Source organism: Mauremys reevesii, linkage group 4 (assembly GCF_016161935.1).
Source record: "Mauremys reevesii isolate NIE-2019 linkage group 4, ASM1616193v1, whole genome shotgun sequence".
Classification (NCBI taxonomy): Eukaryota; Metazoa; Chordata; order Testudines; family Geoemydidae; genus Mauremys; species Mauremys reevesii.
This window is the reverse complement of record NC_052626.1, coordinates 45365356-45585203: the sequence shown is the minus strand read 5'-3', so window position 1 is coordinate 45585203 and position 219848 is coordinate 45365356. Positions and strand designations below refer to the sequence as shown.

The 219848-nt window shown below is 42.8% G+C and overlaps 3 long non-coding RNA genes across 5 annotated transcripts; 1 reads left to right on the top strand and 2 right to left on the bottom strand.

Annotated features, from left to right (window-relative positions):
* Positions 1 to 44342: 44342 nt before the first annotated feature.
* LOC120402980 lies at positions 44343 to 56442 on the bottom strand. Its single transcript, XR_005597399.1, has 3 exons — positions 56410 to 56442; positions 45512 to 45550; positions 44343 to 44654 (listed from the first exon to the last, which is right to left on the bottom strand). It is a non-coding gene; the product is annotated as an uncharacterized LOC120402980 (long non-coding RNA).
* A 10536-nt stretch (positions 56443 to 66978) lies between these two features.
* LOC120402981 lies at positions 66979 to 111237 on the top strand. The gene is made up of 3 exons (XR_005597400.1): positions 66979 to 67021; positions 69581 to 69679; positions 111182 to 111237. It is a non-coding gene; the product is annotated as an uncharacterized LOC120402981 (long non-coding RNA).
* Positions 107562 to 217045, bottom strand: LOC120402978. Of its 3 annotated transcripts, none has more exons than XR_005597396.1 (5): positions 216812 to 217045; positions 211276 to 211316; positions 209026 to 209057; positions 207582 to 207744; positions 197579 to 197910 (listed from the first exon to the last, which is right to left on the bottom strand). It is a non-coding gene; the product is annotated as an uncharacterized LOC120402978 (long non-coding RNA). The 3 variants fall into 3 exon arrangements; XR_005597397.1 differs by lacking the exon at positions 197579 to 197910 and adding an exon at positions 202951 to 203075; XR_005597395.1 differs by lacking the exons at positions 197579 to 197910; positions 207582 to 207744; positions 209026 to 209057 and adding an exon at positions 107562 to 107969.
* Between the last annotated feature and the right edge of the window lie 2803 nt (positions 217046 to 219848).

Sequence of the window (219848 nt, the reverse complement as noted above, 5' to 3'; positions counted from 1 at the left end):
TGGAATGTTGCATGCAGAGAAGACAAAGAGAAACACCGACAGCAAGCAGTAACAGATAATGTTTTAGTTAGTATCTAATTATGAATTCTAGACCCTTAATCTTAGTTTTCTATTATGCAGACCAGAAGAAAGGTGCTTAGAATCTAACGGGTATGGTTACACTGCAGTGGAGAGTGCACCTCCCGGATGGGGCAAACACCCTCATGCTAGCATGCTAAAATAGCTGTGTGGATATTGCGGCACAGGTGGCAGCTTGGGCTAGACACCCCAGGGGGTGGGCAGGCTTGGATTCAGGTGACTAGCATAAGCCACTGCCCCTGTTGCAAAGTTCACACGTTTATTTTTAGCATGCTAGCTTGAGCAGAGCTAGGGCAAGTTTGCATACCAAGGCTGGGAGCCTTGCTCCTAGCTGCAGCACAGACATATCCAAAGTAAACATGAATTATCTAAAAAGCACCATATTTAACAGTGAAATGTAGATTATAAATGAAAAGGGGCAGCGGAGATTGAGCGAGAGAGAACGCCATAGTGTGCATATGGAATATGTGTAATGTCTAAGCAAGTATATCTGCACAGCATAATTTTAAAGGGTTATTGGCTATCTAAATTGGCAAATACGATCTTTGACAAATAGTGAATTAAGTGCAAAGAAAATAAAAATATGAAGGCTAATAATAAGCTAAAAAAGTTAAATGTAAAAACAACATTGCAACGTCTATAAGGCTTAGAAGTAGGGTGACCAGATGTCCCAATTTTATAGGGACAGTCCCAATTTTGGGGTCTTTTTCTTATATAGGCTCCTATTACCCCCCACCCCCTGTCCCGATTTTTCGCACTTGCTGTCTGGTCACCCTACTTAGGAGACGCAGGAGGATTGAACCAAACTGCACGTTGACCTCAAGAAATTTGCTCAGTGGGTCCTATGCATTGAAATAATATTCAGTTCCAATAAATATAAAATCATACATGTATCTGTGGAAAGTGAATAAACAGAACAATTGCAGGACAGCTCCCTAGAAGTCAGCATCAATCTCATGTGAAGTGGAGTCACTTATTTTTAGCAGTGTGTGGGGACTCCCACAAAATTAAGGAGGTAATATAACCACATTGATGCATCTGTGCCTGGAGTATCAACCTCACACAGATGAGGAAGGTGCCAGATAGGCCCTGGGGGCATGGCTAACTCTACCCCTCTAGCCCTGTCAGTCATGTATGATAGGGAAGGTGCCTTTCAAAGGGAGGACACTGTGCTCAGCTGGGATGGAGGGGATCAAGGAATAGGAGAACTTTAAACAGCAGACTGCAGTAGTGACCCCTGAACCATGGAGGAGACATTCACCCAGATCCTACGGAGAGTGCAGTGAAATCTCAGAGTAAGCCGGACAGAGTAAGCCTGACTCAGAAGCCCAATGAGATAGATTTTTCAAAACCCACTGTGTGGGCGCTGTATCATGGGCAGCACTGTGGACTCTTCCCGCCACCCCCCGCCCCGTCTTTGAGGGCCCCCAGGAAGAGATTTGGGATTTGTGACTTTCCTTTTGATCCCCCATCTGGAGAGACTTAAGGAGGCCCACTATGGACAGGGCTCCCTTTCAAGTAGTAAGGAAGTGTGGGGCCTGTGCTGGAGCCACCCAGTGTAAATAACTGGGCATGGTTGGGAACTCTCACCATGTGGGGGAAGAATTGAATGAGACTCTGTTAAACCCCCACTTTAGAAAAGATGTAGAAATGCTAGAGAAGATATGAAGAAGAACAATGAAAATGACACATGAGGAGTGACTAAGAGATCTACATATATGTTCTTTAGAAAAGAAAGAACTTGGGGACATGGATATAATATATAAATAATATATACCAAAGAAAAGAATTATTCACAGTATCTAAGATACTAGGGACCTGCTACAGGCCAAGAGAGGATGGATCACAAAATGTACCTATCCTCGGTAATTAGGAAATGATAGGGGGCCTTGATTCTCCTTTTACTTGCATTGGAGTAAATCAGAAATTACTCAAAGCAACTAGAGTTATGCTGGTGTAAAACTGATGTGAGAAGAGAAATCAGCCCCAGAATCCTTTGATATCCTAGATATTTTGAGGTAAATTTCCTTTATATGGTAAAATAGAATGAAGTCAAAGAAATACATAATTCCATTAACATTTTAAGTTCCTTCATCCATAATTTGCTTGGTAGCTATAAAATTTGCAAGCCCTTAAACAGTGAACAGAAGGCCTACTGTGTTCTTCTATGAGAATGTCTTTAATGGAGTCTCTATTTTCTCAGTTTCACATATGTTTGGTATTTTTGCTTTGTCTTCCCTAGGTGAAAAAAAGGTTTTTATTCATTGATTTTAAAAATTGTGTGGTGCAATACAGCACCTGTACACTTATGCACAACACTGGATATGTGCAACTGTCTTGGATTTCTTCTTTACTGCTCTATCCCATCCAGCAACTCCACTATCCCACTAGGGTGTTTTTTAGTTTTGCATTTTACTGTTCTGAGGATTTTGAAATACTTTACAATCATTAATTAATTTTGCCTACAAGAATCCTGTGACTGACAGCCCCAAAGACTGAAGTAAGCTACAGAACAGGGTACAGCACACACAAATTTCTGTGCACTGCTCCTATAATATGCTTTGAACCTTAACTGGAAGGACCTCCTCTAGGGCTGAGAGGCTAGTTCAGACTCGAGGCTCATTCAGCCCCTGGCCTCCCTGCTCTCTCCAGTATTTTTCCCATTCTTTTGTTCTTTATTAGACATCTTTATTATAGAATGGATTATTGTCTTCCTCTGGTCTACACTTGAGATATCAACATTGCTATTACACTGTGTTTGTGTGTGTAGGGACTACTGTGTTTACTGTATGGAAAGAAACAAAATGGTCTCAGATGATGCTTTTTCTTCAGGAAAGTCCTTTCTAATTAACTGGATGAATGCACAAGCCTATTGATTTACAAAGCAAAGCTAGGATATTCAGATATTTTCCCATCTTCAGGAAAGTACTTGGTGTTTTTATGAGTTGGAATTGTTGCATTTAAAACTGTAGATATATCAAATGAAGAACAATTCATTTACTTACTAAATGGAAGTATAGTATGTTCCTAAGATGAGTGCTTTGATGTAGCTAACACTATGAAAGCAAACTTTAGTGATACTAAATAAATAAATACCTTCTTATGGCTACTTCTGAAGATTAGGATGATGAACTCTTAGTGTAGGACACAGAGAAATAAAGAATCATGAACCACTTTACTGGAGAAAGTAAATTGAAATTAACTCTGTCATAAGGAATCAAGCATTTGTAAGTGCTTTGAATAAAATTGCAGTTATCTTTTTATGTGCTGTATGTATATTTAGTTTGCACCACTTTGAAGCTATGTTGAGAAACCGAGGAAAAACATGCATAACTCAGTGATTAAATGTATAGAGATTGTGACAAGATGGCCGATGTAGTATGGTGGGTCCTGCACTTTTCTTGGTGTGGGGCTAAGATTCCACCCCTTGCCCCTGCTCTTGGGGCACCGAGGGCCCCACTAGTGGCCCGGAAAGGTGGTAAAGGAGGGAAGTGGGGGAGGGGTCTGGGTTTGCTCCTTACTCTGAGCCCCAGCCCCTCTCAACCCCTACAGGTTCTTACCCTCTTGGGTGGGATACCTTTGGTCCTTAAGCGCTGGGGGAGGGAGTCTCCCTCCCCTGCTGGAGCAGGGTCTCCCTTACTCCAGTTTTCTGATCTTCCAAGTCTCACAGCACACCTCCAAGTTCCAGTCCTCTCTCCATCCCCCTTCTTCCCTGCCTGCCTGAAGCAGGGGGTTTTATTAGGTTGCTAACAGGGCCTTAATTGACTATAGGTGCTCCAATTAACCTGTAGCAATCCTCCCTAGTCTACAGGGAACCATGCCTTAATTAGCCTAGGGCTTATATCAGGGGTCGGCAACCTCTGGCACGCAGTTCGTCAGGGTAAACACCCTGGTGGTCTGGGCCAGTTTGTTTACCTGCTGCGTTGGCAGGTTTGGTGGACCGCGGCTCCCACTGGCCACGGTTTGCCGTCCCAGGCCAATGGGGGCGGCAGGAAGTGGCGCAGGTGAGGGATGTGCTGACCGTGGCTTCCCGCCACCCCATTGGCCTGGGATGGCAAACCGCGGCCCGTGGGAGCCGCGATCAGCCAAACCTGCTGACGTGGCAGGTAAACAAACTGGCCTGGCCTGCCAGGGTGCTGACCCTGGTGAGTCACGTGCCAGAGGTTGCTGACCCCTGGCTTATATACTTCTCCTCTCCCACTGCTCCCTGGCCCTCCTGTATCACAAGATGTATAGTGAGTGGGGCAGTGAGTGATTTTTTGTGGGTATTGTGTGTTTTTTCTGTATGATGTGTTCCTCCTCCCACCCCATAGGTTTGTAGAAGTTTGTAGGGGGCAGTGCGTTGAGAGAGAAGCAGAGCCCTGATTAGAGGGAGGGGCTTCCCTCATTAGGGAGCCTATAAAGGCAGCCAGTCAGCCAGCAGCACAGGAGCAGCAAACAGAGCTGTAAACAGGAAAGTTTGAGTGGGAGTTTGTAAGGGGAGTTTGGGTGTGTGGTGTTCTGGTTTTGTTTTGGTGCTTGTTCAGGTCTTTGGATTTTTTTTCCCCCTTGACAGGAATTTAGGTGGGAAGGCTATGATAGGTATAGAGGCAGCAGTAGTAGTGACCCAAGCCATGGAAGAGACATGAAGATGACCAAATGTAGAATCTGTGGGATGTACATAATCCCAGAAGTGGGACCATTAAGCACTGAAGATGGGGTGCAGATTGAAGTTTATCTAGGCATGGCCCAACACCTAAACAAATACTTTGCCTCAGTTTTTAATGAGGCTAATGAAGAGTTTAGGGGTAGTGGCAAGGTGGCTAATGGCAACAAGGATAAGGAGGTAGAAACTATCACATCCAAGGTGGAAGTCAAACTCAAAGATTTTAATGGGACTAAATGGGGGGGGCCCAGTTAATCTCCATCCAAGAATATTAAAGGAACTGACACATGAAATTGCAAACACAAAAGCAAGGATTTTAAATGAATCTGTAAACTTGGGGGTTGTACCTTATGGCTGATGAATTGTTAATATTTTTCCTATTTTTTAAAAAAGGGGAAAAAAGTTATCCAGGAAACTACAGGCCTGTTAGTTTGATTTCAATTGTATGCAAGGTCTTGGAACAAATTTTGAAAGAGAAAGTAGTTAAGGACATAGAGGTGAACGGTAATCGCAAAAAAATACAATGTGGTTTTACAAAAGGTAGATTGTTCCAGACCAACCTTATCTTCTTTGAGAAGATAACCAATTTTTTACTCAAAGGAAATGCAGTAGATCTAATCTATCTGGATTTCAATAAGGCATTTGATACAATTCCACATGGGAAATTATTAGTTGAATTGGAGAAGATGTACTGAAAGGTGGATAAGGAACTGCTCAATGGGTTGACTACAACAGGTCATACTGAAAGGTGAATTGTCAGGCTGAAGGAGGTTACTAGTGGAGTTCCTCAGGGATTGGTCTTGGGACCAATCTTATTTAACATTTTTATTACTGAACTTGGCACAAAAACTGAGTGTGTGCTAATAAAATTTGTGGATAACATAAAGTTGGGAGATACAGCCAATACGAAGAAGGACTGGAATATCACACAAGATCTGGATGACCTTGTAAACTGAAGTAATAGAAACAGAATAAAATGTAATAGTTCAAAGTATAAGGTCATGCATTTAGGGACTAAGAACAAGAATTTTGGCTATAAGGTGGGGACTTATCAGTTGGAATTGACAGAGGAGGAGAAAGACCTGGGTGTATTGGTTGATCACAGGATGACTGAGCCATCAATGCAATGTGATCATGAAAAAGGCTAATGCCATCCTACGATGCATCAGGCAAGGTATTTCCATCAGAGACAGGGAAGTGTTAGTACCATTATACAGGCACTGGTGAGACCTTATCTAGAATACTGAGTGCAATTCTGGTCTCCCACGTTTAAAAAAGATGAATTCATACTGGAACAGATGCAGAGAAGGGCTACGAGGATGATCTGATGTCTTATGAGAGGATACTCAAATTGCTTGGCTTGTTTAGCCGAACAAAAAGAAGGCTAAGGAGAGGTATGATTTCTCTCTATAAATACACCATAGGGATAAATACCAGGGAGGGAGAGGAGTTATTTAAGTTAAGTGCCAATGTGGACACAAGAACAAATGGATATAAACTGGCCATCAACAAATTTAGGCTTGAAATTAGGTGAAGGTTTCTAACCATCAGAGGAGCGAAGTTCTAGAACAGCCTTCTGTGACACTTTGTACCTCAAAGCAGCACCCTGGAACCACTATATTCACCACTGTCATATAATTATTATATGCTTTGTACAAAGTATGCCTTGTGATGTATCATTTTGAATGTCTTGATCTGTTGAACATTAATAGCCTGTTGGATTGTATGTGCTATCATTGTATGTGAAGTTATGAAATTTTGCTATGTGTGTGTTACTGAAATATGTTGTGAAGTTGGGAACACATACAATGGGTACAACAATGGAGTAGCCAGACATGCTGATGGCCCATTAATGGGAATCCACTTTCCCAACAGCCTCCCAGAAGACTTCTCAGCGAGAGCTTGACCAATGCTTGACCAATGGGGGCGGACCTCCATATCACAAACATAGATCTTTCCAGCAAGCTGGAAGAAACTATAAAATAAGGGGAAATGATAACATGACTTGGCCTCACTACCCCCACAACTCAACATCCGAAAGCATGTCTGGAGGACAAAGACTTTGAATTGCGGGAGGGTGGTCCTGGGCTGGAGGGCAGTTCCAGCCTGTGTACTGAGGAACTATACCATCTGCCCAGGTGAGACACTGATTGATTCAAATCCTGTTTAGTTCATAGATAGTTCAGATTGTGAATTTACTTTTATTTCTTAGGTAAATAACTTTGATCACTACACTTACTACTTATAATCAGTTAAAATCTATCTTATATTTTACCTAAAACAGTGTGTTTTGGTTGAAGTGTTTGGGAAATTTCAGCTCAGTTTACAAAGGCTAGTGTGTCCTCTTCACATTGAGGGAGGGGTGGACTGGGTAATGAACTTAACTGGTCAGGCTTCTGACCAGGGCAGAACAGTACAGTCTGGGGTGCAAGGCTGAGGAGCTGGGGGGAATTGGCTAAAGCCTCTCTATTGTTGGTTCATAAATGGGAGAAACATTCATGTAACTCATCTGGGTGTGTCCTTGCCTGTGGATGTCTGTGTAAGTGCACTACCTGCCAGAAGTTTGTAACTTGCTAACAGCATTACAGTGTGAGAGGGAGCCCAGGTTGCTGGGACAGAGAGGGCTCAGTGGTCCCACATTCCATGTGGCACCCCGGGAGCCCCGTCTCACCTTCCATAGGGAGTAGTGGAGGCAAAAAAACCTAACTGGCTTCAAGACTGAGCTTGATAAGTTTATGGAGGGGATGGTACGATGGGACTGCCTACGATGGCATGTGATCCGTTGGTGATTGCCAGTAGCAAAAATCCCCAATGGCTGGAGACAGGACAATAGATGGGGAAAGGCTCTGAGTTACTTCAGATACTTCTTTCCCAGGTATCTGCCTGGTCAGTCTTGCCCACTGTGACAGACCCAGGCCAGTGGGGTACAGGAGTCTGGTCCTATTAGTATCCAGGAAGTGGGCGGGCGAAGCCCGCCCACTGCTAAAGGACCTCCCCCCAGCCTAAGGAGAGGATCCACAGGTCCGGGACACTAACTAAGTACGTGGGACAACTAATGAAAAAAACAGGAGTGGGAGTGAGGTCACAGGGCTAAACGAAGGGAACCAGATGGGGACACCGAGCAGAGAACCCCGGACAACGCCCACTGCTCCTCGAAGGCGTCAAGGGAGCCAGTGGACGCCGCCCAGAGGAACTCCGCCCGGATGCGTGAACGGACGGAGGAGCGGAAATAGGCCCCACAGTCGCAGGAAATCCCATCGGCCAACCTCCTCTCCCTGGTTTTATAGATGGCCAGTTTGGCCAGGACTAAGAGGAGGTTGACAAGGAGATCCCGCGACTTCGTGGGGCCACAGATAGGGAGTGCATAGACAAACAGGTGAGGGGAAAAGTGCAACCAAAAACGTAATAGGAGATCCAAGAGGAGCCGGAACAGGGGCCGCAACCTGGCACACTCCAAATAAACATGTGCCAGGGTCTCCTTCATGCCGCAAAAGGGGCAGGTGTTGGGGACAGGGGTAAACCGCGCCAAGTACACGCCCGTGCTCACGGCCCCGTGAAGGAGCCGCCAACTGACATCCCCGGCGGGCCTCGGGACTAGGGCAGAATACAGGCTGGCCCACCGGGGCTCCTCACCCTCGAGAGGTGGCAGGAGGTCCCGCCATTTCGTATCGGGGCGGGACGCGAGGGTGAGGTAGTGAAGCGTGTGGAGCACGAGCGTGTACAGATGTTTCTTTGGTGCGGTCTGGAACAAAACCGGCTGCAGATCGGGCAGCCGGCTTGCAGTGAAAGGGCGAGGGGGGTGAGTGGGGCCACGGGGCAGGGGCCCGATAAAAAGATCCACAGGGCCCGGGGTGGAAGGTGGGCGGGGCGTGCCCTCTCGCAGGACCCGGTCGAGGTAAACCCGAGCAGCGGGCAGTAAAGCGGCCTTCACCTCCTGAAGTACGCGCCGGGGTGTACGAAGGCTGGAGAGCCCCATGCGCTGAGCGAGCGTCAGGGGATCCAGCCAGTCTCCCCGGTCGTAGTCCAGGAGGTCTCCGACCCTGGTGACTCCTGCCAAGACCAGCCTCTGGCGCACCGCGGGGGACTCCGCCACCTGCACATGGAGCTGGGGGTTGTGCAGCAGGGGCTCCGCGAGGAGATCGACCCCCACGGTGGCCACCACGGACCTGGTCGTTGAAAAGAGCTTCCAGGTCCGGAGGAGGTCTTGGTAGAAGACCGGCAGCCCAGAGAGGTCTCGCGGAAGACCTCTCGGATGGAGAGAAAAGAGCTGCCGGTCGTATCGGAGCCCTCGGAAGCGGCGGAGGAAGGTGTGTGCCAATACGCTCCACGCCGGACTACCCACACTGTATAGGAGCCTCTGCAGGGCCTGGAGGCGGAAGACGTGGACCTGAGTGCGCAGGCACTTCAGGCCCTGCCCCCCCTCCTCCAGGGGCAGGTGGAGGACCCCTGCAGAGACCCAGTGCGTTCCTGGCCAGAAGAACTCCAGAACCGCCTTCCGGAGGTTGGCCAGGAAATCCGGGGCCGGGACCAGGGTGTTGAGCCGGTACCAGAGCATGGACAGGACTAATTGATTCAGCACCAGCGCCCTCCCCCGAAGAGAGAGGCACCGGAGTAGTCCTGTCCATTTCCGGAGCCGCGCCCTCACCCCACCCTCTAAACCATGCCAGTTCTCCGGCGGAGACGGATGCGTGGCAGAAAGGTAAACGCCGAGATAGAGCAGCGGACCCGCGCTCCACCGGATGGCCTGAAGCGCGGGTGGGAGGGAGCTCACCTGCCACCCGTCCCCTACCACCAGGCCAGAGCTCTTGACCCAGTTGACCCGGGCGGAGGAGGCCGCCGAATAAATGGCCTGGCAAGCCTCCACCCGCGCCAAGTCGCCCGGGTCCTGGACCACGAGGAGCACATCGTCGGCGTACGCCGACAGGACCAGCCGCAGCTCCAGCTCCCGGAGCACCAACCCCGTCAACCTCCGACGGAGGAGACAGAGGAAGGGCTCGATCGCCAGAGCGTACAGCTGACCCGAGAGGGGACACCCCTGCCATACTCCTCGCCCGAAGCTGACCGGCTCGGTCAGGGTCCAGTTGAGCCTGACCAGACACTCCGCGGAAGCGTACAGCACCTGGAGAAAACCCACAAACTGGGGTCCGAAGCCTAACGCTTGCAGAGTGCCCAGGAGATACCCGTGATCCACCCTGTCGAACGCCTTCTCCTGATCCAGGGACAGGAGGGCGAACGACAGACCATCCCTACACCCTAATTCCAGAAGGTCCCGGACCAGATACAAGTTATCAAAGATTGTGCGGCCCGGGACGGTGTAGGTTTGGTCCGGGTGGACCACGTCCGCCAGCACGGACCCTAGCCGAATCGAAATGGCCTTCGCAACGATTTTATAGTCCGTGCTGAGGAGCGAGATGGGACGCCAATTCCGTAAATCGCGGAGGTCCCCCCTCTTCGGCAATAAGGCGAGCACGGCTCGCCTGCACGAAAGAGGGAGGACCCCGCTCCGCAAAGACTCGGCCCAGACGGTGACTAGGTCTGGGCCGAGGACGTCCCAGAACACGCGGTAGAACTCCACGGTCAGCCCGTCCATGCCCGGAGATTTATTGGTGGGCATGCGACGGAGGGCTTCCGAGAACTTGGCCAGAGTGAGAGGCAGCTCTAGCCGGTCCCGGTCGCCCGCGCTGACCGTCGGGAGTCCGTCCCAGAGCACTTTGCAAGCGGTAGGATCGGTCGGATCCGGGGAGAAAAGCGCCGCGAAGCAGGCCCTGGCCCTCCCGCAGAGCTCCGCCGGATCCGTGTGGGGGGTGCCGTCCTCCGCCAGGAGGCAGGGGACGTGCGTGTGGGCCCCCCTCCGTTTCTCCAGGGCGTAGAAGAAGCGGGAGCCGTGATCCATCTCCCGAAGGAGGCGGATGCGGATCGAACAAAGGCACCCGGCTCGATGATCCTCGAGGGCCCGGAGCTCCTCCCGCTTCTCCCGGCACGCTCCGCAGAGGGATGGATCCTCGGGGCTGGCGGCCAGACGCCTCTCCAGCTTCAAAACCTCCCGTTCCAACTGCTCTATCGCCGCATCCCTCCGTCGGCTGGCGCCCCGGGTGTAGTCGCGGCAGAAGAGCCGGGCGCGCACCTTCCCCAGGTCCCACCATCGCCGCGCCGAGGGAAAGGCGCGTCTCTGCCCTCGCCAGGCCAGCCAGAACTCCCGGAAGGACGCCACGAAGCCCACGTCCTCCAGCAAACTATTATTAAAATGCCAGTAGGCCGGCCCCGGCCTCTCCGCGCAGAGAGAGGCTGTCACGGTGGCAAGGTGGTGATCAGAAAAGGGGGCCGGCCGAATGCTGGAGGAGTGGGCTCGTGAAAGGTGGAAACGTGACAGATAAATGCGGTCCAGCCGGGAGTGGCGCGACCGATGGGCCTCCACCCGGACGAAGGTGAAAGTCGAGACGTCGTCCGGGTGGTGGTCGCGCCAGACGTCCACCAGGGAGTGGCGTTCGACGATCTCCCGGAGGACGTCCGCTGCGGCCGGGCACTGCTCGGTCCCCGAGCGGTCCCGTTCCTCGAGGGTGGTGTTAAAGTCCCCGCCCAGGACCAGGCACTCACGAGGATCCAGGGAGCCGAGGAAGGCGGACGCCTGCCGATAAAAACGCAACCTCTCCGGGCCCGATGTCGGGGCATAGACGTTGACGAGATTAACCACAAGCCCCTCCATGCGGACCCGGAGGTGCAGCAGGCGGCCCGGCACAGCCTCGGCGACCCCCAGCACCTCGGGCCGTAGGTCGGGGGAGAACAGGGTCGCCACTCCCGCCGAGCGAACCGAGAGGTGGCTAAAGTAGACCCTGTCCCCCCACTCCAGCCGCCAGCTAGCTTCAGCGGCCGGATCCGTATGGGTCTCCTGCAGGAAAACCACAGAGTACCCCCCGACCCGAAGGAAGGAGAGCACCTGGCTCCTGCGGAGACCCATCCTACAGCCCCGGGCGTTCAAAGTGGCAAAGATGATCGTCGCCATGAGGAGTGCTGGGGGGGATCCTCGCTGGCAGACACGCCCACGGCCTCCGTCGGGCCGCGCAGCAATCCGTGACCAAACCCGTGGGTGAGGAGAGAGTCACGGAAGAGGCAGACCCGCCGGTAGGTCGCGGCGGCCTGCTTCCCGGTCCCCTTACCCTCCCCTATGAGGGCCTTTGCGGCCCGGAGGATTAGATGGAAATCCCCCCACCGCTGGAGCGCGAGTTGGACTTTGTTACGGGAGCCACGGACGTCCTCAAGGAACGCCCGCAGCTCCTCCCTCAGCGCATGGGGGGGCGGGGTAACGGACCGATGACCGTCCCCCAGCGGGGCCCCCGTCACAGCCCCGTGGCCCACCAAGGCGGGCAGGCAGGGGGCAGACCCTCGACGTGGCGTCCGATGGGCCGACGCCACGCGGCCCGCCCCGCTCCCCAGTTCAACAGGGGGCGGCGGAAGGAGAGCAGCAGCCCCTGATGGGTCAGAGCAGGGAAAAACAACTAAGGCCGCACCCTGGGGAGTATCCCGAGGGGCGGCAATGGCATCACGGGAGGTGGAGGGGACAAGAGTAGGGCAAGGGGTCGGTTGGCCCACACCCAAGAGGGACACCCCCTGGGAATCGGGTCCGGGCAGCGGGGCATCGGCCGTCGCCTCGATGGGCTCGGCGGCCGTCAGCGGGGTGCCACCCGCAGCCGGGATGATGGAGGATCCCAGGGGACCCTCAGAGGCAGGAGCAGAAGCGGCAGTCAGGGGAGGGGAAACCGGGGACAGGGGGACCGAGGTGAGGTCACTCAGATCGAGGCCCGCTAGTAAAGGGTCATCCTCCCCCTGCGTAACCGGGGTCAGACCCAGGGCCTCGATCTCCTCGTAGATGGAGGGGAGATTGCCGTCCGCCACCCCGGGGCCCTCCCCGCCAACACCCGAAGCGACGCCCACCTCAGTCCTCACGGAGGCTGCGGATAGCAAGCGAGCAAGGGGGGCTCCCTCGAGGGCTTCCTCAGGAAGGGACCCTGGAGGAGGGGCAGCATCACCGTCCGGTGCTGCCACGTCGCGCCCAGCCGGCACCACAAAACGGGCGTCGTCGGGGGGCAAGGCGGAAGGCTCGTCATCAGAGACCCCCTTCCTGCTCTTCCGGGGGGCCTCTGAATCTGAAAGATGTAATGGGACCGGAGCCTTCCGCTTGCCCCGCTTCCCCTGCACTAAAGACCAGCCCTCCATGGCATCATCCAGGGGCTGGCTAACAGGGGTCAGGTCTGGGGGCAAGGGCAGCGGCTTAGGGACTCGGGGAGGCAACGGAGGGGCAACAGGAACGAGGGAGGAGTCTCCCTGGGGCGGGCCCTCTCCCACGCTCGGCGTTATCTCCGCCGCACCCTCCTCCACAGCGGTGGACTGAGAAGGAGGAGGGGCAGCTTCAGGCGCTGGGCAGCTAGGGGCACTGGCGGTGATGGGGCCGGCGCCATACCGCTCGGGGTCCCGGACGCTCCTCGTGCGCCGGGCCAAGGGCAGTCCTCCGACGTGCCCCATCGCCCGGCAGAGGTAGCACCGGGCCTCCCCGTTGAATAATGCACCCGGTAGCGGGCTCCTGGTAGGGGACCACAAGCGACCCCTCGAGCGCCTCTCCGTCACGTGCCGCCGGGCGGCAGTTGAAGCTGCACTTGCCGGCGGAACGAGAGGACGTGACGGAGGGCGGGGTCCTTGCAGCCCAACGGGAGAGGGCTGATGACAGAAATAGGGTGCCCCAGGGCAGAAAGGGCGGGCAGCAGGGCGGCATTGGGCAGGAAGGGAGGGACGGAGGTCAGGACCAAGCGGACCCCCAGGTCTTCCAAGGGCTCCAGGGGCACAAACACGCCCCCCACTGCCAGACCCGTCTCTACCGCTTCCTGGGCGGCGGCCTCCGACGCCAGGAAGAAGACCACCTTCCCGTACATTTTGGAGGCCGCCACAATGGCCGTGGGCCCCACTACCCTCGCCAACGCCCTCACATAGGTTTCGACGTGGCAGGCGGGCACCAGGAGGCAACGGACGCCGTGCTTCCTAGTCAAGGTGGGAAAGGGGCCCCGGCCGCTAGAGATGGTAGTGGAAGCGGCAGGCGGAGGAGTAGCGGCAGGCGGGGGGGCCGCCGCCACCTGGGCATATGCCCTGGGGGCCGGGGGAGGGACACCTGCGGAGCTGGTAGAGGGAACAGCAGGGAGGGATGCCGTGGCCGGTACCGGGACCACGGCAGCGGGGGGAGTCCCCGCCATGGAGGGCCTGGTCTTTATAGCTGGGCCCTTACCCTTCTTCCCACCCCGACCTTTCCGACCGGCTGGGGGGGCTCCCTCCGAATCGGAAGGGGCGAAGGACGTGGCAGCAGCGGACGTCTCCCCGATACTCGCCGTTGCCGGTGCCCCAGCGGGGGCAGTGGCAGGTAAACCGGCAGCGGCGGTCGAGGTAGAGGCTTGGGGATTGGACACGGGGGTTTCGGGAGGAGGGGCGGTGGGAGCATCGCGAGGTCTCCCCGCCGCGCCCCCGCCATAACGAGCGGGAAGGGGACAAACTGCGAGGGGAGGGGAGGGAAAGGAGGCGACCACCCCTCCCCGCTAGGCTGCAGGCAGGGGAGGAGGGTGCCAAAAAGGGAAGGCTAAAGGGACGTGGGGAGCAAGCAAGGACCCAGGGGCGGGAGGGTGGCAGGCCACCGATCCAGAGGGGAATTCCGGCTCCTCTAGGTGCACTAGGGGACCAGGGGGGCTAACAACATCGGGGGGGGTGCAGTGAACAAGGGCAAACTCAAATGGGGGAAGGGCACAAGCGCATGGGAGGGGGCATGGGCGCACGAGGGGAGGGGCCAATCAGGGCTGGGGGATCACAGGGCCGGGGGGAAAATCAAACTAGGAACAGGGCAGTGGGACCACGGGGCTAGCTGCAGGGCTGGGGCAGGACAGTCAGGGCCACAGAGGGAAATGGGTGGGGCAGACAAATGTGGCAAAGGAGAGGGGGCCAGGCCAAGGGGGTGGGGGTGGGGGGTGCGCCCACGGGCACTTGTGCAAAAAGTCAATGCAGCTGGCTGCTGCTGCAGGCCCAAATGGTGGAGGTGGGTGTGGCAAGCCAGGTGAGCAGCTCAGTCCCAGAGGCAGGAGAATGAGGCAGATGGAAAAACGCCAGCGGGGGTGGTGGAGGGGGCAACGACGGTGGTGGGGGCGAAGGGGGACACAGATGGACCGGGGGCAGGCTCCACGCCACACCCCCAGTGTCCCAACAGACACAGTCCAAGCCCCCACCACAAGAGCACAGTCCGAAAAATACTCAGTCCTTAGGTGCCCCCTCCACGGTGGCCTTCAGAGTCTCTACGAGGTCCTCCAGCAGCAGCAGGCAGCACTCTCCTTCTCCTCGGGGCTCCAGCAGCTCCCCAGCAGCTAACACAGCAGCTCCAGGTGGTGGTCTGGTGGCTAGGCAGGAGGGACCCCGCCCAGAAGATGGTGGTGGTGGCTTCCTCAGCAACAAGGCCTGGAGCTGGGGTCCCTCACTCCCCTCCTCTGGGGAGCAGGCCAGCAGCCCCCCCCCCCCAAGGGGCTGTGGGTGGAGCAACAGCAGCAACTGGGTGGTCCTATTAGTATCCAGGAAGTGGGCGGGCGAAGCCCGCCCACTACTAAAGGACCTCCCCCCAGCCTAAGGAGAGGATCCACAGGTCCGGGACACTAACTAAGTACGTGGGACAACTAATGAAAAAAAACAGGAGCGGGAGTGAGGTCACAGGGCTAAACGAAGGGAACCAGATGGGGACACCGAGCAGAGAACCCCGGACAACGCCCACTGCTCCTCGAAGGCGTCAATGGAGCCAGTGGACGCCGCCCAGAGGAACTCCGCCCGGATGCGTGAACGGACGGAGGAGCGGAAATAGGCCCCACAGTCGCAGGAAATCCCATCGGCCAACCTCCTCTCCCTGGTTTTATAGATGGCCAGTTTGGCCAGGACTAAGAGGAGGTTGACAAGGAGATCCCGCGACTTCGTGGGGCCACGGATAGGGAGTGCATAGACAAACAGGTGAGGGGAAAAGTGCAACCAAAAACGCAATAGGAGATCCAAGAGGAGCCGGAACAGGGGCTGCAACCTGGCGCACTCTAAATAAACATGCGCCAGGGTCTCCTTCATGCCGCAAAAGGGGCAGGTGTTGGGGACAGGGGTAAACCGCGCCAAGTACACGCCTGTGCTCACGGCCCCGTGAAGGAGCCGCCAACTGACATCCCCGGCGGGCCTCGGGACTAGGGCAGAATACAGGCTGGCCCACCGGGGCTCCTCACCCTCGAGAGGTGGCAGGAGGTCCCGCCATTTCGTATCGGGGCGGGACGCGAGGGTGAGGTAGTGAAGCGTGTGGAGCACGAGTGTACAGATGTTTCCTTGGCGGTCTGGAACAAAACCGGCTGCAGATCGGGCAGCCGGCTTGCAGTGAAAGGGCGAGGGGTGAGTGGGGCCACGGGCAGGGGCCCGATAAAAGATCCACAGGGCCCGGGTGGAAGGTGGGCGGGCGTGCCTCGCAGGACCCGGTCGAGGTAAACCCGAGCAGCGGGCAGTAAAGCGGCCTTCACCTCCTGAAGTACGCGCCGGGGGTACGAAGGCTGGAGAGCCCCATGCGCTGAGCGAAGGCCAGGGGATCCAGCCAGTCTCCCGGTCGTAGTCCAGGAGGTCTCCGACCCTGGTGACTCCTGCCAAGACCAGCCTCTGGCGCACGCGGGGACTCCGCCACCTGCACACGGAGCTGGGGGTTGTGTAGCAGGGGCTCCGCGAGGAGATCGACCCCCACGGTGGCCGCCACGGACCTGGTCGTTGAAAAGAGCTTCCAGGTCCGGAGGAGGTCTTGGTAGAAGACCGGCAGCCCAGAGAGGTCTCGCGGAAGACCTCTCGGATGGAGAGAAAAGAGCTGCCGGTCGTATCGGAGCCCTCGGAAGCGGCGGAGGAAGGTGTGTGCCAATACGCTCCACGCCGGACTACCCACACCGTACAGGAGCCTCTGCAGGGCCTGGAGGCGGAAGACGTGGACCTGAGTGTGCAGGCACTTCAGGCCCTGCCCTCCGTCCTCCAGGGGCAGGTGGAGGACCCCTGCAGAGACCCAGTGCGTTCCTGGCCAGAAGAACTCCAGAACCGCCGTCCGGAGGTTGGCCAGGAAATCCGGGGCCGGGACCAGGGTGTTGAGCCGGTACCAGAGCATGGACAGGACTAATTGATTCAGCACCAGCGCCCTCCCCCGAAGAGAGGCACCAGAGTAGTCCTGTCCATTTCCGGAGCCGCGCCCTCACCCCGCCCTCTAAACCATGCCAGTTCTCCGGCGGAGACGGATGCGTGGCAGAAAGGTAAACGCCGAGATAGAGCAGCGGACCCGCGCTCCACCGGATGGCCTGAAGCGCGGGTGGGAGGGAGCTCGCCTGCCACCCGTCCCCTACCACCAGGCCAGAGCTCTTGACCCAGTTGACCCGGGCGGAGGAGGCCGCCGAATAAATGGCCTGGCAAGCCTCCACCCGCGCCAAGTCGCCCGGGTCCTGGACCACGAGGAGCACATCGTCGGCGTACGCCGACAGGACCAGCCGCAGCTCCGGCTCCCGGAGCACCAACCCCGTCAACCTCCGACGGAGGAGACAGAGGAAGGGCTCGATCGCCAGAGCGTATAGCTGACCCGAGAGGGGACACCCCTGCCGTACTCCTCGCCCAAAGCTGACCGGCTCGGTCAGGGTCCAGTTGAGCCTGACCAGACACTCCGCGGAAGCGTACAGCACCTGGAGAAAACCCACAAACTGGGGTCCGAAGCCTAACGCTTGCAGAGTGCCCAGGAGATACCCGTGATCCACCCTGTCGAACGCCTTCTCCTGATCCAGGGACAGGAGGGCGAACGACAGACCATCCCTACACCCTAATTCCAGAAGGTCCCGGACCAGATACAAGTTATCAAAGATCGTATGCGGCCGGACGGTGTAGGTCTGGTCCGGTGGACCACGTCCGCCAGCACGGACCTAGCCGAATCGAAATGGCCTTAACGCGATTTTATAGTCCGTGCTGAGGAGCGAGATGGGACGCCAATTCCGTAAATCGCGGAGGTCCCCCCTCTTCGGCAATAAGGCGAGCACGGCTCGCCTGCACGAAAGAGGGAGGACCCCGCTCCGCAAAGACTCGGCCCAGACGGTGACTAGGTCTGGGCCGAGGACGTCCCAGAACACGCGGTAGAACTCCACGGTCAGCCCGTCCATGCCCGGAGATTTATTGGTGGGCATGCGACGGAGGGCTTCCGAGAACTCGGCCAGAGTGAGAGGCAGCTCTAGCCGGTCCCGGTCGCCCGCGCTGACCGTCGGGAGTCTGTCCCAGAGCACTTTGCAAGCGTTAGGATCGGTCGGATCCGGGGAGAAAAGAGCCGCGTAGAAGGTCCTGGCCCTCCCGCAGATCTCCGCCGGATCCGTGAGGGGGGTGCCGTCCTCCGCCATGAGGCAGGTGACGTGCTTTTTGGCCCCCCTCCTTTTCTCCAGGGCGTAGAAGAAGCGGGAGCCGCGATCCATCTCCCGAAGGAGGCGGATGCGGGATCGAACAAAGGCACCCCGGGCTCGATGATCCTCGAGGGCCCGGAGCTCCTCCCGCTTCTCCCGGCACGCTCCGCAGAGGGATGGATCCTCGGGGCTGGTGGCCAAACGCCTCTCCAGCTTCAAAACCTCCCGTTCCAACTGCTCTATCGCCGCATCCCTCCGTCGGCTGGCGCCCCGGGTGTAGTCGCGGCAGAAGAGCCGGGCGCGCACCTTCCCCAGGTCCCACCATCGCCGCGCCGAGGGAAAGGCGCGTCTCTGCCCTCGCCAGGCCAGCCAGAACTCCCGGAAGGACGCCACGAAGCCCACGTCCTCCAGCAAACTATTATTAAAATGCCAGTAGGCCGGCCCCGGCCTCTCCGCGCGGAGAGAGGCTGTCACGGTGGCAAGGTGGTGATCAGAAAAGGGGGCCGGCCGAATGCTGGAGGAGTGGGCTCGTGAAAGGTGGAAACGTGACAGATAAATGCGGTCCAGCCGGGAGTGGCGCGACCGATTGGCCTCCACACCGACGAAGGTGAAAGTCGAGACGTCGTCCGGGTGGTGGTCGCGCCAGACGTCCACCAGGGAGTGGCGTTCGACGATCTCCCGGAGGACGTCCGCTGCGGCCGGGCACTGCTCGGTCCCCGAGCGGTCCCGTTCCTCGAGGGTGGTGTTAAAGTCCCCGCCCAGGACCAGGCACTCACGAGGATCCAGGGAGCCGAGGAAGGCGGACGCCTGCCGATAAAAACGCAACCTCTCCGGGCCCGATGTCGGGGCATAGACGTTGACGAGATTAACCACAAGCCCCTCCATGCGGACCCGGAGGTGCAGCAGGCGGCCCGGCACAGCCTCGGCGACCCCCAGCACCTCGGGCCGTAGGTCGGGGGAGAACAGGGTCGCCACTCCCGCCGAGCGAACCGAGAGGTGGCTAAAGTAGACCCTGTCCCCCCACTCCAGCCGCCAGCTAGCTTCAGCGGCCGGATCCGTATGGGTCTCCTGCAGGAAAACCACAGAGTACCCCCCGACCCGAAGGAAGGAGAGCACCTGGCTCCTGCGGAGACCCATCCTACAGCCCCGGGCGTTCAAAGTGGCAAAGATGATCGTCGCCATGAGGAGTGCTGGGGGGGATCCTCGCTGGCAGACACGCCCACGGCCTCCGTTGGGCCGCGCAGCAATCCGTGACCAAACCCGTGGGTGAGGAGAGAGTCACGGAAGAGGCAGACCCGCCGGTAGGTCGCGGCGGCCTGCTTCCCGGTCCCCTTACCCTCCCCTATGAGGGCCTTTGCGGCCCGGAGGATTAGATGGAAATCCCCCCACCGCTGGAGCGCGAGTTGGACTTTGTTACGGGAGCCACGGACGTCCTCAAGGAACGCCCGCAGCTCCTCCCGCAGCGCATGGGGGGGCGGGGTAACGGACCGATGACCGTCCCCCAGCGGAGTCTCCCTGGGGCGGGCCCTCTCCCACGCTCGGCGTTATCTCCGCCGCACCCTCCTCCACAGCGGTGGACTGAGAAGGAGGAGGGGCAGCTTCAGGCGCTGGGCAGCTAGGGGCACTGGCGGTGATGGGGCCGGCGCCATACCGGGGCTCGGGGGTCCCGGACGCTCCTCCGTGCCGGGCCAAGGGGCAGTCCCTCCGGACGTGCCCCATCGCCCGGCAGAGGTAGCACCGGGCCTCCCCCGTTGAATAATGCACCCGGTAGCGGGCTCCCTGGTAGGGGACCACAAAGGACCCCTCGAGCGCCTCTCCGTCACGTGCCGCCGGCGGCAGTTGAAGCTGCACTTGCCGGCGGAACGAGAGGACGTGACGGAGGGCGGGGTCCTTGCAGCCCAACGGGAGAGGGCTGATGACAGAAATAGGGTGCCCCAGGGCAGAAAGGGCGGGCAGCAGGGCGGCATTGGGCAGGAAGGGAGGGACGGAGGTCAGGACCAAGCGGACCCCCAGGTCTTCCAAGGGCTCCAGGGGCACAAACACGCCCCCCACTGCCAGACCCGTCTACCGCTTCCTGGGCGGCGGCCTCCGACGCCAGGAAGAAGACCACCTTCCCGTACATTTTGGAGGCCGCCACAATGGCCATGGGCCCCACTACCCTCGCCAACGCCCTCACATAGGTTTCGACGTGGGGCGAGGCGGGCACCAGGAGGCAACGGACGCCGTGCTTCCTAGTCAAGGTGGGAAAGGGGCCCCGGCCACTAGAGATGGTAGTGGAAGCGGCAGGCGGAGGAGTAGCGGCAGGCGGGGGGGCCGCCGCCACCTGGGCATATGCCCTGGGGGCCGGGGGAGGGACACCTGCGGAGCTGGTAGAGGGAACAGCAGGGAGGGATGCCGTGGCCGGTACCGGGACCACGGCAGCGGGGGGAGTCCCCGCCATGGAGGGCCTGGTCTTTATAGCTGGGCCCTTACCCTTCTTCCCACCCCGACCTTTCCGACCGGCTGGGGGGGCTCCCTCCGAATCGGAAGGGGCGAAGGACGTGGCAGCAGCGGACGTCTCCCCGATACTCGCCGCTGCGGTGCCCAGCGGGGCAGTGGCAGGTAAACCGGCAGCGGCGGTCGAGGTAGAGGCTTGGGGATTGGACACGGGGGTTTCGGGAGGAGGGGCGGTGGGAGCATCGCGAGGGGTCTCCCCCGCCGCGTCCCCCGCCATAACGAGAGCGGGAAGGGGGACAAACAGCGAGGGGAGGGGAGGGAAAGGAGGCGACCACCCCTCCCGCTAGGCTGCAGGCAGGGAGGAGGGTGCCAAAGGGAAGGCTAAAGGGACGTGGGAGCAAGCAAGGACCCAGGGGCGGGAGGGTGGCAGGCCACCGATCCAGAGAATTCCGGCTCCTCTAGGTGCACTAGGGGACCAGGGGCTAACAACATCGGGGGTGCAGTGAACAAGGGCAAACTCAAATGGGGAAGGGCACAAGCGCATGGGAGGGGCATGGGCGCACGAGGAGGGGCCAATCAGGGCTGGGGATCACAGGGCCGGGGAAAATCAAACTAGGACCAGGGCAGTGGGACCACGGGGCGAGCTGCTGGGCTGGGACAGGACAGTCAGGGCCCCAGCGGGCACTGGGTGGGGCAGACAAATGTGGCAAAGGAGAGGGCCAGGCCAAGGGGTGGGGTGGGGAGTGCGCCCACGGGCACTTGTGCAAAAGTCAATGCAGCTGGCTGCTGCTGCAGGCCCAAATGGTGGAGGTGGGTGTGCAAGCCAGGTGAGCAGCTCAGTCCCAGAGGCAGGAGAATGAGGCAGATGGAAAACGCCAGCGGGGTGGTGGAGGGGGCAACGACGGTGGTGGGGGCAAAGGGGACACAGATGGACCGGGGGCAGGCTCCACGCCACACCCCCAGTGTCCCAACAGACACAGTCCAAGCCCCCACCACAAGAGCACAGTCCGAAAAATACTCAGTCCTTAGGTGCCCCCTCCACGGTGGCCTTCAGAGTCTCTACGAGGTCCTCTAGCAGCAGCAGGCAGCACTCTCCTTCTCCTCGGGGCTCCAGCAGCTCCCCAGCAGCTAACACAGCAGCTCCAGCAGCTCCAGGTGGTGGTCTGGTGGCTAGGCAGGAGGGACCCCGCTCAGAAGATGGTGGTGGTGGCTTCCTCAGCAACAAGGCCTGGAGCTGGGGTCCCTCACTGCCCTCCTCTGGGGAGCAGGCCAGCAGCCCCCCCCCCAAGGGGCTGTGGGTGGAGCAACAGCAGCAACTGGGTGGTGGGGGGGAAATCTACTAGCCAGCCAGCAAGCAGACAGCAGAGAAAGGGGGTGGGTGGTGGTGTCTAGCCCAGCCAGGGGAGCAGCCGGAGCAGCAGCAGCAGCGAGGGCCCAGCAGGAACAGCAGCAGCCCTCTTCCTCCTACCCTCTACAGCAGAGGAGTAGACGGGGGATCTTCTGGCCACTGGAGAAAGAGTTTTCTGTTCCCTGAGTGACCAGAGCAGGGGCTGCACTAGAGTAATCAGGAACCTGCTAGAATCAATTAAGGCAGACAGGCTGATTAGATCACCTGCAGCCAATCAAGGCAGGCTAATTAGGGCACCTGGGTTTAAAAAAGAGCTCACTCCAGTCAGGGAGTGGGGGAGCCAGAGGAGAGGAAGTGTATATGAGGAGTTGGGAGCAAGAGGCGCAAGGAGCTGAGAGTGAGAGGGTGTGCTGCTGGAGGACTAAGGAGTACAAGCATTATCAGACACCAGGAGGAAGGTCCTGTGGTGAGGATAAAGAAGGTGTTTGGAGGAGGCCATAGAGAAGTAGCCCAGGGAGTTGTAGCTGTCATGCAGCTGTTACAGGAGGCACTATAGACAGCTGCAATCCACAGGGCCCTGGGCTCGAACCCAGAGTAAAGGGTGGGCCTGGGTTCCCCCCAAACCTCCCAACTCCTGATCAGACACAGGAGAAGTTGACCCAGACTGTGGGGAAGATCACTGAGGTGAGCAAATCTGCTAAATAAGTGCAGGACCCACCAAGGTAGAGGAGGAACTTTGTCACACCACATACTCAGCATCTAACTGATCACTATATTTGGGATTGGGAAGGAATTTCCCCCTGTGTCAGATTAGCAGAGACCCTGGTGATTTTTTGCCTTCCTCTGCAGCGTGGGGCATGGGTCACTTGCAGGTTTAAACTAGTGTAAATGGTGAATTCTCTGTAACTTGAAGTCTTTAATCCATGATTTGAGGATTTCAGTAACTCAGCCAGAGGTTAGGGGTCTATTTCAGGAGTTGGTGGGTGAGGTTCTGTGGCCTGAAATGTGCAGGAGGTCAGACTAGATTGTCAAGATGGTCCCTTCTGACCTTAAAGTCTGTGAGTCTACTGCTCTTGCATGTGTAACAGATATATATTTGTGACTCAAAAGTTGGGAAGTTTCATTTTATTACTTTACCCACAGGAATCTAAGTAGAGGGTTTAAGAAGTGCAAACCAAACCAAAGACAGTAACAATCTACAGTAATTAATTAAGGGCATTCAACTGTTTTTTCTGTCCCTCTCAATTTTTATTTGTGTTTTTCTGAAGATGAATGGGGTGGAAAATCCTCCAGGGAGCTGGAGATAACGGAATTCTTTTCATATAGTCCCAGGCAGAAATCAGATCCAAGATCCAAAGGCAAAAGGTGAGCTCACTAACTAGTATACCAGCCTATTCCTGCTAATAATCAGCATCTCAGTTTTACTCAGAGTATCTCATCTCTTGAAGGGATTCAGCTCTGCTGATTTGACTTTTTTTTGGTGGAACAAGCTTGTTGGATAACATTTTTCACATAAAAGGGTAAAATACTTTTCAAAAAAATAATAATCTATATGTTTTGTCTTTAATGATACTTGTGTGCTGCTGGATTTTGATTGCTTAGTGTAACACTGCTTGGCACAATGATGTATCTTTTCAATGGTTTTAAATAACATTAAATAAAACAGCAAACCAAAATCTACTCTTCTCTCTTGAAATCTTGCACTTAACTGCGACCTAGAAGGTTAATATTTCATCATTTGATCTAAAAAAGGTAAATTTCACAAAAATATCCATGTCAATAGTATCTAACTTAATTTCCTAAGAGTAAATAATGCCTCCTAAGATTGACTAGACTAAATCTGAAATCCAATATTTTTGTGGTGGTGACTTGTTTGTATACTTTATGCAACTGTGTTTGAATATTCAATCACAGTAAATTGGAGTCCATCAGTTTAATTTGTGCCTTTATTAACCTTATGTAAATGTCTAGTGTTTCTAAATCTTGGTAGAACTCTAGTCACTCAGTGGGTCTTGTTAGGATAAATAGCTTCCCAACGAGGAGTGCTATAGTATGATTGTCTTGCTAGTCAGAGAATGTTACTTTCAGGAAGTGAACATAAAAACATAAGAATGGCCCTACTGGGTCAGACCAAAGGTCCATCAAGCCCAGTATCCTCTCTTCCGCCAATGCCAGGTGCCCCAGAGGGAATGAACAGAACAGGTAATCATCAAGTGATCCATTCCCTGTTGCTCATTCCCAGCTTCTAGAAAACAGAGGCTAGGGACACCATCCCTGCCCATCCTCGCTAATTACCATTGATGGACCTATCCTCCATGAATGTTATGGTCTTGGCCTTCACAACATCCTCTGGCAAGGAGTTCCACAGGTTGACTGTGCGTTGTGTGAAGAAACACTTCCTTTTATTTGTTTTAAACCTGCTGCCTATTGATTTCATTTGGTGACTCCTAGTTCTTGTGTTATGAGAAGTAGTAAACAACACTTCCTTATCTACTTTCTCTACACCAGTCATGATTTTATAGACTGCAATCATATCTCCCGTTAGCTGTCTCTTTTCCAAGCTGAAAAGTCCCAGTCTTATTAATCTCTCCTTATACAGAAGCTGTTCCATACCCCTAATCATTTTTGTTGCCCTTTTCTGAACCTTTTCCAATTCCAATATATATTTTTTGAGATGGGGCGACCACATCTGCACAATATTCAAGATGTGGGCATACCATGGATTTATATAGAGGCAACATGATATTTTCTGACCTATCTGTCTCTTTCTTAATTATTCCGAGCATTCTGTTCGCTTTTTTTGATTGCCACTGCACATTGAGTGGATGTTTTCAGAGAACTATCCACAATGACTCCAAGATCTCTTTCTTGAGTGGTAACAGCTAATTTAGACCCCATCATTTTATATGTATAGTTGGGATTATGCTTTCCAATGTGCATTACTTTGCATTTATCAGCATTAAATTTCATCTGCCATTTTGTTGCCCAGTCACCCAGTTTTGAGAGATCCTTTTCTAGCTCTTCGCAGTCTGCCTGGGTCTTAACTATCTTTAGTAATTTTGTATCATCTGAAAATTTTGCCACCTCACTGTTTACCCCTTTTTCCAGACCATTTATGAATATGTTGAATAGGACTGGTCCCAGAACAGACCCCTGGGGACACCATTATTTACCTCTCTCCATTCTGAAAACTGACCATTTATACCTACCCCTTGTTTCCTATCTTTTAACCAGTTACCAATCCACAAGAGCACCTTCCTTCTTATCCCGTGGCAGCTTACTCTGCATAAAAGCCTTTGGTGAGGGACCTTGTCAAAGGCTTTCTGAAAATCTAAGTACACTATATCCACTGGATCCCTTTGGTCCACATGCTTGTTGACCCCCTCAAAGAATTCTAGTAGATTGGTGAGGTATGATTTCCCTTTACTAAAACCATGTTGATGCTTCCTCAACAAATTATGTTCATCTATATGTCTGACAATATTGTTCTTTATGATAGTTTCAACCAGTTTGCCTGGAACTGAAGTCAGGTTTACAGGCCTACAATTGCCGGGATCACCTCTGGAGCCCTTTTTAAAAATTGCCGTCACATTAGCTACCCTCCAGTCATCTGGTACAGAAGCTGATTTAAATGATAGGTTACAGACTACAGTTAGTAGTTCTGCAATTTCACAGTTGAGTTTCTTCAGAACTCTTGGGTGAATATCATCTGGTCCTGATGACTTGTTGCTGTTTAATTTATCAGTTTGTTCCACAACCTCCTCTAATGATACATCAATCTGGAACAGTTCCTTAAATCTGTCACCTAAAAAGAATGGTTCAGGTTTGGGAATCTCCCTCACATCCTCAGCTGTGAAGACCGATGCAAAGAATTCATTTAGTTTTTCTGCAATGTCCTTATTGTCCTTGAGTGCTCCTTTAGCACCTCAATCGTCCAGTGGCCCCACTGGTTGTTTAGCAGGCTTCCTGCTTCTGATGTACTTAAAAAAAATTGCTATTACTTTTAGAGTCTTTGGCTAACTGTTCCTCAAATTCTTTTTTTGGCCTCCTAATTGTATTTTTATACTTCATTTGCCAGTGTTTATGTTCCTTTCTATTTTCCTCACTAGGATTTAACTTCCACTTTTTAAAGGATGCCTGTTTGCCTCTCACCACTTCTTTTACTTTGTTGTTTAGCCACGGTGGCTCTTTCTTGGTTGTCTTACTATGTTTTTAATTTGGGGTATACTTTTAAGTTGAGCCTCTATTATGGCGTCTTTAAAAAGTTTCCACGTAGCTAGCAGAGATTTCACTTTTGGCACTGTACCCTTTAATTTCTGTTTAACTAACCTCCTCATTTTTGTATAGTTCCCCTTTCTGAAATTAAATGCTGTAGTGTTGGGCCGCTGTGGTGCTTTTCCTGCCACAGGGATATTCAATTTAATTACATTATGGTCACTATTACCGAGTGGTCCAGCTATATTCACCTCTTGATGAGAGAGAACAGCACATGTGAATGAAGGGAATAAAGCTTGAATGTTTCACTGTCTTGGTGCTCTCACTTTTTATGCTTCAACTTTGGACATGTTGTCAGGAGTAAATTCGTTCCTGCAGGTACCTGAATTCAGAAACTAAGAGTATTGAGGTGGGGAGAGAAAAAATAAAGTCATGAATTGTGGCAGCATACCCGATTCCTTTTCCCAAGCAGGTGGACATGAAAGTGGATGTGTTTAGCAAATGGACATTTTGTAGATCACAGTGGGAAAACTATGAATTTGCAACTGGGCTGAAAAAAAGGAAGACAAAATAAGAGCAGCCACACTATTATGTGTAATGGGTAAAGGCTGCCATATGCTCCATCAGCATCTGAATATACAAGTAGTAGATGGGAGGACCCATGTACAATTCTAGAAACCCTCCAAAATCATTTTCAACCCACGAAGATGTCATATACAAAAGACATCTTTTCAAAAAGTGTGATCAAGAATCTGGAGAAACAATAGCTCAATGTATTACCAAACTGTGCAAAATGGCTGACTTGTGCAATTATCAAATCTTATAAGAGGAGGTATTTTGGGATGAAAGATGCAGGAGCTCCAGTGAAAATGCTCAAAGAGCCCACACTAACTCCATCAAGAGCTATGTATAGTGTAAAACTAGTGATTTTCTGTAAGTCTTGGAACACTGGGGAAGTTCCAGAGAATTCGAAGAAATCTAACGTGCCAATATTTGAAAAGGATAAATGGGACAACCCAAGTAATTACAGGTCTGAGAGTCTGACATCAATCCCAACCAAAATAGTGGAATGACTGACACAAGACTCGATTAATAAAGAATTAAATGAAGGTAACAGAATTTACGCCAGTCAACATTTGTGGAAAACAGATGTTGTCAAACTAACTAGATATCATTTTTCTGAAGAGATTACAGGTTTGGTTGATAACATACTTAAACTTAAATGTATTTGACTTGGTACTGCATCACATTTTGATTATGAAACTAGAGTGATGCAACATCAATATGGCACAAACTAAATGGAATTAAAACTGGCTAACTGATAGGTCTCAAAATGTAATTGTAAATTGGGAATCACAGAGTGGGTGTGTTACTAGTGGTTATTGCAGGGATTGGTTCTTGACCCTATGCTATTTAACATTTTTATTAATGACCTGGAAGAAAACATTAAATTATTAGAGATAAAGTTTGCAGATGATACAAGGATCAGGAGAGTGATAAATAATAAAGTGGACAGGTCACTGGATTGCATGGTAAACTGTATGGAGTCAAACAGTATGTGTTTCAGTTCAACCAAATGTAAAATCATACATCTAGGAACAAAGAATGTAGCCCAGACTACAGGATGGGAGACTCTCACCTGGAAAGCAGTGACTTTGAAAAAGACTTGCGAGTCATGTGGATAAGCAACTGAACATGAGCTCTCAGTGCAGTGCTGTTTCCAAAAGGGCTAATGCAATCCTTGGATGTATAAACAGGGGAATATTGAGTAGGAAGGTTCTAGTACACCTTTGTATTTGGCACTGGTCTGATGTGGTGCCCACAATTCAAGAAAGATGTTGATAAATTGGAAATAGTTCAGAGAAAAGTCATCAGAATGATTAAAGGATTGGAAAATCTGCCTCACAGTGAAAGATTCAAGGAGCGTGATCTATTTAACTTATCAAAGAGAAAGTTAAATGATGACTTGATCATGGTCTATAAGTACCTACATGGGGAACAGAAATTTGATAATAGAGGGTTCTTCAGTGTAGCAGACAAAGGTATAACAAGATCTAGTGTATAGAAGTTGAAGCTAGACTAATTCAGACTACAGATAAGGTGTGCATGTTTAACATTGTGGGTAATTACCACTGAAACAACTTACCAAGGTTTGTGATGGATTCTCCATCACTAGCAATTTTTAGAAAAACATCCAATCTTGATTTAAAAGATATGCTTTAGTTCAGACAAGAATTAATTCAGGGAAGACCTATGACTTGTGTCATGCAGGAGGTGAGACCATTAGATGATCACAGTGGTCCCTTCTGGCCTTTTAATCTATGAACATATTATTATCAGATATAATCTATTATCTGACATGGCAAAGAAAAAATATTTTCAGTAGTTGATGCCAAAGATGGATATTGGCTAGTGCTACTGGATAAGGAAAGCAGCTACCTCACCACATCCTAGATACCAGTAGGTAGATGCATAAGGTTGAGAATGCCATTTAGGATCAAACCTGCAGCAGACAACTATCAATGCCATCAGCAAGACATACTAAAAGGAGTCACTGGAGACAATGTCAAAGCTGATGACTTTCTGGTGTATGGACATAGAGACAACATGCTGGAAACTGTGGCAGATCATGACCATAGCCTCATCTCTGTGCTAGAAAGAGCTAGGGAGATAAATCTAAAACTGAACAAAACAGTAACATAGATGGGCTATGGGCTATGACCTGAACCTATATTAAAAGCCATATAGCAGATGTCCAAACTTAAAGATATTAAATCCGTTCAGAGACTATTAGGATTTGTAAACTAATTGACAAAATGTCTTCCAACCTTCTCAGATGTGTGCAAACCCCTGAGGCAACTAGTGGACAAAGATGCAATATAGACATGGTTACCTCAACATGATGCAGCCATCAAACATGTCAAGATGCTGGAGACCACCTACCCTATCCTGAAATACTACGATGCAAATAAAGAGGCAACCATACAATGTGATGCCAGTGAGACAGTCACTGACACATTACTTCTACAAAAGGAACATCTGTTAGCTTTTGGATCAAGGTCATGGCTGCCAATGGAACAAACATACACCCAAATTGAAAAGGAATGTGTGACGGGGTGTATAGGCTACATGGAAGAGGAAGGTACGAGAGAGGCCCTAACAGTAGGGCTAGCCCCACCCTTGTGGCCCTGTCAATCATGTATGATAGTGAGGAGGCCTTTAAAAGCAAGGAAACTGCAGTCAGTAGGGTGGGAAGGCACAGGATTACCCTAAGGAGCAGACTGCAGGAGTCACTCCTGGAGGAAACTCCCAGCCAGGAGACCTTCACCCCAACCCTGAGGAGAGTAGAGTGGACTCCCAGGGTAAGACAGACAGAAGGTGTCTGACTCAATGGCCCAGCCAGAGTGATTTACCAAACCCCACTACGATGGCACTGGATCGTTGGCAGCAGCATAGACTTGCCTTCCACCCTCTGAGGGGGAACTACAGTGGTCTCTGCGTTACAAGTGGTGGAGAATGCAGGCAGTTGGTGAGCTTTGCTGAGAAGGGAGGGAAAAAAACACAAGAGGTTGTCCGGGGTTGTAAAATCCATCATGAGCTCTAGAGTGGCAGCTAAAATGGGTCACTGAAAATTATCATCAGCATATCCCATGCCCTGGGTGGATGAGCTACTGGAATGGCTTGGGGCAGACAGGTACCTGTCCACAGTTGATCTTACAAAAAATTACTGGCAGATTCTGTTGACTCCAGAATCCAGGGAAAACACAGCATTCAACATGCCCTTTGGACTGTTCTACTTTCTGACAATGCTGTTTGGGCTGCATGGAGTGGTGGCAACCTTTCGGCGGTTAATTGATCATGTGCGCCTTCCGCATGACACTATGCTACAGCTTATCTAGAGGAGACATAGGACGTGGGGTGATGCTCTCTCAGACCTTCAAGGGAGAGGAACACCCCATATTGTATTTAAGCCAAAATCTCTTCCCGTGTGAAATAACCTACTCTGTAATAGAAAAGGGAGATCTGGCCATGAAGTGGGCCATTGACATCTTGCTCTGCTACCTGCTGGACAACCCCTTTTTGCTCAATATGGACCACACACCCCACTAATGGCTACACACAATGAAGGACACAAACACAGGGATCTTGCATTGGTACCTGGTCCTCCAGCCATATTGATTCCCGGTGCTGATTTCTTTTAATAGAATATGAATACTACTTGTGGATTCATACCCACCACAAGGAATGACACCCCAGAGTAGTTTTTGAGGGGAAGAGTACGTGATGGCTGTATAGACCACACATGACGAGGCCTGACTATAGGGCTAGCCCCACTCCCGTGGCCCTGTCAATCATGTATGATAGGGAGGAGGCCTCTAAAAGCAAGGAAACTGCGGTCAGCTGAGGGGGAAAACACAGGATTACCATAAGTAGCAGATTGTAGGAGTCACTCATGGAGCTATGGAGTGAACTCCCAGCCAGGAGACCTTCACCCCAACACTGAGGAGAGTGGAGTGGACTCAGAGGGTAAGACAGATGGAATTAACCTGACTCAGAGGCCCAGCCAGAGTAATTTCCCAAAACCTACTATGATGGTGCTGGGTTGTTGGCAGCAGCGTTGACTCGCCTCTCTCCCCCTTTGCTGGGGCCACAGGTTGAGAGTGGCCCCTTAAAAATAGTAAGGAAGTGGGGCCTGTTCTGGAACCACCCAGTGTAGATAACTGTACGTGGTCAGGTTCTCCCATTCTCTGAGGGAGGAACCACAGAGGACTTGTTACAGAATGTCTTGAAATAATGTTTGCATATGAAAAGTTTGACCGGTATGTTCAAGGATGAGACTCTTTTTGGGTAGAAAGTGACCATAAACCAAGAGAGAATATTTCTGAAAAGCTACTGCTGTGGCCCCAAAATGGCTTCTTGCATGCTGCTTGAGATTGCAATGCTACAATCTATAGATGTACATTTACAAGAAAATGACTGAGATGTGCATAGCTGACTTCTTATCCAGAGCCTTGCAGCATGAAAGTACAGCAATGCAGGACGAGTAGCCATTATTCAGTTTTGATCTGGGAATAGATGGGATGGGTTTGAGTAAGAGTGAGCTGATATTTAAGGACATCAGTTAGAAGTGTCATGAGATTTCTTGGAAAATAACCTTTACACTTACTGCAATCATACTACATCTTCTCATTCTCCATGGAAGCCTAACTGGCTTGTGGGCACTCTGAAGACCACAACTGGAGCTGGGATATCTTGGGACAATCCCTCTGATTAGTAGCTCATTTTAAGTCTTTTGTGTTCCCCTTTTCTTTTCCGAGACTCTTAAATGTCTTTTTTAATAAAGACCACTTAAGCTTAATTTGGGAGCTCATCAAATTCTCCTCATTGCCTCTTTTTCATGTTTTTAAAAAAACAGCTTAAGTTTCCTCAACTTTCTTCTTTTTCTGACAGATACAAATATGGGACTATTATCTAATATCCATATTGTAGTAGTACCGAGTGCTCCCAATCAGTATTGGAATCCTATTGGTTGATCAGTTGTTTCTGGTGTATGGTTTGTTACTTTAGACCACTTTTACTGTATATTAAAAAAAGCAATGCAGATTATTTTGTAACATGCACAGTAACATTTAATAATGTCTATATGATACATAGTAAATTACTTACATTATACTGATAAGAAGCTGAAGTGTATACTGTATATGTATTTTTACCTACTGTACATGGTATACATTTTACATTTACTATACAATATATAGTTGGCAAACAGATACAGCAGTGCCTATGTCTACAGTTGGTTTGACTATATGTACACATGCAATATGGATTGTGTTTGACAGCTCATAGGCAGTTATGTATCTTTTAGTTCTATCCCTCTATTTGATTGTGAAGCAGTGGTACATTATTGACTGACTGCGGGAACTGTACCTGGAGGGATAAAGGGATGAAAATAGCATCCCAGAATGAATGGAGTGGCATACAGATATTCTCAGTTGGTTTCTGCTATTCTGATTGCCATTTAATAGAAGGTGTATTTATAGGATTAGTTGTTAATCACAAACCATGAAAAGAATTACTTAACTTGACATATAATTATTATATTGGATGAGCACATACAAATAACTTTAATATACAAACAATATTAATCCTGCTATGATTTTTTTAAAAAATTCATCCACTTTTACTACACAAATAGGTATTTAAATGACATGGACTATACAACCAGCAACAACCAGCCTTGCAGAGTGTGTGTGTGTATATAGAAGCTCACTAATATAAATTAATACCTTTAAAAATCACTGTAAACTCTGTTTTCTGTAATTATAACAAACCCTAGAGTTTTAACCACCTAATAGTAATTTTTTACTGTCTTTGCCATTATTTTCCTTTTGATTTCTTTAACTACATGTAACTTGAGCAAACAATGTTAAGTGGGAAAACAGATGTGATTAAATAGCCTGTAATTATGTCTTTAGTCATCTGTTACCATCCACCAGGCTCCTCCTGCTACTATAACCAGAAAAAGTGACCTATCTGATTTCACCAACAGCCTTGCCAGTGCCTGATGCAGAATAGATGGCTTTATTAAGCAATCAAAAAAATCAACCATTACAGTGGAATAGTTATCAACAGTATTTATACTTTTCACACACTAGCCCCACAATACACAATCAGGACCATGAATTCTGCTAATTGGGTACCTTCTGCATCCAGAGGTGCCTGCAATAGGAAACAAAAGGGACTTGAAAATTAGTGTTTGTAGCAATTAGTTTCTATCTAAAGGCTTAGCCCAGTTCAGGGAAGCCATGATTCAAACAGGGATTATTATAGTAACTATGGTATTTAAATGTCCTCTGTCATTATTCAGTGTAGAAGATCGCATAGCAAAACTAATTTGGATGAGCTCTTTAGAAAATGATTATTCTGAATTTTTAAAATTGTGAACTGTTTGTTTTTATTCTTCTTTACATTCCAACATTAAACACTTCTCTTTTAAAGATTATGATCTTGCTTGAGACTAGCTGTACAGGTTGTTAAATATGTTTATTATTGAAGAGCTGAACACTAAAGAATAGTACAGAACTAGTCTATTTTTCTCAAAATGATCTGTATTTTAGTAGAGTATTGATGGGTTTAGTACTTCATGAAAAATGCAGGGACTCAAAGTATATTGTTTACAAAACATACCTACAAATTCACATCTGTAATATAAAAATAGGAAAAAATGTAGGCATGTATATTTGCATTTTATCTGAATCAGCTAGAGCATTTACAAATGGGCCCCAATGAAAGCTCAGTGGATTATATTAAATTGGTTACAAAAAGCCTTTTTCCCCTTTCTTTCCTTTTGAATCTTTAGTATTTCTGACGTAATAAACTGATAGACAAATCTGTGCTTTGGTTCTTGCCATTATAGACTCCCTGCTGTAGATGCTTAAAGGGCAAATTAACAGTAGCACAATTCGAGTAACCTCTTCACCTCCCCTACAAAGCATCAGCTGCAAGTTCTTGCTTTGCTAAGGCTTTCCATATGGTTACAGCAGGACCTTAACAATAGAATACAAAAAAGCTTAGAATTCAGGAAGAAAACTGAGGAAATAGGGAAAGGGAAGCAAAAAGTCTTTAAGTCAAACCTCAGTCTCATTTCTATTTGAAGGTCATGCTGGATAACAGAAATGTATCATCTGCAATTTATTAATAAATGGCAATTCTCATTAGTTAAATGCTGTTTAATCCATATGTGATTAAGTATGTGACCTTACAAAGATTGTTATTAATACAAAATATTAGATTATGAAACCATTAAATTATGGGAAAATATTGGTACTTTGAAGACAATCAGAAAGATGTGTGATAGTTTTTAGAGATACAGTACTGTACCAACATTTTCCTCTGACTGATTGCATTACATATTGATATTAGCAAGTATCAGTATGTAGTGCAATCAGTCAGTAGAAAATGAGTGAAATGTGAACTAATGAGAGCTAATTGTCTCATATAATAGCAAGGACACAGAATTCTATCAATTAAATTAGTCTGAGTTGAAACAACTATCAGTGTAATAATGTTGATAATATCAACCAAATTAGGTGTAATGAAATAAATGGTATGCTAAAGACCAGAGCTACCCACATCCTTCAGCCCCCATTCTGTTCTAACAAGTGAGGAGAACCTTCTGCCTTTGAGCTCAGCTTACTCCCAGGTATATAAAATGTATCACTTTAAAAACATGTTCCTGTATTCAAGGGGATGGCGGGAGGGCAGAAGTAAAGCAGAATCTTTGAGAGCTCAGCAGTCAGAGGAGTCAGGAAGCAACTAATGGCATAGTGACGCTGCTGGTTGGCTACCAAGAACTGGGGAGAAGATGTAGCCACCATCTATGGTGTCCCCCTTCAGCCTCTCAGGATGAGTGTGAGGGGTAGTAGATGAGAATCTTGTGACTCAGACTTGAACAGCATGCATGAACCACAGTGTTGGCTGTTCAGTGGAGGGCTATAGTTTTTGGGGGAGGAGTGAATTTTGCTGAGTCCCCACTCAGCAGAGTCTTTATCCAGCTTGACTATATGGTAAATGAGGTGATGTACATCAAGGCAGAGATGCACAGCAATGCAGCTCCTCCATTCTGAGAGCAGAAGGGAATTCTTCACATCTGTCTCAGTCTTTTTGAAAATGGACTACAAACCATCACTTTAATATGGGACAAAATCATTTTTGAAATATTCCTTTCTATGTCAATTTTAGTTTCTCCCATGAAAATGTATTTGAAAGATTGCTGCTCATATTTTCCCCTGGTGGGCATTTGTACTGAGAACAACTTGTGTTCTCTCCATTGTATGTTTTATGATGTGTAAGGTTCATGCATTTTATCATCCTAAAATTTTAAATGAAAACATAAAGTGGAATAGTTAATAGAATTTCGGAAAGTTCACATTTGTATATCTTTGCCTGTTAAAAGACATATCAATGTTCCCAGCTTTGTAGCATCACAAATAGTAGTAAATGGGGGTCTGTGTTGGAATCCAGACATAAAAGCCTATAATTACAGAAGTTAGAGTCAGAAAAGACCTGATAGATTATCTAAATAATTTCTGTGTCATTGCAGAATTGTTCCTTTAGTACATTTTCTAGTGTTTTGTCAAGTCTAGTTTCAAATTCCCCAAGTGTCAGGGCTTGGACAATTTCCCTTGGGAAGCTGTCCTACAACTGACTACCTCTCACTATCAGTTGTTTTTCCGAGACATTCAGCCTAAACTTTTCCTTTCTATTGAGGTCGAGAGGAGCATCTGGATGCTCAGCCCTTTGAAGATCAGACCAACTAGTTATGTGTCTAAGTATAGATTTATGAGCCTAACTTTAAGTTTCTATCTTTGCAAATTGTGACTATGCTGCATACATTTTTGCATCATCTTGAATTATTCCTCTTTACATCCTTTGACTTGGTCTACACTTGAAAGGTATTTTGGCATATGTTTGTCAGTCAGGGATGTGAAAAAAACCCACACCTCTGAGGTAAGTTCATGGAGGATAGGTCCATCAATGACTATTAGCCAGGATGGGCAGGGATGGTGTCCCTAGCCTCTGTTTGCCAGAAACTGGGAATGGGCGACGGGATGAATCACTTGATGATTACCTGTTGTGTTCATTCTCTTTGGGACACCTGGCACTGGCCTCTGTCGGAAGACAGGATACTGGGCTAGATAGACCTTGGGTCTGACCCAGTATGGACGCTCTTATGTTCTACCCGGTACCTGACCACCTGAATAAGGGGAGATGGTGCCAGAGATACATAGCATCTCTTCCTGCACACAGGCAGAAGCAGGCTCTACAGAGCCTCTATATCTCCTCTGCTCCCTTGTGCTGGTGTGCAGGATGGGCCACAATCTGGCCCATCATGGTCTTTTTCTAGAGATGGAATTTAGATTTCAGAGCAGGCTATTGCTAGTGCCGGGATCATTTTTAGAAAATCAGTATTTCTTTTGCTTTTCTTCAGTTATCTTGTACCTTCCCCATTTATGATTTTTCAATTATAATTGTCAGTGATAGAGTAAATTAATTATAATTGTCTGGTGATTTAGTTGCGGATTGGTCCTACTTTTATCAAGGGTTGGACTAGATGACCTCCTGAGGTCCCTTCCAACCCTGATAGTCTATGATAAGGGAATTAGGTAACACGTTTACTCTAACACTCTACAGTGCATACCATGTAGATCAGCTAATATATATGTTGAAATATTTAATGTATTCTTTTACCTGTTCCTATCAGTAGCTACTTTTACTACTCTTTACTACTGTTCCAACTACTCTTCTAGTAAGACAGATTTTTTTTTTAAATAAAAATCTATTATCTCACTCATTTTGAGTCATCATTAATTTCATCCTCCTCATTTGTTAATGGACTTCCTTTCTCTTTAGTACTTATTTTCTTCCTGCTTTATTCATAAGAGCCCTTTTTATTCCCCTTAGTCTTTTTGACTCATTCTGGGCTTGATTGTGAGATTACAATTTATTATCTGCCCAGAGAAAGTAGCTGCATCACCCAGGAACAGACCAGAGAATGAATTGCAGGTCCGTCACAATTCCTCCCCTGCTCTCCTTTACTCTGAGAGAGGAGTATTTTTGTTGCATAATTTACAACCTCTTGTGCAACAACCTGGCTAATTTGACCAACAATTGGGATATGATGATGTAGGGTAGAGCTAGGGCTGCTCCTCTCCCTGCTGACTTGGTGGTAGTGAGGAGTATCAGGTGAGTAGATCCTGTTCTCCACACCATAGCTGGTCACAATCTGAGCAGGGGAGTAATGAAGGCTTTACTCCCTCTCGCTCCCCTGTGCAGCCAAGTAAGGGCTGTGACAATGTAGCCCACTGTGTAATAGACTCTGAGTATTTTTGTTTGGTTGCTTTCCTCTTTTCCATTTCCTTTATAGGTTCCTTTTTAATATCAGATCTTTGATCAGCAACTCACAAGGCCACATAGGTTCCTGCTTGTTCTTTGCATTTTCTTTTTTAAGAATAAATGTCTGTTGAACCTTAATTGTAATGTCTGTATTATAATGATAATGTTCCTTAGCCATCTTCCACACTTACAAATTCTAATAATTCATCCCATTGTTCTTAGTCACTAGATTTCTTAATTTCCCAAAATTTGCTTTCCTGAAATCTAATTCACTTGTATTTCTATCTTCCTTACTATGCCTGATTCAAATAGCTTGTGGTTACTGGCCTAAAGTTCCCTATTATTTTAACATTCTGAGTCATTTGCTCCTTAACAAGTAGATCCAGAGTGGTTTGTCCTCTGGTGGGAGGTTTTTTGCACTGGGTAATTAAACTGTCCTTTGTAACTTGAGAACCGTCTTAATACATATGTACCTGTATTTGTTACCCAACTGTGATACAGGAGGTAAATAAATCTCCTTATAATGTTTCATCCAGCTTCGAGAAATAATTATCCATCTTTGTCTAAGTTTGCCCTGTACTGTATGCTGTTCATCCTGCTAGATTTGCATAAAGTAAGTCAGTATTAACAGTGGGGAAGGAGGTGCTGCAATATGCAGTCTATAGTCTGGTGTAAAATCTAGATTATTATACAGTATTTCTGTGCAAAACAAAACTATTTCCCATTTATTAGAGTGAAGCTTTAAGAAAAAAGTGTGGTTAATTTACAGAAGAAAAGAGAAAAAACTCACCAAGTATTTTCACTATATATATGTGTGTATATACATAATTAATCAAATATGGATACATTGTACAGAAATATTGGAGTGACATATGGAAGTCTGATATGGGAAATTCTGAAGCAGATATGATAGCTTTTCTCTGATGTTTTATGTTTTTTGTCAATAATAATCAATTGCTATCTGTACTGAAGATAGTCTTGTGCAGTGGGTAGCAGTTATGATATCTTAATATGATTAATTCAATTACTGAAATATCCTGTTTTCTACAAATGTATCGTCTTTCAAATATCCTTCACATTTGGCTGCTGTGTTTTATCATGTATATTGTGGCTCCCCCACCCTCTTTTGTATTGCTTTAAAAAGACAACAGAACATGCTGTGAGTTAATGTTTCGCTTGTAAAAGGTTATGGATTAAGCTCAGCTGGTTTCTCAGGCTGACACAGGGTTCATGATTAGAAGAATGAAAACAAACATGAATTGAAAATGTCACTAACCTTTATTGGGCCCTGAGAATCCCTGAGCCTGCATGACAGGAGGCTTTCCTGTTTTCAACAGGATAAAGAAGATTGAAACAAAACAGCATGGATCTTGGCTATTTACATCTTTTAATGAATGCTCTTCACGTTTGGGGCCTTTTGTCAATCTCCCAGTTTTCAAGGGGTTAGTTGTGAAAAGTGCGGATGGTATCACATACCCTTATAAACCATGGAGTAGACATCTGTCTAGGATGCTTTTTCCTCCAAATTATGCTCAGTGTAAAGGACCATGTTTTAAGCTTCATTTACGACTGTGCATGTATAAGGTAGCCAATTATCCAGTCTGAGTGTTCTTTAGCAGAGGAGCTGAATAAAACCATCTGTAAATAATGCAATCAATTTTATTTTACTTGCATTAAGCTAGAGGGTTAAAATTACTTAAATCCTGTATGATAATGTGGTTTGAACTTAAAAACTGTTTAATGAAAAATCTCTTTTATGGTAGGAAAGAAATTAACTCTTGCTCTGTAAGAACTCTGGTAATCTTCGCAAAGGCAGGGGTCGGGGGGACAGGCTCAAAATAGATTGAAATAGAGTTCTTTTGCAAGCAAAACTTCAATTGATTTTAGGATTTCTGCTTGTAGAAAGATCAGGACCAGTGTCCTAATTTTGTGGTGTATCCTAGGAAGGTAGAGTGTTGTGCAGTATAACTGAAGTTAGAGAAGAAATTCTATTTTGTATTTGGCTTTACAAACTTAAATATCTCCATGCTTTTCATTACTATACCTTGCTCAGCTGATATTTCTTAAATTACTGAAATAGCAAAAGACGTGTCAAATATTTCCAACTTTCTCATAAAGAAACACAGGGTATATTTTTCTTATCCTTTATTTATTTTTAGCTGTAGGTTTTATTAACCGCTGTGCCTTCGCTTCACTGATTTCATAGGCAGTCTGAGAAAATATTTTATGTAGAAAGAACACAAGGGAGATCCTGAAACCAAATATATTTCCTTCATCTGATCTATAAATATCTAGTGGATATGGAATTTTAGGCTCACAAAAATCACTTTTACTTTTTTTCAGGAAGTGAAGCGAGGCTATATAGATGAATGCTTAGTACATAATTATTTAGAATACCCCACTATTTCATGGTGCAACTCTGGCATGTACCTGTGATTTAATGAAGTGCTTTGGCAGAGTATTAGTGTTTGGGGGAGCATAAACCTGCACTTTTTTATTGTCACTTCATCCAATTATAGTTTGTTCTTACACTACATAATCTATTTTACAGGTTTCAGTAAGATCAGTTATATTATTACGGTGTGTTAAAAAGAATTCATTATTGATTTATAGCAATTTTCTACTTTTTTAAAAAAAATAGCCAATTGGAATTAGAGATTAGATAAAATTTTAGGCCCATGGGAGTTAGGGGCCTAAATACCTTTTGAGGATCTGGGACTTAAGGTCATATTTTTAAAGGTCTATAGGTGCCTAAAGATGCAGATAGACGCCTAGTGGGTGCCTAAAGACCATTAAAGATCTGGCTCATAGGGGTTTACGCCCTGGTCTACACTAGGAACTTACATCCACTCCCTCTCTCCACCTGAAACATAGCTATACTGACCTAGTCTCTGGTGTAGACAGCACTAGGTCAATGCAAGAATTCTTCAGTCAACGTGGCTGCCACCTCTTGGGAGGTGGATTACCTATGCCATAGGTAGTGTCTACACTGAAGTGCTACAGTGGCACAGCTTCAGCTCTGCAGCTGTGCTGCTGTAGTGTTCCAAGTGTAGATATACCTAAGGGCCATAAACCAATAGGAGTTAGGCATCTAACCTGCTTAGGTTCTTTTGTAAATCTCATTAGGCACCTATCTGCATCTGTAGGTGCCTAAATACCTTTGGCCTTGCCTTAAGGGCCTAAGTCAATTCTGAGATTTAGGCTTCTAAGTCACTAAAGCACTTTTGGAAATCTTAGCTTATGAAAATGCTCTGCTACTTTCCACGTTCTTGGATATAGCAATAAAAAATGAAGACTTATTTGAGGGTGTCTTTACTTATGTGGGTTTCAGGGTTTGGTTTTTTAATTAAAGTTAAGAGAGAGACTTGCAAATCATCTGTCAGGAGAGAGATCACTTATGTTCTTATGTTATCTGTCCTTTATCTTTCTTCTAGGCAGTATTCTTCACCCCAGCCAAGCAATATGATATTCCTTTCTTATATTCCAGTGATGTAGCACCACATATAAATGTTATGCAGTAGTCTTTTTTGCCTCATACTTGTGTCTTACAAGGACAGATCAAGTACTATTCTGACATGTATTCTCTCAAGCAGCATCTGCTAAAATCCAGTGTTATTTTTCTGAAGAAATAAACATATATGAATATTCAGGAGCAAAGTAACAACTTATGATTCACCAATGCTGTGCCCTGGAGAATATTGGTATTTACTGTATCTTTCTATGTACAATGTTGCCTTGGTTTCTGATAGAATAGGAAAGAACAAACTTAGGCATTATTTAGTGACCTTTTTAAAGTCTGAGTGGGTGCAAATGAATCATCATGGAAGTTGGGAACTGAAGGCACTTGCCAGACACATGCAAACTGCTGGAAAGTTCAGTGCCAGCTTAACGTAAGCTTGTCATATATACTTTTGTCCTGACCTGAACACTCTTGACTGTCTCAGCACAGAGGTTCTTTTCATTGCAGAACTGAGCTAACTGTTTAAAATGTGTTTTAAATAAAACTTTAAACAAATTGTGTCAATTTAGGGTTTCGTAAAAGGTGTTTCAGTGACAGCCCTGGAAACTGAAGTCCTCTGTTTATCTAGGGAAACGCACAGCAGAACCAGTATAAATACTAGTCCCCAATGCTGCCCCATCAGTATGCTTCAGTCTTCACATGAAAACAACCACCATGATTGGTCAGAGATTAGTTCACTCTCCATTGCCATTCAGTCATTGGCTTCTCAACTAAGAACTGACACAAGTGTGCAACTTAATTTCAATGATGGTAGATTTTTGTGATATGGTTATTTGTACATTAGAAGCTGGACCCATCAACTTTCATTATGCAGGCCACATAACAGCCTTCAGATAGCAATGATTTTTTTTATCAGTACTGAAATGATCTGGATTTGAACCAGTGATCTAAAATGGAATGAATCTTATTACCATTTAATGAACCAGATTCTCAGCTGGTGTCAGTGTTGCTACACTGATTACACCAGCTGAGAATATGGGGCTTTATTATTTAATTAAAACAGAAATATTTACGCAGGCGGCACAAACACTGATTATTACACAAATGTGTCAGGGAACATGTGTATGCTCCATTAAATTGATATACATGTCTGAAGAGCAAACATACCACACTTTAAGGTTATGGCCTCAATCCAGTAAAGCACTTAAACATGTGTTTAGTCCTACTAGATCCAATGAGATTACTCATGTGTGTAGGGTTATGCATGTGCTTTAGGTACTTTTGCTGGATTAGGGCCTAGCAGGTTTGCACAAATGTCCAAATGGTGATCTGTCAAACAATTCACATCACTGGAGAAACTGGTGCAAATTCATGATTTCACCAGACTTAAAAAATGTAGAGAGAAACAAATGTTTAGGTGTGGGAGAAAAACTCCTTTCTGCCTGACAGAGACATCTGCAAAGAGCCAGAACTTGTAGGACTTATTTGCCTAAGAAAAGATTATACAAAAACAAATCCCACACCTTGGGTCTTGTGCCTCCTGGATTTGTGTCTTGCAATACCCAAGCGTTCAGCTTGTCCTTTTGGAGGCATGTATCACCTTGATGAATGAAGGACAAGTCCCACGTTTTCATCCATCTGGAGATCTATCTACGGTGGAATTGTAGCTTCACCGTTAACTTTATTTAAACAGCGACAAAGAGTCCTGTGGCACCTTATAGACTAACAGACGTATTGGAGCATAAGCTTTCGTGGGTGAATACCCACTTTGTCAGACACATGCATCTGGCATGCGTCTGACGAAGTGGGTATTTACCCACGAAAGCTTATGCTCCAAAACATCTGTTAGTCTATAAGGTGCCACAGGACTCTTTGTTCCTTTTTACAGATCCAGACTAACACGGCTACCCCTCTAATACTTTATTTAAACAAACATTTTTAAAAAATGTAGTAAAGTTAATTTGAGGCTGAATGCAGCTTCATTTAGGGATAAGTGCAATAATTTCAGGAAAATAAGGACCCATCCTACCATATTATTATTATTTATTTGCATTATGGTATCGCCTAGGAATCCCACACATGGACCAAAACCCCATTGTTCTAGGCAACATACAAACACGGAACAAAGGCCAGTTTCCCAAACTGCTTACAGTCTAAGTGAGGTAACCATAGCGAGTTGGATAATACCTTGAACTTACAGATGGGGAAAGTGATGCCTGGGGCATTGTGACTTGTCAAAGGTTGCATGGGATGACTGAGTAGAATCAGGACTAGGACCTATAGATTAATGTTTAATAGAACAGATTAATCATATTTGTGAAGTGCTCAAATAACAGTGGTGAGTGCCATTGAAATGGCAATAAATAAATGATCCCAAGTCAATGAACTTCCAGCTATTTGCATTAAATACAAGACCATCCTTCCGTCTTCAAAAGTAAATAAACAGCTTAAATGACAAAATGTAAATTAGAGTTCTAAACCTTGTTCACCTTCAGTAATTGTAGGTGTTAGTAACACAGGCAACATATTTTCTAGACACAAGACTTTTACCTTGATAGTATCCCTTTTAATCCAAGTGAATATATTATCATAAATACTGCTGAGTTAATCTATGTGTTGCCTTAAATTTTAAATATTATGTTATATAATCCTTGTTTTCTTAAAGAACTGGTGGCAGCTTTTTAAATTCTGATTAATAATTTTTTATAGCATGAAAAGTGGAATGCAGGGGAAGTAGAAGAGTTTAACTGTCCACCATAGATCCCATCCACAAAGCATTCTTATTAGCTGGTATTAAAAAATCTATATATTTCCAAGCTGCAATCTGTCCCAAATAAGCTTATTTCATTGCATTTCATTTCATGGTTCTCTCTGAATACCTTATACACAACATTCTTGGGAGTCTTCTCATTTCAGAGACCTGCTGGAGAAGTTAAGATATTTCAAGTAATTCTGTTCGTGATCTGCAGCAAGATTATTATAGATTGATGCGTGACGGTATCCTGGATTCCTGATGGAACAACATACTTAGGATATGCACCTGCATATGCACGCAACACAGGGAGGCTAATTGTCTTTGGTTTAACAACACTAATTTAATGAAATAGGCTTATTACTTAGCTCCTGATTTGCAACCGCAGTTTAATGAGACCTATATTCTGTTTTGTTTAGCTTTCTTTTTAAACAAGATTTTCTGTAGGTCAACACCATGGCAATGGAGCAGCGTGTGGCTGTTTTGGAAACTCTGCTTTGTGGAGCTGCAGGTCCAAATAGGGACTGGGAGTACTGAGGTGGTAGTTAGAGCTATTCAAATAACAGATTTTCAGTTCTCTGGCAAGTGCGGAAAAAAGAAAATCATTTTGGGTCAAACTGAAAACAATTTTTTTTTAAATTTTTTGGTAAATCGAAAAGAAAAAAAATCATTTCAGGTTGAACAAAAAATTTTGTTCTATCCAAAATGAAATGTTTCGGTTTGATTTGGAGCATTTTTTAAACATTTTGTATTGTTTTTAAACAACATTAAATTAAATTTTGATAAGCAAAGCCAATGTGAACCAAAAAAATCAAAACACGTCTTTTTAAAAATTTCAAAACAAAGTGTTTTGATTTTTTCAGTAGTTTGAGGGTTTTTTTTGTTTTGTTTTACTTGGTTGGTTTGGGGGATTTTTGGACAAACGATCTGGTGAAACAAAAATGAATTTGTGAAACATTTTAATATCTCTGAACCTGCATTTTTCACCCCAAAAATGTTTTGTATGAAAACCTTCACCCAGCTGAAGCAATGATGTCTTAAAGAGGGTGCAAAATGCGTATATGTTCTCCCTACTGGCTATGCATATTAGCCTTTGTGTCTAGTAGTGGCTTTTTGAGGCGTATGGAAGAAAGGCAGAGATGTTTGAAATGTGGAGAATGATGAGTCATTAGGGCCCTGATTCAGCAGGTCATCCCTTTTCAACAAAACCCTTTCGGATATGCTCAAATGCGTTGCTGAATTGGGGCCTAGAAAAGGATGGTTTAAGGTTCCTTGACTCTTGTTCAAACAGAGTGAATATTGTGAATTGCAGGTTTAATAGGGTTTAACAGTATGTCTGGGCTGTGGTCACTGAGGTGATGGGAGCCCACTCTCACATGTGTGGGAATCTGAAAAGAAATAGAAAAAAGTATCCAATGATTATTTTGTAAAAACCCATTGTATTTTATTCACTATGGGTATAGCTCACTCCTATGTGAAAGACCAGCACAAGTCCTATGAACCACTTAAGTCCCATTTAGCCCTCAAAATGGGGTTTATGTAGAATTCAAGTGGTTCCTAAAACTTGTGCTGGTCTTCTATACTAGAGTGAGTTTCCTGCAGAGTGTGTACTGACTATCTCCTAAGGCAGAGTAGTGCCATCTGATATAAAATGACATGGAAGCAAACCTTGTCACACAGGAAGTCCTTTGCTTGCTCCTTTTGTTAATTGATACAGTATATCAATGACATCGTCCTAGTGACCAGTTCAGGTTTCTTCAGCTGTGAAGGTTTTTATTTTATATCTGCACAGCTGGCAGAGCAAGGTAAAAATAAGTGCTAATTCAGCAAAGGAAGGAGAAAAATGTACAAAATAGTTTAAAAGTAATATATTCCAAGCATGTTCTGGAGAGACAACTACATTTGTGTGGGGAAGGGTTGAGTACCTGCTTGTGACTGCAAGGAAGGGGGAAATGGTTTTTAATGTGAATTCTAGTGCTTATGAAAGGTGTCAGACACTGAAGTTTTCTGTAGATCCACAGAAAATGTCCATCACAGGCACCATTAATGCAAGTTTCTCTATACTGTCCTATGAATAGGCTTAAACTCTTACCTGGAGGGACCATCTCCAGGGATGAGAGGGCAGTTCAGTGACTATCACCTTTTAGTCCTTGTCTCTCTGCTGACTGCTACCAAAATGGACTAACTACTGCTTGGTATAATGGTTTTTGTGATGTGGACAACTAGCAAGATTGAGACCACCAACCTCATTTCCTGTAGGATATCAAACACTTCTCAGTGATGCCTATGGATGAAAAAAAACAAGTGCATTTTTTTTCATTCCTGCCTCATAATGTTGAGTTTCCAGATATGGAGATATCCTTGACCTAAAGCTGCTTTGCAAAATTGTCATGAAAATGTATAAACCCAGGCACAAAATATTTTCATCCATAGTTTACTGTGATAATGGCAAACTAATACGATTTTTACTTGCCTATCAAAAGAATTACTCACCCTGGGTGAATAGAACTTTTCAAGGCTGTTTACTATGTATGCTTTTGGCAGACTACTCAATATTACTGCAGTAGGGTCATGTGAATACATTTATGGACAGGTTATCCCATATTGCAATAGTGCCTCTCCTGCTTTAGTTTTTATTCACATCCTATTGTTCCATAGGCTTTTGTACTCCATTATTAAATCAGTAGGCGTTCGCTACAAAGATGTGAACAATGTATGCCAGATGTGTGTGCTAATGCATTCAATCTGCAATCGATGCCATGAACATCCCATACCTTTGCTTTAGTTAGTTTAAGAGCGGGATTTGAAGCAATGAAAGCCCTGTGCCCTTGAGAAAGTACTTTTTCTCTTCACTGCTTTCTTCCCCAACTTTGTTTCCATGTTTCTGAGTTTGCTCTTCTTCTTTTAGCTCAAAGTTTGGGATACAAAACTTGGCGGAATCACAGCCAGGCAAATTATGAGATAAATTCTGCTTGGAAATAACGTCTCTTCCTCACAGAGTGGATAAAAAGTGATAAAGAAATAAATTAAATAAAGGATTTTTTATTTAAAATAAATTAAATTTGAAATTATGCCACCTGTGGTAAGGCCTCAATGTACTATAATTTATTCAAATCATTTAAGTTAAATAAAAAAATGTGCTCCCAAGGTTTAAAGAAAGTCAAGCCTTTGAACTGATGCAAGTCACTGGCTAAGCACCTAGAACCACAGTCAGCTGAAGTGCAAAGCCAGCTTTTAATTGTTGTAGTCTCTCCTGCAGGTGCAGAGACAATATTTTCTTTATTTTAGTTTATTCAACAATTTCAGTTCAGTGACTAGTTCATCCAAAGCTAACAAACCAGTGGGAATTCAAAAAGCAGAAAAACGTGTTTCCTCTTCTAATCCATGAATAAAAATTAGCTTTGAGAGAAGGAGATCTAATAGTTCTAAAATCCTGAAGGACAAGTTTTAACAAAATTTCTTCATACATAGCCAGCAGAATTAAGATGTTTTTATTAGATAAATAAAACTATTTTAAAATGCTGGTTTTGTACATTTTTAATTGAATTTGAATTTCCATCCAAATAAAGCTTGACACAAATCACCCACAAAAAACTGATTGTTACCTAGAAATGCACCGTTCACCATTTTCTAACATAATAAAAATGTAGAAATAAAAAATCTGAATAAATGTAAGTTAAACTATATAAATGCCCCAATAAATGTGTCTAGATATGAGGTATCTTCCCAGTTAGCAAAAAGAAACACGAGATTTAGTATAAATGTAGTTATTTTTTCTAAAGAAGGTTGATTCTCATTGGTTGGTAACCATTAAAGCAAGATTAAAATCTGTTGTTTAAATCAAGCTTTCCTGTTTGCCAATTTAAATTATGATTAAATCAGTTGATTAAATAACTTTGATTTAAATTAATCCCCCTGCCTGCTCAAATCAAATATTTATAAATCTCTTCTTGCCAGAGATTAGGCAGTCACCAGTCAGTCACATTAGCCGAAATTCAAAAATATGCCTCTTATAACTGCTCAAAATGAACATTTCGTGCACATAGCTGGAATAAATAAACCCCAGATACTTTTATTAAATGAATTTTAGCTCAGCCATTCCACTTGGCATATCATTAAGCATTTACTTAAGACAATCTACTATACACTGTTTTGTAAAGATAAATTATTCTTAGAAACAATATTTTTCCTAATGGAGATAAAACAAATGCATGATATAACATCTAGTTAGTCTCCGGTAATAAATTAGCCTCCACTGTGTTCTTCTTCCAGGAAATCCAGTTCTTAAAGTAAACCCTAGAGCCGTATCATCAGCTTGTGTAAATCAGTGTAGCTCCATATCCATGGAACTATGCCTCTGCACAATGGCTGAGGATTTAGTCCATCTTCAGTTCATCAAAGTGGCCATTAATTCTAAGATAAATAGAGTATCTGACAAATATTTATTGAATAATAGGTGATTTTAATAAAGATTATAACAGTGATAATGTTGAAAAGATATAGATCTTTGAAATGACTAGATGCGAGGGAAACTTGGTAGGTTTTACTCAAAGCAAAGCTTCAGTTTTCTAGCTGAGAAATTACTCAGTTGCAGGCATGAAAAATAAAAGATTATTAGAAGTTGTGTATTCTCCCTTCTTCAGGAGTATAGCATTTTGAGTGTTACAGTGTTGTAGCAAAAGAAACCATAATAAAGGTCAGTCTAAATGGGAGTTAAGTCACATTGAGAAGAGTTTTATAAAAGAGGATCTTATAATGTGAGTGTTATATTATGTGAGAGTGTATGTAATGGTTCAAGTTTTGGAAGATGAGTAACTAAATTCCTTGTACTGCTTTTGAAATCTCAACCAACATTGAAACTATCATTTTTTAAAAAATATTTTAAAAAAAATTTAACCAGTGAAATTTCTTACCTGTTAATTGATTTTATTGGAATATTTATATGTTTGCTCAGACAAAGGGTGAAATCCTGGATCCACTTAAATCAAAATAAGTTTTGCCATTGACTTCAATGGGGCCAAGACTTCACCCAGTAAATTACACCTCACTTCCAACAAGTGGAGACTGGATTAAAAGTCAGAGCTCAGGTTAGGATACAGCTCATGTTTATGTGGCTTGTTGGTTGCCAAGCTGTGAGTGAATAGTCCAGGGGTCCCCAACGCGGTGCCCGCAGGTGCCATGGCGCCCACGGGAGCATCAAAATGCGCCTGCGTCCTGGCCAGTGGTGGAGCATCCACTGAAATGCCGCTGAATTTCTGCGGCATTTCGGCGGTGACGTCTCTCGATGACATCACTTGCCGCTGACAAGCGGCGTCATCAAGAGGCGTCGCCCCCGAATTTCTGCAGCATTTCGGCGGCGACGCCTCTCGATGACGCTGCTTGCCGCTGACAAGCGACGTCATTGAGAGGCGTTGCTGACGAAATGCCGCAGAAATTCGGTGGCATTTCGGCGGATGCTCCACCGCTGCTACGGTCCTTCGTCTGGCGCCCGCCAGATGAAAAGGTTGGGAACCACGGGAATAGTCTATCAGAAACTATAATCAGCACTATAAAAAACGAACATTAAAGCAAAACAATCAATCAAATAAACAAAAAACTCTGCATTATCTAACCCCTCAACATTTTTTGGACTTTTAGGATCAGTGAATTGGGTCCTGTGGAGATTCCTCTGGAAGGGCTTTGGAATTGAGGGATATACTTTCGGAGGAGTGATCAGTGATATTAACATTGAGGAGGTCAAAGATGGATCAATTATTCGACAGGAGCATGGCAAGACCAAGATCTGCCCTGTGGAGACTGAGGGAATATATGGCAATAGGGCCTGGAAGGGATGGGACCCTCTTGATTCACAGTGACGGGAGTCCCCTCACAATATACCAGTTTGTTACAGTTTTATGATAGGGACTGACGAGGTTGGGACTTCCAGCTCTTGAATTTGGTTCCCACTCATTCAGGATCAGGGAGGCAACAGCAGTGAGACCTGAGGTGAGGAATCAGTGTTAATTTTTGTGTGTGTTTGCATTCCATATGCTGGCACACGGTGGTGTGGATCTGCAGGCACAGTACAGTTTATTGGGTGCATAGGCAGCCTTCCAAGTTGTCTGGAGGTTCGCAGCTGGGCCTCAGTGATGAAGCAGTCCTGGGCTGGCATGGGAGGAGAGGCATGTTATGGGACCAGCTGTTGTTCCTTCTGTACACTGTGGTGGCCTGTGAGCAGGCACCAGATATGGGTTTTGTCACCTCAAGGGAAATGATTTGGGAACATGTAAAGGGATGGACTTCACACTCAGAGCTAAGAGGGACTTGGGGCAGATCCTGGAACTTTTCCCTGGAGTAAAAATTATTTGGTTGGACATGTTGCAATGTAGGGTATGGCATGGAGCTGTGCAGCCCCGTCGGATTGACTACGCTAGGAGGTATGTGATGGGGAGGTGGCCAAATTCATAGATGGCATGTGGGGGGGTCAATAATTTCTCATCCGGACCTAGCACATGTGGCACCAGAATTATTCAGGGAGGATCGGGTCCACCTGTCAGACTTGGGAGCCGATAGGTTTTTGGCTGATACGACGGCATTAGTAGCTGTCTGGGAACCCAGCCGGGTATGGACAGAGGGGTGTGTGTGTGTGTGTGTGTGGTGGTGGTGGTAGCCAAGCTAATTGTTGGCATCTTCTTGTGGCAGATGTCCAGCGCAGGTCCTCCATAGGGAAGGGATACAGCGATCAGATAAAATGGGCTGGTAAAGGATTTAAAGGAGATATTCTTTAAAGGAGCAGAACAGGGGGCAGGGGTTGGGGCTTGTATGACTAGCACAGCAGTGAGTCAATCTCCCACTCCTTTATAGTTCCCCTTAACCCTCATTCAGGGGGTGAGGAAGGCAGGGTCTGAGCAGCAGTTTGGCTGGGGACCAGGATGGGTAAAGAGGGAGGGCTGACAGCAGTCCACCCCCAGGTATATGTAAATGATTATGGAATTACCTGCACTGTACACTTTTATCTGTGAGGTACTCCCAGACATTTAGGAATAAAGCTGCAGTCTAATTAAACCACATCCAGTGTCTCCTGTCATTTTGCCGGCATAGCCAGACATACCTAGCTCCTATATAGCACTTTTCATCAGTAGATCTCAAATTGCTTTACGAAGGACATAAATATCATTAGCCCTGTATTTTATATCCACAGTTTGACCTAGAGTACCTTAAAGCTGTTAGCTGATGGAAAAAGTCTTCTGGATTCCATAAAATCTGTTCTCCATTTCCATCTCTGATCATCACAATGAATATTTTAAGAAATCTACTCATTTTTAACTTCTAGATCTGCAAGTAAAGTTTGTAATTAACGAATAAATACTATTCTTAGTATTATACTGACAGCAGTTGATGAAGCTGGTGCACGCGCGCACGTGTATGTACGTACACACACACACACACACACACACGGTGTGGCAATCTAATCTACATGACAGACCTATATCAGTACAACTGTGTGGCTCAGGGATGTAAAAAATCCACACTTCTGACCAACATAGTTACACCAACCTAATCCTGGTGTAGATAGCACTGTGTCTATGGGGGATCTTCTCCCATCACCATAGCTACTGCCTCTCGGGGAGGTGCATTAACTACAGTGACAGGAGACGCTCCCCCATCAGTGTAGAAGTGTCTCCACTTAAGCACTAGAGCAGTGCAGCTGTACTGATGCAGCTGCACCAATGCAGCATTTTAAGTGTAGACCTGCCCCAAGTGCTCCATAAATTGATGACAATTAACAAAACAGCAACATTAACTTCAGTTTTTTTCCTGAAGGCTCACATTTTGTCCTCCAGTATGTGTTGAGGCTCCAGTTTGCTGTGGTAAAAGCTGTGCCCTGACATCCAGGATTGGAATTTCACCCTGGGACAAAAGATCAGTGTTTGCAAATTGATACAGGGTAGTATTGGACCCTGATTCTGCAAGAAGATTAGTACATGTGGATTCTTGCCCGTGTGTTGGAAGTCAGTGGGGCTCTGCACAGGTGCCAGGATCCAATTGCATGAGTGGGCATTGGTGAGGAAAAAATAATTATTTTTAAAGTTCCAAAAAGGAGTTAAACAATGGAGAGTAAAGCCACAAAAATAATAAGTATATAAAATATTTGACAACTGAAATCAGTGGGATTAATTCAAAATTATTTGAAAAAGTTTGAATAATCCTCAGCTAGTTTAGTTTTGAAGTACTGCCATATAAAAATAATGTTTGAAGGTGTTGGTTTTTTATAAATGTATCAGCTTTCACACTGACACTGACAATAACTGTTTAATAAGATCTTTCATATATAAGCCTGTCTCACTTCCACATACAAAAGGAAGGGGTTTGGAATGTAAAGCAAGTACTTTCAGAATAAAAGAAAAATGTGGTTAATGGAATAATAACACATTGCTAGTGGATTATATTTATCACCATGCAAAAGGGTGCAACCTCTTTGTTTTAGGAATGAAAATATATTTTAATCTGCTAGAAAGCTATCATGCATTCTCTGTTTAGGTAAAAATAACATTAATGCCAGACACTTGGCCTGAAGTGCCATCTGCTCATTTTATTTAGAGTTTCTTTTTTCATTTGATCTTCTTTTTTGTTTGCTGTAATGATAAGGAATAAATAAGATTGATCACTTGGATCTCTATTCTTTAGACATTTTAGCTCCATGGTTGCCAGTGGCAGAATTTAAAGACTCCGCACCAGTAGACCTTACATGTTATTCATGAACCTAAAATTTCCTGGTACTCTGGACTTCTGTTCTAATTGCTGGTCCAGTCTAACATGGTTTATCCGTTAGAAGACCAAGGCAGCACCAGGCACATCGATGGTATTATACAGATAAGAACTGGGCAAGGAATTCAGAAAAATATCATTTATTTCACAATTTTTTCTTCTATTCCTGTTCACAAATTGTCTGCCAACAAATTGTGAGTCTTTCAGATCTATTTATGTTTTAAATTATTTGCAGAATGTCTGCCAATAATTTTTGTTCTGGAGCTTGTCCAGCACCATCTTTTTGGTGTGATTTTTGGTATTCGAAGTTTGAACTGGATTGATGGGACTCCACAGGTCACATGTGCTCAATGATGCTCAGATGTTCACTGATGGATAAATGCAACATTTATAATCAAGTTTCCAGAGAATAGTCTCCTTAAATGTTTCTTTCTGTGAATATTTTTACAGTGAATTCATTTGCTAGAATATTTGCAGAAAGCCAATGCTAACAGTATGAGACCAAAGTGAATTTGTTTAAAGTATTCAGCAAATATTTGTGGATTTTTTTTTCCAGTATTTGCCCACATCTAGAATATTTGTAAACAGTAGGAGAAGTGCCCATCCTGAATAATTTCACTGGTAGAAATGATTATCAGAGCAAAGCTCCCTCAGGTTTGATTTAAATTCCAGAAGAAATCTAGATACAGAATTTGTGATAAGGAAGACACTGGGCAAAAAGGACTGGAGTGGCTTTATTTTGCAAAGTGTTGTCAATTCCCACTGGAGTTAAAGTAGTTAAGGATGTTTAGCACTCCCCTAGATCGGGTGCCAAATGAATTTAATTTATTTGATTATATTTATTTCCCCCCATTGCCTCTCAAATGTTGTTTTGCCCCACAAAAAATGAATTAAAACCATGGTCCAACCTTTAGCTGGCAATATTGGAAGCCGGAGTAAATGGAGCTTTGAGAGCCATATTGGTATGTGTTGTGTCAAGGGAAAAAATTCTAATGCAGTGCAAATAGCCTGTCCAGGTCGAATCTTAGAGTATTGAATCTTGCTTAGGGACCTCAGCTTATTGTGTAGTGCATGGAGGCTACTGCATGACCTGTTTCTATTAACAGAAACCTATCTCTCAGAGAGGGGATTACAATAGTGAAGGAATTATACAATATAAAACTGAAAAGGAAGATGACAGAAGACACGAATGGGATAAAAAAAGAGTGAGATAAGTAAAAGAAATTAAAAGAAAATAAACAAGGTTAAAAAAAAGTTGCTTTTTTAAAAGAAAAAAAGGGAAGAGATCTCATCACTGAAGGTCAATCAATCTGTTCATCTTAAAATTTCTTACTACTAGGGCTGGTCGAAGATAGTCTGCTATGGTAAGGGCTGTACTTAGATTTCCAGAAAGCCTTTGACAAGGTCCCTCACCAAAGGCTCTTACATAAATTAAGCTGTCATGGGATAAAAGGAAAGGTCCTTTCATGGATTGAGAACTGGTTAAAGGACCGGGAACAAAGGGTAGGAATTAATGGTAAATTCTCAGAATGGAGAGGGGTAACTAGTGGTGTACCCCAAGGGTCAGTCCTAGGACCAATCCTATTCAATTTATTCATAAATGATCTGGAGAAAGGGGTAAACAGTGAGGTGGCAAAGTTTGCAGATGATACTAAACTACTCAAGATAGTTAAGACCAAAGCAGATTGTGAAGAACTTCAAAAAGATCTCACAAAACTAAGTGATTGGGCAACAAAATGGCAAATGAAATTTAATGTGGATAAATGTAAAGTAATGCACATTGGAAAAAATAACCCCAACTATACATACAACATGATGGGGGCTAATTTAGCTACAACGAGTCAGGAAAAAGATCTTGGAGTTATCGTGGATAGTTCTCTGAAGATGTCCACGCAGTGTGCAGAGGCGGTCAAAAAGCAAACAGGATGTTAGGAATCATTAAAAGGGGATAGAGAATAAGACTGAGAATATATTATTGCCCTTATATAAATCCATGGTACGCCCACATCTCGAATACTGTGTACAGATGTGGTCTCCTCACCTCAAAAAAGATATTCTAGCACTAGAAAAGGTTCAGAAAAGAGCAACTAAAATGATTAGGGGTTTAGAGAGGGTCCCATATGAGGAAAGATTAAAAAGGCTAGGACTCTTCAGTTTGGAAAAGAGAAGACTAAGGGGGGACATGATAGAGGTATATAAAATCATGAGTGATGTTGAGAAAGTGGATAAGGAAAAGTTATTTACTTATTCCCATAATACAAGAACTAGGGGTCACCAAATGAAATTAATAGGCAGCAGGTTTAAAACAAATAAAAGGAAGTTCTTCTTCACGCAGCGCACAGTCAACTTGTGGAACTCCTTACCTGAGGAGGTTGTGAAGGCTAGGACTATAACAATGTTTAAAAGGGGACTGGATAAATTCATAAATGGCTATTAGCCAGGATGGGTAAGAATGGTGTCCCTAGCCTCTGTTCGTCAGAGGATGGAGATGGATGGCAGGAGAGAGATCACTTGATCATTGCCTGTTAGGTTCACTCCCTCAGGGGCACCTGGCATTGGCCACTGTCGGCAGACAGATACTGGGCTAGATGGACCTTTGGTCTGACCTGGTACGGCCTTTCTTATGTTCTTATGTTCTTATAAAGAGGATAGTGATCAACTGTTCTCCAGGCTGTCTGAAGGTAGGACAAGAAACAGTTGGCTTAATCTGCAGCAAGGGAAATTTAGGTTAGATATTACAAAAGACTATTAAACTATAAGGATAGGTAAAGGAAGGTGTGGAATCCCCATTACTGGACATTTTTAAGAACAGGTTGGACAAACACATTTCAGGGATGGTTTAGCACAGGGATGGGCAAACTACAGGCCCACCAGGCATTTTAATCTGGCCCTTGAGCTCCTGGGGAGCAGGGTCTATGGCTTGCTCCTGTCCAGTGCTCCAACTGGGGAGCAGGGTCGGGAGCCTCTCCACGCGGCTCCCGGAAGCAGCGGCATGGCCCCCCTCCAGCTCCTATGCATTGAGGCAGCCAGGGGGCTCCGCTCTGCATGCTGCCCGCACCCCAAGGGCTACCCCCGCAACTCCTATTGGCCGGGAACTGAAGCCAATAGGAGCTGCAGGGGCGGTGCCTGCAGATGGGGCAGCATGCAGAGCCGCCTGGCTGCACCTCCATATAGGAGCCAGAGAAGGGACATGCTGCTGCTTCCAGGAGCCACTTGAGGTAAGCACTGCCCTGAGCCTGCACCTCTGAGCCTCTCCTCGTGCCCCAACCCCCTGCCACCGCCCTGATTCCCCTCCAGCCCTCTGAACCCCTCGATCCCAGCCCGGAGCACCCTCCTGCACCCCAAACTCCTCATCTGCAGCCCCATCCCAGAGCCCGCAATCCCAGCTGGATCCTGCACTCCTTCCTGCATCCCAATCCTGTGCCCCAGCCCTGATCCCCCTCCTGCCCTCCAAACCCCTCGGTCTCAGCCTGCAGCACCCTCCTATACCCCAAACTCCTCAGCCCCACCCGAGAGCCCGCACCCCCCAGCTGGAGCCTTCACCCCCCACCCCCACCCCATTCCCCAGCCCGGAGCCCCCTCCCGCACCCGGAATGCCTCATTTCTGGTCCCATCTCGGAGCCCGCACCCCCAATCAGAGTCCTCACTCCCTTCCATACCCCAACCCCAATTTTGTGAACATTCATGGCCCACCATACAATTTCTATTCCCAGATGTGGCCCTCGGACCCCTGGTCTAGAAGGTATACTTGGTCTTGCTTCAGAGTGGGGATATGGACTAGATGACCTCTCTAGGTCCCTTCCAGTCCTACATTTTTATGATTCTACAAAAAATGTAACATATTCAGTAGAAAATTGGGTTTTTGACTAAATGTGAGGGGTTTTTTTGTTAAAATTATCAGCTTTTTGTGGAAAAACTTTGTCATTTTGTTGAAAAAAATGAATACTCAAAGACTGAAAAGTTTGTTTTTTGTCAGGAAAACTGATTTTTTTCCAATTTGAAAATGACACAGTTTGTCATGGGAGTTACAGTTCAGGGGCTTCTGTCCTGATTTTTATTTCTGGTCTATGTTCCCCAGCCAGACTGCATATCCCATGAGGCACTACAGTGACTCAACAAGGGGTGGATGTTGTAGTGCATCATGGATAGGATTAATGAATAATGGCATTAGGCTACTTCTGTACTGGTTTATCACCATGATGCTAGAACCCAGAACTAGTATGATGATACTATTGTACATTCACATCAGCTGCCCATTACAGCAGTGCTGAGCTCAGATAACACAACGGACAGGAACTGTATGCTCTTCACGTGTATGCACTTTCCTACTGTGATACTAGTGCAAGAACTTGCCTTTCTCTGAGCCCATTCCCACCCTCCCGTCCCCTCCATTACCTCTGCTCTTAAAGCATGGACACACACTGAAAATCCTGATTCATCACTCCTCTGAGAGCAAAGATCATCTCAAGCAGCCCCCTCCATCTCAAGCAGCACCCTGCTCTTGGGAACACAATCCCTGTAGGATCGGACAGGCATATAAAGGGTTAGGTTAGCTTAGTTTAATGAAAGAAAAAATGTTTTGTAGTTTAAGTAAAATAAAGAGGTTTTAGCAGCCATGGGAAGGCCTTGAGGAAAAAATCTAACTGGCAAAATAAGTAGCAAAAATGCCAAGCTCAAAAAGTGGCTAATAAGAGAAGAAGGGACGCTAATTATCAAAAACTGGTTCTAACAGACAAAGTAAAGTTGTTTTGTGATATGATAAACTTATAGTGATGCTTAACATACCAATATTATCTTGAAGGGGCTTACTCATAAAATCTTGTCTACCCCAGCCCTAAGAAAAGAGTCAATCCCAAGCCAGGTAAAAACTGGTTTTTAGCTGAGATAACTGTCAATATGACATTACTTGTTTGTTGCATTGTATAAAAGAACCAGGCTCACTAGCGATATTTACCAGATCCCACCTGATCATGCTGGAACAAGTTGGGATGAGAGGGTTTTCCCTGGGACTGATCCTTTTGTGAGTATTCTAATCAAATGCTTGTGAATGTTTGTTACTGTATGGATGTAGTCATTGCTTATTATGTAGGCTTTTAAGACATGTTTAAAGCAATTGTACAAATACCATATGGCCTTTAGATTTAATAAAATAATTTTATGGTTGAATTGGTGTCATATAATAATTAATTAATAATTGCAACAATCCTCTTCTTTGGTGGGGAGGGACAACCTCCGCTGTTCTCACTTTCAGGGTGCAGATACATTCCCCTGCCTTGATGTGGGTATTATGCTCCCTTAGGTCTCCAAGCTGAGATCTGTTTCTTTAAAATAAATGAATAAAATAAACTAGTCTTCTGTAAGTGAGGATTGGTCTGACCTCCTCTGAGTAGCAAATACTTACTAATTCCTGGCACCACAATAAATGAAGAGCAGTTGGAGCCCCTCCTTCTTTGTACCCTTTGGGGTAGCTGTGATGGGTACTGCTCTATGGACCACTCCAAAGGCTCATGGGGCAAGTGACTTGATTCCATAAGTGTGAATATTACAGTTGTAGTGGTAAGTAACTTCCCTACCCTTTCTCCTTCTTGTCTATTTAAAGAGTAAACTTTAGCAGTAGGCATCCCAATTTCAGTAGGTGCTATTATTTACAATAGCCACAGGATTTCTTATTCTGTGGTGATTCTAGCACAAGTTCTATTAGCTTGGTAGAATTGCCAACTTTCTAATCGCACAAAACCAAACACCCTTGCCCTGCCCCACTCTTTCTCCGCGGCCACCTCCCTACCCCACACCTTTTCTGAGACTCCACTCCTGCACTCTCCACCCCCCCTTGCTCGCTCTTCCCCACCCTCACTCACTAATTTTTACTGGGCTGGGACAGGAGGTTGGGGTGCAGGAGTGAGTGAGGGCTCCAGCTGGCTCTAGGGTGCAGGCTCTAGGGTGGGGCCATAAATGAGGGGTTAAGGGGGGAGGAGGGGGTTCTGGGCTGGGGCAGGGATGTGTGGGGGGGGTACAGGGTGAAGGCTCTGGGAGGGGGTTTGGGTGTGGGAGGTGGCTCCAGGCTGGGGCAGGGGGTTGAGGCACCGGATGGGGTGCGGGCTCTGGGCAGTGCTTACCTTGGGAGGATCCCCAGAAGCGGCTACATGTCCCTCAGCTCCTAGGCTTAGGGGTAGCCAGGAGGTTCTGCACGCAGGCACCACCCCTGCAGCTCCCACTGGCTGTGGTTTCCAGCCAATGAGAGCTGCGGAGCTGGTGCATGGGACGGAGACCTCCCCTGTGCCTAGGAGCCACAGGGACATGTTGCCGCATCCGTGAGTCACGCGCAGCCAGGAAGGACATTGGGTTGAAATGCTTTTGGTTCCCAGCTAATTTAATATTTCAGTATTTTTGTTCTCTGATCTGAATAGCAATTAGGAGAGAAGGCATTCAATTTGGCACCATCCCACAATAATAACTCATGTTCTCATTTCCTGCCAGATTGTTCCTCTTTTGGGAATGGATGGTACCGACAAAATGCTAGTTAAATTTTAAAAAAAAGTGCATAAAAGCAGGCTCAGTCCTAAGGGAATCCCCTTTTCTGACTGAGCTTTGGGCAAAACATTTTGAAATAACTGACTTTCACCTCAGGTTCTGCTGTACATAAAATGATGGAACATTCAAAACCTCACAAGCTTCAAAAGAAAAAAGTACAGCTAGTTTTGCATGAGTGATGCAGACTGAAATAGCACAAGTGTTTAATGTGCCAGTTCCCAAGGTCGGTGAAGGCAACACAGCCCCATGACTTTTATTTTATATATTTAAGCTACTTAATTACATGTATTAAGTGAAACAAATTGGCTATTAATATGCAATATGCCACTTGGCTATTTTGTTAGAGTCGAGACAGAAATGTATGATCCGTAAATGGGTTATTAGGATATTTCCCCTTGTGCCTGTACCTCTCTTTGCATCTCTGGCTCTTTTTCAAGGACCGGTTTAAACACATTGGAAGCCCTCTGTGGACCCAGTCAGTCTGGGCACCCCCATGTAATGATTAGTTCATGCTGCTCTGCTTACTATTAAACTGTTGTGACAAGTAGGCATTGACAGTAGCAGCTCTGGAAAGCGAAAAAGAGGAAGCCCTTGGGGAGAAGCAGCAAGAGCTCTAGAAAGCTGCCAATGGGAGTAGTGTCAGTAGATCAAGAATTAGAGGATGCAGGTCTCTCTCTTCCCCCCTACAAGAGCACTCTGACCCATATTGGAGAGGGCATAGAGGAAGCACCTGATATAAAGCATCATCGCCTATGAAGGACTCCTGCTGGGAGTATCATCTCTTGTGGAAGGTGAGGAAATCCACTCAAGGGCAGAGGGCTCTGTGGAAGTCTCTAATCATAGTTAGAAGGCGTTGATGTGGCTGGAGGCAGGCAGGTATGTGATGTTGCACTCCATATGTTTTATGGAAATATGCTTATAAGTGTGAATATGATGTAACTGGAATACACTTTATGCAAAAGGTCTCTTGTAAGGTATCATTACACATCTTATAATCTACTGAATATATTCCTCCTATTTGTATACATGTATCATTCTTGTATCTGAAGCTAGAAATATGAAGTATAACTCTGAGGTCCTATTGTAATTATGCAAAGTGTGGTGGTTTAGAATCTTGATGGCTCCCATTGACTAGGACATTTGGTTGTAAATGGCTCTGTTTACTTACAAGCCTTCCTGTGGACATGTGGGCCAGCCCAGGGGTAATGAAGGATGGAGTCTTACAGTGACATGTGACCATATCACATGATACTGGAATCCATCTTAAATCTGGTACTTTTCCATTTAGGAGGAGGGGTGAGGACCCAGAGAGACAAAACACTCCTGCATTGTACCACAGCTATAAAAGTGGGTTGAATAGAACAAAGGGGGCTGCCAGTCATGAGAACACCCCTGCTTTCCACCTAAGATGTCTGCTGGAACTAACAAGGACTGTACCAGGGGAAAGGATTGGGCCTAGACTAGGAAGGAGTCTAGTCTGTGAAAGAAGCTTATTGGAACATCTCTGAGGGTGAGATTTTTACCTGTAATCAGTTTCTTAATGTATTAGGCTTAGACTTGCATGTTTTTGCTTTATTTTGCTTGGTGACTTACTTTGTTCTGTCTGTTATTACTTGAAACCACTTAAATCCTACTTTTTATACTTAATAAAATCACTTTTGTTTATTTATTAATCCAGAGTAAGTGATTAATACCTGGGGGAGCAAACAGCTGTGCATAGCTCTCTAATAGTGTTATAGAAGGCTGACAATTTATGAGCTGCTACTTCCACCACAGGCAGAAAAAAAGACCTGCTAGATGCTTTTACCAGCTCCCTGGCAGTAGTAAGAGCTTCCTACAGAGAAGGCAGAGATTTAGAAGCTTTCCCAGTCCCCAGCTGTTCATCTACCTTTCTAGGTATGAAGTGGAATGTACATGGTGTAAAGAAAGGCCTTGTGCTGGTCCTTTGTATAAGTATGATTTTTACTCCTGATTTACACTTCCATGTATTATTCCTTACCACTTTATTTATTTTTAGTCTATTTCAAATAATACAGCCTATATGATGCTACTTTGCTGTCTCCTAGGATTATCTGTTGCAGACCTGTATTTGGAGACTTCATACACTTTCTCCTGAGATATATGACAAGGCCCTTATTGAAACCATTGGCAGCAGTTCATGAGCATCTAAGGGCAGAATTTGGCTCAAAAGCATTATAAGAGGAGAGATTTGTCAAAGCCACAATTGCCATTGAAAATCAGTGGCAGTTGGGACTCTAACTCATTTGGGCCTTAGGAAGAAAATTTTACCATATTGTCACATCATCATGCCCTGTGTACCTCGTGTTGGCAAGGCACAGTGCTGCAGCTACTGTGCCTCAATTTCCCCATCAGGGTTTCCAACTTGCTCTGGTGGCTTATGGGTTAGCCATCTGGCCAGATCACTACAAAAGTTCAAAATCACCAACACCTCTTCCAGAGGAGCAGAGTCCAAAGTAACTTTCCCCAGACAAACACAAAATAAAGGAGCTTTTATCCTCACTGGGCTTAGTTCTTAGCTCCTCTGAGGTTATTCATCCACCCATCCTCGTGGCTCAGCTCTCAGACCCCGCTTCCCTTAAAGTGAGGCACCCCCTGCCACAACCTGGCTTAAAAGCTATCAGCAGGTACCTGATCAACCCAAATAGTTCAGCATCAGGCCTACCTTATGTAACTGTGCCTTAGGGTATGTCTACACTATGGGATTATTCCGATTTTACAGAAAACGGTTTTTTAAAACAGATTGTATAAAGTCGAGTGCACGCGGCCACACTAAGCACATTAATTCAGCAGTGTGCGTCCATGTACTGAGGCTAGCGTCGATTTCCTGAGCTTTTCATTGTGGGTAGCTATCCCATAGCCATCCCATAGTTCCCGCAGTCTCCCCCGCCCATTGGAATGCTGGGTTGAGATCCCAGTGCCTGATGGGGCAAAAAACATTGCCGCTGGTGCTTCTGGGTAGCCTCCCTCCCTCCTCCCTCGCAGCAGCAGCACCGCAGCAGCAGCTTTTTTTTTTTTGAACTGTGCAGAATTCCACGGACGCCATGGCGCATGCTGCCTGCTGAGCTCAAGAGCAATCATGGAGATTTTTTAAGCACCTTCTCGTTCCTCCTCTCAATGCTGCGGACTGCTGACCTGAAAGCCAGGCGAGGCAGGCGGGCGGGCAGTGCAGTGACAGTGTGTGAGTGATGAGGACATGGACACATGTATGTGACGGCCCCTGCGCCTTGCACTTTCCTGCATCCTGCTGGGCATGGGGCAGCCATTAGATTGCGATTTTTTTTTGGGAAAACAAACACAGCACAGACTGGTGGGAGTAGGTGTGTTAGGTGTGGGGCGATTCCCAGTGGCTGCGAAACTTCGCATGCGTAAGGGCACTTTCATGGAACTTTGTGACTTGCTTTCCCCTGCCCTGAAGCGCCAGAATACAAAGATGAGCAGCCCTCACAGTTGAGAAGCGAGTGGCGATAGCCCTGTGGAAGCTTGCAACGCCAGACAGCTACTGGTCAGTCGGAAATCAATTTGGAGTGGGCAAATCTACTGTGGGGGCTGCTGTGATGCAAGTAGCCAAAGCAATCACTAAGCTGCTGCTACGAAAGGTTGTGACTCTGGGAAATGTGCAGGTCATAGTGGATGGCTTTGCTGCAATGGGATTCCCTAACTGTGGTGGGGCGATAGATGGAACCCATATCCCTATCTTGGCACCGGAGCACCAGGGCACCCAGTACATAAACCGCAAGGGGTACTTTTCCATGGTGCTGCAAGCACTGGTGGATCACAAGGGATGTTTCACCAACATCCACGTGGGATGGAAGGGTTCATGACGCTCGCGTCTTCAGGAACACTACTCTGTTTAAACAGCTGCAGCAAGGGAATTACTTCCCAGACCAGAAAATAACAGTTGGGGATGTTGAAATGCCTGTAGTTATCCTGGGGGACCCAGCCTACCCCTTGATGCCATGGCTCATGAAGCCATACACAGGCAGCCTGGACAGAAGTCAGGAGCTGTTCAACTACAGGCTGAGCAAGTGCAGAATGGTGGTAGAATGTGCATTTGGCCATTTAAAGGCACGCTGGCTCACAGTACTGACTCGCTCAGACCACAGCCAAACCAATGTCCCCATTGTTATTGCTGCTTGCTGTGTGCTCCACAATCTCTGTGAGAGTAAGGGGGAGACCTTTATGGTGGGGTGGGAGGCTGAGGCAAATCACCTGGCCGCTGATTACGCGCAGCCAGACACCAGGGCGATTAGAAGAGCAAACCCGGAAGTGGTGCGCATCAGAGAAGCTTTGAAAACCAGTTTCATCACTGGCCAGGGTACAGTGTGACTGTTGTGTTTGTTTCTCCTTGATGAATGCCCCCCCCCCGCCTTGATTGACTCATTCCCTGTAAGCCACCCTCCCCCTTCGATCACAGCTTGCTTTCTAAGGAAATAAAGTCACTCTAGTTTAAAAATCATGTATTCTTTATTACTTAATTATAAAAAGAGGAAGAGAACTGACAAGGTAGCCTGGGTGGGGTTTGGGAGGAGAATAGTAGGGAAGGAAAAGGCCACTAAAAAAATTTCATAATAATGAGAGCCTTTTGGTTGGGCTGTCTACTGGGGTGGAGTGGGCGGGTGCACGGAGCCTACCCCCATGAGTTCTTACTCATCTGGCGGGTAAGGAGGCTAAGGAACATGGTGAGGGGGGAGGGTGGTTGTACAGGGGCTGCAGTGGCACTCTGTGATCCTTCTGCCGTTCCTGAAGCTCCACCATACGCCGGAGCATGTCAGTTTGATCACGCAGCAGCCCCAGAGTTGCATCCCGCCACTGCTGATCTTCCTGCCGCCACCTCTCATCTCGAACATCTCTCCTCTCATCTCAAGCGTCCCTCCTGTCCTCACGTTTGTCCCTCCCGTCCTCACAGTCACTGGCATCTTTCCTGTACTTTGATACCACATCCTTCCACTCATTCAGATGAGCTCTTTCATTGCGGGTCACTTCCATGATTTCCGAAAACATTTCTTCTCGCGTCTTTTTTTTCCGCCGCTTTATCTGAGCTAGCCTTCGGGACGGAGTAGGGAGGCTTGAAAAATTTGCAGCTGCATGAGGGAGGGAAAAAAGGGAGAGAATTATTTAAAAAGATACATTTCAGAGAACAATGGTCATACTCTTTCATGGTGAACAACACTATTCACCTTACATAGCACATGTGTCTTCACTACAAGGTCGCATTTTGTATCTTTATATTGAGTGCCTCTGGCTTTGGTGTTACTGTTGAGTGCTGCTTCTTTCCTGTTAACGTGCAGCAGCAGAAATCACCCTGTGGCTGGCATCATGGAAGATCACTGATAAACACCCCCCTTTCCCTCCCCCCAACCGCGTGGCTGGTAGCAGGAAAGATCCCTGCTAGCCAAACGCGGAAAATCTCAGCGCCAATCGCACCCCCCCTTCCCCCCGCTTGGCTACCTTCAGGGAAGGATTTCTTTTAAGCCACAGGCAAACAGCCCAGTAGGAATGGCCATCTCTGTCCCCTTACTTAAATTCCTGAATTTCAGCCAGGTTACCATGAACAATATCACTCTCCTGAGGATAACACAGCGAGATAAAGAACGGATGTTGCTTGAATGCCAGCAATCACCGGGACCATATGCAGCTAGGCTTTGTCATGCAATGATACCAGATTACTTGCTACATGCATGGCGTGGTCAAGTGTCCTACCATGGAGGACGGAATAAAGCAGCGCTGCCCAGAAATCTTCTGCAAAGGCTTTTGGAGTACCTCCAGGAGAGCTTCATGGAGATGTCCCTGGAGGATTTCCGCTCCATCCCCAGACATGTTAACAGACTTTTCCAGTAACTGTACTGGCCGCGAATGCATCCCAAGTCCTCAGGGCAAATTAATCATTAAAAAATGCTTGCTTTTAAACCATGTCTTATTTACAAGGTACACTCACCAGAGGTCCCTTCCATGGCTTCATTGTCTGGGATAGTTGCTTGGGAGGGCTGGGAGGGTAATTCCGTCAGGGTGAGAAAAAGCTCCTGGCTGTTGAGGAGAACGGAGTGCTGTGTGCTCTCTACAAGCTCGTCCTCCTCATCTTCCCCGTCCGCAGAATCCTCAGCCGTGGCTGCGATTACCCACCCCCACCTCGGAATCTACGGACAGGGGTGGGGTAGTGGTGGCGGACTCCCCTAGAATTGCATGTGGCTCAGCATAGAAGCGGCGTGTTTTTGGCCCTGCCCCGGACTTTCCGTTTGCTTCTTTGGTTTTCTGGTAGGCTTGTCTGAGCTCCTTAACTTTCACACGGCACTGTACTTAGTCCCTGCTGTGGCCTCTTTGCATCATGGCCTTGGAAATTTTTTCAAATGTTTTTTCATTTAGTCTTTTGGAATGGAGTTCTGTTATCACAGAATCCTCTCCCCATACAGCGATCAGATCCAGTACCTCCCATGCAGTCCATGCTGGAGCTCTTTTTTGATTCTCAGGAGACTGCATTGTTACCTGTGCTGATGAGCTCTGCGTGGTCACCTGTGCTGGTGAGCTCTCCATGCTGGCCAAACAGGAAATAAAATTCAAAAGTTCGTGGGGCTTTTCCTGTCTACCTGGCCAGTGCATCCGAGTTCAGATGGCTTTCCAGAGTGGTCACAATGGTGCACTGTGGGATAGCTCCCGGAGGCCAATACCGTCGAATTGCGGCCACACTGACCCTAATCCGCCATGGCAACACCGATTTGAGCGCTACTCCCCTCGTCGGGGAGGAGTACAGATATCAGTTTTAAGCACCCTTTATATCGATATAAAGGACTTCGTTGTGTGGACGGGTGCAGTGCTAAATTCGGTATAAACGCGTAGTGTAGACCAGGCCTTAGTGGGTCACAACTGAGGATGCCAAATTCAGGATGAACTGCTGACAAACAGAGCAAACACAGCCCAAAGCATTCCCTCCAAGATGTGCTGGCTAACTAACTTGTGGGCATTACCCCAGGAGCAAACATTTGAAATCCAAGTATAGAGCCAATACTTATACCTTCAAATACATAAATGATACATGCATACAGATAGCATAATCATAACCAGCAAATTGTAACCTCTTCATAAACACCTCACTCGACAACCTTTGTACAATATTTGCAGCAAATATATAACAGTGGTTGCAACAATGATCTATATGGTCATATTTTAATCAGATAACGTCACACTTTCCCTTTAGGGAGGCTCTGACCCACAACAGTCCTATTCATTTCCTGTGTCTAGTCAGGCTTCTCTCCTTCCCAGAAAGCTCTTTCCTTTCCAGTCCTTTCCTGCAAGCCCAACACCCAGTACAGCTGTAGCGGACAGGGCTGACTGTGCTTAGAGCAGTTAGTTAACCCTTGCAAGCCCATGTGGAGTTTGTATACCCAATTATACACCTCCTTCAGACAACACTTGGTTATGAGAACATGGGAAGAAATCATTCTTATTACTGGAGTGAGTGTTATAACAGAGAATCTTCTATAGAGGTTGGAGCTGATTGAGTTTATGTTTAAAGCAAGACTAATGTGTAGCTGAGAATCTGGTTATAAAAAGAATTTTCAAGAAGCTCAGGCCTTGTCTACACAGGGACACTCAGTTAGCTAATCCTAATCAAGGCTGCCCAGGGGGGGCAAGAGGGGCAATTAGCCCCAGGCCCCGCAGAGGCCCCCACGAGAGTTTTTCAGGGCCCGTGGAGCAGGGTCCTTCTTCCGCTCCGGGTCTTCGGCGGCAATTTCACGGTAGGGGGTCCTTCTGCCCCAGGACCCGCTGCCGAAGTGCCGGGTGTTCGGCAGCAATTTGGCGGCAGGGGCCCCCCCACCACCAAAGACCCCAGGCCCCCTGAATCCTCTGGGCGGCCCTGATCCTAATTAACTAAAGGTGTGAATTAAAAGTGACTTAGTTAAACTGCATTAAGCCTGGATGGACAGTCTCAGAATTAAAATGTCCTAAACTCAGTTAAAGTGAAATAAACTAAACTGAATTAAGGCCACTTTAATTCTGAAAAAGGTCTGGTCTACACTACAGACCTGTACCAATATAACTACTTTGCTCATTGGTGTGAAAAATCCACACACCCCGAGCAATGTAGTTATGCTGACTTGACACCCCATGCAGACAGTGCTACATTGGTGGGAGAGCTTCGTTTGTCAACATGGTTACCACTTCTTGAGGAGGTGGATTAACTATGCTGAGAAGAGAGTTCTCTCCTGTTAGCATAGAGCATCTTTATTAAACTGCTACAGCAGCACAGCTTGCATCAGTGCAGCTGTGCCGATGCAGCATTTTAAGTGTAGACATGCCCTAAGACTGTCCACACTGTGATGTGTTACCTCTGAGCCTGGGCCTGCTTAAGCCTGATGAGTCATCCCTGAGCCAGAGAGTGTGATGAGTCATCAGAGACAGTTACCTGCAGGTCTTGTGATAGGCCCCCACAACATTCAACCAAGGTTCAGCCAATCCACAGGTGAGGACCCAACCAAGTGAGCCCAAGGCAGGTATATAGGCTCTGTAGACGGGTCGGACTCACCCCCGCGGCGCCTCCTGCTGGTGACTCCGGGAATTAGCTCTGTTCTCCAGTTCGGAGCGCCCTCTGCAGGCCGGTGATCCGCGTGTCCTCAGGCCCCCGTGTCCCTCCCTGGACCCGGTGCCCTTTCACAGGGGGTGCTGCCCCTGGCAGTAACCCCTTTCTCTCTGGGTCTCCCCTCCTTGGGGAACCCTCACCCTCTATCCCCACCTTGCCTCAGTATTGGCTACTGCCAGTCATTGTCTAGCCCCACATTCTGGGGCAGACTGCAGTATCAGCCTACTCATCACAGGCAAGGAGGGTTTGGACCTGCTGCTTTGGCCTACCCCTGGGATGCCCTCTGCAACCCCCAGTACCTGTTAGCCCAATGCTAGGCCGCAGCCTGGGGCTTTCCAGGCTGGAGCTCCCCAGCTCCTCAGCCTGTCCCCAGCCCTGCTCCCCTCAGGTACTTTGTCTGTAGCTCCCTGCAGCCAGGCCCTTCTCCCTCTGAAGGCAGAGAGAGACTGTGTGGGCTTCTGGCTTCCCCGGCCTTCTTATAAGGCCCTGTTCAGTTTGGGGTGTGGCCCCAGCTGCAGCCACTTCCCCCAATCAGCCCAGCCTAAAGGCTGTTTTCTCCTGCCACAGCCCCGTTCCAGGGCTGTTTTTAACCCCTTCAGGGAAGGAGCAGGGGTTCACCCTGCTACAGGCTCCTAAGAGTCTAGTCTGCTCAACATCACTACCTGGCTGGGAATGTCCCCATTGCCAGTAGTTTCAATAGATTCCTGCTCCTGTACCTGTTTCCACACTAGCCATCCCTTGTTCCAGCCTGTATCTGCTCCTGCCTCAACTGGCTACCTGGCAATTCTGACATATGCAGTGTTTTAATGCAGTTTAACCAACTCACTTTAAAATCATACCTTTAATTAATTTGGATTAGTTTTCCTGAGTGTCCCTGTGTAGACAAGCCCTTAATCTGAGATATGGATGGCGATCAGAATGATTGTTATGCTTATTTTCCATTTTCTTTGACACGTAAGGTCTGAATCATGGCTGTGTTTTCTTCCAACAGCATTTAGTGAGTGACCACTGTTCTCAATTATGATTCCATTAAAAAAATACACCGTTTTCATTAGGAAAGTCCAATTTTTTAGACAAAACTTCAGAGAAATAAGTATATTTTACAGTAATATACTGATGTACATTGAAGATGATTCTGATTCTTTCCCACACTTCAGTGCTTTCCACCTGCTCCCCGTCTCTTTGGCTGGCAATAGACAGCTAAAACATCTGATTGCTTTGCTGCTTTTTGGAAAATCAGGTAGATTGCTTTTCCTTGTGCTGAGAAAACGGAACGCAAGTTTTCACACCACTACAAAACATTCTATGAGTTATTTCATTTCTTGAGAGCATGCCAAAGCACCCCAGTTAATTCACTACAATTGCTACTGCTAGCATTTTGCCTCTGCATGCTTTCTCCCCAATTGTAATCAGCAGCACTGTAATCACTTGTTTCAAAGTGAAAGGGATTTTACATTATTTATTTATTTATTTATTTTTTTGCTACCATTTTGTCTTAATATTGACATTCCAAACCCTGCCAAAATGCTTGTAGGTACCATGAAGACATTTTGCTTGTTCCATAGGGTGGGGAAAGCGAATGCTAAAATTTAAAAAATATGGCACTTTTGAAAAATCATGCATATATATTTAGATGCAATCTTGCAAAAAATAACCAAAAATCACTTTACTGCACAATTGGCCATATATACATACAATAATAAATTAAGCTTATTACAAAAGGTAAGAAGAAATGAAATTCAGTGGAGGAGGTAATCAAACAAAAACGCTGAAGGAACAAACAGTTTTATATATTCTGAGCATACAAAAAAGCATCTTGGTTTAAAGGAAGAAGGACATCCAATGGAGGAAATGCTACCTACATCATATTTTATCATATAACATAGAAATATTACATTAACATTCTTTGAGAAAATAAACAAAACACTGTAACAAAAGTCAGTGCTGCCCATTATTTTTCAGTTTCATGAAATGTGTGAGTTGGACACAAAATAAAAAGGGACCAGATATGTGCCAGAAGAATCCACCAATCTGTCTCTGCAGTTTCCTGCAATTAAAAACCACCACATATGTTATACTCCATTTTCTGATAGTGCAAGAGACTTTCTTTATATAGCACGAGGGAGCTGATCAATGAAGACTTTCCTAGAGCTGTTGAAAGTTTCTTGAACATTTGATATTTTTGTGCAATATTTTAATTTAAAATTTTCACCAATTTTTGACCAGCTCTAATCATTACTATAGCTCATTGTGATTGTTAGCATTGCCATAATAGGAATATACTTGAATCAAGGATGTGTCTTTTAAATGGGCAGTGAACATTTTTAAAGGGCCTGGAGGCCTAATATTAAAATTATCTTCAAAACACAGACTAAACTTAATTAACTTAGACTATGCTGATCTGAGCCATTCTAGTAATTATTATATATTACATTTATTTAGACCCTTTCACGCCAAAGTGCTATGCCAGCTGGAAGCGTCCAGTTATATCACTGAAATGAAGCCATTGACTGGAGGGCAGCAGCTAGTTGGACAAGTGAGGTACAGCAAGCTGTATGATGGTGGGAGGGGTGGAAATGTTGGCAAATAAAATGGAAGGAAATCTCCCTCCACTTATAAAAAGTTCAACATTTTAGTTATGGGCAAAATTTCAGATATGAAGACCTGAGATCTGCGCACCAAAATGCACCTGCAACTGGGAGAACAAATCAAGTAAATGCATCATGTTTAAGCACCTGTGGAATAAGTGCTATATAACAGCCTGAAAGGTTAGATTTGGTTATGGTTAGGTTCCTTGCTGGCTTGTTGTATATGCAGGTTTGATTTGCACATACAGTTATGAAAATTATGTTTGCAGTTAGTGGCACAGTTCTGCAAAGGTATTTTTTATGTGTGGATGTGGACATGCATAATTATTAATTATTTTTATGCTAGCACCTAGAGACACCAACCAAGAATAGGGCCCCATTGTGCTTAGTAAGAAAAGGTCCCAGTCCTGCAGAGTTTACAATCTAAATAGAAAAGACAAGCAAATTGGGGCAGGATAACAGAGGTACAGAATGGTGAAATGACTTGACCAAGGTCACACAACAGGTCAGCAGCAGAACTGGGGCTTGGACTCAGGTCTCCAGTCTCTCATGGCCAATGATACGTTCATTAGACCTCAGTGCCTCTCATGTGACACATGCATGCACCTATTTTTCTTGCTGAATATTTTGGATTAGTGCACATCATTCTCATCAGGTTAAGGTTAAGTAGATTGGCATAGTGAGGTCCCTTATGTACTTCATGGAATCTTCAGATATTCTCCCTTCTTTGGTAATAGGAATCTCTGGGGGAGGGTGTTTTAATTGGGGGATGGGAGGTTTGTTTGAGGTTTGTAATTCAATTATGATGGAAAAGCTTTAGCAAAGCTATTACCTATTGAAAATTTGGGCCTTAATGCCCACATAGAGTAGAAATGAGCAAAGATTGCAACTGTTTGGTGTTTTGTTATCTACCTTGGAATGATGAAGGACTAAGTAGCTTCCATTGACAGAATGGAAAGAAGGGAAAAATCCTATAGTGCTTCTAGTGCCAGGAGTTCCTGGTTAAGAGAAGGGAGATTTTTAAATCCATGCACTTAATACTTCAGCTCTTATTAAAACTGATGAGGTTTTTTTAATGTTAGGCTTCAAAACTCCACACCTGAGTTGTTACTGATCTGTCCAGGTGCCACTTGTTTAGGAACTGGTTCTGAGCAGGGCCGGATTAAGGTTATGAGGGGCCTAAGGCTAATGGGAGGGAAGAGCCTAAATATGAATTACATATTGCAAAAATAATTATGAAGTCATCAAACATTTATCTACATACATATTTATGTATTATTTATTTATGTAAATTTAACAAATTTATTCTACTCTCACAACACTCAATTCTTCAAACAGCTACTTCTGAGTAAGAGGTAGCACAAGGGATGCTATGCTCTCCTTCTCTTAGGCCTCCTTCCTCCAAGGTAGTGGAGTGCTCATCTGTATGAGGATGAACACTGCAACATTCCCCATCCTGCTCACCTCTTTCAAACTTCAGCTTCTACCCTCAGTTATCCACATGGTACAGTGCTGAGCCGAGCCCTGCAGGTATTTCCCCAAGCTATGGATTCTACATCACATACCCCGTCTCACTCTGACTGCAGTCTGGGAGGCAGCCAGCTTTTATTATTTAAAAGAAAACCACTCAGGTGTAAAATCCACTGAAGTAGAGGAAGTAGTAGTGGGAAAATTACATTGGGTGGCATTGTATTTTAGGCTGTTTTGCTCTGAAAGCTGCCTCCCAGTGTTGCACTGGCTGAGGACAATGAATTACTGTTTTCACGTTGAACCCAAATATTATTTGTGGGATGATACCCAGTTTGTGTAGGTAATCTCAAGTGATTCACCACATCAGGCCATTCTGTTACCAAGCTCTTCCAAAATTAGAAGCATAGAATAGAATCATAGGACTGGAAGGGACCTCGAGAGGTCATCTAGTCTGGTACCCTGAACTCATGGCAGGATTAAGTATTATATATTCTAGAACATGTGATCAGCAACTCTGACATGAGATTTTTTTAAGCATGAGTTCTGTGTGCACCAGACCCCTACAGTTTGCATTTGTTTGTTTTAAGCTTCCTGTAAGAAAAAGATAACAGCTAGAAGTGACACAGATCTTTTGATGGTTGCCCAGTCATAATATTTAGACCTATTCACGTCTGTACTATGTTAGCTCTTCAAAATCACTGTACAAACATTAAACAAACGTAATCTAAAGCCTTTCAGCTTTTGAGTGACTAGGAGTTGACAAAACAGAACTATTCCCTGTTGTGTTCTCTGCCCCCCTGAACAAAAAGACTTCATTGAAAAATCAGCATATTAAAAGCACTATTAAGGATCTTTCTAAAGAACAGTCCAACCAAGGCTGCTGTAGTGACACCCTTGTTACACCAGGTCTGATGTTTGTTTAAGGTGGGTGTAGAATGAAGGGAAAGCTTCCTGTTTCATTTGCATGTGTAAATCAAGCAGACCTTGCTTATTTTTCCCCCTTAAGTGCTCAGAGTTTAGGGGAGGAAAGTGAATGAGATTCTGTTTATACCAGGTGTGAAAAAGCAGAAGGGACCAAAATCTATTCTTGTGCAAAAAATCTGTTCTCCCTGAAGTCAATAAGGCTACACAGGTGTAACTGTCAGCAGGAATTTCATAGAATCATAGAATCTCAGGGTTGGAAGGGACCTCAGGAGGTCATCTAGTCCAACCCCCTGCTCAAAGCAGGACCAAACCCAACTAAATCATCCCAGCCAGGGCTTTGCCTGTGTTCTCATTCCCTTCTTGAATCACACACATTCCAGGCTTACCCAACATTTTCCACTTGGGAAAGAAGTTAGTTTGAGTTGGGGCAGAAGAACGAGGACTAACTTCAGGTTTATTTAACTTTTAAGTTTTTGGACTGAAACTCAAAAGAAATCAAATGTGAGGTACTTTTATGATGGATTGAATTGCTAGAGAACCAGCAAATGTACAGGACCTGACTTTAGCCTATTCAGACAGTCTTTCTATCACAGCCTGCTAAGAAGTGGATTAAAATCCTTGAGGGAGCGGGGAGGGAGAAATCTACAACATTGTGTGTTGAGCCTCCTCCAGTGCTTTTGAAACCCCTTAAAAGTACAAAGATGTATTCAATTTAAAGCTATCTAACTTATTTAACGCTGTTAAACCTGTTGATCATAGGTATGTTGAGCAAGAAGTCTAGCCTTCAACGAGGTCCTGACTGAAAGCCCATTGAAGTTAAGTGAAAGGTGGGGCCCAGGTCTGACCCACCACAGAACTCTGGATAAGTTTGGATCCTGGAGTTCTTGACTTGGACACTGTCTTAGAAATAAGTTCAGAGTTCCCTGACTTTAAAGTATATCGTTTTTTAGAGGGTTGGGGTTTCGTCACATCTTCCCGTTTTTAGATCCCATTCTAAATCTCTTTTCTGAACTCGGAACACTATTAAATATTAGAAATACAACAACATTTCTGGTTGTTCTAACACAACATTAACATGTCTCGATCAGTCTTGGACATTTCAGCAATCTTTCTGATCTGCTGTATTGTAAACTGTCTTTAGGCAAGTCCTTGCCTATAACAGATTGTTCACTCTCATTCGGAATAATAACGTTAGTTTGAATTGTTTTCAACTGGTATGCCTGCTCTCAGCTCACTGACACATTCCACACCTGCTCACCATATGCCTCTTTTTCCTAGTGTCTCTTTTTCAATTTGTGCCAGCATCATCTCTGCAGCTATCATAGCCCTAGGTATATATGAGACTCAATCACTTCCGTGATATGACATACTGCTCCCAGTCCTTCTTTTTGGGCATATGTAAAGAGCTTGATGTCTTTCAATGGATCAAAACATTGCAGCACTGGAGCTGATGTCAGAATGTGCTTTAAATCATTGAACTCTTTCATGCTCTGGCACCCATGTCCAGACATTGATCTTGCAGAAGAGGTGTCTGAGGTGAGTTGTACAACTTAGTGTGAACTTGCTGACATAATTCAATATGTAATTTCCTATTTACCATCAGATCTTGGCATGTTCAGTATTGTCTGAATTGATTCATCTGGCAAGACTCCCTTTGAAGTCAGTCTCTCTCCCAAGTATTTCATTTTAATTGTTTGAACTTGACTGTTGGCCTTATTCAGTTTAAGATTATTAGCTCTTGCCATTTACAGTACTTTCCTCAGTCATTCCTGATGTTCAGTGGTAGTGCTGCCGCAAATGATTAAGTCATCATTGTATACTTTCACACATTAGACCCTCTAGCATGTGGCTTATTGTCTGGTGAAATACTTCTGAAGCTGAACATATTCTGAAAAGCAATCTTAGGTGGGTTGAAAGTGCAGCTCTTGGAGCTCTCAGTGTCCAAGGGGATCTACCAAAAATCCTGATGATGCATCTAATTTACTGAAGAATTTGGCTTTGCCATCTCAGACAATGATTCATTTCTTGTGTGCAAGTGAAAGTGTTATGTTTCTGTTCAGCTCCTTAGGGACTATACACAGCCATAGTCTCCCTCCTTGATTCACTTCAGTTACTAAGCAGTGAACCTAATCTGTTGGTTCTTCCATTCTCCAAATGATGCCATTTGCTGTCATGTCTTGCAGCTCCTCTTCTAGCCTCTTTCTTAAGGCTTGTGGAACTTTTCATGTAGCATTTACCACAGCTTCTCCATCTTCTCTTAACCATATCTTGTATATTACTGGGAGGCACACATTTCCTGTGACTACATTTTCACTAATACTTTCATATTCGGCTCTCTGTTATCTTTCTGTCTCTATGGCCAGGGGCGGCTCCAGGCACCAGCACAGCAAGCGTCAGGCAGGCTTTGGTGGCATGCCTGCGGGAGGTCTGCTGGTCCTGCGGCTTTGGCGGCAATTTGGCAGCGGGCATGCCGAAGGCGTGGCACTGGCAGATCACCCACAGAAATGCCGCCGAATCCGCGTGACCAGCAGACTGCCCGCAGGTGTGCTGCCAAAGGCCGTCTGACTGCCCTGCTTGGGGCGGCAAAAAACATAGAGCCGCCCCTGTCTATGGCATACATCTACTTAACAAGACCAAGCACCTCACATGTGTGTAGGTCCAAGACTAATTGCTAGCTTCTGTATACCACCACAGACTCCTGTTTTATCATTTTGCCTTTGAATTTAAATGTCAGTGTGCACCCTCCCAACAACAGAATTATTTTTCCACTATAGTCTTTCATCTTCAATGATCTAAAAATCAAAAAAGAGTCCTACAAGAAGTGGAAACTAAGTAAAATTACAAAGGATGAATATAAACAAATAGCACAAGTATGTAGGGACAAAATTAGAAAGGCTAAGGCACAAAATGAAATCAAACTAGCTAGAGACATAAAGGGTAACAAGAAAACATTCTACAAATACATTAGAAGCAAGAGGAAGACCAAGGAGAGGGTACGCCTGTTACTCAATGTGTGTGTGTGTGGGAAAACAATAACATAAAATGTGGAAATGGCAGAGGTGCTTAATGACTTCTTTATTTTGATTTTCACCAAGGAGGTTGGTGGTGATTGGATGTCTAACGTAGTGAATGCTAGTGAAAATGAGGTAGGATCAGAGGCTAAAATAGGAAAAGAACAAGTTGAAAATTACTTAGACAAATGAGATGTCTTCAAGTCACCAGGGCCTGATGAAATGAATCCTAGAATACTCAAGGAGCTGACTGAGGAGGTATCTGAGTCATTAGCGATTATCTTTGAAAAGTCATGGAAGGCAGGAGAGATTCCAGAAGACTGGAAAAGGGCAAATATATTGCGAATTGATAAAAAGGGAAATAAGGACAACCCAGGAAATTACAGACCAGTCAGTTTAACTTCTGTACCTAAAAAGATAATGGAGCAAATAATTAAGCAATCCATTTGCAAACACCTGTAAGAAGATAATAAAGTGATAAGTAATAGTCAGCATGGATTTGTCAAGAACAAGTCATGTCAAGCCAACCTGATAGTTTTCTTTGACAGGGTAACAAGCCTTGTGGATAGTGGGGAATTGGTAGATGTGGTATATCTTGACTTTAGTAAAGCTTTTGATACTGTCTCACATGACCTTCTCATAAACAAACTAGGGAAATGAAACCTAGATGAAGCTACTATATGGTGGGTAAAAAAACTGGTGGGAAAACTGTTCCCAGAGAGCAGTTATCAGTGGTTCATGGTCATGCGGAAGGGCATAACGAATGGGGTCCTGCAGGGTTGGGTTCTGTTCAATATCTTCATCAGTGATTTAGATAATGGTATAGAAAGTATACTTATAAAATTTGTGGATGATACCAAGCTGGGAGGGGTTACAAATGCTTTGGAGGATAGGATTAAAATTCAAAATGATCTAGACAGACAGGAGAAATGGTCTGAAGTAAATAGGATGAAATTCAATAAGGACAAATGCAAAGTAGTCCACTTAGGAAGAAACAATCAGTTGCACACATACAAAATGGGAAATGACTGCCTAGGAAGGAGTACTGTGGAAGGGAATTTGTGGGTAATAGTAGACCACAAACTTAATATGAGTCAACAGTGTAACACTGTTGCAAAAAAATGAACATCATTCTAGGATGTATTAGCAAGACTGTTGTAAGGAAGACACAAGAAGTAATTCTTCCGCTCTACTCCGTGCTGATTAGGCCTCAACTGGAGTATTGTGTCCAGTTCTGGGCACCACATTTCAGGAAAAATGTGGACAAATTGGAGAAAGTCCAGAGAAGAGCAACAAAAATGATTAAAGATCTAGAACACATGACCTATGAGGGAGATTGAAAAAATTGGGTTTGTTTAGTCTGGAAAAGAGAAGACTGAGAGGGGACATGATAACTATTTTCAAGCACATAAAAAATTGTTACAAGGAGGAGGGAGAAGAATTGTTCTTAACCTCTGAGGATAGAACAAGAAGCAATGGGCTTAAATTGCCGCAAAGGAGGTTTAAGTTGGACATTAAGAAAAACTTCCTAACTGTCAGGGTGGTTAAGCACTGGAATAAATTGCCTAGGGAGGTTGTGGAATCTCAATCATTGGAGATTTTAAAGAGCAGGTTAAACAAACACCTGTCAGGAATGGTCTAGATCAGTGGTCACCAACTGGTCGATCGCCATCGACTGGTTGATCCTAGAGGCTATCCCTTTCAATTACGATCTCCGGCGGCACAGTGGGGCTGCTGCTAAAACAGGCTCCCTGCCTGTCCTGCCCCATGCTGCTCCCAGAAGTGGCCAGTGCTGCTCCATGGTTGGGGGGCAGGGGTCTCCCTCTGTGCACTGCTCCTGCCTGCAAGCACCACCCCCGCAGCTCCCATTGGCTGGGAATGGGAAGTTGTGGCCAATGGGAGCTGCGGGGGTGGTGCTTGCAGAGAGGGGCAGTGCGTGGAGCTACATGCCACCTCCCCCCCCGGGGCCACAGGGGCGCGTTGGCCCCTTCCAGGGGCAGCATGGGGCTGGGGTAGGCAGGGAGCCTGCCTTAGTGGTAAGTGCTGCCCGGCAGAAGGCCATACCCCAAACCCCAGCACTGAGCCCCTTCCCGGAGCCAGCACCCCAAGCCTCCTCCTGCACCTCAACACTGTGCCCCAGCCCTGACCCCCTCCCAGAGTCAGCACCCCGCACTCCCTCTTGCACCCCAACATTCTGCCCCAGCCCAGAGCCCCCTCCTACACTCCAACCCCTGGCCCCAGGGTCAGACCAGAGCGCCCTGCCACACTGCGAACTTCTCAGCTTCAGCCGAGAGCCTGCACCCCCTCCCAAACCCTAACCCCCTACCCCAGCCTGGTGAAAGTGAGTGAGGGTGGGGGATTGGAGTGAGTGGGGCGGGGGCTTTGGGGAAGGGACGGGGCCTCAGGGAAGGGCAAGGTAGATCTTGGGTTGCTCTTAAATTAAAAAAGTGATCTTGGACGTAAAAAGGTTGGAGACTATTGATCTAGATAATACGTAATCCTGCCATGAGTGCAGGGGACTGGACTAGATGACCTCCTGAGGTTCCTTCCAGTCCTATGATTCTATACTTTTATGTGGTCCTTACATCTCTCTGTTTCAACATCTGTTATGACATTCCCTTGTGCCCTAGTGTCTGTCTACTATGTCATACAAATGCCATTTGTGCACATTTTAATTAGCCATTCTTTTTAGTTTTCAGCTTGTCCATTATTGTGCTTAAGAGTAACTCTTCCTCTTCACTTGAGGAATCTATTTCTGCACCTAATACATGCACTTTTCTGCTTTCTCTGCACACTTTAGCATAATGGTTGGGCTTATACAGTTTCTACATATTCATCTGAATGCTGGGCATTTTCTCTATTCATGCTGGTTGCCACATGGCTGGCATTGTTCCCTGCTTTCCATTTTTTTTGTCCCTGGCCCATTTAATTTCTGTGAACTTTTCTCTTGCTGGTTTAGTTTTGATACTCAGTCATATGCTCAGTACCTTTCTCTGGGCTTTTTATTTTTGTTTCTGTTTGTTCTGCTGCTTGGCATATACGTATTGCCCTTTCAAGTGTCAGATCCATCTCCCTTAGTAACCATTCACACACTTGTTTATTGTGTCATCCAAGGACAATCTGGTTTTTAATGAGACAATCTTGTAATGTTCCATAATTACAGGACTGACTTTTATGTTTTAAGTCTGTGACAAACTTCTCTATTGTTCCTCCCTCATTCTCTGTTCTCATCCTGAACATATATCTTTCAAAAGTATTTTTTCCCCTAGGGACAGAAAAAACATTTGAGGATAATTATTTCTGCAAATCTTTCCTCTTTTCCCACCACCTATATGGAATGCATTATGTACATCTAGGGCTTCTGTGCCTGACACTAAGAGCAGAGAAATCTTTTGGTCACCCTCTAGTTTTTTTGCCCCGTGGCTTTCCTATACCACTCAAATTGCTGTTTGATTTGTTTCCAGGCATATTCAGCATTTCTCTTGAGTCTTAGGGCTGTGGGGGAGTTTTTTGCAATTGCACAGGTGCTGTAGCAGCCATTACAATGTTACCATGCTGGGTCTTCCAGCATGCTGTGCTCCCCACTCCTGGTATCATGTAGTATCTTTCTGATGAGGAGACCAGTCTCATGATAAACCCTTTCTGAGGAACATGAACTATGTACAGCAATGAAATAAACTTCCTATTGTTCTATGTAGCTGCAGCCTTTGAGTGCCATGTTCTGGGCTTCTTTATTTCTGCTCCAGCAGTAAGACAGAATCTAGAGTGAACAGGAAGCTTGGTATCTCTATACTTCCTGGAAGACTCACTCTATAGCACATAAACCTTCTATTTCATAAGTCAGGTCAAGTCTGGCTCTGAAGAAGTCTAGGAGAAACCAATGACATTCAAAGTAAAGTAAGTTAAGTGTTTATTTTCTGCAAAATTATTTTTCTTAAGAAGAGAGGGAAAAGTGAGTCTCATAGCTTTCCATCTTCCACCTTATGAAGACTTGGATCAATTCCAAAATATCTTTATTGGAGAAAGAAGTGTAGCAGATCCAACTATCTGCAATGTCTTTGTTTAGAGAATTGCTCTAGTCTCAACATAAATATCTATAAAATATTAAGGCTCTATACAGGACTTGCTGGAGTGGTACATATTTTCTTCTTTTCTGTTTCCTCAGATTTATTAAATGTAATTTCTTTATTGAAATATTATAGTTAGCAGATCTTTTTCCTTCAGACTTCCTCAGTCTGAACTACTCAAAGTATTCCATTTACACTGGAAGAGACAGGAAAAAACTCTAACACTCATAATCAAATTCTCCCCGATAAGACTAGGTTAGGACTAGAGCTAGTCAAAAATAGGAATTTAGATCCCACAGGAAATTCCAGTATTTTGAAGTCCCTTTTCATCTCCAATCAGGATGAAGAGTCTAAATATTTAATTTTTTCATGAAACAGAAAGTTCTGAATTTTTTTATTTGTAAATGTCATAAAAATTTAACATTTTTTATTATAACTTTTTGACATTTCCAGTTGACATTTTTCATTTCAGCTTGGTTAGACATTAATTAGTGTCCCCCCTGCACTGCTATGGTGCCTCATGCTCCCATTTTCCTCTATGGACTAGTCCCCTTACTGTCCTTTATCTCCCATGATTAATGCTAAGATTTTGTCATGGATATGTTTAGTAAAAGTCATGGACAGGTCACAGGCAATAAAGAACAGGAGTACTTGTGGCACCTTAAAGACTAACAAATTTATTTTAGCATGAGCTTTCGTGAGCTGCAGCTCACTTCTTCGGATGCATAGAATGGAACACACAGACAGGAGATATTTATACATACAGAGAACATGAAAAGGTGGAAGTATGCATACCAACAGGAAGAGTCTAATCAATTGAGATGAGCTATCGTCAGCAGGAGGAAAAAAAACTTTTTGAAGTGATAATTAAGATGGCCCATAGAAGGTGTGAGGAGAACTTAACATAGGGAAATAGATTCAATTAGTGTAATGACCCAACCATTCCCAGTCTCTGTTTAGGCCACAGTTAATTGTATCTAGTTTGCATATTAATTCAAGTTCAGCAGTTTCTCTTCCTCATGGACAAACTTTACAAAAACTAGACAAGCCATTTACAACACAAACTTTGCTTCTCTACAAAAGAAAAAGGACACTAAACTGTCTAAACTGCTACATGGCACAAGGAGCCACAACAGTAGCTCCCTTAACCCACCCAACAATATTGTTAATCTTTCCAGCTATTCTCTTAGCCCAGCAGAAGAATCTGTCCTATCTCGGGGACTCTCCTTTTGTCCTTCCAGATCCACGAATATGATACAGTTCTGCGGTGACCTAGAATCCTACTTTCGCTGTCTCCGACTCAAAGAATACTTCCAACACACCTCTGAACTACATACTAACCCACAGAATCCCTCCTACCAACGCTATAATAAAAAGGATTCTGCATGGACTCCTCCTGAGGGTCGAAACAACAGACTGGACTTCTACATAGATTGCTTCCGTCACCGTGCACGGGCTGAAATTGTGGAAAAGCAACATCACTTGCCCCATAACCTAAGCCGTGCTGAACACAATGCCATCTACAGCCTCAAGAACAACTCTGACATCATAATCAAACAGGCTGACAAAGGAGGTGCTGTCGTCATCATGAATAGGTCGGAATATGAACAAGAGGCTGCCAGGCAGCTCTCTAACTCCACATTCTACAAGCCATTACCCTCTGATCCCACTGATGATTACCAAAAAGAAACTACACCATCTGCTCAAAAAACTCCCTGAGAAAGCACAGGAACAGATCTATACAGACACATGCCCAGAACCCCGACCAGATGTATTCTATTTGCTACCCAAGATCCATAAACCTGGAAATCCTGGATGCCCCATCATCTCAAGCATTGGCACTTTAACAGCAGGATTGTCTGGCTATGTGGACTCTCTCCTCAGGCCCTATGCTACCAGCACTCCCAGCTATCTTCGAGACACCACTGACTTCCTGAGGAAACTACAATCCATCGGTGATCTTCCAGAAAACACCATTCTGGCCACTATGGATGTGGAAGCCCTCTACACTAACATTCCACACAAAGATGGACTACAAGTCATCAGGAACAGTATCCCCGATAATATCATGGCTAACCTGGTGGCTGAACTTTGTGACTTTGTCCTCACCCACAACTATTTCACATTTGGGGACAATATATATCTTCAAGTCAGTGGCACTGCTATGGGTACCCGCATGGCCCCTCAGTATGCCAACATCTTTATGGCTGACTTAGAACAACGCTTCCTTAGCTCTCGTTCCCTAACGCCCCTACTCTACTTGCGCTACATTGATGACATCTTCATCATCTGGACTCATGGAAAAGAAGCCCTCGAGGAATTCCACCGTGATTTTAACAATTTCCATCCCACCATCAACCTCAGCCTGTGGAGGCCAGGAGTTTTCCAGGACCCCTGACCCTGCAACAGCTTGGAACTCTGGGGGCCCCCACTGCCCATAGTGGCTGGGAGCTCGGGGGTACACCTGCCGCTCGCGGTGGCTGGGATCTCCGGGGTCCCACAGCTCCTGCAGCCATGGGGAGCTGCAGGCTTGGCGGGGGAACCCTGAAGCTCCCAGCTGACAGGGCTGAATTCACTGATGTCATTGGAAGTCACAGATTCTGTGACTTCTGCGACCTCCGTGAAAAAATTGTAACCTTATCCTTGATGCAGCATGGTCATTGAACTTCCATAATGCAACTTGGTGATTCAACCAGTGGGCAGATTGTGTTGCATCATGGGAGATGTAGTCAAGTCAGGGAGCCCAGCTGATAGAGGAGAAATGAGGGCATGAAGCACCTGAACCAAAATTTCTGCAAGGAGTTCATGCTAACACATTAACTGACAGTTACAAAATGTTTTGGTTCAGTTTGACAAGCCAAAATACTTTGACTTGACCCAAAAACAGGGCCAGCTCCAGGCACCAGCGTAGGAAGCAGGTGCTTGGGGTGGCCACAGGAGCGGCGCCAGGGTTTTTGGCGCCCTAGGCGCAGGGCCGGCTCTACTCATTTCGCCGCTGGTCCCGCGGCTCCAGTGGACCTGCTGCAGGTGTCCCTGCGGAGGGTCCACTGGTCCCGGGGCTCCGGTGGACCTGCCACAGGCATGCCTGCGGATGCTCCACCGGAGCCGCGGGACCAACGGACCCTCCGCAGGCACGCCTGAGGGAGGTCCACCAGAGCCGCCTGCCGCCCTCCCGGCAAAATGCCCCCCCCCAAATCCTGGCACCCTAGGCGACTGCCTAGGTCGCCTAAATGGAAGCGCTAGCCCTGGGTGGCCAATTCAAAGGAGTGGCACTCTGTCTGGTATCAGGGCGGCACGTCCGGGTCTTCCGCGGGAATTCGGCAGCGGGTCCCTCTTTCCCTCTCTTCCTCTTTGAGCTGCCGCCGAATTGCCGCTGAAGAGGAAGAGAGGGAGGACCCACTGCTGAACTGCTGCAGAACAAGCAGTGCGATTGAGCTACTGCTTCAGTGCCACTGCTCTTTTTTTTTTTCTGCTTGGGGCGGCAGAAAAGCTGGAGCCAGCCCTGCCCCAAAATAAATATTTTCTCAAAAGAAAATTGAAAACATTCAGAAAAAAAGCTTCCTGAAGAAAATTAAATGTCAGGTTTGACAAAACTGCATTTCCCACTCTTAGCCCCCTAACTCTCCCCATGCACTATATGGGGGAGCCTGGAAGCCTAACTTGGGGCTGAGGATTCCACTGGGTAACAGGGCACCTGCAACATTGCACTTTAGTTCCTTTTGTGGATATAGCCCTTAAAATGCATAGGAGTCTTTCCATGGACTTCAGTGATTTTGGATCAAGCCTTTTGTGACTTTAAAGTTAGAGTAGGCCTTTTGGATACATATATACAAAAGATAGATTTACACTGAAAGAAAGAGAGAGCATGTGCATATGCACGTGAATAGCCTGGCTAATCTCAGGTGGAATTCAAAGTTATAATCATTCAACTTCGTAAATGTGATCTTTATCTTTAACTTCTTCTTCAAACTTTAAAGCTTAATTTGTTTTGATTGAGTTTCTAATGTTAATTGGTGAGGCTGACACAATTAAAGACATCAAGAACATATAATTATGTTCCTTATAATTATGACATAATTGTTTTAGTATGTTAAATGACTTGACTAATAGATTTTTCCTGTTTCAACAGCAGCATTACAACCAGCTCTGTTTTATGAGATAACTGGCAGCATATTCAGTAGGTGCTTTCAAGCATTTTAAGTAAAGTTTTGATGGGTATTCATCAAGTAATGAAATATTCATGCATTATATTTTTATCTATTACAAAGGACTTTCCCTGAAGTGACTAAGCTTGGTTTGTTTAGACGGATATAACATTCACTCAGACTAATGGTAACCTTGGAGTACTATTGTATTAGATATTATTATATCAAATGCATTTGATAAAATTTGAGTCTCTGATGTTAAACTGCATTTCGAACATAGTGCATGGATAACAAAACATACTGTAGCCGTTTGTTAATAATGTTAAAATTACAAATTGTATCTAATAACTAATAAAAATGATCTATCAGGTGTACACATACCTTATTCTTCAAAATGTGCTTTGAGTTAAATAATTTTTATTATGTGCACACTTTCTATTTAGACTAATTTTGGTGGGTACATATTAACAATAAAGCAAGAAACCATGATTTGCCTACAATTTCCTTCCCAGTAGTATTATTAGATGCAAAAGAAACAGGTTAATTAAGTTATATCATAATGTACATAACCTAAACCAGAGATCCCCTGCTCTGGTCCAGTGGCCACTGAATCTCTACACAGCACTTGCCAATGGTTTACAGAAAACTGTCTGGTTATGTGATGCTGACTCTTCTACTCATTTCCAGATGCTAAATTGCATTGAAACACTGCTACAATAGATTAAATGCTTTCCTAACATTACTTTCCCAAGTCGGCTATTGCTATAGTTTCTGCAGAGACTTTATGTGATTGTGACAGGCCAGGGAGGTGGTTCACAAGGTGATTAAGATGCAGTGGACTCTATGACAAAGCTTTAGCACCCTGACCTAGATCAATACCTTTTCACAAGGTAACTGGACAGTTTATTAATATAAGTGTATACATGCATTAATAAAATTGCCTAATACAGAAATCATTAATAAAGAATTAAAGGAGAGTAAGATAATTAATGCCAATCAGCATGGTTTTATGGCAAATAGATCCTGTCAAATTAACATTATCTTTTTTTTTTTTGGATGAGATTACAAGTTTGGTTTATAAAGGTGATATTGTTGATAAAATAGATTTCTGTAAGGCATCTTGTTACTGCATGGCATCTTGATTAAAATACTAGAATGATATAAAATTAACATGGCACACATTAAATAGATTAAAATCTGTATAACTGATGTGTCTCAAAATGTAATTGTAAATGGGCAATCATCCTCAAGCAGGTGTGTTTAGTGGGGTCCCATAAGTGGATCAGTTCTTGGCCATATGGTATTTAACATTTTTATTAATGAACTGGAAGAAAACATAAAATCATCATGGATAAAATTTGCAGATGACACAAAAATTGGGGAAGTGGTAATAATAAAGAGGACAGGTCACTGATACTGAGTGAATTAGATCACTTGGTAAACTGGGTGCAAGCAATGTGCGTTGAATACAGCTAAATGTAAATGTATACATCTAGGAACAAAGACTGTAGGACCTACTTACAAGATGGAGGAATCTTTCCTGTGAAGCAGTGACTGAAAAAGATTTGGGGATTGTGTTGGATAGTCAGCTGAACAGGAGTGCCAGGGTGACATTGTGGCCCAAAAGCGCTATTGCAGTCCTTGGATGCATAAACAGGAATCCCGAATAGTAGAGAGGTTATTTTACTTTGTATTTGGCACTGCTGCAATCACTGCTGGAATACTGTGTCCAGTTCTGGTGTCCACAATTCAAGAAGGATGGTCATAAATTGGAGATGGTTCAGAGAAGAGCCATGTGAATGATTAAAGGATTAGAAAACATGCCTTATAGTGATCAACTCAAGGAGCTCAATCTATTTATCTTAACAAAAAGAAGGTTAAGGGGTGGCCTGATTAGAGTCGTTAAGTACGTCCATGGGGAACATATTTGATAATGGGCTCTTCAGTCTCGCAGAGAAAGATATAACACAATCCAATGGGTAGAAGTTGATGCCAGACAAATTCAGACTGGAAATAAGGCATACATTTTTAACAGTGAGAGTAATTAGCCATTGGAACAATTTACCAAATGTTGTGGTGGATTCTCTCTCACTGTCAATTTTAAAATCAAGGTTGGATATTTTTCTAAAAGACATGCTCTAGGAATTTTTTCACGGAAGTTTTATGGCCTATGTTATACAGGAGGTATGATGAGATGATCACAGTAGTCCCTTCTGCCCTGGGAATCTATGGATTAAGTGAGGGTGGAATGAATCTTGAAGATTAGAATTAAAAAGGAGATTTAAATTTAGATTCTGACACCTCACCCTCGCCCATGGTGAGTAATACTTTATTTCATGAGTAGAATCATAGAACTGTAGGATTGAAAGGAACCTGGAGAGGTCATCTAGTCCAGTCCCCTGAACTCATGGAAGGATTAAGCATTATCTAGACCACCCCAACAGGTGTTTATCTAACCTGCGCTTAAAAATCTCCAATGATGCAGATTCCACAGCCTCCTTAGGCAATTTATTCCAGTGCTTTACCACCCTGACAGGAAGTTTTTCCTAATGTCCAACCTAAATCACTCTTGCTGCAATTTAAGCCCATTGCAGTAGAATTGTTGGAACACGTGGAGTTATTTATGGAGTAAGGGTCTACGCTGCATGAATAATGATGGCAGAAATCTGGCCATACCTCTGCTACTGTAGTCAATATTAACTCTTGTTGACTTAAATGGTACAAGATCATATTTATTATCATGGTATCTGAACATTTTTCTATTTTTTTTATTGACTAGGCAACTGTGCCAACTCAGTAGCTATAGATTTAATGACAAGTTTCAGAGTAGCAGCCATGTTAGTCTGTATCAGCAAAAAGAACAAGAGTACTTGTGGCACCTTGGAGACTAACACATTTGTTTGAGCATAAGCTTTCATGGGCTACAGCCCGCTTCATAGGATGCATAGAATGGAACACGCAGTAAGAAGCTATTTATACATATTCTTCTTACTGTGTGTTCCATTCTATGCATCCGAAGAAGTGAGCTGTAGCCCATGAAAGCTTATGCTCAAATAAATTTGTTAGTCTCTAAGGTGCCACAAGTACTCCTGTTCTTTTCATAGATTTAATATAGACCTGGAGAGTGGACCTCCTTTTCTGGTTCAGAGGCATTATGGGGACATGTAAACAGTACTGTGGGATTTATTTCCCTTCCCAGAAAAAAGAGGTTATGGTATGTGGCTGTTCCACATTTCCATGTCACACACTCTGTAACAGGTAAATATCTGTTCAAATCCAAAAAAAAAAATTCTCTAACAACATGTCAGAGCCAGGAGAGCCTTGCTTCTTCCTATGGGCCTGATTCTCTCACTTTGATTCATGTTACGTAGTCACAGCTGCCCTGCATCACAAAGTGCCAGGGCCCATTTCCCCCTGACAGTCTGTATTTTCTGTGTGTCTTTAAACTTCCAGTCCTTTTTTTGGATTTTTGTCAATTAATTTTTGGAAAAGCAAAAGCAAAGCATGGTCTTATGACAATTTAAAACAAATATATGAATTGTTAAACAGTGACTGTTGCAAAAATCTTTGCTATGCCGGGTTTTCTTCTTAAAATGTAGCCCCTTTAAAGGTTCACATTAAATACTGGAATGTGTGTGTATTTAAAGAAGGTACAATACATGTGAGAAACAGCATATGCCCTCTGATGCTGGGTTCCTGTGGTAAGCATTCTTTCTTATCACTGAATACTACAGTAGTCCCATGAAATCCTGTGTAAGTGGTCAGAACATAAGTAAGAGCTGCCGGTGGGAAGTCCTAACCTATTCATGAGCTCTTTTGAACAATTTTCCTACTTTTTTTAAATACTGTTTTTGGCAAACACTTGATACTTGAAATACAAAATGCATGAGTCACCTACTGGGATGGGCACAGTATGTGGTTTATTGAATTTAGCTAAATTGTGAGTCATCCATCAATAGTCCTCATAGTGAACGTACTTGTAATGATTTCACACATTACAAACGAAAGTAGGTATGATTTTCAAGATTTTTGAAGCATTTTGCCCTTGGGGATTTTACTCTTTTTATTGTGTTTCATTTTATACTACAGGAAATTGTTAACCTGGTATTCAGTGATAAAGACTAAAAGGAAAGACAGTTATTTCAGTCAGTTAACCAATTCCATACAGTGACGTGACAACTATCTTAATAAGCATGCTGTCTGATAAAACAAAAGTGCTGAATATAAGGCTAGGTTAAAAGTAGCTTCTTGGTATTTAGCTATGGGGCTGTATCCCTCCAGCTGCATAAAATTTCTTCTGGGACAGGTAGTTTCGAGGATCAGAGGTAGCAGTTTTGAAGGCGAGAGCTGTAAATTACCACAGCTCCTAAACTGTCAAAATGGTGTGATTTTTGCAGGAGGAAGGGAGTGAATAGGGGAAGAGAAGGCGAGAAACTGTGATGTGTATAAAATGTGGCCTAATGGTGCTCTACTAAATACAGGAAGTAGCTGATGTCTCAAGAAGCATCTCAGTTTACAGAAATGTTTAACTATTCTAAACAAAGGGCTGAAGATGTGAGAATTTGGAGATACTTTCCAATGAAATCTCTGTCCCTTAAAAAGATGGGAATTCAGCTCCTTCCCCTGGGGATGACTGCCCGATCAGCACTGAAACTCCTCAATGTTAGGGCCATCTCTTACTGGAACCTTTCCCAGCATGCTTTTCTGTTAAAAGTCCCTTTTAATTTGTCAGAAATAAATGCTGTAGCCCTAAAATGGTTATTTTGCTATCCCCCTTCCTTCCAGCTGATAGACCTCTTAGCTCCTATTATATTTTCTCCAGGTTTTCTCTTTCTCTTAGTCCTGAAAAGATGGCATATCCCTGACACCCATAAAATATATAATTTCCAAAGGCCACTGCTTCTACCAAGGTCCTACTTTCTGGGTCTGATCATCAGCCAATATGAACTTGCTTTGATGGTAGAGTGATTGCAATTTGATTCCTTGCTGTACACATTTTGTGAAAAAAGTTTTTGATGGAACCCCATGGAGCTGGTATTCTCCCTCTCCAGCTTGCTTGTGCATTTCCAATTAAGATCAACTGAATTTCTTTTTCCTAATATAATCTGTTATTTATCTATTTCACTTCCAGACTCCAAAATATTATTACTTTACATATAACAGAATGTTGTGCTTCTCTCTTCAGTGAATATCTGAAGCACCACTCCAGTAAAAACATACCATGGGATTCTGATCTCACACCAGTGCAACAGTAGAGTTACTCCAGATTTACAGTGGTGTAACTGAGATCAGAATCTTGCCCATCATGTGGCATTCCTGATGCTTCCCAAGGGCATGACAACTAGTTGTATTTTAGAATATTGTGGTATTGTGACAAGGTAAGCACCAAAAAGCTTAAGCATGTACATGGAGATGTAAAATGTTCTTTTCTGAAAACATCTCTATAACTGGAAACTTCAGAGGCTCAATTCCAGAGAGACTATTACTAACGGAAAAGTGACAAACACATGCATTTATAGTATTTACAGAGTTCAATTTTGTGTGTGAAATGTAATTTATATATTCAGGACAGAAGAGATGAAGTATCCCACTGGGTCCTTGTTGGACTGACACAATTTCAATAAAAGAAAAAGTGGCAATTTATAAACAAAATGTTTAAGTAACACAAATATCAACTTTTTTACATTCCTACACTTTAAAAAAGGAAGACATGCACCAAGTTAATTAACCTTAGGGTGTAAAAAGGCTGGAATAGCTGGAATGCATACGATTACATAGAAGAGCATGCACATGAATAGTGTTATTATTTTGGAATTCTTGTCTGTGTGTGTTCTTTCTTTTAGGCCAGCAGATGGCACACTTGCATAATTGACATTGCTTCTTATCTTACTGCTGTTGAGAACCTTGGTTTGAGTCCTCAAAATAACAGCAGCTTCTTGTTAGAACAAATTGTAGTCTTTTCTGGGCATTTGCAACTAAATCTATAGTGTTTTGGGAGACGGAATCTTTACTAACATTTGAACTGGCAAGAAGCCTATTTACAGAGGTACTGTTTCTTTTACCTAGCTTAATATACTAAAGGCACTATTAGATCTCAAACTTTACATGTTCACTTTTTGTTTCAACATTTCAGTTATAAGATAGTATTATTAGCAGTATTTTTGAAAAGTCTGTAAATGATTAAAAAGATGGAGCCCAAACTGCTGTACTGCACTGTACAACATGGACATTGACCAAGATGACCACTACGGAAGTTTTACAAACAGTTTACTTTAAAATAATCTTCACCATTTTTATTTATTTTAGTGTCATTCCAAAAGCCTCATTGCAGAATGGGGTACATGTTGATATGTGATTGGAAGAGATGCAAGTTAAAAATGGGGAAGTAAGGCTGAAAAAAGAGAGGAAAAACTGGTATAAATGAACTAATGAACACTGATTCATGAATAGAAAAGTTACTACAAAGGTGAATGTGCAAGTTAAATTACTTGCAGGGCAGTTACAAACTGCATGTTTAGTATTGGTACAGAAGGTAGCATAGCTGACCTTTCCCCAAAAGTCATATTTTCAATAGAACGTGCCTGCAATAATATTTTTCAAAAGCTTTTCCAGTGTCTATATACACACATACTTGTTTTCCTCCAACATTAGACATAAATGGCTTTTTCTTTCATTTGTTTTAAACATATTTTTGTGGTCATTATAAGGCAAGACCCATTATACCCTCATATGATTTTCCCCATACAGCAATCTACGGCAGAGATGCAAGAAATTTTTATTCATTTGCTATCTTGTCAAGGTATCCTAAAGAAACAGCTGGGGTTTGTAATAAGTGCCAGATAAACAAATATTCTTATGAGTGGAAGAATGTTGGTTCAGTAATGTTAAGGAACTGGCTGTTAGTATGGCTAAGGGGTGGGGGTTTAAGATTTTTAGGTGTAACAACAATGTAAAGAAATTCAAACAAATTTGGTACTCCTTGTTCCATATACATTGGCACGAAGGTGAACTTATTGTGAGCTGATGGAAGAAAATCAACATGGAATCAATACTGACCTATTTCTATTTTACCTCTTTTACTTTCATATTTATCTCTTGAGTCTCACTAACCTCTCCCACACATTCTAGGTACAACTTATAGTCCTGATACAGCACTTTGTTGTTTTTGTGTAAAGCGATGTTGCAAGAACATAACAGAATGGTTTTTCTGAGTAGTAGTATTTATTTATCATTTGATCTCTTAAAGTATGCTTGGCACTGTACAAATACGTATGAGGAGCAGCAGTCACTGCATCAAGGAGCTACAGTCTGATTCATTCACATGGTTACAATCAGGAGCTAGTACCAGATCAAGATGATGTAGGAATCTCAGCGGTCATTTTTGTAAGGTTTTCCTGAAGAAGTTAATTTTAAGGAGATATGTGAGACTGCTTGTAATGTGATCTAAACTTTGCACTCTCTTTATATGTTTCTTTCTTATTTTATGTTTATGAAATGCAATTAAATACCAGTACATGAAAAGCAGTCAATTTAGAATTTGTATCTGTTCTATTGTCTATGTGTTTAATCACCTTCTGTGCTGGCATCTTCCTAGCTTTACCAAGGTTCGTTGTATTTTTACCTTTGAGCACTAAAATCAGATATGCCTTCTCTTGGCATTTGAAATTCCAGGATGCATTCCTCATATCAGTGCTTGAAATATGATACCATCAGCAAAGGACACTATTGAGACTTGCAAAATGAGCAAACTTTGCTCATTCCTCTGCTATATAACCAACCTGATTTTAGGTTAAGCTATAGATCAGGGGTAGGCAACCTATGGCATGGGTGCCGAAGGCAGCAAGTGAGCTGATTTTCAGCGGCACTCACACTACCCAGGTCCTGGCCACCAGTCCGGGGGGCTCTGCATTTTAATTTTAAATGAAGCTTCTTAAACATTTTAAAAACCTTATTTACTTTACATACAACAATAGTTTAGTTATATATTATAGACTTATAGAAAGAGACCTTCTAAAAATGTTAAAATGTATTACTGGCACACAAAACCTTAAATTAGAGTGAATAAATGAAGACTCGGCACATGACTTCTGAAAGGTTGCCGACCCCTGGTATAGATGAAGGTGTGATGCTGGCAGACTAAGTGCCAGCTCATTCCAAGGCCCTTAGGTCTCAAGTGAACACTGACAAATGCATAGCTGGAACAGTCTGGCTCACGTGTGTGTTAATAATGTTAATAGGTATTAGAATGATAAGAATGTGTTCACTGTTTAGACTTTATGAAATGCTTGTGAGTTGCTGCCTGCATTAATCTCACTTATATCTGCATCCCATATTACAGTATAAGATAATATTAAAGAGTTTGCATTATAACCCTCTGTAACTGTGTAAATCACCAAACAGGAGAAAGACATTAACTAGTGTGAAAAGCTGGCTTCCAGCAGAAGGTGTTACATGCTGCCCAACAGAGAAGGTCCATCAATGCAAGATGAACTATTGTGGAACATTGAAGAGGATAACTGACTTTGTTGATTGCTCTCCCCCCTGTCATGAAGAGGAGACATGCAAGTGAATTCCTCCCATCAGCTGAGCTGGCAGTTCAGAGAAGAGGGAAAGGGAATAAAAGTCCCTGACAAGGAGAAACTGTATCTCTATGCTGCTTGGACTCTCTAGGGCAAGCTTTTCTAGGCATAAGTAAAAGATCCCCAGTTTTTAGTCTGGATTGGCCCTAAGGGACATGTAGAACTTGCTTCTTATAGAAGCGTCTACTACCGTTTGAAATTTAAGACTGTAACCCATGTGTGTATGTTTACCTACTTTAACCTTGTAAATAATTCTTATTTCCTTTTCCTAGTTGTTAATTCTTTAGATAGTTTATTATAGGACTGGCTATAAGCATAGTCTTTGGTGTGAGATCTAAGGTAAGTAACTGATCCTTTAGGACTGGAAGTAACTTGAATATTGTTGTGATATTTGGTGTAAGGGACCATCTATTACAAAGACAAACTTGTCTAGATGACAAGACAAATCGGAGTACTCAAAGGGACTGTCTTTGACTCCATGTTAGGCTGTTCTAGTGCCTGAGGAGTTCACACTTGATACATGGTTGGTGAAATCTAAGGGTACGTCTATACTACCCGTCGGATCTGCGGGTAGTATTCGATGTATTGGGGATCGATTTATCGCGTCTCATCTGGACACGATAAATTGATCCGCTAATCGACGCCCGTACTCCACCTCAGCAGGAGGAGTAAGTGCAGTCGATGGGGGCGCTGTGGCAGTCGACTCGCCACCGTGAGGATGGCCAGGTAAGTCGAACTAAGATACCTCGACTTCAGCTACGCAAATAGCGTAGCTGAAGTTGCGTATCTTAGTTCGAATCCCCCCGCTAGTGTAGCCCAGGCCTAAGTGTAGAACGCACAGCCAATTTGGGGTTTGTGCCCTGCCTCTTAACGGTCTGCCCTGAGGTTGGTACTCCTGCTCTTGAGCCACCATAGGACAGCTTGACAGAAGGCTGTTTGTATGTTATAAAATAAGGTATAAAGACCCTGTTCTTTGGTTGTAGCCATAGTATAAGTCAAGAAAGGAGGTGAAAAGGTAGCTTTCAAGCCACTTTGTGTTCCCTACAATCCTGGGCTGGCTGTGTATTGAACTGGTCCCCAGGTATAAATTAAAGCAGCCTCAAGGGTGCTGTAATTTACACCTGCTATCGCCAAAAGGCTGTTTTGGGAGCCACTGATTGTGGGGACGGACACCCTTTACCCCCAACTCCCTGTGCTGGCTGCAGGGTTGTGGAGTGGATAAGAAAGGTTGCACTGGCTTTATGAAACTGTAAGTGAACCTCTTGTTGCCAGTTAAGCCAGCATTAGGACCATTTCCCATTACGCAAAGCAGCTACATAGGTCATATCCTCTCCCTGATTATGAATGGTGTCTTTCTTGTTCATAAAAACTATGCACCATCTTGCCCATGGACAGGATTGCCCATTTCTACATGAAAAATCATAGAAGACGGCTCTGGAAGAAGAAGACTCTTCAAGGATCTCCTGTTGTAGTTCTCTACCATCATTCTGTTGGTGGGTGCAGGGTTTGATCCCTGTGGAATGAAACACAAGATCAGCTCCCAATTGTGGCACATCCCTAAGAGACAGGGGCCATCCACATAGAGGCCTAATACCTCTTCAAGCACTACAGCACCCATCCCCACATCTCATGGTGGATGGGGGACAATCTGTATTCCTACCAGCCCTCTCTTTCCCCTTGCATGGACCCTAATTTCACAGATGGGTCTCCACAGGGTCCAGAGGACATGGATACAGCTGGTTCCCTACCCATGCCAGGCAGGAAAGAGAGATGTGTGTGTGGCATGCTCTGTGTGTGGTTTTTAGGGATAGTTTGTCAATGGAGACTGCCTCTGGTCTTCTGTCAGAAAGCTCATGAAAAAATGTTGACTGCAACTGTATTCCCTAGTTTAAAAATTACTGCCTCTGGCAAACGAAATCCAAACCCCCTCTTTACCATCCACATTTATACAGTTCAATATAAATACCCACAGCCACATATTCTGGAGCTGGTTGTGACAACATAGTTATAACTATGGGTACGTCTACACTATGGGATTATTCCGAATTTACATAAACCGGTTTAGCAAAACAGATTATATAAAATCGATTGCGCGCGGCCACACTAAACACATTAAATCGGTGGTGTGCGTCCACGGTCCGAGGCTAGCGTCGATTTCTGGAGCATTGCACTGTGGGTAGCTATCCCGTAGCTATCCCATAGTTCCCGCAGCCTCCCCCGCCCGTTGGAATTTCCGGGTTGAGATCCCAGTGCCTGATGGGGCAAAAATCATTGTCGCGGGTGGTTCTGGGTACAGCCTCACCCCTTCCTCCCTGAAAGCAGCAGACAACCGTTTTGTGCCTTTTTTCCTTGGTGAACTGTGCAGACACCATAGCACAGCAAGCATGGACCCTGCTCAGCTCAATACCGCAATCGTGGATGTTTTAAACACCTCGCGCACTCTCGTGCAGTATATGGTGAACCAGGACCTTCAAACCGAGGCGAGGAGAAGGCAGATACGGCAGCGCGGCGATGACAGTGATGAGGACGTAGACACAGAATTCTCTCAAACCGCGGGCCCCTGTGCTTTGGAGATCCTGATGGTAATGGGGCAGATTCTATCCATTGAACGCCGATTTTGGGCCCGGGAAACAAGCACTGACTGGTGGGACCGCATTGTGTTGCAGGTGTGGGACGATTTCCAGTGGCTGCGAAACTTTCGCATGCGTAAGGGCACTTTCATGGAACTTTGTGACTTGCTTGCCCCTGCCCTGAAACGCCATAATACCAAGATGAGAGCAGCCCTCACAGTAGAGAAGCGAGTGGCGATAGCCCTGTGGAAGCTTGCAACGCCAGACAGCTACCGGTCAGTCGGGAATCAATTTGGAGTTGGAAAATCTACTGTGGGGGCTGCTGTGATGCAAGTAGCCAAAGCAATCACTAAGCTGCTGCTACGAAAGGTTGTGACTCTGGGAAACATGCAGGCCAGAGTGGATGGCTTGGCCGCACTGGGATTCCCTAACTGTGGGGGGGGGGCGATAGATGGAACCCATATCCCTATCTTGGCACCGGAGCGCCAGGGCACCCAGTACGTAAACTGGAAGGGGTACTTTTCAATGGTGCTGCAAGCACTGGTGGATCACAAGGGACGTTTCACAAACATCCACGTGGGATGGCCAGGGAGGGTTCATGACGCTCGCGTATTCAGAAGCACTACTCTGTTTAAACGGCTGCAGCAAGGGAATTACTTCCCAGACCAGAAAATAACAGTTGGGGATGTTGAAATGCCTGTCGTTATCCTGGGGGACCCAGCCTACCCCTTGATGCCATGGCTCATGAAGCCATACACAGGCAGCCTGGACAGTGGTCAGGATCTGTTCAATTACAGGCTGAGCAAGTGCAGAATGGTGGTGGAATGTGCATTTGGCCGTTTAAGGCCCGCTGGCGCACATTACTGACTCGCTCAGACCTCAGCCAAACCAATGTCCCCTATGTTATTGCTGCTTGCTGTATTCTCCACAATCTCTGTGAGAGTAAGGGGGAGACCTTTATGGCGGGGTGGGAGGCTGAGGCAAATCACCTGGCCACTGATTACGCGCAGCCAGACACCAGGGAGATTAGAAGAGCACACCAGGAAGCGGTGCGCATCAGAGAAGCTTTGAAAACGAGCTTCATCAATGGCCAGGGTACAGTGTGACTGCTGTGTTTGTTGATGAACACCCAACCCCCTTGATTGACTCATTCCCTGTAAGCAACTCACCCTCCCCCTTCGAGTACAGCTTACTTATGCAAATAAAGTCACTCTCGTTTAAAAATCATGAATTCTTTATTAATTCATTATAAAAAGAGGGAGAGAAGTAAGGGTGTGGTTTGGGAGGAGGATAGGAAGGATGGAGAAGGCCATTAAAAAAATTTCACATTAACGACAGCCTTCTGGTTGGGCTGTCCACGGGGGTGGAGTGGGCGGGTGCACGGAGCCTCCCCCCATGCGTTCTTACACGTCTGGGTGAGGAGGATGTGGAACATGGTGAGGGTTGAGGGTGGTTATACAGGGGCTGCAGCGGCACTCTGTGATCCTGCTGCCGTTCCTGAGGCTCCACCAGACGCCGGAGCGTGTCAGTTTGATCACGCAGCAGCCCCAGAGTTGCATCCCGCCACCGCTGATCTTCCTGCCGCCACCTCTGATTTTCCTGCCGGTCTTCCTGCCGCCACCTCTCATCTCAGGTGTCTCTCCTGTCCTCACGTTCACTGGCATCTTTCCTGTAATTTGATACCACGTCCTTCTACTCATTCAGATGAGCTCTTTCATTGCGTGTAACTTCCATAATATCCGAGAACATTTCATCTCTCGTCTTCTTTTTCCTCCGCCTTATCTGTGCTAGCCTTTGGGATGGAGGAGGGATGCTTGAAAAATTTGCAGCTGCATGAGGGAGAGAAATATTTAAAAAGATACATTTTACAGAACAATGGTTATACTCTTTCACAGTGAACAGCACTATTCACCTTACATAGCACATGTGATTTCCCTACAAGGTCGCATTTTTCATCTTAATAGTGAGTGCCTGCAGCTCTGGAGTTACAGATCTCACAGACACAGGTCCAGGCATCAGAATTCAGCTTGCATGCGGCCATGGTAAGCCACTGTCTTTCGGCTTCTGCAGTGATTTACCCCTCCCCCCAATGCATGGCTAATACCACGCTAGCTCCCTGCTAATCAACACCCTTCCCACCCCCCCACCCACTGTGTGGCTGGTAGCTTGGGGAAGCCCCGCTGACCAAACACAAAAAAGATCATCGGCATTTCAGTCCTCCCCTCCCCCCGCTTGGCTACGTGGAGGAAAGGATTTTTTTTTTAAGCTGCTGCAGTCCACGAACTCAGTAGGAAAATGGCCATCCCCCTTACTTAAATTCCTGATTTTTAACCAGGTTATCCTGAACGATATCACTTTGCTGAGGATAACACAGCGAGATAAAGAACGGATGCTTCTTGAATGCCAGCAATCACCGGGACCATACGCTGCTATGCTTTGCCATGCAATGATACCTGATTACTTGCTACATGCATGGCATGGTAAAGTGTCCTACCATGGTGGGCGGAACAAGGCTGCCTTGCCCAGAAACCTTCTGCAAAGGCTTCTGGAGTACAGGAGCGCTTCATTGAGATGTCCCTGGAGGATTTCCTCTCAATCCCCGGACATGTTAACAAACTTTTCTAAGTAGGGTGACCAGACAGCAAATGTGAAAAATCGGGACAGGGAGTGGGGGGTAATAGGAGCCTATATAAGAAAAAGACCCAAAAATCAGGACTGTCCCTATAAAATTGGGACATCTGGTCACCCTATTTTCTAAGTAACTATACTGTCTGCGAATGCATCCCAAGTCCTCAGGGCAAATCAATCATTAAAAAACGCTTGCTTAAAAAACAATGTTTGCTATTTACAAAGGTACACTCACCAGAGGTCCCTTCCATGGCATCATTGTCTGGGATAGTTGCTTGGGAGGGCTGGGAGGAGGGTAATTCAGTCAGGGTGATAAAAAGCTCCTGGCTGCTGGGGCTCATGGAGTGCTGTGTGCTCTCTGCTAGGTCGTCCTCCTCTTCTTCATCTTCATCTTCCCCGTCTGCATAATCCTCAGACATGGCAGAGATTACAACCCCCACCTCGGAATCCACGGTCAGGGGTGGGGTACTTGTGGCGCAGCCCCCTAAAATTGCATGCAGCTCAGCATAGAAGCGGCATGTTTTTCGACCTGCCCCGGACCTTCCGTTTGCTTCTTTGGTTTTCTGGTAGGCTTGTCTGAGCTCCTTAACTTTCACTCTGCACTGCACTGAGTCCCTGCTGTGGCCTTTATCTGTCATAGCCTTAGAAATTCTTTCAAATAGTTTTTCATTTCGTCTTTTGGAACGCAGTTCTGTTAGCACTGAATCCTCTCCCCATATAGCGATCAGATCCAGTACCTCCCATGCAGTCCATGCTGGGGCTCTTTTTCGATTCTCAGGAGACTGCATTGTTACCTGTGCAGATGAGCTGTGCGTGGTCACCTGTGCTGATGAGCTCTCCACGCTGGGGAAGCAGGAAATGAATTTCAAAAGTTCGCGGGGCTTTTCCTGTCTATCTGGCCAGTGCATCCGAGTTCAGAATGCTGTCCAGAGCGGTCAGTGGTGCACTGTGGGATACCGCCCGGAGGCCAATACCGTCGATTTGCGGCCACACTAACCCTATTCCGAGATGTTAATCCCGATATTAGCGCTACTCCTCTCGTCGGGGAGGAGTAGAGAAACCGATTTAAAGAGCCATTAAAATCGATATAAGGTGCCTCCTAGTGTGGACGGGTGTGGCGTTAAATCGGTTTTACGCTCCTAAAACCGATTTAAACACCTAGTGTAGACCAGGCCTCTGTTACAGTTTTTAATTTGACAGGAATTTTAAACATTGGTTTTGTAAATATCACATAAAAATGTCAAAACCTAAAACACAGAATGTAAACAGTGAGCACTATACTCTGAGGGACATGTCTAGATAATTTATATGGAGAAATAATAGATTAATCCAGCCTTTCCAAGTTGTAACCACCACCAGAATATTAGCAAATATATTCCAAGCAGCCTTTTGAAAGTCATTTATCACCATTCTTTAGTATCTAGAGCTTTAGCTAGGAAATATAGATCAAACTATAATAAAAAACCTAATTTACAAAATTTAATTTTATATTGCAAAGAGCATGAAAGGACACACCTGAAAACATTTAAGGAATCATGGCAGCAAATGGCCTATATCTTCTATATAGGAAAGAAAAAGCATGACATTATTAATAAGAGAAAGAAGCTTAGGAAAAGAGAACTACAGAACAATAGGGGGCCCAGGAAGCAGTAAGTGCTTGAAAATCAGACCTTGAGAAAAAGAACCACCGTTGCTTTAGGAGAAGCCCTGAGCAAACTTAGCTCAAACTTAGATATGCTTGACCCAAAGTTCAGCACCAGCTTTATTCAAACCATGCACTGTAAATGGAGTGTCTTTGCTGTGTTATGAAACACATAAACAAGTAGCTACATCAGTGATTAGAAAAATAAAGATGTACTTTATTACTAAAACAAACACAACACAGAGGGCGGTCGTGTGGGGAACTATCCAGGAAATTCATGGGACACAGACAGGAGTCGTCGTTGTCCTTAGAGAATATGGTGAGTTTTAAGGAAGACACCCACAATAATTACTTTACCTGGGGCTTTCCTTCATCAGCTATGCTCAAAGGAACATTGTGGGTCATAAAAGGGCTATCTGTAAAATATGTCACCTTGCTGACAAAACCTTTATGCCAAAGTATTCATGGCTTTGCATTTGTAATCACTCATACTGGTGAGGGTTAGTAATATTGTGCAGTGTACACGTGTGGGACACCCCTGCGGCACCTCCTGTTGGTCGCTTCTGGGAATTAGCGCATCCTGCTTTGGAGCACCCTCTGCAGGCTGGTGTCCCGCTGCTACTTGGCCCCCGTGTCCCTCCCTGGACTCCAGTGCCCCATTATCTGGGGTGCTGCCCCCTGGCAGTAACCCCTCACTCTCAGGGTTTCCCCTCCCCAGGGAACCCCTCACCTCAGTCATAGGCTACTGCCAGTCACCAACTAGCCCCCACTCCCTGGGGCAGACTGCAGTATAAACCACTCATCAAAGGCAAGGAGGGTTTGGGCCTGCCACCGCCTTCTGCCCTTGGGCTGTCCCCTGCAACCCCAATGCCTATTCGGTCTTATACTAGGCCTGCAGCCTGGGGAGTTTCCAGGCCAAAACTCTCCAGCTCCTCTGGCCTTCCCCCAGCCCTGCTCCACCTCAGGTCTGCTCTCCAGCAGCCAGACCCCTCCCTCTCAAAGGCTGGAGCAGGGGTTGGCAACCTTTCAGAAGTGGTGTGCCGAGTCTTCATTTATTCACTGTAATTGAAGGTTTCGCGTGCCAGTAATACATTAAGTTTTTAGAAGGTCTCTTTCTAAAAGTCTATAATATATAACTAAACTATTGTTGTATGTAAAGTAAATAAGGTTTTTAAAATGTTTAAGAAGCTTCATTTAAAATTAAATTAAAATGCAGAGTTCCCCGGACCGGTGGCCAGGACCCAGGCAGTGTGAAAGCCACTGAAAATCAGCTTGTGTGCCACCTTCAGCACGCGTGCCATAGGTTGCCTACCCCTGGGCTAGAGAGAGACTGTGTGCTCCTGGTCCACTGTCCTCTTATAAGGGCCAGCTGGGTCTGTTTGGGGCGTGGCCACAGCTGCGGCTGTTTCCCCAATCAGCCCAGCTTTCCCCCCTGCCCCAGCCCTCTCTAGGGCTGTCTTAAGCCCTTCCAGGAAGGAGTGGGTGACCACCCTGCTACAGCAGTTTCTACAGTTAGATCTAATTTTGGTTCTTCTTCAAATATGTGTCAGAATACAGCCCCTGAAGGTGCCCATGTGCCTCATGAGCACCAGATAGGAGTCTTTTGAATAGCTGTGTCTGTCAGGGCATGGACGCGCCCTGTGCCTCCTTGTGCTCCCATGCGAGGGCATAAAGGGCAGAGTGGTCAGAGTCTTCCCTTTTACTGCCTGTGGAAATGAAACAGAACCTGGACTGTGTCTAACCTGCTACTCTCTTGAGAGCTTCAGAACTGCTTGTTCACAAAAATGTGCAAAGAACTTCATCTTCTCCACTTCCTTGAATTGGACACTTTCAAAACAAACAAACAAACAAAAACTATCTGGCAATGTACAGGTGGCAAGGTGCATCATGCCAACTGCCACAACATGGCAGGCTCTAAACTGGTCCAAAATTCGCTTGTCCTATGTTGGCTTTAACCCCTTCTTGGAAAGATGTGGTCAATACCTGTTCTGCTTGGGGAAAAGCCACATCCCAGACAGGTGGTTGGTGTTTTGGTCTTTTTCCTGGAGGACTTTCAAGAGCAAGTCCATGCAGGTCACTTTTAACTAGAAGAAGCAGTAACTGCCAGACTGAACTCAAAGAAATCACCATCGGCCAGTGCACCCTCCAGCAGACACTGTGTTCTGGGATCTGGTGAGAAGAGGGCATTGAAGAAGGCACCTCAACATTGGCACAGGTTGTCTCTGCCAATGACTTGGGCACCAATGGTCTCGGTCTTGGACAACCTCAGAGCCTACATATATTGAAGGGTAACACTGAGAGGCAGGGCTGGATGGAGCATAAGTACAGCTCCAAACATGATGTAGAGTCATGCTGAGAGGAGGACTAAATGCCACTCCTCCAAAGAAAAAGCCATCAACTTCTTTACTGCTCCCATGTCTGGAGATGCAAACTGGACCACTGGCAGGGTTTGTTGGAAAGAAGTCCCAATACTGGCACCAGCATGGCACCAATGGCTGAGCTCACCGAGAGCGTGAGATATATCCTACTGGAGACATTGGCATCCTGTCTGTAGACATGCTCTGCAGGGAAGCAGTGGTTGGCACGGGCGCCCCTTGCATACAGACCACACCATTCTATGGCCCCCCTGTTTGAGAAAGTATACTCTTCACCACAGCTGCTGCTGGTTTGCACCAGCACTGAGTAGGGCTCCTTCTCCCCTGCCTTTGGAGAGTGACCCCAGGGATGGCTCCAGAGGTCTCCCATTTTCAGGCCCCACCTCAAGAGAGATGTGAGTGGCACTGGGCTGGCCATCCCAGCTAGGTCTGCCAACCTCAGCTAGGCCTGTACCTTTACAACATACCACCTTATCTGTATTGGCCAAACCAGGGACCATTGTCACATATGCCCTGGAGCAGAACCCCTCCCTTACATCATGGAAGAGGAGGAAAACACACCCTCTAAGCATCGTAACCAGGCCCCCCATGCCAGAGTCAGACATCAGCTTAAGAGCAGGTGATAATGGAGGGGCAGTCTCAAACTCTGTTCTCACCTGAAGAGTTATTGTTGTGATGGGATAGTGACACTAGCAGTTGATGACTTCTGGGTGTTCCAGAACCTCCTGTCCTGGTTCATAGACTTGCTGAACATTGAAACCACAGTGATCCAGGAAAAGTCCCACAAGCTCTTTGAAATACTGAACTTCACAACCCTGGCCAGGATTGCTCTCCACATCAATGAAGACATACTTGAGCTGGTGGAGGGACTTTGGCAGACCCAGGCCACTCTTCCCTCCACATCTAAATGAATGGAAAAAAGGTACAAGGTGCCTTCAAGGGGCTTTGAACATTTTATGCCCATCCAAATCCAAGGTCTCTGATGTCTGTAGCACAAGAGAAGACCAGCTCCACAAACATTATCCTGAAGGAAAAAGCCACTAAGAAACAGGACCTCTTTGGGCGCAAGGTGCATTCCTCCACATTGTTGCAGTTTCCTATTGCATACTATCATATCCTATTAACAAAATATAGGAAAGAATCACTTCCTTCCTGTCCAAAATTCCACAGGAGAATGGGAAGGAATGGAAAGATATTACATAAGAAGGTCAGATGGTGGCCAGAACAGTGTTAGAAGCAGCTGAGGATGTGTCCACTATGTCCACAAGGTTGATGGCCCTGGACATCACCATGTGAAGGACATTAGGGCTGTTAGCATCAGTCATTCCAGCAGAGGTGCAGTCCACCATAGAGGATCTACCATTTAAGGGGATGGAACTCTTTAGCAGCATAATGGATGAAGCACTCCATTTACTTAAAGACTCATGGGCATGCTGTGATCCTTAGGGAACTACACCCTGTCTCCCTATCAAAAGCTATATAAAAAATACCAACCCCAGAAAGGGCAGAGGACACCATCTTACTTCCAGGCTTGACAGCCTGGAGATGTCCATCCTCTACCTCCTGCATCACACACCCAGCATCCTCTCTGAGGCAACAGGATTGGCGGAGTGCATGAGCCACACTGGAACCAATCTGGGCCTGCTATTGCATTTGGGAGCCATCTTTCCCCTTTCCACTGGGCCTGGTCTACTGTCATAGCTGAGCTGTGGGTGTTGAACATCGTTGATCCACACCTCCTCTCATGGTGTTGCTGGCCCCATATGGGCAGATAAGAGGGCGGGGCAGCACCTGGGAGCTATAAAGGATCAGAGGAGGAGAGACGTGGTGAGGAGGTGTCTCAGTGAGTCAGAGCCAGATTAGTTCAGTCAGGAAGGACAGGTGAGAGTTGCCAGAGGGCTGGAGGAGTTCTGAAAGGAAGCAGAAGGTGATTCCTGGGGGAAGACTGAAGGCAGGAGAGCAGCAAGAGGGGTTTTCTGGCTGGTGTCCCCAAGCCAGAGAGCCAGGGCTGGAAGACTGGAGAGAGCTGAAAGCAGGAGGAGCAGAGGAACAGCTGTGGGAGTTGCCTGCTTGTTCTAAGCTGGAGGGAGCTGAAATCAGAAGAGCAGCAGAAGACCTTACATACTGACATCTCCAGGGCCAAAGAGCTGGCATGAGAGGGCCAAGGGGAGACAGGGATGCTCCCTGGCAAGGATGCTCCCAACAGAGAGGCTGTGGCGGTTCCTGCAGGGAAGAGCAGGGTTGCCCTCCAATTGGAAGGGCTGGAGTGGCTGTCCTGGTACATGGACTGGAGACGACTGCCAGAGAGTCTGGGCATGGTTGAAAGCACCGATGTGTGGTATGTGAAGCATCAGGCAATGAAATTTCATGGGTTTTAATCATCACTTGCACTGCAGTGAGAAATGGATTATGTATTTGGGAATTTGGTTATGGACTATCTGGACTGTACTATTGTCATAAACCAGCCCCAAGGAGGGGTAGTATTGAGACTAGAAAGCCTAAAGTGAAGTTAATAATCACCTGAGAGGGGAAAATGAGGCAGGGGGACCTGTCATGCCATAGGTTGCCACAAAATGGTGCTCCAGGTAAGGCTGCCCTATGACACTAACCCCATTCATTTCCACTCCTTTCCCCCTATCTTCCTTCCCTATCCTTCATCAAGGATTCTTCTTATGAGAACCTGTTACAAAAAAAGTAGCCTTGTAGCTTTGTCTAGGAGTCATATATTATACCTTTATTATGTACAGCTTCCTTCCTATTATTTAATCAACATATAGGAATTAAAAAGAAATGGAAGACATGAATCAAATGCCATTGCATCAACAGAGAGACTAATATATATTGCCACAAATGTCATACATTCATGGTTTGTCTGGTACTGAAAAGAGGCCTGAAACCACAGACAATACAGAGGAAGCCATAGAAAACTTTGAAAAGAGAAAATAAGCTTAAATAAGCTACAGACTGCAAAACCACAAGAATAAGAAAACATCACTTCTTGACACTGGATTCCAATCTGAATAAAAACAGAGTTCAAGGCTTGCTACAAAGGATCAAAGAGATCAGATGACTAACTAGCAGGAATAAAAATGAGGATTAGAAGTGGCAGATGAGAACCTGAACAGGAAAGCAAACTGAAACTTTCTGCAACTGAAGAGGCTCAGAGCAAAGGATCAAACCATCATGGAAAAGGAAAGCTTCAGGCAAAATGAAGATGAAGTAATGCTTGCAAAATTTCAGATCATACTAAAGGAGGCTGGAAGTCTAAAACAGTATCTAGAATATCTTGCTTCAGCCATTTGGCTCCCCTATGGGAATTAAGTTGTTTTTCAGTACCAGTGCTGAAATTTAGAACATGAACTATGAAATGTTATGTTTTCTGGAAAACTAAATTCTAGTCTGATTTAAATTGTGAATGTACTGGAAACAATCCCATTTACTGTGGTGATACATCACCTCGTAGACTTATGCTCTGCTAAGCTAAATGGAAACTGGGCAGGAAGAGTTAAGTGGTTCTAATGTACTGCTTTGTGAAGAGCCTATATTTTCTCCTCCCTGTATACATGCCTTGTTTCACAGTGGCTGGCATCTGGGCAGTGTGGGTGAATACAACTAGATCTGTTAATTAAATTCCTCATTAACAGACTGGTGTTGGCAACGCACATGAAGCTCACCCTTCACCAGAGGAGCTCCTAATATAAGCACTGCAGCATCCAAATATATAAAGTGTAATGGAGACGCTCCCCTGTTTCAGGTGTCATTACCAACCACAAATGGCCCAGGAGCATCAAATTGTTTGCATAGCTGGTCTGAACTGTGAGGTTTCTCCACCTTTGAGCCCTCCTTCCGTCTATAATACATAGTCATCACTTTCTCCCAATTGTTGGTTAAAGGTTGCTATATGGTGGCTTGGGAAACTTCTCTCTGATCTGTGATGATCTTTTTGGATATGCTGGCCTCTCCCTGTATCTTTTGGAGAGCAGGGTGGCTGCTTCCTCATTTTGAAAAGAGGCTCCACTGCTCTCTGAGCCTTTCCAGGATCTCCTAGAGAGCTTCTACTGCTGGCACTGGCATCAGAGATACCCAGAAGTTTGTGCTGTCACTATAGGAAACCAAAGATATAGCTCAGATCTCCCAGCACTGTAGCTGAAAATCCTTGGAGTTTACATACCGCAGAAGGCCTTGTGTCATTGCTATCTCTAGCCTCAGTACCAGTTTAGATACCTGCTGCTTCTGGTATCTAATACTTGCAGGACTGTGGTCCATGCTGCCTGCTATCCTCAAACCCTCCCAATGATTGGAGAGCAGAAGCACAATAGACAGCACCTTTGTAGCAACAACATGAAGAAATTACTATTTGATATCTCCTAAGGGTTCAGGGAAGTTTCTGCCCCCTCTGCAAGACTATGAGCCAGATTCTGGTCCCTGCTGTAGCTGCTTTTCAACAGTCTATTGGTGTAGGGGGATACCTCCTACTCCCACTACTCCCACAGGTGGATTTTGGCTGGGAGGAGGGGTGGGCTCAAAGCACTTTTTCGTTCTGGTGATCTTCAGATGTTGGAACAGCTCTGTGGAGACTACTTCAGATGAGTGCAATTTAGAGCTTCCCTGATCCTCCTCTAATTTCACTTGGGACTGAAGTGGCTCCCAGTGTGCCCCAAGATGGTGGTGAGGGGAGGGATTGTAAGAATGGCATAAAGTTACCTTTATCCTTTAGGTTATCCCGGAGGTCTGGCCCTGAGAACAGCTCAGCTAGACCCAAGAATTGAGAACTATAAGTGGAGCCAGGATTGGTTGCAGGACACCACACTGTCCTCCTGCAAAAAAGATTTCTGAGGAGGAACACTTGGAAAGTGTGAACAGGAGGGATGGAAGAAGGGAGGGTAACAGAGAAAATTACTGCAGAAAATGTCAATTTTTTTTTAATAAAAGAACAGTCACTAGAAAATTGAAAAAATTTGATTCAGAGATGCTGCGAGGGTATCTCATGGGAACTGTAGTTCAGCTGCCTTGTTTTCCCACTGTCGTCTATGAGCCAGGTTCATCAGCTGGCCTACATCCCCATAATGCACTACAGCCAGGGACACCCATGATTCACCACGGTGTTTCAGCAAGAGGGGAGACCATGATACAGGATGGGAGATGTAGTTTGGCGAGGAAGTGTGGCATTTAGAATTTCCTCATCTGTAAAATGGGGAAAATGACATTGACTTTCTCTGTAAAGTGCTGAGAGACCTATGGATGAAAAGCACTATCTAAAAGCTAGGTGCTATTATTATTATGACTATTATTATTTATTTTATTATAGAGATTAATGGGGGCAGAAGGCACCTAACCTGCAATTCTCATGGGGCACTGTGGCAGCATTTCTGAAAACAAAATTTCAATTTTCAGCTAAATGTTTTCAGCCCAAAGTTTCTGGTTTTGCTTCTGAAAATTCAGTTTTTTTGTGGAAAATATTGATGAAATTTTGTGTTTGTTTTGACCTAAATTTTCCATGGGAGGAAGAAAAACCAAACCAAAAACCAAACCAAAATATTTTCCAACCAGCTTGAGTTTTGTGTTCCTAGCCTCTAAAAATCCTATACTTTTCCACACTGAAGGCGGTCTTCATCCCCATAGGTTTATACAGCATTCAGATGTTTTATTATTGATGTTATTTAACTGTTAAAAGGGACAGAAACAAACGGAAATACTGCCAAATGATTTTGGTTTCATTCCTTTTGAATGCCTTCAGTTTCTGCAGCTGTGTGCTGGTTACCTAGGTAACTATAGCAGGGTGAAGTCTGGATGAGCAATCACAATAGCTGTTAGAGTTATGGGTGGAATTGGATACTACAGGTTGGTACAACTGGCTGACAGTAAGCATTCAGAATGTCATACAGGGCTAACTGATAACACAATTTAAAATTATATGTATCCATACAGAAATAATCCTCTATTTTAGAGGATTTAGTTATGTATAGTAATCTTTATAATTACATTAGACCATTAATGATCTGGTTAGGTACTTGAGTCTCCATCTTGTCCTTACTGTGTGTTCCTCAAAGATATCTGAGGTTGGCAGAGTTGTTTCTGCTCTTCGTCCTGAGGTATTGCCAGATTTGGGCCCGGAACAGTGTGTCTTAGTGGTTCAGGGATCTTTTCTAGTGAGCTCTTTCACCTTTTTGTCTTTCTTCAAACAGTACGAGGCTTTTCACTTCAAGTAGAGACATCAATGACCATCTTGTTTTCATTTTTTAAAACCATCTCTTTGTTCATTTTTTATTTAAGACAATGGCTAATTCCTTTTGTATTAATCACTCAGGTGTTGTATTGATTTTGATCTGAGATCTTACAGAATTTGAGATACTACAGGATTTCCAGATGTAAGCGCTGTAGAAGTAAACAAGTAAATAAAATGTAAACTAAAAATAAGTACTAATGGAGTTGAAACTTTTGGTTTATAATGGTTCCTTTCCTTATATATTAAGAATCATTGTCCTCAGAGCATCTGAATTCTTCTTGAGATATAGTTCAGCTGATTGTAGAAGGGTTACACATGCAAAAAGAGAAAAAGAAGGAAGAGCATGTGGAGCCAGCCAGTCTTGCAAGTTTCATAGTTAGTGGTGAGGCAGTGTGGTCCAATAGCTAAGGCTCTAGACTGAGATTTGAGAGTCCTGGATTCTAGTCCCAGCATCCCATTGACTTTGGGTAAATCACTTCATCTCGGTTCTGTTTTCCTTCCCACTTTCAGTCTGCCCTTTCTACTTAGATTGCAGATGCATTGGAGCAGAGACCCTCTCTTCCTAAGTATTTGCGCAATGAACTTGATTGGGGTTTTCAAGCACTGCTGTAATACAAATAGTAATAATTTAGTTAGCAGAAGAGCATGCATAATGTTGCCCATATTTCAGTTGAATGGCTGAGCGAAACACTGTATGGGAATTTTCTGATTTGTCAGGGATTCTTACATCAGCAGTGTGTGGTGGGTTACTAGCAAAGAAAACAATCTTTGTCTTTTTTGCATGTTAAAATCTCTACCTCTCTCTAAAACAGAGATGTAATGATATTTTACAGATGCCAAAATTCACTGATTTTATTTAATTGCTTTTGGCACCATTTAACTAGCTTGTTTTATATATAGCTAATTTAATTTTTAAATGAGCTCAGTACAGTGTTGTAATGAAAGTCTAGTTAAATTCAACATACGCTATTGTTAAAATGGGTGGAATATGCATATACCAGATCTCAAGCTGAAGTTAAGCCTGAAAACCAACCTGTGCATGGAAATTATATGTTGATGTTTGCCATTGCCCTGTAGTTGCTGGGAGCTGGAGGGAGGGAAGAAGTAGGATTGCAAGGTAAGAAGAAATAACATGTGCTTTGCAGATATCAGATTCTTACTAAATGATAAAAATATATACAGTAGATTCTGATGGCAGAGGCAATTATTATGGGCAGAAGTGACAATGCACAGCACAGTTACCTCTCCATCTAGTAGCCTGAATTTTACATCACCATAAGTACTGACAGCCAGGGTTCAAACTTATGGGGCCAGATTTGCTGTCTCTGCTACTGCAGCACGCTACAGAAGAAATACTCTGGTGTAGCCTGGCAATCTTATAGATGGGGCTTGGACAAGGGGAAACATTGATTCCAATGGGAGCCATGATCAAGGTTTAAAGCTGCCTTTTTTTGGTGGAGAGCAGCAATAGTACCAATGTCTTTGCTCTAGGGCTGAATCCCTGCTTAGATATAGGGAGTAAAAATTGCACATCAATGCACTCCTCAGAAATGAAACAAGCCCTTGATGTTATCATACAATGAGACTTTGTAAGTGCACTTACAAGAAAATATACACTTAATGTTCCACGTTCTGGTTGATCTTTGAACTGGAGCGAGTGTAGCTGTTGCTAGCACTATCTAGTGATGGAAAGGTAGAACTGAAAATGATTCTTGTTAATTTATGCCAAATAATAAGTTATACCTGTTATTATGCCAAATAAAGATATGATGGAAGCAAATGTACGGTTACTGTTCTATTCTTTGATTTAGTGATTACAAACTAAGGTGTTTGTAAAAGAGTTGTGTGTGTTTGAATTTTTTGTTTGTCTTTCATAGATTTATAGGCCAGAAGGGACCATTGTGATTTACTAATCTGACATGCTGTATAACTGAGGCCTTAGAAGTTCCCCCAAATTATTCCTTTTGAGGTAGAGCATATCCTTTTTAAAAAATACAATCTTGATATTAAAATTGCCACTCAGAAAGAATCCACCACACCCATTGGTATATTGTTCAAATGGTTAATTATCCTCACTGTTAAAAATGTATGCCTTATTTCTAGTCTGAATTTGTCTAGCTTCAACTTCCAGCCATTGAATCTTGTTATACCTTTGTCTATTAGATCGAAGAGCTCATTATCAAATATTTGTTTCCTATGTAGATACTTACAGACTGTGATCAAATCACCCCTTAACCTTCTGTCTGGTAAGCTAAATAGATTGAGCTCCTTGAGTCTATCACTACAAAGGCATATTTTATAATCCTTCAGTCATTCTCATGGCTCTTCTTGGAACTGTCTCCGATTTATCAACATTCTTCTTGCATTAAATATATATCGCTGGCAACTAGTACAAAAAATTTAATGGGGCTAGCTGTCCTAGAGCATCGCTACTGACTCCTCTTCCCACACCATTTACCCTCCCAGTGTAGGCCAACCAGATACTTGAGGTGAAATAGCTAGGATGCTGGTTGGGGTCTCACAGAGAAGTGCTTTGGTGAGAATGAGAAAGGTTGGTTGTGAAGTGGGAAGAAGTGGGGCTCCCTCTTCCCTGTCCCATCTCCCCATCCCTTTTCAGAATGATTATCTGTCAAAATAAAAATTCATATTGTTAAAATATAACAGTGGCTTTCCTGTATTATCTAAAGGAGTTAGTCATTGCAACCAAGGGAGAGACAACTGCCAGTTTCTTTAGCAATCTCTTAATCATCACACATTTATATATTGACTATAATAGAAGGGAATATTGGAGGGACAGCATGTCAGAAGAGAGGGAATAGCTCTTAAAATAGGGAGCGAGGAAAGCCCTATAAGCGGGGAAGGTGAAAAGAGGCAAAAGAAGGGGATCCTGTCAAATGGAAAGGAAGGGAGGAGGAGAATAGGTTTCCATGGTGGGGAGGGAAGAAAGGGTTTGTGGAATCTCAAGCTAGAGTGTAGCAATGGTGCCAGAGGCACTAGTAGCCAAATACTTAGAAGGGCTCATGGTGTGGAAGAATCATTTACTGTGGAAGCAAATGTAACCCATGGGAAGCTCATCTTGGTTCCTGGATGTCTCTGTGCTGGTGACTCAGGGAGAGGCACCCTGACCCTGGCAGGCAGGGGGTGGGGGTGGGCTAAGGCAGCCTCAGAGTCTGCTATGCAACCGAGGGGGAGAAAGGAGAGCCATCATATCAAATAATAGTGGCCTCTGTCGGCTGGGGAGTGGGGAAGGGGGAATAGCAGAGTGCCTGGCTGGCTACCAGCTCACTTGCTCAGAGGAGAAGCAGTTCCTGAGAGAAAGAAGGGCATTAGAGTCAAATGATTGACAGGAAAAAGCCAGGGAAATCAGAGCTAGCCTCACAAGTAAGGAAGGTGCTCGGTGAGAAGCCTGCCCTAGGAGCACTGTGAGAGGGGGAGAAGCCATTTTGGAGATGTTTGGAGCCAGCCACCGAAAGGGTAAAATTTACTGTTAGTGAGCTCATTAGTCCCAGGCTGGCATGCAGGGTTCCTCCTGAGAATTGGCTTTGGGGTACCTGGAAGCAATCTCTCTCATCTTGGTGCTTTCCTCTTCAAGGTGACTCCCAGTGAATAGAAATTTGTTGGGAAAACTCCTTATGCAGCCAGGCTGAGTTAGTGCTTCAGGTCCCTAGATAAATCGGTCACCATGTGGCAAGTACTACTCTGACTACTAGTTCGGCTGCCAGCCTACTGTAATTGTATGTAAACACTAAGGTAAGAGTGTAAGAGATTAAGAGTTAGAATAGTTATAATCTGCACCTGATCCCTGTGTCCCTTTACAGTAAGGGGTACTCTTGGGAAAAGAAGCAGCCTAATTTCTGCATGAAGAGGATACCTGCCCCTCTGCAGTTACTGAGGAGTCCGGATTCAGCTCTGAACCTGAGGATCATTCGCGGAGTTGTGAGTGCACCATCTTTTAGTTAGCTAGTCTGGGAAACTTTTGGGGACATTCCCTATTCCCCAAACTGTGTTTGCAAACAGTGGGGTAAGAATTTAGGGATTTTATTACCTACTGTCTATTAAAGCTGTTGGAGGGACTTACCATCTTATCTCAGGTGTGACTCTTTAGGGCCATACTGAACCACATCAGCCAAATTATTCCTGCTATATTAGGTCATGTGACTGGGATTTTTAGGGAAATTAATGTGTATTATCAGCACTGGGAGGGCATGGGTGACCCTGAGAGTATTGGTAACTGAGAGGAGAGTGTGTGTGTGTGTTGTTACTGTTATTATTGAAGAGCAGACAGTGTGCTCAGTACCACATAAGACACTAAATTCTGATGATTCCTGCCCTGAAATGTTTACAGGCTGAGTAAGACAAGCCAGGTGGGATGTATTGGGAAGCTCAGAGAAGGAAATAGTGTTTTTTAGATATTTCTTGTTAATTTGCATGTTGTAACATTTCAACATTTGTTTTCATCCCAAATTGGGACAAAAAAATGAAATTTCAAAAATGTTTGTGGAATGGAAATTGTGAAAAATGTTGATTTGGAAATGGCTAAATGTTTTGTTTTGACATTTTCGATCTTTTGACATTCTCAGAATCTAAATCGTTCATTTCAGTTTGTTTAAATGACTCAAAACACTTCATTTTTAAGTCAGTTCAACAATAAACTTCATTTTTTATTGTTTTTTTGCATCATGGGAGATGTAGTTTGGGAACCTCATGCCCCCATTCTCATCTATGGGCCAAAGTACCGGGCCAGACAACATCTCCCATGATGCACTACACAGAGTTTGGTCAGAGGGAAATGTGCATTGTATAATGGGAGATGTAATCTTCCAGAGGGCTCAACCCAGAGGAGAGAATGAGGGCCCAAACTACACCTCCTAGAAGGCAATGCATGGACAGGAAAATGCAATTTAATGTTTTATTGAATTAATTTGGAAAAAAATGTTTTGGTCATTTCAACCCAACACAAAATATTTTTCAATTTTCCCCACAGAAAACTGAATGTTTTTGGTAAGATTGAGATTTTCCCACAGGTTTCTGTTTTGCAGGAAATGTATTTTCTCAAGCAGGTCTACTTATATTACTGCTAGCTCCTTTTAGCTCTAGCAGCTAACTAGTAATCTGGGCCTTGCTATGTTGTTTCCATTAGGAGAAATTGATTCTATGAGTCAGGCATTTCTTTGGTGCAACTCTGTTTATTTACGAAGTATGTATAAAAAGTCCTGTTTCTCTGAACCCAGTAGGAACAAACAATAGGAGGCAGTTTCCTTGTTCACAATTCCAAGCATGCCTTTCCAGCTAGCATTCTACCCTAAAGAAACACTTTTTGTTGGCTTCCTCTCAGAGCCACAAGTGTTTCTCTGGGTTTCTCCTAGTTTTTCTGATTGCATTCTACTTCTGAAACACACAGACACACACAGCTGCAATCCAGTCAGTGTTCCTTCATTTTCAATCAGTTCCCAGTCACTCCGAGCAGCACCCAGAAACTCCTCTTTGGACCCTGAGTCTGGTCTTGCTCAGCCTTCCTCGTGGCCAGTGTCTTGGGTGGTGGCATCTACTGTTTCAGCTATCTTACTCCATAATGAACTTAATTACTTCTTCAATTTAGCCAGAATGAAGGGCAGCTAGCATGCCCATCAGCTTCAGTAAGGTCTGTGATTGTCCAGAGATGAAAGATACGCTTCCTGGCAGCTACCAACACTGTTCAGTGTAACAACACCCTTTATCTCTTCTCCTCCCATCGTTCTGATGGAGTCCACTTGCGACCATAGGCGCCGACTTATATGGGGCTCTGGGGCTTTAGCCCCATGAATAAATCCCAAGCAGGGGCTCTGCCCCACCAATGTTTTTTCTCCCCTGCTTGGAGCGCCCCCCCGCCGCCGCCGCCAGGGCTGCCCAGAGCCCTTTAAATCCCAGCCGCGGCTGGGAATCAGAGGGCTCTGGGCTGCCTGCTGCAGCGGGAAGCCCAGAGCCCTCTGATTCCCGGCTGCGGCTGGGATTTAAAAGGCTCTGGGCTCCCCGCGGTTGCAGGCAGCCCAGAGCCCTCTGATTCCCGGCCGCGGCTGGGATTTAAAAGGCTCTGGGCTCCCCGCGGTTGCAGGCAGCCCAGAGCCCTCTGATTCCCGGCCGCGGCTGGGATTTAAAAGGCTCTGGGCTGCCCGCCGCAGCAGGCAGCCCAGAGCCCTCTGATTCACGGCGGTGGCTGGGACTTAAAAGGCTCTGGGCTGCCCGCCGCAGCAGACAGCCCAGAGCCCTCTGATTCCCGGCTGCGGCTGGGATTTAAAGGGCTCTGGGCTCCCCGCCGCAGCGGGAAGCCCAGAGCCCTCTGATTCCCGGCTGCGGCTGGGATTTAAAAGGCTCTGGGCTCCCCGCGTTTGCAGGCAGCCCAGAGCCCTTTAAATCCCAGCCGCGGCTGGGATTTAAAAGGCTCTGCGCTCCCCGCGGTTGCAGGCAGCCCAGAGCCCTTTAAATCCCAGCCGCGGCTGGGATTTAAAACGCTCTGGGCTGCCGTCCGCAGCGGGCAGCCCAGAGCCCTCGGATTCCCGGCCGCGGCTGTCTGGGCTGCCCGCCGCGGCGGGGAGCCCAGAGCCCTCTGATTCCCGGCCGCGGCTGGGATTTTAAAAGCTCTGTGCTCCCCGCGGGTGCAGGCAGCCCAGAGCCCTTTAAATCCCTGCCGCGGCTGAGTTTTTAAGGGCTGCGGGCTCCCCGCGGTTGCAGGCAGCCCAGAGCCCTTTAAATCCCAGCAGCGGCTGAGATTTAAAGGGTTCTGGGCTCCCCGCCGCAGCGGGCAGCCCAGAGCCCTCTGATTCCCGGCCCCGGCTGGGATTTAAAAGGCTCTGGGCTCCCTGCGGTTGCAGGCAGCCCAGAGTCCTCTGACTCCCAGCCGGGGCTGGGATTTAAAGGGCTCTGGGATCCCCGCGGCTGCCAGCAGCCCAGAGCCCTTTGAATCCCAGCCTCTGTCCGCTGATTGCCCCCTCCCCAGACCCCTGCCCCAACTGCCCCCCAGAACCTCCACCCCCTATCTAAGCCCCACTGGGCCTTGTTGCCCCAATACCCCTCCCGAGACCCCTGCCCCTAACTGCCCCTTGGGACCTCAGCCCCTATCTAAGCCTCCCTTCTCCTTGTCCCCAACTGCCCCCTCCTGAGACCCCACCCAACTTCCCCCCCCAGGACCGCACCCCCTACCTGTCCCCTGATAAACCTCTTAGACTCCCATGCCTATCCAATTGCTGCCTGTCCCCTGACTGCCCCTTCGAACCTCTGCCCCATCCAACTCCCCCTGCTCCTTGTCCCTTGACTGCCCCCCGGAACTCCCTACCTCTTCTCCAACCCCCAAACTGCTTACTGTGCCACTCAGACCAGCGTATCTGGCTCCATGCAGCTCCAGACAGTTGCTGCCATGCTCCCCCATGGAGCCCACAGCCCTCTCCCACCCCCAGCACCTGCCTTCCAGATTTGAACACCTCAAAATTCAGGAGTGCTCAAGCTCGGTTTGGGCAGCTTTTACTTCATTTCTCCCAAATCAGTTTCCCCTGCAAGGTGCCAACTGAAGGTGTTGGAGAACAGAGAGATCAGGTGGCCTCCTAATGCCTGGAAAAGAGACAAAGGCCGGAGGAGGGAGTGTCAGTGCCTGTGCGGACTTCTGGGAAGTGCACGGTGTGGAAGGGGATGCTGTGATGCTTTGGAACATCTCCATACAAAGCCAGTCAGGACTCTGGGGGAGCCTCCTCTCTCGGAGCATACTGTCTCCAGGGCAAGAAGCTTACACCTTCCTGGGTCTGACCTCGGAGCATTCAGCATGCCCTTCCACGTCATGCACTTTCCAAAGTGAGTCTGCCCAGGCTGGTCCTGGGGCAACCAGAGGTCGCTGCACCCCAACTCTGCAGTCAGATGTGACTCTCAGCCAGACAGTAAAACAGAAGGTTTATTAGATGACGGGAACACAGTTTAAACAGAGCTTGTTGGTACAGAAAACAGAACCCCTCTGTCAGGTCCATCTTGGGGGGTGGGGAGCCCAGAACCAAGTTCTGGGTCTCTCCCAATTTCCCCAGCCAGCTCCAAACTGACACTCCCTCCTCTGGCCTCTGTGTCTCTTCTGGACAAGGAGGCCACCTGATCTCTTTGTCCCCAACACCTTCAGTTGGCATCTTGCAGGGGAAACTGAGGCACCCACACAGTATTCAGAGAAAATATTAAGAACATTCCCACTTCATCACAACAGATGCAACAAAATATAATACTGTATATTGAAGTAGGCAAGTGCTGCTTCTGACTTTCCACTTTTAATTGACCCTTGTAATCTTGTGGCACTGACGCGTTGTAGCTTCATTTTATATCGGCTTACAGGGCGGGAGCGGGGGGGCACCACCATTTTGGGCCCCACCAAAAATTATACAAACCTGCCGCCTATGCTTGCGACAGTCTCTTGGCCTGCCTTAAAATTTGTAACAATCCTTTTTGTGGTCAGTTTTAACACAGTACCAGCATTTGTCTGAACTGTTTCCTTTAATTTTTGCATTACTGCCATTTCCCTTGTTTTACAAACCAAAATTATCTAATTGTTCAATAGTCAGATTAGAATTGCGTCATTCATCATACATACAGATTAGACACAAAGCTGTACTTGCAGGGTTCATGGTGATCAGCTTTCATCTTCCTCACTAGCAGCTGCTACCTCTTCCGATGAACTTCTGCAAGGAAAGATCCACATTCTGGGGCAAATTCCAGAGCCTCTCAGAGTGTCTTTGGTCTCCTTTTCCTGATCTTGAACTGCAAGTCCAAGACCAGCTGAGCATCTATAAATTGGTCCATCACCACTTTATCCTGGAAGGCCACGGTGGTAGCTGGATAGGGTGACCAGATGTCCCGATTTTATAGGGACAGTCCCGATTTTTGGGTCTTTTTCTTATATAGGCTCCTATTACCCCCCACCCCTGTCCCAATTTTTCACATTTGCTGTCTGGTCACCTTATAGCTGGGTATGCCATTAACCACAAGCCTCCACAAGTCCTCTGACAGTTCAGGTGGGGTTTCTTCTTTTCCTCTCTTTACAGCTTTTAACTATGCCATGGGCAGCTCATATTGATGGTTAGTTCCAAAGTGCACCTCAAGGGCTTCTGCAAGGTCTGAATGACTCAGTCTCTTTTCTGGGGGTAAATTCTGCAGAGCTGGGCCACCCAGAGCTGCTAGCCCCCTTTCTGTCCCTCTTCCCAGCTATTCATTTTTGAGTTGAGACAAATAAGTTTTTTAGGGTGTATTTGGCATTGTTTGAGCTGGGACAGCCCTACCACTTCCCTCTGGGTCTCTGTGGGTTACAGTGTGGTAGAAAACTGTTGTAAATGTTCGATCTTACCCAAGTACTCTGGCTGGCTCAATTTCCATTCAGGTGGCTGCCTTTCACTGTGGTCTGTGATCCTTTGATTTCCTTCTGTAGATGAATTTTCAGCTCTGTAAGTCCTTGCTGCAGCTCGTCACAGTTGGCAAATTCCAGATTGGCTAAAGCTTGCCTAGTCTCCACTATTTCATGGAAGAACTTCTGGTCTATGGCAGCCAGATTTCTGGTCACCTCATCAATCTGTTTTACCATTCCAACCTGGGAGTTCTGCACTTGGGCTTCCCAATATGCCTGGACATTTTGTAGTTGTTGCTCCAACAGAGATTTCACCATTGTCTGCAAGTCCTCTCTGAGCCCTTTCTGGCAAACCTCCAGATGCTACTTTAAATCATTTTAAGGAACCTTCAGCTCCTCATTTAGGTCTTGCTTTAAATCCTGCTGGCCATTTTTTATTTCTGCAGCACCTCCATTATTTGTTCCACCTTGGTTCAACAGCAACACTGGTCACAGTCTCTCTCCTTGGAAACTGGATCCTATCCCTAGCACCAGTGTTGCCTGGGCCGCTAGTCAAATTTCAGGGGCCTGGGTATGTTCCAGTTGGAAGTAGAAAATGATGGAGTCTGGTATTTCCTTTGATGCAGGTTTGTTTATTTACAAAGAATGTACAAAGTCCTATGTCTCTGAATGCAGAAGGAACCAAGAACAAAAGGAACAGTTTTTTAGCTTACAGTCTCAAAACCTCTTTAGCCATCAGACCCAAAAGCTCTCTTTCTCTACCTTTTTCCAGGGTTAAACTGTGCTCAAAGGCTACTAGACTTTCTGTTTTTTAACTCTGCCTCTCTCTGTCTTCTTGTCTGTGACCTCAGTATCTGCATGGTCTCTTGGGGTATGTCTACATTGCAATAAAACACACATGACTGGCGCATGTCAGCTGACTCCGGCTCGTGGGGCTCTGGCCGCAGGGGCTATAAAACTGCAGTGTAGATGTTCTGGCTTGGTCTGGAATCTGGGATCTTAGGATCCCAGAGCCTGGGCTCCAGCCTGAGCCCAAACATCTACAATGCAGTTTTATAGTCCTGCAGACCGAGCCCTGCGAGCCCAGTGAGTTGACATAGGCCAGCTGCAAGTGTTCTATTGCAGTAGACATACCCTCACACACTTACCCAAAGCAATATGCAGCCCAAAAGTTCCTAGGCGAGTCACACACATCTTGTCTTAGGTAGGGCTTACGTTTACACTTATGTTAATTGAAAGGTGAGTTCACACCTACCAACCTCAATGGGCTTTTATTTTAACTCAACCATAACAAGACTTCACCTAGCTCATGACAATACTTTTAAAATATATTTAAGGAACATATTTAAATATTTGACAGGACAATATTTATTAACTAGTAAGGCTTATGTACTGAGTTGGGTTTGAAGGAGAGAGGGGTTTGAGTGAAGCGGGAATGGACATTTTGGAGTTTTGTTTGGAGCAGTTTGCAGGGTTAGCTGCTGGGGTTAGTTTAGTTTTTTAGTCTTATTTCAAAGGTGTTGTAAGTATTAGATAGGCACCATTCGATACATATATTTTATAAACCCCAATACGTCAATAAACAAAACAACCAATGAAAATTGCAATCGCCATGTTCTAGCAAAAAGACAATAAAAAGTAATTTAAAATGTGAAGAACCCCCACGATTGAAACTTGCTGATGTAATTAAAATAACATTCTGCTATTTTTTTAGAATCTGTGACATTCAAACTCCAAATATGATTGTATCAGTTTCATTTAAATGAGGCTATGCACACATTATGCTGCAATTGACAAGACTGCATAGAAAATAATAAAGGAAAAATTGCATTAAGAGGAAACTCTGTAGTGAATTTTATTATGATGTAATTGATATTCAGTATATTAAATGGAAGTTATTAACTAGCATGATATAAATTCACTAGCTAAAAGCCTGTTTATTTCCTAAGAGCCAGATTGTGATACCCTTGCTCACATTCAAAAGTACCTTACATAGCAAGCAGACTTGTTGAAATCAGTAAGACCATTTGTTGAGTAAGGTATTACTCATTGTGGGTAAGGGTATCACAGTCTGGCCCTAAACTTTTAGTACTAATTCTTCTGATAAGGAAAAGCCAAAAATAAAATCACAGACTATGTTTTCAGGGATGGCTAGAGGGTAAGACCACTAATATTTATCCTGGAAAATAATTTCTGATAATTGCATGCATATTTGTGTTGCTTTATTTTTAGAAAAATAAGAATTAATAGTTCATACAAAAAGAGCATCTTATTCTAATAATTACATATGCCTTAAAGTAGTACAAAACATAAATTTTTTCTTAAGAAATTAATATACCAAAATATATTATAACTGGTGCTTGAACTGACTCTGAGAGTATCCATTCCCAGAATGAATATAGAGCACTTAAAATATTATTGAAAATTCAATAATAACATTATTTTTTAAAAACAATTATTTACTCACTGAACACTATATAAATGATGTACAGTCTATGCACAGTAAAGCCCAGGAGTGAAATTGTGGCCTCATTGAAGTGAATGGAAAAACTGTTACTGACTCGAAAGGGCCAGCATGATTTTGTGCTATATGATTTTATGAAATGAAGATAAGATTTCAGTACATACCCTCAGAGAAGAGAACTACAATACAGAATACTCTTCTCTATGAAATCGTAGGCTTTTGTTCTAAACTTCCAATTTTCATCTGTTTTAACTGCCTCACCATCTCTTTCTGATGAATGCCAGCTGCTTGGGTAATTTGCTCTGACCAAGTCTGTGTCTGTGAGATCTTAAGTAGAATAATAATTTGCATATCTAAGAATCCTGAGGACAGAATATAGCATTATAGTTTTTTCTGGGCTGGGCCCAGAGAGATGTTTTAAGTGGGATAATTTTACATGTACCTGTAATAATTTTTAAATTAAAAAACTTTAAAGAAGTGTTAATTAGTTAAAATGAAGACTGCCAATTTGGGATTAGTGTGTAGTTTACCCATTTTAACACTCCCCTTCCCCCCACAAAAAAGTCTATGGATGCCCATTCTCTTCTTCTCTCAAACAGGTTTTGAAAAGCATCTTCAGTAAAAATTACTACAAACGTTACTACAAAAATGATAACTGACTAGAACAGAGACTCAAAAATATTCAGGGTTGGTTTTTTTATGCTTGATTTCTACCGCTAATAAGAGAAACCTATCAGCACTTAAAAACATATGACTCTAACAGAACATCAGTTTCAGTTGATATTTTGCATCACTTTTGTGACTGCTAAAATTATCATTCAAGTGAAATTAAAGTAGAATATAAAGGAACACTTACTGACAAAAATATACACAATTACATACACATGCACTCAGATGCCCCTACAAATGTATTCAAATGGCCTGCGGTTGATTTAGGGTTGATATATTTGGAACCATTTTCAAATCTGCATGCATGCAAGGCCTCCTTTTAGATGGCAAGACTGTAAGGTTAAATGAAACACTTCTCTTTTGGTTATGCTGAGGAACAGTAGTAAATGGAAAATGATCACCCTTCCTTTTCCCCATCTTAACACTTTATTTGAAAAAATATTTAAACTAATTTACAATTAGCTGTTAAATATGATTGTTTTACGTACATCTAATCAACTTAGTGCAATTCATATGTTGAAAGAGCGGTAATACTAAGTGAAAGTATTTACTTTGGTTTGTACAAACTTCAAAGCAAACTATAATGAACCCAAACGGGAAGTAAGTTAGTGCTAGGGCAAATAACACTGGTATGTCTTAACATAGTGAACTCTAGCTTGGCTTGTGTGGTTACTAAAATTCAAATTTTAAAAATGGAATTTGAATATTAAAGCAATTTTTGTAGCTGTTACTGCTGAGCTTTAGACCAACAGCATTATCCATAATCAATGGTTTTCACTTTTTACAGTTCTATAAATGGTGTGGACCTAAATTCACATTCCTTAATATGTCTCCTTCAGTTAAATTTCACATGATTAATCTAACTAAATAAAGTGAAAACTGAGAGGAATTCTACACGATGTATAAAGCTAATCTCTAAAGTCAGCTTTTAAATGCCTAAGGTGAATAACTTTATACAGAATTGCAAGCCGTGGATTTATAACATTGATAGACTGTGTGTCCCAATGACAAGATCTTTTGTTTTCTCTGACTTTCCATAAAAACAGCTTCTTCCAGTACTCTGGTTCAATGTTCATTTCCTAATATTCCTCCCATTCGGGGATAAAATCTGACTGTCCTATCTGGTAACTTGGTTTAGTGGTCAATATACAAAAATCTCAAGTCCAGCGGCTTTCCCCCTCCTTTGTTTTTCCCTCCCCTCCCAGCAAAAAAATAAAAATAAATTGCTGATAAAGTCCAGTCTGATATGGCAAAGATATCTCCTTGTTGTCTAAAATCTATACTGTGAGAGAGTCTAAACATTCACAAATGAATTTTGACTTTGATCATTAAAAATAATGGTTGGAATTGTACATTGTGAATACATTAGATTTATACAGACAAAACATGCATGAAGTGCAATTACTGCTAGTGTTGCTATATTAGTATGAATGTTAATAGCATGTTTGTTTTTGAAATGGTTATGCATTCTGATAAATGTCTGCTTTAATCTAGTCATCTGTGTGTCACTTGTCTAAGTACTCTAATTTAAGATGCCATATCCCTTCTTGTAGCAATAAAGGGGCAAAGCAACATTAATATTAAATAATTAGAAAAACAAAAGGAGAATGATTAAACATATTTACATAATTGAAATAACACTGAGTCGCAGTGGGAAATCGGGACAATGTTGTCTCCTTTCAAAGTAATTCATAATTCAGATTTTTAATTATGGCATATTCATTCATTTAAAGATGATTCTGGATGAGAGGGCCACTAATGAAATACAATCATTAGCATCTAAACAAAGTAATTTAGAAAGTCTCCTTTAGGGGAAAAAAATTCTAGAACATCATCAATCACAGAAGATATGCAAAAACAAGCAATTAAACCACACACAAGAACTACAACAACCTTATATATTAGTAATGTACACATGAAAACATAACTGATTACAATGATTAGAGTAGGATAGTGTGGTTAATTTGTACGTTATGCAGCTATTCCATGGGAGAATGTACCAGGACAGACACATCATACATGAAATTAACTTCATGGCATTGATAGATGTTTTCAATAAATTTCTACATTTTTGGTCAATGCCAAGGTGTCAGTATAAAAATCCTGTGATTAAAATCTGGAGTTTTGTTCAAGCAGCATAATGCCCCATTTTGGATCAGACACCCCTCCCCCCCCAGTTCTCTTGTATTTGATTTGGATAAACTGCACAATGTGGGATTAGCAAATTATTTCATGAGAGAAGCAGGTGCTGCATTAGTTTCTCATTAGTTACTCAAATCCTGCTTTGGGCTTATAGCAACAAAGTGCTTACAGACCTAATGGGTCAGTGATTTACAGGAGCTCCTTCCACATACACAATTACAGTTCATTACACATCAGCAGCACTAAATGGACAGTGTAATTCTGCCTGACTTTTAATGCCTGTGTACAGTGTCCTGTTAAATGGACACACAACGGGAATGGTTAAACACTTCCCCTTCAGGCTGAATTGTAATCTTGTTGAACACCTACACCACTTCCTCCTGCTGATTTTTTAAAAAGAAGGGTTGAACTAGTAGTAGCGTGGAGAAAAAAAAATTAAACAAACCACCTTGCTAAGTAAGGCTAGAACCTTTGGTGTAGTCAGTGCTGCCTTTGATAACTACCAGGCTCAGAAGCCAAAATATGTTCTATTGAGTACTCAAAGGATAAAAATACTGGTTAATTTTCAACAGTGCTCCTTCATTTGACTTTACAATTTATAGCAGTGAACATTAATGCAAGAATAGCTTGGTCGAGGAGGAGTTTAAAATTAGAGCACCTCTTCTCATTAGCCCCAGCAGCCTGACCCAGGGTGAACTGAGAAGTAATTTGCTGCCAGATCCTCATTTTGCTTCTGTTATCACTCCTTATAAACGAAGCGCGGCAATTTATTGTAGCACCTCGAGGAGTCAAGAACATAATGTGTAAAACACATACAAAAAAAATCTTTCTTCACTTTCATTAACACTCAGCACATAGAGACTGTTCATTTTTCACTCTAATGAAGGGAGGGGGGAAGGGGGATCTTGAATCTAAAGCTTTCCATCATGTGAAGAAGTCCTCTTCAGGCCATTAGACAGAAGCTGAGTTGGACTGAAGAAAGGTCATTGACAAGAAACAGAGAATGGCAATATGAGGAAAAATAGAAAATGGATAAAAGAAGAGACTATAGAAAGCTCAGAGAATGGAAAGTACATTTTCTGCATCAGTGATCAACCCTTCTTGTCTCTATGTGCATTTTCTGTTGTCGGTGAAGAAAAGAATATCTGGCTTTTTATTTTAGCTGGGAATTGCCATAGTGTTTGGTCAATTCTCATTTCTTCACCCTTGATCTGACCCTTATAGGAGGTATTAAAAGGCTTATTTTAAGGGAGCATTGTCTGTTGTCCAGCTCTTCATTTTGCTCTTTTAAAGTAAAAAACGCAGTGTAGTAGATTTTAATGTAATTATGTAACTGACAATTTCCTCTTAGGGAAATCTTTTGTGTTTCTCTGATTAACAGGTTGTTTTTTATAGCTTTCTAACACTCAGGGGCGGCTCTAGGATTTGCGCCGCTCCAAGCAGGGCGGCACGCCGCGGGGGGCGCTCTGGCGGTCGCCGGTCCCGCGGCTCCGGTGGACCTCCTGCAGATGTGCCTGCGGAGGGTCCGCTGGTCCCGCGGCTGCGGTGGACCTCCCACAGGCACGCCTGCGGATGCTCCACTGGAGCCGCGGGACCAGCGGACCCTCCGCAGGGACGTCTGCGGGAGGTCCACCGGAGCCGCCTGCTGCCCTCCCGCAGGACGCCACCCCAAGCGCACGCTTGGCGTGCTGGGGTCTGGAGCCGGCCCTGCTAACACTACATCCAAGAACATTAGGAAGTGTCTATATACAAATCAATTTAATGAATTAAATTATTCATAAATAATAGAAAAACTCCAAAAGGTGTTAGGCTTACAGTTTAAATTAAACACATGTGGCAAATGAAAGAAAACTAAATCCAGTTTTATTTTTTTAAAGCACCTTGTTTGCAAAACCATACGTATCACATACTTATGTGCGGCAGGAGCCTAGGCTGAAGGGTATATTAATCTCAGAAAATTGTTCATTGTTTTATTTTTACTTCAGTCTCTTATGATGGGAATTATACAGCCTATTAGGAAAAATGGAACCCTGAAGTACTCTAATATGCAATAACCTAATGTGTGATCACCACTAAGGAATCTGTCCTTTTCCCCATAGGTGCATATAACTTCCATTAATAAAGTTGGTGGCTGTGTATGTGAGGAAAAGAGACCCATTAGAGAGCTTTCTTTGTAATTATGAGCAAGAATAAAATATCTACATAAAACTTTCTTCAGAATGTGTACTGTTACTGCCTTCCATATACCACTAATGGGTCTTCTCTCTCTATAAGCTAGGACCAGATGAATCAAGCAGTGTCCATATTTTTGTATAAATGCCTTTCTGCTTAGGAGACCATTTTCCTGAAACATGAATATGACCTATGTTTAATTATGTGAAATTTAGTCTTATAAATACTCTTCCTGGAAGCCAGGATGCAGATGCCTATGTTAAACATTGGCAAACCCAAGAATTACACAAAGTGAGCTGCTGTGCTATGGAATTGAAGGTAAAGAGCAGATTAGGGTCCAAAAAGTATTTTCTTTGACTTTTCTTTAATAGGCACCCTGGTGAATTTTCTTGTGCACTTTAAAACAAAACAAACACACACACACACATATATAAGTTTTGTTCATTTAGGCCCAGATCCTGCAAACATTTAAGTATATACATAACTCTGATCACAGGTGAGTAGTCTCATTTATATCAATTGGACTACTTGCCTGAGCAAAATTATGCATGTGCCTAAGTGTTTCTCAGGATCAGGCCTGTATAGGATAAAACATGCATTTGTGATGTCTTTTTCACTTTCATGTAGTTAGTTATTAATTTGTCTGTATTGTGTAAAATAATGTGGGAATTATGTTTGTCATTGAAAAACTTACTACCATCCCTTAACTTAATTCAGATAATGTATCTCTGGAACGTAAATAAGCACACAAAATTTCCAGGTCGTAAATCAATATCCTACCTGGATTATATAAGGAAATACCTTTTATTAGCAACACAGTCCCCAAAAGCAGATGGAGTGCATTTGCAAAAAGTAAATTATAGCTCATATATGGAATTGGTATGATCAGTATTTATTTATATGACACTGTAGATTTATACCACACTTTACAATAAACCAAACTGAAAAAGAACAAAAACATGCACAGAATTGGTATCAGGCCAAGATCACAAAACAGCAATCTCCTAAATAATCTGGATTAAATATGATACAGCCAAACATAGGGTGCAGTGTTGTATTTGTAGCTGGGATGTTTTGTGAATCATAAAGCAATTGTTTATATTGACTATGAGACATACATAAATACAATCTTGTAGGTCCTCTCCCATAGAACGGCTGCCTTCACCCTTTGTTTGAGAAAATCAGGGACTTCCTTCAAGATTTCTCTCCTATTCATGCCACAGGTGACTGGGTGTAGAAGAGTGAAGTATTGCCACAGGATGATACTAGCCCTTTAAGAGGGAAGAAGCCAGTGCACTGGTGACTTGTCAGTTGCTTCCCAATTGGACTCAAGAGAGGGGACCAGGACCATATAAACGGAGATCCCCTCTTTCTTCCCTCCTCCCCACCCCAAGAAGTCAGGAGGGTCAGGTAAAAGCTGCGTGAGGAGGAAAGAAGAGACTCAAGGAGAAACAGGAGAAGCAGCAAAGAGCCATTAGCAAAAGGTTGATGATGAGGACTAGCCAGCTAGGGAACTCCTGCCATGTTAAAAGCAAGCTTATGCAGAGACTTGGGTTGCCAACCCTCCAGGCTTGTCCTGGAGTCTCCAGGAATTAACAATTAAAATCTCCAGGAATTCATCCAACCAAAGTTGGCAACCCTGGCAGAGGCCCCCTAGAAGATGTGGAAGAACCAGCCTCATTAGGAGAAGCTGAGCCCAAAACATCCTGGACTGTGGATCCCAGAGCAGGGGTAGGACTCACAAGCATGGAGGTCTGGCAGTTAGTGGAACCCTGTGGGAAAGCCCCTTGTAGCAGGTCTGAGTGGAAGGCAGCAGGAAGCTGAGTCAAGGGACTAGGGGTTGGTCCTGGAGGAAGGTTCCTCTGAGCTGGGGTAGGCCTCACCAGGAGGACTCCTGGTGGAATGAATAAATGTGGGGAGCCCTCTCATGGCAGATGTGACTTGGAGCTATGGGAAAAAACTTGCTGGAGAAAAGTGGGCCTTGGAATGCTCAGGTAAGAGAATGGAGTCCTGGAACAGGTGCCAAAGGAACTGTGAGCAAATAGTTATTAATTCTCAGAGGGGTGACGTTTGAAAAGGATTGAAAATTTGCTGTATTGTAACTTTGTTTTACTTTGGGGAGTTGAGAGAAGCTGCGTTTGCTGTGAGGGATCTGTGGACTATGACACTTAAAAAAAGGGTTTGTATTTACCACTAAAAGAAACAATATTATTATTACGAATTGTTCTTTGATCTCAGAAAACTCTAAGTAGAAATGATATTAAAATCTAAATTTTTGGGTAGAGTCCCAAACAGGCAGGATGCAATAATTTATGCTTTCTGCTGCTATGTGGGGTTTGTGGCAATGGCAAACTGCCAAGTTGAGGACCACTCTGGCCACACCTCATTTTGTCTGTCTGACCCAGAATGGTTCCTGGTCCAAGGGCTTCTGCAAGAGCAATACTGAAGTCCTCCATGCTGGCAATATTCCCCTGACATCTATCCTTTGGTCCCTTTGCACTATTGTAGCCAATACAAATGGGTTGCAATGCAGCAGTGAATCTGGCCCTGTCATAAATATAAAGGGAAGGGTAACAACCTTCCTGTATACAGTACTATAAAATCCCTCTTGGCCAGAGGCACAAAATCCTTTTACCTGTAAAGGGTTAAGAAGCTCAGGTAACCTAGCTGGCACCTGACCAAAAGGACCAATAAGGGGGCAAGATACTTTCAAATCCGGAGGAGGGGGAGGCTTTTTTTTTTTGTCTGTTCTTTGTCTGTCTGTTCTGTGTGCTTGCCGGAGGCAGATCAAGAAAGCAAGCAATCCAACTGCATTAGGATTAGTAAATACTAGCAAGGGAATGTGTTAGCTTACTTTTATTTTGGCTTGTGATTCTCTCTGTGCTGAATGGGAGATGTATTCCTGGTTTTCTTTTTGTAACTTTAAAGTTTTGTCCAGAGGGAAATCCTCTGTGTTTTGAATCTGATTGTCTGTGAGATTATCTTCCATTCTAATTTTACAGAGGTGCTTCTTTTAACTTTTTTCTTTCTAATAAAGTTCTGTTTTTTTTATCTGATTTTTTTTTAGTGGTCTAAAAAAACCCAAGGTTGGTTTGTGCTCATTTTGTTTATTCTCAAGCCTCCCCAGGAAAGGGAGTGTAGGGCTTGAGGAATATTAGGGGAAAGTAGGAACTCCAAGTGGTCCTTTCCCTGAGTTTTGTCTAATCACTTGGTGGTGGCAGCGTTACCTAATTCAAGGTACAAGAGAGAATTTGTGCCTTGGGGAGTTTTTAACCTAAGCGGGTAGAAATAAGCTTAGGGTGTCTTTCATATGGGTCCCCACCTCTGTACTCTAGAGTTCAGAGTGGGCAGGGAACCCTGACAGGCCCTGTATGTCTTCACTTCTTGATTAGAAAGCAAAGGGTCTATTTTCTCCTACTTAGTCATAGGGGAGTCTTTTAAACACACATGTTTACTTGAAAAAATGTTAACCAGCTTTTCTTAGAAACATCTGAAGAGAAGGAAGGGCTATTGTTGTGCTTGACTCAGAACTCTTCTTTGTTGTATAAAATCAGTTTTTATAATTGTCAGATCATTTTTTGTGCTGAGATCTTTTATCTTTAATAGTTATTATTTTGACTACATATATTCTGCTCCCATATACATATTTTGCTTTTGTTTCTTTCTATATTCCCTCTTGCTCTATATGATCTCTATTCAAGCCTCTCTCTCCTTATGGCTGCCTTTTTCTTTCTCCCAATCTTTCTTGGTTTCATTCTGTTAATTAATCTCATAGATTAAAAACAATAAAGTACTTCTCATTTTTGGAGTGAGAGTACAGTATAGGGAGCTTTCAAGCTCATTGTCACCCTGTATACACCCTGCATATCTGTAAGGAAGTGAGTACTGGATGAGGGTAGCCAATCAAAGCACAGATTATGGAAATAGTCCAACTATTGCTTGCAATAATTCAGACTATTTTAGACACTAACATCCTGACAGCTTGTTCTTATGATAAAAATGTTAACAAGAAAAGAAAATGGCATTAATTTAATCTATTCTTATGGGTCATGCTGAAATAAGACTATGATGACACAAAATTATAATAATAAACACTGTAGTAATTTCACAGTTCTTCATAGATGCTGTTCACAGTCCTTTCACATGCAAATGTATTATCCTTTGCTTCACGCAATGATTTTTTTTAGGTTCCATCCAGCCCTCTAGTTTGAAATTTCTTATACTTGATCCCCCTAATTATTTTATATTGCAAGAACATACCTTCCCAATTTACTATCTCAGTATGTTTCTAGTTTTACAGCTTTCGCCTTGTCTTGTAGGAAATTTTTCATTTTATGCACCCTCTACATTCCAGAAAGTAAATGCAGTCATCAAAATTCTTGACTCGCAGGACAATAGAAACTAGAGATGATCAAACAGTGTAATGAAACAACTCTGATTTAAAAATATTTTCAAAAATAAAAGTGGCAAATTCAGTTTGCTATGATTTTGTGGATTCAGATTGCTGGCACTTAACATTAAAAAGGTGGCAGAGCAGTTTTTAAACTAAGAGATAGGGGAAAGCCAATTGCTGCAGAGACTACTCTCAGAGGAGAACCTATTGATAGAGATTCTCTAGGTTTTAGTCAGGAGGAGAGGATGGAAGAGAATAAAGTATGCGCCAGACCAGACGAGAAACATTCACATAAAAAAGAATCTGACACATCAGAAAAGGGCAAACAAATAAACAGTGACAAGTTTTTAAAGTGCTTGTACACAAATGCTAGAAGTCTAAATAATAAGATGGGTGAACTAGAGTGCCTCGTGTTAAAGGAGAATATTGATATAATAGGCATCACAGAAACCTGGTGGAGTGGGGACAATCAATGGGACACAATCATTCTGGGGTACAAAATACATTGGAAGGACAGAACAGGTTGTGTGGGGGTGGGAGTGGGGGAGTGGCACTATATGTGAAAGAAAATGTAGAATCAAATGAAGCAAAAATCTTAAGTGAATCCACATGTTCCATAGAATCTCTATGGATAGTAATTCCATGCTCTAATAAGAATATAACAGTAGGGATCTATTATCCACCACCTGACCAGGACAGTGATAGTGACAATGAAATGCTAAGGGATATTAGAGAGGTTATCAAAATAAAGAACTCAATAATAGTGGGGGATTTCAATTATCTCCATATTGACTGGGTACATGTCACCTCAGGACAAAATGCAGAGATAAAATTTTTTGATACTTTAAATGACTGCATCTTGGAGCAGCTGGTACAGGAACCCACAAGGGGAGAGACAAGTCTTGATTTATTCCTGAGTGGAGCGAGAGATTAAAGAGGCTAGGACTTTTCAGCTTGGAAAAGAGGAGATTAATGGGGGGATATGTTAGAGGTATATAAAATCATGAGTGGTGTGGAGAAAGTGAATAAGGAAAAGTTATTTACTTGTTACCATAATATAAGAACTAGGGGCCACCAAATGAAATTAATGGGCTGCAGGTTTAAAACAAATAAAAGGAAGTTCTTCACACACCGCACAGTCAACCTGTGGAACTCCTTGCCTGAGGAGGTTGTGAAGGCTAGGACTATAATAGGGTTTAAAAGAGAACTAGATAAATTCATGCTGGTTAAGTCCATTAATGGCTATTAGCCAGGATGGGTAAGGAATGGTGTCCCTAGCCTCTGTTTGTTAGAGGGTGGAGATGGATGGCAGGAGAGAGATCACTTGTTCTTTACCTGTTAGGTTCATTCCCTCTGGGACACCTGGCATTGGTCACTGTCAGTAGACAGGATACTGGGCTGGATGGACCTTTGGTCTGACCCAGTATGGCCATTCTTATGTTCTTATGTTCTCATGAATTATTCATGAGCATCTAAAAGTTTCTGAATTATGAGTTTGCAAATCCTGAAAGTTTCACAAATTTTAGGACAAATAATCTTGCCTTAAGACTCATAGTTAAAATGATTTAGTTGTTATTCCCTATTTGATATTTTCTGTTTAAAAAATTGTCATCCAGCCCAGGAGCAGAAATAGCCCCAAGTGATTTAGGCAGCCCAATCTCAGAATATTACTTACAAATTATAAATAGCCAAACTGAACAGCGCATGGAAAACCCATAGTCTGAAAAGCATTTGTGCAAACAATTTGAGGAATACATATGAATAACAAAATCCTTAAATGAAAAAGAGGATCAATTCACAATTAACTTGTTGAGTAAAAATGGGGATAGATTAATAACAAATATCATTTGTAAGGGTTAGTTTAACCATCTCTAATAGAAATATTCTAACAAAGGGCAAATGTGCCTTTGAAAAATCAGGATTGTACCACCAAAATACATCACTTTTTGGTCTGCATAAGGTTATCCCTGAGTGAGTTAAGCTATTAATTATTGTTAAACTAGGTTTAGAGTTGAAGATTCTCTGCTGACAGAAGCCACTTGAGTTGCTCCTTCAGTCCAGCAGCAATATTCCCTTGCAAGCATGGTTACGTATATTCTAACTCCAGCAGCAACTTCTCCCTAGATATATTTTACTGGGCTTACATTCCTTGTAATCTGTTAGATATAGTGAGGGGACCACATCCTCTGGATTCAATTTAATAGCCTCAATTACAGGTGGAAATCATACAGTATGTAAATCAGTACACAAGAGATGTGACATAATTACAAGGTCATTGTGGACAATGTTTTGCTGAAGTGCTACTTAACGTGAGTAATTTCAATGCTGAAAGTGTATTTTTTCATATTTGAGAGCTAATATACTGAATTGTTCTTTCAGAAACATCCTTCCAATTGCACTGTAATGTTAGAAGGAAAGTGTTAACATCCAGATTTTCACAGCCCAAGTGCTCAGCACTAATAAATTCGTTAGTCTCTAAGGTGCCACAAGGACTCCTCGTTGTTTTTACATATATAGCCAGGCATACTTTGGTAGGAATTTTCAAAGGTAATATTAAGTGTTGGAATGTTCTGAAAATTAGGCTATGGAGTTAGTGTATATGCAAGGACACTGCGAGGTTCTGTGGTCTAAGGCTGAGCAGATGGGAAATAGTTCATGTGCACCTGACTGGGATATTCAGAAAGGTTTGTGGAAGTACTCTGTAGCCTATGAGTGTAAGAGTAGTTGCGGGTCACTGACTAGGGTGACTATATTTCCCTAAACTGAAAATGGGACACCAGGTAAGCAGTGATGCCAGAAAGCTCTGGCCAGCCCTGCCTGGCATTGCTGCTCACCCAAGCCCCGTTGTGTGGAGCTGTTTTCCCAATCTGGCATTGATAGCCCGAGTCCCGCTATGCGAGGGTGACACCCCGAGCGGGGTGGGGCTAACCTGAGCCACATGGTGGGTTTGAAGATTCTGACCTGAGCCACCTGGCGTTGTCGCTTGCTTGAGCCAACGTCATGGACATTATGACTTTTTTGGCGAAACTGGTCATTTGTCCTGTTTGCTCTTGCTCAAACGTTCCTCCATGCCCCCCGGGCAAGAGCAAATGGGACAAATGCCCAGTTTTTCCAAAAAAGTCATAACGTCTGGGACAGAGCTTAAAATAAGAGCACTGTCCCGGCCAGAATGGGATGTATGGTCACCCTGTCACTGACTCATTGTTTTAGATATACTCGTCCTTATAGACACTGAAGAAATAATGTTGTCCTGTAGACAATACCTGTTTTGTTGCAACTGTTGGTATGTGGCTACATATAACTGTTAATAAATTGTATTTGCTGCTTCAACATAATGGTTATTGAGAGTTTTGGCATTGACTTCAATAGAGCCAGGATTTTGCCTGGTATCAGAAATTCTCTTTCCCAAAACATTGTGTTACAAATCTTACAGGAGGGCTGCAGAAAGAAGGAAGATCTAGTGGTTAAGGAAAGTATCCTAGGACTTGGGAGACCGGTGTACAATTCGCTGCTCTGCCACAGACTTCCCGTGTGACCTTGGGCCAGTTGCTTAGACTCTCTCTGACTCAGTTCTTCATCTGTAAAATGGGGATGATAGGGAAGTACAATCTCACAGGGAGGTTGCGTGGATAAATATGTTGAAGATTGTGAAGTGCTCAGATATTGTGGTGATGGGGGCCATATAAGAATCTAAACTACAGGTCTCCAGATCTCCCCTTCAGCATAAATCCTATTGTACAATGGTGAGATACCAATTTACTCCTATATGCAGGCACAGGTAGGTTAGTAGAACTTCACTACTTAAAATCTTACATGCAGAAATACTGATTTTATTTTATTTTGATGGGACTACAGTTTTCAAAGAAAATGCATAGCTTAACAAACAGAAGCAATCCATAGGCTAAGGGGATTCACAATATATAAACAGCTATAAAGGGCACAGCTAAAATAGGCAGATATAGGAATAAGTTACTAAATCTAGTCATATTGCAAGTGTGAGCTCAAGAAGTCACTTTGTCTTTCACCATTACCATGTAATCCCAGCTATGGACATTCTGAGATGCCAGCTAAAATTAATCTATTCTTTGTTCATAATTCTGCTTTAGCAAAACATGTTTCATTAAACTGGCTCTTACACAATAATTCCTAGTGAATGCCATAGTTAGTCTTCTTGTTTAAATTAATTTCACTTTGAGTTCCACACAGATTAGTTCTAATTTATTGTAGAATTCCAGAGAACAAGTATCTGTGTAAAAGGGATGTTTATGAGCAAGGCCTAATTTATTGCACACAAATACCGTTATTCATCATTACTCTCATTATAATGCAAAAGACTTGATTTGGCCTTTAGAGTAACACAATTTGTGACTGGATGTAGAAGGTTAAGAAGAAATACAATCCATTTTTCCATTCATATGGTTGCTCAAGCTAATGGCAGCATGAACCATTGGAAAAACAAAGAGTAATAAGTGGAATTTTTTAATACGTGAAAGTCTGAAATTCTCTTAAACAAGCATAATGGGGATTTTCTTTATAACAGAAAAAAGGGTTTGTCTCAGTTATTGCCAGGATGGATGGAAGAAGCAGGCATGATGTCTTAGCATGAACAATGTTTATCCTCTTCATTCTGTTTCTAGTTCCTTCTCTGTTTGTCCTTTCACATTTTTTCTGTGCTAACTGATTTTCATTTCAACTATCCTGTGTCCAGAAAGGCAAAATATATGGTATTCTGAGAAGCTGTATCAAACCTCTCTCCATTAGTTGGATGTCAAGTTTATGAGACTATACTGCAGACAGCACCATTTCTCTCCTTCAACCTTATTAGAAGTTGTCACCTCTGGCACTTAAGTATCTTTCAGTCCTGTTAAGAATCTGTGGGCAAAACTATCTGCTGCATCAATGGAGTTATGTCAGTAGATAATTTGGGCTTGAATGTAAATTGTGAATTTATGTGTGAAGAACATGTCAGTTCCTTTCACTGGGCGAGTTCCCCTCGGTATTTCTACTGTGGGTTTATTTTAGCTGAAAGATATACACTTTCATCCAAACCTTGCAGAAGACTGTCTCTGCCTTTCTGTAGCCATAGAATGGCATCTGATTGTTGGGTTGAACTCCTGTGTAGTTCAGATCTTTGCACTTATTTAAGCTGAGTACTGCCTTAACTGGAGGGATGACTCAAACTTGTAATGAAATAGAGATTTTTACATCCCTCTGTCACTAGCTCAAATTAAGCCCAAATTAGTAATATCTGAAAATCATCATCATCTGACAGCTGCTCCTTATTCTGAATGCACCGTATTTTGAGGTCAGTGTGCTTTCTACTGGACAGGTGTCAATGCCCCCAAAACCATTGTCATTGCTGTCACTAACTGGAATTCTTTGCAATATCAGCAGAGTCCAAGAACTGAATGGGCTGGGAGCTTAATCTTCAAAAGTAGCCCCAATAGAACAGGCTTGAGGTTTAATGGTTGGGTATTAAAAGCTTGGCTTCACGGTGTGGTTAAAGAGGAGTTCTGTCTCCATCTCCATTAGTCCACCTTAAACCAACACTACATTTCTTTTAAAATTGAAATGTCATATTTAATAGAACAATAAAAAAACAAACTGCAGAGAATGAGGGAACAAATTCTTCCTGTGTGTGCTACTGCCCACTTCAGGCTGAGAAGATGGAAATGCCCTTTAGCTTGCTCAGTAGAGGTCCATGTTAATGAAACTAAGGGTTATTCTCTTTAGATATCTGCATGTAAGCAGTTGGCTGACTGTCACATTTGTATGTATGCAGCCTTAGATCACATCATGTTTCTCTTACTTGACAGCATTATTGCTTCCACTTTTCTATAAGGTTGGGAAGTACAGTGTATTTAACTGCACTGTGTGCAGCCCCTACTAGTTTGAGTGTTTACTGCTTTCAGAAGACTCAAGATGAGACTTAAGCCAAAGTTCACCTGATTATTCAGTTGAATTTGGTATTCTATAAATCAAGCACACAAGTCAGATAGATGTAAGTGGGTACAGCAGTGCACAGATCCTAACAGAAGGAGATTTCTAAGTGTTCCTTTGCAAAACACTTTCCCTACTAACATGGTATTCCTACTTATTATGTAAATATTCTTACAAAACCAAGCACAGGACATAAAAACTAGTTGGATATTTTAATGCCTAAGCACTGAAATCTTGTCTTACACAACAAAATTTCTGTCACTTATTAATCACCCAAAGGAGTGATAGATACTTCATAGGGAAAAAAAAAAGAACTAGATGGTCCCTGCCCAAAAGTATTTACATTTTTTATTTGTGAGTGTGCTGCGGTGTCTTCCTCACACTTGCCCTGAAAGGGTTAAGGCAGGCCAGAGGGGCCAATTAGCCTATTAGGTGACAAGCTAGGAGTGATTAAGACTGCAAGAGAAGCCTTAATTAGAAGAAGCTCAGCTGTGCTGGAACAGACGGGGCCTACATAAGCCAGAAAGGTGGCAACAGAAGGGGCAGCTGGGAAAGGCTGCAGTCACTCCCTAGAAAGAGGGAGGAGTATTTGGAGGCTGCAGAGATGTGTAGGCTGAAGTTGCTCCTGGGAAGGAGGGAGTGGTGAAACTGGCAGACCCAGAGAAGGAAGGGAGAGCCAGAAGGTTAGGAAAGGGCTCTGGGAAATGCAGCAAGGTACCTGGTGGAACAGATCTTGACTGCTGACTACAGGGTCCCTCAACCAGAACTCAGAGTAGAGGGTGGGACTGGGTTCTACAACCAGCCACTGGGGAAGTGGCACTGGCATGGCAGTGTATAGGGAGACTGCCTGAGCGTGTTTGGGATAAGAGACTTTTCCCCACAGAAGGGGAAACCACGATAGTGACTTAGCTGGAGAGCTGAGTCATGAAGAGGATGCTGTGGTTCCTGGAGTGAGGGAAGGGCTGTAAAGGAGAAACTGACTGGGTATAACTGCTAGAAGAGGCATTGGTCTCACTGAGTTAATACCCAGAGCCCCCAGGAGGTGGCACCATTGAGTGGTGAGTATACCAGCCCATCACATTGGGGATGATGCACATGGCAGATGAAGGATGAGGGTTGTAGCAATACAATCACGTTTAGGCAGGTGCACAAAGCTTTCCTGTTTTTATTTGTAATTCAATATGTATAAAATGAGGCTACAGAGAAAATACTTTTGACTCTTTGTGGAAGAGGTGAACTTTAAGGAGGGGTTGAAATAGGAGACAGGTGGTTTAGTGGTCAAGAGTAGAGATGATGCCTTAAGCATAGGACAAGACACACAAAATAAGCCACAGAGATGCTTGTGGGAAAAGTGGAATGGAGGGTGGAGTAATTGTGAGCAGAAATACTAATTCATAAGAATAGTTCACATATATTAGATTAATTCCTTCCCTTTGATTTGTGAATTTGTTAATGAAAATTTATTTGTTATAGGTTTCAAGTGAACAGTTTTCAGCCAGGGTATTGTAAGTGAATTGTTGGGGTTTTCCTGGGAAGTGTGAAGTGATTAGTCACTTTAGTCTCATGATTTTGTTTCTATTCTGTGGTGGTGGTGGTGGTTTTTTTTGAGTAACTGTAATACAGTGGGAGGATGAGAGCAAGTCACTGGGCTTTTTTTGTACTTAGGAGCGGGTAGGGACAGTTTGAAGAGGTAGGAGCTGCTAGGCCAACAGGTTTATGGAAAAGTTTCCTTTCTATGAAACTTGTGCCTGAGACAACACTGCTTTTAAAAAAAAAAAAAGAAAAAAGAAAAAAAAAGGAACTGTATTGTGTAGTTACACTGCTGTGCAGTGCATGCAGCAGCAAATCAGGCACTGAGCCTTTGTAGAGTGGGAAAGTGGCTATATGGTGTGCTGCCCCTTTACCAAGGCAAGGCCGCTTTTCCTCTTCTGTGTATTATCTATGAAGACCCTGTGCATATAGAGAAGGTGTGTGGGGAAGAGGTTGGGGGAGGAGCTGCACTAAACCGCATAGTCCCCTTGCAAAAAAAATTATATCTGCAGAGAACTTGCAGTTAGTTAATGCTATAACTTTGCTCCTCAGGAGAGTCATAGTGTAGTTGAGGGTTGGGAATAGGACTGGTCAAAAATTTTCCATTAAAATTGTTTTTAAACGGAAAACTGGATTTTCAACAAAACTTTTTGTGAAAGGTTTCTGCTTTCTGTGGGGAAATTTGAGGTTTTTACTGAATTTTTCTTTTTTTGCTTGAGTACACTGTTTTTTTCAATGAAAAGTCAACATTTTCCACTAAACCAATTTTTCTGCCCAGTTCTACCTGTGAAACAATAACAGCAGGGCTACTTGCTTGTCCTGCAGTGCTGAAATGGCTGGGGACTAGGGATCAGAGGGTCACTCTTGCAGGAAGCTTTGGACTTAATTTTTACAAATCTCTGTTCCATTTCCTGGTCCCTCCCTCCCCATGGCCAGTTACACCTTGGCTGCTCTTGTGGATTTTGGGGGGGAAGAGGGAGGGGAGGAGGAGAAGAAGCACAAATTGCTGCTTTTCCACAATCATTTGTTTCCCTCCATCTGATTTTTGGGCAGGAAGCAAGCATATGGATCATTGTGATTATAAATAGGAGATTATATTAACAACATGTCAAAGCAGGTGACCAAGTTATTTCTCACTATTTTATGCATTCAATCTTCAGTTATGCAAAATAAGATTGAGATTTTGGAACAGGTGCCAAGAGCTGTTGCATGATTACTTATTAAGGCTTTTCTGAGGAGAAAAGAACTCCTAGGTTAATGATCTTCAGGTGTATAAAATTCATAATCCCCAGACTACCCTGTCCAGGGAGGCTAAGAATGTCTCTCAAATACATAACCAACGTTTATATACTTTTAGTATACAAATGACAATATTTCTTCAGGATAATGATTTTTGAGTAGTCTGTATTAGATAAGTCACTAGAGACCAAATTTAAAAGGTGATGGCAGACTTCAACCACCAAGATTAAAAACACATACAGCTGCAGCCCAAACTTGCCTATGCAGACTGGGTAATAGTGTGCACAGTAGCTATTTAACTTGAGTAACCATGTGCAAATGGGTAAAAACTTTGCTTTGCTCTTGCTTGTCAGCCACCAGGTTTGGAAAGATCAGCTGAAAGTTATTTAAGGACAGGTATGGGGAGAAAATTACTTACAACAGTCAGTATCAGAACAAGATTAAAACATATTCACTACATAGACAAAATAATTGCAATCAGGAGAGTTATCACAATTGGAGGATTTCAATGAATAGCTGAATTCCATGTATAACACAATCAAATTTTTAACATTGTTTAGTCCTCCCTGTATTCATTTCCTGGATGTTTGATTAATTTACACCATGGCTAATTCAGCAGAGAGATGTTCAGGAAAGTATAGTCAGAAGTATAGCTTACTACAGGGGTAGGCAACCTATGGCACAGGTGCCGAAGGCAGCACGTGAGCTGATTTTCAGTGGCACTCACCCTGCCCAGGCCTGGCCACCGGTCCGGGGGACTCTGCATTTTAATTTTAAAATTAAATGAAGGTTCTTAAACATTTAAAAAACCTTATTTACATACAACAATAGTTTAGTTATATATTATAGACATATAGAAAGAGACCTTCTAAAAATGTTAAAATGTATTACTGGCATGCGAAACCTTAAATCAGAGTGAATAACTGAAGACTTGGCACACCACTTCCGAAAGGTTGCCAACCCCTGGCTTACTATATAATTGCTTCAGAGCAAGATGTTATCTTGGTGCTACAGTATTTCACCCAACAAATGCTTGCCACGTGGAATAGATTTTTTTGTTTTTTTGTTTGTTTTGTTAGAAGGGAAGTGAGAACATTACTTTAAACAGAGCAACCCTGCTGTAGAAGCAAACTAGAAATTATAGGGATTTCTTGTTGACATGTTTTCCCTATAGTCAATCCATTGGTAAAAAGACAAAAGTATAAGGATTATTGATTATTTTAAAACAAGGTGCTTACATTACCTATCCATATAAGCTATTTCTAAAGCACTTATCTCAATAGTATCAAAGCACCAAATAGTTTGATAGAAAGTAGCTTTCTATCACCCTTTCTCTTCTACAAGGAATTTGGGGAACAAACACCTCCAATAAGAACTGGAAGAAAGCAGCAGTCCATTTTAAAAACATCTTCCCTGCTGAGAATTGTAATTCCTCTTGTAATATGATCAGGACTATGGTTTTAATACAGTGATACAGTACTAGCTAAATACACACTGGACAGGAACAGTCTTAGTATAAACTATAGTAATGCTATTTTAGTAGCTGATATGTTCTGAGCAGACACTACTCAACTAGGAAAAAGTAAAGTAGACTTCATGAAGTCCACTAGGGACTTTACTATGGAGATTTAATTTACCTGAGAAACATTTAGATTCTACAGTGATGATACTAAAGAAAACTCTTAATATTGCCGGTGCCATGCCACCAGAGGACCAGTCTCTCTCTCCCCCAGTATATATTATTCCTTCCCTCTCCTCGGTATAATAATCCCGTTATACCAAGTTAGGCCTACCCTCCCATCCAGAGAGCCTTCCAAAAAACCGCCTCTTATCCTTAGCCTTTACCAAGATTTCCCTGTGTCCTATACAACTTTATATTTCAATGGAATATATTCCATGGGACAGGACTGAAGTCATCTTGTGGGCAGGCACTGATGTGAAAATAAACAGGCCAGTACCCTAAGGTATTGGTGGTGCTGCAGTCCAGCAAGTAGTAACAAATACAACAATTTGAAATGAGAAACATTTACTTTCACATATTTAAGCTTTGCATGGTGTTGGGCAAGCACATGTCTGCAGAGAACAACTCGGCTCTTGGAGGCAGTTATAAACAGTGCCTCTGGCTTCTGTGTTTGGCCATTACACATGTTTGCCTTGTGATTATGTGCTCAGTCTGGCCATAACTGAAGATCTCCTTGGGAGAACTTTAATATATTATCCTTAAAGAAAAGCTTCCAACTATGCAACAGTTATTTGTTTTGCTATATAGTCACTAAATTGATCTCAGCAATACCAGCTCTGAAGATGGTGATAAGAAATAATGTTTAAACTGAAATTATGATTAAAACATATCAGAAAAAATTGACAACTTAAATTTGATAAGCTGTAAAAATGGACAATCTAAATGCCATTGCTGCAAATGCTAGAGGTGGACAAATGAGGATAAATACATTCATCCACTCTGCTGGATGAAGTGACTTTCAAGGACTGATTAGCTCCATGTCTGAGAGGGTTAGCCCCCTGCCTGTTATAATAAGTGCCTATGAGCTGATCTGAAAACCAGCTATGCCAAACGTGAACTTATTTCAGTACTTTTTTCTCCTAAGTTGATTAATCCTATTAACATTTTGAAAACTTATTTTATATTGAGCAAATCATTTTCTAATAAAGAGCAGTTAGGAGGAGTAAAACTTTGACTTTTTCCTCTATGGTGTTATTTTTGCTACATCTCTTGCAATCTATTCCCCTCCAGTAAGCTCTCTGTATACTGATGCATATTTTTTTCCACATGGGTAAAGTGTTCAGATTGTCATAATTTGCATTTTGTTTTAATGTCCTACTTCCAGTTTGGTCACAGACAATCATGAATTGTCTACATAAGGAATATGTAGAGATTGGGTAAATCTGTATAAGATTCCAGATTCTCACTCTGAAGCTAAAATGTCTGCAGGGCTGACGAGAGGGTGGGGCAAAGCCGGTACAAATTACTGGGGCCCGGTGGTCCGGAAGGGGGCCCGGGGCCTGGCTTGCCTGGCTTCGTCGGCCCTGTTTAGCTGGTCCGCCCTTGCTGGGGGGCCTGAACATTTTTTTTCACCGGGGCCCGAACCTGCTCTCGGTGGCCCTGAATGTCTGTAGAGTCAGTGTGAAGCGATTGGAATCAGCTATAGGTATGGTTGAGGGCTCTTGTTCAGAATATCACAATGTTGAATTATCACTGGGTTTCGGGGTCTGTTACAACTAATTTCTCAGCCATTTTTGGCTTCATTACACACACTGCTTTGAATTACACCTGTGTGACATCATGGGCTTTCAGCTACTAGTACCAATATTAAATGGCTCCTAATTCTGTTTTTTTTCACTGCCTTTCCCATTAAGCCAAGGATAGTATATACAAATTATTATTCCCTAAGGGCTACAAGACAAATGTGGCACTAAACACAATAAAGAGGTTAACAAGGAAAAGATCCAGACTAACATCTCCCATTTGAGACATCACATGATTGTTAGGAGACTGTAGTCTGCTTGTTAGTAAGAAAAAGGGCTCCAATTAAGAAGTAAAGTACTCATTTTAAGTACTCTAAAATGTTAAGATTAAAAATACAGTGCTTCATATTCTGGAGAACTGCAACAAAGCATATTAGAACATTAGCTATAAGCACCAAGTTTTTTGTAGAGTTGTTTCTGTAATGTTACTTTAAAAACAAACAAAACAAACCTATAATTGTGGACACAAATGTTTTTATACATTTAAATGCAAATGTTTTTCAAAGTAAGAATTTGTTAAAGGTGAAGTTTAAAATTTAGGGGCAATAAAAATAAACAAAATCAATACACTTTACCTACAAAAATCTCATTTGATGATTTTTTAATGATTATTTCAGAGCCTTAAGTTATCCTGGGATTGTTATCATGGGATAGAGGTGGTCAGCACTGCACTGGTATCCTTGGGAAGGATTATCTCATTCTCGTCAGGGCTGGTAGTGCCATCTATTAAGTAGTCCAAATCTTACTATCCTAAGATTCTGCTTTCAGTTGTTTATCTTGACCATTTGGACTGAGAACTTCTTTGGAGAAGTTCAGACAAAACAATTCAGCAGTTCCTGAGAATGAGGACAGGGGAAAATGTTTTGCCCTTGTTTTTAAAAATCTCGCAATTTTTTTATTTGAACAGCTCAAGCAGCTCCATGCTTTGTAGCAGGGCTTGAAATTTTGTATGAGGTCAGCCTGTGTGTCAGGAATATGTCTCTTGCTGTCCCTGTGAAAATCCACCTAAATTTGATCTTTGAAAACTTGCAATTCACACATGCTCAGTAATGAATTCTTTTTTTTAGAGCAGCTAAAATCTCCAAAGATTCCATCCTTACTGAGCATGCTCCATTCTCTCTCCCTCTCTTTCCCCACCCCCCAGCTCCTAGTGCCAACCAGAGCCAGACTGCATGAGCCATCAGAGTGAATTAGCATGCACCAGCCCTGGACTTGTGTGTGTGTGTGTGTGGGGGGGGGGGGGGTCAGAAGGATTTTCTCTAATTGCTGCTCCCAGCTATTCCAGGCTGGGGTGTGCATGCAGGGGGTGGGATCAGAATTGATAGCAGGGAGTCTCTCCTGAGCTCTGTGACACTGCTGCTGGCACTAAGGTAATGTAGAGGAGGAAGCTGTCTGCCTCAAATGCAGAGGAGACACAAGCCAGGTGGCATAAGGAAAGGAGTAATTTGGAACAAAGTCTGGTGAGACTCAGATTAGGGGGTGGGTGGGTAGAGAAATGTGATTGAGTTGGAGGGGAGACTGGACTGGTTGAGCAAGTATGCTGGTAGCTGGAAGGAAGTGCAGGCTGGGACTAGGAACCAGAGGCAGAAAATAGAAGAGGGGGGACTGGGAGCTAGTTGGCTTTGGGGGAGGAACACTGAAATTGGATGAGGAGTTGGGGGGAGACTAAACTGGTTAGACAAGGAGAGTGGGGGTAGGTATCAGTGTGGAGGGGAATGGGGTAAAAGGAGTAGAAGCTGGGGGAGAACTGGGACAAGGAGTCAGTGAGGAGGTGCAGGACTTGGATTGAATGAGGAATCCAGGGAGGGGTTCTATGACTGGCAACCACTGGCAGTGGGAGACAGACTGGGTGAGGAGTTAGTGGGGAGCCAGGACTGGCTGGATAAGGAAACTGGGTGGGTGGTGGTGATGGGAAGAAACCGGAAGAGGGAAAGAGAGTGGGATTTGGACAGTGAGCCTGTAGGCAGAGACTAGGACTAGAAATGAAGAGTGAGACTGGGTAAGCAACAAAAATGGGACTGGGACATGAAGCCAAGGTGGGAAAAGGACAGGCTGGAGGGGCCTCGGCAAAAAGAGGCAAACTTGTGAGGAATGCACAGAAGAGTCTGTTTGCTAGAACATACCCCCTCTAAAGCCTAGAATGGAACCCAAGATTCCTGAGCCTCACCATTCCTCTGCTGTGAAACCCGCTAAAGTGTCCTGTCCCCTCTAGTGCTGGTCCACATAGAGGATGACTGTCTACCACACCTATCAGTTATACCATTAGTTCAAGTGGCAGAGATCTGTGTGGAGGATCTAAATGTTCTAACCCTGCTGATGAACAATGACCATAGAAGGGCCGTCCCTACCCATACGCAAAGTACGCAGCTGTGCAGGGCACCAGGAAACTTGAGGCACCAAATTTCCTGGTGCCCTGCACAGCTGCATGCTGCTCCAGCCCCTACCTCGCCCCTTCCCCATGGCCCCACCCCTGCTCTGCCCCAGCCCAGCCCCCACTCCACCCCTTCCCCAAAGCCCGTGTTCTACCCTAGCCCTGCCCCCGCTTCACCCCAGCCCTGCCCCTACTCCCTTGAGGACTGCAGCAGGGCTGGGCCTGCACTCACTGGCAGCAGGGAGTGCAGCGACCCAGCCCCAGCTGCACTGCTGGTAAGTTCTGGGGGGTGGTTCCCCCTGAGCCAGCCCTGTGCCTGCCCTGTGGAGGCCTGTCCCCTCCTCCCACCATACAGTGGGGCTGCATAGGGCTCCAGAATAGCTAGGGATGGCCCTGACCATATGATGCCATATTATGGAATTTCAGGTTTTGGTTTGCTTTTTAAAACATAAGAACGGCCATACTGGGTCAGACCAAACATCCATCCAGCCTAGTATCCTGTCTGCCGACAGTGGCCAATGCCAGGTGCCCCAGAGGACATGAACAGAACAGGTAGTCATCAAGTGATCCATCCCCTGTTGCCCATTCTCAACGGCTGACAAACAGAGGCTAGGGACACCATCCCTGTCCATCCTAGCTAATAGCAGTTAATCGACTTAACCTCCATGAATTTATTTAGTTCTCTTTTAAACCCTATTATAGTCCTACCCTTCAAAACCTCCTCAGACAAGGAGTTCCACAGGTTGACTGTGCGCTGTGTGAAGAACTTCCTTTTATTTGTTTTAAACCTGCTGCCCATTAATTTCATTTGGTGGCCCCTAGTTATATTATGGGAACAAGTAAATAACTATTCCTTATTCACTTTCTCCACATCACTCATGATTTTTCTATCTCTATCATATCCCCCTTAATCTCCTCTTTTCCAAGCTGAAAAGTCCTAGTCTCTTTAATCTCTCCTCCTATGGGACTCATTCCAAACCCCTAATCATTTTAGTTGCCCTTCTCTGAACCTTTTCTAATGCTAGTATATCTTTTCTCAGATGAGGAGACCACATCTGTACACAGTATTCAAGACGTGGTGTACCATGGATTTATATAAGGGCAATAAGATATTCTCCATCTTATTCTCTATCCCTTTTTGAATGACTCCTAACATCCTGTTTGCTTTTGGCTGCTGCTACACACTGCATGGACGTCTTCAGAGAACTATCCCCGATGACTCCAAGATCTCTTTCCTGATTAGTTGTAGCTAAATTAGCCCCCATCATGTTGTATGTATAGTTGGGGTTATTTGTTCCAATGTGCATTGCTTTATATTTATCCACATTAAACTTCATTTGCCATTTTGTTGCCCAATCACCTAGTTTTGTGAGATCTCTTTGAAGTTCTTCAGTCTGCTTTGGTCTTAACTATCTTGGGCAGTTTAGTATCATCTGCAAACTTTGCCACCTCACTGTTTACCCCCTTTTCCAGATCATTTATGAATAAGTTGAGTAGGACTGGTCCTAGGACTCTCCTAGGACTGACCCTTGGGGGAACACCACTAGTTACCCCTCTCCATTCTGAAAATTTACCATTTATTCCTACCCTTTGTTCCCTGTCTTAACCAGTTCTCAATCTATGAAAGGATCTTCTCTCTCATCCCATGACAACTTAATTTATGTAAGAGCCTTTGGTGAGGGACCTTGTCAAAGGCTTTCTTGAAATCTAAGTACACTATGTCCACTGGATTCCACTTGTTCACATGTTTGTTGACCCCTTCAAAGAACTCTAATAGATTGGTAAGACATGATTTCCCTTAACAGAAACCATGTTGACTTTTGCCCAACAATTTATGTTCTATGTGTCTGACAATCTTATTTTTTATTATTGTTTCAACTAACTTGCCTGGTACTGACGTTAGACTTACTGGTCTGTAATTGCCAGGATCACCTCTAAAGCCCTTTTTAAAATATTGGCGTTATATTAGCTATCTTCCAGACATTGGGTACAGAAGCTGAGTTAAATGACAGGTTACAAATCATAGTTCTGCAATTTCACATTTGAGTTCTTTCAGAACTCTTGGGTAAATGTCATCTGGTCCCGGTGACTTGTTACTGTTAAGTTTATCAATTCCAAAACCTCCTCTAATGACACTTCAATCTGTGACAATTCCTCAGATTTGTCACCTACAAAGGACCGCTAAAAAACCCAGGAAGTTGTACACAAACTGTGCTAAGAGGACATGATTAAGGTTGCAAAGTCAAGTATTCAAAAGTTAGGAAATGCCAGCATTATGGTTGCTTTTGCAACCACGATCACATACTACTTTTTCCACAGGGCCCCTGCCTCATTCAATGGACAGGAAGGGCTATTCTTCAGGTGCATCAGAACTGTGCAGTAAAGTAGGCTGTTGTCTGTAGGATTCCTGCCTTATTTGTTTCAGAAGGTGGCAGGTGTGTAGTAAATGTGGCAGGGGATTGCAGGAAGAGAAAGGACAATCTCATGGTTAAGATAGTTGAATCCTTCCTAGAGAAAAGGACAGAATCCAGTTATCTATCACCCTGTTCTTATGATACTAGATAAGTCAATTAAACCAAACTTTTTACATGTGGTCACTAATTGTGTTCCTCATTTTCTGGGTACTTGACTTGAGACCCTAGGGTCTCTAACCTATCATTTAAATCCCCTTCTGTACCAATTGACTGGAGGATAGCTAATGCGATGCCAATTTTTTAAAAGGGCTCCACAGGTGACCCTGGCAATTACAGGCTGGTAAGCCTGACTTCAGTATCAGGCAAACTGGTTGAAACTATAGTAAAGAACAAAATTGTCAGACACCTAGATGAACATAATTTGTTGGGGAATAGTCAACATGATTTCCCTTTACAAAAAGCATGCCTCACCAATCTACTAGAGTTCTTTGAAGGGGTCAACAAGCATGAGGACAAGGGGATCTAGTGGATATAGTGTATTTAGATTTTCAGAAAGCCTTTGACAAGGCTCTTAAGCAAAATAAGCAGTCCTGAGATAAGAGAGAAGGTTCTCTCATGGATTGGTAACTGGTTAAAAGATAGGAAACAAAGGGTAGGAATAAATAGTCAGTTTTCAGAATGGGGAGAGATAAATAGTCCTCTGTACAGTGCTTGTTTCATTGGTATTTTATTAATTTCTTGGATTATACAAGTGAAGTGAATCATAAAATTACTCATTTGTGAAAAAGTTTATGCCCCTTAAAATATTAAGATTTTAGTTTCCATTGCAATGCATACTAAACCTAAGGTAAGCACATTTAGGATACTTTTAATGTATCTGATCAGTTAATAGACAGGATGTACATTTGATGTAATACACTGTGGGATACTATATGTAGGGTTAAATGTGTTTTCAAGTCAGATTTCTTAAATATTTTGAGAGCTCATATTTCCGTTTAGCTCTAGCCTGCCAGGAATATATTGAGCTGACTATGCATCAGGCATTACAAATTTGTTCTGTGTGCCCTATCATGTGCTTTGTAAACTAGAGGAAAGAAGCAGTATTACAGTAATAGCAATGGATAGAAAGGAGGAAAATAAAAGCTGAAAGTTCTAATCAAATCTCTAATCAGAAAGATGACAAATGGTGAAGATTATTACATTTTCTTTCCTCCCTTGATGAATTTAATAAAGAACTAATCAAAGATCATTAGAAGGCTTTTGTGCTTGGTTTGCATTGTAACTGGATTGCAATCTGAATCTGTATTTTAGTGGTTAGCTAAGGTTGAATTAGACATGTAAATATGAGAAAATGGATTTTTAAAATTTCACTTTTAAAACATAGATAAAAAGTATAAGCAGTGTATTGTGTTCACATACCTTCCAGACTAAAACCAGAGCATATTCATTCTGATTATAATTTTTTAAAATTGATGTCAGTGTCTAGCTCAAATTTTCTAATGATCTTTGATTAGTTCTTTTCTTAATTTTACAGGAAAATTAGAGATTTAATTCCTAAGAATAAATTATATAAAACTCAAACTACCAGAGCCACTAGCAATCCATAGAGAATCATGATAATTGAAGTGTATCTTCCCCCCCCCCTCCCCCAAGGTTTTTGGAAGGATTAGCTTAACATTAAGGATGACTTTTAAACTGCCTTTGCAGGCACCTTTATATAATCTGCTGGTGCCGGATTAATTATATATGCCAGTTCTACTGACATGTGCTTGACTCCAGACCCCTGCCTTGATATGTGTCTTATGCTGGGTGATGAGGGAGGTTTGTTTCCTCTCCTTTGGACAGAGCATCATTAAATATAACTACTACCTGACTTGAAGAGTATGGTTACCTGATGTCTCTTAATATGTGGGGTAGGAGTAGGATTGTGTACCACCTTGTCCAAACCTTCCATTTGAAAGGAACTACTTGAAGAATCTGATTTCTATGGTTTATAAAGCAGGGTGGAAGGTGGCTTTGTTTCATTTCATTTTTAAAACCTTCAGCAACTGTCCCTTTGTCCCTTCTTGTTAAGGGACATGTTAAACAAAAAAAAAAGCAAATTAGTCTCTGAAAGTCTCCTGATGATCATATTAGGAAAAGCTTTATCTAGGTCCAGGACTAGTAAGATGTGTGGTGGGAACAGGTTCAGAATATAGAGGTGTAAAAACTAGCTTGGGCTTGATTCCATATTACTCAGAAATTGACAATGTCAAAAATGCTTGGTTTCTGTAAATTAGCAGGCAAATAAATTATCGTCTTTGAAATGAACCAGTCAACAATATCAAAGCTAACATAGCCTCTGCTGTAGCTTCAAGTCTATAGACCTAGGAATGTCAGGACACTATGAAATGTTAGTAGAAACACTTCCTAGCATCCATTCTGCATAAACTCTGCTTGACTATTGAACAATCTGTCCTCATTACCATAATAATGTTTAGAAAAAAATTTAAAGTAGCAGATTTTCAGTTATGACAGACCCATATTATTCCTCTTAAAAAATGCAGAATGAACTATAAAACCCATTTATGAATGAAAATCTTTGTTGCTTCTGACTAACAATATTTCTTGGAAGGAAATCTAAGAAATAATCATTCATATAGGATCAAATATCTGGCCGACTGTAATACTAAAAGAGCCAGGAAAATGAGTTTCTGAGTAGTATCCAGAAATAATGTAACTTCTAATACCCAGGAATCAACAGTTAGCCCAGATACAGTTTTCAATACATTGTTTGAGGATCGTCAAAGAACATGTGGACACTTTTTAATAGTATTAGGTGTATTATGTGAGTATTAGTTTTTATAAATTACATTTTACCAGAGTAGTAGTTATTTATATGGCTACAGTGGCACAAAACTGCTAGAAGCCTAGAAGATCCAGTCTCCTTTACATTCCTCCTATATATGTCCACACACCCTTAGATTATCTTCAAACCATACATAGTTCTATCTGGAGATTCCATTTATCTTTCTTCTGGCTTCTGCCTTTGTGTAACAAGAGAAAAGGAGGAATGGCTAGAATGGTCCCTTGTGGCCAATGGCAATTAAACCTAAATTAAAACAGCTTTGTTCTAATTTTCATAAATTATAAAGCTAGAAAGGGCCATTGTGATAATCTGGTGTAACCTCTTACATAGCACAGGACTCTTACAAGACTCCCCTGAATTAATTCCTTTGAACTAGACCTGTTATTAAAATAGCCAGTCTATTTTAAAATTGCCAGTGATGGAGAATCCACCACAACCCTTGGTTAATTGTTCCACTGATTAATCACCCTTGCCATTAAACATCTGCACCTTATTTTGAGTCTGAATTTGTCAAGCTTCAACTTCTAACCATTGGCTCTTGTAGACAAAGGTGTAACTAGACTGTAGACACTTCTATCAATTTTCTGTTCCTTATATAAGTGCTTATAGACTGATCAATTCAGCCATTAATATTCTCTCTGATAAGCTAAATAGAGCAAGCTCCTTGAGTCTTTCACTATAAGGCATGTTTTCCAATCCATATCAATTTTGTGGTTCTTCTCTGCACTCTCTGCAATTGATGCCAAGGGCTTGCCCAGACTCCTGGATCAGGAGAACATGGAGGTGATTTACCTTTGCCCCTTGCTTGGGTCTTGTGTTACTACAGTTCATTAGGACCAGAGAATCTGGGTCACAAAGTGTTGTCCTATATATCTATTCATTGTTTTATTATGGCATATCCCAAGCACATACAAAGATAAATGTCCCAAAATGTTAGATACTATGGATGACAGAGGATCAGTTTATTTCTGAATTATTGCAGCTATTAATACAACATAATTTAAAATCCAGTCAAAATTATTTATATATTTATCTAAGTTATTTCTAGTCATCCATCACCATGGAATTCAGCTTGAATAACTACTGTTACAATTTAAACAATAAAAAATGAAAATTTAACAAGATGTACCTAGGTCCTAACTACTAATTGTGGGTTTAATGGAGGAAAAAAGACTTTCAGTGAATAAAGATGTTTTAATATGCAAAGAACTTCTGAGAGTAGGAAGAAAGACTTAACTTTTAAACTGGTATGTAATTTATTCTGAAATAATTGCATGCATAATTTCTTAAATTGAAAAGTAATCTTTTAAGAAACTTATTTTTAAAGCACACGTATTTAATAATTACACATTCGGATAGTTACATGTACATTTGTCTTTCTCGTCTCTGTCTGACAGGTGTCTGCATCACAAACAGGCACATTTATTGTTACAATTTCAGCAGAGAGGCCAGGATTGAATATACATTGAGGCTGATCCACCTCCTTACAATTTGCTTTTTATATAGATTTTATTTTAAATCTGTGTAGTCCCTGCCCCCCCCCCCCAGACATGAACAAACACAACACAAACTACACCTAAAGAAACTGAATGTCTTCCAAGAGAAGAAAAAACCTCACTTTGATTATAACAGGGCTGCGCAAACAGTTCTGTAATAACATCAATATATACCTAAAACAGCAGGCTCCAGCAACAAAACCTCAAAGGTTCAGCCACACTATCAGCTTTAGGATTAATGATTGTTCATGGTTTTGTTTTGTGTTTTTTTTCCCAGTCTCATATGTTTCAGGTTTGGAATTTGTACTGCAATATCTTTAGCATGTGCACAATATCCTGTTCAAATACCTAGGTACTCCATATTTGTTTCTAAAATAGTCTAACATTTTAGAACCTGAAAAATTAGCAATTAGCCCTTATGGATATTTTTGAGTCAGAAACAGTGGGGGGAATAACGTGGTAAAATGTTTTTTGGCCCAGATCATCACATTTTGATTTTTAAAAAGCAGGAGGAGAGGAGTGAGAAACCAGCACGGGTAAAAAGATGTCCCCAGATTTACTCTACAGGGATCATTTTAATTTCCTTTCTATTTTAATGTCCCATCAAATCTCCATGAATTTGCAATGTATGTGTCAACTAGTGTGTATGATTGTGAGTGTGAGAGTGGACAGTCCATACAAAAAAGGGACCATAGTTACTTAAATGTTGTGAAAGCATGCTTCTTTGTGACTCAGCACACGTTAGACCACCCATAACATAGCAATTGGCTTAGATGGGATTGAGCTCCATCTATAAAACAAGGGTAAGGACAGCTGATAGCATCAGCCTAGGCAGACAGTAAGGCACAAAAGATGACTGGATAATGGGAACAAAGTCCAAAATTCCAAATCAGCTGAAATAAATCCAGTATACAAGATAGAAAAATTTCATCTGAGTTGGACGTCACATCTGTGGACAAACACTGCTATAGAGGAGCCCCTAAAAGCCCTGTATTCAGCTGGCAGAGGATTCCCCTGGTGGATGCACCGTGGAATATAGACCTTCTCCCAAGTGCTGGCATGGGGGTGGCTGTGGGTGGTGGGGTGGGATGCAGTATACTATGTTGTAGAGATTCTAAGCAGTGCTGTGGCCCACGCTGCAGGCCCAGGAGGTTCAGACAGGGCCTCGAAGGGTATATCTGCACTGCAATTAGACTCCTGTGGCTGGCCTGTGTTAGTAGGCTCAGGCTTGGGGCTAAGTGGCTGTTTAACTGGTGTAGATGGTCGCCTGACACCGCAATTAACAGCGACTTAGCCTGAGCCCCATAAGCCCGAGTCAGCTGGCATGGGTCAGCTGCGGGTTTCTAATTGCAGTGTAGACGTACCTTTAGGGGCACAGCATGATCTCCCCCACATTGCTCTGCACACATTTCCTCAGGTTCTCCTGTTCTGTTAGATCTGACATGTTCTCATTAATGCATGTGCTGATGGCAATACTAGACATAGTTAGTTTGTCAGCAATGTGGTAAAATAGATTATGTTCATTAACAGACATTGAATTCATTCAGACACATCTACTATTGTTGTGGCCATGAATCACTGTTGCCCCTGCACCCTGTGTAGTCGATTATACCAGTGCAAATTAGGTGTAAAATATTGCCTTCTATATTTAAAAAATAAAAGCTTTTTTAGGTAGAGAAGGACTTCTCTCTCCCACCTATGTGACCACTTGTACTTTACAGTGGCAAATGAGCTTGTGCTGTTCACTTTTTTATATTCCAAGCAATTTTAATTTTACAGTGTAAGAAAACCAAGAGTCGAGCAAGGGTTATAATGTTGGTTTCTAAGAGCCACAGTGAGTGTTGTATTTGTACTTCTGACTTGTCTTTTATTGCATAATAAAAGCATAGAAACCAAATGCTTTGTTATATGAGTAGAAATTGCTTATCTGTTTTACCCTTGAATTGACACTTATATAAGACTCCAGGCATAATCCATAGTCTTTTAATTTATTGAATGTACTAACCACTATAGTTGGTGTTTTCCAATGCAGAAGCTCTGATCAGACTGGCTATAGAGTGGATGTTGATCTTTTAAACTGATTTTTATTGCATGCTATTCTGTCTAGGTAATTATATCGTGTTCATCACTTTTGTATCTAGACATTGTAGAAACTGTAAAATTTGGATTGTGATTGCCTAGGTCAGAGGGGATCAAAATTCATTGCACCATGACCCCCTTCTGACAACAAAAAATACTACACGACCCCAGGAGAGGGGACTGAAGTCTGAGCCCACCCGAGCCACACCACCCCAGGCAGAGGAGCCAAAGCCCAAGGGCTTCAGCCTCAGGTGGTGAGGCCTGTAACCTGAGCCCCACCACATAGGGCTGAAGCCTGCTGCCCAAGACTGAAGCCCTTGGGCTTTGGCTTTGACCCTGGCCGATGGGGCTCTGGCTTTGGCCCCGGGTGATGGGGGCTTTGGTTTCTGCCCCGGGCCCCAGCAAGTCTAACACCAGGCCTGATGGCCCCATTAAAATGGGGTCACAACCCACTTTGGGGTCCCAGCCCACAGTTTGAGAACCTCTGGCCTAGGTCATTAGTTGAATCTCTACAACTTAAATAATTGCTCAGTACACTTTTCATGTAGAGCTTTACAGAAAACATCTCTTACATGGCCTCCAATACCATAGTCCCTGTTGCCTCAGTCTTAAATGTATTTAGCTTCACAACACTCCTGAGAGGAAGAGAGGTGGTATTAGTTCCCCATTTGAAAAAGTGGTGCTGAGGCATAAAGAGACTAAGTGACTTGTCTAAGGTCACCCAGAAAGTCTGTAGCAAAGCAGAGAGTCAAACCCAGGTGTCTCTAGATGCAGGTTATTACCATAAACATTGGACTGTCCTTCTTTATAATTCTGTAGAAGGAAAGAAGGGCAAAATTCTGACCTCCATTACACTGGGGAAGCCTCGCTGTCTTCACTGGGATTGCACAGATGTAAGAGCAGGACACGCCCCAAAAAGGTGTAGAAAAAACTGTCTTGAACCATTAACCTTCCTAGCTGCCCTTTAATTCTAAGGAAATCTAAACATTTGTCACTGAGTCACTTGTACAAAGTGTAACTTTGCATTCATGCTAATCCCAAATTAACTGAATTTGTAATTTTAGAATTGAAGTGTAATGAATTGTGGCTTGAGTTTTGGAGTTAGGACCCGTGTAGTAGAATTTTATACACTATCAATCAACAAAATGGAAAAAATAGGCTATCATTTTAATTGATTGCAAAATTTTCCCTGTTTCGGTTTAAGTATCTCACTTAAATTATGCTGACAATTTATTCTATTCCATTTTCCTCAAAAACCTGAGGAAATTAACAAGCTGTGTTCTGTGAAGTATTCCAGTTCAGAAAGGAATGCATTGTATTTGCCTTTTTAATGTGAAATAGCTTGGAATTTATCAACTTTGTGGACGAAATAGAAAATATTTACTGTACTGAGGTCTTACAGTACATTTGTAGCATCAGATACAACTTTGACATCTGTTATCAAAGTAATTAACTATTTGACATTCAAATTGTGGTGAAAGTATGTTAAGACTTCTATTGTACTCTTATGGATTTTTAAGGGGTATATTTATATACAAATTGCCTGGCATCTCCCTATCAAGGCTTTGATCTACTGCACTATCAGTTGTTGGCTCAGGTACAAGAGACTGTAGAGTACACAAAGCTGTCTGCTGTAGACTCCAGTTGAAAAAAGAAGGCTGTTTATACACAGCCACTCATTAGCTAAGTCAGTCAATATTTGCATGATGCAAGCATAATGGCTTCTTTATGTTAGACTGATTAGATTAAATCAGCAAGAAACTTCCCTTTCAAGGGACAATTTTTTTTTAAATTCTCAATTTCTTTGGCCATATCGATAACAGACTTATGACCTTTTTGCATTTCTCCCCTTCAACCTCCACACTGCAAAAAAAGGGAATTTACTTAGCGATGGTGGGCTTCTAGACTATCGTGCTTTATGACTAGTATGTAAAGGAATCCATGATGAAATTATGATCTTGTTGCCACACAACATGCCTATTGAAAACTTCACCATTCCTTGGAGCAAAATTTGGTGTTGCAATATTGCAACGTTTACTTAGAAATGCTGTACTATTGCTGTATGATCTCCACTTATCCAGAACACTGAACTTGATGTCTCAGGTTCAAGTTTGTGAGAGATGGAACAATAGAACTCCCAGTACCATGTGGGTCTAAAGTCTGCTGCACACAGAAATATGCATAGGTGTAAATTTAGTTCTTTTTAGAATGAAGTACAAGATGTACCTCTTTGATCAGGTATGTGTAAATGATTAAGGCTGGGGTCTTCAATAAGAGTTTGGGTCCTAACTCCCAAAGACTTTTTTTGATGATCCCTAGGCCAAGCTCCTAGGTGACTGGTTATATTCAAAGCGGAAGGCACGAGAGGAGCAAGGTGTCATCTTATCTCCAATTTAAGCTTTGGAAAGGCACATAGATCCCATGATTATGGGTGCATTGCAAATACTCATAATGGTCCAGTAAAAGCTATTATCTCACTCATGTTGTGTCTCTAATATGGGACCAACATGGCTACAACAACACTGCAAACAATGATACAAAGAGTCAATAACAATCTCCTGGTTTGGGGGAATCTAAATTAATTTACTTTCATACAATCAACTTTATATAAATACCATCCCACCCCTGAATCCTGTGTGTGTATTGACTATTAACCAAACAAAAAAATCTGCTATGTTGTGAATCTGAAGAGTCGGTCTATTTCTGCCATCATATACATACAGGGAACTCCAATTTCTGTAAGTGTGTGCCTTGTAACATATTCAGGGCAGAGTTTGATCCTTAGTCAAGATCTAAACATGAATTCTCCTCATAAAAAAAAAAAGATATTTGTTGTATTTTCAAGTTGTCAAGGATGCATAGAGCATATATGGGTAGGTGTATTATTTTGGCATTTGAATATACATCTAAATAAATATGTCTGGCTATTTATTTGTGTAGCCACAACAGCATGTTAATTTAGCTATAAGAAATTATCTGTTACTTGGCTGCGCAGATTTTTGCTTGGATATTCCAGAATGTCACATTAGAAAGAGCCTTGTACTGTAAAACCCAAATGACTGGGTGTAGGTAATTCTGAATAAGTAAGTATTGCAGTTTGTGTTTAGAAAAGCACATAAAAGAAAATGAATATCTCTTTTGAAAACTTTACTTTGTTTTTCTTATAATTTTAGAGGGTTTTTGAGATTCTCCAAAGGATTCAGTAATTACTGTTACCTTCAGTTTTATTGAACCTAGCATCATGGTTTGTGAACAGTCCTGCTTTCCTTAGTGAAAATTCATCAAAGTAGTGGGAGGAGGGTGTGGTATGTTCCTGGAAAGATGAATGGGTCTGAGCATGCTAAGTAGGACACATAATGGCTGTTTTGGATGGGGAAAATAGAAATGGCTTATGCCTATCAGTGCTGGCATATTCTGTAGAGAAATTTTACATAGAAAGCAAATTCTGGCATTTTGTGGTTATTATGAAAGGAGGGAGGAACACTTTTCTTGCTGATGCTTGGTGGCTTCTGTTTGATTCAGATGGCATTTTTTGATACTACTGATTTATTAAATCCCAGGGCCCATGTGCCTTAGTTATTTTGCATCATTTAAGATCTGATGGTCCTCCACTGAATACACAAAGATGTGTGCAAGCTGGGAAGACATCTATGCATTTTCTTCAGCTCCATGCATATTTTTTTGTTTTGTTTTGATTTATCTGTATGTGCCTAACTCAAGCTCCAGATATGCTACATAATAAAAGCCAAGTGGAATTTTAAAAAGCACTTCAATGGGACTCCTTTATCATTTAAGTCATTGAGACTGTGTCCGGCTAACCCATGCAGGATATGCCTACACTGCAGTTAGACACCTGCAGCTGGCCTGGGCCAGCTGACTCAGGCTTGTGGGGCTCAGGCTAGGGGGCTGTTTAATTGTGGTGTAGATGTCCAGGCTTGTGCTTGAGCCCGGGCTCTAGGACCCTTCAAGGTGGGAGGGTTCCAGAGCTCATGCTGTAGCCCAAGCCTAGATGTCTACACTGTAATTAAACAGCCCCTTAGCCTGAGCCCCACAAGCCTGAGTCAGCTGGCCCAGGCCAGCTGCGGGCATCTAACTGCAGTGTAGATGTATAGAGTTAGTGCTTCTGAAAAATCCCACCCACAAACTTTACCACAGGGCAAACTGTAACTCCCCGCCCACGAGTTCCTAAAGAGCCTACCTGACCATTGATATAGCTTCCAATTGCAGTGAAGCCTCTTCCTCACTCTTATCAACTGTAAATGAGCTCCCTACTCTAAGTCAAGCTGCTGAGAGTTCTAGCACCTTACCCTTAAAAGCCTCCCCTATTGGTTGATGGTTGACAGTTGTGGGGTTTTTTTATGGTTCTGACAGAAGTTTAATGACAGTTGTTAAACTTGCTTCTGGCAGAACTTGATTTATAACAGGGATTAGTCCAGACAGTGTGGATGTGGCTAATATGCTCCTGTCCAGGAGACAAACTAAAAGGATAGGGCCAAAAATCTAATGATTTAAACTGATTTTTAAAAGATTGTAAATACAAGCCTTTATTTTGGATTACATATGATTTTATAGATCACAATGGTCCCTTCTGGACTTGGAATTATCTAGTCTGACCTGCTGTATAACATAGGCCATAAAACTTCCCCAAAATTCCTAGAGCATAGTTGTTTTTTTTTTGTTGTTTTTTTGTTTTTGTTTTTTTTAGAAAAACATCCAATCTTGATTTTAAAATTGTCAGTGATGGAGAATCAATCACCACCCTTAATTAGTCTCACCATTAAAATATTACACCGTATTTCCAGTCTGAATTTGTCTAGCTTTAACTTCCAGCCATTGGATCATGTTCCTTTCTGTGCTAGATTGAAGAGCCCATTATTAAAAATTTGTTCCCCATGTAGGTACTTGAGACAGTAATGAAGTCACCCCTTAACCTTTTCTTTCTTAGACTAAAAGAGCTCAGTCTATTTAGCTTATCACTATAAGGAATGTTTTCTAATCCTTTACTGTTCTTGTGGCTCTTCTCTGAACCCTTTCCAATTTAGCAACGTCCTTCTGGAATTGTGGGCACCAGAACTGGACAGAGTATTCCAGCAGCAGTTACCCCAATACCAAACATAGAGGTAAAATAACCTCCTGACTGCTACTTGAGATTTTTCTATTTGTGCATTCCAGGATCTCATTTGCTCTTTTGGCCACAGCATCACACTGGGAGCTCATGTTCAGCTGATTATCCACCGTGACCCGCAAATCTTTTTGAGTCACTGCTTCCCAGGATAGAGTTCCCCGTCCTGTAAGTATGGCCGACATTCTTTGTTCCTAGATGTATGCACTTACATTTAGCCATATTAAAATGCATATGGTTTGCTTGAGCCCAGTTCACCAAGTGATCCAGATCAATCTGAATCCGTGACCTGGCCTCCTCTTTATTTACCACTCCCCCATTTTTGTGTCTTCTACAAACTTTATCAGGGGTGATTTTATAGAATCATAGGGTTAGAAGAGTCCACAAGGGACATCCAGTCTATAACCCCCTGCCAAGATGCAGGATTTGTTGTGTCTAAATATGCAAGACAGATAGCTATCCAGCCTCCTTTTGAAAACCTTCAGTGAAGGAGTTCCACAACCTCCCAAGGCAGTCTGCTCCATTGTCCTATTCTTACCGTTAGGAAGCTTTTCCTGAGATGTAATCTAAATCTGTTATGCTGTATTTTGAATCTATTGCCTCTTGCCCTTTTGCCACAGAGGGTCAGACAACTTTTCTCCATCTTTTTTTTTATGGCAGCTTTGAAGTATCTGAAGACTGCTCTGATATCCCCCTTAATCTCCTCTTTCTAAACTAAATGTACCCAGTTCCTTCAGCCTTTGCTCACTTGCCTCTGGATCCTTTCCAGTTTCTCTACATCCTTTCTATACATTGGTGACTGAAATTGGACACAGTACTCCAGCTGAGGCCTAACTAGAGCCAAGTGGAGTGCTACTATCACCTCCTGTGACTTGCATGCTATGCCTCTCTTAATGCAACCTAAAATTGCATTTGCTTTTTTGCAACAACATCGCATTGCTGACTTGTATTGAGGCTGTGATCCACCACAACTCCCAGATCCTTCTCGGCAGCGCTGCTGCCAAGCCAGTTTTCCCCCACATTTTCTTCCAGGTCATTGATAAAAACATTAAATAGCTTAGGGCCAAGAACTGATCCCTGTGGGACTCCACTGGAAACACAACTGCTCAACGATGATTCCCCATTGATAATTCTATTTTGAGACCTATAAACCAGTTTTGAATTCAATTAGTGTGCCATGTTAACTTTTTTTTATATTGTTTTTTTTAAATCAAAATACTGGTTGTTACTTACAAAAAGGTGGGCAGGGATGGTGTCCCTAGCCTCTAGGAGCAGCAGGTGAACCCCTGCTTTGGGGAGACTAGGCCACCAGCCTCACCCCTTCGGCCCAAGGCCCTGCCCCCCAGAGCCCTGAGGGCTCCCCTGTGACCAGAGGATCTCCAGCCTGCTGGCCCCAGTCATGCTGGCCTGTCCCTGCAAGTGCTGCTGCTGCAGAGCCACTGGCTCCCCTCCCCCAGCACCAGGCCAGCCCCAGCATCCAGCTGAGCTGCTGCCCCACTGCCCCCCTTCCCCCAGCACAGCATCATGCTGAGCTGCTGGCCCTCCTGAACTGCGCCTGCCCCAGCTGCCAGCTTGGCAGAGCCACCAGCACTCTGCCCACCGCTGGCTCTCCTCCTCGCCCGCAGACTCATTCTCCTGCCAGACCTCCCCTGCCTCAAAGGTGGAGGGACTCAGCAAGCCCGTGGGGACCTCCTGAGAGCAAGGGGTGGCACTGGAGAGGGGGAAATCAGCAGGGGTGGCTCTAGGAATTTGGCCGCCCCAAGCAGGGCGGCATGCCGCCGGGGGCGCGCTGGCGGTAGCCGGTCGTGCGGCTCCGGGGGACCTCTTGCAGATGTGCCTGCGGAGAGTCCGCCGGTCCCGCGGCTCCGGTGGAGCATCCGCAGTCATGCCTGCGGGAGGTCCGCTGGTTCCACGGCTCCGGTGGACCTCCCACAGGCATGACTGCGGAAGGTCCACCGGAGCCGCCTGCCGGCAAAATGCCGCCCCAAGCGCGCACTTGGTACGCTGGGGTCTGGAGCCGGCCCTGGAAATCAGGCAGCCGCAGGTGGTAGGTGGGGAGCCTTGGGGAAGGGGTGGGGCCTGCAGGTCCCAGGTGTCAAGCAGTGACTCGGCGGCAGCTGAGCTAGGGAAGGTTTAGCCTTCTCTGGCCTATTATACCCGCCACCCATGCTAGCCTCTGTTTGCCAGAAGTTGGGAATGGGCGACAAGATGGATCACTTGATAATTACCTGTTCTGTTCATTCCCTCTGGGGCATCTGGCATTGGCTACTGTCAGACAGGATACTGGGTTAGATGGACCTTTGGTCTGACCCAGTGTGGCCATTCTTATGTTAAGACTAGAGAACTTAAGCTTAGTGGTAGTTTGCGTTACTTCATCTCACTAGACAACATAGTTTTAACTAAAACCAGAGTAGTGTAAACATTATAAATATATACTTCAGTGTGTGCAATCTCCTAAGAGTGATTCAGACACATTAGGAAAGTGATTATAGAACTGATCAGAAAACAAACTGCAAAAAGTTTTGACAAATCCCCCCGCTCCCCCCCCTTTTTTATTTTTTTTGGGTAAAAACTTAATGTCACAGCTCTACTCATGAATGACAGTCTATCCGCATGATTGCAGGAAGTCTGAGCTCGTGTGATGGTACAGAATCGAGATATACCTCTACCACTTGAGAGATCTGAATTCTGGCGCTGACTCACACTTTCAGCCAGCAGGCTCCTGGGGTCTGAAGATACTGTGGAGCCAATGTACTTGATTTTAAAGTGGGAGAGAGCTGCAAGATCCTCTCTTCACACAGCATCCCCTTCTTGAAGTGGTATTACTGTTGGCTCTAAAGGTAGCATGTTCTCACACTAAAGATTACACTAAAAGCTACCATGTTTTATTTATAGAATAGCTCCCAGTGAATATATCACAGTTTGAAGGAAAACCTTGTGGGCTTTTTGATGGCCAAAAGCTCCTTTACTCATGAAATTATACTATTTGCTGACCACTAGAAAATGATTGCTTATTATTAGCATAAAATAGGTACCTTGTAATAGCTGGTTTAGCTTTAAATACATTTGAAGATATAAGTCTTAGCACAGTCAGGCAAAATTGTCCATGATATAATCTTTACTCTAATTCTAATATATTGAAACTTGTGGTATATGATGAGACTTAATGTCAGTATACAAAACCTATAATGCTATTTGCTTTGCTATTTCCTCATATATCAACTTCTATTAAATTGACTTAGAAATCCTTTATATTTTGCTAGGCCTGAATTACATATCTGAATAAGTTGCATCAAATGATCATGAATACCAATTTGCTTGCCAGGTTTAGTACATATAGCTTGTATGTAATATCCAGTCTACGTTAGGTCTTTGAAAACACAGGAATGCACTTTTAAGTGGTGTCAACAGTATATCATCAGAATCTTCCCATGCTAACAATTAATCTCATAAAATGTTAATGTAATCCCTTCACAAATATGTAAATGTAGTGCCACTCTGGGTCTGGCAAATAATAAACAATAGCTATCTTATTCTGGGTTTTTCCTCCATGTAATTCGCAGCAATAATTTAGTTCTTGTCTTCCTCTCTGAAGGATTTAAATGGAATGACCTTAATTCTGGTTTTGTTTGCTCTCTCTTAAGCAGCTGCAATGGAGACCAAGACAAACAGATTAACAGTGGTACTTTCTATAAGGCTGATTAGTCCCTTGAAATATGCTCACTGGAAACAAAAAAGCATGAAATGAGGTCTGAGACAGGGGCTTTTGCTCATTTCTTTGAAACTGCTACATTGCTTTCAGTAGATTAGATACTGACTTTCCAATGAAATATTTTCTTAGAGACAGGTTTTGCCAGCCAAGCATGTACAGTATTACTTATTTGGCTTTTTTGCATTTCCAAAACCAGTTTTGCGCCTCTAAGATTTACATTGGATGAATTCAGAGCTAAGTTATCACATACCAGCCATTGTTTGTAACTAGATCATCAATTGATACTATCAAAAGAAGAAATAAGTGACAGACACACAATTGTGAGATTCAACTGATATTTATGTAATTTATGAAAAGTTGGAGGAAGTGATAGTAAAACTTTTCATATCCCACAAATGTGTGGCAATGAAAGCAAACTACAGCCATCTCTCGGGAGAAATAAGGCAATTATTTCACAGTGCAGAGCAGTCTTTTGCAACTGGATGTGCAAAATATCTTACCCAAGCAACCCCCTGGGAATTTCAGGGATGCTGAATTTATATACCTGACTTGGTGTCGGACTAGTTTACATCACTAACGTCTAAAATGGTTGTTTGGCCCAGGCCTCTGGACCATGTCTCACCCAAAAGATATTTCTCCTTCAGCTGCACATTGCTTAGTCCCTTAGTTCACTACAGAATCAGAAAGAAGAGCAAACTAAATCACCAACAGGCTTTCCTAAACCACATAGGCATTCCTTAGCCATCTCATATGCAAATCCAGATCCAGCCTGACCCTCCTTATCAATTGCCTGTTTCTCTTAGCTGAAAAGATTATAGCAGATTAGCTAACAATGTTCCATTCTCTATATTGTTCCATGTGTGAGACACAATTCTATAATGTTAGAAATTTGCAGTTTTATTCTAAGCCTTAATAGTGCACATACTTCTAATTTGCTAAAAAAAAATTGTGCAAAATTTAAACTTAGAATAGGTGACTGGTGATGAATTATTTCTTCCCCCTACTAAAAGGGCAAGTCGTGATTATTGTATTGAATGTCACACCATTTCAAGTAATTCCATTATCCCAAAAGATCCATGTGACTTAAACATTATCCCTGTTCATATTTCATACAGACATGTACACACATTCAGTTTTTTCTTAATGTCTTAACATACATTTGCTTTTGTTTCTACCATTTATAGTTGTTCATGCTGCCTAAGGGCATCAAGGAATAAAAACATGGATAGCCTGAAGGATTAAATTTCAGGTTCACAAGTGATGCTTCAGTTGTCAGGCATGATAATGAAATTACAACAATGTGGACTTATGCACTGTACTTTTGAGCTGAGGCAAAAGAAGGTAAAATAGAAGCAGTAATTTTTCAGAAGTCATCGTAAACTTTCTTTCCCCAATTGAAGGCATGCTATAACAGGGTAGTGGGGCTCTGCTGGCCTGCTAAGGAGGTGTTAGACCTCTGCATAAAATGACTAAAATGCTGCTCAGTCATTGTGGTAGATAGACCTCATAAGGGAGGAGAGAGTGGCTAATAGGGAGATAGGACAGAGAAGTCCTTAAGGACAAATCCTAGGGATAATCAAGCTCAGAGAGAAAACTTGGGCTGAAGGTGGTTGTTGAGTTACAAATAATACTAAACCTCAAAAAGGTCAATTTGGACACTAACTCAGGGTCTGTGTGCTGTATTTAGAAACAGGTTAGGAAGCTGGCCCATTCATATGTATCTACTGAGTCACAAAGGCAGAGATAATTGAGCTGCACATATAAAGTGTCCACAGCCCTGAACTGATGCTATTTAGGATACAAATTACAACCTCTGACCTTGATTCTGTCACCAGTTTTAACCCTATTGACTTCAGAGGAGTAACTCCTGACTTACACTGGGGTAATGAAAGCAGAATCATGCCCTGTGTTTGTCCAGGTGTTCATTGGGCTATGGAATGTCATTACAAACTTTTCTTTATTTAAATATATGGATCTAGTAAATGAGGGACTTTTGTGAGAGCTGGAAAGTGACATGCTTTGATCTTGATGTAAAGCTCAATAACAAAATTCAGGATGCTTCTTCCATGTATGTATAACTGGGAAAAGAGATAAGGTGGGTGAGGTAATATCTCTTATTGGACCAACTTCTGTTGGTGAAAGACCAACTTTCAAGTTTACAGAGCTGTCTTCCGTCTCACTGGGAAAAGAGTCTCACAACTGGAGAGCCAAGGGGTTTGCTCTCAATTGCAGAGTGGGAGAAGTGGTATGTTCAATGCATTTTAGAGCATGCACTCACTGACCTGGCTACCTTAGCTCTAGAACTGATTACTCTTACTATCTGGCATCAATAATCCTTTTGACATCCATGCATGATATAGGCAGATCAGAGAACAGGTCCACATTAATATTGCTTTTGATGTATTGATATATGCCACTTTATATACAAATGTACTTGAGCCTGAGTTTAGTCCTAAAGCTTTTGCTAATATTGAACACGTAAAATACAAATTCTAACTCTGGTCTCCTAAAAGCCTCCTTTTAATCCCAGCTTCACTGCTTTAGTTGAGAGAGAACTGGCGTGGAAAGTTGGTCATTGTGTGATGTCTGCTGGACACTTACCTCTATATGTTGGGTGCCCTCTGGGTGCTGCAGGAATGGTTTTGGTGGTGGCCCTGCATAGGCTTCTTGGAAGTCAATGAGTAGGGCCCTACCAAATTCAGTCCATTTCATGGTCATAGGATTTTAAAAATTATAAATTTCATGATTTCAGCTATTTAAATATGAAATTTCATGGTGTTGTAATTGTAAGGATCCTGAACCAAAAAGGAGCTGTGGGAGGTGGGGTTCACAAGGTTATTGTAGGGGAGGGGTGCAGTACTGCTACCCTTACTTTGGTGCTGCTGCCTTCAGAGCTGGGTATCTGGAGAGCAGAGGCTGCTGGCTGGGAGCCCAGCTCTGAAGGCAGAGCTGCCACCAGCAGCAGCAGCGCAGAAGTAAGGATGGCATGGTGTGGTATTGCCATCCTTACTTCTGCACTGCTGCCTGCAGAGCTGGGCCCTCAGTCAGCAGCCCCCACTCTCTGGCCACCTAACTCTGAAGGCAGCAGCACAGAAGTAAGGGTGGCAAAGTATGGTATTGCCACGCTTGCTTCTGTGCCACTGCTGGCGGGGCGCTGCCTTCAGAGAAACACTGGTATCCCCTGTGAAATCTGTAGAGTATAGGGTAAAAATACACAAGACCAGATTTCAGGCTTTCATGGCCATGAATTTGGAGGGCCCTATCAATGAGATGCAGGTTCTCAGCATCTCTGAAAGTCAGACTACTTTCATTAGGAGATGAAATATAGATTAAAGCAAAAATAGTCTTAAAGGTTTGACTGGCCTTTGGGACTTGCCCGAGGCTACATAATCAGTTTCAGAATTACAGAGTAGTGCCAGAAGTCCTGGATTCTATCCCATGCTCCAACCAGCTGGCAACCCTGCCTCATTACAGCATACCAGACCAATCCAGGTGATTAAAACTTCATCTTTTTACTCAGTGCAGAAAATACCACCCATTTCTTTTAAAAGATACATTTCATGATTCTCACGGTCCAATAAGCATGTAGTATCTTAACTAGGGGGGAGATCTGCAGGGCCACACAAGTTTTTGGGGGGCCCAGGGCAAAATCTGAAACTCGGGCCCACCACTACCCATCCAAAAATTACTATGGAGATGAAAGTTTAAAGGGGGGGGAGGGATCAGAAAGGGCCCAGGCTAGTATACTAAAAATAGGGTGACCAGATGTCCCGATTTTATAGGGACAGTCCTGATTTTGGGGTGTTTTTCTTATACAGGCTCCTATTATTCCCCCACCCCCTGTCCCGATTTTTTCACACTTGCTGTCTGGTCACCCTAACTAAAAATAGCAGTGAGGATTCAGTGGTGCAAGATTTACAAGCCTGCCTGCCCACCCCCCAGAGAATGTACTCTCATTGCTAACCTCCACTGAAGTCCATGCTGCTGTGTTCTCACTGCTATTTTTAGCACCCTAACTACATTAAAGCTAGCATGAGTACATTCTACACAAGCTGCAAATCACATCTCCAGTTGCAGTGAAGATGTAGCCTTAGTAGCAACCATTCAATCTCTCTCTCTCTCCCTCATGCTTTTTATTGTTGGGGCATGTAGAACAAATTATTTATTTTCTTTCTGTTGCCAATTTAATGTGAAGGAAAGGATGGAAGGAAAGCAGCTTTGTCTGGATGTTTAAAAAGCAGCAGGCAAGCTTTTTTTGGAGCTGTGGAATTAAAATGAGCTAATACTAATCTGAACACAGCGGTTAAAGTAGACTGAAAAAGGAGGGCAAACTCTCACTGCATCAGCCAAGAAGAAGAGGGACCACTGCTTTTCTGGACCAGGGAAAAATGGGGGAGCTGCTTTCTGCTTTAGCAGAAAGGTGTCCCCTTCACCCCTCCCCCTTAAATACCTGTGTGACTCTATTAGTGTGCTGTTGCACTGAACCAATAACAAGAAACATGAATGAATATTCAACACTACGATGAATCCTAGCAGCATTTCTGATGAGGGGAATGAAGTACAAATTAGGATGGGCTGGTACTCTTCCTTAAAGTGTCTGTTTTGATTGCTATTTCGGTATATCTCTTTGCTATATATTATACTATTTAACAGTGTAAAAGAAAAAACAGAATACATGTTTACTGTGTTCTAGGCAGTAAGTACCCTTTTCAAATGCCAGTAATCATCCTTTACAAATGGTAAGGCATTAAACTTGCAACTGAGCACTTCAGAAAACAGAGATTGGAATATTTTAATGTCTGCTGCTATCCCTCATGGAAAAGTCCATAGAACTTAATGGGGTGAAACCAACCAGGTTGTATAGTAATTTCATAGGGTTTTATAGAGTTGCTGTAGCCACGTTGGACCCAGGCTATTAGAGAGACAGGGTGGGTGAGGTAATATCTTTTATTAGACCCTCTTCTGTCAGTGAAAGAGACACGCTCATGAGCTTACTCAGAGCTCTTCTTCAGGTCAAGAACTCTGTCAGCTTGAAAGCTTATCTCTGGGAATAGAGCCTGAGACCCCCTTGGGACCAGGGCCGCCCAGAGGGGGAGGGGGCAAGTGGGGCAATTTGCCCCAGGCCCCGCAGAAGCCCCCATGAGAGTTTTTCAGGGCCCCTGGAGCGGGATCCTTCACTCGCTCTGGGGGCCCCGGAGCATCTTCTGCGGCAATTTGGTGGCAGGGGGTCCTTCCTCCCCGGGACCTGTCGCTGAAGTGCCCCAAAGACCCATGGCGGGGGGGTCCTTCCTCCCCGGGACCTGTCGCTGAAGTGCCCCAAAGACCCGTGGTGGGGGGTCCTTCCACTCCGGGACCTGTTGCTGAAGTGCCCCAAAGACCCGTGGCGGGGGGGGTCCTTCCACTCCGGGACCCGCCGCCGAAGTGCCGGTCTTCGGTGGCAATTCGGCGGAGGCAGCCCCCCGCTGCAGAAGACCCCAGGTCCCCTGAATCTACTGGGCGGCCCTGCTTGGGACTGTCACCTGACATGCTGAAATTACCTCGGAGCCCGTTTTCCCTGCCAGCTTGACTTCCAGAACCCTGCCTTGTTGAGCCAGACGTGCTAGCCTGCTGCAACACAGACCCAGGGTCCAGGCCATGCCCCCAAAGCTGCAGATTAAACCGAAAACAAGTAAACCTGCTGAGCTGTCTCCAGCACCCGCACACCCGGCTCCCAATGGGATCCAAACCCCAAATAAATTGGTTTTACTCTTTACAAAGCTTATACAGTGTAAACTCATAAATTGTCCACCCTCTATAACACTGATAGAGAGATATGCACAGCTGTTTGCCCCACCAGGTATTAATCACTTACTCTGGGTTTACTAATAAACAAAAGTGATTTTATTAAATATAAAAAGTAGGATGTAAGTGGTGTCAAGTAATAGACAGAACAAAGTAAATTACCAAGCAAAATAAACAAAGAAGGCTAAGCCTAATACAGTTAAGAAACTGATTACAGGTAATAGCTCACCCTCGGATGTTCCAATAAGCTTTTTTCACAGACTAGACTCCTTCCTAGTGTGGGCTCAATCCTTTCCCCTGGTACAGGCCTTGTTAGTTCCAGCAGACATCTTAGGTGTTAAGCAGGGGCTTTGTCATGACTGGCCCCCTTTGTTCTGTTCCACCCCCTTTTATAGCTTTGGCACAAGGCGGGAATCTTTTGTCTCTCTGGGTCCCCACCTCTCCTCCTAAATGGAAAAGTACCAGATTTAAGATGGATTCCAGTATCATGTGACATGGTCACATGTCCTGTGAGACCTCATTCTTTATTACCCATGGGCTGGCCCGCACGTGCACAGAAAGGCTTGCAGGTAAATAAAGCCATTCACAACCAATTGTCCTAGTCAATGGGAGCCATCAAGATTCTAAGCCACCATTAATGGCCCACACTTTGCATAATTACAATAGGACCTCAGGTTATACTTCATATTTCTAGCTTCAGATACAAGAATGATACATACCTACAAATAGGAGGAATATATTCAGTAGGTTATCACCTTTGTTATGATACCTTACAAGAGACCTTTTGCATAAAGCATATTCCAGTTGTATCATATTCACACTTACAAGCATATTTCCATGAAACATATGGTGTGCAACTTTCTTATTAAAAGTTCCAGTGTTGGACTCTCTTGAGTTACATGGAAGGGAAAATATTCTTCCTTACTCAGAAATGTTAAAGTATAATATTAATTGAATATATTTAACATGTTAATGTATGTAACTAGCTGAATATTTATACTAAATTCATAAGAAAATTATCAAGAATGTATAGTATGTTTCATAAAGAATCAACTCAGTTGTGGAGCTTGTGTCTATTAAGTTTGGCTGCTTATATTTTTGGCTTCAACCAGGAACATGTAATATTCAGAGGTGCTGAGCATTGAAAACATCAAACAATGTCAGTATTCGGATATTACTACTATTTGCATTAAGTAGCATGGAGGCACCGTACACACGTGGTAGGAGACAATCTCAGCCCTGAAAATAGGCAGTTCAAACAAAAGGTTGGAAGAAAGGATTTATAATCCACACTTTACGGCTGTGGAGCTGGCGCACAAAGAGTAACACTGGATCCAGTGTCCACTGGAGTCAGACTTCAGTGGGCATTGGATCAGGCTATATATGACTTGCTTAAAGGTATCAGAGGAAGTCTGTGATAGCACTGGGAACTGAGCCTAGATCTTCTAAGTTCAAGTCTAGTGACTTAACCATATGATTATTCTTCCTTCATATTTGAATAGTATTTAACAAGTCAAAAGTTCTGGCTATATGCAGGTGGTGCAAACGGATGTAGCTTCATTAAAGACAATGAATCCCTGCCTGTTTACCTCAGCTAAGGATCTGGCTCTACGAGGTAAGCTGAGCTACTTGAAATGGTCAAATTTTTACCTGTTTTAAGACTACAATTTTATTGCTAAATAAATGCTCTTCTACCTGTAGTTTAATGGAACTTTGGTGACACACAGTGACAGGTTCTTCTTAAAGGTATCTCTCCCTGAGGTAGCAATGAGAATAATATTCATAGTCTGATGGTTTCTTTAATTGTTAGTCCATGAATTGGAACAGACTAATTCAAAAGTGCATTTGCAAACAAGTGCAGTTTCTTGTTTCACTGCAGTTTTGGATTTACATTAGGTTTGTTGACCATTTAAAAAGTGTAAATTAGTATAGTATTGAAAATGGTTTTTAATCATGGTCTAAAAGCAAGTGTCTTGTCTTTCAAGCTGTTTCAATATGGTAAACCTATTAAGACCACTTTTTCAGGATTTTCCACTCATTTTCCTGTTTGCCCCTACAATAAGCATAGTTGATGAACTTCAAAGTAAAAACTCGAACACGTGAGATTTTAAAGATTTCTGAACTAATAGTTATGGTTACAATAAAAAGTCTTCTCTGGAAAACTATAAATTATATACCCTAACAGTGATATAATTAACTATTTACATCTAATTAAAAAAAACAACCAAACATATTCCTACATGAGATTTTAAAGAATATGTTAAACTCACTCCTTACTATGTGGTTGTTTAGGTTAAATAGAATCAGAGGTTAAATAACAGTTTTTAACTATGCAGTTTCTGTTTTGCTATCTTCAATTTAAATTGCAAAATGGGCAGTATTGTATAGTAACATTCAAATTGTAGCAATTATTCTAATAATAAATATATTCTGTAGCATTTTTCTTAGATTACTCAGTCATTAGTGCTATTTTACCTCTTTATAATAATGTGCACTTTCAAAAAGAACTTGGTTATTTCTTTGGTCAGGGCCTATTTGCTCCTTTTTTATGTGAGATTTTCAATACTCTGAAATGATGTAGAGCAAAAAAGGTCCATCCACTTCACTTGTGATGCCTCCTGCATTACCTAAACCACAACAGAACAATGACAGACAACAGAGCCTTTCTCCTCTCTAACAATTCAGTCACCATGACAACTAGCAGAAGAACGTTTGGCCAGAAAAAAGCTTTGAGCTTGGCGGACTAGACTAATGAAAAAAATGGAATAACATGACAACAATTACATTGATGAGTGAGAGGGAAGCTACAGATGCATTCAGACACCTATGGCACTGCAGACCAGATGCATTCAGCATTTTTTGTTTAGTGTCTTCTTTTTTTTGAGAGCAGGTAAATAGACAAGATGGAATTGTGTAACAGAATGTCAGTGCTCTAGTTAAATAGAAAATTCCTTTCCTTTTGCTGTGCTACTTCAAGCACTCTGAAGAGGGTTTAGGAAAGATAGGTTTTGAAGTGAAATATGTAATAGATACAATATGAGTGTCACAAGGCAACTTTATTTAGCTTTAAAAAAATAAACATACATTTTCAAATACACAGACACGAATAAAATATGGCCAGCCTTTTTCTGTAATTTCAGAAATCTGGATATGCATCCAGCATTGATTAAAAGTTATTTGTTTTCAAGCTAGTCTCTGGTGCATATTGAATCTGTTTTTTGTTTTGTTTTTTGTACAAATCGTTTTCTGCTCAAGCATGACTCAAACTGCAATTGCACAAGTGCAACACATCAAGAATGTCAGAGCACAAGAATTGTATTGTGCTTATACATTTCTTCTCCAAAGTATCCAACAATTTAGCCAGCCCACTAAATATTTCCTTTGATCTCAAAATTGTCAAAAGTACTGTTTTTTCTTTAAAAAAAAGCCTTTAATTGCCATTACTGAAAAAATGCATGTCCTTTTTATGGTTGAGAATTATATTTACATATTTTATATGGTGGGGAGGAGACGAGCTGAATAAACTAACATGCAACTTTGTAGAAATAGAGCTTTTTAATAGTTTTTTAAAATGCTTAGGCAGTTATGAAAAGCTAGCAGCTGTATTAACTATTTTCAGTGTTAGTGGGCACAAATGACTAGCAATTTCTTTGTGCAAGGCCAATACTAGGTATCCTGACCTCCACCCTGTGTCCCTTTAGCCAGAGATTGCTAGCACATAGCCAAGTTGGGGTCTTATTTTTACCACACTCCGCTGGTTGCATAGTCTTTGAGAGAGTTTGCTAGACTCAGACAGGGATAAGTCATTCCTAGTGTCGTTGCCTGTTGAGGAGACCAAACTATTTCTCTGTGGAGTCTCCTCCCTTCCTATAGGGTTGGCCTCCGGATGGTTTTCTCTCTAGTCTGTAATGATCTCTGTAGACGCTCTGGCTATTGTCTGCAGGCTTATAAGTGCCTCCTGTTCCTCTGGATGACTTGTCCCTGTTGCATAGTCTGCTTGTATGACCTGAGTGACATTGCACCCCTCATGATTCCTTTGTCCACTCCTTCTTGTGTTTCTCTAATGGCTCAGTCCTCACAGCGATGCCTTTCTCTGGGCCCAGTAGGTTCTTGGCTGACCTGTCATAATCTAATGCCTGCTTTCTCCAGTTGTTGGCCATCTCCTCAGCAGTATCTCATCCTTCTGGCTTTGACAGGTTTCCCCTCACTGGCAACAGGGTTTTGGTTGTGCATCCTAGCAGTGCCTGCACTGGACTGTTTTGGGACCCTGTGATGAGGTATTTCAGTGTGTGAAAAATGCTTATGCAGGATCTGAACCTGAAGAAACAACCTTGTGGGACAGCTAAGAGACTAATTCTACCTTACTGTGTGGGTATGCTGAGGCGAAGCTGTGGTGATTAAACTCCATGAAAATTCCTTGAATTTTTCCAAGACAAATTGTGGTACATTATTGCTGAATTCAGTGTCTGGAATGCCATATCTCAAAGTAGGGCTTCAGTTTGCCAATCACTAACTTGCTTCTTGCACCAAACAGGGCATCAGCCTCCCATAAATTTGAATAGTAACATACTGTCCTCAAATACTGCTTTTCCTAAGTCTGCTCCCACCTTTTCCCCTGGTCAGGTGAGCAGATCCTCTCTTGCTGCTGGCAATTATCATGTGACCAGAAGGTGTCTCACTCTTCTATCAAGGAGCAAAATTTACTCCTGAGGGGATTCTGTGCCAAAAAGTTAAAAATTCTGCACACAATATTTTAAAATTCTGCAAAAGTCTGCAAGCTTTATTTGTCAAATAAATGTAGAGGTTCCAGCATGGCAGTAGGGAGCTAAGGGCTGTGTGCGGGCAGGGGGATAGCTCAGGGTGCAGGGAGTGGGGGTAGCTAGGGGCTGTGTGCAGGCAGAGGGGTAGCTCAGGGTGCAGGGAGTGGGGGTAGCTAGGGGCTGTGTGAAGGCAGAGGGGTAGCTCAGGGTGCAGGAAGGGGTTAGCTAGGGGCTGTGTGCAGGCAGAGGGGTAGCTCAGGGTGCAGGGAGTGGGGGTAGCTAGGGGCTGTGTGCAGGCAGAGGGGTAGCTCAGGGTGCAGGAAGGGGGGTAGCTAGGGGCTGTGTGCAGGCAGAGGGGTAGCTCAGAGTGCAGGAAGGGGGGTAGCGAGGGGCTGTGTGCAGGCAGAGGGGTAGCTCAGGGTGCAGGGAGTGGGGGTAGCTAGGGGCTGTGTGCCTGGAGGGCTCCCCTGTGGTCCCTGTTTTCCGAGGGCTCTGTCAGCCCTGGAGCTGGGTCCCCTGCCCAGGTAGCTCTTACCGGATGCGTGAGCAAAGGGGGTTGGGATCTGAGGAGCAGCTTCAACCCCCTGCAGCAGCAGGAGAGGAGGAGGGAATGCCATAGCTGTCTGCTCCATAGCACCAGCCAGAGCAGCAGCTGTCTCGCACTGCTGGGCTCTGGCTTCCTGCCTCTAACCTGGCCAGGGCACAGGGAGAGAAGGAGATGTGTGTGTGTGGGGGGGAAATAGACTATCCTGCTCTTGCACTGTAGTTTTTGGGGGAGCAAATGCCCCCATATCCCCCCAACTCTGTCCATGGGCTCAGGGGTCAGGGCTTCTGCCCCGTGGGGAGCACCAGGGCTCCAGAATTCAGCCCCGCTGCTCCTGGCTTCAGCCCTGTGGGGGCACTAGGGATCAGGCTCTGGGTTTTAGCTGCAGGGCCTGCAGCCTCTCTGAATGGGTTTGCAGACCCCCTGTTGAGAACCACTGTTTTAAATCATGATTTGAGGACTTCAGTAGCTCAGCTAGAGGTTATGGGTCTATTACAGGAGTGGGTGGATGAGGTTCTGTGGCCTGCAATGTGCAGGAGGTCAGACTAGATGACCATGATGGTCCCTTCTATCCTTAAAGTCTATGGGCCGGTCATTACTTAAAACACTGCAGCGGTGCAGCTGCGCTGCTGAAGTGCTTCAGTGAAGATGCTACTACGCTGACAGGAGAGCTTCTCCCATTGGCATAGTTAATCCACTTCTGTAAGAGGAAGTAGCTGTCAACAGGAGAAGCCCTCCTGTCAGCATAGCACTGTCTACAGCAAGGGTTTGGTCAGTAGAACTGGGTCACTCAGGGGTGTGAATTTTTCACACCCCTGAGTGACATAGTTATATCAATCTACGTTTTTGGGGTAGACCTGGGCTAAGTCTATAACTGGCCAGCATGAAAAGCAGTGGTCACAGCACATCAGCTATTTAACCAGTGTTACATGCCAGTATTAATTTAAAGCAGTTCTGATGAATAAGAGCATGAGATGCCCCTAGGGAAAAGGGGAGCTTAAAGCTAGCGTAGTCTCCCTTCCCAGCTGCACCGAGTAGAACTCCGGTGCATCTTTGAATGCAGTGAATTTGAGGTGTGGAAAGCGCATTTTATAGAAAACAGAGGTGAAGATAACTATTCAGATACATCTTTACACTTACTAGTTTTATACTATGATTACATCATGCATCAAAGTGAATTTAGCAGAAAACATCCAATGCTTTTTAAAGACTTTATCTATTTTTATAAGGTAGCAGTTTGGCTTGCCCCTTAAGAGCTAGAGGGCCTGAGGACAGTCAACCCTGATTACTGAAAGAACTGCTTCAGCTCACCTGTGCTGGAAGGGGGGTAGCGAGGGGCAGTCTGCATGGGGCCTGAAGAAGGACAGCTGATTGTCCTATAAAGGGCAGCAGGAGACTGCAGTGAAACAGGAAAGCTCAGGAAGCAGTGGAAGAGACTATGGAAAAGGCTTCTCCAGGGAAGGCCTTGAGACTAGGGGAGCTGCTCCAGCTTGTAGGAATAGGAGTAGTCTGCTAAGTCAGGAGGAAGGCCTTGACAGCAGGAGGATTTGGAAGTCAGAGCCCAAAGGCCCAGAGCTCCAGCTAGTTGAAGCCTGAGAGGTGGTGAACTGAGAGTCTGTTCTGGGAAGGAAGGCTTGGGAGCCCCTACTAAAATGGGAGGGGCGGGGGCAGATAGAGACTGAGGTGAGAATGTTGCCTGGAGGGCTAAAGTGTGCAAAGACTAAATAAACTGGATCCCAGAAGGGGAATAGTTTTAATTACTTTTTGTATTGTGATGTGGAGTTATTGAGCAGCTAACAGCAGAAACAAAGGTGGGTTGCCACAGAGTGACCTCTGGCCAGTAGAGGGTGATTGGGTTATGGCTGATCCTGTTATAAGTGAGTAAAGGAGGAGACTTTCATCTCTATTGGGCTCCTAACTCCCCTTTGTGCTTCTGACAATATTCCCCCCCCCCAAATATTACTGTACTAGAATACTGAAGATATGGAAATAATCTTGCTTTTCTTGAGGCAATAAGTTGTTAAATAATTTTCAGGCTTTGCCACTTTCAATATACTATCTTACCTGTATACTTTTGTCCACTGCTTGAAAACTGTTTATTTTCTTTCACCCAGGGATCATGTTAGCAGAGTGTCGCAATGTAAATGCTTTGGGTGAAATACTCGCCCCACTGAAGTCAATGGGACTGTTGCCATTGACTTCTGGTGAACTCAAACAGCAAGCAGTTTCCACTTATCTTTCAATAAGGATAAAAGTATAAGCAAATATTATGGCTTTGTACAACTTTCTGATACAGCATGTAATGGGTATGCAAATTTCAGTTGGCTGTCAGTTTAGCAAGTTTATGTGTCCCTCAGTGTTGCAAGTGTGGGCAACTTGCATTAAAGAATAATTAGGCACTAATACTAGAGAATCTAATTGAACTAATTCCCACTCTCTCATTAATCACCTTCCTATTGATGGTCTTTATTACAGTTACTATTATATTAGATTAAAAATGTGTCCAGGCAGTATCCTTCTTAGGTACTGGTAAATGTGTTTTAAAACAAATTACATACTAAATGACCCAGATTCTTTCTCCTTCTCCCAGAAGAACACTGCTCAGTGTGAGTTTGAAGTGTTGCGTGATGAGCTTCAACCCAGCTTTGTGTATCGCCAATCCTCCTTATGGGGAGACCAGCAGGGATGGCTTCTGGGGCCATCTTGACAGCTTGGAATCACTTAGATGCAGAGATGCCCCTCACCATGTTCCATTTACCTGAACATGTCCTGTACTTCAGGATTCAGAGCAGTGAAAATCAGCTGGAGGGCACCAGAACATTAAGCCCATAGTGTCTATAAAATACAATAAAAATAGGAATGAAAATATTCTTTATAATTTTGGTTCAAGCTATTGGATGCTTCATTGCAAGTCATTATTGTCCCTAATAATCGGAGGTACCTGCATTGCAGAGATCTTTAGAAACATTTCTAGTCTCCTGCTGGTCCTGTTGTTTTGGAGTAGATACTGAACCTGTCTAGCCCTTTCCCTGGCTGTTGCACACTCAGATTCAGTCCATGGGATGAGTGAAACCTCTTAGTAACTGACATAATAGTGAAGTTAGAGGTATGAAAGGAAGCTATGACTCACTGGAATATTTTTAATCTAAAATGTACAAAATGTATAGCTTTAAAAGGAAAACTTAACATTTTTCAAATTTTACATTCATAAATTATAAAGCTAGACTGGACCATTGTGATCATCTAGTCTGACCTCCTGAACAACAAAGGACCATACGACTCCCCTGAATTAATTCCCATTAGAACTAGAGCATATCTCAGAAAAGCACCCAGCCTTGATTACAAAACTTCCGGTGACGGAGAATCCACCACAACCCTTGGTAAATTGTTCCCATGGTTAACTACCTTTTTAGCAAACATTTATGCTTTATATTTCTAGAATGTCTAGCTTTAACTTCCAGCCATTGACTCTTGTTACACCTTTGTCTGCTAGATTGAAGAGCACTCTTGTTATCAACTTTGTTTCCCATGCAGGGATTTAGACTCCTCTTTGGAAATAAACAGATTGAGCTTGAGTCTTTTGTTATAAGATGTGATTGCCAATCCTTCAATCGTTCCTGTGGCTCTTCTCTGAACATTCTCCAATTTATCTACATCATTTTTGAATTGCAGACACAGAACTGGACTCAGTATTCCAGTAGCTGTCACACCAGTGCCAAATAACCTCCTGATCCTTATGAAGACGGAGTGGGTTAGTCTAATGGTGTTCAAGGTTTTGCATACCTCTCATAATGTGTTTGAGAGTTGGTAGGGTTCAAAAGTGTACTTTGGCTTTGTCATTCATTTTCCTCTCGTACTTAAAATCCTGGCTTCTCTCCAAAGGTGATTTTTTTTTAAGTTCTAACTAAGACAGAAGTCTGTGCTTTGTTAGAAATGGAAGGATGCCCAAAATATAGGTGGAACAAGTGAATAATCTGTGTAAAATATATTTATTTCATTAGCTCTTCTCTCTGGTCCTTCAGGTCATCCACTTTTCACATTCTCTCTTTAGTGAAATAATCTTCATATCTCAGTTGAATTTTTGGGCCTCTTACGATTGTTTGCCCACACTTAAAGTTACTGCTGTATTCTCTAATAATGACTTAAAGCATTACACTTTGTGAGATTATGATGATGATTTGGATTTTTTTATAGATTAGTAGTATATTTTTACTTGTATCTTCTGCACATAAAGTCCAACCTAACTCTAAATTCAGTTCTATAATTTAAAATATAAAAACAATGTAATCTATTTTAATAGAGGAAAAAGTTGTATTTCTTTCCCCAGCCCCTTTGAGCATCCAAGTTCTGAATGCATTAAGTGTTAATACATCTTGACATCACCAGTATCCATGTAATAGGTCTCTGGTTTCCCAGTACTATATATTAATAACAGGCCTTCAAAGGGTTTTGAAGCTTTACAAAACATTACTTACTGAGCTTTACAAAACATTACAAAAGTATCAATGGCAAAGAGATATGTGAACATCCCGAATGAACAGCGGTGGGAAAGAACAGCACTTGTAGAAGATGGGAACATAAACCTCAAGCTGGAAAGGCTGAAAGGAGTGTCCTCCTTCTAACCATTAGAGATATTATATACTGCAGGCTTCTGCAGAGGAAAGAGGGTATGGCCAGGGACTTCCTGTGCCTTGGCAATCCTTGGCTGTCATCCTGGCACCTTCACACTGCTCTGACTTATGCCAGGGGATGGGTTAGGTATACAACCATAGCCAGTCTGTGACTGGGGAACTGCAGTGGTACCTTAAAGCTATCTTTTACAAACCCTCTCCCACCCCAAAGTTACATTGTGGATTCCAAGGCTGCAGCTGGGGATAGGGCACTTAATGTTTAGTCTCAACTCATTCTCTATTCTTCTTTCTCCATGATGTAGACACTTTGCCAGGGACACTGGTGTGCTGTTATTTTATTTGACTCCATTGTTCTGTTTCGGAAACAGTAAAATAACACTGCATTGCTGATATTATTAACAAGGTGCAGACATTCCAGTGTATTGCTTGTATTTCTCATTTCCCAGCAAGTGGATAAAACACAAACTAGAGATAGCCCTGAATTGTGGAGATCAGGACCTGAACTGAACACAGACTTTAAGGCATAGGCCCTGGGTGGTTAGAATCTAGGGTTATTGTTCGGGCCCCACTCCATTAAAATATGGCTGTAATGCTTCTTGCAATAACATCTCACAAATCAAGCCAGGGGTATACAAGTTGACATACCATTTAAATAGACTAGTATTTTGATTAAACAGAACTCGTAATTTCTCCACTGCCACCTTCTATTTTGATCCCTCCAGATATCACCACTATCTTGCCTGTTACGTGGGTGTCCTCTTCCATTCAGACATCTCTCTAGGTCATCAGATCCAGGCTATTTCTAAATATTGCAGATTCTTTCTGCATAATAACTCTAAGATACAGATGGCCTTTCCTACCCAACTAAGACACTCATCCAGGCTCTCATAATCTAGCATCTCAATTACAGCAACCTTCTCTTCTCTGGCCTTGACAAATGCTATCATGCCCTGTTCTATCTATTCAGAGTGCAGCTGCAAAGATTTCCCTAGCCTGTCACTTTATCAGACCTCTCTCTGCATCTTCCTCCGCTATCACATCAAGTATAAGCTGCTTGTATTCCCTTTAAAAGCCCCCCCCCTTTTTTTAAGCGCCTTATATATTCTTCCATGCTGCCCCTCCTGATTGGGAAAAGCTCCCCATAAACATCTGCAAAGCTATTTTATTATCTTACTTCAAATACTTCCTTAAAACGCTCCTTTGCCATGATGCCTACAAAAAACTTAACCATTGTCAAGCCACTGGTGTGCCGATACCGTTGCCTATCACTCTGACCAACATTCTCACTTGTTTTTTGTACTACCCTGTCTGTATCCATCTGTCTCTTGTCCTATACGTAACTTCTAAGCCCTCTGGGCATATGGATCATTTTGTTCTGTTTGTAAGCACCTAGCACAATGGGTCCATGTGTATGATAGTACAAATTAATACTTGGTTCCTTTCTTCTTTTTTTTTCTTTAATTCTTGACTTTTTCCAATCCGGCATCAGCCCTCTACACACCAATGAAGTCTCTAATGACCTCTTCTTGGCCAAATCTTAGAACTAATGCTCCAGACCTCTTGGCTACCTTTGACACTGTCTACCATAAACTTGCCCTCCCTCAGCTTTTGTGATTCTGTTCTGTCCTTGTTTTCCTCCTACCTCTCCAATAACTCCTTCAGTGTTTTGTTTGGAGGATACCTCTCATTCTCACTTCATCTTTCGGGGGGGGGGGGGGTGTTCCAAAGGGCTTTCTCTTTGACTTTAGCACCACCCTTTGTCTTAACACCCTGTCTTTGCTTGATCTCATTCAGAAACAAAGCTTCAACTACTAGTGATCATCAATGATTATTTACAGCTCTATCTTTCCACTCCAGAACTTGTCGTCTTCTATCAAACTAAAATCTCAGCCTTTATTTGCTGGGCATCCATGAGGAGATACCAGAATCAGTTGAAGCTTAGTATGATCTAAACTTAGCTCTTAATCTTCCTCTGTCCCTCAACTACTTCCCCTTCCCCACTTCTCACAGTGGACACCATTACAGTTGTCTCTGTGATCGGTCTGCAAAAACTGCATCTAAGTAGGGCAATTAGTGTAGTGTTACTATTGTTAATGGTTTACAATTAGGTTGCATAACAATGACCCCTTGAAATCTCGGACTAGTTCTGAGATCTCCTGAGACTTGTTTCCTCTCTTGGTCTTGTGTTAACTGAAAACTGAGAGACTGTGTTTACTGTTGGCAACATGTATTGTGTCAAAGAAATCACCTACTTTTTCACATCACACAGCTGGCTAAACAGTTCCCTGACACACAGCGTGGCCATGAACCTGCCCCCCCCACCCACCGTTGATGTTGGTAAAACGTCCCTATGGTCCACCACAGCTTGCACCACCATTGAAAAGTAGCCCTTCGGTTAATGTACTCGCTGGCCTGGTGGGCTGGTGCCATATCCTGTAGTGTAGACAAGCCCTCTGAGGTCTGTAATCTGAGTGTCTTCTTTGAATCCACTCTTTCTCTAGACCCACACGTCTAGGCAGAGTCTAAAACTTGTTGCTTTTTTCTGCACAACATTTCTAAGATCTTGCCTTTTCCTCACCATCCACACACACACTACTCTCACTGAGGCCCCCTTTATCATGCATCTTGACTATTACAAGCTCTTCTTTCTGGCCTTGTCTAATACTATATTAATATTCTTATATCTGTTTTGAAATTTTGTTGCCAAGAAAAATCTTTTTGATTACTTGCTCTGATTGTGTCATCCCTCCTCTGACTCCCTTCTTTCTACCACATCAGACTAATTATCTTCTACCAGTGCCCTCTGTGGTTTAGCCCTAACCTACCTTTGTTTTTGAGCCATTGACATGTGCCAGTGATATCAGCCTTTTTCTCACTTCTTAGCCCATTAGTAAAATATTCCCCATAAACATAATAATTTCTGCCATGCTGTCCCTTTTATAAAAGCCATAAAACTAAAAAAAATTAAAAAAAAAAATTAACAAATCTTTGTTATTAATCTACTTAGGTTTGCTCTTGTTTAATAATTAAGGAGACATCAGTCAAGCTTTGGTACCTGAGATTGATTAATCAATTGTTACTACACTACATAAGTCAGTGGAACCAAAGCTTTCAGCCAATGACAAAGATGACAGACTCAGCCCAGTATTGTCTGATTCAGTTGTTTGCATGTAGCTTAGACTACTTATTTACAACTTCAGCTTTCCCCAGCATGAGGCTAAAACCACACATTTTTCTGGTTCACTTCATAGATTTCCAAGTGCATGATGGCACATCTGCTGCTTAATAGTAACCTTTACCATCAGTGTATTGTGTATATACATTTCCATTGGTTTTGCAGTTAGCAGTTTTTCAAGGAATGTTTTATATCAATCAAATAACACTAGGTTAAAAGTTGTAGCAAGCTGGGATTTTCCACATTCTATTACAGTTTAATGGCATTCTTAAGGCATCTTGGAGTTCGATTCACCAGTAGGCCTTATTTCTGGTACAAATTTGGCCTACTGGCCAACAGTCCTTCAAATCTCCTTACTGCTTACCTCCGTCAGCCATTGTCAAGTGTTTGGTAGGCTAAGTACTTAATGTTCTGACTGCTGCTTATGTTAATCATGATTATCTGTTACCTTGCGATTCCCCCATTCATTTTTGATGCCATTTGCCTTCCCTCATCTTATACTTGGGCTGTACATTTTTGGGGGCAGAGACAATATTTTGATTGCGTGTGTGTACAGTGCCTAGCACAATGAGGCTATCACTGCTGTCTAGCCATCCCTGACTGCAGACTGGAGGTGCTACTGCAAATAAAGTAACTGGATGTTTTTAAGGAAGAAAAACACCTATTATATCCCTTTATGCAGATAGTAACAATTAGCTAATATTTTGGTTAAAAAAGGTGTTTAGGATTGATTTCTGCTCCAATTGAAATGAACAGTAAAATTTTCACTCAGTAGTTCAAAATCCAGCTTTTAAAGGGTGTAGTTTTAGCACACCGTAAAAACTATAGATATTTTCCTTAGCAGAAACAGTCTTAAATGAAGTATAATACAGTGAGACAGCAATTTCAAACTCCGAATTGTTTTCCAATACCCAACAAGACATATAATCACTGATGCATTTCTAAGTTGAGGAGCTAAAAAAGATGAATAAAGAAATAATATCTAAATGGATATCACTGGTAAAATAGAACTATTAAAGGTGACTTTAGTTCCACATGTGGAATAAAAATGTTCAAGCAATTTTCAAAATGCAAAGCTATTTTATACAATGGAAACCTCTAAAAAGTACCATTTGCTAGCCTGCAGTGAGGGATTTGTAGTTATCAGGATCCTGCAGGTAATTGAGGAAATCTGCATTAGAATGCTCTAAAGAACTGCAAGAATGTAGCTGCTATGAACTGGCTAGTGTGTATGTGAAACGTTGTGCTATACTGGACAGACTCAGAATTGCTCATGTTTGTGCCATAGAACCTACACTGCTAAAAGCTAATGGAGAGTCTGGGAGTCACGGCAAGTTGTGTCCCCACAAATGATCACACCATCAGCAGATAGGGTTGCATCAATCCCTACTGTTAAAAGGACACCACTTTGCTCCACCCAGAGTGACCTCATGTGTGTGAGGTCACGATGCATGGAGGACGCCATTTTGCTCTACAAAATGGTATCTTCCATCAGCTGTCTGGGGTCCTGGAAGGACAGACTTTATTAAAATGGGGTCATGCCCGCAAAAAATGTGGGAACCCCTGTTGTAGGTGTAGGAGCCAGTGGATCTAAGTTCAAACCCTACTGTTATGGATTTCTGAGTGCTCATGGTGTGCAACATAGAGATAATAGTAGGTTTCTTGGTAACCTTATGTTTATTATCCTGAATTTTCCAACTCTCTGCAGTAGATGGCACTTTCCACAGCAGATGTATGGTAGAGCTAGCCAGAAACAGGAACTCCCATCCCATAGGAAATGTGGAAACTTTAAAAAAACAAACAAACAAAAAAAAACCTGTTCTAAAACTGAATGAAAATTGACATCTTTAGACTTCTGCTGAAACTGTTTTGAAAAAGTCAAATGACATTTAGTTTTGACTTGTGCATGGTTTTGAGGTTCCCCAAGCTGCTGGGAGCCAGCGGGTGGGGAGGTTGGGAGCAAGGGCTCCCTGAGGTTCCAGGCTGCTGAGAAACCAAGACCCTGGGAGTCCTAACTCTTGGTGGGCTGCTCTGGACCTGGGATACCTGGGCAAATAACTGGGAGCCTGGGAGGGTTCCTTGGAATTCCTGGCTCCTTATCAGCCCACCAGGCAGACTGCTCAGGAGCCAGGTAGCTGAGCAGGTAAGAACCTAGGCAGGTTTTGCAATCTGCTGCTTTCCTTCAGGTTTTCATCAAAATCAATGTTTCAATTTCACGAGTCAGTATTTTCCAACAGAAAAGTGTTGTTAGAAAATCTCCTACCCGCTCTAATGGATAGGGTTCCACTGTCCTTGGGAAAGTATGTTCCTTGTGTTAATTTTGACCAAAACAAATGCTGTGGACAGGGGCGGCTCTAGAAATCGGGCTGCCCCAAGCAGCGCGGAGCGCTGCGCCGCCCTTTCCCGGTCCCGCGGCGGGTCCCCTCTTCCCGCGGCTCCGGTTGAGCTCCTGCCGGCATGCCTGCGGCAGGTCCACCGGAGCCCGGGAGGAGCGGACCTGCCGCAGTCATGCCTGCGGGAGCTCAACCGGAGCCGCGGGAAGACGGGACCCGCCGCAGTCATGCCTGCGGCAGGTCCGCTCGTCCCGGGCTCCGGTGAACCTGCCGCCGGCATGCCGGCGGGAGCTCCACCGGAGCCAAATGCCGCCCCCCCGGGAAACGGCCGCCCCAAGCGCCTGCTTGGCGCGCTGGGGTCTAGAGCCGCCCCTGGCTGTGGAGGTGGCTGATTCCTCCACATCTGTTCAGGAAAGAGAGCTCTGGGCTCAATGTGCAAATCTTGAGGTGGCAATTCCCCTGTTGTCATACTAAATAATATCTAACATGATATAATAGCCAGACTTCTAATGCAGTACCTGTACACTTCTTCAGATTCTGTTTCTTCCTAAGTATACACCTCTACCTCGATATAACGCTGTCCTTGGGAGCCAAAAAATCTTACTGTGTTATAGATGAAACTGTGTTATATTGAACTTGCTTTGATCCACTGGAGTGTGCAGCCCCGCCGCCCCGCCCCCCCCGAGCACTGCATTTACTGCGTTATATCCAAATTCGTGTTATATCGGGTGGCGTTATATCGAGGTAGTGGTGTATTTGATTTATATCTTATTAGTAGAATAACAAAACATGGTGGCCTTTTTTATTGACTCTACCAAAGTCAATGCCGTCTCTAGACAAATCATAATCACTTTGATTTCTGTGTTCCTAGAATTCCTGACTTATTTCTGTCTGAAGAAACTCTTCAGTGAATTGGCTACTTAATGTTTATTGTCCTACTACTGTGCCTTTTGGATAGATTTTAATTCCCCTGTTGGTACTGACATGTATCCTACACTACAAGTAATGCAAAGGGCTAATCATCATTGCTTTTTTCCCTTGTTCTGTGTAAAATTCCCTTAGCACATGGGTAACAATGTAATTTACAACTAGAAATCTATAGGTAATATGTAACTACAAAATGGACTGAACATTATGAGATTTTTGTTTGATTTCCTATGATTATCTAATTTTGTGGAACATTTAAAATTCTAATCTTGTAAAAAAAATTGGCAGTAACTAAAATATTACAAAAAAAAGCTGAAAAATGGAAAAGCCAGTGTGTGAACATTTTTGAAATTTCAAAGTTTTTTGTTTTTGTAGCATTTGTGAAATACATATTTTCTAGCTTTTAGCAAAATTTTGTGATTAAAAAAAAACTAAAATTGTGTTTAATATTTTAATGGACATGTATAGAAAATTCTATAACTTTGAAAAATGTTTGAATTCACCCAAAACTATTTTTGTACTGAAACCAGCATTTTAGTCAAAGTACAACCATTTAAAAAACTAATTTGATAAAAATAGAAATGTTCATGACAAAATGGAGATTTTGATAGTGTTTAATTTTTTGTGGAAAGTTTTGCTTTTTGAAAACAGACCATGATTTGCTGAAAATCATAGTGGGGGGCTTCTACTAGCTTGAATCACTGCTTATCTGATGACCTTATCTGATGTTTGGTTTCATTTTAGTTCTCCAATAGTATTTATTATCATAGGGCAATGGTCCATAACTGGGCTCCTAGGTGCTGAGGTGCTATACAAACATAGAACAAAACATCAGCTGGTGCCTCATTTACTGTGTGAAGCTGCTAATTGTGGTGTAAGAGTAAAACATTGACATGCTAAAAGTTCTCAAGAACAAGATTTTTATAAACCATTGGGGCATAATCTTTAACAGAGCCTTTTAAATTATGGATGTAAATTTGCATGCACAAAACTTTGGATGCAAATTTTTTTATGCCTAAAACTTTGGATTTTTGTATACAAACAGTCAGGACCCTAACCACCTGAACTGCATGCTCAAAAACAAGTGTTGTATACACATGGGAGGGGTTATTTGAGCTAGTTGGAAAATGAGTTTTTGTTCCATGGAAAACTTCAACTTTTCATCAAAAAACTGAACATTTTCATCTAAAGCTTTTGGGTTTTGGCTGAAGTTTTTGATGAAGACTCAATTTTCTGTGGAAAGCATACACTCTTCATGAAAAGGTTTGTTTGACAGAGTAGGATTTTTGATAAAAATAGTTATAATAGATTTTTTTGAGCAGCCCTAGTTTTTATGCATTTTGAATAGTCTCTAATTTTAGAAGCTGCTCTTCAAAATATGTCATGGTGCATTTCTGTGGACAGTCATTCCATCCTGCCATTTTTCTAGATGAACCTAATAAGGAGGATAAAGTAACTCAATCAGGAGGCGAGGTCATTTATGGAAAGCACCTCCCTTAGCATGGATAATTTTTTGATATGATATATATTTTAAAAATCAAGAATAATCACTCTCTCACCAGTTTCCTGCTTGAGGATAATGTCCAATAGGCATAGTACTGAAAGGCAGGATAGGTAGCCTTTAGGAAGTGTCATGCTGCAAGTACTGTAAGTAAACAGGGGGTGTTTGGGGAGTTGTCTGTTGCAAAAGGAATTGGAGGACCATGCAAAATTCAGGAAGTGTTCTGTTTCTTTATTTGCAGAGCTTGCCTATCTGGTGTCCATCATTTTCAAGGGCAAAATTCCCTTTCTGGTCAACGTATATTTGATTTACATTGTTTTTGTGGCAGATGTTCAGCCCTTTTTCTTTAGCTCCTTCTCTCATTGCTGATGTTCAGAGGCAGAGAACCACACTGGGTCTTCTGCTGTTCTGTCTCAAACCCAGCAATTAGCAGACAAGAAAAGTAGGTAAAAATGATGGTGTTGAGAATGTGTCAAAATACTTAGTTCCCATACATCCAGCAGTAAAAAACAATTGCAAGTATTCTATGGCCCTTGCAAAAAACTCTGCACAAATCCCCACCCCAAAAACCCCATACACTGAAACAGTCACATTCTCTAGGAAGAATTAGGTCTTTCAAAATGTCTCCCAGTCTGTTCAGATTGGACATATCTATCTCAACAGCAAAGTCATGGGCGTCATTGTGTTACTTGATTTTTCGTGATTGTGCTCTAATTAGAGCTGTGAGAATAACCATGTTTCTTCCATTCAATGGGTTAACCAAAACATTTGGGGAAGGGAATTTAATTTGAGGTTTTTTACCTTTTTTTAAAAAAGCTTTAATAAATTGAAGTGATGTTGGAAACAGTCATTTCAAAGCAGACATTTTTGTTCTGAAAATGGTAGTGAAACATTTGACTTTTCTAGGGATTTTTTTTTAAACTGAAGTAACTCAGCAAATTTGACACAAATTTGCAAAATGTTTGATCTGACTCTGTATTTGGGGGGGGGACGGGACAGGAAATTTTGTCCAAAACTTTGCCCCAATCTAGTCCTGACACAATTACGTCTTTTTTAGTAAAGATGGGAACCACCATTGGCTCCTCACTACAGTTACTTGCAGTGACCATATTTCAACTTCTCGTGCCACTTTAGTGTCTCTAACATATTGGGTGAAAATCTGACCGCACTGAAGTAAATGATAAAATTTCCACTGACTTGAACAGAGCCAGAGTTTCGCCCATGGTCTTTTCAGTAGATGGCATACTTTTCTAAGTTGTTACTGAAATACTATCCCAGATCAGCAAGTCTGATGTTAGCGGGTGCTGTCTTTCAGCTGAGACATAAAATCTCATTGTGGTCATTAAGATCTCATCTGTATATTTGTTTTTTATTATTGCTACATGCATCTATCTAGATGCTTACATTTTATAAAAGCACCTACACACTTTAAATCTACAATTAAAATTCAATACCTGACAACTGTAAACATCTAAAAACGCCATCTGGAAAATCTGCTTCAGTTTGAAAAGCGTAAACATGTTTGCAATGCAGTTAGATCCCTCTGTAGAATAGTATGTAAGAGATGGCCTCTGCCTCTAGTCACTAGCAGCAAAAGCATTATTTTATATTAAAATCTCTGTAATCCAATGGGCAGCAGCAACTGTTACTACAGTTCTATTGTGATAAATGAATTACTAGTTATTGCAACTTCATGAAAATGTCTATTTGAATTAGCACTGTAAATATGAAATTGTACAGCAGCCTTTGAATGATATCTAGGTCATTCAGTCCACTATTCCCCATACAATAACTAGGGTCATAGTGTAAGGAAAAATTAAAACATGGTACAGAAGTAATAAGCTAAGGTGACAACGCCACATTCTTGTTTTGTAACTGGTCTCTTCAGAAAATATTACTATATACCTAATTCTCTCGCTCTCTCAGGAAAAAAAAATAGAAAATACACACAATGATACTCCAACTGTCCACCAACCATTGTCCATGGGAAGCTAGCCTTCAGATTAAATGGGCCTCCGAGGAAGAATCTCAAAAATCTGCACCATTTCACCAGGGAAGCAGCATATTAAGTCCTGAGATGCATAACATTGTTTTCATCATATTGTTGTAATAAAATATTACAGCTGACCAGATGGTGGAGCAATTACATTTCCATAGTTCTAAATGGATATTTAGCTTAACTGCTAGTGAACTGTTAATTAAAATTGGGAGAGAAGTCATTAATACTCAAAGGAAAGAATAAAATGTATGAAAACATGCCTGAGAGAGGAAACACCTCAAATACTTTAATAATCCAGAGCAGCAGGAGAAAAATGACATGAAAGTTGACAGACAAAATGCAGGAAATGGAGTGAGGCTACCATGCAATCTTTTCAGCACAGCTCACATCACTCCAGAGGTAAAAGTCAAGTGGCATGAATTTTGAAGACTGGAATGTCAGTCTAATGGGGCACTGTATGCTTTTTGTCTGGCTTTATCACAAGGATAACATTATTTTAACATTTTACTTTTGGGTCAAAAAATACCCTCTATGGAGAGAGCACAGCATGTTTGCTACAGCAAGTCAAACCACCCTGGCTGCTTGAATGAATGCATACTGCATTCAGGATCACAAAAACATATAGGGCCTATACTTTTAAGTGCTGAAAGAGGAACATCTATTGAAGTCGATCATAATTTCACATGCAAAGCAGGATCAAGTCAGATACACTTAGGTATTTTTCTTCACCCAGCTACAGTACATACTCTGGTTTGCATAATATTCAGCCAGTACCCCATAATCTCCTTTAGAGATGTTAGTTAACTGGATAAACCGTGTGGGGTTCTTTGTGTATGCACGTGCAATCAGGTAACTATGAATTCATGCCTTTTATATACAGTGAAGCTTTGTCCTAATGCATTGTTATAAGCAATGACAGCCACTCTGGGCTTGTGTAAACAAACGTGTAGCTGGTGGCAAGTGGAGTATGAATCTAGCCTGCCACCTGCTAATTGTCCATGTGGACCTTGCTGTGAAGAGTTTGTTAGTCTGCTTTTAATCTCCAATGTGTGTATTATGCTAGTTGAGGTAGATTCACACCTCAGCTTGCTGCCAACTAAATGTCCATGTAGACAAGCCACCCTGATTGATTTATTACATAAGGGTTTGTCTACACAGGGACCTCCTGAAGATCTCAAACCTCCCAGAGCCTCGGTGGAGTATAGTATTGTCATCACTAAGTTGCAACATGTGCTCTCTGGCCAAGCCTACTATAGGTGAAGTCCTGTACCTGTGCCCCGCCCCCATCCTTTCTTGGTACTAGCCAAGGGAAGTCCTAATGCTATCTGAGTATTAGTACTGCAACTGAATCAAGCCCTGTGGGGGACGAGGTGTGAAGGGATGGTAATGATCAGATTCATTATAGATCAGTTCCAGGCATAAGCAGAGCTCCATGGTTAATGTGGCACTGGTAGCCAGCCGCATGTTGTGCACCAGAGCAGAGTGGCTGGCAGTTACTGAAGAATAGTTAGATGTAATAGGACCTAGGAAGCAAAGGAGGCCATTTAAAAATAATTAATATTCTGAATGTTCCTCTTAGTTTGACTATTGGGGATGCTTAACACATTGCTGAAGCTGATACATTTATGTCCACTTGACTTGCTGATATTTACTTGTACTGGCTTAATGCAAAATATTTAAGGAAGCTGCAGAAAAATGACCTAGAGAGACAGGTTTTCTATACATGCTACTCTAGCTGAACTTTTGATCTTTAAAAAGGATCTACTGAGTTGGAGTTCAAATGTTTCTTCAGAAAGGTTTCTAATATTTCTCCTATTAGGATGCTCTTGATATGGTCTTAAAATATGTAGCACTATAAAGGGACTTAAGTGTCTCCTAAAATACTCAACCGTTTTTAGCTAAAATGTTCTCTTCTAGGGATTGAACTTTAGAAATGTCATCTCTTTCAAATGGGAAGATCGCAAAGCTTTATATCAGTCATTGTTCAGGATTCACAGGCTTTACTGTACAAGTAGCTTGTTTGAAAAACATTCTTGTGTCTTGCCAGACATGAGATCTCAGAAGGAGACTTGTCAATACAGTGAACAAGTGCACTGCTCTTTTAAAGCAAGGACATGATATCCAACTTCCTATGCAGCAACTGAAAATAAACAGACACAGAAAGCCGTCAGCTAACACTGTCTGTTTCTTCCTTGCTGTGGCAGTTTCAGAATGAACACTTTGAGTGTGGTGTCGTCTTCCTGTTCCTTGCTCCCTAACAAAAAGCTGGTTAGATTGTTCCCTGATGATCCCTCACCCTTTCATTCTTTGTACACTTCCCTTCCCTCCTTAATTTTCTAACATACATGCCTTCCTTCTAAGATCATGGCTGCACTGCAAGTGAAGGTATCAGTGTAGCATGGATAGTTATACCCAGCTAACTAGCACAGATGATGATAGTGTAGATGTAGCAGCATGGGCTTCAGCACAGGCTAGCAACCAGCGTATGAGCTTGTCAGACCCAGGTGTGTACTCAGCTAGCTAGCCAGTGCTGAAGTCCATGCCACCATATTCATACTACTGTTACCTGTGCCAGATCTACAATCACACCTTCACTTGTGGTGTTGATGTAGCCTGAGTGGCTGTAAACAGAGTGCTCATCTCTGGAGAGAGGGGAAAATGAGTGGTTATCTCTGAGGTGAATGCCAAAGCTTCCACGTAGACAGTCGGGCAGAAGTGTACTGTCAATAGCTACCACCTTTCCCCTGCCCTCTGTCCAGAATTCTATCATATGAGATGCTTCTAAGCTTCATCAGGGCTGGAAGCAAGAGGCTTATGGCTGCCCCTGAATCCAACAGCAAATAGTCTTCTCTGGATTCCAGAATCAGATCTATCAAGAATTAACTTTGCGATTGGAAAGAAAACTACTCAGAAACAAATAGGGGTCAAAATTAGAATTGTTTTTTTTAAATCAGACAGGGTAAGAGCATTGAATCTGATTTTTACGGGTAGTGAGCCCCCAGAACTCCATCTGAAGTCAATGGCATATTATTTCTATGCTCAGTCTCTGAAAATCCAGGGTCATTATTAAGTTTGCACAATTAAGCTCTCAGAAGTCAGGAAATGCCAAAGTTGTTTGCACATGCAACCTTAACTCTGAACTTTTGTGGCTCCTGATTAGATAGTATGTGACCATGTAGTAAACTGTTATTTCTCAGATAACACAGGGTAATTCTATAAAGCTATAGAAGAATATTATAAATACAAATGTGTAGCATCTTGCAGGAGTGTGTGCTACTATTGCTATGCCAGGGACAGGCTACTGATGTTTTTTATGCACAGTGAATGAGGCAGGGCTCCTTATAGATAGTAATAGAATTCAAATGGATATTATACTTTTTTCAGAAAAGATATTAAATGGATATAAAAATGGGTCCCATTGTGCAATGTACAAACACAGAACAAGAGAGTCTTTGCTCCGAAGAGCTTACAGTGTAAATAGACAAGACAGAGACAGGGTGGCAGAAGGGGTGTAACACGAACTGAACAATGCAATGGCAGCAAGCATCATATTAGTTCATTATAATTTTTGGTGGGTTTACTTAGGTGGGGATAGCTAAATGGAAGGGAAAGGGAGGGGAAAAAAGAAGTAAGGGGGCTGCTGTGAGGTGAATCTAAGGGATGGAGATGGGTGGAGAAAACCGCCAACATGTGCAATGTAGGGAAAACCCAGTTAAAACAATAAGTTCTATGAACATCCAGAGGTTCCTGCTTTGGCTGCTTCTAGCCCTAACAGTTGGAGTGTCTGGCTTGGTCCTCTCTGCAGGTCCCCCTCCCCTCCCTACCCCAACCAAAGCCACATGGTGTGTGGGGGGAGGAAGACCTATTTAAAACCTATATTGTATACTGAGGAGTCAGAACTGAACTTGGGCATGTGAACTCAACTTTGCTGTTTCCTGACTTTTGATTACTTAACATTGTATCTCAACACTTTAACAATTTTGTTTAGGGGGCTGTCAGAACTTTTAAAAAGAAATATAGGAAAAAGGCTAGATGCTGCAAAAACTTACTATCCCCTATACAGAGGTGGTGCTAGCCTAGTGGAGGCCTGCCCTAAGCAGGAATACTTTGGGGGCCCCTCTAACTCAACTGCCCCCTAAAAATACTAATTGCATTATTTCCACAAACCCAAAAATATACCAACGCAACACATACTAGCTACTACACTTGTGGAAAAAATCCCCAAAATACTATTCATCTTATTAAATGTGGACAATACTAAATCAGGTCCTCCTTGAGCTGCTTGGGGCTCTAAGTAATTGTTTAGTCTACTTATGCCTAGTGTCCCCACAGCCCCTATGCCTTAGGGGGTCCCATAGAAAAGAATCCCTTTTATGCAAAAATTAGATCCTGCATAGCTTTTATTTCAGAATCGCTGCATGGATAATAGGGCAAGGGATCTTGTGGCACCCTGTCTTATTAACTGTACACCTTACAACATATGCATTGAAAATGAGAGAGCTTCACAGAGAAATTCTGCATGGCACATTAATATGTGACTGTTGCAGTATGTTCTGGAGCCCTTCCTCTTTCAATGCACAATTTACAGAGTATCCATCCAGCCATGCACTGGGCTGACGTATAATTTTGTGAAGAATGCATAACCCAATGCACACTTACCAGATGCTCAGCAAATGAGGTAGGACTCCTGCTCCGTACAGCATATCTTCATGGGAAGGGTTGCCAAAAATTGCTTTAAAAAAGTATTGATTTTACAAGCACACAGGCAAAGTGCAATTTTAAAATCCCCTAATTCAGTCAAATCACCATGAGTTTTCATCAGAGCATTCAAAGGAATTTCTGCTCACAGAGTATTTTTCTGCTCAGATTCCAACTTTTGAACACCAGCTGCTTCGGTGCTAGGGCTGCTACAAAATTCTTGTGGTGTTTTTTTTGTTTGTTTTTTTAAACATGGAAAGGGATTTTTTTTTTAAATGCTCCTTAAAAGGGAAAACAAATTCTGCTTGGTTACACTTCACCATAACACATAATCTTTAAGCAGAGACTAGACCTAGAAAACTTTACCCCCGGGGCGTAAGATGGAAGTTGAGTTGGGTTTAAGCAATCTTAGGTGCTAGAGCTCATGCTATCACATAATGGTGCCTGTCTTACTGCCCAGATATCCCAAAGTGATTTACAGTGAATTAAGTACTGGTGGTGACAATACTGCAGCAGCCATTTTTGGCCAGCAATTGTTTACATATATATATATACTATATTTATTTTGGCAGCGTATGCTAGAAAACTAGCATAGTTGGGTATAATACGGGTTAATTTTCAGCAGATCTAATTGAAACAGCATGTGACAGATGCTAGTCACTTTGCTTAATGCTTTTCTGGAAGGTGCACAGACACAACGATGAGTGTCCTAGGAAATGAATAATGGCTAAATGCCATAATATTGTCAAGTATCAGAGGGGTAGCCATGTTAGTCTGGATCTGTAAAAAGCAACAAAGAGTCCTGTGGCACCTTATAGACTAACAGATGTATTGGAGCATAAACTTCCGTGGGTGAATACCCACTTCGTCAGACGCATGCATCCGTCACCCACAAAAGCTCATGCTCCAATACGTCTGTTAGTCTATAAGGTGTCACAGGACTCTTTGTTGCCATAATATTGTGTTTAAAATGTGCGTCTAAAGTTGGATACTATACTCGTAACCTTTCCACAGAAGAAAAGTGTTTGAGGCTGTAAAGTGTTGCTTTTGTATGAAAATAGTTATAAGGTTCAATGAAGAAGTGAGAAGCCACGGATAGGCTTACAACTATGCTTGGAAGGATTAGATTTTTAGAAGTAAATGTTGATTTCACTGCAGGCACAGAAATTTGATGAAAAAATATTTTCATTGATAACAATAGAAATTTCAAGATGGCCAAAGTAAAAAAATATGCTGCTCAAGAACTCTAGAATTTAATTTGAGGTTATGTACTTTGTATATTTTGACATGTGATGTTGACAGTTTGTGGTTTCTAACTGTTATAAAGTTTTTAACTTTTTGAATCTCAACATCTATTGTCATTAAATAATTGTGACCTCCCCCTATAAGTTCCCACAACTGTGAAAATGTAAGTAGATAAAAAATGGAAAAAAGATTTAGAATAAACGTCTATATTAACTGTTGAAATAACTAAAAAAAAGAAAAAAAAATCTGCCAAGCCTACTTAGATTGGATTAGCCTTAATTATATCTTTCTAGATTTCTATACTGTATCCATCATTGTCATTTGAACACCTTTCTCAAGAATCTGGTTTTTAGTTCCTCTGTTAAAATGTGTGTATGTGGGCTTATGTGCATGTCTCAATCCCATTCCTATTGGTTTACTGTAAATATCTGTTTGTTTTTTCTTAACTTCAAAGCCAGGTGCTGGGTTACACAACTCATCGATTGCTTTGGCTGGTCTTTCTGTTCTGTCGAATGACTCATTTCCTGTATTTGAATGAGTCAAAAATTTGATTATAAAATATTCTTTTAAATTGTAATTAGGATAGCTCTCAAAAGCAGATATTTATAGACATTAATAGTGAACAGTAAAACTGCCTGCTAGTAGTTGAGTGGATGGTTCTATGAACTAGAGTCTTATTTCAGTTACAGCAGTATAAATCCAGAGCAACTCTACAGCAGTCAATAGACTGACTCCAGATTTACACCAGTATAGCTGAGATCAGAATCTTTTTTTTTTCCTGTTAGTTGATGACATCACTAATAAAGATGAATCCGTTCAGGCAAAATTTAAAACAGCTCACTCCCTAAACTGAGCCTAAACCTCTTTAGATCAGCTCATTTAAAGAGCTCCCTTCCCCAACTGTTGTCTTTTCTAAGACCTAGGTTCTATTTATGCCTTGATTTTGCTTTAATTTTGCTGTTTGCAGTTGAATTTACAGTGTACCAAATCTTGGAGTATACCAGATTTCAGAAGAACTCAAAGTAGGGGAACAGAAATAAAATGTAATACATGTTTTTTGTTTTGTTGTTTTAATCAGTTAAGTTGATATGGTTCTCAATGCATACAGGAAGACGCTCCTGTTGAATAAGAGGTTCTGCTCCGAAAAGTGACCACTATCTGATGTTATCCAAGGCCTTTCAAAATATTTGTAAAGCAGTGCAGAAGGATTTGATTCCAGTATGTCAGTGAGATTTGAGGGGCTGACTCCCAGTGTGCATCTTTGAAATGTATCCCTTAGTGTCATTAATTCAAATCAGAAATGTTAAACTGCAGTAAATTTACAGAACAAAACCATTACTAAAAGCTGCAGCACATTGGAATTTCATGATCCTCAGATTTTGACTATTTCCTCTTTTTGACTCATGCTTCTTTCAGGGCCTCTTTTTATATGTTATAAAGAAGCAAGAAAAGGCACAAACCTATTCCCCTTCCCTCCCCCCTCCACTGCCCAGGACATCTTCAGTACAGTATAAATATCAAGAAGTAAAGTCCTTACTTCCTCCATTGTTAACTACATCTTGGTGCAGCTAGTCCTGAAACCGACTGCGGCCAAGACGATCCTTGATTTAGGCTTAATGAGCACAGGATCTAGAATTCTTTGAGGTTGTCAAGAAGCGTGTGGACATTGGTGATCCAGTGGATCTAGTGTACATGGACTTTCAGAAAACCTTTGACAAGATCCTTCAAAGACTTTTAAGCAAAATAAAAAGTCATGGGATAAGAAGGAAGATCTCCTCATGGATCCATAACTGGTTAAAAGATGGGAAACAAAGGGTAAGAATAAGTGGTCATTTTTTAAAATGCAGAGAGAAATAGTGTGCTATTCTAAGGTTCTGTACTGGGACCAGAGCTGTTCAACATATTCAGAAAGGATCTGGGAGAGGGGGTGAATTGGAGGTGGCAAAATTTGCAGATGATACAAAACTACTCAAAATAGTTAAGTCAAAAGCAGACTGCAAAGAGTTAAAAAGGGCTCTCACAAAACTGGGTGACTGGGCAACAAAATGGCAGATGAAATTCAGTGTTGATAAATGCAAAGTAATACATATTGGAAAACATAATCCCATCTAACATACAAAATGATGGGGGTGGGGTCTATATTAGCTGTTACTACTTAAGAAAGACTCATGGCGTCATAGTGGATAGTTCTCTGAAAACATCTGCTCAATGTACAGCAGCATTCAAAAAAGCTAATATTAGGAACCATTAGGAAAGGGATAGATAATAAGACAGAACATATTATAAAGCTACTATATAAATCCATGGTACACCCACACCTTGAATGCTGCATGCAATTCTGGTTGCCCCATCTCAAAAATATTTTAGAAATGGAAAAGGTACTGAAAGGGCAACAAAATAGACAAGTGGTGTGGAACAACATCCAGATGAGGTGAGATTTAAAAACTGGGACTGTTCATTTTAGAGACTAGATGACTAAAGGGGAATATGATAGAGGTCTCTGATATTATGACTGGTGTGGAGAAAGTGAATAGGAAAGTGTTGTTTGCTCCTTCACATAACACAAGAATGAAGGGTCACCCAATGAAATTAATAGGCAGCAGGTTTAAAACTAACATAAGGAAGTACTTTATCACACAGTGCACACTCAATCTCTGGAATTTATTGCCTGGGGATGTTCTGAAGGCAAAAAGTGTACCTGGGTTTAAAAAAGCATTAAAGAAATTCATGGAGGATAGTTCCATCAATGGCTATTAGCCGCGATGGTCAGGGATGCAACCCTATACTGTGTGTGGGTGTCGTGAAACCTCTGACTGCCAGAAGCTGGAACTGGATAACGGGATGGATCACCTGATAATTGCCCTGTTCTGTTCATTCCTTCTGAAGCATCTGGCATTGGCTACTGTCAGAAGACAGGATCTAGATGGACCATTGATCTGACCCAGTATGACCATTCTGATGTTCTCTACAGGCCACGTGCAGCAAGTACAATGCGCGTTTTTGGTGACTTTATTGTTTAAGGGAAGTGTACTTTGAATATAGAGCCTTTTATCTCTACATCACTTGTCTGAAGCCAGCCAGGTTGGTAGTAATTTAAAATAGTTACCATTTGATATTTGTTCATTGGGCTACAGTGTGTGAAGTGCATTGCTGGTCTGTCAATTTCCTAGGTACATGTTTCCTAGGTACATTCTTCCAAAAACTTCCTTCATGAATTACACCACTTGGCCTCTTGGCAGCAGCAGAGAAGCCAAGGATTGAATTAACAATGGAAATTGAACTCCACTCAGACTCCTGTGTGTCAATGTCTGGACTGAAAAAAAAACATTGTTCATTTCAAATGAGAAAGCATCTAGTTCACCTGGAATTTTCAAAAGAACTAGTACTGATATGTTCCAAAGCTTGCAGAGGTACAAGTCTGCTTTCTGCACATTCCAGTTGGGGCTGAGCTTGTATCTGGCTGCTCAAGTGATTTTCAGGACAGTGCTTTAGTTGCAGACCAAGTTTTCTGATTGTTCAGTGGACTGACTAGGGCAAGAAGTGGATCTGCGACATGGTTAAATTTAGCTGTTCGATCAAGATTTTCAAAAGCTCCCAGAGAGAGGCCCACTGGTGCTCACCTTGGTTTTCTGCCTAAATCAAGTAATTAACCAGCAGGGGCAGATTAAACAGCTGAGGTACCAGCTACTCACTGGTAGTTCTGCACACCACAGAATAGGTGACTCTACTTCTCTGACTCATTTAAAAAGTCCCCAGCCACACAGAGGAGCAGGATTTGAGAGACAGGTGGCTGCTGTGGGGAGAAGAGTGTGTATGTTCCAGTGTTTACTGCATGGGTTGAGGACTAGACCCAGCCTGGAAGAGGGTCATAGGATAGCTACACTGAACAGCATAGGAAGTGGTCTTGGAAGACTGGGGAAGTTCTAGAAGACTGGGAAAAAAGCTAATGTGTCAATATTTTAAGAGTAAATGGAATGACCTGGGGTAATTACAGGCCTGTCCGTCTGATGTCAGTCCTAGGCAAGATAATAGTGGCTGATATGGGACTTGATTAATCAAGAATTATGGGACAGTAATAATGCCAATCAACATGCGTTTATGGACAATAGATCATGTCAAACTAACTTGATATCTTTTTTTAATGAGATTATCAGGTTAATTGACAAAGGTAATCGTGTTGTAATATATTTAGAATTCTGTAAGGCCTTGGTACTGCATAACATGTTGATTAAAAACTAGAAAGATACAAAATTAACATGGCACACATTTAATAGATTAAAAGCTGGCTAACTGATAGGTCTCAAAATGTTTTGTAAATGGGGAATCATCATTGACTGAGTTGTTTTTCTAGTGGGATTCCTCAGGGATTGGTTCTTGGCCCCATGCTATTTAACATTTTTATTAATGACCTAGAAGAAAAAATAAAATCATCACTGAAAGTTTGCAGATGACACACAAATTGGGGGCCTGGTAAATAATGAAGATAGGTCACTGATACAGAGCAATCTGGATTATTTGGTAACTGGGTGCAAGCGAACCATATGCATTTTAATATGGCTAAATAGAAATGTATACATCTACAAACAAAGAATGTAGGCCATGCTTCCATGGGGGATGGGGGAAGGGGACACACTATCTAAGAAAATAGTAAATCTGGAAAAAGATGTGGGGGTTGTGGTGGATAATGAGGTGAAGATGATCTCCCAGTGTGACTGTGACACTCCCCAGAGGTACCTAGATTTGTGAGGCACCTCACCACCACTTGCTCTTAGTGTGTGGCAGTCCTGTCTGTGCCTGCTGTGGATCAGCTCCCTTAATCACCAATCTCTGATGAAACAATCACTTCCTTCCAGACCTCTGTACGCCTTGCTCTCTCTGTACAGGTTAGTGATAGGCACACACCAGAGCAGGGGCGGCTCTAGACATTTTGCCGCCCCAAGCAGGGCGGCATGCCGCAGGAGGCGCTCTGCGGGTCGCTGGTCCTGCGGCTCCGGTGGACCTCCCACAGGCGTGCCTGCGGAGGGTGCGCTTGTCCCGCGTGGCCACCGAAGCCGCACGGGACCAGCGGACCCTTCGCAGGCACGCCTGCGGGAGGTCCACCAGAGCCGCCTGCCGCCCTCCCGGCGACCGGCATTGCGCCCCCCCACGGCATGCCGCCCCAAGCACGTGCTTGGAGTGCTGGGGTCTGGAGCCGCCCCTGCACCAGAGTGTTCCCTGCAGTATCCAGCCCCTTATTCACTGAACACTCCCAGAATTACCAGTGTCGCTGTTCCCAAAGGAACAGTTCACACTAGCTTGTAAGAGTCAGCTCCCAGGACCACCACCTTGCTTAACACCACAGCACTTAGATAAAGTTATAGTGAAAAGAAGAATATGTTTAATATCAAAGATTTGAGATTCAGGTAATTGTGACTGATGATGTTGGAAACATGTGGTTACATATAAAACTAAATCATAACATGCTTTTTAGACACTAAATTTAACTAACAGGTAAATATCCTGTCTAAAGAAGTTTTTTGTCACCCAAAATTCTCTTCATGGTTCTCAGATCAACCTTGCGGAGGCCCCTTTTTCATGAAGAAAAAACACTGTCCTTTTACTGCCTCAGTGAAGGGTGCTTGGGTGCCTTCTCTGCCCCCTGAAAGTCGTCAAACAAATGTTTGAAATGCACCTCCAGCTAAGAGTCTTCCTCCCCTGCTGTTTCTCTCTCTCTCTCACTTTGAAGTTCTTAGAACTCTTCATTTGCATTCTGTTCACACTGGGCATAAGAAACCAGATATGAATGAGACAATACTCAGTTTCATGTGAACAGATAGATGAATAAATATCTCTTTTCTGACAGAAACCCTGTTTTCACCTTTGCTGGTGACCAGTACCTACAGACTTAAAGAACATATATTCAGTTCTTATGCATAACTCCTTACATAGTATTTGTACATGCATTTCACAATAATTGTGATGACCAGAATCAAACAGGACTTTTTTTCAAGTCCTCATATGATACTCTTCGGTGAATTAGAATGTCTGAGCCAGACCCCTGAGAAGTCTGTAACCCCTCTGCACCCAGTTGACCTTAAGATGTTCTCGGGTCACAGTGAAGCTGTGAGCAAAAGTGCTAATTCAATCCTTGGATGCATAAAAAGGGGACTCTCAAGGAGGAACAGAGAGGTTGTTTTACCTCTGTATTTGGCACTGTCGCTGGAATACTGAGTCCAGTTTTGGTGTCCACAATTTAAGAAGGATGTCGCTCAGTTGCAGAGAGCTCAGAGAAGAACCAGCAGAATGATTAAAGGATTAGAAAAAGTGCCTTAGAGAGAGATTTCAGGAGCTCAATTTATTTCGCTTAACAAATACAAGGTTAAGGGGTGACTTGATAACAGTCTATAAGTACCTACATTGGGAACAAGTTTTTGAAAATGGGCCCATCAGTCTAACAGAGAAAGGTATAACATGATCCAATGGTTGGAAGTTGAAGCTGGACAATTCAGACTGGAAATAAGGTGTAAATATTTAACAGTGAGAGTAATTAACCATTGGAACAGTTTACCAAGGGGCATGGTAGATTCTCCATCACTGATCATTTTAAAATCAAGATCAGATGTTCTTCTAAAAGATCTGCTCTAGGAATAATTTTGGGGAAGTTCTATGTTCTGCGTTACACAGCAGGTCAGACTAGATGATAACAGTGGTCCTTTCTTTCCTTACCTATGAATCTGGGAATAAAGAATTTAGGTCACATTTATAGGCTGGAGGACTGCATTTTGGAAAGCAGTGACTCAGGAAAAGACTTGGAGTTATGGGGGATAAACAACTTAGATGAGTTCAAATGTGATGTGGTGTTTATGAGTGCAAATGAAATCTTTTGCAGTATAAACCAAGGAATATTGTGTAGAAGTAGGGAGGTGCTATTACCACTGTATTAATTAGATCAGGCATTAGTGTGACCGTTACTGGAATACCATGCCCAGTTCTGGTGCCCACGCTCTAAAAAGGATGTTGAGAAATTGGAAAAGATTCACAAAAGAGCTCCAAGAATGATTGGAGGTCTGGAAAACCTGCCTTTACAGTGAGTAACTAAAGAAGCTCAATCTATTCAGTTTATTCAAGGAAAGGTTAAGAGGTGACTTGATCAGACTACAAGTACCTACATGGGGAGTCATTTTCTGATAGTAGAGGGTTCTTTAATTTAGCAGACATCAGCATAACAAGATCTAATAGCTGGAAGCTGAAGCTAGATAAATTCAGACTAGAAACAAGTCACACATTTTTACAGTGAGGGTAATTATTGATTGGAACAACTTATCAAGGGCTATGATGTATTCTCCCATCAGTTGAAGTCTATAAATCAGCATCCAATATCTTTCTAAATGATATTCTGTAGCTCATCCACAAGATATGGGCAAGAGGTAGGAATTACTAGGTGAAACTCTCTATCCTGTTACGCAAGAGGTCAAACTACATGATCATAATGGTCCCTTCTGGTCTTAAAATCCATGAATATGTAATTTTAGATGTGGGTGACAAACAATATGGACAGAACAAGATAAGGAAGGAGAAGTGCTACGGACATCTTCAATTAGAATTTTTTAAACTTAATTTTTTGTTTTCTATAAAATATAAACCTAAAATGAAACATACATTCATGTTCAAGATGGAAATAGCATATACATAACAAAATTAAACATTCATTATTTGCAAAAACTGGGGAAAAACAAAACAAAACAAAGCAAACAAAAAAACCCCTGAACCCGTAGAGTTCATGTAGGGGATCAATTATTACAGTGACTAAATAGATAAGTTATATTTTCACTTATTTATCAGTATCAGGGACTAATATATAATAAACTGTGAAAGTATTTTCTCAAATAAATTATTTTACAGGTAGTAATACTTGATTCTGTTCTCGTGGGCACCCCCCAGAAAGAAATCTTGAGGAGTGACATAAACAAGGAGATGGTAATTGCTTGGGGAAACTGAACTGGGGTGGCATTGCATGTTTAAGGGACAGGGTAGAAGAAAACATGGAGAAGTTTTATTTTATGAATTAATAAGAATATGAACCCAAAATGCATATCCTTCTTGTTGTTTTTAAACCTACAGGTTTAGAAGGTAATGACTTGAATTCATCTTGAAGTATAGGCACAGGCTTTGGAACTGAACAGACTCCTAATGCAAGTGAAAACCACATATTGATTACTTAAAGAAAGTTAAAATAAAAAGCAATTTTTTCCCCCATTTCTACACATTGCAGCTTTTGGCCTATCCACTCATAGCTAAAAAAGCATTCTTTCCTGATAATCAAGCTTCAGCTGTCTGAATTTCAGGCCGAGGCTCTCATCTTGAGCTCTTCTGAAGAGCTTCTTTAATTAATACCATTATACCACAGATGTTATTGATTTCTCCCTCCCCCTCCAAAAAATCTGGTTGATACATCATTGTGCTGGATCATCGCCAAGACTAAGGCCTGAATTTTTTGTGCACTGCTTTTACTCCTCCTGCATACCTTATTAGTCTCCATGTCTGTTAAGTGCAATCCTTAGTATTAACTCAGAAAATATAGAATTGATTTTTAGCCTTGCAGTCGTGATCTAAGGGCTCCTAATTTGGAATCGGGAAGCCTGAGTTGTTCATGAAGCTCTATTACTGTGCACTTCCTACAAGTAAGACCTTTCACTCTCTTCACAATTTTGTTGCACTTTTGCTGTGGGTTGAAGTTAATGGAATCATAGCGAAAAGAATAGGCCAAAATGTTCGAACTTGGGCACCCAAAGTTAGGCACCTAAATAAAGTGACCTGATTTTAAGGTTATTGAGCCCTCATAGCTCCTGTTGATTTCAGTGAGATTTGTGGGTGCTCTATTTTTCTGAAAATCAGCTTCTTTATTTAAATACCTTAATATGGATTTAGGAGCATGACTTTGGACATACAGGTTTGAATACTTTGGTCATATCGTTTAAAACTCCATTAACATTATTTTCTTCTAGAATGTTTAAGTGCTCAGCTCAAATCTGTATTTCATTTGCAGTGTTTTTTCATGTTTTTTGTCAGGGAAGGCCTGACTGTGTCCAAACTTTCAGAAAATCTTAGTCATCTTAACAACAGGCCTCTGCATTCCTTTTGAAACATGTCTTTCTGTGACGGTGAATTTGAGGACTTAAACAATCACAGTAGGTTCTTAAATTCTGATAAGATTTCTGTGAGTTTAGTAATACATTATTTAAACATAATTTGAAGCTTTTAAAATGCTGTGATGGCACCTCTTGACCTTTTAAAAAATCACATGGAGCAAGAGGTGGTGAAAAATGTTTATTTACTCTACATTAGAAGCTAAATCCCTGTTCCTTCTTAGAACCGGTAGTTCTTTTATATTGGGGAACTCATGCATGTCACTTCCATTCTTCAAACAAGAGCCAGACAGGACTACTTGAACTGAAGAAACAATGACCTGCAGTCTATCCTATGCCTGAGTGATAAACAACAATGCAGACCTCTTGACAAACTCTGGCATCAAGAGTGGAATCTTGCAGCTCAACATGTCTGCTGAACAGAAGTTGGAAAAAGAAAAGATCATCTTGTAAACAATTAATTAATGTTTGTCATGAATTATCATTTTTACTTCCTTCTCAAGAGGCTCAAAGGGAATAAAAAGGCATTTTTGCAGGTGGTGGCATTCAAACTAAGGGCAATCAAATGTTTGAGAGCAGTGGCACAGCACTTTGAGTCTCTAAGGGTGAATGGTGCTAGGATTAGAGCACAGCAGGGGGTTGAGGGCTTCAGGTGTGAAGCTTAATGTTTGTGATCAGCAAAAAAAGTCTTGAATTTATCTAAACTGCTCTTCTGCTAACAGTACTTCTAGCACATAAATGTTCTGAAAGTGACAAGTGTTCTCATTGCTCTTCCAGTGCAAACATGATCTGCATTTGAAAGATGCATTCCTTTTGCCTAATTTAGAATATGCATCACAAAGAGCATTAGATGATGACCCAACAACAGATAACACACATATACACTTCAGACAAACAAGCATACACAAATGTAAACCTCCACTTTTTCTGCATAGCTACCAGAAGTCACTGTTCTGTCCATATCCCAGATACGTAAGATGTGTTAGATGGAAATTGAAGTATGATAATAAAACCATTCATACAGTGTTCAGTGTCTTTATGATGCTGTTCATTAATAGCTGAATTTTGTTTTGGCCACATAACTTTTAGGACCTTTATTCTATTCCATCTTTATATGTATCCACACACCCCCACACCCCTTCCACTGTCCCCTTGTTTAGAAGTTATAGTGAGGAAATTTGTTGCTTGAAAGAATTATGTGGAATATTTGCTATTCCTGGGAAATAAAGCCATGGTGCTAGTAAATTAATTATGAGATTTGTAAATGGATAGTGTAGATTCATCTTTTTTTCCTACTGCAACCATTCCTGTCTCTCTTCTGAAAAATACTTGTTCTCTATCTATCATTACACTAAGGCTTAGTAAACATGCAGAGCAGGAAGAAAAACAGGGGGCACCACATATCTGTATTACCAACCTGCCATTATGCTGGTGATAGCTAAAAGCAGCCAGAAAATAAACTCATGCATAATAACAAATGTAGGAAATAATACATGGGGTCCCTTATGTGTTGTTTTAAAATGTTCATAATAAAAATATGCTGTTACAACATATCATAGGATGTTTTAAGTTTATTACATTCTGAAACGTGAGAACCAATGGGGAAACAAAACTGTTTTGCACCTTAAAATAGTAAAATATGCATCCAATTCCTACATCCAAGCTGAAAAAGAGAGGGGTGTGTGTGTTTTTAATAATTAAATCAGTAGATTGGGAGCAGGACGTAGGTTTTATTTCTATCTTAGTGCCTTGTGAGGTTGGGTGAGTTGGGTAAGTCTCTGTTCCTCAGTTTACCCATCTGTAAAATAGATATACTAAATTATTATGGTACCTATTTCAATGGGGTGTTGTAGCAATTACTTTTGTAAAGCACCTTGAGATACTCAGATGAAAAGTGGTATAGAAAAAATACTTCCCTCCTCACCAATCTACAAGTGAAATGGAGCTATGAAATAAATAAATAATATGCAGCCAGACCAAATTTCTCCTGGACTAGTAGCTGAAGAACAAGGTAAATTACTTTGCGGCACCTTTATCCTGCCAAAGTGGCGTAAAGAGGTATTAGTGTAAGTGAGAATCTGGGCTCAGAGTGTTTACATTTTAATTTCTATTGCCAATTACTATTTTTAAAAAGAACAAATTGAAAACTATACAATATTTTTGGGATTTGTTTGTTTGCTTTTCTCCACTCCCAGCCTGATTTCAGAGTCATCAATATACATTTCTGGTATAATTAACAATCCTTTCTGATAGAGGGACCAGGATTTTAGAGGATTTGAACTGGAACCTTTTTTCTCCCTTGGTCAGCCCCAGTGTAAAAACACAGATCCCAGGCAGTAAGCTGTAGTGAACCCTGAGACTTGCCATTGCCAGTCAGCTGCTGTTTGAACTAAGCCCTGACCGCAAAATCAAAAGTGGGTCCAAAGAAAGCTGTAAACAGTGTGCAATGAGCCTTTTGAAGGCAGCTGATGCCTCATTTGGGGTGACATGTTGTGGCTGATGAGTGTGGATGATGTGGGGTTTTCGATAAGTGCCTCATCAGTATCCTCATCATGATCGTGTTGCTCAGCCACGGCGTGTGCCCTGACTTGATTGTAATTGCTTGAATCTGCTCCTGCTGCTCAGGAGCGCACAGTAATATGCAATAAAACAGCAAGAAGTGAATGTTAACCATCTAAGTTCTGACATGGCTGTTTGCAGTTCAAGTTCTCCATTAAGGATAAAAAATTATATATACATAATATTATACATAATGAGTGTGTGTATCTCTATATATACTGTTATAATATACACACGTGTATGTCTCTCTCTAAAAACTGAAGACTGAATGGAACAGGAACATCAGAATCATTCTTAGGGTCTGTCTTTGTGAACTTAAGTGGGATCCTGAGGTTAAACATCTGTTTAGCTTTTCTGAATCTTAATAGTAAATGTGTATACAGACTGGAAGGCACTTTTTTTTAATTCATTTAATCTGTATTGTGTGTGTATGTGTGTGTATTTATATACACACTATATAATATGTGTGTGTACATATATAATGTGCATACTCACATTTTGTACAATCAGATTAGCTCTTTAGAAAATATGAACAGATTTTGTTTTTACATTGTAATTGGTTTGGATTAAACATACTATCAACTTTCTGAAAAAAGTTTTAAGAATCTTGTGCTTATTGTTCTTTGTTTCAGTGTTCTAAAATACAAAGTGTTTGTATTGTACATAGATTGTACGCTTGTCAGGGCAGAGTCTTTTTGCTCTGTTTGTGTGTGGTGTCTAGCATAGTGGTACCTTGATCCATGATTGGGGCCACTAGGTACTAACACAATACACATAAATAGTAACACTTCTGGTTCAGCTAGCCAGTGGGAGAAACATAGCTTAATCAATGAGTATGGGTTATGTTGATATTGAATTCACAGAAAAAACATAGAAAGTGGAGTGGATCTTTTCCCATACTAATGTTACTAGACTATGCTTATTCTAGGAAAATATTATCAGCTTTAGTTTTAAAGGCAGAAAGGTAATACAACAAATACTTAATTTATAATGTCAGCCAAGTTTTCAAAGGGGACTCAATCTATCATTCATTTTCTATAATAGCATCCTGTGACCTCTAAGGGTCTGATCCTGCAGCACTGAAGTCAGTGGGAGCTTTGGCTTATAAAATGCAACTTTTTGGGGGGGCAGGGGGAGGTGTTATCAATTGTATATACAAATGATAATATTTCCACATGCAAAACCCATTTGCACTCAATTCATGCCTTGTGTGAACACATGGGATTCATATATATACATTTCTATTATTTGAGCATTCAGGTAATAATGCAGAAAAATGTGTAAGCAAAGATGCACAGACAGGGGCCACATTTTGAAACGTTGGGCTTTACTTTTATTCGCATCTGTTACTGGCATTTATGTAGCGTTCTGAATGCCTGTCACCTGGTGTTATAGGGCACCCTTGTAATGAAATTCACAACAGTTTTGCTATTCTGGCAAAGAGAAAGGTAGTCTTAAAGGAAGAAGTGGGGGAGACAGAATGGTGTTTTCAGACTGGATATTCATTTACTTATCATAAAGGAAATATTTTGAAACCATTCTTAAAATATTCCCTTTCCCTAATTATTATTCAGACAAAATTTTCCCAACTGGAAATGGCTTTGTCTTTATTTTACAACAATTGAACAATATAGATTTTGAGCTCTTAGTTTTGAGAGCTAAGGACATTTTGACATAATTTTAAATGTTTTTGTTGTAATGTGGGTTGAAATGTGTTCTCTGTTGTAAGTTAGCCATATTCACCCCAACTCCTTTTTCCTATCGATCCTATGCAATGCTGATGAAACTACACCTGGAATTCTGTAGTCAGTCTGGGCTCCTCTTTATATTAGAAATATTTAGGCAAACAGAAGGGAATTGAGAGGAGAGCAGAAAAAATTATTAAGAGGCTGGAGGGATCTGCTTATAAAGAAAGATTACAAGAATTAAACATGTAGCTCTAGATAAATAGGATGCGCTAATTAAAAACTACTCAGTCATGTAACTTTTATAATTTCAGTATATGGAACTCATCATTTATATTGCCTCAGCTAGGCTGCATTCTCTTATCTTGTATATCTGACAACTTGTACTGCCAACAATTCTGGTTTCCTTTGTTTAAAAAAAAATCTAAATTTGTTCAGCATAGCCAAGTGGTAACAAACTAGGATGTAACTCAGAGGGAATGGGCTTCTTTAGCATAGTAAACAGAGCATAATGACAGACCATTTACAAAAAGGAAAATTTAGGCTGACCATCAGCAAAAACTTTGTCCCAGAGTCAGCTGTAGATTGTGAAATATTTTTCCGAAGGGAGTGCTGGAAGCTCTGTTCTGAGAAACATTGAAAACTAGACTAGACTAAGGACTGGAAAATAGTATATTGTAAAGTACAGGCCTCATAATTTAATAGAACTTTTCCATCTCTAACTCTATGATTGTGTTCCCTAATTAGGTAATTTTTAAATAATTAATCAAAGAAAATACTGGTTGGGCCTGATTCACCATTATTACAGTAGTTATTTATACTAAAATAGCACCTAGATGTCCCATTGAAGGTTGGGGCATCATTGTGCTAGGGGCTGTACAAACCGTTTAGTAAGAATCAGTCTCCATCCTGAAGAGTTTTTTCACCAATTTAAATTGATTGAAATGAATGTCAGTATACTGACATAAACTAGAGTAATGCAATGGAGAATCAGGCGCTTTGTGTCAGACCCTTCTGAGATGGGAGTAAGCAGCATATTAAAGAATCTTAAATACAAGAAAAATGGGGCCCTGAATGAACCTGCTGCTTTGTTAACATTCTGGGTTTAATGTATTTTCTAAAGAAACTTATTTTTTTCTTAACTATTGCACTATTAGTGTGTGTATTGGGAGGGGGAAGTAATTCAGATTGCAGCTTCCACTTGGAATCCATCCAGATGGAATTTTATTTTATCTTTTGGAATAATTATTAAGAATCTGTTTTAACATAAGAAAAACTTCCATTCAATAATGAATAAAGGAGATCACACAAAAAGCCATCATATATTCATGGTAAACTGATTGTATATATGCTTTTTCCTGGCCGCTTGTTCAGAACCAAATACACTGGGCAAAATCTTCAGCTAATGTAAACTGTCTTAAATCCATATAGTCCAATAACTAAAAGAAACTTTGGGAGGTTGAGTTTTGCCAGAATAAGAACTGCAGGATCAAGGCTAAATAAGGAGTGAGAGTGACTAATTATTAATTAAATTAATTCCCCATTGACATTGTGTAAGAAAGAACAGTGGCAGCAGATCATCTTTTTTTATCTAACAGTAGTATAAGAAATCATTCATATTGTCATACAACTGTAACAGGGTAGAATAAGGACATCTAGAGAGCAATTTGTTTTTGGAAAATGTTATAAATTGGAATTAAATTTCAGAAGAATAATCAGTGTTAGTCTTTGGTATGGACTTCTTTTGAGTGTTGGAAGAAGAAGGAACCATGATATATTCCAAGAAATAGTGGGCCAGATTCTGCTCTCATTTGTATTAGTATAAATCTAGAATGGCTCAGTTAAAAGTCAGAGCACTATGTGGTCTAGCTTCTTTTAATTTAGTTCCAAGTTCCTGCCTATTTTTCCACATTCAGTTTTTCTGTTCAGAATACAAGCCACATCAGAATACAACATGTCTGAATCTCAATCCTTCCCACACCATTACTTAGGGCACCAACATGGCTCCGCCATCCTTGACTACCCAGAGCCTCTTTTTGCATCTTCTCTACATTAAGTACCTTTGTTAAATTTTCCCTCTCAGGAATTTGATGGTGGGATTATTATGTTCAGCTGGCCCCTCTTATGTGTTCCTCCAGTTGCCCAATGGCATGCTTGCCATTGCAGATACTCTGGCTTCATTCTTAACATGGCCCAAATATTTCCATCCTGTTTTCTGGATATCTTTAGAGAGAAAGAGTTATTGAACTCTGACGAATCTCTGTATTCTCAGTATATAACTGCCAAATATATATGTGATTACAAGTCTTTATTCAAATGTTATCGCAGAATCTATTGCTGTTTGTTTGAGTTATCATAGTCCTAATCCAAGATCTTGATTAATGTCACTAAAATATAATTTTAAAAGTGCACTCACTTAACTACCCAGCTAAAATTGAATAGCAGAGTGCTATAGTGAGGTCTCCATTTACTGAACTTTCACAGCTGTTTAAAAAAAGGTCCATTTATTAGTTTGCTATGTAGTATAATACAGAATTCAAATGAAACTTCTTGTTCAAAATAAAGAACCTTTTGTGATGCAGTATCCTTATTTTTTTTTAATTTGCAAAATGATTGCAAAAACCAGGTATAAGTCAATGGCTCTCCAACAAATACTGCAAGTTAGCAAGGGTTCTGCTGTGTATATTAGAGGTCTCTACCTTGTTCAGCCTGAGAATCATACACATTTTTTTCAAAGGGGGCAAAGGGGTCATCACGCATACTTTGGGGCAGATTCTTTGCCCTCTGCATTCCCTTTGCATCCCTCAGGTGGCACAAAAGGAGCAGAAACAATCCACATGTGCCCTGTTGATGATGCCTTTGGCATAGGGTAGTAGCCATCTCCTATACCACAGGTGATGTGTTACAAATCAGAACAGAGAGTGGCTGGAGTGACCAAGCTCCAGCTATCCCAAGCTGGTGTATGATTTATTGGACCAATTAAAATTCTGGGAGCTGTAATTGGCTGTTGATTTACAGATTCATCTCCTCCTCTCCTGGATGGCTGTGTGGGACACGGGGAGCCTCCATTCATTAAATCCTCCCTTAGGCTCAGACAAAGCCAATCAAGTTTTCTTGCTACTCTTGCCTTTCTCCCATGTAATATGGCAAGTGACCAGCAGGGGAGCTGCTGAGCAACTATGGAAGGGCAGAGGCAACAGTTGCTACAAGCACTCCTGCTTGTACTGGAGCTGCTCCTGGTGATGTGGCTGGAGGCAGTTGAGAAGCAACATCCATAAAAATGGGGCTGATTTAGACACTCCATTGTAAAAATCTCATTTTCTGTTCATAATCAGATACTTTTTTTTATTTCACACAGTTGCCCTCAGGAGCCAAAAGTGACCTCTTGGCCACAGACTGCACAGCACAGACCTACATGCATCAAATATGCTTGTAGATGGTAGAATATTACGAGAATGAGCATTATGGAAATGGGCAACAGGGGATGGATCAATTGATGATTACCTGTTCTGTTCAGGGCTAGATGGACCTTTGGTCTGACCCAGTATGGCAGTTCGTTTAAAAAAAAAAAAAAAAAAGGAAATGTTAGACCAAATTTTTTAAAACTGCATGTTACTCTGACAATTTAGGTTAATATTAAAAGCAAATGTCTTGATTGCTGTGGTGGAAAAATCCATTATTATGTAATGTCTTTAATCAGTAATGATGTTTATGAAAGTCAGTGATCAGCTTGCGTGTCAGTGAATTTCGGATGTGAGGACTCAGGTTGTGAATCCGATATAAGTGGCTGTGTGTGCAAGGTCTGCAGAATCAACAGCTTATTTTATAAGGAATCCTGGAAACCCTTCAATAACATTTCAGTATGTTGCTATGGGCACCAGAGGGAAGCTTAATACCAGGGAAGCTATCTTAAGAAATCATGGGGGATGGTGATAAACATAACAAATCTGATATGGTAACTGGAATGTTCCTGACACTAAAAATAACTGGTATTTTCTCATTTTATTATAAAGAAATTTTGTTAACTGCATTTTTAGTGTCATTTGAGAAATAGCTAATGGGAAAATACAGAATACTTTTATGAGTTTATTAAAGTTAATTATAGGTTAATTAGTAATGCAGTTTTATAAGAAATAACCTATTTCGGGAGATGGATGCTCCTGAAGTGATTTCTCAGCACATCAGGTATTAAAAAATGGAGGGGGGGGGGTATTGGAGAACGGCAGTTTCCCCAAATGGTCATGAATAAAAATTCGTTCCTTCATCAAGTGCAGCTCTAAAGTTTAGGCAAAAATCAGAATGGGAAAGGGCCTGCTTTTATTCAGGACTGTGTTCCCTCCATTCTAACTGTTCCTCCACCAATAGAGGTTACTTAAGGGGCGGGGGAGAGGGGGGAGAAACCAATGTAGAGTAACTGGAAGTGTATCTCAAGACAGACAAAGGGAATGTAAAATTAAATTCTTGATGTGAAAAGGATGGGACAATGAATCCTTCTCCACAAGATACCTTTAGAGAGGAATTCAATTTCAGGGCTTTCTTTTGCTCTTGCTTGCTTTATTTTTTCCATAGACATACCCTGGAGAAAGCGTGAAAGCCTTTTATTATTTCTTATTTTCTTTCTCTTTTTAGTATGTGATATAAGTTCTTTTTTTATTTTCCTCTCAGTGTTAAAGCAGTTCCCATTTTTCTAGTTTGTTTCTGACACCTAGCTGTGACCAACAAAGCCTCCCATTGAATCACTTCTTTCATCTATTCAGCGTCTTTTATTTCCTTCATCTCATCTCCCCCTTCACAAGCTTACCTCTCATTAACCCTCAGGGTTCCAAACATATTGTCTCTCTCATAAAGATACATATTTTTATTCAGTCATAAGCCATTTCTGCTTGCTAGACTCAGTTTCCATAAGTCCATAATACAATAGTTAAGTGCACAGTACATACTCTTTACATTACAGTGAACAATAAACCCAGACATTAATTTATACTGGTGCAGTGTACACTATTCTATTTTGCACTGCTTTTCTTTGCTAGGCTGATATTCATAAGAAAACACATTCTTCTCCAGATAAAGTATATTTCAACCACATGTCGGAAATTTGCTTACCACGCAAATGTGCTTGACATATAAAAGCCATACCGTTAAAGATGAAAACAAAGCACATTTTCATTTTAAAATTCCAAGATAATAAATGTTACATTAAACTGGATTTCTACGAACAAAACAAGCACTGTTTTTTAGGAGGTGAAGTAAATTTTATCCTGTGTATGACAGCAGTACATTTCTGTTCTCATTTACAGATGTGCAACCACACTGACTTCTCTGATGATGCATAAGATGTAAGAAAGGGCAGAATTTATCCAAATTTTTTAGTATAATCTTTGTGTATCAACAGATGTGGAAATATGTCAAATTACTTTTGTATATTTCTCACTTCACTAACCATTGAAAACTGATTATATGTCTGGGCCCAATCCTGCAGTCCTTATTCAGGTGAAACTCACACTGTTTCCTTGGAGTTTTGCCTAAGGACTGAAGGATCAAATTCTTTGTGAATAGGAGCTTTTTTTAATTCATCCAGCTCCTTGCCTTCTTTCACTTGTTAATGTTTACAAGTCATAATTATCTGTGGCATTGTAGCTTGTTTACAAAATAGAGAGTGACAATTTTAAGAAAAAATTAAAAAAAACCCAAAAACCCGCCGTGCTGGCTTTAAGGATCTATTGTGATAAAATATACAAAGTGAAAAAGTAAAACCTTTGAAGCAGGCCACGTCAGGTTGCTATCGATGGTGAAAGCTAAGAAGGAAAACAAAATTAAAATCTTAAAGACAACTCTAACACACTAGTTTCACTTTAAAATGTTCTTGGGAACAAACCCAAAATTAAGGAAATCCACTGAAATTTGCCACCTTACAGACATATAGCCTGATCCTGAAAACACAGTCAGTCTGGTGTATTATTTATTATTATCACTACTAGACTGTAAGTGGTTTGGGCAGGGACAGTCTTTTACTATGAGCCATTTCTTCTGTTAGTGTAAACTGGTATATCCCCATGGATGTCAATGGAACTTTTATACCATTTATACCAGCTGAGGAGCTAACACTATCTCTATGTCTACAGTTACTGGGACGTATAGACACTGCATGCTCAGCAAGCATGGGTATAAACAGCAGTGTAGATATTAAGGCACTGTAAAGACACACCAGAACCCTAGGGTATATACCCTATACTGTTCTCTCCACACCCCAGCAGTGCCTCTCATGTCTATACTGCTCTTTTTAGCAGTGTAGTGTCTTTCTGCCTCCCAGCTGCCAAGAGACTCCTCCCACTGCAGTGAAAGGCTTTGGCAGCAGGAAAGGGCTCTGGCAGGGGAGAGGAAGCTGGGAAAGGCTCAGGCAGGCAGCTCCCCACTGATCTAGCCTTTCCCCACTGCCCCCTCCTGCCACAGTCTTTCACTGCCATACATAGCTACACTCCAAAGTGTGGTCACAGTCTGCTTTACACTGTGGCGTGTAGCTACACATACCCTACATGCCATGGCCAGTGTAGACAAGGCCTATATGTTTGTACAGCACCTAGCACAAAGGAGCCCTGATCCTGATTGGGATTGCCAGGCAATAAATAGATATATTTTTTAAAAATACAGTGAGTAGGCTCATTATTCATTGCAATACGAAATTAGTAAGCATTTGCAGAATTCAGTCATTAATTCTTTGTGATGCAAAAAATTAAAATTCCACATTTAAATCTATACATTAAGAAAATTTTAGGTGCGTATAAAAAGGGATATGAAAATAATTCATCATGGAGGTAAGTAATAGGAAACCATATTTTTAAAGTTTTCTTATACTGTCTGTTGTTTGGACATTATTACTGACAATTGTTCTCAACAGGGAAAATTTAACACCAATGAAAAGTTTTGCTTCATTAATTCACATTATATACATGTATACTAAACAAGATGATAGTTTTATGTAGTATGCTAAGAAATGTTAAACTGAGTAAATGGACTCTCATCACTCACATATTTGATACTTAAGAACTAATAACTTGGTTGAATCAATGTTTACAAAATATTCTGTTAAATGTAATTATTCAAAATCAAGACATTGCTATTAATATCCTATATTTTTGTCGTTTGGTAGCATTCATGTTGATTTTTCTTCCTCTAATAATAATACTTTGAATTTATATAGACCCTTTCACCAAAGCACTTTATGAACATTAAAGAAAGCTTTTTTCTTCTTTCACTTTACCGTAGATTTTAGATAGCTGAAATAATTTTCTTTATTATAAACTTTCCTCATATTAAACTGTTCTCACAAAAAAATGCCCATATGAGATTCTAGCACATACACCATGCATTCTTATTAGCATAAACAAATTAAATTACAAATGTTATAAAAATAGCTTGTATGTCCCTAAAAATATTAGGTTCATGTAATTAAAATATGAATTTATATTGCTGTATAGTTTCAGTGTAATCTTCATTAGTCTAATTATCACAAGCTATATCAGTTTTATATCGTTTATAATATGTTAGTTTTATACTATATGGACCCTAATTGCCACATTAAAGGTTTACTTGAACTCATTGTAAAGTATCATGATTGTGACTATAAAATCATGCATCTGCAGTAAGTGTGCATTTATAGAGGACTTACAGCTTTAAACTTCACTTAGGAAAAAGCCTGATACTTTTCTGCAGGTCTTGAATGCAGATTTACTATAAAATAAGTGAATAATAATACTAGGTTATTTTGGGAAGTGTTCTTTTATGCAATCACTGCATTTAATAGAATCACAAAATGGCAGCCCAACAGGTGGTCTTTTCATAGTGTTAAGCCACAACAATCAGAACAAAAAGGACACCAGAATCTAATGTTCTTCAGAATTTAAAAAGCTGTTCACTTTCTTTTGTTAATTTTTAGATTTAGCCATGTTCATTATTGTTGAGTCACAAATGAAGGACATTCTTTTTTGACATTGTGCCATAAATAGACACTGACTGAGGCTGACTAGCCAGCTAGCTGTTTTGTCACATGCAAGCGGAAGCTCATTATTAACAATGAGTGTGCATTCTTGGTACTTAAATGACTGAGGAAAGTACTGGTTTTGACATGCTGCAAATCTGGCAAAGTCTTGGTTAACAAAAGTATCGTTAACAAAGGATGAAGTTTCTCTTCCTATATTTTCCCCAAAAGTAAGTATTTAATTCTGGCCTAATGAATTTGCCTGGAAGATTGTGTGTCACATTGATGAGCTATTGAATGTCTGAAAATATACTTTTGCATTGTGGATTAACATTCACCAAGCCTTCTTTGGGAGTAGCTATTATTTAACCAGTAATTATGAACTTTAGGGGGAGAAATAGGATAAAATATTTGTTACTCAGTGTTTTAAAAGTGGCAAAAGCTGTTCAAGTGATCTCAGACTCAACATATATGACAATAGATGGATCCAGTCCTCTGAATTCTTAATGATGCATATAGTCTCTACTTGTAGAAGCAATGTAACACTGTTCAATGGGACTGCTCACGCAAGTAAGGAATAGGTACATCACTAAGGGATCACAGGATTGGGTCCATGTTTTACAACCATCTGTGACTAAATACATACGCTACAAGGTCTGCATTAAGGCAGATGTAAAACAAAGCCTAAATTATTGTTATAAGTCTGTTATTTTAATGTGAACTTCTTAAGTTTCAATGTACTGAGTCAGATCCTCTTCTTCTTTTGTGCCACTTGGCAGGTGTAAAGCAGGCCTGAAACCATTCTAGCTGGTCCTACAGAGGATGTCCTGTGTGCAAGGGGAAATGCCAGTGGTTCATACACTCCCTTTTCCTGCAACTAGGGAAACAGGGTGTGACCTGCTGGGTATCCCTGTGTCTGGTTGAACTCTGGTTGCCAAAACAGCCCCTTGGTGCTGTTGGTAATTGGCACAAGTTAGTAAGGCGTTCATGCTGTTCTCACAGAACTCTGGCCCTAAGTAGAGCAGCCCCGTAATCAGGGGACATAGAGGTAGCTTGCCCTTGACCTGTCCTCCACAGCTGTACCTAGCACTCTAAGGCTGCAACTGAAGATCTGATGCAGTATGTAAAATGAATGTGCCTTACTCTAAAAATGTATTCCTACATATAGCAGATGATTCCTCGGTTTACTGGACTTTCTCCTGTCAAAGGGTCTGATCCACCTACTACTGAGAACAGTACTTACTCCGTGTGCACTTCATTTTCAGTGAATAGGGCTAAGGGCCTCAACCAAAACCCAGTGAAGTCATGGAAATCCTCCCACTGACTTCAGTGGGATTTAGATGAGACTCCATGAGCTGAAGGAATCACTGAGCTTGGTGCAATGATTTGCAATTAGATCCAAAGGCAGAACATAATGATGTTAAAATCTTTAATATCTGATACCTGTAGTAATTGATTTTTTGTAGAAAACATTGACTGCCCTGAAATGCCTTATTAAAAGTATATGTTGTTAAATACAAATAAAAATATAATATTTTAACCTCAAAATATATATGCTTGCAGCAAGAAAATTTAGTTTTGACAGAAAGATAGACCTTAATGATAGGGGAAAGTATTTGATACTATTTCTATTCTTATTCTGTTTTAAATCGGCACAATATGCTATTGTCTTTAGGACAATGTACTTTAATAAACCTTTGAGAATAGAGCTGTCACTCTGCCAGTGCTCTGAAGATGTCAAAACAATGAGTAAAATTAGGCTTTTTTTAACAGAAAAGTTTTCTTACAAACGATATTTTTTTCTAATCAGGCTCCAGTTTTCAAGAATTAAACCTCAGCTCTGGTTAGAGAAAAATAAAGTGAAGGCTGTCTGTTAGGATTGGCCTCTTTGCAATCATCTGGATCTTCCCAAGCTGCCGTGGCTTCAGCTTATTTCCTGGACAAGTGACACCTACTTCACTTTAAACTGAAGGTAAAAATGATTCACAAGCCTTTGGTACTGCAGTGTCCTTTCTTGCTTCTTTTAATGCTTGTAATTTTAAAAAGTCATTTCAGTTAAATAAATATAGATATACAAGTTATGTGTATATATATATATATCACCTGCTATTTTTCCCATTTCTACACAGTCATATTAAGTTGACAGTGACGTGACTTATGTGTTCTGATCAGGTATATTTGCTGCATTAATACCACTGGTAAAAATGGCATTTCCTTTACCTTAGCTAGTAAAAGATTATTTTTTATAGGTTTAGGAAACTAAACTGTTTAGAAAATATTTTTATTCATACTGGTCCTTGAGGAAAAAGTAGACAAAGTTGTTATCTTTTGTTCTGCAATAGCACCGAAAGGTCCCATTCAGGATCAGGGTACCATTGGGCTAGGGGATGTGCAATCATATAAGAAGACATGGCTCCAGCTCTGAAGAGCATCCAAGTCTTAGGCCTTGATCCTGCAGTCAAATCCACAAAGACTGAACCTAATTCCCGTACAGAGCCCTGTTGATTTCAGTAATTGTGAGGATCAACTGCAGGATCAGCCCCTTATGTGATAACTTGCAGTGGACCAGCACATACATTGTAATTAGGGCCCTTTTTATTCTGAAGCACACCTAAGAACTACATTCTGTGAGGAGACACACTGATTTCTATGTCAAACTGGATATCCTGTGGCAGCATGAGACACAGAGAAACTGTCAGAAAATGGGTTTTATTCATATCTACATACACGGCTATCACCGCCATAGTACTTGAAAGCCTCACAAATGTTGATGATTTTTTCCTCACAACAACCCTGTGAGAGTGAGGTGGTATTATCACATTTTACTGAAAGGGAACAGAGATACAGAGAGATTAGGTAACTTGCCTGAAGTCATACAGGAGGTCTGTGGGAGTCCTAGGCACTGACTCAGCATCCCAAGTGCCATAGCATCCTTTCTCCCCAATACATAACAATATCGATTGTTTTATTCATTTGATATTTAATTAAACCCTTTGTTTTTAAATGTTTTCTTCCATCCATTTCAAGCTTCTGCTAAATTTCAGTTTGTCACAAGATCCAGTATGAATGCTAAAAAAATCAAGGTGCCTCGCTGCAGATATTAGGGTCAGTCTATCACCCTCCAACCCATCTCTGCTGGGAGCAGATGGGGTAGGGGGTGACTTTCCTTAGAGTTCATCTGGCTTTCAGGAGGGGTCATGCAGCAAACATTCATAGCAATAGAAAGTAAGGGTGGTGGAGAGGGGATAACAAAATTAAGGAAGTAAGTGGGAGAGTTCTGGTGCATTGCTTTTTTAATATTTCAGAGAATGATACCTTATGATCATCTGTGGTCTTTTCCCTCTTTGCTGTCTGGATCATGCAGCACTGATAAATTGTGCCGGTGCCCTTAAACACTCCAACAGATGCCTTCTTTCTGAGTCCTACAATTTCTCATTCCTTTTTTTCATATTGTTCTCCTTCTCTGACTCTACTGATGAGGTTGCTTTACTGCAAATATTCAGTTGAGCATGAGATTTTCCTGCTGCACTTGTAACTGAAATATATTACACACAGTAGAATCCTCTTAATTGTGACATCATAGTAGCTGTCTATTCTATAGGCTAAACCACAGTTGCAGTATAACAAACAGGCCTTCAAACAAACAAACAAAGAAACAAAAAAGACTAAAAAAAAATTTGCCCCTTGGAACTGGTTAAATCATAGAATCATGAAAATGTAGGGCTGGAAGGGACCTTCAGAAGTCATTGAGTCCAGCCCCCCTGTGCTAACACAGGACCAAGTAAACCTAGACCATCCCTGACAGATGTTTGTCCAACCTGTCCTTTAAAATCTCCAGTGATGGGGATTCCACCACCTCCCTTGGAAGCCTTTTCCAGTGCTTGACTACCCTAATAGTCAGAAAGTTTCTCCTAGTATGTAACCTAAATCTCCCTTGCTGCAGATTAAGCCCCATTACTTCTTGTCCTAACTTAAGTGGACATGGAGAACAATTGATCACAGTCCTCTTTATACAGCCCTTAATGTATTTGAAGACTCTTATCAGTTCTCTCCTCAGTCATCTTTTCTCAAGATTAAGCATGCCAAGTTTTTTTTAGCCTTTCCTTATAGGTCAGGGTTTTTTTAATCTTTTATCATTTTTTTGATGCGCTCCTTTGGACTCTCTCAAATTTTGTTCACATCTTTCCTAAAATGTGGCACCTAGAATTGCACACAGTATTCCAGCTGAGGACTCACCAGTGCTGAATAGAGTGTCTTGCATATGACACTACTGTTAATATGCTCCAGAATGTTGTTAGCCTTTTTGCATCCATATAACATTTTTACTTGTATTCAATTAGTGATCCACAAGAACCCAATCTTCTTTTCAGAAGCATCTAGCCACTCATTTCCCAGTTTGTAGCTGTGCGTTTGATTTTTTTCCCTTCCTAAGTGAAGTACTTTGCACTTGACTTTTACTGTATTTCATCTTGCTGATTTCAGACCAATTCTCCAATTTGTCAAGGTAGTTTTGAATTCGAACACTGTCTTCCAGAGTGTTTGCAACCCATCCCAGCTTGCAGCTGCAAATTTTATAAATTCTCTCTACTCCAATATCCAAGTCACTGATGAAAATATTGAATAGTATTTGACCCAGGACTGATCCTTGTGGAACCTCACTAGATATGCCCTCCCAGTTTGATAGTGAAACATTGATAACTACTCTTTGAGCCTGGTCTTTCAACCAGTTGTGCACCCACCTTACAGGGATTTCATCTAGACAGCATTTCCCTAATTTGCTTATGAGAATGTCATGTGTGTCTGTAAAAAGCCTTATTAAAATGAAGTATATAATATCTATTGATTCCCCAATATCCACTGGGCAAATAGCTCTGTCAGAGAAGGAAATTAGGTTGGTTTGGCATGATTTATTGTTCACACATCCACACTGGCTATTCTTTATAATCCTACTGTCCTCCAAGTAGTTACAAATTGGTTGTTTAATGATTTGTTCTAGGATCTTTGCCGGTATCAAAGTCAGGCTCACTGCTCAATAATACACTGGGTCTGCCTTGTTCCCATTTTTAAAGATAAGTACTATGTTTGCCCTTCTCCAGTCCTCTGGGACCTCACCCATCCTCCACAAATTCTCAAAAATAACTGCTAACGGTTCCAAGATTGCTTCAGCTAGTTCCTTAAGTACCCTAAAATGAATTTCATGAGGCCCTGCCAATTTATATATATCCAACTTACCTAAATATTCTTTAACCTTTTCTTCCCCTATTTTGGCTTGTGTTAATATGAATTGTGTTAAGTATCTGGTCACCATTAACCTTTTTGCTAAAGAACAAAGCAAAATAGGCATTAAGCAACTTAATGTCATCAGCATTTAGCACTTTTTCCTCTCTAAGTAAGGTCCTATACTTTCCGTTGTCTTTCTCTTGCTCATAATGTATTTAAAAAAACACATCTTATTTTTGGAAAGTTTAGGGGACAATTTCCTGGTGCAAGTGCTGGAGGAACCAGCTAGGGGCAGAGCTCTTCTTGACCTGCTGCTCACAAACAGGGAAGAATTAGTAGGGAAAGCAAAAGTGGATGGGAACCTGGGAGGCAGTGACCATGACGTGATCGAGTTCAGGATCATGACTCAAGGAAGAAAGGAGAGCAGCAGAACACGGATCCTGGACTTCAGAAAAGCAGATTTTGATGCCTTCAGGGAACTGATGGGCAGGATTCCCTGGGAGAATAACATGAGCGGGAAAGGAGTCCAGGAGAGCTGGCTGTATTTTAAATAATCCTTATTGAGGTTGCAGGAACAAACCATCCCAATGTGTAGAAAGAATAGTAAATATGGCAGGCGACCAGCTTGGCTTAACAGTGAAATCCTTAGTATTCTTAAACACAAAAAAGAAGCTTACAAGAAGTGGAAGAATGGACAAATGACCAAGGAGGAGTATAAAAATATTGCTCAGGCACGCAGGAGTGAAATCAGGAAGGCCAAATCATACTTGGAGTTGCAGCTAGCAAGGGACATTAAGAGTAACAAGAAGGGTTTCTACGGGTATGTTAGCAACAAGAAGGTCAGGGAAAGCACGGGCCCTTACTGATTGGGGGAGGCAACCTAGTGACAGAGCAAGTTTCTAGATGACACTAAACCGGGAGGAGTGGTAGATACGCTGGAGGGTAGGGATAGGATACAGAGGGACCTAGACAAATTAGAGGATTGGGCCAAAATAAATCTGATGAGGTTCAACAAGGACAAGTGCAGAGTCCTGCATTTAGGATGGAAGAATCCCATGTACTGCCACAGACTAGGGACTGAGTGGCGAGGCAGCAGTTCTGCAGAAAAGGACCTAGGGATTACAGTGGATGA